General features: G+C 44.6%; 5 protein-coding genes, 6 long non-coding RNA genes and 1 other non-coding gene across 25 annotated transcripts in view; 4 read left to right on the forward strand and 8 right to left on the reverse strand.

Annotated features, from left to right (window-relative positions):
- Positions 1–21968: 21968 nt before the first annotated feature.
- LOC144301877 (uncharacterized) lies at positions 21969–53244 on the forward strand. 4 transcript variants are annotated; one of them, XR_013368777.1, is made up of 5 exons: positions 21976–22976; positions 42522–43946; positions 44203–44305; positions 45986–46975; positions 49445–53244. It is a non-coding gene; the product is annotated as an uncharacterized LOC144301877 (long non-coding RNA). The 4 variants fall into 4 exon arrangements; XR_013368775.1 differs by having other exon boundaries at positions 21975–22976; positions 42522–44305; XR_013368774.1 differs by having other exon boundaries at positions 21969–22976; positions 42522–46975.
- LOC144301878 (uncharacterized) lies at positions 37085–43780 on the reverse strand. Its single transcript, XR_013368778.1, has 3 exons — positions 43489–43780; positions 42281–42466; positions 37085–41715 (listed from the first exon to the last, which is right to left on the reverse strand). It is a non-coding gene; the product is annotated as an uncharacterized LOC144301878 (long non-coding RNA).
- A 7126-nt stretch (positions 53245–60370) lies between the features above and the next one.
- Positions 60371–159777, forward strand: LOC144301880 (uncharacterized). Of its 3 annotated transcripts, none has more exons than XR_013368780.1 (3): positions 60371–60484; positions 158553–159334; positions 159534–159777. It is a non-coding gene; the product is annotated as an uncharacterized LOC144301880 (long non-coding RNA). The 3 variants fall into 3 exon arrangements; XR_013368781.1 differs by having other exon boundaries at positions 159557–159777; XR_013368782.1 differs by lacking the exon at positions 60371–60484 and adding an exon at positions 92045–92542.
- LOC144301879 (uncharacterized) lies at positions 156446–164654 on the reverse strand. The gene is made up of 3 exons (XR_013368779.1): positions 164276–164654; positions 158608–159660; positions 156446–158028 (listed from the first exon to the last, which is right to left on the reverse strand). It is a non-coding gene; the product is annotated as an uncharacterized LOC144301879 (long non-coding RNA).
- Positions 164655–173947: 9293 nt separating this feature from the next.
- Positions 173948–174052, reverse strand: LOC144302129 (U6 spliceosomal RNA). The gene has a single exon (XR_013369003.1). It is a non-coding gene; the product is annotated as a U6 spliceosomal RNA (small nuclear RNA).
- A 23036-nt stretch (positions 174053–197088) lies between these two features.
- KCNE2 (potassium voltage-gated channel subfamily E regulatory subunit 2) lies at positions 197089–204718 on the forward strand. The gene is made up of 2 exons (XM_077879094.1): positions 197089–197241; positions 204018–204718. The coding sequence occupies exon 2, from the start codon at positions 204030–204032 to the stop codon at positions 204399–204401; it is 372 nt and encodes a 123-aa protein (XP_077735220.1). The 5' UTR covers positions 197089–197241; positions 204018–204029; the 3' UTR covers positions 204402–204718.
- On the reverse strand, positions 204537–208747 carry LOC144301884 (uncharacterized). Its single transcript, XR_013368783.1, has 2 exons — positions 205957–208747; positions 204537–205873 (listed from the first exon to the last, which is right to left on the reverse strand). It is a non-coding gene; the product is annotated as an uncharacterized LOC144301884 (long non-coding RNA).
- SMIM11 (small integral membrane protein 11) lies at positions 208481–226324 on the forward strand. Of its 6 annotated transcripts, none has more exons than XM_077879099.1 (5): positions 208481–208705; positions 212048–212131; positions 212775–212872; positions 218350–218527; positions 226142–226324. In XM_077879099.1, the coding sequence occupies exons 3-4, from the start codon at positions 212861–212863 to the stop codon at positions 218512–218514; spliced, it is 177 nt and encodes a 58-aa protein (XP_077735225.1). In that variant the 5' UTR covers positions 208481–208705; positions 212048–212131; positions 212775–212860; the 3' UTR covers positions 218515–218527; positions 226142–226324. The 6 variants fall into 6 exon arrangements, with proteins under 6 accessions (XP_077735225.1, XP_077735223.1, XP_077735221.1 ...); XM_077879096.1 differs by lacking the exon at positions 208481–208705 and adding an exon at positions 208859–208928 and having other exon boundaries at positions 212770–212872; XM_077879100.1 differs by lacking the exon at positions 208481–208705 and adding an exon at positions 208912–208928.
- Positions 226325–236357: 10033 nt separating this feature from the next.
- C30H21orf140 (chromosome 30 C21orf140 homolog) lies at positions 236358–239015 on the reverse strand. Of its 2 annotated transcripts, XM_077879093.1 has the most exons (3): positions 238029–239015; positions 237628–237765; positions 236358–237094 (listed from the first exon to the last, which is right to left on the reverse strand). In XM_077879093.1, the coding sequence occupies exon 1, from the start codon at positions 238948–238950 to the stop codon at positions 238192–238194; it is 759 nt and encodes a 252-aa protein (XP_077735219.1). In that variant the 5' UTR covers positions 238951–239015; the 3' UTR covers positions 236358–237094; positions 237628–237765; positions 238029–238191. The 2 variants fall into 2 exon arrangements, with proteins under 2 accessions (XP_077735219.1, XP_077735218.1); XM_077879092.1 differs by lacking the exon at positions 237628–237765.
- An 8343-nt stretch (positions 239016–247358) lies between these two features.
- Positions 247359–248436, reverse strand: LOC144301650 (uncharacterized). Its single transcript, XR_013368388.1, has 3 exons — positions 248371–248436; positions 247871–247982; positions 247359–247587 (listed from the first exon to the last, which is right to left on the reverse strand). It is a non-coding gene; the product is annotated as an uncharacterized LOC144301650 (long non-coding RNA).
- Positions 248437–252435: 3999 nt separating this feature from the next.
- Positions 252436–260356, reverse strand: SMIM34 (small integral membrane protein 34). Its single transcript, XM_077879103.1, has 2 exons — positions 259552–260356; positions 252436–258097 (listed from the first exon to the last, which is right to left on the reverse strand). Exons 1-2 carry the CDS (start codon positions 259556–259558, stop codon positions 257685–257687), a joined length of 420 nt encoding a protein of 139 aa, XP_077735229.1. The 5' UTR covers positions 259559–260356; the 3' UTR covers positions 252436–257684.
- A 22474-nt stretch (positions 260357–282830) lies between these two features.
- Positions 282831–287726, reverse strand: part of KCNE1 (potassium voltage-gated channel subfamily E regulatory subunit 1) — a 9614-nt gene continuing 4718 nt past the window's right edge. For all 3 annotated transcript variants that reach the window (XM_077879106.1, XM_077879105.1, XM_077879104.1), the window contains exon 2: positions 282831–283570. In XM_077879106.1, coding sequence (XP_077735232.1) covers positions 283127–283519 — 393 coding nt within the window. In that variant the 5' untranslated portion in view covers positions 283520–283570 and the 3' untranslated portion in view covers positions 282831–283126. The remainder of the gene's footprint in view (positions 283571–287726) is intronic.

Below are 287726 nucleotides of genomic sequence, written 5' to 3' on the forward strand. Positions count from 1 at the left end.
TGTGGAGTAGAAATAAACAAGTGGAATTACACCTTGGAAAATTTGACCAGGGTGGTGCATAATTTTCAGAGTAAGTCCAAATGGTGATCTTAATCAGTTAGCAAATGTACAAGTTACTTAATCAAGAAGTTTACTTGATGATGGAATTTATACCATTTCTTAAAAAATATTTTATTTATTTTTTTGAAAGAGGGTGAGCAAGATCAAGAAGGAACAGGAGGAGGGGCAGAGGAGAGGGAGAAAACAGACTCCCCGCTGAGCAGGGAGCCTGATCTGGGACTTGATCCCAGGACTCCAGGACTATGACCTGAGCCAAAGGCAAATGCTTAACCCCCTGAGCCACCCAGGCACCCCTACACCATTTTTTTAAAAAGATGAATTTATTTATTTTAGAGCGAGAGGGTGAGTGGAGTGAGGGGCAGAAGGAGAGGGAGAAAGAGAATCCTCAAGCAGACTCCCTGCTGAGTGTGGAGCTCCTATGTGGGGATCCATCCCACGACCCTGAGATCATGACTTGAACTAAAATTAAGAGTTGGACACCTAATTGACTGAGCCACCCAGGTGCTCCAGTTCACACTATTTATTTCATTTCTTGATAAGCTCTGAGAGCCTTCATTATCTTTAATTGCTCTCTCATCACTACCACTCATACCAAATCATTCACCAATGCCTGCCCATTCAGGTTTTTATGCACCATTATTAAATCAACAGTTTTATAGGGAAAATTGACAACACAGTAAATTACACATATGAAATATACACTTTAATAAGGTTTGACACATATATATATACCCGTGAATTCACTATAATCAAGATAATAAATTAGTCACCCCTCAGTTTCCCTCCTGCATCTTGTGATCCTTCTCTTCACTTGTTTGTATCTCTGATGACCACTGGTCTGCTTTCTCTCACTGTAGATTAGTTTATTTTTTCTAGAATCTTTCTTAGATAAAATCAGACAGCCTGTGGCCTTTTATACACTCGTTTCTTTCAATCAGCAAAAGTATTATGAGATTCATGTATATCAGCAGCTTATTCCTTTTTTATGGCTGAATAGTATGCCATTGATTATATGGACATACGATAGTTTATCAGTTTACATGTTGATGGATATTTGTGTTGTTTCCAGTTTTGGATTGTAAGTGGAGCCACTGTGAACATTCATATGCAAGTTGTTGTGATGACTAATGCTTTCATTTTCTTGGATAAATACCTATGCGTGGAATGGCTTGATCATAATGGCAAGTGTATGTTTAGCTTTTAAGAAAATGCCAAAAACAGTTAATGTCATATTGTATTCTCACTAACAGTGAGTTGAAAATGCCAGTTCCTCTGTATCCTAACACTCCGTATGGTCAGTCTTTTTAATTTTAGCCATTCTAGTAGGTGTCTCTTTGTGGTTTGAATTTGCATTTCTCTAATGACAAAGCATCGTTCTCATGTGCTTCTTTGCCATAATATATCTTTAGTGAAATGCCTATTCAAACTTTATGCCCTTTTCTAAAAAATGTTTTTTTAAAATAAATTTTTAAAAGTTTTTTATATTGTACATAAGTCCTTTATCAGATGTGTGATTTATAAATCCCAGCCTGTGGCTTGTCTTTTTATTAACAGTATCTTTCAAAGAATAGGGTTTAATTTTGATGAAGTCTAGTTTATCAAATATTTTTTTATGGATTTTGCTTTTAGTGTCATGTCTGAGGTTTATTTGCTTAACCCAAGGTCACAAGTTTTCTCCTGTATTTTCTTCTAGTTTTATAGCTTTATGTTTTATATTTAGATCTGTATTCCATTTTGAGTTAATTTTTGCATATGATACATGTATGGATCAAAATTCATTTTTTGTATACAGATTTGGAATTGTTCACCATTTGTTGAAAAGACTGTCCTTTCTCTATTGAATTGCCTTTGCATTTTTTTCAAAAATCAGTTGTGCATATATGTATATATGGATCTATTTCTGGACTCTATTCTATTGAACTATTTGTGTATCTTTATGCAAATACCATACTGCTGTGATTACCATAGCTTTATAATAAGTCTTGAAATCAGGTAATGTTAGTCCTTCAACTTTATTCCTAATAACAAAGTTGTTTTGGCCATTCTAGGTCCTTTGAATTTCCCTATGTACGTTAGAATCTGTTCATCAATTTCTAACAAAAATGTCTTTTAGGATTTTGATTGGGATCCTTAGGAATTTATAGATTAATTTTGGAGAATGGACATCTAAATAAGTTAGAATCTTTCTACCTATGAACAAGATATTTGTGTCGGTTTTATTTAACTTCTTTTAATAATGTTTTATGGTTTTTAGTGTACAAGTCTTGCACACCTTTTGTCAGATTTATCCTTCAACATTTCATATTTAATTTCAAGGTGTGATTATTTGTTGCTAGTATATAGAAGTACAGTTGATTTTTGTATATTGCAACCTTGCTAAACTCACATATTTCTTCTAGTATCTTTTTTGTAAATTTCTTAGAATCTTCTATATACACAGCCATTTCATCTGTAAATATAGATAATTATACTACTTATTAATCTGGATGCCTTTTCTTTTTTTTTCTTGCCTTATTACACTGGCAAGAAACTCTAGCAAAATATTGAATAGAAATGATGAGAACATCACCCTTTGTTTATTCTCAATCTCAGGGGAAAGCATTCAGATTTTGACCAGTTGGTGTGATGTTAGTTGCAGGTTTTGCAAAGATATCCTTTGTAAGGTTAAAGAAGTTCCCTTGTAGCCCTGCTTTGCTGAGAGTTTATCAGGAATTGGATATGGTATTTTTTTAAATGGTTTTTGTTTGTTTTGCATCTGTTGGAATGATTACATGGTTTTTCTTTTTTCTTTTTTTTTCTTTTTTATTTTTTTGGTTTTTCTTTTTTAATTTATTAATATGTGATTTACATTGATTACAGATGTTAAACCAGTCTTGCTTGCTGTGATCCTTGATCATGATATATTATTCTTTTCATATATATTTTAATGGTCAACTTGCTAAAATTTTTAGATTTTTTTTTTCATTTATGTCCTAAGATATCAGTTTTTTATTTTCTTATATAATGTCTTTATCTGGTTTTGGCATCAGGGCAATGCTGGCCTGATGGAAAAAGTTTGGACGTATTTCTCTATTTTCTGGACCAGTTTGTGTCAAAATTGGTATGTTTTCCCTCAGCATTTGATAGAATTCACTGGTGAAGCCATCTGGGCCTTTGATTTTCTTTGTGGAAGGTTTTTAACTACACATTTAAATTCTTTAACAGATATAGGGCTATTCAGCTTATCTGTTTCTTTTGGAGTAAGTTTTGGTAGTTCGCATTTTTCAAGGAATTTCATCAAAGTTGTCAAATTTTTTGGAAAATTTGTTCATAATAGTCTTTTTCCATCTTTTTATTATCTGTAAAATTTGTAGTCATTTTACCTCTGTCATTCCTGAATATTAGTAATTTGTCTCCTCATTTTCTACTGATCAATCTGATTAGAAGTGAGTCAATTTTATTGATCTCAGTGAACTAGTTTTTGGTTTCATTGATGTTCTCTATTGTTTTTCTGTTTTCAGCTTCAGAAATTTTTGCTCTGATCTTTATTCTTTTCTTTTCTCTCTCTTTTATTTCCCTTGTCTTTGTATTTATAATTTTTTCTGGGTTCTTTTTTTTTTTTAAGATTTTATTTATTTATTCATAAGAGACACAGAGAGAGAGAAGTGCAGAGACACAGGCAGAGGGAGAAGCAGGCTCCATGCAGGGAGCCTGACGTGGGACTCAATCCCGGGTCTCCAGGATCAGGCCCTGGGCTGAAGGCGGCGCTAAACCGCTGAGCCACCTGGGCTGCCCTTTTTTCTGGGTTCTTAATGTGGAAGCTTTGAGGCTTTTCCTCTTTTCTTTTTTAAAAAAGATATTATTTATTTATTTGAGACAATGAGATAGAGAGAATGGGGAGGGGCAGAAGGAGAAGGAGAAGCAGATTCTCCACTCAGCAGGGACCCTGATACAGGGCTCAATCCTGGGACTCCAGGGTCATGACCTGAGCCTAAGGCAGGCACTTAACCAACTGAGCCACCCGGGCATCAGGCTTTTCCTCTTTTCTTACATAGGTGTTTAGTGCTATAAAGTTCTTGCTTTAGTGGCATTCCCCAAACTTTGTTGTTTTCATTTTCATTCAATTCACATTCCCTTTTGACTTTTTCTTTGACTCATAGACTATTTAGATGTATGTGTAGTTTCCAAATTGTGGGGATTTTCCCAAGTGTCTTCTGTATGATTCGAATGCCTTTAGATTTATTGCAACTTATTTTATGGCCCAGGATATGGTTGGTTGACTTTGGTAAATGTTCTGTTTGCAACTGTGAACAATGTGTACCCTGCTCTTTTTGTGTGGAGGGTACTATAAATGTCAGATCCAGTTGGTTGATGGTGATGCTCACTTTTGCTGTATCCTTGCTGATTTCTGTTGACTAGTTTTACCGATTACTGAGAGCAAGTTAGAAGTCTCCAACCGTAATTGTGGATTTGTTTATTTCTCTTTTCAGTTCTGTTAGTTTTTACTTCCTGTATGATGAAGTTCTGTTGTCTGGTACATACACATTTAGGATTGTTGTGTCTTCTTGGTGAACTGATCACTCTATTCTATATTATCTTTTTTTTATCTCTGGGAATTTTCTTTGCTCTGAAATCTACTTTGAATTTTTTTTTTTTTTTTTTTTTTTTTTTTATGATAGTCACACAGAGAGAGAGAGAGAGAGAGAGAGAGGCAGAGGCACAGGCAGAGGGAGAAGCAGACTCCATGCACCGGGAGCCCGATGTGGGATTCGATCCTGGGTCTCCAGGATCCCACCCTGGGCCAAAGGCAGGCGCCAAACCACTGCGCCACCCAGGGATCCCTGAAATCTACTTTGATACTACTAAAACCACTTAAGCTTTCTTTTGGTTCATGTTTGTGCATGGTGTGTTTTTCTGTCCTTTCAGTTTTAATATTTACTTGAATAACTTTCCCACTAGGCTCAGCTAATTGTGGATGTTCACCTGGGAAGTTGTTTTATGAGTTTTGAACCCTCTTTGTATGGAATTACACAAAATGTCATCCTTTTACCCATAACTCCCTTTCTTATTGAATCTGTCCGTTTTCAGTTTGGTCTTTTCTGCTTTCTGTGAGAATTTCATCTTTCACACCAACACAGCCACTGTCGGCTATTTACTGTGGACCTACATATGTTAGCCTCTGTTCAGGGTGCTGGGGATGGAGTAAAGAAGTCCTTCTCATGGCAGTTATGTTTTAGTGGAGTGAGATAGACAGTAAACAAATTATGTCCTATATCTGCAGCGATAAGCACTCTGGGAAACAAGAAAGCACCGAGTAAGGCAGATGGAGTAATAAGCCTGGGTGGGTGGGCAGGGGAGGATGTTACTTTAGGAGCCGTGATCAAAGAGGACCTTTCTGACAAGGTGACATTTGGACAGAGACATGATGGAAGTGAGGGGTGAGCTCTGTGGAACTCAGGCAAACATTTCTGACAGAAGGAACAGTGAGTGCAAAGACCTAGGATGGGAATATGCTTGGGGAGGAGAGTGTGGCTAGAACAAAGTAAGCGATGTCAGAGGTCATCTTAGCCAGCTGGAATATTGCAGAATTCTGAACTACTGCCCTGAAAACTGTCCTTTCACAGCACTGTGGTTCAAACCAAACAGTACAAGGGAGGCTTATACTTTGAGAACTGAGAGGAGGGTGCAGGCAGGGAGGAGGGATGCTTCTTCCTTTGTAACATCATCCAGCTGAGCTGATGAAGTCGTTGATGTGGGCTGTAGATGCCCTTCTGGATTAGCCTTAGTCTACTCTGAGTGGAAGAATGTTAAGCTCTTTCTCTTTCCCAAGATTCATATGATTTTCTTTCTGTTGTCAGTTCTCGAACATGCATGATAGTCTTAGACAAGTCCCAGGCCTTTCAGAATCTTTTCCCTTGCTTGGGAAGTGTGGCTCATGGTATGCACTGTGCCTCTTAGGTGCACTAAGTTACTTGTAAACTCCTTTAGAAAATTAGAAGACTTACCTAATAGACGTTTTCTCAAAAATGGTTTGAAGAATTTAGCCTTGTTGAATAGTACATTCTGTTCCTTAGACCTGTAATCTTACTGTACTTTCTAGACTTTGCTGTATGTAATGTCACAATGCTTTGTGCTACCATAGAGTTTGTTTAATTTCAGATTTTCACAAGAATGTAATGGGACCAGCCATAGGAAGAGGGAGGTTGGGCCAGTACCACTGTTTAGCTGGTCAGCTGGTAGTTTCTATGTTTTGACAAAGGTGTGTGTGTGTGTGTGTGTGTGTGTGTGTGTGTGTGTGTATTTGTGTAATTGATCTTCTCTGGAGAGGAGTAAAGTGAAAACATTGACCAAAATAGTGAAATAGTGAAAGTGTTGTATTTCAGAATGCAGGAATTCACAAATTTTTATTTTATTGCAGGTATTTCTTGGTGGATTTTTATGCACCAGCCACAGCTGTTGAGAGCATAATGGAACATTTGTCTCGAGACATTGATGTGATTAGACCGAATGTTATAAGACACCCTCTGACCCAGGAAGTAAAAGAGTGTGAAGGGATTGTCCCAGTCCCACTTGAAGAAAAACTATATTCCACGAAGAAGAGGAAATGAGAAGATTTACCAGATTTTAGCTTTGTATTTAATTCTCTCACTTTTGAGTACCATGGATTAATAATTTACAAACTTGACCCTTATATGAGTATTAGGTGCCATTTGTTTTTCTAAGGTATTTTTAGCTCTTGATCTCTCTTGCCGTGAGAGGTAGGGGAATGGTTTGCTTAGAGCCATTTTGTAATCTGTGGTACCAGCACATCATTCTTGATTTCATTTCATTAATGTAATTTCTTTGCCGTTGAGGACTTTGCCCAACAACAACACTAATACCATTTTGAAGAGCAAAGCTTATGAAAAATGCCTTGAATTGCAAGCTAATCATTCACTCTGTTATAACCATGCAAAATGAAAATTCAGGACTACTGTATCGGATGAGTAACTTCTGACCAGGATAATAAACACAATTTCAGAAAAACTCGGGGAGGTGTTTGTCTCTTCACCTACCCCAGCGCAGTGAACTGCCCTTTACTGCCTGAGGCCCTGCAGCTTCTGTCTGTCCAGAAAACCAGCAGTGTGTGGGCAGGGGTTCCCTGGTTCTCAGTGCAAATGCAGAGACTGGGGAGAAGTCAGGGATGAGGGTGGGGTGGGAATGTGTCCTTCAACTGCTGGCATTCTATTAAAGCCATAACTTTCCTTTACCTCACAGGTAGCTTGTGGTTGGGTGGGTGTTCTGTGTAGAGGGACACGTATGTTCTGTGGCTTGGGCTCTGGCACTGCTTTCTCTCATTCTTCCGCCCTCCCCTGTCCTGCCTCCTCCCCTGTTCCTCTGCCCCAGCGGGTCTCTTTGCAAAAGTAGCCACCTTTGAATTCTGCTCTTCCTCCCTTCTCCCCCTACCCCGATGAGTTGGGAGCCAGTCGCTTTTGGGGTGAGGGTTGCCCAAAGAACTAGCTGGTACCAGTGTCTATCGTCAGTGGCGTGCTGAGCTCTTAAATAGGGAGACTTAGAAGAAGATCCATCTCTTTTTTCCGGTTTTTTTTTTTTTTTAATTATTTTTTTTTATTAGATACTTACAGACCTACTTTTAAAAAACATGTCCTGGAAATAAAAAGGCAAGTTTTGTTTTGAGAGTTTTTTGTTTTGGCAGGGGGAGAGGTTGGTTTGGTGATGTTGTTATACTCTGAGACTAAGAACCAACTAGTCTTTGCTTGAAATGGGTGTAATTGAGGTACCATATTTAGCAAATAGAAATGCAAGGTGCCCAGTTAAATTGGAATTTCAGATAAACAATGAAGCATTTTTTCCCCATAAGTATGCTCCAAATATTGTGTGGAATGTACTTATAGCCAAAAACGATGTGTTGTTTATTTGAAATTGAAATTTACCTGGGTGTTCTGTACTTTATGTGGTAACCTTGGTGTAGTACCTTGCCAGAGACAGGGTCTGCTCTGCTCCACCAAGCTCCAGGGAAGTGAAGCCACCATCCTCTGGCATCCTGTAGTTTCAACTGACTGCATCGCACTGTGGCGAGTTTGAAGAGCATCGGGAGTTAATAGAAGAGAAAGCAGCTGGTGTGCTCCAGTTTGCCTCCAACTCTTATTCCCTCGGCCTGCCAGAGAACTGATCTAGAAACTGAAATTTCATTCCTGGTCAGTTCCAGATCATCTGTTCTGTGAGCTTTAGTTTACACTGCAGTCTTAGCATCAGTAAGTGCTACCAGCCTTAAATTTTTTGTTTCCTTTAAAAAAAGTCCACTTGGGGCAGCCCCGGTGGCGCAGCAGTTTAGTGCCGCCTGCAGCCCGGGGCATGATCCTGGAGACCCTGGATCGAGTCCCGCGTTGGGCTCTCTGCATGGAGCCTGCTTTTCCCTCTGCCTGTGTCTCTGGCTCTCTCTCTCTCTCTCTCTCTGTGTGTGTCTCTATGAATAAATAAATAAAATCTTTAAGAACAAAAAAAATTAAAAATTTAAAAAATTTAAAAAGTCCACTTGGGGGCTCTGCCCCAGGCTGAGGACCCTGTGTCTCTGGCAGCCAAATGGCTTCTGAGGCGAGTAAGGAGGCAGCTTTTTCCTGGAACAGTTACTGGCACCTCCTCCTCATTTTCAGAGCTCATGAATCGGGAGAAATTGAGCAACCTTCCCAAAGGGATGCTCTGCGCGGGTGTCTCAGCAACCCAGTCACTGTTTCTGTGCGTATGTTGTTGGGGCCAGTACCAGCTACTAAGTAGAGTCTGGTTATACGAATTTATACAATCGGATCGTGTTAAAGCAGGAAGGGCCCCAGAGATGTGGCCTCTGCCTCTGAAATCACGATGAGACCGAGACACAGGTGTGCAAGACAGGTGCCCTGAGAAACAGGAGGAGCCAGGATCCTCCCTAATCCTGGGCCTCCTCCCTCCGACATGCTGCCCGTCTCTGCCTTGGGTGATCAGGTTTGTCACTTTGCTGAATTCTTCTGTTTGTTTTTAATTGACATATAACTGACACACAACGTTCTGTTAGTTTCCAATATACAGCATCGTGTGTTGATATTTTTATACGTTACAAATGCACAATGTGATCACTCTGACGGATCTGGATAACTCACTGTCCCCATCCACGGGTACTACTGTATTAGTGACTGTGTTCCCTGTGCCGTACGTTATACCCCCACGACTGACTGATTTTATAACCGGAAGGTTGTACTCTTCATCCCCTTCAGCTGCCCGTCCCACACCCACCCTCCTCCTCTCTGACAACCACCGGTTTGTTCTCTGTGTTTATGAGTCTGTTTCTGTTTTGTTCTGTTTTTTAGATTCCACACAGAAGTGAAATCGTACAGTGATTGTCTTTGAGTTACAGAGCCTAATATCCTCTAGGTCCATCCATGTTGTTGCAGATGGCAGGATTTCATTTTTTTTTTTTAAGATTTTATTTATTCATAAGAAACAGAGAGGCAGAGACACAGGCAGAGGGAGAAGCAGGCCCCATGTAGGGAGCCCGACGCGGGACTCTGTCCTGGGTCTCCAGGATCATGCCCTGGGTCAAAGGCAGACACTCAACCACTGAGCAATCCAGGCTGCCCTGGATTTCATTCTTTTTCTCCAGACCCCAGATAACACGGACCTTCCACTTCCTCCAGAGGCGAAATACTATAAAATAGTCTCTTGGGGCACCTGGTTGGCTCAGTCGGTTAGGCATCTGTCTTCAGCTCAGGTTATGACCCCGGGGTCCTGGGATCAAGTACTGCATCGAGCTCCCTGCTTCATGGGGATCCTGGTTTTCCCTCTCCCTCTGCCTGCTGCTCCAACCTGCTTGTTTTCTCTCTCTCTCTCTCTCTCTCTCTCTCTGTCAAACTCTTTAAAAAATAAAGTCTCTTTGAAGAGCAGTTCAGTAAAGAGGGTCATTAAAACTGTAGACTGGAAATAAAAGGGATAAAGTGGAGGTTATCTGGGAAAATATGCTACTTCCTGCTTCATTAGGAATTTCCTGAAAGCATGGGCTTTCGGCCAGGGCAAGAGAATGCAGACTCCTCCCGAATGGTTTGCGTGCACTTTCACTCAGGTGCTCCCTAGGCTAAGTTTTTCCTTCTCCTTAAAGCTGCGTCCGTGCACCCTGCGTGCCATGTTTTGTGCTGCACACGTTTTTTCCAGGACCTCCTTTAGTCCTTTGAGCAGCCTTATGGGAAAGCATCGTCACCCCTGGTGTTTGGATGAGAAAACAGACTCAGGGTGATTGGACTTTGACCCCGCCACTACCAGATGACAGCTGGGATCTTGAACTGGAGACCCTGACACCACGTGGTCTCTTCCCTCCAGTCACAGCCAGCTTGTCCTTGTCCTCCCAGGTTAAACAAGACACCTGGATGTCTCGGGTGGTTCATTACCGCTCCGGTAGTAGCAGTTGTCCTCATGGCCTGAGTGTGGTGCTGGCACGTTCTTTTCCTGTGCTTGGTAGTCCTTGGGAAGTCGACTGACATTCTTAAGCATTCCAGGTCATGCTAGCGTTCAGAATCCTGTGGCACAGTTTAGAGAGTGTCAGGAAGGAGGCTGGCTAAGTAGGGCAGCCATGCAGCATGCCACTCGCCCTCCTTGGAAGCTCCAGAAGGAAGCCACGGTCTCTCCCCTCTGAGCTGCTGATTCACAGCTGGACCCTCAGCCACTCAGGGACCCCTGTCCCCTTTCAGAATACTGGGTGTTTGAGTGGGGCATGCGTGTAGGTCATTTCCAGGCTGTGTGTTTGCTGTCAGAGCCAAGAGTGGCAGGTCCTCCTACCCAGGCTGGTGTTGGTCTGCTCCTGCAGTGGCTTTCTCTGGGCAAGATGCTGGAGGGAGAGCCATCAACAAAGGCAGCCCCCGTCTATGTGGGCTAGTAGGGGAGAAGGTGGTGCTTTCGGGACGGCGTGAGGTGGGCATGCTGCAGAGCAACTGCTGGTGAGCTGAAGCCTGGAGATGATGAGCCTTTCCTGAGACCCTGAGCTGGAGAGCGGGGAGTGGAGGGGAAGAGAGGGTCCTGACAAAGAATCTGGTCAGAGCTGGAAGTTAAGACCCGCAGGGATAGAGCTGGAAGGTCAGAGTCTGCCGAGGTGCACTGAGCCACAGAAGCACAGGAGGTCAGGTTCCAAGGTGAAGCAGTGATTCTGGAACGTTCCCTTGAAACGATGCATCTTCCTTGGATTTGTTACCTTGACTACTTGTGGTTCACTTTGGACAAGAATGAGCTTCCAGAAGCACTTTGTTTTTCACATGGGGTGGGCTCAGGAGGGAGATGGAGAGTGAGATGGAGGTTGGGGCTCCAAGAAGCTAGTCTCAGGTGTGTCTTGGAAGCCGTTTCCTGGAGACGTTGACAAGTCAAGGAAGCATTTGGCAAGTGTCTAAATCGGAAATGACTAATCCCTGTACCGTGGAATGTCAGTAAGGAAGGACCGTTAAGCACAAGTGAGCTGCTTAGGTTTTTGCCAAAAAAACACATTCGTGTTGATTGAAGTGAAATATTTGATTGACGGGTTAGGAGGATTGAAAGCATGAACTGTGCTTCCCTACTTACAGTGGAGTCATTGTCTCCCCCAATGCAGCTGGGGGTACCTGCCAGTACACCAGAGAGACTTTCAGCAAGAGCTCGATAGAACCCGTATTACTTTACATTCCTTACAACTCCATGAGGCAAGTATTATACCCATTCTGCAGATGGGACACCCAGGGCCTAGAGAAAATAAGTGACTTGGCCAAGGCTACAGTGGGAGGAATTAATTGGATTGGTGATTTGAATGAAAGTCCACTTTGGGCTCACAGCATCCTGCCACAGGTGGGTGCTTACAGTCCTTGAAGAATAGGCCATTCTCCGATGGGCAGCTTCCAAGCGATGTACTGCCCTGGACCCTTCTTACACCACACCTAGACCACAGATCCAGGCTTCTTTATCATTGTAAGAAGGGAGAGCATGGATCTGGGACTTCTTGGAGCTGGGGGTAGTGTGTTTTTTAATCTCAGGTCTTCAAAGAGAAGTCATGCGAACGACAATAAAAACGTCCGTGTACCCTGGAGACCAGGCCTCCTTTCTGCACGTTTTTGCCTCTGCTCTGTATTTTCCTGAAGAGCTTTTTTTTTCTCCGTACTCCAGGGGTATGTTTATAAAGTGCACACATGGCAGGATGCAAAGATGAATAGGCAGTGACCCTGACCCCAAGGCCCTCATAGATAGGAGAGGTGGAAATATTGTGCTATCTGAAAACAGGCTATGATAAACATAATCATTAGGATTCAAACTAAATGCTGTGGAAACAACTGGTTTCATCAGCGCTTGGAACTGGGTGGGGGCAGTTTTCCAGCAGAGAGAGTGTTTAAACAAGCATGGGAGTGAGTGTGGAGCATAGGTGGTAGGAGGTGGGAGAGGGCAAAACCACACAGCGTGTTTCTGGAGCACCTGGGGTCAGGCAGGTACGGTCTGGTGGTGGCGCAGGCTTGACGTGTACGAGAGATTGGGGCTTCAGGGAGGGTCCAAGTCCCTCTCTGCTGGTGATGACACATTTCGTGAAGGGCTTCTTGAATTGAAAGGATCATTTTGAAGAGCCAAGAACGAGTACTGTGCATATTAACTTGCTGTAAAATGTGCATCCTAACTGACCAACCCTCGACCCTGTCTGCATATTTGTAAGAAAGAAAGGATTATACAAATTCACCACAGAGAGGTACAAAGGGGGTTGAGGCGAGGTTTTCAGATGCCCCCCAGCAGGCAGACTGTGTGCTTGCCCAGTGCCCCCAGCTGAACTGGGTGTGCTCTGAAATGCTGCGTGTGGGAGCATTTTGAAAGTAGAAATCATTCCTTTTGTGGTCTGGGCTGTTGCCACGTTTTGCTGGGAGGGCTCAGGGACAGAGATGATGACACCTGAGATTGACCTGGAATGTCACCTGCCAAGAGCTGCCCTATCTTCTGTCTCTGGGAGCAGGCCAGAATGGTGGTAGTGGTGGTGGTAGCTTTCCAAGGCACGTGGGATCCTTGGTCATCTTGAAAAAAATGTAGTGTTATAAGCATAGAACTTGGAGTCAGAGACCTACCTAATGGCCGTGTGTTGCCACGCTCCAGCCACAGGGTCTTGCACACTCTCTTTTCTTCCCTTGGTCTCAGGCTTCAGTCTTTGAATGGAAAATGTGGCCAGTGAACCAGCTGGTCTTCAAGGCCCTAGATCAGGGCTCATTCCCTGGTTTGCTGAAGGATTATATTCCATCAGTGATTCATGGGGAGATGGGGAAGGGTTAAAATAATTTCTCAGAGGCTTATTCTTCGCACACTTCTTTTCATCTTCTGATAAGCATAGCTGTTGTTTTCATGGCCTGCCCGTGGGCTCTTGTGGGGCTGTTTAAACAGACTGTGCCTGAACACAAGACAGCAAAGGGTGTGCCAGGGGCCAGCACAGGATTTGCTGGGCTCAAATGGCCAACATACTCTGAGAGCACAGCCTTAAGGCACATGGACTTCAAACCAAGCGCAGGCACGAGGCACTCTATTATTCCACAGGAGGAAAACACGATATGGTGGCCAAGAAGTCACTGGGTGGTGGCAGAGTCTTTTTTTTTTGGAGAGGTGCACCACGACCCCAATAATCAACTCCTAAATATAGTGACAACAGCAGTGCCTAAATAACCCTGCACACCCCCAGGTCCCCCGAGCCCAGCAGGGCGATCAGCAAAAGATTCCTGAAGCTAGAGAAGTCTCCACAGTGCTGAGCACCTTTTGGGTGCTGCAGGTGGTGACTGGTGCTACAGAATTGGTGTCTGTGTGTCGCATCTGTACCCTTTTCCCCCCTGAACAAGCTAAGCTGTGCCTCCTCTGGGGAAAGAAATGTGATTTCATCCCATTTCCCAGAGAAGATCTGCCTGAGATGATTCCATTGTGAGTGGAAAAGACAAGATGCATTGTTCAGTGGACAATGCCAGAAGTAAGGAATATGCAAAATGGACTCCATCTCTCCATTCCTAGTAAGTGGGAGACTATTGTTTCAAGCTTGGGTTGAGCTAAGTGATTTGGATGTCACATTCTTTGTACAAACGAATCCCAAAATGTAAGTATCTCTTTGTGGAGGACTAGATATTGCTTAAAAAAAAAAAATTATTTGAGAAAGAGAACACGTGCACTTGAGCGGGAGGGGAGATGGAGAGGGAGAAGCAGACTCCCCAAGGAGCAGGGAGCCAGACATGGGGCTCGATCCCAGGACCCCGAGATCATGACCCAAGCTGAAGGCAGATGCTTAAGATGCTTAACCAACTGAGCCACCCAGGCACCCCTGTTGTTGTTTTTGATAGATGTCAGACTCTGTTAACTGTCACTTCTCATTATTCAAAGATTCTTGTGAATTTGCCTACTCACAAAAATTTATTTGTAAGCCCCCGAGTCAATACTCACAGTATTTTCACAGTCATTCACGGGTGGGGAAGTGAAAATTTGAGTCTCTTGTTGAGTCCTTTCCCAGCTGGGGTTGTACTAGGTGACACTCAGCCTTGTTTCAGCTCTTCTATTGTGAACAAGTGTCTTTTTTGCCATCTCTTTAGTGTCATGTTGTTTGCCTCTGTGTGCTTTTTGTTGGTGACCTCTGTGTTTTAAATGGCCCAACCATAGTGCTATCTGGTATTCCCAAGCATGAGAAGGCTGTGATGTACTTTACGAAGAAAACGTGTGTTAGATTAGACTCAGTGAGGCAGGGGTTACAGTATTGTTTGCCTTGTTTCATGTTAATGAATCAATATAAATTAAATCAATATAAATTAAATTTGTCTTTATTTTTTATTTTATTTTTAAAAGATTTTATTTATTCATGAGAGACACAGAGAGAGACAAAGAGAGAGGCAAAGACATAGGCAGAGGGAGAAGCAGGCTCCCTGCAGGGAGCCCGAGGTGGAACTCGATCCCAGGATCCCTGGATCCCGACCTGAGCTGAAGGCAGATGCCCAACCACTGAGCCACCCAGATGCACCAAATAAGGTGTCTTTAAAAAGAAACACACATAAAGCAAGATTGTGTATTGATGGGTTGGCATAAAGGCGAGCAGAGGCTCACAGGAACCTAACCCTGTGTATCTCCTAGGAGCAATGGGTTAGTATTCTCTAAACGATTGTTTGCACCCCACCTTTATATGACCTACTGTCTTGAATAATAAGAATGGACTCTTATGTGACTCTGTGGCTCATGCTTTGTTTTTCTGCTGAGAACTCCTTTGACATATTTCTGTAATTCTCTGACATTTATCTACAATAAAGGCAATTTCTATTCCCAACATCATTCTTACTTTGCTTGTCTGGTTGTCTTCCACCATCCTGCCTCCCCTTTTCATCCACACATACTTTCATTCTCCATAGTCCCGTCCACTAGAGAACTACATGTCTACACAAACCCTTCTTTTAGAAAGTACCTTGGCAGAAGGGTTTGGCGATGTGGCCAAAAAGAGCCATGACTATAAGAGAAGAGCCTCGATGCAGTGCTCCATTTATATCCCAGCAGGCATATTACTGTAGGGTTTGCTAGGGCCATGGAAAGGGGTAATTCGATAAGTAGTATAGCAATCCCCCACTGCCACCCCTGGCAAGACTCTGTGATAGCTCAATGATTTTCACAGCATTCTCCAAATCAAATACATTTTAATCACTTTTAAAGCAAGAGCAAAAGTTTGGTAACAAGACAAAATTACAAGGAATTTTAAAGGCACTGACTTTATAGTTAATGGTTACAACCAATGCTTTGAAAGCTTATTCTTCTTCCATATATCTTGTACCAGATTTGAATATAATAATATGGCATAAGATATTTAACATGGTTCAGCCAAATATTAAAATCTCTACTCATTAATCCCTCGTTCCTCCTAATCATAATGAAATGCTTTGGGGTTAAATCTCTATTCTGGTCAAATGTGATGCCATAACAATGATTGTCCTCACCTTACAGCACTATTCATACTTCACTTTCTTTCTTAAAACTTGCAGGTGGGTTGCTAAACTAGAAACAGTCTCCTTTTTTAAAAATGCAAACATACATAAAAGTACAGAAGATCCTAGAACAGACTTGAGGTACTTACCAATAAGATTCAGCTAATACTGCATTTTTGCTCTACTTAAGCTCTTTCAAAGAAATAAAATGTTAGATAATGTTGAGGTCCTTTTTTGTATCTCTTCTTACCAATTCTTGCAAGGACTGACCATCATTCTAAAGTCAGTGTGCATCATTTATCTCATTTATATATATGTTCCACTACATACATATGGGGTTACAATTTATAAGACTGCCTTGTGGACTTGTACGGAACTAAATGGATTCATGGTATGGAGGCTTCAGCACTTAAGCACCTTTTTTTTTTTTTTTTCATTAAACACTATCATTTTGATATCTGTTGCGTAGATCTAGTTCATTGATCCCCATTGTCCCATAGATGCCATGTGTGACTACATCACACTTTGGCCATTAGCCTCTTAATGGGCAAGTCCAAGTTTGCAGTGTAGCAAGCAATGCCGCAGTACGCTTCCTGGCAGATTACTCCTGGGGCATATGTGTATTTCACTAGACATTAAATTGCTGGCTCATTGGGTATTTTCATTTTCACTTTTACTAGTTATTGCCAGATTTCTCTCAAAGTCATAGTACCAACTTATACACCCCACGCAAGATTTGAGAATTCCTGTTTCAAACACCTCTGAATACATGGTTTTATATTACACAACAAAAACAAAAACAAAAACAAAAAAACAGGGCAGCCCGGGTGGCTCAGTGGTTAGGCGCCACCTTCAGCCCAGGGCATGATCCTGGAGACCCGGGATCAAGTCCCAGGTGGGGCTCCCTGCATGGAGCCTGCTTCTCCCTCTGCCTGTGTCTCTGCCTCTCTCTCTCTCTCTCATTCTCTCTGTGTCTCTCATGAATAAATAAAATAAAATCTTAAAAAAAAAAAAAAGGAAAGCTTTGCCAGTCTAAAGAGTGTCAAAAGCTACTTTTTTTAAACTTACATTTTCTCAATTATTAGTAGGCATGAGCTTTTTTGTTTTGTTTTGTTTTGTTTTGTTTTAAGATTTTACTTATTTGAGAGCATGAGCAGGGAAGGGAGAGGGGCAGAGAGAGGGAGAAGCAGACTCCCCACTGAGCAGAGAGCCTGACATGGGGCTCCATCCCAGGGCTCTCGGATCATGACCTGAGCTGAAGGCAGATGCCCAACTGACTGAGCCACCCAGGCACCCCAGGCATGAGCTTATTTTTGTGATAGGTCTTTTTGTTTTGTTTTGTTTTCAATTAATTGTTTTTTTACTTTGCGAATTTCCTTCCTGGATTGTCATTTTTTCTAACTTAAGAAAACAGAAAGGCACGCTTTCTATACAAATACAGATCATGAGAGTCAAAGACCACCGCCCTGGTCACACCCTGCCACTGGCAGGAATGAAGACAGATGCCTGGATTCTGTGTGCTTCTAGAAACACCACCTCTTGTTTTTACTTCCCCCCACTTCACATCCCCTGCACTAGCACACCTGTGCACACACACAGAATCTGCCTCTGCTGTCTCCTTTGAGAACTTTGGGACTAATACAGTGATGCCCTTTATTCTTGTTTGTGAGAGTCCCCATGAGAAGGGGAGGATTTCCAGGTCATCTCTCACCCTTGGCAACCCAATCTCCCATTTTGTTCAGTCTATTGCATCTTTTGACCCATCTCCTTCTCTAATCCTGAAGCCTATTTCCTGTGCCCCTGGGACTCTCAGTCATCAGCCAAATTTCTGATCACCTCAGCCTCGTCTAAAACAGGTCCTTCTTATTGCCCCAACTGAGACTGGGATCGCTCTTGGAATTGCAGGATCATATGGTTGATCTAGTTGTATTTTTTTGAGGAGCCTCCATGTTGTTTTCCCTAGTGGTTGGACCAGTTCCCATCAACAGTGTATAAAGATGCCCTTTTCACCATATACTTGTCAACACCTGTTGTCTCTTGTCTTCTTGATGATAACCATTCTAACAGGTGTAAGGTGATAGTTTATTGTGGTTTTGATTTGCATTTCTCTGCTGATGAGCAATATTGAGCATCTTTTCATGTACCTGTTGGCCATTTTCATGTCCTCTTTGGAGAAATGTCTATTTAGTTCTTCTGCCCATTTTTCAAATCAAACTGTTTTGTTGAGTTGACCGAGTTCCTTAGATATTAACCCCTTATCTGATATACGGTTTGCAAAAATTCTGTCCATTTTGTAGGTTGTCTTTTCTTTCTTTTAGGCCCCTTGTTGTGTTTTCTGTGCAGAAACTTTTAAGTTTGATGTTCCATTTGTTGATTTTTTTTCCTTCTGTTGTTTGTGCTTTGGGCATCATGTGTAAAAAATGTATTGCCACAACCAATATCTGTGTTAATTCCCTATATTTTTTTTCAGGGAATTTTATGGTATCAGGTTTTCTGTTTAAGTCTTTGATCCATTTCAAGTTAATTTTTGTGAATGGTGTAAGTAGGGGGTCCATTGTTATTGCTCTGCATGTATTGTGCCAGGAGAAGAATACTTTTCTGCGATTGGTCTCTTCAAGAGATCACATTTGGGCCTTGGTGCTTGTTGGCACAGGTAACTCTGTTACCCAGTTGACTCCCATCCTTCCCAGGTAAATCTTTCCTTCCCTTCTCTTCAGTCTTCTGGTACATTTTTGCTCCCATTTCACTCTCAACTTTTGATCGTGCTCCCTATTTTGCTGAAAAAATTAAGGCAATCAGAAAAAGTTCTACAAATGCTCAAACCACACCTGCTGTCCTCCTTGTATCTATAACTGCATCCCACCTTCCCTCCTGGATGCACTGCCCACAATGCTAGAGGGGTCAGGTCTCCCCTGTGCCTGGGTGCCTGTCCCCTCATGCCTACTGGGGGCCCCCACTCCAGCAAATCTGCCCCCCTTCCTCCTGCATCACCAGATTTCCCCTGTCTTCTGGTCATTCCCATCAGCAAAAAACAGGCTGAGTTCTTTCTGAGAAAACCTACTCTTGAGAAACCTTCTCAAAAGTTACGTGTGCTCATCACTTCTTCTCTTCTGACTCTTTAGTGAACACAGTGGTGAATGAAACAAAAGAACTTTTTGTATTGAGGTGCATTCTCCATGCCTCTTTGGACTCACTCTTATCAGGCTCACATCAATCAGGTCAAGGTGTCCAAGCCCACTGGCCGCTTGGCTCTCATTTCACTCCTGTCAGCCCAGCCACAGTTGCTGGGAATGGCACCTTCACTGAGTTTCTAGGGCATCATGGTTCTGCTCTTCCTCTGTGGGCCCCTGGGCTGGTTCCTTCTCATTTCCCTGACTCTTAGTGTTGGGGTGCTCTAGGCTCCACCTCTACTCTCACATCTACTGCTCTGGTTTTGCATATACATACTCCTAGTTTTTGTCTCCAGCATAGATTTCTGTCCTTGACACCATACTAGTAATTTCCAGTGTCTACGCTCCATCTTCCCTGAAAGCCTGATAGGCACCTCAGGCTTCATGCATCAACACTGAGCTCCTACTTCCCTACCCCTCACCCCCTCAAGCCCAATCTTCTGAGTCTTTCTCACCTTCCACTGGCTCAAGTCCCAAATCCTAGAATCACCCTGGATTCTTCACTTCCCTTCATATCTCCTTTCCTGTCCCCTCAGCTATCCTGTTTTCTCACCTTCAGACCATACCTGAAATCTAACGGATTCTCATCTCCTGTACTGTCACCACCAGGGGTCAAACCACATCATCTAGACCACAACAAGAACCTCCTGGGTTAGGGATGCCTGGATGGCTCAGTGGTCTGCCTTTGGCTCAGGGTGTGATCCCAGGATCCTGGGATCGAGTCTCGCATCAGGCTCCCTGCAGGGCGCCTGCTTCTCCCTCTGCCTGTGTCTCTGCCTCTCTCTGTGTCTCCCATGAATAAATAAATAAATCTAAAAAAAAAAATTTTTTTTTTTTTTTAAAAACCTCCTGGGTTAGTTTCCTGGGGCTGTCATAACAAAGTACCATGAGCCAGGGGACTTAAAATTTTTTTTTCTCCTAGTTTTGGAGACCAGAAGTATGAAATCAAGGTGTCTCTGGGTCTACTTTCCTTCCCAAGGCTCTTGAACAAGATCCTTGTTTCTTCCAGCTTTGAGTGACTTCTGACATTTTCTTTGCTTGTGGCCACATCATTCCAGTCTCTGCCTCTGTCTTCACATGGCTTCTTCCTGTGTCTCTCTGTGTCTACTCTTTTTGGGCTATCAGATTTTGATCTAGAGCCCACCATAAGTCCAGGATAATTTCACCTCATGATCCTTAACTAATTACATCTGAAAAGACTCTATTTCCAAATAAGGTCACATTCTGAGATTCTTGGGGAATGTGCATCTTAGGGGATACTGTTCAACTCACTCCATATCCTCACGGGGCTCGCTGTTTTGCTCTTGGCACCCACTGGTCTCACTTCATCTCAGCAGCTTGAGCACATCAGTTCTCTGCTTAAATTCTGTGATGGCTCCTGTTTCACCCAGAGTAAAAGCCGAAGTCCTAATGGCCTGTGAAGTCTAACTCTAACTTGATCTGGTCACCTCATTACCTCTCATCTTGTCTCCCACCCTAGCCCATTCCCCCATTTTGGCTCCCATACTTTGGTTCTGGCAGTGCCCTCTACCGCCTGCTGTATTTTTCACCACTGCACTTATTTTGCCTAGAATGGTGCTTGACACATTGCAGCGCGATGAATGAAGAGGAATTTTCCAAGATGGAATGATATATCTAAAATTAAAGCATCCTGGGCTATGAAATCTCTTGTTTTAAGAGAGCCAGCTCCAATAGCCCTTTCATACATCCTAGGTGGAGAATGGATTATCTAGTCAAAAAATAGATAAAGATTAGTAAGGAAAAGTACAGCAAAATACCTGTAGATGTAAAACATAAATTACCAAGGCCAAATTGGCAGTAGGTAGCAAAAGTAAAAAAAACAAAAAAACATGCATGCATGCCCTATGGCCTAAGTTATACTTGTGGGTATTTAGCCTGAATCATGATGACACATAGAGCTAAGGTACCAGGAGGTTCACCAAATTAATCTCTAATGATACCAAAAAGTTGAAAATCACCAAAATGTGCTATCATAGGAGATTATTGAAATAAATTGTGTATGGATTTACTCTGCCACTGGTAAAAATCAACCTATGATAAATAGCATGAGAAAATATTTATGACACATCAATGAGAGTAAGATGAAATTTCAACAATGCCTGATGGCATTTTAGGTACATAAGCTTACTATGGAAATAAAACAGAATTTGCCTCAAAAGAAAAGAGAACTAGCTCTACAAAACAGTAAAAAATACAGATGGGTTCATTGGTAGTATCAATGGGAGTTCATGAAATATACTAGAAAGTCAGTGATTGGATGTTGGCGTAATCTTGAACACAGAAACATCATTAGGTTGACGCCAATTTGGAAGAAAACCACCTATTATGAGGGTCATCGCAAGGGACTGGGTAGACACTAAGCAAACTCTCTTAGGACGACAACCACTGCTTTAGCTGCAGTGATGCGCCGATGCTCTTATGGGGGTAGCTGGTAAACCTGCTGTGGGGCCCCAGAGCACCCTGGAGAAGATCGCTGGTGTAAACCTGGGTAGACTCCAAAGACGGAACAAAGGAGAAGTTTTGGTTTGAATAAATATCTCGCTTAGCCTTCCTTCTGAGCATCTCCCAAGGACTGGCCAGCGTGTTCTCCCACCTATGGCTTTCTCTCTGGTTAAATGAATCACTGTTGGTGGATTCATTTTATTTTGCCTCCTAAACTGATCTGAGTGGCTGCTAGGACTGCTTCTGAGACCAGAAGCTGCTTTACATTGAATTGGGTTATAGCAATGGTGACAGCCTAATGCAGTGACCCAGCAGCCCGAGAGTGAGGCGGCTTTAAGCAGATGGCAGTGTGGGACCCTGATCCTAGAGCTGAAGAGCAGTACAATGCAGTCTGATTGCTTCTTAAAAATACATATATCAAGGAAAAAACCCTGAAATGCAAAGCGTCAACATATGAGCAGATGTTGTCTCTGAGAAGTGTGATGATGGGTAACTTTTATTTTCTTCTTTTTGTTAACTATAATTGCTAACTTTTTAAAAACAATGACCATGTGCTGAGGAACATAGTAGAAATATTTCCAAAAACAATGAAGAGAGACTGAGTAGCACCTTATGAGTAGAGACTGAAGTAGCACCGTATGTTAATAGTACTTCAGTTAAAAAAAGAAGCATAAAAACTGAAGCATTATACTGAAAAGAAGGGGAAGAAAGAAAAGAAGAAAAAGAAGGAAGAAAAGAATGAGGGAGGGAGCAAGAGGAAGGGAAGAGGGAAAGAAGGAAAGAAAGAAATAGAAAGGAAGGAAGAGGGGAGGAAGAGAGGAAAGAAGGGAGGGAGGGCTGAGCAAGCAAAACAATAGGAGAAATAACCTAATGGGTCTTCACAGCAGACAGGTGAGCGAGGCCAGGCTTTTGTTTAGAGAGAAAGCTCATATGGTGCAGAAGACAGCAAACTTGGTTTGTGAAGTCATCATCCCCCCAGGGGCTTTGTTGTGCCCAAGAGGAGAGGCCCAAGAGGGCTCAACGAAGCACAACTAATAATAGAATTAAGAAAATGATAGCAATTTGGGTTATTTAGCCTAAAAGAAATGAAGGTTTAAAAATTGTCTTAAGAGGTTCTAGATGAAAACACTGACCAATTGCAAGCCATTTTCACAGAGGCTAGAAGAAGAAATGGCCTTAGATTGATGAAGAGAGCTTGAAGAAAAGATCCTCGCCAGGGAGGCTGATGATAGCTTGGCATGGACCGATAGTGGGCTTGCTCAGCCCTGGGAGGACTGAATAGAAGAAACACCATCTGTCCTAGAAGATCCAGGGAGACTTTCCAGAAGGTTCCTTGAAGTTCCAATTCTGTGATGTCTCGATGAAGGTATAAACTCACCTAATCCATTCCTGAATGAGCTATCCTGGAACTCGAAGTGTCTGTGTTGTTGGCCAGGACTGGTCTTGGGAGAGCTGGTGGCCATCTGTGTGATGGGAGGGCGGGCTGCCAAAATACCATTCCTACCGCTGAGTCATGCTGTCTGAAATTCTACCAGGTGACAATCATTCTTTGGTCATCAAGAGCCCAATGGAGTGTGAGTGATGTCCTTATGGTTTTCTTTTTTTCTTTCTTAAGTTTAGGAGGGAATAGGTGTGGAGATTTTGAGATAACTAGTTTAGAATTTTCTCTCTTTAGAGATTGTTCAGAAAAATTATCCAAAACTTAGATAGAAGCCAAAGGGGCATGTCCTCTCAAGGTCATACCAAGGCACTGTTTGACAGGCTCACCCAAGGATTATTTGATTCTTGAGGGGAAGATATTCCTGTTTGACTTAACTATTTACTGGTTGATAAGCTCAGACACAGTAGAGTTACATGTTAACCTGTCGATTTCTGTCCCTTAGAAAAAATAACCACAAAGGTTATGATTTAATTCCCATGTAGGGCATTAACCAGTTTTATACCTAACTGAGCAGTGATTTTAACATTCTGTGTTGTGTTTAAAGGTCATAGATTCTGCAAATGCTCTTTGAACCATCTTTCCTGTCGTATTGGTTTGCTCATTAATGAGTCAAATACATTTTGGACACATGTTCATTTTATATTTGTATGAGAGTCATGAGTTTAACTTTTTGAAAGTTGTACTTTGACAGGAAGGAGATGAGGTTAAAGCATTAGAACAATTGCTTTAAAAAGCATGACATGGATTCTCTTCTGTATAGATGTTTATATATGATCATTCTTTGAAAGAGAAAGACTCATTAATTCCCCTGTAATCCATAATTAGCCAGCCCCTTGATGAGCAAGAGGTAATTGGATTTTTTCTAACCTTAAAAGAAGTGTTGGTTTCTTTTTGCTTTGCGTGGGTTTTTTTGTTTTTGTTTTTGTTTTTGCTGAGATCTGTGAGTGAAGCCAGTGCCGCCAGAATGGAAAGGGAGGGATTCTGAGTGCTAGAATGCTTAGGATTCTGATGCGTGCACGTGTCACATTGGAGAGCGAGATTTCAGAGGCAGAGAGATTCAGGGGAAGTCCAGGCCCTGCCACCATCATGGGAGAAGGTGGCTGAAACTCACCGGAGTACAAGAGTTAAGGCAGAGAGTGGCTGGGAGCCAAGGGAGTCACCTGTGGGAATGTGGAACCCCTCCCTCATGGTGACAGACTCTGGTGGTGGCAGCAGTGCTACCTGCCCAGTGATGCCTGGTGACCAGGAGCTAACGTTTTAGACCATTCTGGGGATAAGAGGCACAAATGGAGAAGTTGGCCATAAGAGGACAAATCATCATAAAAATTATTTGGGTGACACATGGGCCGAGGATCTACTTGAGGTTCATGCCTGTCTTGCCCTAAGATGCAGAGACAAAGATAAATCTCAGATGCCAACCTATATGGGGTTGAGATCACATTTGAGGCCTTTCTAATAGCCTCCTCTGTCTCAAGAGGCTCCACAGATAGAGAAAGATTAAGACATCTCCCCAAGCCGTAGAAAGTGACACACAGCCCCAGGAGCCTTTGGACCTGCAGGGCTATATTTCACTCTGGATGGCAGTCTGCAGATTCTTAAAATCATTCCCTACCTCCTACTCAGGGGCTGTTGTTCTGCTCCTGTTCAAGGCTCAAATGGCACCTCATGCTGTTGGTCCCAACCTGGGAGTGTTTAGGCCCCCCATTCACAGGCATCTCCCAAATACAACCAAACACCACACTTCTGCACCTTCATTGTGCGGAGCTGTTTCACAGCACGGATCTCTATCACAGCTGCAAATTCCAGTGTTATCTCTGTTGTGTTTTTGAACCTGTTTGCTTTTGATTATGGTTTGGTTTTGAAGGGGAAGAGTCACACACAATCCGGCTCCCTGTTTTCTTTCTCAGATGGAGTAATAAAGCTTATTTACGGTGGAATTGTTTTTTTCCATCATAGCATATTTAATTTTATTACTCTACTGCTTTGTGCTTTGAATTGCATAGGGGAAGCAACGCATAAAAGAATATTCCACTGGGTTTTTTTTTTTTTCCCTCTTGTAGTTGATTGTGGAAAAAAAGGATGTAGCATCCTATTAGTCATTCTGTACCATGATGATTTTTTGGGCTATGACCAACAAAATTACATTTTACACTTGAAAGAACTCTCCAATTGAACCTTTCTATTCAACGTATGTGGACATAAGATTCAAAATATGGCCAGCCTCATGCATCATATCCAAAGTCCATTTCAGCCGTGGTTGATGATGCTCTCCAAGAATGCAGTTTGCTGCAGATTGGGCTTCTGATGAGAAGTTTGAGCATGCTATTTATTTTGTTCTTCTTTCTATTAAAACCATTTGAAAAATCACTGAACTCTAGGTAATTTGGGACGGCCTTTGGTTACAGCTACCTTGGCTCCTCAGCTTATTTCTTCATCACTCTGGTCTTTGCTTTCTTAGGCCTGGAAGAAGGACAAGGAGAATCTCTCTCTTTGGAACCAAGGGAGTTCCTTTGATCCTCAAATAGGCTTGTGAAAGATGTGGTTGTATTGTATGTGGAGCCTTTTCACATGTTCTAAAGTCTTAGGTTTGAATCCACATTTCTTACCATTATTTACCATGTTTTGTATGTTCCCTATCATGTTGGACCAAATAGGTACTTTAATGAGAAGTTTCTGTCTCTGCCATTTTCATTTCTAGGATAAAAAGATGAAATCAGAGGGGAAGGTGTTTGCCATGCCAGAAATCTCCACAAATTAGGAGAAAGACTGATCAAACCCCTATCGTTCTATCTCTATTTTTACAAATGAAAGGGAAGCAGATTTTTACCAACTTGTGATGCCCTCCAAGAAAGAGGTGGGGATGCTGAATGTCCCAATTTTCAGTGGCTCCTTGGTTGCTTTAAAAACATACTACTGATACGGAGAAATCAGAACCTTCATATACTGCTGGTGGGAATGTAAAATGGTGCATCTGTTTTGGAAAACAGTCTGGCAGTTCCTCAAAAAGTTAGACATAGAATTACCATATGATCCAGCATCCCACTTTTATATATGTGTATACCGAGGAAAATTGAAAAACACTCATCCACACAAAACTTGTGCACAAATGTCCATAGTAGTATTATTCATAATAGTCAAAACGTAGAAACAACCCAAATGTCTATCATCTGATGAATGGATAAATAACATACGGCGGAATATTATTTGGCTGTAAAGAAGAATTCTAGCAAGATATTTAAACCAAAAATAGAAATAAATCATTGGGGCAATTCTTTACTTCTGATCGAGGAGGGATTTATATCTAAACACGTAACAATAATAATAATGCTCATTTGTTTATTAATAGGTACTATTCTACATATCTCATTTGATTCTTATGATAACCTTCAAAAATAGTTATGATCATTCCCATTTTCAGACAAAGAAACTGAGGTTCAAAGACATGCAATACTTTCTGAAATGTCTTAGTTGTTCTGTGTCCCAAGCCTGGGCCTCATACAGTTTCTGAAATGTGGGATGCCCTTGACCTCAGGCTGGCAGAGTCATAATGGTGGAAAGAACCAGCTGCAGTGTGGTTTGGTGTATCCCAGCAAATATTTTTTCAGATGAAGAAGCAGCCTGCACGGACACAATGCAGTTGACTATAGTTCTTAATAGTACAGTTCTAGTTGGTAATCAGATAAAAGATTGCATAGTTTTGCACCTGTACCCCAATAATAAATGTGGGGGCAGTTCTGAATTCATGGGTAAGAGGAAACTTTGTAATATGTTAATTCAGTCATTCCAATTACTCCTGGGTTATTCTTTTCCCATCCATGGCTTGGTCTGGTTTGGAAGCAAGCTTCCTGGGCCCAGGGGTAGAGTTGTTCTAGTTTGGCTTCAGGAGCCAAGTTGCTCCGGGCAGGTCCTGGTTTTGTACTGGTGGCCCCTTTCAGCTCCCAGCCTCTCCCAGCACAGCAGCTAGAGCTTCTTTGCCAGTACGGACTGTCCTAGCCCCGATGTCCCTGAGCTATTTGAAGGAGTTTTTCCTGTTGGACTCTGCCAGACTTTGCACTTTTTGTTTTTTGGTTTTTTCTTTGTTTGTTTTTGTTTAGATTTTATTTATTTATTAGACAAAGACCACAAGCAGGAAGAGTGGCAGGCAGAGGGAGAGGGAGAAGCAGATTTCCCACTCAGCAGGGAGCTTGATGCAAAGCTCAATCCCGGGGCTCCAGGATCATGACTTGAGCAGAAGGTAGGCACTTAACTGACTGAGCCACCCAGGCGCCCCAGGCTTTTTGCACTGTTATTGATACTTTAGCAGTAGCTGAGTGCTTTGTGCCACCTGTTTTTTTCTGATGTTTGTTTTTGAGCTCAGCTGTGTAACAAAATTCTGTTGTTGTATTTTATTCAATATTTCCATTCATTTGGAGCAGGACATCTTTCCTCATCATCTCAGTCTTCCACATTGACCAGGATGTCTACATTTTTGCTGTTTATGTCTGTCCAAATGCAGATGTTGAAGCCCTCATTCCTAAGCTGGTGATGTGAGGAGGCAGGGCCTTGGGGTTGAGGGGTGGTTAGGATGGAGCCCTCTCCTAATCTCCTTGGTCCTGTTTAAAGTGACTGGTCTTAGGGTGGTTTAGACTGGTCTAGATGCCCGGGTGGCTCAGTCGATTGGGCATCTGCCTTCAGCTCAGGTCATGATCCTGGGGTCTTGGGATTGAGCCCCTTGTAGATCTCCTTGCTCAGTGGGGAGCCTGCTTCTCCCTCTCCCTTTGCCTCCTTTCCCCTAGTACTCTCTCTCTCTCAAATAAATAAATAAATAAATAAATAAATAAATAAATAAATAATCTTAAAAAAATAAAGCTCTTAGTCTTAAATTCCACTTTGATCTTCATATTGCCTCCACTCTCATTTTGTTTACTCTTGCCTGATATAGTTTCCCATCTTTTTCTTTCCAAGCTTTCTTTGTAATTTCACTTGGCTATTGTTTTTCATAAATAGCATATAACAAATAGTTCTTTAAAACTGTTTCAGATTATGTGTCATTCAGTGGAGGAATTTAATTGAGTCTTATTGAGATGTCTAATGTCTTTGGTCTTCTTTTTTCTTTTTCATTTTGTTTAGAGATTTTATTTGCTTATGAGAGAGAGAGAAAGAGAGGGAGAGAGCATGAGCAGGGGGAAAAGCAGAGGGAGAAGCAGACTCCCTGCTGAGGAGGAAACCAATTCAGGCTCCATCTCAGGATCCTGGGATCATGACCTGAGCCAAAGGCAGATACTTAACCAACCGAGCCACCCAGGCACCCCTCTTTTTCATTTTTTACACATGATATTGGCCAGACAGAGGGATCCTGGATAAGAGCCTTACCTCTCAAAAACCTTAAGCCTGGCTCCACTCCTCAATGTTCCAGATGTTCCCAGTGAGAAATCTGGTGCCATTCAAATTCTCTTCCCGATGTAAATAATTTGTTTATATTCTCTGGTAGCTGACATTTGAGAATTCACCAGATTAGGTCCAGGGGTGATTCTTTTTTTTTCTTTTGAAATTGCTTTTATTAATCTTACTTGGTAGTTGAGTTTACTTATATTCAGGTAAGCAGTATTCTAACTTATTTTTTAAGTTCATGTCTCCATGTTATTTTTCTCAAACTCCTAATATTCAATAGCCAATATTCTCCCGGTATGCAGGATTCTTGAATCTGTACTCCCCATCTCTTTTGTTTTATTTATGATTTTCATTTCATTGAGTTTTTGAGCTATGCTGTGAGATCAGTCAGATCATTGCTCATTGAGATAAACTTGTGCACCATTATGAGAAAGCTTAGGATGGAAGGATGTGTGGACACTGTTAGCATGCTGCCCTCTTTATGCTAGTTGCTTGGGGATGGTTTATACCTGGAAAGCAGCAGGATCCCAAACCTCTTGATGGGGAGACAACCTCATTAAGAGGGCAACTTCGAACTCCCAGGCTGACCCCAGATGGCATTTCAGTCTGACAGATGCTAGGATGAATCCAGCTTCTAGAGGAAGTAACAGTACTGATGGTTTTTGGTATTTTTTTTATTATTTTTAGATTGTTTTTATTTATTCATGAGAGACACAGAGAGAGGCAGAGACATAGGCAGAGGGAGAAGCAGGCCTCTCACAGGGAGCTTGATATGGGACTCGATCCCCAAACTGGGATCATACCCTGAACCAAAGGCAGACACTCAACTGCTGAGCCACCGAGGGGTCCCAGTACTGATGGTTTTTGAAGTTGAGTTTATTCTTTGACCTGAGTATTTTCTGGAATCACTTCTGTTTTCCCCACCTTGTACCCTATTTACAGACCCACACACTTATTCTCACCACCTGACATGGGTCTTCAGTATTGTTACTCTTTGTCCTTGGGTCAGCTTCCTCATGAGCCTGTGAGCTCCATTTACCTTCCCGCCTCAGCTCAGGCTCTTGTCACAGACTGGGAAGCGTAAACAACAGAAATTCATGTCTCAGTTCTGGAAGCTGAAAGTCCAAGATCAGAGTGTCATCAGGTTTGGTTTCTTTTAAGGCCTCTCTCCTTGGATTGCAGGTGGTCACTTTTTGCTGTGTCCTCACATGGCCTTTCTTTAGTGTGTGCACATTCCTCATGTCTCTTTGTGTGTCCAAATTTTCTCCTCTTCTAAGGACATCCATCAGATTAGATTAGGGCCTCTCTAATGACCTCACTTAACCTTTAACTTTTTAAAGGTCCTATCTTCAAATATAGTCACATTCTGAGGTACTGAAGATTAAGGGATCAACATGTGAATTTGAGGAACACAGTTTAGTCCTAACACACCAGTATAGCTTGGTGCAGGCTTTGTTGATAGTAGATGCTCAACTAACATAATTAAAAGTTGGTTAGTTGAGGGCCTGAATGAAAGTCCCCCAGTTCTATAATCATTTTGATCAAGCAAGTTGTGTTGCATGGGATGGTACCATATGCTCTTTTAAGATAAATTAAGCCACCTGGGTGGCTCAGTCGGTTAAGCATCTGCCTTTGGCTCAGGTCATGATCTCAGGGTCCTGGGAGCAAGTCCCACATCAGGCTCCCTGCAGGGAGCTTGCTTCTCCCTCTACCTATATCTCTGCCTCTCTCTGTGTCTCTCATGAATACATAAATAAAATCTTAAAAAAGAAAAGATAAATTAAGTAACTATCTCATTATTGTCTTTTATTATCCTTAGCCAGTAATATTTTGTGTAACTCTATAGTTTTATGAATATATGGCCCTTCCTTTTTTTCTCTCCCCCTCCCCAAATATCCTTCTATTGCATGGTAAGGAAGTAAGTTCAGTGCCTTAGGGCAACTTCAATCCACAGTCTCTGTGGCAGAGCCACTGGATTTCTTGCAGCAGGCCTATGTGTGTTTGTCTGTGGGGATTTGAATCTGTGTTATTGCATACTGGATTTACCTGCCTTGGGGATTAAGTTCTTTTTTATTTCTTAGCACACTTTCTCTGTTTCATCATACTTATTTCCATGCTCTGCCCCAAGCTCTGACAAATTTGAATTTTTCAAAAAGCACAGAGAAATGCATTATGCTGATTATGTCAGTTATTTGTGGTTTTTCTAGTTTATAATAATGAAAAGCTAGAATTAAAATTTTTTCCTTTGGCTATTTTATTCTTTTGCATTCTTCATTTTTATATTTTGCTCTCAGTCTTCTCATTGAATTTTTGATCTCTGAAATAGCAATTTAAAATAGCTATCCAATGGTATATGTATCCACAACAGAGTTTGTTGCCAAGCATACAAAATGAATGGGCTCCTTATTCAAATGTTAAATGCCTACATACAGAGTCTATGTATAGAACTGAGATCGAGATCTGGAATTGGATTCTACAATGGATATCATCAGGATGATAGTTTCCAGTGGATTTAGGATTTCATTGAATTTCATAGTCCACCAATGCTATCTAATAAAACAATATGATATCTTCTGTGTATGGTCTCAAGAGCCAAGAGAAGTTCATGTCTTGGCCACTCTGAATCACTTGTTGTGACCCACACTTTCCACACTGTGGTTCTTTTCTGGCTCATGAGCATGACTTTCCATCTGCAGAGAACACTCTTCCTCTCTTGCCCACTGGGAAGCCTTCCCTGATCTCAAACTAGCCTAGGTGTTCTCTAAGCACTTCCAAAGATCCTAGCTGCTCCTCCCGAGCATGTATGTGCTGATTTGCATGTGACTGTTGATAGGTCTATCCCACCTTTTGGGCTAAAGGTCCTTTCTCTGCCATGGATGTCTTTGGAAACTAATAGGCCTGTGAATTGTATCTTAGAATCATTTTTAAATTTATAAAATAAAACACATTGTGTTCTGGTTCAGGGCAAGATGGAATAAGCACATTCCAGTCTGTCTCCAAGCAAATGCTGCTATAGGAGTTGGTAGAATGGTGAAGACAGAATCAGAAGTAGCCCTGAACTAGTAGTGGTAAGGTATCATTTTCCCTTTCCAGAACCATCCATCCTCGATTTAGCATAGCCCAAAACTCAGAAGTAGGCACTGGTATTTGCAGAGAGAGCCCCAGGAGAAGCCCTACAGGGAGCAGAAAGGAGGTCTCCTAATATTTAGAAGAGTGGAGAAATCCCCTACATAGTTTTGTTTTTTCTTTTCTCCATTCTCTTGCAACTCAGTCCCCCAAGCAATCCTGTGGAATCAAGGGTATGAGAACTTGCAGAAGCCTAAAACCAAGGGAGGAGAGTCTTCTTTCTAATCAGAGGAACTGTGGTCCCAAGAGTGTGAGGCAAACCCCCAATGCTTTTTTTCCCTCTGTGTCCTCCCACCGTTTGTCCCTGGGTGCAGATATAGTTATGAGAAATGCATAGAAGAGCAGGCTAAGTAAAGCCCCAGATTTCTAGCCAGAGGACCAAAAAGTTGAGCCTGTAGGAACTGGAAAGTACCAGAGAGTGGGAAGAGCTAGAGAAACCAACCTCATGAAGTTGTTGATGAAGTTCTGTGCTCAGCCCTGAGATTCACAATAATAGACCGAATAATAGACCTGAACCTAAATAGTATACCATTGTTTTTGAGAACTGGACTACAAATAAGATCACTGCCCAGGTTTCAGACTGGCCACCTGATAATGTGCACAGGGACAGATCTGAAGTAATGGAAAACAGAATTTACACTAGAACTACAACCCACAGAAGACTGGTTGGAATTTGTGACCTCAGTTGAACCTGGCAGACTCTGTTAGAAAGACAGAAAAAAAAGAAGGAGGGAGGGAGAGAGAGAGAGAGAGAGAAAGAAAGAAGAAAGAAAGAAAGAAGAAAGAAAGAAAGAAAGAAAGAAAGAAAGAAAGAAAGAAAGAAAGAAAGAAAGAAGAAAGATCAACGTTCTCCATAGAATTTGGTCACAATCTAGACTCCTAGAGTCTTGTAACACAATCATCAAATATCCAGGATACAGTTGAAAATTGCTCCCATTATGAAGAATTGGGAGGAATCTCAGTTTGTGTGGGAAAAGACAGTCAACAGAAGCCAATGCTTAGATGACACAGAACTTAAAACAGCTATTATAAAATACCTCAACATGTAAGGGCAAGAAGCATTCTTAAAATGAAAAGATAAAAACTCTCAGAAAAATGTAAGATATAAAGAAAAGCTGAAAGGAGACTTCAGAATGGAAAAGTGCTGTAACTGAAATAAAAATCTCACAGGATAGGCTCATTAGCAGAATGGAGATGACAGAGGAGTCAGCAAATTTCAATATAGACTAATAGGAATTATAGAATCTGGACAGTATGGAGAAAAAATATTAAAAATAAAAAAGACCAGAGCTTCATTAACCTTGTGGAACAACATCAAAATGTCTATCTTTTCATAGGAGTCCTAGAAAGAAAAGATGTGTACAGAAAATGTCTGAAGAAACAAGGGATGAAAACTTGCCAAATTTTGAGAAAGACATAAACCTACAGACTGAAGAAGTCTAGGATACTCCAAATGAGATAAACCAAGGAAATTCATGCCTAGACACATCATTATCAAACTGCTGAAAACTAAAGAAAACATTTTGAGAAAGACATAAACCTACAGACTAAAGAAGTCTAGGATACTCCAAATGAGATAAACCAAAGAAATCCATGCCTAGACACATCATTATCAAACTGCTGAAAACGAAAGAAAAAATTTTGAGAAAGACATAAACCTACAGACTGAAGAAGTCTAGGATACTCCAAATGAGATAAACCAAAGAAATCCATGCCTAGACACATCATTATCAAACTGCTGAAAACGAAAGAAAAAATTTTGAGAAAGACATAAACCTACAGACTGAAGAAGTCTAGGATACTCCAAATGAGATAAACCAAAGAAATCCATGCCTAGACACATCATTATCAAACTGCTGAAAACTAAAAAAAAAAAACCTTCTTTAGGTAGCCAGAGAAAAACTACACAGTACTTATAGGGGAACATGATTTATTTAGTTTTTTTTAAAGATTTTATTTATTTATTCATGAGAGACAGAGAGAGAGAAGCAGAGACACAGGCAGAGGGAGAAGCAGGCTTCATGCAGGAAGCCCAACATGCGACTAGATCCCGGGTCTTCCAGGATCAGGCCCTGGGCTGAAGGCGGCGCTAAACCGCTGAGCCACCAGGCTGCCCATGGGGAACATGATTTAAATAGCCACAGATTTTTCCAGAAAGAAATGGAACATTTTTGAAGAACATTTTAAAAGAACTACCAACCCATAATTCTGTATTTCATAAAAATTCCCTTCGGGATTGAAGATGAAATAAAGACATTCTCATGTGAAGGGAAACTAAGAGACTTTAGTATCACCAGTTCTATTACTAAAGGAATTCCTTCTGATGGTAAATGACACCAGAAGGCAAACAGAAACAACAAAAATGAAGGGAAACAACACAAATGATAAATATTTGGGTAAATATAATAGTCTCCTTTTCATCTTTTAAGTTCTTTAAGATATATTTTGGTTAAAAATAAAAGTTATCATTGTTTAGTGGAATTTTCAGTGTATGTTGATGTAAAAAATATAAAAACCCAACCTGAGTGAGGAAGCACGGGTAAGAGAATGTATGTGGTGTTAATATATCACTTGAAGTGATACTCATTCTATATAGACTATGAAAAGTTAAATATGTATATTTTATTTTTTAAAGATTTTATTTATTCATGAGAGACAGAGAGAGAGAGAGAGAGAGGCAGAGACATAGGCAGAGGGAAAAGCAGGCTTCCCAGGGGAACCCAATGTAAGACTCAATCCTGGGACTCTGGGATCATGCCCTGAGCCGAAGACAGATGCTCAACCACTGAACCGCCCAGGCGTCCCTAAATATGAATATTTTAATGCCTAGGACAAACATTTAAACATTACACAAAGAGATACATAGTAAAAATACAATAGATAAATTAAAATAGAAAACTAAGAAATGTTTAAAAGAGAAAAGAAACTTAAAGAAAAGGGAAAACCTAAAAACTAAAAATAGACAAGCAGAAAACAATAAAATGGTAGGCTTAAATCCAAAGATATTAGTAATTACATTACATGTAAATGGAGTAAACACACTAATTAAAGCACAAGTTGTCAGAACCGATTTTTAAAAAATGACTCAATTATATATATTGCCCATAAAAAAAACTCATTTCAAATATAATGACCTAGGTAGTATAAAATAAAGGTTGGAAAACATATATCACTAATCAGAAGAAAGCTGAAGTGGCTTCAGTAATATCAGACAAAGCAGACTTAAGAGCAAAGAATAAAAAGGGATAATACATAGTGATAAAAGGAGTAATTTATCAAGAAGATGCATAATCCTAAATTTGTTTACCAAATAAAAGAGCTTGAAAATACATGATGCAAAAATTAACTGAAAGAAAAGATAAACAAATCCACAACAATAGCTAGAGACTTCGATATTCCTCTCTTGGTCATCAGGAGAACTAGTAGACAACCAACAAGGGTATATACTATAAATTATTGACTTGAGTTGACATTTATAGAATACTACATCCAAAAACAGCGTAATAAATATTCTTCTCAAATATACATGGAACTGTGACCAAGATAAATCATATCCTATGTCATAATAAAATTTTTTAAACAAATTAAGAGAATTGAAATCATGCAAAGTATATTCTCTGACTATAATGGAATTAGTCTGAAAGTCAAATAACAGGAATAATACCAGACCCTTGGAAATGTACAGTGTACTTCTAAATAATCCATGAGTCAAAAAGGAAGTGTCAGGGAAGTTAGAAAATATTTTGAATATTTTCTAATTTGACTATGAAAGCATATATCAAAACTTGTGTGATACAGGTAAAGCAGTGCTTATAGGGAAATTTATACAATTAAAATGCTCATATTTAAAATGAGAAAGCTATTAAACCAGTAATCTAAGATGCTATCTTAAGAAATTAGGGGGAAAAAAAGAGCAAAAGAAACCCAAAACAAGCAAAAGAAAAAGAATAATAGAAATAAGAACACAAATTAATCAAATTGAAAACAATTTCAAAACCAATAGGGAAAACTCAATGAAACCAAAACTTGGTTCTTTGAGAAGATTAATAAAATTGATAAATCTCTAATGAGAGTTGTAGAGAGAAAACATAAATGACCAATATCAAGCATGAAAAATGAGTTATCACTAAAGACTGTGTTCTTGAATGCAGCGATTTATATAAAATGGACAAATTCTGCAAAAAACACAAACTACCAAAATTCACCTGAGATGAAATATAGATAAGTTAACTAGCCCTATAACTGTTTTTAAAAATGAGTTTGCAGTTAGGAATTTGCAGTTAGAACCCGTCTGTTTGCTGAAATCTCCAGGCTCAGATCATTCTGGCAAATTCTACAAAATACTGCTAGTGATGGTTCACTAGAAAATTCTACCAAATATTTAAAGAAAAAATAAAACAAATTCTACACAATCTCTTCCAGAACATAGAACAGGAGGTAACACTTCTCAAATAAGAGGAACACCTCTCAAATAATAAGATCAGCATTACGCTGATACCAAAGCCAAACAAAGATGGTACAGTAAAAGCAGAGTACAGAGCAATACCCCTCATGAACACAGATGCAAAAATTCTTAACAAAATATTGGCAAATACCTAGCATACATAAGCACATGAAGAGATGTTCAACATCATTGACCATTAAAGCAATACAAGTTAACTCTGATGGGATCTAACTACATGCCCAGAATGGCAAAACGCTGAAAATTAAAAAACAGTACTGACAATACCAAGTGCTCATGACAATACAGAGCTGGAACCCTCATACATTCCCAGTGGGAAAGCCAAATGGCATAACTCCTCAGGAAAACCACTTGGTGGTTTCTTATAAAGCCAAACAAAGACTTAGCTACAATCCACCAATCCTACTCCTGGGTGTTTTCCCAAGTGAACAGAAAACTTACATTCACACAAAAATCTGTACCTGAATGTTTAAAGCAGCTCTGTTCATACTCATCAATATCTGGAAACAGTCCAAATATCTTTCAATGGGTGAACGTGTAAATAAACTGGGAGTACATTCCTACAGTGGCATACTATTCAGTCTAGCAATAAAAAGGATGAACTATTGACACACATAACAGCTTGGATGAATCTCGAAGGTGTTATGCTGAGTGAAAGAAGCCAGTCTCGAAAGTTCTATATACTGTATAATTCCATTTATAGGGACTTTTGGAAAAAATAAAACTATAATGACAGAGACAAGTCAGTCTTTCCAGGGGTGAGAGGTTAGTGAAGACAATGTTTTTTTTTTTGTTTTGTTTTTTTTCCCATCCAAGTTCAAACACTACTTGAGAGGGTCTGTGGGCCCCAGCTTGAAAACCCATCCTATGCTATATCCTATGCTATATATTATGTAGAAATTATCTTTTTTGTTTGTTTTTTGATGTTCTGTGTCTAGTAAAGTAGACCAGCATATGGTAGGCACTTAATTATCTGGTTAATAGAAGAATAAATGAATAAACAAGCTACAAAAGGACAAACATATAACAATATATTGAGAGATTCTAGAGACATTAAGAAAAATGAACCCATTTTGTTAACTCAACATATAATCACTATTCATAGTGATGAATTGGACTGTCTCTAATAACTCCACCAACTGCGCTTTTCTGATTGGGCCACTGACCAAGATTTGTCTTGTGTGGTTGTACTTGCACCATTCCTGAGCATCTCTTGTTTCCATCCTGTAGAGGGAACACAATTAAATCCTTTCTCAGAATGATACAGCTGTTGTCACCAAAGGTGGTAGATAACTGTCCTAAAGGTATACACTGCAATTAGTGCTTGAGATTTCCCAGGCCCTGTAGGACAGGATTTGGTAGGTGCAGTGCCAAGGCCATCATGAAACTCTGTCAATGGGCATCAATCAGGCTTAGCAAGGAGTTTGGGGTGAGGAGCACAGCTGGGCGAGTGCAGCAGAGCACTTTGCATGAGAAGGCATCGATGGGAAGTTGATGGAGACCTGAAACCTAAAGTTGTTGTTAGAACCCAAGAGCCCTCCTCACCCCCAGCCAGTAGTAAGAGCCAGTGAGAACACTTGCCGGAAGTTCTGGAAGAGTTGCACAAACCTAATGAGCTGCTACACTCTACTGACCCTGTCATGTACCAGCAGTGTCCTTGGTGACCCCTGGGAGGATGGTGCCAGACCTGAATTAAGGATTGGAAAAGGCTAATCCCTTACTTCATTAAGTCACATCTGAGATGCCCTTGGATGTAAGATCCACCATTATTTTATATAAGAAAGGGAAAACGCTGCCCATAGACTGCCGAGTACCTTGAACAACAATCCCGACTCCCGAGTCCATCACAGCAGAGTTTTTGAAATTAATCTTCATCGCTTCTGAGAAATTTAGCAACTAAACAGATATCTCAGTGACAGAAAGTAACACAGCTTGCCTGTCTTTGTTGGTACCTTCCTTTCTGAGGTTCCTAAGGCACTTGGTTGGTTGTTCCTTAGCAAGAAAACATGGACTTAATGATCATTCCTCTGTGACAAATAGTTGTTGCTAATACCACATTTACATCCTACTGTTTGGCTTCTGCGCCTTTCTGAGTACAAAATAGCTTGTCATTTCAATGCTGAATCATGGTGAAATTTTTTTTGAGAACATTTCTAAATGGCAGTTAAGCTCTCGGGTTAAACTCACAGATGCACATGTCTCACAGTCGAAGGGAGGACAGCATGAGCAGCCGCGTCTACGTGGACACACACACAGACACAAAGGCAGCCATGTCACAGCCACTGCCCCGTAGGCCAATGGCTGTTGAAAGGCACTGTTGACTTGAGATGCTTCTGGATTCCAGAGATGTTACATCGTGGAAAACTGTGCCTCTTAGAATCAGTGCAACGATTTTGTTAGATCCCATGATCTGGGAGAGAGTTCTGCATCTAAGACATGTTTCTTGAACATCCTCTGTTTGCTGGGGGAATGTTTTAGGCCTATGGTGGGAAGCCAGTGAGATAATTTCCTTGGCTGCGTGGAGCTCACACCGAGTCGGGACAACACATGATAAATGAATAACCAGAAAAGTAATCATATTGTTTTCAGTGCAGTGGGAGAAACAGACGGGTCAGAGATAGAGCTTCATGGTGGTGGTGAGGGGGTCCAGGGCACGTCTTGCATTTGTAGTGAGTTCTCTCCAATCTTGCTGATTTCCAACTGAGGGGACTTTTGGGTTTTGGTCTCTTGAGAGTCACTGATAGCCTGCAGGGTGATTGCATGCCAAGGTTTGCCCAGGATGGAGGGGTTTCCTGGGATGTGGGAATTGCAGTCAGGAAATGGGCCTTCCCAGTCACACCGGCACAGTTGGCCTCCCTTCAGGATTCTAACTCAGTTTCTTTTTGGTTTAATATTTGCATTGCTTTCTCCGTTATTTAGTGAAGTTTGATACTAAATTTACAACTGTGACTTTTTTTTAATAAAGATTTTATTTATTTGTTCATGAGAGATACAGAGAGAAGCAGAGACACAGGCAGAGGGAGAAGCAGGCTCCCTGTGGGGAGCTCGATATGAGACTCCATCCCAGGACCCCGAGATTACAATCTGAGCCAAAGGTAGACACTCAACCGCTGAGCCACCCAGGCATCCCTACAACTGTGACTTCTTTTCTTCCACTTCCATCTTTTCTATTTTCATTAAAAAAGGGGTTACTTGATAGAAAAGACTAAAATCTTATAATTCCCAAATGCATTCAGCCATTTAACAGCTCCTACCTCCGGTCCTGTGGGGGCTGCAGTGATGGAGCAAGGTGGTTGTTAGGGATGAGAATGCCTATCTACACAGCTGGAGAAAGGTAGGGAGCATCTACCAAGGACTCCAGGAGTTGAGAGCAAGTGGGTTCTGAGGATGCAGAGGAGGGCAGGGGAGGCTGCCCTCTGTTTGTAATTTTATTTTACATTAGATGAGCAATATGAACCAAAGGCTTCAAAGAACAGTAATTTTCTTTGCCTTTGAAATGAGTTAAGAGCAAAAACAATGCCATGCTTTCATGTTAGGAATCATTTCGGTAACATGGAGCGGCTTTCTGTTTTTTAGCTAAAAAAAAAAGTCAAACTCTGGACTGCAAATGCTTTCATGACTGAAATATATGCTTTTTTCTCTTTAAACCAAGGAAACACATAATTCTTGGCTCTCCCTTTAAGCTAGGGGCCCCCAGGTGGAGAAGCCATTTTCACTTGTGTGAGCAAATGTGGTTAGTGGTCAGTGACACTGCAGTCCTTATTAGTCCTCAGGGAACTTCGTGTCTGATCTCTGCCTTCAGCTCAGGGTCCAAGTGTAATGACTTACACATCCACTGCAATAGTACACAACTACCATGTGATTCCTTTTCTTGCCCCTCATCCCTCTCCATTTCATGCCCCCGTCATATCTCTTGAACACATAGTTCCTTGTTTAATGGCTAACTGCACTGAATGCCATAGTCAGTCTTAGAAGCGTTGTAATCTGAACAAAGCAATCAACTCTCTACCTCATCACTTGTTTATTATTATATTTTTCAAGATGAAAGTTGTCCTATGGAAATGGGAGCATGATTCCCTTAATCTATGCCAAAACTTTATTTAGCTCATATATGGCCAGGGAATAGAATGTAGGTGTGAGTGTGTGTGTGTGTGTGTGTGTGTGTGTGTGTACACACGTGCTCATGTATGTGCATGTGCATGCACTGGAAGTAATACAAAACCTAAAAGGCTTAAAGTTAAGTAAAATTTGTAACCAATTTTTAAATTAGGTATGTTTTACGGGTTGATGCTATTTGAAAGCTGAACAGCTGATGTCAAAAATAGACTTTCCCATTCTTTCCTAAGTGTGGCAAAAATAACCACATGCCTTTCTTGGCCTCCTGACTCTCACCCCAGAGGGTTTTCTTGTATAGGAACCAACAATGCTTTGGATGGAAACTCTGGATAGGCTAGTCATTATTTTAAGATTTAGGAGATTGCAGATTCTTGGCAGACCTTGGTTGTTTTTCTAGAGTAGTAGGCAAGTAGTTGGACAAAAAGCAAGGAGCAGATCCACGTTGCTGGCTTTGGGTTCTTCGTGAACAAATGAGACAAGGTGAGTAGCTGCCCTGATCATCCTACTCTGTTCTGTGAGGGAAGGTTCTGGTGGCTGCAGTCCTAGTGTGGAGCTTGTTCTCTTGGAAAACAACAGGACCTTTCCCCTTTGCCTTTAGGCTTGCCCGCCACTGGAGGAAGACCTAGACGATGTCTGCCTGGTGCCAGCACAGCCCATCGAGGGGTTAGAAATAGTAGCATTGCTTGTGGAGGGAGAACAATCACTCCATTGTCAGATTCTTTTTTTCACTTTTCATCCAAAAGCTGGGCTGCTTTGTAGCACAGTTGGAGATACTGTGTTGAGAGCCTTTGCTCATGGCAACGTTTCCTCCATTCGCTTTCTGCTGCTTCTTGCGTTGGGAAATTCCATCCTTTAACACTGGGATTATATGTCACCATTGCTGAAATGATAGAGAGTTCACTTAATTTGCTGCAAGCATGAGAGACAGCCAGAGAGAATGGGAGAAGCATAGCATTCCCTTGTATAAAGAGAGGATTGAACAAGGTCAGTGAACCAAAGAAGCAGCAGGTCACAAACCCTCAGGAGGTCATGAAAATCTCCCCAAGTTTCTTGTCTTTAGGAGCAAAAATGATGCCTACTTAGATTTAAAAAAATTTTTTTTTTACGTATTTAAGATTGACCGTGATAATTGAGCTGGGAGAAGTTAAGGGCTCATTATTCTTGTTTCTGTACTTGAGCATGGTTTTGAAGATTTTAACGGCAAGAAGTTTTTTAGAAAGTATTTACATGCTTCTACCTCTCATCCCAGAATGATTCTAGAGCCCCTGAGTGGGTATCATGTACACATGCATGGCAGGGAGGGAGGCTTAACTGAGCATGCTCATGAGTTGGCCTCAGTCAATTTAACTGAGCTGAACCCCCAAAGCTTCTAATCTGTTGTACAGTTTCAAATGGCCTTTATTCTTAGCCATATGTTCTTTGGTCCATATCTTGAATGGATCATTTGTTAAAGACTAGAAGCACCAGCAACACAGATGCTGAAATTCGTGTTATTAATTCAGTTAATTGCCTGATGATAATCTCTTTATCTGAAGATGATCTTTTTCTCATCAAAATCTTCCCTCTGAAGATGCCCCTGGACTTCAGAAACTGTTACAGAAAGAAAAAACAGTGACAATTATGTATAATTTTGGTTTTCATTTATAAAGAACTAACAATTATATGGAAGTGATTATAAATAGCAGCAAGTTGATTTTCTAAGCACAAAATATAGGAATTTCAGACATGCGGTCATAAAAGCGATTTTTGATGCCCCAACTCCTAATTAATTTCAACCTGTATTTTAATGTGAGCGCCAAACAGCGAACACAAAATAATTCTTTTATTGACTTCCTCCCTGTATCTGAGGGTCTTGCAATTGTCATCATGAAATTTATTGTCTCTTCACCGTTTCCTAGTGATTTTTGGGCACAGAAATGATAGAATTTTTTAGAAATAGGGCATGTGGGCACCTTGTAAGGTTTATGGGTTTTGGACACACACTCCTGAAATTCTATGTTAATACGCACATTCAGTTAAATTTTTAAATATATTGAATATTAAAGATTATACCAATATGAGATTCACAATATATGTGGATAAAATAGAAACTATTTTTTACTCCCATTCTTTATGTAATGCACCATATTGGACATCTTCTGTGTGTGTCTCTCACCTCTTGGCCCACCTTTGATGCCTGCCATTGTGGGGCAGCCACTCTGTGCAGGTGGATCCAAACAGTGCCTTGTTTCAGCTGCATCACATGTCTCTTTTTCAGCCCTGGGCTTCTCAGAGGCCGTATCCTGGTATACATGCCTGCATTACCCGAAGTTGTAAGTGTGTTGACACTTCATGAGACAACCTTCCAAAAGAGAATGAGAGTCCATGGGATAATGCTTTCCTTTTTCTTCCCTCAGGCTGAAAATTCTGATGTGCATTCTACACAGCTCCTTAGAAGGGTCCTCACAGGAGGCAAGATGGATCATGTGGCCACCTTCTCTCCTTCCTTGCTTCGTTCCCTTCTGGCCTTGACTCCTGTTTCCTGGGATCACTCTCCAGAATAAGCTTCCTTTACAAAAGCCCTTGTCATAAGTTCTGCTTTCTGTGAGGAACCATGCTAGACACTAGAGTAATGTGCTAGAATTAAGACATGAATATAGATTGCTAAGGGATTATTTGAGTTGTATATCTCTATGAGTGGGGTTCAAAGAGAAGTTTGGGAAGCACTAGACCAGATGTCTGTTGGAATCACTGCATGTAAAATGAGAATTGTCAGGTCCCCAATCTATTCTAACAGGTTTATGGGTATCTGAGTCTAACCATGAAGAACAGTAGAAGATTCCCAAGCCTTGTCAAGCCTGCTCAACACCGTGAGTATGTATGACATCCAGAAGAAGCAGAGAGCAAAACAAAACAAAACATTTTCACAGACATGTGAAGATCCCACAATCTTGGGAGTCTTCTGCACTATTTCTGGGTCTAATTATAAAACTGCAAATGATGCTGCCCTCCTCCAAGGAAATTGTTGACTTGACTCTAGGGCATGGTCTCTGCCTACAGATAAAGGTAGAGGAGACCTAGGAAGAGAGCCTCTTCGCTTTTCTCCTGTCCATCCCTGGGAAGGGTGGCCTTTGCATTAGCCAGATTATTGGCTGGATGCAGGATTCTGAAATCTACTTAACTCCCTGTAGTCTCTCTGTACGTATAGTGTCTAGGCCAGTGGTTCTCAAAATGTGATCCCTGGGCAAGACCATCTTTTTCTGAAGGCACACTTTCTCCTGAGGTGGTAAGGGGACAGGGTTAGAAATGCCAATTCTCGGTTCCCTCCCCAAATCTCTAGCAGTCTGTCCTGATAGCTTTCCAGTGATTCTGATGCCCGCTTACATTTGAGAACCGCTTTCTTGGGCTTTTTCCTTCTCACCCAGGCTTGTGTAAGCTTTGGGGGCCTTCAATGTTGATTTCACACTCCTTCCCAGAGAATGGGCTCAGGAAACAAAAGATGCCTTGATTAGTCAGGAGGAGAAAAGAGGCTAGAACTGTGTAGGCAGCTCCCCAGCTTCTAAGCAGATCATATTCTGGACTTTGGAAGTCAGCTGTTTGGAATGTGAGCTGTTTTCCTAGGAATGGTAGAAAGGTTCCCACGCCAGCACACAGGGCATATTTAATCCTGAATCTAGCTGAAATACTGCTGTGTCACAATGAAAAAGAGCAGATCACAATGCTCCAGTAGTATTAGCAACCACTCAAACAGAATAAAGTGATAAATGAAACACAGAAATAGTATTTTATTTATGCTCATGTTGGTGAGTTAAGGAAAGGTGGATTTGGAGGCAGAAGAAGAGGTATAAACGGGGATTTGTCAAGACTGAAGGAGTTGTTGGCTTTCCTCTTTAGATTGTCATGATACTAATTCCTTTAGTTCGAGTTTTCTTAAATGTGGTTCTGGACTGTTACTTTTTTTTTTTTGGAAGGCAAGTTTCACACTAGGAGGGTGTAAAGAATTCTGAGAAAGTTGGCAAGAGCTAAAAAGGAGAGTGGAAAGAGTAAGGGGATTAAAGAGAATGTGGGTGTGTTTTCTGTTAACATGACCATCAACAGAGACAGAATTACCTTGAGTTGTGAGCAGTAAGAGATGGATGAGTCAGGATTTTCTCCCTGACAAAAGAGGAAAGAAAGCAGACAAAAATTGACCACACAGCTGGTAAGCCAATTTTCATTTTGATAAATATTTACCAGTAGATAGTTGTATAAGAAAAAAAAACAACCTGGCCACCTGTTTTGAGAACCTTCTCTCTCATTGTATTGCCTTGAGACAATCACATTTCATGGCCCTTGTCCCCTCTCTGACCACCGATGGGCAAATGACCAGAAGCCTGACAGTGTCCACTGATGTGGTGTCAGAAGGTGATTTGGACCACTCCGCTGTCCTCCTTTCTCCTCCTAGACATTTGAAATAAGGAATGCCCAGAACATATATGTTCAGTCCGTGATGGGAAGAGGTACATGGCTAGCTGTGATCACTTTACACGTTTTCAAATCAAATGCTTCTAGCTAGGCTTTCTGTGGTGGCTAAAATACTTTCTTCCTGGACTCACTATGCCTTTATTAACCATTCTATTTTTGTATCATATGAATTATCATCACTGATGGTTGAATGGCTGGATTTAGAGAAATGTGGTAGCCCTAATGGAATTAATTAATTGAATAATATTGCCTGACAAATGGCTCTGTATACCGAAGAGGGCTTGAGACTTAATTACTGATGTCATTTATCTGTCTATTTGCACCCCAACAATAAGCGACTCGTTTCTCATTAACATTGGGTCATTTTCCAAAAGGAAGAAAAGAGGCCAAAATATCAGGAAGGGGAAAAAAAATCGATGTCTTTGTTCCCCACCTCATTATCCTGATAAATCATAACAGACTCTGTTAATTAGATGGGCAGCCTTAACTGGCTGACTCCTGTCCAACAATTACCTCAGAAAGAAGCACCACTGGGAACATTGCCTTCCCTTGGGAGGAGATGAAAGGAAGTCTGTAACAAAAAAAAGGATCTTTTCCCCAGCCATGCTGGGGGGATCACAGTTGTCAAGGCAGATTTCTAGACCAAAGGGCGGGACCTGTTTCAGGGACAGCGCCTGTGCATTATGGCGACGTGGGGTATCTGACACTGCCTTCCTAATCTAAGGCTTAGGTAATGGTGCTCAGTGCCTCCAACTCCCCCAGGGAGATTAAAGCCTAATTAAAACAGGGGAACAGGTGTAAGAGGGCCTGATTTGATCTGGCCAAATTAATTGCTGAGATTGGGCTTGCAATTGGTAACTGGAAACAGTGAATTAACTATCACCGGAATACAGCTAATCCCTTGGTCTCACCGAGACTGTGTATAAAACAGACTGAACTTGCTGGGAACACAAACACAGAGGGATTTGAAGTGAAGGTACGAAGCATCCTTGTGTGGGAAAGCCTCGGCAATGAGCCTATGGCCACAGAGGGTGGCCATACATCCCAGACTGCCTGCCCGGGATAGTGCTGGTTTGTGCCTGTTGTCCCTACAAAATTGTTAAAAGTGCCCCCCTCCGTTCTCAGAAAAAATGTCCTTGCTTGGACAATAAATTAAATGATCACTGTATTTCAATGTCAATTTTAAGCTCCTTTTTTTTCTTTACCAGAAGAGTGGTTGAACAGCATTCCCCCAAAAGGTATCAAAGTCCTAACCCTCAATACTTATGAAAGTGAACTTATTTGGAATTTAGGGTCTCTGCAGATGATTAAGGTAAGATGAGGTTATTAGGGTGGCCTCTGATCCAATATGACTGATGTCCTTAGAAAAAGGGATCCTGGGATATTTGGACACAGAGGCATACATGCCCATATGCAGATTGCCATGTGACGATGGAGCCAGAGATGGACATGGTGCTTCTCCCAGACCAGCGGTGCCAAAGATTGCCAGCAAACCCAGGAAAAGCCAAAAGGCAGGTCTGGAATAAATCCTTCCTCATGGCCCTCAGAAGGAACAAACCCTGTGGACACCTCAATCTAAGACTCCAGCCTTCTAGAGTTCTAGAACTTTGAATCAGAACATTTCTGTTGTTCTTAAGCCATCCATTTGTGGCATTTTATTATGGCAGCCGTAGCAAACTGATTTAAGTGGGCACTGGTTTCCAAGTGTCTGAAAACTCTCTCATTGCTCTTAGTTTGTATAGTTCACAGAAATAAGCTGTGTTGGTGGCAAAGACCGGTACCAGGCTGGTGTGAGAAGTCCGTGAACCAACACTGGTTTCTCAGGCCCAGGTGCTGGGGATGGATGAAGGAGAAACAGACATGGATCCTGGCCTCCAGGAGCCAGCAGTTTGATGGGAAGGGAGGTAATGCAGGTGACCTCGTATTTCCTTAGGTAGATATAAATATGTATCGACTATGCAGAGGAGGGAGGGAAGCACATCCCTAGGCTGAAAAGAAAATGCCTTTCGAGAAAGGGACATCTAACTTGACCTGCTATGCAAAGGTTACCTGGATGAAAAAAAATGAGGGATTGCAGGAGCATGTGTGAAGGCCCTAGGGCGAGAGGGAGCCAGAAATGTACACCGCATATCCAGAGAAATCCAACTGCAGAAGCAGAGAAACTGGAGAGGGTTGCGTTCCAGGTGAAGCCCAGTTCTTCATCCCAGCCCTCATCACCCACTTTATCAGAGGTTTAAAGACACATCATGTTCGAGACCCTGTGCTAGGGACTGGGAGATTCCAATGGTGGAGACTAACGGAGTAAGCTGCTAACCAAGCAGTTGATGGCCTAAAGCTGGGAGAACAGGTGGGAATAGCCAGAGAGAACAAAGCCACCACTTCTGTCGGGAGATTCAATTCCTCTGAGGTGAGTCTTGAGGAAACGCTATATGCAGTGGCTTGGGTGTGTGTGTGTGTGTGTGTGTGTGTGTGTGTGTGTGTGTGTGGAGGGAATAGGAGAAATTGAAAATGTCTATGCCAGGTTCAGAAGAAGGGACCCTTTGGTCCCTGAGCTCCCTGGCCAATAGTTTTCATGTGTCTAGACTTGGAGAGGTCACATATTCTGTCCAGAAGCACTTACTCTTTCTAAGTGTCTAATGTGATTCTATTTCACTGAAACTGAATTGGAGTTGCTCCTTGTCTAGGTTTCATTTAGGGACATGGCAAGACATTTTAGAACATTCTACAGAAAGCATTTGTGATGGCCTCTTGCCCTTGAGGAGCCGTGCCCCGCATCTTTGGACCTTGGTTCCCAGGACCTACCAACATGATCCCATCTTGGATTTAGGTTTCTAGCTCCTTGGCCAGAGTCTGAGGGAATAATGAAATCAATACACTCAATCCATATTGTGCATATGATTTTGAACTCTAGGTTTGGGGGTTCTGAGGTGCAACCCAATCAAAAGGGCCTGTTAACAGCACCATTTGTGAGAGAGATTTCTAGGTTGGATGTTTGTCTTCTGCAGTTGACTTCGATTATCTGTCTCTGGTGGGCCCAGAACAAAAAGTTTTGGTAAGGCAAAACTAGGCTCTGATTTTGTAGGCATGGCATTCATTATGTAAGCGTACAGGTCTATGTTTCAAAATGAAAAATAACAATAATAATTAAAGTTTCTCTAGGCTTCTTGTGTCCAAACCACTCTTGCAAAATCACCTTTGGATGAGCTTTAAGTGTCAGCAAATCAGAAACATGTGGATTTAATTTCCTTTGAAATACACCAGGGGACCAAGGGGCAACAGGGCTTGGCAACCAGCTTCTTAGGGTTTGCCAAACCCCAAATACCTCACACTCTGGAAGAGCTGTCCCGCTGGCCCCCAGCAGTCTTATCTGGCCAGTCCAGCCGCTGCATTTCTTGCTATCCCAACTAGGTTTTCTCTAACCATTAGGCTGTTCTCTTGGTCCATTTTAGCTGCCAGAAGGACACTGTTAACACCACCCACATGCATAACAGAACTTTGGAAGAGGGACCAGACTGCAATGAGGTGTCAGGTTGGCTTCAGTCTTATCTGGACGAACAGGCCATCTTTGCAGCCATTACTATGTCTTTAAAACCCAAACCAACTGTGAGAGAGGTTTTTCCAACTTGACTTCTAGATGGGAAAATATTTTGCTTTTATGGTGGATGATGGTATTGGGCCCCAAATATATTAGGTTTCATGATCATCCATCACTCATGCATATAATATGAAACATGTCCATACTCTGCAAAGACCACAGCCACCCCGCCATTAGGTTCCAAGGTAAATATAGGCCCACAAACCTCCTGGAGAAACAGAGAAGTTTCCTTCGAGGAGAGGAACCACAGTTGTGTAGTTGTGATGCATCTCTGAAACCCCTATCCCTATCCCCTGGTCTACTCTACCCAAAGAGTAAGGATATGCCAATAGATCTGTGTCGTTCTCTGGCCCATTGTTTTTCTTTCTTGGTATTAATGCTTCTCTTTTTCTGTTCTATATTTTCTATGTCTTGTGTCTCTTTTGCCTTAAATACCAATGTACATTTAATGCAAAGGGCCAACTGAAGCTTTAAAAAGTACTTTTCACATCCGAAACAACTAATGCTTTAGTGCCTGTGTGTCATATGTTTACATATACTGACTTCTTTGTTATCCTTATCTTACTGAAGGGGCAACAGAGGCAGCGCCAGAGAGACAGAGTAACCTACACATCACACAACCAGTAAATAAAAGCTCAACCTTGATTTCTGGCCACTGGGCTCCAGAAATGGTGTTCTATCCAGGGCTCAATGCTGTCTCCTACTCCATTGTTTTGTATGTCAAGTTGACTGGCCCATGAGGTGCCCAGATGTTGGTCAAGCATTATTCTGTTTTCATGGAGGATGTTTGGGGATGAGATTAACATTTAAATTGGTAGACTGAGTAAAGCAGACCCCCGGACCTTGTAGTGTGTGTGTGGACCTCATCCAATCAGTTGAAGGCCTTAACAGAACAAAAATACTGATTCTCCCCTGAGTAAGAGGTACTTCTCTTGCCTGTCCTATTGAGCTGGGACATTGGCTTTCTTCTGCTTGAACTTGAACCGAAGAAATATCAGCTCTTCTGGGGTGTTGAGCCTACTGGCATTGGGTTAGAACTTCACACCTGGTTCTCCTGGTTCTCAGGCCTTTGGAGTTGGACTGAAAATACACCATTGGCTCCCCTGAGTGTCTAGCTTGCCAACTCACCCTGCAGATCTTAGGACTTGTCAGCTTACATAATGACACAAGCCAGTCCCTTATAATATCTCTGTTTCCGTCTATCTGTCTATCTCTATTTACCCTATTGGTTCTATTTCTCCAAAGAACCCTAATACAAACTTTTCTTATTGAATTTGCCAGGCAATCCTGTGGAGGTGGAGGTGATGGATCATCGCTGCTTGCCAGACGAGGAAAAACCTAGAACATGTTCATTTTATCCATGCACGTGTACCTGTACACATATATGCACACACATATACACACCTGAATTCAGGACAAAGAGCAAAATCAAGGTCCACGCATTTCTTATTCAGCACTTCTTCCCCAAGGCATCCACAGAGCAGCCACAGTTGGCATCGTTAGGTTTTTCCAGACCTTCTCGCAGAAAACTCTGCCTGGAGTATCGGGTGACAGAGGAACCACTGCTATTTTGTTTGTTCTTCAAATTCCATATTGTAAATTCCAGCCAAAAAAACCAACGAAGTAAAGAATTGGGAACCTTGCAAGTTCCCACCTGGAAACAGTGAATATAGGGAATGGATCCCTGAGGGTACAATTACCTCTGAACAATTGGGTGCTGAGCTGGACAAGGATATCTGGCTAGTGGAATTTTTGTGCAAAAATCTTTTATCTTTGTTAGCTCATGTAAACTCCAAGGCCATTCACTGTGTCAAGACTATTGACACTTATCCTAGGTGTTTACTTTTCAAGGCTTTGTCTTTTATAAAGCCACCCCAGCCTCAGGGTTAAGAAGAAATCAGGTTCTCTACTCTCACCCCACCCCCTGCCTCTTGCTTTTACAGTATCCACTGTGGCAGTCCAGGACAACAGGTGAGCTAGTAAACACTGAAGGTGTGTCCTGACTGTCCACTCAAAGCCAAGGGAGACTGGTGATCCACTAACATCTTCAACTGCTTGTACCGAGTGGTCAGAAACTCAGGAGGACATGTCTGTGCCTTTCTACTGCTGTGTCTAAGCAGCAGAGGGGAATTCTATGCTGGGCTTTAGCAGCCTCAGGACCCTTGCAGCATCCTCTGAACCTCCCTGCTCTCCAGCTTCCCACCCTGAGCTTTTTTTCTGTTGAAAGTGGCTGGGGGTGACGGGGGAATGGTGCATCCACTTGAGGCACACAACTCCCACGCACACCTCCCTCTGTTTCTGTGGGAGCTGAGAAGCTGGGGGCCGAGAAGGCTGGCTGGGAAGGAAAGGCTGGGACTGATCCTGCAAAGATGGGGCAGGAGGTGGTGCTTGTAAGCAGGGAGCTTTGGTTTTAATGAATAAAATCTAAAAACCCCAAGTTCCCACCTGGGGACCTTGGGGTCAGTAGGTGGAATCCAGTTTGGTCAAAGGGTAATCATTCTCATCCTTTAACTGAAAACCTTCTCCCTCTCTCCCAACCCCCTAGCCCTAGAACAATACTATTTTCAAAAGGTTTGGTTTGGGCTTCACACGGTGCACTAGTTGTTGTGAGTGGCAAAGAAAAAAAAAAAAAAAGAGCATTTTCCATTTAAAAAATGAGCCTCAAATTCACTAGTTCTTCCTCAAGCCAAAAGCTTCTGACTTGCACTGGCTTCTCTCTAATGGATAATGGGTAGTTTTTCATACTTTGAAAAACACTGCTTTTTTTTTTTTTTTTTTTTTCCCCTCTCCGGTTGAGTAAGCTCTTGCAAGTGGGATTAAACAAGAAACGCCATTTCTCATGGAAATGGCTTTATTTCCATTATACCCACACTGGCTTGTTTTCAGAGTGGCTCAGACGTGCTGGACAATGTATCCTGAATTGAGGAAGAAAAGGGAGATGGTTGAAACCTTTGCTTTGAGGGAAGAAACCCAGCAAAGAGATCTATTCATTCGCATTGACCTTGGAGATAGATATCACGTAATGCTACAGTTTAGGCCTAATTATTTGTGGAGGAGCAAGCAGGGCTCCTGTTCTGTGTTTTGTAGCCATGGACCTCCCCTCTGCTGGGTGCCCCAGTATCGGGTGCTGCTCACGAGCGGGCCGGGTGTGTTTGATGGGTGCTGACACGGCCTGGTCACATTCCCTCTCAACAGAGCTGTCCTTAGCAGCCAGCCTGGTGTCATTGGTGATGCCACAGAATAACATGTATACCTGCCTGTAGGATAACACCGGCTTTCTACCTGGTTCCCTTCTGAGATACTTCCAGCCTGCAAGAGGATCTGATTGCACTTTAGATTTACTTAGGTAGCCTTCACAAATATTGATTCACGTTGAAACCTCCTAAAAGAAATACACCTAGCTCCACCCCAGATCAATATCACAGAATCATGTGGGGATGGATCCTGGGCATGATCAACATTAAAAAAAAAACAAAAACTCAGGTGGGTGCCTCTAAGGGACAGCCAGGGCTGGACCTCCTGAATTAGAAAAGGGAAAGCTGTCTCTTGGCCATGTCCTCGGGGATCTCCCAGTCTCTGTCTCTGTGGGTGGTGCTGCCCCATGTTAGGCGTCGGTTAAGGGCCACCCGAGTATGTTTGTGCTCCTGGAGGAGGTTTGTGTCACTGTTGTGAGCCCCGTTGATAGGGAAACGGGCATTGCATGGACTGAGTGTACCTGGCAGGTGGACACATGCACACACACTCTCAAACCCTCTTCCCGGTTGAGAGGCCCTCACGGTGGTCACCTGTCTGGGCATGCAGGGTATCCTGTAACCATGGGAGCTGCAGTCCTGTGGCCTCAACTTCTAATCTGCGGCACTGTACTCACCCGTATTCTGGTTTCCCATTGATTAAAAAGGTACTTAATTTCTATTAGTAGTGTTAGAAAGCTTTTCTTCTCATGACCCTTGGGGACTTCCTAAACCCTACAAATGCCGCACCCCCTACTTGTTGGTAGGCACAGCCCTACGTGATGATGACAGAAAGGTTTACTGGAGACATACTTTAAATATACTGGCACAGACAGGCAAACAGGAAAGGATGGGAAAAGATGTACTCTGCCAACTCAAAACATAGAAAGCTGGTGTGGTGACCTTAAATTAAGATCAGGCAAAATCGGCTTTAAGATAAGGCATATCAGCAGAGGTAATCCCCCAAACCCCAGAAGGCAATCCCCCTGCTTCCCACCCTCCTGCCGCCTGGGCACCCAGCCCTCAGACCCTGTGGTTCAACTGCAGCCGTGGGAACGGGAATCTGGGTAGGGATGCTGGTGGGCTACCTCCCTAGGCGCCTCTGGGCTCTTACTGCCTCCCTCCTTCCTCCCCCTTCTCCCTCGTCTTCCAGGCCCTTGGCATAATCTCATCCAGGGATTTAGCTTTTACAAAAGCAGGAATCCTTTCAGCTGGCTCAGATCCCTAAGGCAAGGAAGTGTGAAGCTTGGCTGCCCGGTGGAAATTGGTGTGGGTGGGGAATAAGGGAGCCAAACCCGAATTAGTACTTACTTGAGCAATTGATCCCACCACTTTTCCCAGGGGTTCAGGGGCCGCTCCAAATCTCTTGGTCTCTTGTTTGGACAAGAGCTGCAGAGGTGCTTGCCTTTCTGATCTTTCCCTTCCGGATCCCCAACTTTAACCCGTGCAAAGGCACTCATTTTTTTTTGCAGGGGCCTCTCAGCTCCATCTGAAACCCTGTGCTGAACTGAGCAGAACTCTTTTACTCCCTCTGCAAGAACATATGGATGAGAGATTTGGCTTCTGGACCAAATCCTCACTGGAGATGTTTGCTGGTCTGACCCTGGTTCAGAGGTGCTCTTCGAGAAGGTAGCTGTTCTCACTCACCGATCCAAGTGTGTTCTGTCTTCTAATGGCCATGTGCTGGTAGGGGCAGCTGGGAACTCACTATCACAGCAGGTCTGTGGATGCAGCACCTGTGTCATTTGGGAGCTTCTTAGAAATGCAGATTCCCAGCTGACCTGTGGCATCAGAATCTGCACTTTAAGAAGGACCCAGGGAATTTATGCATATATTAAAATTTAAAAAACACTGCTCTGGAGCATTCATGTCACGTTGATAGGAATCAAAACAAGACTTCTGTATTTAAAAAACATTTTCAAACAGGGAAAAACAGTTATGAAAAAATTTGCTTATTAAAGTTGCATAGAGGGGCACCTGGGTGGCTCAGTAGGTTAAGATCTGCCTTCAGTTAAGGTCATGATCCTGGGGTCCTGGGATGAGCCCCGCGTGGGGCTCCCTCTCCCTCTGCCCCTCCCCTGCTCCTTCTCTCTGTCTCTCAAGTAAATAAAATCTTTAAAAAATAATAATAAAATAACAAAGAATAAAAATAAAGAGATTATGCTGATATTTTTGTTAAAGAGATACTTTTTTGTTTGATACTGCTAGTGAGAATTAGTACAGTGGCATAGATCTTTAAAGGAATAATTTCATTTCTATGACTTAAGTTAAAATTTAAGTGGTGCTATAGCTTCAAGGATATGGTGAAAGGATTTTCGGACAATGTCTTAGTTGTTTTTCTAATCTTCTTCCTTGCCAACAGAACCCCAGTTTTTTTGAGGGTGGGGGGCGCAATGTGCTTAGAAAACATTTTCTGGACTCTTTGCATATAGGGGTGGGTTTGTCATTGGGAGGCATCTCATCTCCAGGTGAACTGTTCATGAAGTGAATCCACTCCGTTACCAGCCCCTTCTGACCTGTGACCTCTGTTCCTCTCTCCCCTTTATTTTGTCTGGAACTCCGATGGGGTGCTGGAGGTCCATTACTCACTAACCTGATGTCAGCACTGCTTGCTTCCAGACTTTTCATAATATGAGAAAAACAAGATCCTAATTGAAATCGCTCTCTCTCAGGAGTGTGATATTTGCATTTGAACACAACTCCTAACTTATATGCAGTCTACATGTCCAAAAATAGAGGCTTGATCAATACATTATCATTTACCCCCACAATGAAATGGTAAAAAGCTTTTTAAAAACTATGTAGAGGGGAGTATTGATATCTCAGTTGGTTAAGGGTCTGCCTTAGGTTCAGGCTTAGATTATGATCCTGGGATCCTGGGATTGAGCCCCGCGTTGGGCACCCTACTCGGTAGAGTGTCTGCTTCTCACTCTCTCTCTGACCCTCCCCCTGCTCGAGTTCTCACTCACATGCTCTCTCTGTCTCTCAAATGAATAATTAAAAAATCTTTTAAAAAATTGTGTAGAACTGTAGTTTCAAATTATTTCTAGTAGTGGGCACCTCCTCTTATTAACACTCAGCCTTTCATACAATCTAAGTACATAAAAGTAGACTATCTTGAGTGAGTTGAAGGTGGGAACTCATAATCTTCCACCTGCAAAATTTGCTCTCTCCTCTGTGGGGATCTCAAAGCCCCCTCAGTGGTTTCTAGAATCTGGTAAAACTCTAGAGCACAGTTTGAAAACGATTGTTGTAGTTATCTTGTTACCATGTGAAAAATATAAGATCTCGTTAAGGAAAGAAAACAGTTGATTAATCAAATGATGATATGATCCAATTTTATATTAAGAACATAAAAGGTATATATAGTGATATATCGATCACTAATTTTCTCAGTCATCCCCTGTTTTTGAAAAAAAACAAAGTCACATTGATTGTAATTACTCAAATTCCCCTACTTGGGGGCCCTCATTCTTCACAGGGTAGCACCTGCCTCTGCAGTCCCCCCCGCCAGCTATCTCTGAGGAGCCTTAGGGGTGTTTCCCACCTGTTAGGACCACAAGCACCCCATATTCTCTCTCTGGCCTCTTGGTTTCCATCACCTGCAGAGGTGTATGTGGACAGTCCCATCCTTGCTTTAGCTGCTGGTGCCTTGGGAAGGTCTGCTCCAGATGTCCACCTCTCACCCACTTTGCTGCAAACATCTGCCTTGGCCCCATGCCATTTCTGCAAAGAATGAGGAAGGTGAACCCCGCGCTGTTCCACGGGGTTGAGCTGTGGCTCAGGGGTGGACTGGGAACCGGAGGCCATGTCAGGAGTCATGCAGACCTCCTCATTTTCTACCTGGCCCCATGCCTACATGCATTTAGCATTGACCTCCCAGTTCTCTCTAACCCCACAAATGAGCTCATGGCGGGGGCAGGGGGCCTGTTCATCAGCCTGAGCTGATTCCCTGTGTGCATGTGTGTGTACGTGGATGTGCATGTGTGTATACATGTGCACATGTATTCTCAAAGCAATGTAAATAGGAATTTAAAAAAATTTTTAAGATCTAATTTATTTATTTAAGAGAGAATGAGCAGGGCGAGGGGTAGAGGGAGAGGGAAAAGCAGACTCCTCGCTGAGCAGGGAGCCCGATGCGGGGCTCCATCCTAGGACCCTGGGATCATAACCTGAGCCGAAGGCAGATGCTTAACCAACTGAGCCACTCAGGTGCCCTAGAATCAAAACTTTTAATAGTAATTTCTGAGTGGCAAGATTGAGGGTGCCAAAAGGTTCCATTTTTCCCCCTTATTTGTGTTTTTAAAATTTCTACAATAAACATGTGTTACTTGTATTAAAAAAATGAAGATGCACTTGAAATCAGCTAATCACTGAATACACCTAACATAATTGCTTACTACATTTAACTGTGAGTTTCTTGCCATCCAAGGCAAAGTATTTTACCTGTGGCAATGTCAGAGGGGTGGAGGCAGGCGCTGATGGGAGGGGAGGGAGGCAGAGTACTGGGAAGGGGAGATAGCCATAGGCATACACATCATTGTAAAATTGTGGTTTCGAGTGATTTCTAGTAGAAGACACTTCCCTTTTTTATATTCAATTTTTCATAAAATCTCAATATCTATATACTGTAAATAACGTGTGTGTGTCTATATCTTTTTTCCAGCTTTTGGAGAATGTAAGTCACGTATAGCTAGGTAAGTTTAGGATGTACAAGGGATTGATTTGATACCCTTGTTATCTCTATCTTTGACTAGATAGATCTGAAGACACTTTGCTTTCCAACAAAGCCCAAACATCCAACACTTCTGGAGTGTGGCAACCTGTTCTTTCTAGAGTGTCAGTTCACTGGGCTCTCTGCCCTGCAGCCAGTGGGAACCAGGCTTGGGCGGGGGGCGGTCACAGGCTGACATTGCAGGGAGTGTACCAGAGGCCAGAGCTTCACGTGGGGTACCCCTGGCATGAACACTGGCACATGGCTTGGGAGTGGGGGGGGGGGGGTGGCTCCAGTTACAGTGACGAAAAGGGGACCATTAGAAAGGTGGTTATTACAGAAGCTGAGTCAGGTCACCATAGGAAACCATAAAACATCCTCGTTCCATTAAATGCTGCACCGTGTGGCCCTCCCTTTTGCTGCTAAAGACTGTTGGCTCCAGGATGATTTGCACAAAGATTCCTCTTATAACAGGACTTTCAACTCTGGTGGGAACAAGACCAGGGGTTCAAGGGCGCCTGCCAGGTGGGTCTCTGCTGACTTTAGTTCATTAGTGCTTTGCCTCTGAGGGAGTCGCCAAGCACAGAGGATTCTGATTTGAGAGCTGGACTCTCCAAATGCCCCGTTGCAGGGGACGAAATTGCAGTCCCCCTTTCCCTGTGACAACGAAAGAAGGCTCAGCCCATGCCCTGTGGAGACTCCTGAATTTGTGTCATCCCCACGTCTGAGCCACTCCCAGCACCTGACACATTTTCTTTCCTTTATTTTCAGAACATTCCCTTTGAAGTTCTGTCCCTTCTTGTCATTGTTCTGTCTCCCAACTTTCTCAATCCCCACCCTGCAGTGCAGCATCTTGCTTAAAACAACTTCAAGAAGAACAACTTTGAGGTGTCTCCCTTTATGTTTTATTTTTTTTTAAGATTTATTTATTTATTCATGAGAGACACAGAGAGAGGCAGTGACATAGGCAGAGGGAGAAGCAGGCTCCCCGCAGGGAGCCTGATGTGGGACTCGATCCCAGGACCCCGGGATCATGACCTGAGCCAAAGGCAGAGGCTCAACCCCTGAGCCACCCAGGCGTCCCTCCCTTTTTGTTTTAATGCTCAAACTGGCCCCTTGTCTTCCTCACCTCACCAGTCCCCAACAGAGCCCAAACCAGCTAGTGTTTGTTTTTTTTTTTTTTTTTTTTAAGATCTTATTTATTTACTGGAGAGAGAGCAAGAGAGAGAGAGAGAAAGAGAGCACAGAGGGAGAGGGAGAAGCAGACTGCCCGCTGCTCAGAGAGCCCAACTCCACTCCCAGGACCCCAAGATCATGACCTGAGCTGAAGGCAGATGCTTAACTGACTGAGCCACTCAGGTGCCCCCCACCCAGTGTTTTTTATTGGTCATTTATCTTTTGCTTAATTACATCAGCTAACATTTTTTGAGCTCAGACTCTGTTTCTAGCACATGCATCACTTAGCTTAATTCTGACAGCAGCCCAACGAAGTAGGTGCCTCAATAAACCCAACTGTTGAGATGAGCAAATTGACTCCTGGCAGGAGCCTGAAGCCTGAGGCCCCACGTGAAAGGAAGGTGGAAGATGGCAACTCAGGCCACCTGGATCCCTGTCTGAGCGAGTGAGTCCTCTGGGGAGCCTGCACCAACATTTTTAAAACTTCTAATCCTACCATTCAGCATTTTTGGTGGTTTTTACCATCCCTCACCTTCTGTCTGCAAGGACAGACCATGGTGGAGCTCCCTGGTGCTGGGGTGTAGGTTGACATCACAAAGCCCCCTGTCCTCACCAATATGTGGCCCAAGGAATAACACAGAGGGCATCAAAGAATAAGATGTTGAACTTGCTCAGACGTTTCTGTGCAGATATCACACCTAACCCTCGGCTGGGTAATTTTATTATTAGTCCCATTACAGTTTTTAAATTGAGGCAAAATTCATACGACCTAAAATTAGCCATTTGAAAGTGAGCATTTCAGCAGCATTTAGTACATCCACACTGTCATGTAACCACCACCTCTGTTTCTTTCCAAAACATTTTCATCACCCCCAAGAGAAAGCCCGTATTCATTTAAGCTGGTTACACCCCAGCCCCTGGAAACCACCAACCACTTCCTGTGTCTATAGATTCATCTCTACTGAATACGTCATATAAATGGAATCCTACAACATGTGGCCTTTTGTGTCTGCCTTCTTTCACCTAGGATCATGCTTTTGAGGTTCATCCATGTTGTAGGATGTTTCAGTACTGTTCCTTTTTTTTTTCCTAGTACTGTTCTTTTTTATGGCTGAGTAATATTCTGTGGTATGCATACCCACATTCTGTTTATGTATCTGTTCATCTTGGATGGCCACTTGGGGTTCCTCCACCATTGGGCTATGGTGAATAGCGCTGCTATGAACAGTTGTGTACTGAGTATCTGTTTTGAGCACCTGTTTCCAAGTTCTTCTAGGTGTATACCTGGTAGTGGATTTGGGTCATGTGGTCATTTCTTTACTTCTTGAGGAACCGACCTGTGCCATTCTCAAAGCAGGGAATCTGAGGCTGAACGAAATGATGAATTGTCCAAGGTCAGGTGACTGCAGATGACAGAACCAGCGCTAGGACCCAGAAGCTCACACTGCTGTCTGCAGGTGAGGACACACCTGCAGACTGCAGGGAACATCATTCATTCACTCACCAAACATTCATCCAGAGCCAGAGCTTGGCTTTGTGGCAGATTTAGCGATAAGTTCCAGAAAGGAGCTTCCTAATGCCAGAAACTTCGGAAGCAAACAAAACAAGGGTAGTATTTTTAATCATAAGTCAACATGCCCAGCTCACACATAAATTCCATTAAGCCAACAGTCTATTTGAGCACAGTGATGTTCTTCTCACATCTTGCTGCATGTTTTTATGCCAGTGTGGCGAGTTCATGCTGATTCTCCAAGAGCCCTGAGAGGTCTCCTCTCCCTTTTTCTGATTGTCTTTCACTGTCTGCATTTCTTGATTGACCCTGGGGACAGGCCATTGCATGCTCAAAGGCTTCAACACCAGGGTCTGGAAGGAAGACTTTAAAGGGAAGGGAAGGGGGTGGGGAATGGAGGGAGAGCTGGAGGGGGGCGCAGGCAGCAGGATTTAAGCACCCGGAATCTTATTTTCCTGTGGTTTCTAGGGGAATTTTCTTATGAAGAGGCAAATTCTCGTGTCTACCCCTGACCGTTCCCGGCTCACTGGAACATTTTCTGTGTCGAAAGGTGACATCCAAAGGCTTCACTGAGCTGGCTTTGATAACAGGCTTGGGCTCCTCCTGGCTCCCCCCCCCCCTCCCGCCCCACTGCCCGGCCTCCCGTCCCTGGCCCCGCTGGCCTGATTAATCAGAACCCTGCCAAGCCCACTGAGGAGGGCTCCCTGGCTAATCTAATCGCCGTCCCCACGCGGGACAGACACCCCCGCTCGGCCAATGAGACGCGATTGTGCAAGCTCTGCAGGCCGGTGGAAATTTCCATGCGCCCGCGGCGGCTGCGGCGGCCCCTGGCGGCGTCGTGCGCTCCGCATTCCGCTGCGGTCCCCGAGCCGGTCCCCACGCCGGGTCCCTGAGCTGCGCGGCCCCGCTGCCAGGCGCTTCACCCGAGCCGCCGCGCAACAAGCTGGTGGCTTTTTCCCCCCCCTTGTTCTCCCCACCTCTCTGCAAGAAAAGCTTTCAATTCTGCAAATGCACGAAAAGCTGGCGATGCCCGCGCGTGACGGGGGGTGGGGGGCGGGGAGAGAGAGAGAGAGAGAGAGAGAGAGAGAGAGAGAGAGAGAGAGAGAGGAGAGCACGGTCCTCAGCTCCCGTCTGGCACAAGCAAGCTGTTAAGTCCTGCCTGGGTTTCTCCTCCAAGTTCCCGCACCGGGCTTTGCAACTCAGTGCGTGTAGGGAGAATGAATGAACTGGCCACCTTTCTAGATCTCTCCTTCCGAGGACTCTGGCGACCTTTTTGAGAAGTGGCCGGTGGGTCCTAGAGAGCGAAAGATGAGGAGTTAGCGAAGGTGTATTTCTAACGAAGGTGTGGAGGGAGATGGAGAGGGCACCCAGGACCCCAGGCAGTAAGATCAGTGCCATCGCCCAGAGCCGCACAGACAATTCCAAGGCCACAAAGAAGGGACATCTTGCTCAGCTGCCAGTGCGGAGGAGGAGGAGGAGGAGGAGGAGGAGGAGGAGGAGGAGGAGGAGGAGGAGGAGGAGGAGGAGGAGGAGATGCAGATCCCAGATAGGAGGAGAGGAGTTGGCCAGACAGAGAAGGGGGAGGCGCTGGGGAGCCTGTGTTCCAGCCCTGGAGTGAGGCTGCTGGGCAGCCGGCTGCATTTCCACGAAGCTGGGCTGTGTTACCAGATCCCTATCTGTCTTTACTCCAGGTGAATTATTGCATTAAATCCACGTTATTCGGGGGGATCCGGGCCTGTTTCTGCTCCTTGCAATGTGAAAGGACCGACCTAGTGAACAGAGTCCAAAAATTAGAATGCAACCTTGCGGGAGAGCTGGTTCTGCCAAAAGACAATCACAATGGCTTCTTCTGGGATTGGAAGCGGGGGAGGGGGACCATGCGCCCTGAGCTATCTGCGAGGAAGGAAAGGGGGAAAATACAGGTTTTTCTTCCTAAAGGAGAGTATGAAGCTTCAGGAAGATCCAGGGAACAGAAAGAAGGGGCCACCCCCCTTCCAAAAGCCTGAGATGGGTGAACCAAGCCAAACATAGGGAGATAGAAAAGGTGGATGCCCCAGTTCCGCTAGGGGCCAGCTAGAGGTCCTGGAAAATCTGACTTTAATGAGTTTTCACCTCTGTAAAATCAGGAGAATAACAATTCCTGAAACTAAACTAAAATGAAATGATATCTGTGAAACTGCTCGTGGAGAAATATGTGGAAGTTTTTACCCACGTATGCAAACAATATATAATCTATGTCTTTTTAGTTGAACCAACTGTGACAGAGAGCCATGGCTAAACTAATAGAGCAGTGTCTATATTAATGTATTCAGTAAATATTTACTGAGCACCTAACATTTTATGGGCATTGTTCTATGCCTGGGGAGACAACCCTGAAAGAAACAGCTATATCTGCTCTTGGGAAACTCAGATTGTGATGGGAAAGACAGGTCATAAAACAGATAAAGTTATAGACTATTTGAGGTGGTGATCAGTGGCTAGCAGGAAAGAGGGGTAGGGACATAGAAAGTAGGGGAGTGATTTTATTTTATTATTATTTTATTTTTGGATAAAGAGTGCACATGTGCACATGCATGTGGTGGGGAGGATTGGGCAGGGGCAGAGGGATAGTCTGAAGTGGACTCCTTGCTGAGCTCGGAGTCCCATGTGAGGGTTGATCTCACTACCCTGAGATCATGACCTGAGCTGAAATTAAGAGTCAGATGCTTAACCCCCTGAGCTACCCAGGTGCCCTGGGGAGTGACTTTGAATTGGGTGAGTAGAGAAGAGCTCACTGAAATGTTCATCTTTGAGCAGAAACCTGACAAAGAGGCAAAGGGGGTAAGCCCCATGGATTTCTGGGGGAAGAACATTCCAGGTGTATGTGTGTGTGTGTGTGTGTGTGTGTGTGTGTGCAGGAGAGCCAGTGATTCAACAACGGGAATTGGGACTGTGACCCTCCCAGCTGGAGCAAACAGAAGGCAGGCACTGTCCTGGGAGGAGGAGGACGAGTGGGTGATGGGGATGAGGTGAGTGTTCAGACAGGCAGTGGACAGCTCTGCTGAAGATTTCCCCTTGGGTCTTCAGAGACTGTAAAGCAGCTCCATTTCTAGCTTGGAGACTGGAGAGCAAGCAGTGAGCCTTAACCGAAAGCCTTGCTATGTGTTCGAGTGTATGCTGGGGGCTCTGGAGAACACAAGGGAATTTAAATCAGACCCTTGCTCCGTGGGAGCCTGTGGTTTTGTCTGGAATAAAGTTGAGTGGCAAAAAGTAGTTAGTGACTGATACAAAAGAGTTCCTCACACTTGCTGAGTTGTGCAGATGGGCCCCAAAAGGAGGAAGAAACTGCAAGCTTTGGGAACCCCAGAGGTACCCTGGATTGTGAAGGGAACCTAGCAGGTGCTCAGTGACTGTGGATCAAGGGAGTGCCTGAAGTGAAGCAGAGAAAGTTTTGTGGCTAATTGTCTCCTCTCAGGTTGGGGTGGCCTTCAGCTTCTGGCAGCCACTCCCAGGCACCCAGCCAGTGTTTCCAGACCACGGCTGGGGCTGCTGTGGATGGTCCTCCAGCCACGCAGTGATGAAAGGCCTCGTGAAGAAGGAAATGACCTTGGTGGTTGCTGGATGGAATGTTTCCCCTGGAGAAATCACAAAATCAATCAGGTGTCCAGGCCTCAGCCTCACTCCTTTCCTGGGCCAGCCCAGGGTCCTGGGGTCAGCTCCTGGGGGGAGGTGGCTTCCTCTGACAGGCTAGTTTCCTTTCCAGGTCTCTGACTCTCCTTTGATTTTGTAATCCTGTTCCGAGGTGTCTCACCAGGCAGAGAGGGTGATCAGGGAGAGAGAAGTTTGATGAAATTGGTTCAGAAAACCCCACAGTGCCGTGCCACTCAGAGCCCTTTGCAGGCCTGGCCAGCTGGCCCAGGGCTGACTCTCAGCAGCTCTAGAATGCAGCAGTGGTGGCCCCTCAGAGGCCACCCAGGAACCGGCTTCCTCACACAGGGGCCTAAGGCTCCTTTCTGAAATCAGAATCCTCACCTCAGAGTCTCCTAGCACTGGGCTTCCAGCTCTAGAATCACCCTTGACCTCCCTGAACAGGCCTGAGCAAGTCCTCAGACTTGCAGGGACTCACCCACCCCGGCTCTGTGCAACCAAGACAGCCACACATGCTTGTTGCTAAGCTCAGCCCAGTGGGAGCCAGGCTGCTCTGGTGACAGGGGAGGGAAAGAGAGGGGGCATTGCCCCATGCTTCCTTCTCATAGCTAAGCATTTATTTATTTCACATTTTGAGTAGGAAATATATCATATGATTCAAAAAACTAACAAATACAAAACTTGACACAGTGGAAAGTACCCTTTCCCATCAGCTCATTTCTCATCCCTCACCTCAAAAAGGTAGCCACTGTTCTTAATTTGTTTATCTCTAGATCTTTCTTTTTCTCTATTTTTTACACATACAAGCAAATTGAATATATATGCTTCTCCCCTTTCCAACTCTTTCTACTTGCTCCATTAGTATAAGAGCTGCTGTTCTTTTATTGTTTTTAAGGATTTTATTTATTTGTAAGAGACACACAGAGAGAGGCAGAGACATAAGCAGAGGGAGAAGCAGGCTCCCTGTAGAGTCTAATGTGGGCCTCTATCTCAGGACCCCGGGATCACAACCTGAGCTAGAGGCAGACACTCAACCACTGAGCCACCCAGGTGCCCTGCCACCTGCTGTTCTGTACCTTATTTTTTTCAGTTAACTCTGCCCTAGAGATCTTTCCATTGTGGTACATAGAGCACATCATTTTTCTTCTTAACTGATGCTTGCTTACTAAACAAAATGTGCCCCAACACATTTGTCCTCTATATGGACATTTAAGTTGTCTTTTGCCTTCACACAGTGCTGCCATGGATAACTTCCTAGTTCACGTTGCGCATGATTATGTGTATGCAGAAGGTAAATTCCTAGAAGTAAAATGGCTGAGTCAAAGGGTAAGTGCATCTCTAATGTGGACAGCTGTTGCCAGATTACCCTCTACAGGGGGTATACCAACCTCTGCTCCCAGGAACAGCTCAGGAGAGAGAGTGCCTGTGTCTCCAGAGCTCCCCAACAGTGTATTTTCAAGTTTTTGGATTTTTGCCATTCTGATACATTTTTTAAAAATCAATATGGTTTTAATGTGTATAATTCTTGTTATGATTGACACAGAGCCTATTTTCACATGTTTAGGGACCAACTGTATTTCCTGCAAACTGTTCATATCCACACCCATTGGTCTTTGTCTCATCGGCTTGCAGGAGCTCTTTACGTACTGGGGAAATAAACCCTCTGTGATATGAGTTGCACATAGTTCTCACTTTGTCATTTACTTACGGGTTTGCTTAGGGTGTTTTTAAAAATTTGCTTGCTTTCTGCTGTGCGGAAGTTTTTGATTTTCATGTAGTTGAAATTGTCAACCATTTGTTTCATGGCTTCTAGATTCTGAGTCATGGTTAGCAAGACTTTCTTATCTCCCCTTTTTGTCTTTGTTTGATGTGTTTTAAATTTTAATATTTAAAGTATATGCAGTTGGGATTTATTCTAACATAGATATGAAGTCTATATATATAAAATGTTTATCAAGGCACCTGTATGTTCAGTTGGCTAAGCATCTGACTTCATCTCAGGTCATGATCTCAGGGTCCTGGAATCAAGCTCAAAATTGGGCATCCTGCCCAGTAGGGAGCCTGCTTCTCCCTCTTCCTCTGTGTACACTCTCTCTCATTCTCTCAAACGAATACATAAATAAATGATCTTAAAGAAATTACCTTGAATCAGTAAAAAAATTTCTTTTTATATTTTTATTGGAATAATATTTGCAAATTAACACTTGTAAGTTAAGGGAAACTGACATAAGGCAAAGTCTTCCTGTCTCAGGACATGATATGTCTTCTAATCTATTCAAGTCTTATACTTTTTTTCTCTGCTTTTCTTTGGGGGGGGATAGGGGGTTCACTTATGAGTGTTTAAAAGATTATGTAGGTCTTGTATGTATCCTGTGAGGCTTACTTTTAATTATTTTATCTTTTTTATTGTAAGTGAAGTATTTTCTTACATTATATTGCCTAACTGATTTGTTTGTATAAACAAAAGCTATTGACTTCTGTAGATTAATTTTACATATCCTACTATCCTACTGTATTCTCTTATTGATTGTAGTAGTTTTCACACATTTCTCTTGGGGTTTCAAAGAATAATACAAATCCCCTGCGAAGAGTGGTAGTTGTACCTAATTTTGCTCAATTTTTATACTTTCAATTGTGTTCTTTTTCTAGTTGTGTTGGCTAGTACCTCTAATACAAAATTAAATAACAGTGCAATAGTGAGCAAACACTTGTCTTATTCCTGACGCAAGGGCAAAGACTAGTATGTTTTGATTGAGTGTGTTTTTGGTTTTGAGGTTCAGATATATATTTAAAACATATCTTTTTATTCTCATGCTATTGCCCTTGAAAAATAAAGGATGAATTGTCAAATTTTGTCACATTCTATTTGAACATGTATGAAGATGATGACATAATTTTCTCCCTCGAATTAAGTGGATTTCCATAATATTGAATCATCTTTGGATTCTTGGAATAAGCCCCATATGGTCCTGTTGTGCATTATTATCTTCACTCATTAATAAATTGTCTGATAGTGTATTTGTTAACATTTTTAATGATAGTAAAAGTGCACAAAACTTACGTATATAAATAGATAAATTAGTGCAGGTGCATATGTAGTGGGTATATATGTATATATGCAGTATATGCATAATAATCTGCACATAAAAGTATGAAAAACTAATAGATGAGAAAAATGAATAGTAAAATATGTGATTAATCCTCAAAAAGGCAGAAAATGAATGAAGGAGTAGAACAGATGGAAAATAAAAAACAAATAGCAACATGGCAGGATTTAATGTGACTATATTGGTAATTAGTTGAAATGTACATGTAAAACACTCCAATTAAAAGAATAAAGCAGTCAGACTGAATAAAAAGAGTTGAGACCCAGGCATATAATGTTTCCAGTGAGAGCAACTCAAATATAAGGGCAAGATTAGGATGAAAGTAGAGTATGAAAAGGTTATACCACACAATACTAGCAAAAAGAATTTTGATTGGCTGACTTAATAATTAACTACACTTGAGGCAAGAAGTATTAGTAGAGAGAAAGCAGATGTTTCATTATGATAAAAAGGTCAATTCAACAAAAAACCCAAGATTCTAAAATTTATATAAATTTAAAGCACTGAAAGAAAAAAACTATCAAACTAGGATTTTATATCCAGCAAAAGTCCTTGATAACATAATTTCAAAATAGAAATTAACAGAATTAAAGAAATAAATCAAAAACCAGAGCTGAGAATTAAGCATGTATTTTCCTATTCCATTTTATCATCCATTAGCTTTTTTTGTTTTAAGTTTTTATTTACTCACTTAAGTAATCTCTACACGCAATGTAATGCTTGAATTCACAACCCCTGAGATCGAGAGTCACATACTCTTCCAACTGAGCCAGGCACCCCATCTTCACTTAGCTTTTTGATTATACTTCTTTGGGGAGTCATTGGCCTAAAGATTTCATTATGCATCTCTGACTTATTATCTTTGACCTTAAATTGGTACATTTTTTTTTTTTAAGAGAGGGAGGTGGGAAGAGGGGCAGAGGGAGAGAGAATCTTAAGCAGGCTCCATGCCCAGCATGAAGTCATACATGGGACTCCATCTCACAACCCTGAGTTCATGAGCTGAGTGGAAATCAAGATTCAAATGCTTAATGGACAGAGCCACCCAGTGCCCTTAAATTGGTACTTTTAGGTACTTTTATCTCTTCATTAATAGCATAGTAATCTTACAACAGCATAAGTCCATTTACTCCATCCCGCACTTTTGGGTCTTGTTGTATAATTTTATGCATATGTTATAAAGCTCAGAGGATCTTATTATTATTATTTTGGCTTCAAACAGAAAATATCCTTTTCTCTTTTCCTGTGTATTTATTCTTTTCACTGTTCTTTATTCCTCTCTGAAGTTTTGTGCTTTCATCTGGGAACATTTTTCCTTTACTCAAAAAAATGTCCTTTAGTATTTCACGTAGTGCTTCTCCACAGGGGATGAGTAATTTCAGGGTTTGTTTGTTTGTTTGATGCCTGAAAAATTTTTATTTTGCCTTTATCTGAAGGACTTTTGCTGGATATAGAATCCTAGTTTGATAGCTTTTTTTTTTTCTTTCAGTGCTTTAAATTTATCATTCCATTGTCTCATAGCTTTCACAGTTTCTCCCAAAAAAGTTAATCATCAGTTTTGCTGTTGTCCCATTGAAGGTCACGTGCATTTTTTTTCTGGGTGCCTTTAAGATTTTCTCTTTGTCATTGATCTCCATTGCTTCACTTAGATGTGTCTAGATGCATTTTTCTTTTTATTTATCTTCTTGGGGTTCACTGACACTCTGGATCAATGAGTTGACATCTTTCATCAATATTAGAGAATTGTTAGCCATTGTCTCTTAAAATTTTGCTTCTGCCCTTATTTCTTTCCTCTCATGACTCCAATTATACATGTAATAGATCTTGAGACTGTGCCTCATGTATCACTTGTGCTCTATTCTCTTTGTGCTTTATATTAACTTTTCTATTAATCTATTTTTGAGTTTACCAATCCTATCTTCTGCTGTATACAGTCTTCTTTTAAAACCAAGCTCTTAAAAAAAAAAAAAAAAACCAAGCTCTTAATTTTAGCTCTTGTATTTTCGGTGGTAGAATGTCCATCTGATTATCTTCACAGATTCCATTTATTTCCTTTAACACATGTATCGTATGATTTTAGAAGCACAGAGGCTACAAGTGATATCTTCCAGAAGTGAGAGTTGCCTTTTCTTTCTGGTGAAAAGCAGATTTCTGTAGTCTGATCAGAGACTGAGGTGGGTTGGGGCTGGATTCCAGTTTAGGAAGATGCATTCCACCACTGGTTTGAAAGTCTTGCCTTTTGGAGGTTTGAGCTAAGCAACCACTTCAAGCAGGTTAAAATTTGGCTAATGTCTTGAGGGAAAGACTGGTCGCATGTCTGGCAGGCCTCTCCATTTGATGGGACTGTTTCCTAAACACCTATAAGACTGCAGGATATTTCTCTCTGCCTTTCTAGCCCAGCCTCCAGCTTTCTGGGCATCCCTGCCCTCCCTTAGAACTTAGCGAATGTCTCATAAGTTAAATTAGCCTTGTGTTTTGGACTTTATTTTTTTAAGATTTTATTTATTTATTTGAGAGAGGCAGAGCATGAAGAGGAGGGACCAGCAGACTCCCCCCTGAACAGAGCTCAATCTCAGGACCCTGAAATTATGACCTGAGCTGGAGGCAGATGCTTAACTGACTGAGCCAGCTAGGCACCCAGCAGGTAAAATTATTTTTAAAAATATTTTATTTATCCAAATATATATCAAATATTATCATTATAAATATTATCAACATATGATCAATGAAAATTATTAGTGAAATATTCTTTTTTTTCTCTTCATAAGTCTTCAAAATCTGGTGTGTATTTTATACTGACAGTGCATCCAAGCTTAGACTGGCCACATTTTAAGTGCTCAGTTTCCATGTGTGGCTAGTTGCTGCTGTATTGGAGAGCTCAGCTCTAGAACACTGTCCTTTTCATCCATGTTTTCAAATGTATTTGAAAAATTGTTTTTATAACACTGGACAAACTACTTTTTAGATGATTTGTTTAATTTCCATGGTTTTTCCAGTTGTTGGATCCATTTCATCTTATTTCATATATTTGCCCTTTCTTTCCTCTTGATTTCATGAGCCATAAATTTGTACATTTTATTATTTTGTTTTTCCAAAAAACCCAACTTTTGAATTTATTAACTAGTTATATAATCTTCTGTTTGGTAATCATTATATTTTAACTTTTTATTAATTTTAATTAATTTAATCCTATCCTTCAGGTTATTTTATTGTTTTTTTCTAACTTATTTATTGTTATTTCCTTCACTTATTTTTATTTTTTGTTTGTTAATAAACCTATATAAGGCATATGCATTTTCATTGCATACTGCTTTAGCTGTATTGCTGTAAGTGCTCACAGTTGAGTCTTCCTTATTATCATCTTCTCTTGTTCTGTGCTATCAGTTTGTATTTTTTTCCTTTGACTCCACAGTTGTTTGAGAAAGTGTTTAAAATTTTCCAGTAAGTAAGGGTTTTTTGTCTTCAGATTTTTGACATTAATTTCTACATTGTCATTAAAGAATGTTTTCTGTTCTGTTTTTGTCTTTTGGAAATTTTGAGGTTTGTTCTGTGGTCACTTGAAAAGGAGATGTTCTCTATTTCTCTAATTTATTATATGATTTAGTTCTCCTTTAGCCTTGTTCATTTTTTTCCCACTTGCCTTGTAAAGCTTTAAAGATTGATTTTTCTCTTTGTCTTTGGTATTCTATAGTTTCACTATGAAGCGTGTAGGAATGGATTTATTTTAATTATCATTCTCAGATTGTGGTATACTAATTTAACTGAGGGTTCATATCTTACTCCTGTATTCAAGATCTATGCCTTATGTCTTTGAAAGTTGCTCAGTCCTTTCCTATATGTATTGAAAATTTCTCTTAAATATCCGTTGGTTTTTCCCATTTAAATGATCACATTTCTCAATTTCTCTCTCACGTTTTCCATCTCTTTATTTTTTTGGGGCGTGTTGGGTAATTTCCTCTAATCTTTTGGTTTACTGATATTTTCCTCATCTGTGGCAGATATACCACATCAATTCCAGTTTCCCATAGGAAGTTTATATGTTTTCTTTCTCAAACTTCTATCGGATCCTTTGGCCATCTTCCCATTCTATTTTCATTCTGGGCTTATGTTAATGTTTTCTTCCTTTATATGTTTAAATATGTTAGGTATTTCTTTTATATCGTCCTATTATCTTTGGTTCTTGATATTCAGCTTTTCCCAACTGTTGCACCTGTGATTTTTCCCTCATGGCCGTTCATTTCCTCATGCAGTTTATTATTTCTGTTTATCTTCAATGTGGCTCATATTTTTATGGTAAGTCCCAGTTCCCTGAGTTTGAGGAGGACCACCTCTACAGGACAGTTTCAATTTTTCTTCCACCAGGACCCTTATGGATTTCTTTAGTAACTGAACAACTTTTGACATTGATGTGGCTTAGGACCACTGTGCTAGGCATATGGTGTGAATTTATACTTGTCAACAGTGCCAGCCTGGGTGTCTGATTTCTACTATTTTCTCTTTCTTCTTCAAAGTCCAAATAGATGACAGTTGTCCTTGTCCCTTCTCAGACTGGTGGGGAGAATGTTTCAAATCCTTGGTGCTCATTTCATGTCTGGAGCAGTATTCTGTGAAACCCAACCCCGAGTTTTAGATCAGCAACTCTGTATGAACATTGAATCTGTACCTCTCAGCCGGTATCAAGTCCTGGTTTCCAGAAGTATCTCATCTTGAGTTCCCTCTATCACTTCAACTTTTCTTGCCTGGGAACCTGACTATGAATAAATCTTTTTCTTGTTAAGTTTCATCTGGAAATTTTTATCCATTTAAAGTGGGAGTGAGGGATTTACCAAGATAGTGACCAGAATTTCACAAACAAAATTTGAAGAGAAAATTAGTTTTTATAATAAGTTAAGGACAATGGTGGAATAGAATTCAAAATTTTCTTGAATTTTTAAGATATTCTGCACACTAAAGAAGTTTTGCTTGAGGCAGAGATTTGGGCCAATTTCCTTCATCCCTTGAGGTTACGTGTTTGTTCTGTTTTGTCATCAGGGGTACTTCTGTGGAAAAGTCTGAGAAGCATTGCCCTGAGATGACCTTGACTGCTAAAATGGAAATCACTCTGTGGGCAAGTCCCTGACATGTAAATTAACACCCAAGCTGCAGAGCACTTGCCTGGCTCAGTGGTCTGCATCTATTGTTTTGCCTAGGCCTGCCCTAAAATGTCAGGAAGGAGATCTTTAAAAATTATTATTATTATTCATGACAAAAAATTAAAACATTACAAAAGACTGTAAAGTAGAAAGAAAAAGAGCCCCAACCAGTCACCCCTCCCTCTCCCTCCAAATCCCTAAAGACTGCACTGCTTACAGCTTCTCATGGACTTTCCAGAAATGTTATGTGCACATGGGTTCTTTTTTGTTTTTAGCACAAATAGGATCATAGTATACTTGCTCTGTATATTTATTTAGTTCTGTTACGTATTGCTACCTTTTGAATGTGTTTTCCTATGAGCACATGTAGCTGTACCTCATGTTTTCAGCAGCCGTAGGGATTTCCCATACATCGATGATCCTCCATTCATAGACAGTGGGCTTACATCCCATAGTTTTGCTATTTCCAACAACACTTCAGGAAGCGTACTTATGCAGACATCTTTTTGTATGTGTGTGAGCAGAACCTAGAAGAGAAATGTGGGCCAGAGTTTGGTGCATTTAAGCCTTTGATGGACAGGCTTTCCCAAAGTGCAATGCACACTTGAACTGTCACCAATGGTGGGAGATCTGCCTGGTGGTCAGGACTTTAAGGAGCTGCCAGATTTGTACCCTTGACTTGGCATTCCCAGAGAGTTTAGGGATGTTGCCCCCAATTGAGGACAAAAATATGGTTATTGATACCAAGATCAGATGCTTCTCGTTTTTGAAAAATGTGGTTGCTAGAGTTGCTTTTGGGATTCCCCAAATGGAGAGCAGACACGGGTCAAAGGCCAGAAGGGCAGCATAAAGGACAGTGGATGAAGAGTTCTTATCACTGAACTCCTCAACTGTATTATTGGTTTTGATAAGTAACATATTTCACTACACAAAAAAGTGGAAAACGTGAAAACATGCAAAGGAGTTAATAGGCTACTAATGTATGAGCAATGAAATAATACTATTTAAATAATTATTTAATCTGTTAAATAAGTAAAACTACCTTGTGGGGGAGGTAGTTGGCACACAAAATAGGTCATGAAAATAATTCTAGCACTGAGACAAACTATATTTGGGGATATGGCCCTTCATTCTTGGAAAGTAGTTGCTAAACATTTTAAATATTTCTTCTGTGTGTATTGTATGTGTGTGAAATTTGAGTGTAAAGATAATGCAAAGTTGGTTTTTGCAAATGGTCACCAAAATTTGCACTTGAACTTGATGATTTCTAATTCTTTTAACTTAACTCTGATGAATTTTTTTTTTTTGCATTATTTTTTGGTGCCTGGGCAGTATGGAAGGGATGTGCCATCATTCATTTAGCTAATCCAAATACCATTAGACATTTTGGTAATTTCCAGCATTGCAATTTCCAGCACTATGGTGAATATTCATGAGTGCAGTACTGCTTTGCACACTTCTTTGATTATTTCCTTAGGAAACGTTTTTGAATGTGGAATCACTGGTTCAGAGGTCATGTACGTGTTTAAGTCTTTTTGCTCTATTTTGCCAAACTGACCTCTGGAAAGATAGCATGAATTTATATTGCGACTAGCAGTGCATAACAGCAGCAGTGCCCCATTTGGTATTTGTTGACCATTTTATGAAGAGAAAAACAAAACAAAACAAAACAAAAAAAGAAAAAATGAGTCTCATTTTTTAACTTTACTTTTTTATGATTAGTGAGTGGTAACATTTTTATATGTTGTAAATTTTATGTCCTTTATGTATGTGTTCACTTAAATAAATTGGTCTGTAAGGGTTCATAATAAAATAAGGATAATCAAACCCTGACCATATAGGTTGCAGATATCCTATATTTTTCAGGGAATTTCTTGATTATTTTTTGAAAGAGATTTGACATAGAGTCAGGTCTGTCTCTTCCCTCTCTATCCCATGAGCCAGCTACAGGTTAGCAGCTGTATTTCTGCACAGGATCTGGAAGCCCAGAAGCTGAGAAATGCTGGTGGGGTGCTGGGGACAAGGCTCTGTTAGCAGAGTCTGGTCATGGACAACTGTCATTCCATAGGATCACAAGGCAATGGGAGCTCTGGGTAAGGTTTGCTTTACCACTGCCTGCATTGCTTGTTGAGTGTCTTGCTGTGATTCCCCTCGAACCTAGTGATCCAGGATGGAGGCTGCCCTGAATGCCCTGGGATGTGGAGCATATTGTTTCCACATTCCAAGCTGGCCGCTGTGATATTGAGCCTCCTTCTTTGTCCTTGGTGGATGCAGGGCCAGCAGGCTGTCTTTTCTTGGTTTGTCAAATGTTTCCCTGCACCTAAATGTCACTTTGGGCACTGGGACCTTGGATGTTGTCCTCATTCAAAACCCATTCATCTTTAGTCAGCAGTACTTGAGTGGCATGGAATGCAAAGGCAGCTGTTTTCTTGGTGGGGGTCATTATTAGAATGCCTAGAATTCCTGCAGCCGTCTTGATACCAGACAGAGAATGAAGCCCACACCAAAAGCAGAGAGAGAAAAGAACTGGGTTCTTGTTGACATTCTTGAACCACTTATTCAACTGGCCCTGAAGCTCCCTACAGGGAATATTTATGATATAAAATAATACATTCCCATATTGATTATGCTGGTTCCAGTGAGGGTTTCTTTTATTTGTGGCTAGAACCTCCCAGAGGATGGAGTAGTTATAATGCCAAAACCCCATAAAGCCCACAGCTTCTTAGCGTGTCCCAGGAGCAGTATCTGAAAACGCACAGTGGCATTATTCATTTGCAAATCTTCTCTGAGATGAAATTTTGTTCACTTTCTCCTCTGGTGAACCAGTGCTCCCACCTCTGCTAGCTTCTTTTTTTCTATTCTCCTGGCTCCCACTCTTCTAGGAAAGTCCAGAAGACCCTTCCAACAAGTGGATGTCTCCCCCTCAGGTTCCTGTTTGTGAGGAAGGATGAATCACTGCTTGTTAGTTGGTCCCAACTCACTATAGTGGGGCGGGGGGGGGGGGTGCGAGGGAGAGGCTCACTACGGGGTGGATGGCTCAGTAGTGGAGGTGACTTATCCCCTCAGGGGATGGCTCGCTAGTGGAGGGGTAACTCATTGGTGGGAGGGATGGCTCACTAGTAGAGGGGGATGGCTCACTAGTTGAGAGGGTCACACACTAGTTAGGAAGTGACTTATTATTGGGAGAGATGGCTCATTGGCTGGGGAGTAGCTCACTAGTGGGAGGGGCAGCTCACTAGTGGAGGGGCAAAGATTTCCAGCTGGAGAAGACTTGAAGAAAACCAGTCACATTGAGTGTATCCGGTTGGCAACATGGATGGTATTGTTCTCCAGGACCCAGTTTCTTTCCTTCTCTATGCCTTGTCATCCTTGGAAATTGGCCTCATCCTCCAGCTGTTTTCAAGATGGCAGCATCAACCTGAGAAATAGCATATTGAGGAATGGGGGACATTTTTCCTATGGCTTTCCCTCAGGGGAGAGGACCTTCCCATCCTGCTTTACTGTACCCCCAGCTGCAGGTTCTGTTCATGTCTTACTGGCCACCAGTGTGTTGCAAGGTCATCATGAGGAAATCACTCCACTAGAATGGAGGGCTGCTTCCTGAGGAGGCCCAGGCTTGGGCTCACAGCTACATGGGAGTGGGGCAGATGTCTGAACACAATGGGCATACTTTTCAGAGGGAGGATGGGAATAATAGATACTGTGACAGTCCAGGGTGCCGTCTATAAATATGATTTGCAGAGTTTCACTATGTTCCAGGACTTGATCTACAATATTTCTAACACCCACCTCAACCCCATGAGGTTGTAGCATTACCTCATTTTACAGAGGCGTAGACTGTGCTCGGAGGTTAAGATCTTTTTTTTTTTTTTTTTTTTTTTTGATAGTGTTAACCAACCCTTTTTCTAAAATGCTGTGGTAATAGAGTTTGTGAGTGGGCAGTTCAGGGTATAATTTCCCAGGTGGTGAGTGGAGATCAGCCAAGTGCAGTGTGATGCTCTCCCACCCTTTAGTCAAGTCAGGAACTCCCGGGGAGCAGGCTCTCCCCTGGATGCTCCTCACCACGAACCGTTGAAAACCACTGTCAGGCAAGACAGGCCTGTTCATAATAATGGGAAGGCTTGCCAGGTACAGGACAAAATTACATCGGAGAACAAGTCAGGCACAAACCTTTCTAGATTGACATGTCTCTCCACCCCCACTCCAGCCCACTCAGGGCCACCCAACAAATGATGCCCTGGGGCCTTGGCATGCAATTAAAAGTGAAGAAATGCTTAATCAAATCATGCCACTTGAAGTGAGTTGGGCTGGAAAGAGAATGCTGTGGAGCGTTGGCCACAGTGGAAATTTACCAGGCCCAAGCCGACACCAAATACTCCCAGGTTGTTTTGAAACAGATACCGTTGTGTTCTGTAAAGTTCTGAGATCCTTTTGCAAATATTTAAAAACCTTTCTATTAACAACGATTGCTTTAGGAGATCACACACAGACATATACACACGCATCTGCACACACACCTCACTCCCCCTGCTCCAAAGGTTTCTACTGTGTGCATGGGGAAAGCAGAAACCCACAGCAGGCACTGCAGGCACCCCGAGCATCTCTTCAAACTGGCTGAAACCCATGAATCCCCTCTATCATCTGTTGAGACAGCTCCATTAAAAAAAAAAAAAAAAAAAAGTTTATTTATATTTTCCCCCCTCAAAAATGTCATGACTAACTTTCCATTCATTATCAAAATATTCTTTTGCCACTAATTTCCCTTCTTGGTTAAAATAAACAAAGAAGCAAACCCTGTTGGCATTGCATCTTAGGATGCACTCTGCTGTAAACAAGAGAAACTTTTCTTAACAGATCTTGAAGAGCCCTCCCGTGAGAATTTCCTCTGTTTATCAGCTTCATGTGGCACAGAGGGCAAGCAGCCATCATGAAGTGCAGGGGAGAGGGGAAGCTGTCTCGAACATGCCAGGACTCAGCATCTCCTCCTTCAAGGTGATGCTCCAGTTTCTCAGGTCAGGTGCTTCCTGCCCCCGTGTCCAGCTAAGGGCGCAGAATTGAGGGACCTGGACCTTGGGACTGGCTATTGTGTAACCTCGGGCAGTCCTTTCACCTCTCTGCCACTCACTTTTCTTACCCATAAAATGAAGCTGTAGGATCTTATGATCCCCAAGCCCCCTCTAGCACTGAAACTTTAGGATTCTAATCCAGCAATGTCTGCATGAAAAGAAGGGGGGACTCTTGACAAAAACAACAACAGCAAAATCTTAGTTTTTAGGATTCTGGAACATGCAGCGAAGAATCCTATGTGAAATTGAAACATTTCATTTTTGAAAGGCGGAATACAAGAGAAGAAGAGAAGTCAAAAAACTAACTCACCCAAGGCTTCCTTTCCAACAACACAGCTGAAAGCCTGCCCCAATGCCCCAAGGATACCCTGCAAATGGAGGAAGAGGAAGGGGGTACAGAACACCCCTTTTTAACTGCCCTGATCCAGGAGGGCAGTTCTCAACCCTTTAGCTTCACTTCTATTCCATGACCTAATCTGAATGCCTACCTGTGAGGCTTCTAGAGAAATGTTGAGGGGTCTGAGCGTGGGATGACTCTCTTGACCGTAGAGAAGAGCAGAGGTCTAAGGAGGGACTTACCTTAAGGGAAACCAAGACAAACCATTGAGTCTTTCTGTGGTAGATGTGACTGTTGGTAGATGAGACCCTGCTCAGCATCCATTAGGGTCTTCTGGGCTGGTCTCCTGGACTTGTTCTACATGGAAGGGATGTGGGGGAGAAAGAGGGGCCACTGTTAGAAAAAGTAGGGGCTTTTCAAGATTGGCCAAAGGGAGATGTTGTTGTCTCTGCTGAGGAAAGTCCCTCTTGGGGTGTGATGGCAGCAGTGATGTATATGGCCATGCTTATTGGAGACCCCCGATGTATTGTGAGATCCTGTAATGGGATTAGGTCCTGCAGCTACAGCAGTGAATGTGAGCTGCCCTGGGGGCATTTAGAAATGCGAAGGGACTTGAGGTGGTGGAGGCTTGGATTTCTGTAGTACTACCAGGTGGGAGCTATCATAGTCATCCCCCTAAATCAGGGTAGTGTAGAGAAATAAAGATGAGACTGATGATGCTCTAACAGCCATGCCTCAGTCATGGCTTCCAGTTCAGGCCAGGAGATGGATGCTTGTGCCAGTTTCAAGGGAAATGAGAACAATGAGGATGATACAGTGCTGTCTTCCATAAATCTAAATTCATTTAATTTAAAAGACTGTTCTCTATTTTGAGATTATGTCTTCTCCAGTTTTGGTATTTAAAATGTCCTTTCTTTTTTGAAGTGATGGCACTAGGTGATAGTTTTTTTAGAAATGTCCTTATTTGACAAAATAAAGAATTGGCAAATCCAGCTGATGCCTGTGGCCAATTCTACTGGTTTTTCTCTAAGTATTGGTTTTCCCTTTTTCCATGCCAAAAGAAATGTAAGGGGGCATGCGACCACCCAGAATAAAGCCTACAGTTCCCAGTTTTCTTTGGAGCTAGGTGTGGCCAGCTATTGAAGTTATGGCTAACGGGATGTTTGCAGAAGTGATGCCTGCAATTTCTGGGTAGTGTCCTTAAAGAAGGGACTTGTCTGCTCCCTGCTACTTTACCTCCTCCTGAAGCCTGGAATATAGGCATGGGGTTATCTGGGACTATGCAGATGAATGCATTGAGAGTGGCAGAAGAACCGGACGGAAGGAGCCTAGATGCCCCCAAACCATAGCATTACCATTTCAGCTCAGGATGCTTATGTAATGTGAGAGAAATGGACTTATATTTCATATCTCTGCAGATAAAATGAATCAGCATTTACATGATATTTGCAATAATGAGAATAGATGAAATTATCCAGGAATAGAGAGTAGAGGGAGAAATAAAAGAGCCTAGAATGGAGCCTTAAAGAAGCATAGTAGTTATATACAGGAGGAAGAACCCTTAAGGGGACTGAAAAGGGAAAGCCAGAGAACTACGAAAGGAAAATGGTGGAGAAGAGGCAGTGAAAGAATATATTTCGGGAAGGAAAGAGTTCCAATTCCAGTGATGCTGAGAGGTCAAGGAAGAAGAGGCCCAACATAGCCATTCTGTTTAAAATAGAAGTAATTGGTGGTTTTATCAAGGATTGTTTCATTGAAGTGGTGAGATGAGAGCCAGGGGGAGGGAGTGAGGAGTCAGCAGGGTGAGAGAGAGAAAACGTGCTCAGAAAGTGTGGCCATGAAGGAAAAAGCAAGAGGGTAGGAGCTGGGAAGAGAGGAAGGGACTTCTTTTGTTTCTCTTGTTTTCTTCTCTCCTCTCCTTACCTTACCTCATCTTACCTTTCCTTTCTTTTTTTATTTTTTTCCTTTTAAAAACTGCAGAATCCAGGGCACTTACCTACAGATGGGAAGGACCCAGAACAGAGAAGAGATGGAAGGAACAGGAAAATAATACCTACAAACAGTTCCAGGATAGATGGGAAGCAGGGGAGGCAGGGAGCATCTGCAGAGGAACTGGCCCTCAGCAGGAGGACAGAGAGTTGGGTGCAAACTCAGCAATGCATGTTAGGCAGTTCATTCTCTTTTTTCAGTGCAGTAGAATCCAAGGTGGTCCATGCATCTGTGGGATTTGCCTCCAGCAGCACTCTGCTGGCTGGGGGTGGGGGGCAGGTGGAGAAGATGGATGCTCATGTTCATCCAGGGTTGGAATTTTGCTAGATGGGTGGGATGTGAGGACAGAGGAATAAGAGAATACATAGTATTTGGAAAAGAGTAATTAAACGAGTAGACCATTGAATCTAAGCAAGATAGAATGGAACCTGAAGAGAGTGGAAACAATGGACAAGGAATATCTGTAGAGGTCATTGATCAAAAGACGCCAGTGGAGTTGAGTAACAGATGTAGTAGGATTATGGAATTGAGGGGAAAGTTAGGATATGAGGCTACAGAGAGCGGGAGCACTTGGGTTTGAGATTCAGAGGTGGAAGAGCCTCGAGTGTCAGTCAAATCCAGAAGAGCATGGGAATGGGAGCTGAGGAGGAGGAAGGAGGATGTTACTGGAGATGAGAGGACAAGAAGCCAAGAGGCTAGGATTGAGGCTGGGCCAACTGTCAGGATTCTGAAGCAGCAACATGAATGGGGGTGGAGAAAGTTGTGAATCATTTGCTAAATATTGGTTGGATGAAGAAATGTACCAAACAAAGTGCAGAAATGACCTAGACTAAGGCAAGGAAAAGACCTGAATGACCTTAGCCTCAGTTGAGCAAGAATTTGTAAAATCATGAAAGAAATGTTCTGGAAGTGACAATGCAGAGCAAGGAAGATATGAGCCCAACTCCTAGTCCCAAGGTCAAGAGATAAGAATAAACAGTTTCCATTTGGAAAGTAGATAAAGTATCTCTCTCTGGGTCAGCCAGCAGCAGCCAGCTTAGTCACCTTAGCACTTCCTAGGAAGCCTTTAAAATGCAGATTCCAGGGCCCCATCCAGGCTAATTAAATCTGAATGTTTAGGGAAAGTGCCTGGGCCTAGAGCTGCCTTCATAGGCACAAGTCCCACTAGGCCCAGCATTCAGAAGAGCCCCATGCTTAGTTTAATGCAATCTTGAAATTCTTAATAACTTTTGAACAGGAAGCCCTGTGATTTCATTTTACACTGGGCCTCCCAAATTTAGGTAATCAGGCCTATTTGGGTAGCAGTATCCTTTAGAAATCTCCTCAAGGGAGGGGCACCTGGTTGGCTCAGTTGATAGAGCCTGTGACTCTTGATATTGGTGCTCTAAGTTCGAACCCCACATTGGATGTAGAGATTACTTAAAAATAGAATCTCCCAACAAATTGAAACCACAATGAGATACCACCTCACACCTGTCACAATGGTTAAAATTAACAACTCAGGAAACAACAGATGTTGGGGAGGATGCAGAGAAAGGAGAACCTTCTTACTCTCTTACACTGTTGGTGGGAATGCAAACTGGCACAGCCACTCCGGAAAACAGAATGCAAATTCCTCAAAAAGTTAAAAATAGAACTACCCTGCAACCCAGCAATTGCACTACTAGGTATTTATCTGCAGAATACAAACATAGTGATTCGAAGGGGCACCTGCACCCCAAAGTTTATAGCAGCAATATCCACAATAGCCAAACTATGGAAAGTGCCCAGATGTCCATCAACAGATGAACGGATAAAGAAGAAGTGGTCTATATATATATATGATGGAATATTACTGAGTCATCAAAAAGAATGAAATCTTGCCATTTGCAACAATGTGGACAGAACTAGAGGGTATTATGCTAAGCAAAATTAGTCAGAGACAGACAAACACCATATAGATTTCACTTATATGTAGAGTTTAAGAAACAAAACAGATGAACATAGGGAAAGGGAAGGGAAAATAAAATAAGAGAAACAGGGAGGGGGGCATCCATAAGCGATGCTGAACTCCAGGAAACAAACTGAGGGTGGCTTGAGGGAAGGTGAGTGGGGAGATGGGGTGACTGGGTGATGGGCATTAAGGAAGGCCCTTGATGCGATGAGCACTGGGTGTTTATGCAACCGATGAATCACTGGATTCTACCTCTGAAACTAATAATACACTATATGTTAACTAACTTGAATTTAAATAATAAAATAAAATAAGATCCCCCTCCCCCAAAGATAGAAAGAAGACCCCTCAAGGGATTCTAATGTGTGGCTACAGTTGAGAATCCCCAAGTTAAGCCAAGAGTTGGAGGGAACACATGAAGAAATGTATAGGGTGCAGAGTATAGGGTATAGGGTGGCAGACTGAGTGGAAGGAAGGTGGCAGAGGGTATGAGGAGGAGGGCGCATGTGTACAGAGATTCCAACACTAGAGTTATGCTTGGTTCCTTGAAGAAGGGTGGGTGCTGGAGCCTACCAACTTTGTCACGGCCTGAAAGAGGCACGCTGGTGGGGTATGGGGCTGGACAACCTTTGCCTTGCTGTCTTCTGGGGAGTGCATGGGCAGCTGGGGAGGGGGGCAGTGGATAGAAGAGCCTATGTAGGGGTAGCGACAGGTGTGAACAAGCTGAGCTGAGGCACTGTATGGCTGTCTGGGGTGCTGGGGCCGGGTGGGTGCAGACTGTCCAGGGCTCCTCAAAGCTGCGAGACCCAAGATGTTTGGCTGGAGGTCTAGGTTCCGGAGCCGCCATCACATAGATGGAACATGGAGCAAGGCCAGACTCAAGTTTCGAGCACTCACAGTACTCAGGGAGCCTTACAGAGACGGGGCATGTCCATGAGAATCTTGCTTTCCCCTGGGAGTCTGAGAGGAAGTGAGCAGAGCTATGTAAACCGAGACAGGGCTCTGGGAAGAGGAGGCTCCCCAGAGAAACGAGCCACGAACACAGGCGCCACGGGGTCACTTGTCAATGAGATGTTGGTTGTTTTTCTAAACTACAAGAGATAAGAGGTGGTGAAATCTCTCAGCTTCAGCCCTTTAGTATAAATATTTCCTTCAAAATCAACCCAGACAAGGCTGGGTCTCAAGGAGAAGCCAGGTACATGAGCCCCATTGTCCCATCTCTGGGAGCTGCTCTGTCCGGGGCTGGCCAGGTGCATCTGAGGCTCCTGAGGCCCCTCCAGAAAGGATGCTGACCTAAGGGCAAAGGAGAAGCTGCCAGAGCAAAGCTTTTATCAGTGGTCATGGCAGCAGCAGACGCCATTGTCACTCTGCCCAACTCAAACATGGCTGGGGAGCGGGAGGGGTTGGGAAAGGTCGTCTGAGTGGAATATCTACAGATTTGCCAGAGCAAAGCTAAGCACTTGATCCTTTAGGAACGGCTGAGGCATGAGGGCAGCTTCTCACCTGGATACTTTTCTATCCACCTTGGCCTCATGAGAGCCTAGCCCTTCCTGCTCGCTGGCCGTCGGCGTCTTGTGGTCCAGGGGGATCTGTTCCAGGAGCAGCTGTGGTTCCTCTCCAGGGGTAAGGTTGAGTTGACCCCAAGTGTAGTCGGGCTGATGGGTGGCTGTCCAAGCGGTGAAAGTCCACCTGCCTGTTCTCATCCAACAACAGAATCAGGCAGCCACGTAGGGAAGACCCAGAGCATGCTGGAGAAGGAGGTGTAGTTTCCAGGGACACAGGCCACTGTGAATATTCCACTCTCCACGGAAAGGTCCTAAAATTATAGGGGGCCACTGAGAACTGCTCTGAAGTCTGACTCTGTATTTTAACTTGGCCAGGGATAAAATGGTCAGGACAGTCTACCCTACTAGTGGGTTGGTTGGGTGGTTGGCAAGGGTGATACCCTTTGGCTAACCCTCCTTAGTACTGAAATTTCCTTAAACCACTGTTGGAGAGGATGGGCTCTCCCTGCCTCTGCCAGGTAAACCTAGACACAGCACGATGAATAAGGTTCCATCTGCTCTCGACTTCAGGCTGACGCTATCACATACCTAAGCGTGCGGTGTCCAAGAACTTGGGTGTCGTGCTTCTCATGCAGCTGATTCATCCCTGTGTACACGAAGGAGTGTTGTGTGGGGAGTGGGCTCATACCTCCTGAGCATCTCCAGGGACTTCACTTGTGACCCATCCCCTACTTCTCACACATTCTCCTGTTACCCCCAAGTCCCATAACTTTATCCCTTCCTGAAATCTCTCTCCATTTTTTTTTGCCTGACAACCTTGCCCTAACCTCTTTGCTCCAAAGAGCTTCTTGCTTTGCTGGCTCTTTCCCACCTAATTCTGCCTTTGAGTTAGAGGAACGTGGGGGGCTTCAGATTAGGAAGTTGGGGAAAGAAAGGAAGGTTCTGGATTCTGGAAAAGAGTAGACTGTCCCCCACCAGCCACCTCCTGACACACGCACTCAACTGTGGGTGCTGAAACGTCCTGCTCTTCAATGTTAATTTGCTGAGATTTGCTGAGCTCAGGAGGCCCATACTTCTCAAGAATGTGTCTCCTCACTGACCTTGAAATGCATTAAAAGGTCACTTTCTGCTCTCTGAGGATTTTTCCCCTTCACTGCAACAGGTAGGGGGAAGCCATCCTGACAAGTTCTTTTCCAGGTGGAAAGCTTCGTGGCTTTGCAGCGTTGAGAACTGGCTCCCTCCTCTTTTGTGCGTGGGTCAGTATGGCTGTGTGGCGCGCCTGTGCACATGGGGAAGTCCTCTCTGGTTCTGACCATTGTGTGTCCCTTCCTGGCAGGCAGTGTCAGTCCTCCTGCCAAGCACACAGAGTCCTTCCCTGATCTGGGGAACTAGAGCACTTTATCCCTGGGGCATTTCCTGGTTCAGAACACCTCTGATGTCTCCACTGCATCTGTTTCTGCCTCAGGGTCAGATATCGGGGCTCCAGCACCTCTGGTCTGGGTGTGGGTGTTGTCCTATGTCTATCTGCAGCCCTTGTCCTAAGTCAACAGTTTCCAAACTTTGCCCTAAGTCAACAGTTTCCAAACTTTTCTGATTATGTCCCCGTTTAGTAAAAAGTTGGAGGGGAGGTACATATTCTCCATATGTTTACTTATAAGCCACGCACTCTGTAGATTATAAAACACATAAAGTTGAGGTTAAAAGAAGGAACAAGATGACATAAACACGGTTTTAAGTGTTGTTACTTGCGGTGGCTTTGTATTACCATGAGTTATTACCTCAAGGCATAATATGAATCTAGATTTAGGAGTTCTTGTTAACAAAAAGGGATATAAATGCACAATTAGAATAGTCTTCTTGTTGATTCAGAGTCATTTTTGACCAGCCTCCTGTCAGTTCTGATCAACTCCCCAGGGTTTTTATGGTGCCATGGGTGAGGGGGGTCCACCTGTAGGGGACAAGTCAGCTCTGCTTGACCCTTTGTTCCCTGTCCATGCAGCCTCAACAGTATTTCCAGTCAGGTTTTTTTTTTTGGTAGTAATCCTAAAACTATTCATTCACTTTGTGAGAATCGATTCCCTCACAATGAGATGATCCAAGTCACAAATCCACTTCACTGGATGCAGGCAGAGTGTTCCTAGTCTCATTCCGCCCAGGAGCTAGCTCCTCCATCAGGAGGCCTCAGATCCTACATGTGAGGGACTAAAGTCAGAGACCTATGCCCACCTTGATATTAAATATTAGAACATTAGCTTGCTAGAGTTGCTGTCACAAAGCACCGCGGATTGAGTGGCTTGAACAATAGAAGTTTACTGTGTCACAATTTTAGAGGCTGCAAGTTTGAGATGAAGGTGTCAGTAGGGTTGGTTCTTCCTGAAGGATGTGAAGGAGCATCTGTTCCTAGCCTCTCTCCTGGCTTCTGGCGGTTGCCAACAGTCTTTTGGTGTTCCTTGGCTTGTAGGCACATAACCCTGATGTGTCTTCATCTTCACATGGCAGTGGGTGTGTGTCCAAATTTCTCCTTTCTGTAAGGAGAATTAAGACCAACCTTAACAACTTCATCTTAACCTGATGAGCTCTGTAAAGACCCTGTCTTCAAATAAGATCATGTTCTGAGATGCTCGGGGTTAGGGCTCTAACCTATCTTTTCTGGGAGCAACATCATTCAATCCATAATGATTAGTAAAACTCCTTTTTTTCTTGCTTTTAGGTAAAAATAAATAGAAGTAGAAGTTCTAATGGCTTCTTGGATGTTATCCCAGTGGATGATGCTCTGGTGCACCCCTGAGGTGTGTGTACTTTTCTTTGGAGACCACTGCCTCATGAGTTTGGTACCTCCTCCTCTTTTCTTCATGATCATTCACCCCCAGTTCTCACTGGGGGCAAAGAGAGTGTGAGTGTGTAGAAGACAGGCCTTGAAGAGAGCCATTTGGAATTATACAGATTAGTTTAATGATGGACTTCTGGCATCAGGATGGCCAAGTGAGCCACCAGCAAGCCTCGTCTCCCTTCTTCCAAACCTCAGAAATAATAATAAAGACAGTTTTAATGCAGGCATAACTTCATTCAAAAGCAAAAAGACAGAAAGCAGTTTAGTGGTTCTTCAAAATGTTAAACCATGTGACTCAGCTATTCCACAACTAGGTATATGCCCCAAAGAGTTGAAAATGTTTTCAAACAAAAACGTGCATGTGAATATTTATAACAGCACTATTCGCAATAGCTAAAAGGTGGAAATGACCCAAATGTCCATCAGCTGGCGAATGGATAAACAGAATGGGTTGATCCATACAGTGGAATATTACTCCACCATAACAAAGATTGAAGTACTGGTACCTCTTATATCACAGAGAAACTTTGAAAAACATGTTGAGTGAAACAAGCCAGACAGAAAACGTTGCATATTGTATGATTCCATTTATATGAAATGTCTGGAATACTTCTATGGGGGTAGAAAGCAGATTAGTGGTTGCCAGGGGCTGGGGGCAGGTGTTGTTGGGAAGAATGGGGGGTAGTTGCTTAATGGAAGGGGTTTCTTTTATGGCCATGAATGTGTTTCACAACCAGATAGAAGTGATGGTTGCAAAATATTGTGAATCACTGAATGGTGTACTTTAGAGGGGTTGGTTTTGTGTTATATGAACTTACCTCAATTAAAAAAAATTAAAATCAAGAAGGGGACGTCTTGGGGGAATCCTTAACCATAAAGGACTTGAAAGGCACTGTGGGGACCCTCTGGTTACAGGTGAACAACAGCCCCAGGAGGAAGCACTGAATGATACCTTCCAGTGTAGTGACAACCCTGCAATTCATTGGCCAGGACAGCCTCTACCAAACTGTCCATGGGAAAAGCCTAGCAACAACATGGAATTTTTTTTTTTTTTAAATCAAATGACTTAGTATTGTCTGCTGTTCAGAGATCTAGAACAATGTCAATGTATTAGTAACCATGACTTACACGACCCCTTCATGTCTTCTCTATCTCACTCCCAAACCTTAAAATCTTGTATTGTTAAGTTCCTCCTGTTTTCTTTGGAATGCAGTTCATTGACTTGGAATGACTATAATCTCCGGTGGAGAATAACATGCTTACTGGGTAAATAGCTCCTTCTCAAAAGAGCTGCAAAAAGCAGATTATGTGCAAATTCAGAGAATGCTTTTTGGTGCCAAGCTCTGGTTGGATTTGAAAGGTCCTGTCAAGTTTCAGATTCACAGCTTGACATTTACATGGTTATTTGTGCCACTTATTAACTGTGGTGTGTTAGTAGCAATCTAATTATGACTGCCATCTTCATTTGTCTTGTGAATGACAAGAGGAGATTGCTTTGAGACAAGAGTTCACCCTGGGATGTTCTTCTTGAACACATCTGGGAAAGGCTGGGGGTCAAAAGGGCTGATGGCTTTGGCATGAGTTCCTTTTTGGTCTGTTACGTTCTTGAAGCTTTTGCCCCAAGAACCCTGGTTGCTGGGCATTTCTGCTGTTCTGGGTCCAGGAAGAGGCAGAAAGATATGCTCTTGGGACCTGAGAAGCTGCTCCAAGTGCAATGTCTTGAATAGCCTTTGTTTCTAGGAGATTCTGAAGCACACAGATGGAAGCTCTGCCTTTCTTTAAGGTGGTTCAGAAAGCCAGCCTAAGTAGGGAATTGTGAGGAGCCAATATCCTGCTTTTTGAGAAATTTGTTCTAAGTTTTTACATTCTGACATTAAAAAAAGATCTTGAGCTGTGATTCCCAGCTTTGTGCCTGCAGTGCAAAGGGAATCTGCTCTGTTCTAAAGGGGCCTGGCCTCTCCAAGCTTCCGGTTATAACGGTTGCCTTCCCTCCACCTTCCCCACTCTGTGGGGCTGTAGGCTGAAATGGTTCCTGAAAGGTGGGGGGACGACTCAGTGGTGGGATGAGAGAGAGAGCACAGGCCAGCAGAAGAGAAGATCTATGGGATCTTGGCTCAGAATGAACTTCCTCCAGCTCCAGGTGCGCTTCTCAAAAACAGATTGAATCCTGACACTTTGCAAGAGAATCAAAAGAATAAGGAAAGCATATCAGAAAGTAAATAAGGGACCTTGGACCATATGAGTTTCTAGACCTGACACCAAAAGCATGATCATAAAAGGAAAGATTGATAAATGTTGCCTCCTTAAAGTTAAAGCACTTGTCTCATTGGGTCATAAGACCCTCTATAAAAGATGCATCCATCCTGTTACTGCTGGCTGGGAATGGCTTTGTCTCACACCCATGTGATTTCACTGCGTCCCTCACAGCCCTTGGAAGCCTTTGGGGAAGACTGTAGGGAAGGGAAAATTGGAATTGACTCACATTTTGCCACCTTCTTGGAAAGAGACCTATCCTCCTAGTATCCATTTTTGTAAAATCAAATTAAGTTGCTGATTGATACTTCCCCTTCCCTAAACCATCTTCATTGTTTGCTGTCCTTAAGTTCGGATGCCATTTGCCACACCCCTGATGTGGTGTGGCACTGGGTGAGAGTTTGGAGCAATGACCACCTACCTATCTAGAGTCTCTGAGACTTCAGATATGTACAGCCATTTGCATTTCTGCCAGGCAAGGAGTTTCTAAAAAAAATAGGCAAGACAAAAGTCAACTGAATGCCCACACAAATACATCAAACTGGGTTTTGACAAAGGAGCAAAAGCAGTTCAATGGAGGAAGGATGGCTTCAAAAAATGGTGCTGGAGCACTTGCTGTCCACAAGCAAAAATACCAAAACCAAGACCAAAACCTCCAACCTCTACCTAAACCTTACACATCAGGACTCATTATTGTTACTCTTACTCATTATCACATCTCATACATGTTTACACAAAAAAATCACTCATAATGGACATGGGCTTAAATTTACAATGTAAAAAACAAAGCAAAATAAAAAACCTTCTAGGAAAGAAAAAGGAGATCATAGGGACCTAGGGCTAGACAAAGAGCTTTTTGGACTTGATGTCAGAAGCATAATCTGTAAAAGGAAAAATTAATAAAATCCTCAAAATTAAAACCTTTTCCCTGTAAGGAGAATGGAAAGACAAGGTATGCCTGTAAGAAAATACTTGCAAAATGTATATCCGACAAAGGACTTATATCTAGAATATATAAAGAACTCTCAAAACTCAATAATAATAATAAAAAAAAAACCCTTAACAACCCCATTAGAAAATGGGCAAGGACATGAACAGACGTTTCACTAGAGAAGATATGCAGAAAGCAAATAAGCAGAGGAAAAAATGTTTAACATCGTTAGCCATTGGGAAAATGGAAATTAAAATTAAAACCATAATGAGATATCACTATCACCTTTTAGAATGGCTAAAATAAAAACCAGTGATAACACCAGTTGCTGGCAAAGATGGGGAGAAACTGGATCTTTCACACATTGCTGATGGGAATATAAATGGCATAGCCACTCTGCAAAAGTCTGGCAGTTTCTTACAAAACTAAACATGCACTCACCATATGACCCAGCAATCACACTCTTGGACATTATCCCGGAGAAATGAAAACTTATGTTCACACACACACACACACAAAACCCTCTACGAAAACCTTCATAGCAGCTCTATTTGTAATAGCTTCAAGCTGGAAGCAACCCAAAAGTCCTTCAATGGGTGAATGGTTAAATAAACTGGTACATCCATATCTCTGTCAATTTCCTGCTTGTGATAATATATTATAGTTATGCAAGATGATGTTATCATTGAGAGAAACAGGGTGAAGGGATCTTCTTGAATGATTTCTTACAACTGCATGTAAATCTACAATGATCTTAAGTCAGTTTTTTTTTTTTTAATGTTATATTGAGAAGTCAAGTGGATCAGATCCTAAGAACTAGAGAGCCGTGGCACCAGGACTGGACTCTCCGAAGCTCTCATGAGGCAGACCGCAGAAGATCCGGGAGCTAAGGAGGAGGAGCCTTTGCTTGAAAAGTGCAATTAATAATAGCATTGCCTCTTAGGATCCACCAGTTATTCTCCTTAGTATTTACTTAAATGAGTAAAAGAGCTTAAGTCCATACAAAAACCTACACACGGATGTTTATAACAGCTTTGTTCATGATTGCTAACACTTGGAAGCCAGCACGGTGTCTTTCAGTGGGTGAATGGATAAATAAACTGTGGTATATCCATACAATGAAATATTAAACATTGCAAAGAAAAGAGCTATCAAGCCGTAAAAAGACATAGGGGAATTTTAAAGTGCATATTATTAGATAAAAGCCTCGATCTGAAAAGGCTAGATACTGTATGGTTTCAACTGTGTGACATTCTGGAAAAGGAGAGACTGTGAGACTGGAAAAAGATGAGTGATTGCCAGGGATTAGGGAGAAGGGAGAGGAGGATAAAGAAGCAAAGTGCAGAGGATTTTTAGGACAGTGAAACTACTCCCTGTGGTACTCTAATGGTAGATACATGTCATTATACATTTGTCCAAACCCACAGAATGCACACCACCAAAAGTGAACTTTAGTATAAACTATGGACTCTGGGTGCTAATCACATGTCCATGTAGGTTCATTGATTGTAATAAGCATAAAACGTCTAAAAAATAAAGCCTATTAAAGATAATAACAGCACTGCCTTTATTAACATCTTCACACAATTCAAGGTGCTTTTAGGAACATTTTCTCCTTTTAAGGACCATCCTCAAGACCATGCTGTGGGGTGAGTGGAAGGCAGAGGATGTAAAGTGAGAGTAAATGCTGTGCAGAGCACACCAGCAAGGGGCCAGGCAGTGGGCAGGAGGTGCTGATGGGGCCGGGGACACACCTGGCCTCCTAAAGGCAGGGATGGGTGAGGAGAAGACTCCCTTGGGCTCACTGGTAGGGTGAGCGGTGGATGGGGTCCTTGAAGCTCCAGTACAGGCAAACCAGATGGAGGCAAGGAAGAGAGGTGTGTGTGGTTCAAGAGAGGGAGGACCAGGGTGGAGAAGTGATAGGGGTCTACTAGGATTCTCTTTCTGTCACTGAATGCCGTGCTAGCATGTCAGTGGGACTGTGCAGTTTACCCAGATTAGGAAGGGGAAAGGGAAAAGCAGAAAAGGGAATTAGGAGTGGGGTCAGTCCAAATTCAAAATGGAAAGGGTAAGAGTTGGAAATCTCCGATGGATCCATTAATTAACCCAAAACGTCTGTGTACTCTGGAGACTTCATATATTGCCAGCGAATGGGAGAGAACATGGTGGGAGGGATTTTTTTCTTGGCGTCATGACTTCTAGGGTTGTATGCCTGCTGATTTCCCTTATGCATGCCTTCTTAAATGATCTCTTTCCAAGCACTTGTTTGGGGCACACGGTTGGGTACACAGGCCTGCCAGCTCTTCGTCCTGGCAGAGAAAGCTGTCTCCCTCTTGTGGTCCCTTGGGGAAACCACTCCTGGCGTCTGGGACCTTTGGAGCTGGAAGGGCCCGGCTGGTACTTCCAAGCAAGAGGCACAGGCAAGTGGACACTGAAGTCCCAGCTTGGCCCTTGGCTATTTTAACCCAAAGTAGACTCAGAGGAGGCCTGAAAATCAGGGGAAGTGGAGACGAAAATGAAGCAATGGCAGAGGGGCAGAAGATTCTAGAGCCTCATGGGCTGAGCAGGTGCTGCTGCTTGGTAACGGGGGGAGCAATGTTTGGAAAGAGGAATGCTTTTGTCCTCCAAGTCCTCTTTTTGTGGGTAACCCCAGCGCTCCCCCAACCCAAGATGACTACAAGCATCCTCCTGTACAGTGGGGCAGCAGATGCCCACGCTTTTGTGATCATAATGGTCTTCCTTTATGGGGACAGTCACAAAGATTTGAAAAAGGCAGTGACACCCCAAAGACCTGTGGTTGTATCGCCCCTTCTAATCTTGGATCTCGGTGATGTCTGTTGAACTGAGGTCTCCTGAGCAGACCTGTTGACTTGGGGTCACGTGGCATGGGTGGCCAAGGGCCCAGCCCTCCTGCCTCTGGGGGCAGCCCACTGCCAGCCTCCTCCTTATCAATCACTGCAAAGCAAATCGGAGGTTAAAGAAGGAAAGAAGGTGCTGATGCTTGGTGAGGAGAGAGGGAGATTTTGGTGAGTAGCAGCCCCATTTGAAACTCCAACGGGTCAGATCAGGTGCCTTGGGAAGTAAGTCCCCTCACCTCCAGGGCTGAAGTACTGCCCCTCTTGGTGGCCTCCTGCGTTTGGGGGGGCCTTTGATTTCCACGGGGTAATGGCCCAGGGCCTGTCTTTCTTACCCACTGACAGTGGTCTCCCTTCCTGGGCTCTCTCCAGCAAAACACAGCAGTGCAAGGCTGGCCCGGCTCTGTGGCTCACTGTGATGCTCAAACCCACGAGGGCCATGAACCAGAGGCTCTCGCCTGTCTTCATACCTGCTGCCTCTAAGCCCGAACTAGGATGTTTTCAAAATCTCCATTTTGTTTTTGAAATTTCTTACTTTCCTTAGTTTTTCACCTTTTATTTGGAGACTTTTCAAGTGTGCAGAAATCTGTGAGAAGAGCACAGTGCACGTCTGTCTGCCCTTGACCTGCATTTACCAGGAGTGGCATTGGCGCGTGTGCTTTTAGCGCTCCTTGTGTAGACCTATTATGTCATTACCATTAGTTGCTGAACCATTTGAGAATAAGTTGCAGACACCATGATCCCTCATCTCTGAATACTAGTAATGACTAGTAATAACAATAACTCATTGTTAAATCACAATATGTTTATGAAGTTCAGAAAATTGAACTCTGATACAATACTGAATGTAATATATAGCCTATATTCACGTTCCACCAATGTCCCCCAAAATGCCCTTTATACCAATGTTCTGATCCCAAATAAAAAAACTTTTATCGGGACGCCTAGATGGCTCAGTGGTTGAGCATCTGCCTTCGGAGCAGGGCGTGATCTCGGAGCCTGGGATCGAGTCCCACATCGGGCTCCCTGCGAGGAGCCTGCTTCTCTCTGTGCCTCTCTCTCTCTCTCTCTCTCTCTCTCTCTCTGTGTGTGTGTCTCTCATGAATAAATAAATAAAATCTTAAAAAAAAAACTTTTATCCTTAGTGTCAACAGGTGTTGAAAAGGTGGATCTGGCTACACACACACACACACACACATTACACACACCACACAAACACATACACACTACATCACACACGCTGCATACCACACTACACACACACTACACCAGGCAAACATATTACACATACACTATACACACTGCACACATCACACATACACACACCACATCGCACATACCACACATTTCACCACACACACGCACCACACTGCACACATCTCACACCCACGCCTCACACCCACACCCACACCCCATACCACACACATCACACATACACACCACACAGACCACACTACATACCACACATACACATCACACACACACATCACACACACCACACAGATTTAAGCTTCACTGCCAAGTATGCTCCCTATAAGAGGATCTTAACGTATTTTTTTTGTATTTATTTACTTTTTATTGACAAACTGCCTCCCTCCCATGCTGGGGTCTTCTAACCAGGCTCATTCCTCCAGCTGCTGGGAAAGGGGCTCAAGGGGCCATCCTGTCTCGCTGGCATGCTGGATGTGGGGTGGGGAGGCGGGGAGGATGGGCTTGAGCAGACCACGAGGCACACCCATCTTCCTGCAGGAATGCCTTGCTCTCTGATTATCAGTGGGCAGCAGGGAGCTTTTGCTTTGGACCCACCACCATCCTCCTAGGGAAGAGGCAAACAGAGCTAAAGAGGACCGCAAGGGTCAGCTGCTGCTCAGCCTCCCTCTTCTGGTGGAGAAGACAACGGAAGTTCAGAGAAGTGAAGCAGCCTGGCCAAGCTCCCTTAGGCACCACGGGGAATGGGGATCAAGCTGATATTTTTTCAGGCCATCCAGCTGTTTTACAGACACCCAGATCTGGGGAGCAGGGAACCTAAGGACAAGAGGGAGAGCATATTCCCTGGAGAGAAGGAGAAGCAGAGGCCGTGAACAAGCTTCTCGAAAGATGAAGAGGCAAAGCTCCAGATGTGGTGTAGCTCCCCTGACGTGAAGCAGCTGGAGAGCTGGGGTCAGGCTCATCAGCCCTGAGGAGGTGAGTCCATGGGGAGGTGTTTCCCACTGCTTCATGGTCTCAGTGGGCACCCTGGCAGGCGAGGGCCTGGAGGCTGTTCATGCCCCCTTGTCTGTCCCAACTTCTAAGTGATCTCGGTTTGGATGTTCTACTCTGTTTGGCTTTCTGTCTAGGACTGGAGTCTGCTGGGAGGAATTTGCCATAATCTGCTATTCTTGCTTTCAAAGTCACCAAGGGACGCAGACAGGAGACATATGCTCAGTGTGAACGAGACATCACAGCTAAAATCATCATTTTTCTAGTTGCAACCAATTGGATTTTACAGGACTAAGTAATTAGACAAAAAGTCATAAGTGGACAAAATAAGAGCTTTCTGCCAAGAACCCCTCTGCTTCAGGGTTTGAGGTTGGAATCAGCGGCCTGATTTATGGGGATCCTGTTCCCTGGGAATGCAGAACCCTGTGCCAGAGTTGTAGGGCTTCATTCCTCCTGAAGACGGCCTGGAGCAGAGACTGTCCAGGCCGCATCTGTTTTGCAGATTAGGAAAGACACACAGAAAGCACACTATTGTGCTTCTGCCACTCTCATGGCTCATGATGGCCTGAGTAAAGTGTTGATGGCCAAGCATTAACATGCAGCGCACACAACTTGGCCTTCCTTGGAGAATCTTCTTCTTTTTCAAAAAATACTTGAATACCATATTTAGAAGTCCATGACTACTAAGAGGGAAGTTTGGGCAAGAGGATCCCTCTTAGGGATCCGATCCTCTTTCCAGGATAGATCTTCTGTTTTTATTTTCAACAACAAAAAAAATAGCATGAATAGACTATACACATATCTTGGGAGTTTACTGTGTGCCAGACACTGTTCTGAGTACTTTACCTATTGTTTTCGTTAGTCCTTAGTATGGCCCAATGAGATAGGTCCCATTTTAGAGATGAAGAAACCGAGTCTCAGAGAGACTGAGAAACTTGGACAAGGTTTCACATAATTAGGTGGCACAATCAAGATTCCAGCCCAAATAGTCTGGCTCCAGAGCATACCCTTAACCACTGTTCTTTATTTTTCCTTAACACATTCATCATTTTAAGTCAGTGTGTGTTTGCTATAGACTGACTGAATGTGTCCCCCACCAAATTCACATGTTGAAACCTAATGCCCAATGTGACGGTGTTAGGAAGTGGGGCTTTGGGATCTGATTAGGTCATGAGAGAGGAGCCCCCATGAATGGGGTTAGTGCCCTTATAATAGAGACCCTTGAGTGTCCCCTTGCCTCTTTAACCACATGAGGATTTGGCATGAAGATGGTTGTCTATGAAGCAAGAAGCAGGCTCTCACCAGACACCAAATCCATTGGCACTTTGATCTTGGACTTCCCAGCCTCCAGAACTTTGAAAAATGAATTGTTGTTTCAAAGTCATCCAGCCTGTGTTACCTTTGTTATAGCAGCCTGAATGGACTAAGACCGTGTTAGAGATGGGCCTGGGCTGGGCTTTTCTAGATGAGTCTTCTTGTGTGTAGATCTGATGTAACCTTTCCAACTTGCTAGGACATTGTAGAGCATTCTGGGGATAGGACTGATATTCAGTGCCCTGAGCCAGGTAGGTAGCATGGCTTCTGGTGGGGGCATCAGCACTGCCTTATGGAGGAAATGTGAGAAAGAAGGAGAGTGGAAGGTAGCCTCCCAGATGTCCCTCATGATCCCTGTCGTCTGGTAATCCCTTCTCCTTCAGTGCATGCTGGACCTATCAACTGACTTCTAACAAATAGAATATGGCAGAAATGATGGGATGCCACTGTGGAGATTATCTTCCATCTTGGCTGCTCCCATTCTCTTGGATCACTCATCTTTGGAGAATCTAGCTGCCGTGTCGTGTGGTAGCTCTGTGCCATATGGAAAGGGTGAGGTCTTTCAACAACCAAATAAGTGAGCCTCAAAATGGATCTCCTCCTCCCCACCCCCCTCCAATCAAGCGTTTGGATGAAACCATAGCCCTGGTTGACAGCTTGACTGAAACCTCATGAGGGTTCTTGAGCCAGAGGCACTCAGCTAAACCACATCTGGATTCCTGACCAACAGAAATTGTAAAATGATAAACATTTGTTGTTTTCAGCTACTAAGTTTTAGGATAATTTGTTACACAGCAATAGATAATTAATACAAGGAACATCTGGCACTCATCTCCCTCAGGTGTCCCTGAAGAGCTCTGATGGAAAAAGGCTTGGGCAATCTGTGGGTTTTCATCAGCCCCCATTGGTGTGTCCTGGATGTGCCCTGAACGTGTAGGTGTTACCTGATGTCTAAGGGCTGGCAGGAAGGAAAGCTGTGTTTGGACTAACCAGTGGGGTATGGACATCTTGCCTGCACATGCTGGGCATGGAGGAGGAGACAGACGACTCAGGCTCATAGGAGCCACAGCCACCCCAATAAGTTTTAGTGCATACTCTTCCTACCCTTTTACCCTGATTCTTTCACCAAAAGTGGAATCTGTCAGAAAGCTTTATAATATACACAGCACTTCTATGTACATTCTTTCTTGGGTTTTTCTAGTTATCCTAGGAAGCAGATAAATAAGGAAACTGAGCCCCCCAAACTTGTATAACTCTATATGGTTTACAAGTTCGCTCATATTCATGTTCTCACCCAAGACATCATGTTCATGCTTGGGCTCAGAAGGGTTGAAAACCCTGCTGGTGGGCACCCGGGTGGCTCAGCGGTCAAATGCCTGCCTTTGGCTTGGGTCATGGTCCCGGGGTCCTGGGATTGAAGTCCTGCCTCAGGCTCCCCATAGGGGGCCTGCTTCTCCCTCTGCCTATGTCTCTGCCTCTCTCTCTGTGTCTCTCATGAATAAATGAGTAAAATCTTTAAAAAAAAAAACTTTACTTGAGCCAGGACCTGAACACAGATAAGAGACACAGAGCCTAAAGATAGCTCCCTCCTGCCCCCTGCTTGGTTTCTAAGCCCCAGTATACCTCTGAGCCTCTTCCTGCCCATTGAGGACCACAGAAGAGGTTCTTAGGAGGGGTTGAGTGGAGAGGGGGAACTAAAGAATTAGGCATCCCTTCAGAGAGAATTCTTTTTTTTTTAAATTGGAGTTCAATTTGCCAACATATAGCATAACACCCGGTGCTCATCCCGTCAAGTGCCCCCCTCAGTGCCTGTCACCCAGTCACCCCAACCCCCTGCTCACCTCCCCTTCCACTACCCCTTGTTCATTTCCCAGAGTTAGGGTCTCTCATGTTCTGTCTCCCTCACTGATATTTTCATTCATTTTCTCTCCTTTCCCTTTATTCCCTTTCACTATTTTTTATATTCCCCAAATGAATGAGACCATATAATGTTTGTCCTTCTCCAATTGACTTATTTCACTCAACATAATACCCTCCAGTTCCATCCACGTCGAAGCAAATGGTGGGTATTTGTCGTCTCTATTCAGAGAGAATTCTTTTTTAAAAAATTTTTTTTATTGGTGTTCAATTCGCCAACATATAGCATAACACCCAGTGCTCATCCCGCCAAGTACCCCCCTTAGTGCCCGTCACCCAGTCATCCCAAGTCCCCACCCACCTCCCCTCCCACTACCCCTTGTTCATTTCCCAGAGTTAGATGTCTCTCATATTTTGTCACCCTCACTGATATTTTCACTCATTTTTCAGAGAGAATTCTTAAAAATGCTGAAACACCATAGAAAAATATGCAAAGGAAAAAAAGCCCTCCCCCAACCAACCAAGGAAAAAACCTCTCAAAAACACAATTAATTTTTAGCTATAATTTAGGGACAATAACATTATACTTGACTTTGAAGGTTTTTATGAAGGTTAATTAATTAATTGATGAATCAGTTCATTAAATATATGACAGAATGTCTTCCATGTGCTAAGCATTATTCTGGATACTTGGAATGTAGTAGGAAACAGGATCTAGAAAATTCCTATCCACATGGGGTATATTAAATTCTAGTGGAAAGATCTGCTTATTCTATAGGAGCTAAAAGTATGTTTAGTTTTAATTCATGTGTAGAGGTGGGCTACTTTTTCACTGAACTGTATGCCATATATACTCTTCCACTGGTTTTAGGAATTTACATATTAAATTTTTAAATTGCTTTAGTTTACTTAACCTTATCTAATTGTTGGGCATTTTGGCCATTATGACTAAAGCTGCTGTAAACCATTCTCTATAAAAAATTTTCAACAATTTCTTCAAATTATTTCCACAAAATAAATTCCTAGAAGGAAATTACTGGGTTAAAGATGTATTTTTGACTTTTGTTAGATTATATCAGATAATGCTCCAGGAATGTTGCATCAAACTGCATAATAAGTAATGTTATTTTTTAAATCCTCAGTATTGCTAGCATTGGATTTTTGTCACTTAGTTCCTTTTTTTTGCTAATTTATATGCTCAAAATGGTATTTTACAGTTGACTTGAATTTTATGAAGCTGAATATTTTTCTTTCAATGTCATATATAGAAATCTAGTCAGGCTAGGTAAAGGTGTGGTAATAACATCACAAAAATCTTAGTGACTTAAGATTTCTTAAGGTTTAATAAAGGTGATAATAAAGGTTTATTTCTTGCTCATGGCTACATTTCCAGTGTGGGTTGATCAGAGATCTTGCTCTTCATTGTAGGAGCCAGACTGGTAGAGCATCCACTATTAGAAATGTTGTTGACTCCTGAGGAAGTGGAAGAGAATAACAAATTATGTTTAGGTCATTAAACACTGTGGCCTAGAAGTTGCACATGTCATTTCTTCCACCATTTCATTGACCAAAGCAAGTCTCATGACCATACCCTACTTCAAGGGCAAGGGATCTGCAATTCTATCATAGTCCTAAAAAAAGATTCAGAAAAATATGAAAGAATTAATGACCACCACGTCATGATTTATTCTTTGTGTTTTTTCCTATATAAATGGACTATTTATTCTTTGGTTACTTTATGGGAGGCATTGGATTCTGAAAAAAAAAGAAGCATAATATTCTTTATTTAATGCTCTTCTCTGAGAACATTAGACACTCATGTCACCATCCCACAGAATTCTTCTGAGGTCCCCTTTCCCCTTCCACCAACTCAAAACCTGCATTAACCTGGAAGTATTTTTGACTTTGTCTTCACGTTTCTTTTTTGCTGTCATAATGACGAACTCAAGAAGTGTCCAGTCATCCTTTCCTCATTCTCAACAATGGGGCATTGTTCTCTCAGGTATTGCCTATAGCTTTGAGACTAATTGGTGTGGAGCCCAAGGAGTTACTTTGAAGTGATCGTTTCAGTGGATTCAAGGAGTGATTACAGGATAGTGAGTTACTTGTTCCTTTTCAAAGGCAAGTCAATTTGACTTCATTTCTGGTTAACCCAGTGCTTCCTTTGATGACACCCATGTAGAAGAGTGTTACTAAAAACAATCAAAGCATATTTGTACTCCAACTTAAATACTATTTGATGTATTTTTTGTTATCTGACTGAGAGAGTATGGTTGTTTCAGGTAAATGCAGACCTAATTTTCCTTTTAATATAAATCTGATAACTTTAATGAGTTGACTCTTGTATTTCTCACCTGATCGAGTTCCTTGTATAAACCAACTAGAAAAGAAATAATTAAGATAGAGATTTAGTTTTCATCTGGGATAGCACCTTTAAGAAAACTATGCTGTTCTTAACAAAGATCACTATGTGCTGGTTTGAATATCCCCATTTGGGGAAAAGGGTCTCATACAGAAAGAGGTGTGAGTCACTTGTGGTCAGGTAATTACGTGTGTGGGGGAATGAATGTGTGTCTGGGAGACTGCACAGATACTGGTAACAAGTGAAGCCAAGAGTCTACTCCATTATGTCATTGATACACCCCTGCTCAAGAGGGGCAGGTTCTAGGGTACATCTCTTGCAGTTGAATGCTGGGAAGTGCCTGATGAACCAGGCATGGAAGCGTTTCTGCTTGGGCTAGTGGGCTTGACAAAGGACAAGGCTCTCTTCTATTTACTCTGGGGGAGGCCTGGGAGCCTCATAAAAACTCACAACCCTTCATGTCTCACCTAGCCCCCAGTGATTCTTAGCCCTTGCCACACATTAGAATCACCAGGGAAGCTTTGAAAAATACTGACATCTGGGACTTATCCCCTAGAGATTCTCATTCCGTTAGTCTGTGGTGAACTCTGGGCTTCTGTATTTTTTCAAGTTGAAATCCAGTGAAGCACGAATGCTTCACATTCTTTCTGTGTCCAATGTATGAAAACATACATGTTCACCATCAAACATCAAACAACCTAACTTTGGGGCATTTGTTTTTCATACTCATGAGAAGTAATTATTTCAAGTTCATTCTTTTTTAAAGATTTTATTTATTCATTCATGAGAGACACACACAGAGAGGCAGAGACAGGCAGAGGGAAAAGCAGGCTCCCTATGAGGAGCCCGATGCGGGACTCGATCCCAGGATCCCAGGATCATGACCTGAGTGGAAAACAGACTCTCAACCACTGAGCCACCCAGGTGCCCCGAGAGCTAGTTATTTCAACCCTTTCTCCTAAATTCTGTGTAGTATCTTGTGTGGTGGCTCCCCCAAAGGATGTCCATGACCCTTTGACTGTGACCTTATTTGGAGAAAGGATATAACTAAGTACAGACAGGCAGCTTGAGATGAGATCATCTGGATTACCCAGGTGGGCTTTAAATCCAATGAGAAATATCTCTGTAAGAATAATAAGAAGAGAAGACACAGACACAGAGAAGAAGGGATGACCATAGGAGATGGAGGCAGAGGTTGGAGTGACAGCCACAAGCCAAGGAATGTCTGTGGCCACCAGAAGTCGAAAGAGGCAAGGAAGTAGTCTCTCCTAGGGCCTCTGGAGGGAGCACAGCCTTGCCAACACCTTGATTTGAGACTTCTGCCCTTCACAACCACAAGAGGATAAATTTCTGTTATTTGGAGTCACCAAGTTTGTGGCAATTTGTTATGGCACTCACTAAATATGTCCCATGTCCTATTTCCTTTTTTCTTTACTCACCCTTCCTTTGGCTCTTTCCAGGTGTCTTTTGGCTGTTTTCCAGATAAAGTCTATACTTTTTCTGATTTCTCTTCATCCTCCCTTGACTAAGGCCTCCTGACACCACAGCAGCAGCAACATGATGCTGACCCGTGGATATGGGCTCCAACAAAGACTCTGGCTATTGTCTTGCTTATTTTGAACATTCTTCTTGGAGTGGTTCACATTTTCTCTTCACAGGTTTATCTCTCTACCTGTGCCCTCAGATAATGTCTCCTTTATCTGTTTTCCCCAGGGTCTTTGTAGTACTAAGTTGATGCATTGATGTATAGAAGCAAAGGCAGTAGAGATAGAGAAAAGGAAAGGGATAACCCTAGGATATGCAGCTAGGGCCAGAACAAGTTTTATGGATCAAATGCATGATTTTCAGCTCTTGAAAAGCTATTTGCAAAAAGGATCTTGTTCATTGCCTTCGCGGAAGGGCACAGGAATGTTGGGGCATCAGAATCTGAGAATGTTCTAAGTCTTCAGAGTCTGGGAATGCTTTAAGTCTTATTTCTTTGGTCAGTCCTTTTATTGTCTCATGCAGAAAAGTAGCTCTTCCTTCAAATAGCTCCTCCTACTAAAATGGGCAGAAGCAGAGGGGAATGGAAGCAGCTGTGTTAAAACACGGTCTTCCTGAGTATTCACTGGCTTTGAGTGAAGTTTCACATTAGGCTAGTGTCTTGCCTGGGATGCCTAGTGGTACCTGCAGATGATGATGTGAAAGAGAAGAGGGCCTCTCAGTAGGGTCTTGTGAAGGTGTGGGTTCAAGAAGGGTAACCCAAGCAGATCCAAGGATCAGAGCTAGGGGACCCAGGGCAGGAAGCAGAAAGTCTGTAGAAACTATGATGATCAAAAAGGACTGTACAGGTCCCAGGATCTTCTGAATCAGTGAGCCAGTTCCTGGTTCCAAGTAGTGCTGGAAGGAGAGCTGGCTTGGTTGGTGCAGGTTTCCTTTCCTTTCTTTTCTTTTCTTTTCTTTTCGTTTTGTTTCGTTTCTTTTTTTTTTAGTAACTCTTGAATTTTATTTTAATGAACTTTTAATTTTAGAACAAATCTTATTTTAAGATATGTAAAAATATTGTAAAGATAGCACAGAGAGGGGCACCTGGGTGTCTCAGTCGGTTGAGCATCTGACTCTTGGTTTCAGCTCAGGTCATGATCTCAGGGTCATGAGATTGAGCCCTGCATCAGGCTCTGCACTCAGTGGGGAGTCTGCTTGAGATTCTCTTCCTCTTCCTCCCCACTCCTCTCTCTCAAATAAATAAATCTTAAAAAGAAAAGAAAAGATAGCACGGAGAGTTCCTATATGCCCCATACCCAGTTTCCCCTATCACTAATATCTAATCTGAGTATGAGTATGAATATTGGTCACAATTAATGAACCAATATTGATGCATTCTTTTTAACTGAAGTGCATACCTTTTTCAGATTTCCCCAGTTTTTCTTTAATGTCCCTTTTATGGATCCCATCTAGGATCCTACATTTACATTAATTGCTGTATCTTTATGTTCCTCTTGGTTGTAACATTTTCTAAGACTTTGTTTTTGATGACTTTGACAATTCTGAGGAGTACTGTTCAGGTATTTTGTAGGATTTGTATGATGTTCTCCTCATGATTACACTGGGGCTATGGGTTTTGGGGAGCTAAATGCCATTCTCATTACATAATATCAAAGGTACACTAAAGGTATCGATATGACTTATTACTGTGGATGTTAACTTGGATCATCTGAGGTAATGTTTGTCAGATTCCTACACCGTAAATTTACTTTTTGTCTCCCTTTCCATACTGTCCTCTTTGGAAGAAAGTTTCTGTGCATAGTCCATACTTAAAGAGTGAGGAGTTATACTTTGTCATCTTGAGGGTATACCTCATTCTGTATAAATTACTTTAAATTCCTTCACAAGAGATTTGCCTATTCTCCCCCATTTATTTATTTATGCAATCATTTATTTATAACAGGATGGGCTTATTGATATTTACTTTGTACATTGAGTTATAACCCAAAACTGTGTTTCAAATTTTGTTGCTCAAATTTTTCCAGGTTTGGACATTGAGAACTCTTTCAGTTTGACATAACCCCAACAATGTGAGTTGTTTTTTGTTTTTGTTTTGGTTTGGTTTTGAGTACTTCCTTACTTTCTGGCACTACAAGATGTTCCAGGATCATCTTGTATATTTTCTGCCCCTGTCTTAGAATCAGCATTTCTCCAAGGAGCCATGGTCCCTTTTATTGGAGAATGTTACTATAAACCAAGATCTGGATGGCCATTGCTTCTGGTCTCTTAGTTGACAGAGTAAGAGGAATATGCGTGTATACTAACTTGTGTCTATACACCTAGCTACAAATATTTATACACACATAACCATCGGTATCTGTTTTAAGCTAAATATGAGTTCATACTGATGTCTCCAACTCTACTCCATTACTACATAGATTATTCTAGCCTCCTCTTATTTCTTATCTGTAACTTCCCACCCCAAAAGTAAGAAACTCAACTCTCTCCACACGCTATCCATTTACTTAACTGTCCAATTCCAATATACATAGATAGTATTTTGAAAGTCATTAACTTGTTCCCTTATGTGAAATAACTTTATTAGATAGAATGCAGTGCGGTGTCTATGTACATTCCTCTGGCTTTTAATCTTACAGACTCTACCCATTTCCAAAGTTTCTTAGGTCAGCACTTTATTCCTCTACTTCTGTTTTTATCTGGGATCTCCTGACCTCTGAAATTGATATTTTGTTCCAGCTTATCTAGAAGAATACCAGGGAAGGATTTAGACTTGAACCAGAGTTTTTGGTTAGAATAATGGGATACTTTGATCATCAGGGTCCATATTAGTTGCTCAATCTTATGCCAGTCATGCTGGGGTTGTCCTTCTATCCATAAGGACATCATTTCTATAGAAAAGGAGCAATTCCCTAAAGGAAATATTGGGATAGATAAAAAACACAGATGTCCACAACATTCTACTCCTTAGTCCCACAGCAAATGCACAGATCCTTCTCATATTTATGGTTCAAAATATGCCTCCTTCTAACAAAATTTATATATATATATATATATATATATATATATATATATATATTTGCCTAAAGTCAAGCTAAAGCCCACACAATTACCATATCCAATTGCAAATCCAGGGTCCTGGCTGATGAGGTTTCTTTTCTTTTTTCTTTCTTTCTTTCTTTCTTTCTTTCTTTCTTTCTTTCTTTCTTTCTTCTCTTTCTTTCTTTCTTCATTCTTTTAAAAAATATTTTATTTATTTATTAATGAGAGGGAGAGAGGGGGGTGGGCAGAGACACAGGTGGAGAGAGAGGCAGAGAGAGAGAAGCAGGCTCCACACAGAGAGCCTGACGTGGGACTCGATCCCAGGTCTCCAGGATCACACCTGGGCCGGAGGCAGGCGCCAAATCACTGAGCCACTCAGGCATCCCTCTTTCTTTCTTTTTCTAAGCTTTGGATATCACTTCTTATGGTCAAATACCCAGAAATATTTGGATTTTTAAAAAGAAGAAAAAACAGACTAATACTTAACCAAAGAGATTAACCTTTAATGGAGAAATAGCAAGGAAGATTTTCTGAGTCAGGAAACGTTCATACATTTGTAGTTCTCTTCACAAAATTCTGCATAGGTGCTCGACTACTCCATTCCTATGTTAGTCAAGTCCAGTGGAGAAAGCAGAAAATGAAGGCTATGGATTCATGTGTTTTGGGGACATTCGTTTCTACTCTCAGAATTACTTAGTATATGTTCTTATTTTGTCTATATACAGGGTTCACTTACCAGTAACTCAAACTCAGATAAGTATCTTTTACTTTTCATCACAGTTTCATTTAGTAATCACCTTGTGTTTGTTAAGAATTTTGTATTTTTTCTTTAGTTCTATTAATCTTAGTTGAATTTCAAAGCATTGAAATGAAACTATGTCAAATTGTTTACTTTGAAAACCTTTAAAAATGTCAATGAACTGGGAATATTAATTGGCACAGAGTGTCTTCAAAGGCAGAATGAGATACAATATTGACCATTGCTAATATGATAAGACAAAAGTTGACATTAATAAAAGAATTGTAATAATTTACCATCTATTTGATCTCTGATGCTTCTTAGCATACTATAAAGTACTATAGAATTAAGAAATCTGTTATAAGTTTATGAAAGGTAATAATGCTCTGTTTGCAAGCAGAGCCTCTCAGTAGTTGAGTCTTTATCAATTCCATTTCTTTAAAGATTCTGGTATTTAACACACACACACACACTCAAAGTTCCCCAAGTGGTAAAATATTTTAACCATTTCCATTTAATGAATTAATCTTTTTAATATAAAAATCTGAGTTTAATATAATTGTCTCACTCATAGGATTGATAAAAAGACAGAGGTATTACAGTTTGTGTGGACCAGTATTAGGACAAACATTTAAAATCAGGCGGCTAAACATTGCCCTCTCTCAATTCTAATAATGTATTACTATGATATATAAGCCTATCTAGAGATAATGTCAGAAGTTTCCATTTAAGACTCTTTATAGGTATGAGATCCTGCACTCTCTGCCTTCTGGCTTCCTGGCTTCCCTACAATAGACAAACTCTGATGAGTAGCCCATTGTAAAGCTCAATCTCTTCATGCCTCTGCTAGAAAATCTTCAGTAACTCATCATTTCTTAGGCTTCTATGGTCTTCCATAATTTGGCTATCGCTTGCCCATTTACCCTTATTTCTCATTTATTATCCTCCCTCTATTCTTAGTTTTTCTTTTGACTGGAAAACCATTTCCTAGTTTTGACTAGCAGTTCCTAAGGGCAACGGCCCCATCTTGTTTATGGCAAACATCATAGTGGTTATAATCTCTTCCTAAATATGAATGAATAAATGAATGTGTACTTACTCAAATTCTACCCATTTTTTTCAACACTTAGCTTGAATGATACCACTTCTAAGAAAACTGATTCCTTCATCTGGAACTAACTTCTACCTTCAAGCCCTGTGATTTATAACTCCTTTTGTTACACAATTTCTACACGCATATATCCTTTGCTAATGATCTATGCTCATTCATCTTTGAAAACATGAAAGAATAGGAAGAGGAACTTGGAAAATAAAAATAAATAAATAACCAGCTGATCTGATGTCTGTAACACACATTTGCTTTTCTTTTCACAAATGACAATTGATCTTATCCTACCAAAATTTGGTCTCTTCATTATGTTATCTCTTTTTTCTTCTTCTTCTTTCTCCTCTAACATAAACCTATCAATCTCTTTCTTTGCAGGGTCATTTTCATCAGCATTCAAACATATTCTTATATTTATCTTCTTAAAAACAGTCCGTGTTGATACTACATCCTTTTCTGATCACCACCACATTCTCTCTGCTCCCTTTTACAGCAAAATGTTTTCAGTTGTCCATGATAACCTGTCTCTACTTATTCATCTTTTATCCTTTATGCATCTCATTTAGATTGGGTTTACAACCCATTGCTTCACCATGGTCATTCCTATCAGGGTCATCAGTTTGATCTTCATATTGCTAAATTCAGTGGTCATTGTTTTCTGTTTATATTCAAGCTCAAAGAGGCATTTAACATAGTTGATTATTCCTATTGAAATATTCTTTATGTTGGCTTTCATGACATCATACTCACCAGATTTATTTCCACCTTTTTTACTACTCTCTAGTAATGGAGATAAACTAAATCACAAATAGTCTCAATTAATCAAAAGAAGGAAGTAAAAGAGGGGAAAAAGAATAAAAAACAGATAGGAAAAATAGAAATAAAAAAGGAAGATGGTAAACGAAAATTCTAGCACATGGATAATCACATTAAATATAAATGTTCAAAAAAACCCCAACTAAAAGGCAGAGATTGTCAGACTGGATAAAAATGCAAGATTGCACCATGTGCTTCCTACAGTAAACTCTCTTTATGTACAAAGACACAAATAGGTTAAGAGTAAAAGGATTTTAAACATACACCATGCTAACTTTCACAAATACAGTGAAAACTGAATTTGCTATATTAACATCAGACAAATTAGACTTCGGAACAAGGAATATTACTAAAGATAAAGGGGAGTTCATAATGATAAAGCGATCAATTTTTCAAGAAGAAATAACAATTCTAAGTGTTTATTCATCAACAATCAAACTTCAAAATACATAAAGCAAAAACTTAACTGAAAGGACAAACAGATAAATCCATAATTACAGTTTAAGACACTCCTTTCTCTGTAACTGGTGGGAGAGAATATCAATAAGCATAAAGAACTTGAGCAATATGTCAACAAGGTGATATAATTAACATTTATTTTAAAATGCTCCATAACAACAACAGAATACTCATTTTTAAAATTTGCACATGGAATATTCATTAAGATAGGTCATATGTAGGGTCATAAAATAAGTCTCAATAATTTTTAAAAAAGTGAAGTCATATGGATTTTGTTCTTTAATAATGGAATTAAATTAGAAATTTATGACAGAGATCACCCATGGAGAGCATGCTGAAAGAGAGAAGATATGGTCCAAGGCTAAAACTTACGGAAATACCAGTATGGTGGTTCCACAGGAGGAGCTTTTGAAGAAAGCCAATGAGAAAAGGTCAGAGAAGACTAAACAGAACCAAGAAAGATGAGTCACAGAGCCAAGGAACAGAGCAATCCAAGGAACTACAATGCTAAATGAAGAAGTATCCAATAAAATGAATGTTGAAGCAAATCCACTGTGCTTGAAGACATAGAGATTAGTGGTGGACCTCAGAAAGAGATGATGTTGATGAAAAATGGAAAGTAAAGGCAGTATCTATCCTTTTTCCAAGCAAACCTCCTTACTTCTTGGGAAAGCCAAAAACATAAAAACAATGCAGTGGCTGGAGGGAGGGTCAGAGTCAGAGGAGGGATTTTTTTTTTTTTTAGTTTGTTAATTTGTTGTTGTTTTAAAGACAAGAGAGATTTGAACATGTTTGTAGACTGAAGATTAAAAGCTGGTAGGAAAGGAGTTGAAAAGGGATGGAATTATGACCATAAGTGGGGGATACACCTTGAATACAGAGATGAGAAGTAACAATGTAAGGATGAGTGAAAATGTAGACCAGTTTGCTGGAAGTTGCTATACAGAGCACCACCATTGACTCAGCTTTTACCTTTATGTTGATGACTCTCAAACTTTACCCTTAGCCCTAACTTTTGATCTCCAGACCCAATTTCTAAGTGCTCTCTGGTCTTGTTCACTTAAATAGACCACCACTTTGCATTTACACATATGAAAACAAACTTGTATTCTGTTTGACAAGTTCCCTTTCTGTCTCCCCTCTCTTCCCTTTTCCCCTCTCTTGAGTCAGGCAATTAGAACTGCAAGTCAGCCTGGTATGTGGCATATCCTAGCCTTAGGTCAAATAAAAAGTTGGGCTCCACTTGTCAAGAGCTACAGGTCATGGAGTGGGCTATTGATGCATATGGGTTGGATGTAGGTGATGGATCATAAAAGATGGGTTTTGTAAACAAAAGTAAAAGATATGATGACAAATCAAAGCCAGCCAGGTTACCCCAAAATGTCACCAATTCACAGAGGTGAAACAGGAAGGAGAATCTAGGTAGAAAACAGCAAGATGAAATTTTGTGCAATTAGAGGGTTTGAGGGTAGGAAGCAGATCCTGGAGGAAGCCCTGAACTGGTGAAATGCTGGATACAAACCCTTACCATGGTGATACTTTGAACTTGACCATGCACATAGAAAGAGTCATTAAAAGCATGAACATGGGGCAGCCCAGGTGGCTCAGTGGTTTAGCGCCGCCTTCAGCCCAGGGTGTGATCCTGGAGACCTGGGATTGGTCCCACATCAGGCTTCCTGCAAGGAGCCTGCTTCTCCCTCTGCCTGTGTCTCTGCCTCTCTCTCTCTCTCTGTGTCTCTCATGAATAAATAAATAAAAAAAAAAAATAAAAGCATGAACATGGCATAGACTCCCCAAGTTTATAGATTGAAGGATCCATCATTCTTCTACACCAGCCTTGGAATGTGGACTTTCCCTTGATTGTTCTTTTCTTTCCTTTATCCCCATCCTATCACAATTTATTTTTGAGCACTGGATATTCTTCCTCTACCATGTCTCTGTACTCTGGCCCCCAAAGCATGCATCTCTTTTTTTCTTGTCCTCTCACCAACCACTGTCTAGATTCCTTACACCTTTTGTTTCTAGTGAGTTTAGAAATGTAAAAAAAAAAAAAAAAAAAAAAGATTCTCTCATAGTTTTCCTGCTCTTGGCAGACTAGGCCTGGCTAGAGGCCAGTAGTAGCAATGTGCATGAAAATGAAATATATATATATTATATATATATAATGATGAAGAGAAACACTGATCCAACCCTTGGAAAATAACTCTCCTGAAAGTTGTCTAGGTTTATATTCTGGGCCAAGATGTTGATTGTTGTTTATTTGCTCTGAGCCAGACATGGTGGCCACAAGCTGCTTGGCTTTCCAAAGCTCTCACAAGGCATTATAGCCCTGCATAGGCCCCCTTCAGAGAAGATTTAATTAGGGCAGACAATATTAATGTTTTGGCCTGAAGACTGCTATAGTCACTCTGCTTGATGGTGAGTTCAGGAGTCATCCATGCTGGGCCATGACCCCACTCTGTTGCCCGCATTGGTAACTTTAAGTTTCATAAATGCTTGGATGTGTAAGCCCTCAGAAAAGTATCCTCTTTCCTCACTTACCTCTACCACATGGGATCACCTGTGGTTTGGGGCCAATGTATTAATAGCACTATAAATACAGCTCAGAAACTGGTCATCACTTCTCTCTTTGATATCACCTTTTTTAAGGACAAAAACCTCCATTTTGTGGTAGACATTGCTGCTTTTGACATACAGGAGTCTAGAAACAGGGTCTTGTCAAAATTCAGTTCAGATGTGTGGCCACATTTATTCCAGCCTTGGCCCAGCGGCAGCAGAGTATCTGTTACAAATAGTTAAGCTACCAGTCACATCAACCAGCAACTATTCCTAGCCTCTCTGCTCACAGAATTAAACTATTGATACATCCTCATGTCCTCACATTCAAGAAATATAAAAACCTGTGAGAGCACTTATTGATAATGACTCTTCCTGGACCCTAGTATAAAGGGACAGGTATCCCAACCATTGTGTGAGAAAGGGAGAGAACTGTGACCTGAGGGTTGGGTGATATGTGCTGTCATGGAGGCCCATGTAAGGCAACGGAAGGTGGCAACATGGCCTGTCACTCAGGCCACTGAGGAATGCTGACCAACCTCAGAGACAGAACTGGCTAGGGAGAACAGCACCCCTAACAGAGACAGCCCTGAGTTTCACTGAAAGATCCAGCTGACCTTTGGTGGGGGACGCATCGTGGTTTAATTTAGGGGGCAGAGAGACTGGAAATAATTTCCTTGCCTGCATGTGACTCAGGTAGAGAGAAGACACAGTTCTAGGTCTCAAACTCCTGTCCCTAGGTTTCCTCAACAGTGATTCTTACTAGTGGTACCACTTCCCTAAGGAGAGTGTATAATAATGCGAGGGGGGGGGCATTTTAGTTAGTCACCATGCTGTGAGTGTTGGCATGAGGAACTGAGCCAGGAGGCAAAACAGTCAGCAAGGCCTAGGACCGTGGCACCCAACAAAGATTCATCTTGCCGGGATGTCTCCCTATGAGAAACACACATGGCCTTCCCAGAAAGCTCCCATCAAGTCAGGACAGTCTCTGTATTTTGGAGTTTCAATATGGTGTCCTGCCCCTGTCTTTGCCTGTCAGACCACAGAGCTCTGAGCTCCTAAAGAGAAGGCCTCGCCAGCTCGGCCTGCAGGGGTTGGCACTGGCCAGCTAAGGCAAACCAAGGGCCCGTTCAGTTCAGCAGCTCCTGCAGTTGACAGTGACCCCAAGCCTTCACTAGCACCGCAGCAAAAAATATCTGTAGTAGAGATTGCTCCTCTGAGAGGAGAACTGAATTCTACAGCAGGATTCATGATGAGGATGGCTTTAGAGGGCTGGGTGGGAAACAGTTTTAATTCACTACCTGTAGCTCTCAGGGAACAGAGATGTCTCCTGAAATACGAGTTCATTCAGCTTTTAGAAGGTTCTAGAAGTTTGCACTACCAGGTTTTTCTTCCCTAGGCACCAACCCAGTTGCTGGTTGGTCAGTTTCTTGAACCAGAGCAATGGTATTTTGACAATGGCTAGAACCAAGCTTAGACATAGAGGTAGCAAGATTCTGGCTCCCTTTTTAAGTTTTCTTCTTCTCTTCCCCTCTCTAAAGGTAAGAGCAGAGCCTGCCCGTGGTTTGCTAATTGTCTTCAAGTGAAAAGCCTGTTTAATTCAGAAGAGATTTTAGACTCCCAGGGGCGTGACGCCCATCATTTCACAATGGAGAATTATTTTGTGGTATTTATTTTACGATTCCTGACCCTTGTTCTAAATCTTGCCGGTGTGTTTTCATTTAAAATGTATTAACTGAAACTTGGCATCGTGACTTGGCTCTATTAAGCTCTACAACAGCTTAATCCAGATTTTATTATACTGGGACTTGAGTATATGAACTGTAATATGGGAAATGCTTGGGGATAAATAAAGTAATTTTGATACTTACTATGCGTTTAACTCTTCTGGTGCCCTCTTGGCAATTAAACTGGAGTACTTGTGGTTGGATTTCAACATTTTCTAAATGTTGTGACAGTGACTGTTAAGCCTTCCTGAGACTGGGGCTAATGGGATCTGGGGTAAATAGCAGACTCCGTTGGAAGTTCTAGGTTCTGTGATTGTCATTCATTAGGCTTGTCTCGTGAATGTGGGGCCTGATGAAGCAACCTGAAGAAAGCAGCCTCAGTCTCCACTCTAAGTTCCGGGATACTCAGATCTGCTCACATCCTTACCAACTATACTTGGAGCTCCTGTGAGTTATTCAACCTCAGGGATTGCAAGTGGACCTCTTGACCTCCCCCTCAGACCTGCTCCTTGACTGTACACCCCTTCTGGAAGTGGAGCCACCATTTAATCAGTTGCTCCTGCAACTCACTCTCCTCTAACACAAACTTCTGTCTGCAGTCCATCCACTTCTCTCCATCTCTACTCCCCCATCCCAGGTCCAGTGCCAGTACTTCTCACATGGGGTACCCATTAGCCTCCTACTTGTCTTCCCATGACTGTTTGGGACTATGTTCATCTGTGGCCTTCTCTCCTACAGCTAGGGTAGTCTCCTCTAAGTAGAAACCAAAGCACTTTACAGCCCTGCTCCAAAGCCTTCAATGGTTTCCCAGTGCACCGGCTTAGAATTTAAGTCTTTCATGTATCCCGAAGACCCTGAAGAATGTGTAAGGTGGCCACCTAGCTAGGTCCTCTCTTGGATCCTGTTCTAAGTCCTTCTGTTAATCCATCAAAATCTGTGTGTTTGTGATTCCAGGCACTCTATCTGGAACTCCCAACCACATTCTCCAAGGAGATGCAGGTCTGCTCTTGTCTGCTGTTCTTTCTGGACCTCTGGAGACCCCAGGGTGCATATAATGGTGGGCTTCCTCCATGAACCCTCAGCAGCTATGGGTACAAAGCCCTTTGTCTCAGGCTGACTGCTGGAATTAAAGTACTTTAGACTCCTTTTCCAGGACATAAAATAAAATGTGCTTAATTGTCCCTAGATGTAATGCAAATAATTTATTTGCTTTTAAGTTTCCATGTGGGCCTAGAGAGTTTGTATGTGAAAGAAATATTTACTAAGTTTGTAAATAATGTATAGAAAGTTAGAAGGGAAAAGAAGGTGAAGGTGGGTGAAGGCTGTTTGCTTCAGTGCTGCTGGCACCTACTGAAGGAAATCTGAAAGGTCACATTCTAAGGCCATTTTCCTCTGTTTTTGTTTTGTTTTCTTTTGTTTAGAACAAATACTATACTTTTGAATTTAGGATAGCAGATTTGTAAACCACTAAGGAGGGAAAAGCAGATGTTTGAAAGAGATGTACAAAGTCTTTTATCACTAGTCTTTTCCATAATGAGCTGTTAAGAGCTAAGACATACTTCTGGAGAATCTAGACAGGCCCCTGGAAGCCCAATTGAGCTTGATCCACCCAAGACCCAGCTAGGAAAAATAGAAGGACATTTCTCCCAGGCCTACCCAGTTGGACGGAGCCTCCTCACCAGTTTCTCAAGCACCTCTTTATTGCATTGTGCCTCTGAAAGTGGAAGGGGAATTTTCTTAAGAGGTCTTCTAGTTTGGCTCCCTGGCCTCAACAGGGGAGCTAAGAATAATAAACACCTTGTGCACTTGGATCCAGAGAAGCTAAGTGACCTTGCCTAAGGTCACACAGCTAGTAAACAGCAGAGCTGATGCTAGAACACAGGCCAATGTGGGCCAGACCTATGATGTTAACTCCTATGCCGTATCTTTACTTCCTAGTCCATATCTGTGTAAATCCATGGTTCTCAACATTTCTGTGTTGTCATATTCAATGCTGAAGTGATGTGCTTCTCCCTGTTGTTTCTCCTTTTTCCGAAGTATTGCCCACCTCTTCCTTCTTCCAATCTGTCTACAGGCCAATATGAAATAAAAATGTAGTAACTCTCTTTTTAGAGAACGTTCTAACCCCTTGGTCCTCTGTCCCACCTCCTTTGCCCATCATAACAAGGTTGAGAAACTAAAGCATTTAGAACTTCACAACTGCTCACCAGGCAGAAAACGATTCCCTTTCATTTATTGTGCAAAAATATGCCCAAAATGTGGAACATAATCTTCTCCATTCCCAGGGATACTGGCCTGGATTTCTGTTAGCAACATTATTTTCTTTGGAGCCTTATGCACCTATACAGAAGGATCTAATTATGTTTTAGCAAATCTCAGTGAGAAAGATCTAGTGTAGTAGGTTGATCTCATTTCCAAGTCAAGATCACATGGAAATTGTATTCCACTTTTAAGCCATACAATCTTATTATATTTTAAATGATTTCATAAACTGTTTGAAATTCTTTCAGCAACACAGCAAGCTGTATAAAAATGTATATGCAAACACACATATGTAAATCTGAATATATTGAGAGGGAGCATAGAAAACATAAGGTACTGGGGTTAAAACCACAGAGACAGGACATGAAATGGTATGTCCTCTTGTACCTTCCTTCATATACTTGTGCTAGCAATCAAAGAATATGTACCATTTTCCCACCTGAACCAAAAGTAATCTTAATTAGGGAACCACAAATAATGTGAAATGTGATCATGCCTGTGATCCACCAAAGCCACTCTTCTACTTTCCAGGTAGAAGGCTGAAAATTCTCAGGACCCCCTCCATCTATAGGCTGCATGCTATCTGTGGGAGCATGAAGAACACATCTGATATCTTGCCATAATGGTGCATTTCCCTAATAGGGAATGACTAGTTTACTGCCTCCTGTAGCATAGAGTTCATGCAGCTACCACCCTCTCCTGTGAATTCAAATGGGTAGATTCGTGAATGGTACAGATGGAGAAATAAATTAACTTTAGAAAGGATGCTGGCATTGATGCTCCTGGGACTGAACTTCATCCAAGACAGAAATAGTCTTTGTGCTTTCAAAACTGGGAAGTCTGATGCAATTTTACTCTCCTTGTCAAATGGCTGGATGTTGTGCAATGACCATGAGGGGGAAATGGGAAAAGCATGAGCCATTCAGGTGGCTTGATATGAATAACTTGAAAATGAGGCAAATTATCATGCCAGGATTTTCTATTAAGGTATCAGAAGATTTTTTTGGAGTTTGAAATGTTGACAATTGGATTCTGTGCCCAAACAAATTGTCTATGAAAGGTTCTTGCCTGCTTGCCTTCCTCCCTTCCTCCCTTCCTTCCTCCCTCCCTTCCTTCCTTCCTTCCTTCCTTCCTTCCTTCCTTCCTTCCTTTTCTTCCTTTCTCCCTTTTCTTTCTTTCCCTTTTTTAAAAAAGATTATTTATTTACTTATTCATGAGAGACACACAGAGAGAGAGAGAGAGAGAGAGGCAGTGAGAGAGAGAGAGAGAGAGAGAGAGGCAGAGGGAGAAGTAGGCTCCATGCAGGGAGCCTGACATGGGACTCGATCCCTGGTCTCCAGGATCACACCCTGGGCTGAAGGCGGTGCTAAACCTCTGAGCCACCTGGGCTGCCCTCTTTCCCTTTCTTAAATACTTACTGCATATAAGCTAAGTGATATGGTACTAAGAGAAATAAGACATGATGCCTACCTTCATTGACTAATGGGGGAGATGGATGTGGACCCAAATACCAATTCTACACTTGATCTTAGCCAAAAGGCTGAGAAGTGATACCAACTCTAATATTTGATGGTATGTGCTGTGATTGTACCCCCCTGGGGATGGGAGGGACATTTATGTGTGCATTTCTATTTGAAATTACTTATGTGTTTATGTTCCATTTCTTCCTACTAGAATACCAACCTTTTGAAGGCAGGGATTAGCTTTATTCATCAGCATATTCCCAGTGTCTGGGAAAAAGCCTCATTAACAGTAGGTTCTAAACAAAGATGTGTTATGAGCACAGGGCTGCAGAAATGCTGAAAAGGAGGAGATTGCCTACAGCAAAGATGGTGATGAGACTCAGAGGGAGGATGTCTTGTATGAGAACAGGGCACAAACGGCAGTGTCTCATTGGGTAGAGAAAGTGAAGCAGACACATCCCTGGAAGAGGGGACAAGGTGGGCAAAGACTTATACGTGTGAAAAAAACTTCAAATGGGAAAGTTAGGGCAGGGAAGTCATGTTTCAGGCTTAGTCGATGAGGAGCAGGAGAGGAAACTTTATCAAGAAAGATTGGGCTGGACTGTGAAAAGGTCTAGAACAAAGTGAAAAATAATATGAATTCACTGAGTTGTTGGAAGGTTAACAAAATCTTTTCTTAACTATTTGGGATATAGAAATAAATAAACTCTGTGTGTGTGTGTGTGTTCACTGAGCATTTCACACATAGTAAATAACTAACAAAATTAGTTTCCTTGTATAGCATGCCAAGGAATTTATCCTACAGTTATTAAAGTCACCCCCTGCCTGAGGTATTTAACAAGGGGAGCAGCACGATAAGATGGGTATTTTGGGAAGCTCCAGAAAATGCAAGAGGCTGTAACAGGGAGGCGAGGTTAGACTAGAAGTTAGAAGTGATAATGACCAAATTGAAGTCAAATCTGTTTGGAGAGAGAAGGTTTCCATTCAAGGGATATTTAGGTGGTAAAGGAATAAATCTTCATATCCAATTCAATGTGGAGAGGAAAAAGGAACTGAGGATGACATCAAAATGCCTTTACTGCATTTATTATTGTCTGATATGACAAAATATATCTGGTTTTTGTTTGCTTGTTTGTTTTGTGCACTGTGTCACCCACTAAAAGTGAACTTGTTCTTTTTTTTTTTAGACTTTATTATTTATTTGAGAGAGGGAGAGTGAACGAGAGAGAGAGAGAGAGAGAGAGAGAGAGAGCACAGGCAGGGCTCGATCCCAGGACTCAGAGATCATGACTTAAGCCAGAGGCTTAACAGACTGAGCCATGCAGGTGCCCCAAATGTGAGCTTCTTAAGGATTCTGCCAATTTTGCTCTCTATTGTATTTCCATAGCCTAAAACTGTGCCTCTCTCCTAGTGAATACTCAATTAGTATTTGCAAATGAATTAGTGAATGAGTGAGAATGCTCTTTGCCATAGATCAGATAAGGAAGGCAGGAAAAATATCAAGTTTGGATGAAGAGGTTGGAAAGAAGGCACAAAGATAAGGATCTCCAGTTGGGTGGAGCTGCCTGAGGTTCTGTGAACCCACAAGAAAAGCCAAGATTACAAAAAATAGCAAATGCTGGAATCATTTTGAAGTTGTTAACATGGTGGTGATGAATGAGATTGTTACAGAAGATAAGAAGGGGCACAGATTTAGAATGAAAACCTGGGGCACACTAATATGCAAAGGAAGACGTGGAACCAAGACAAGAGATGAGAAGGTGCGTGGGAAGTGTCAAAGGAAAGTCCCGACAGTGTATTGTCCTAGAACCATGGCAGGAGAAAGCTTCGAGAAGGCTAGTGTCAACCGACAAACCCAACAGCACAGTAGTTTAATGGTTCAAATTTCAAGGGAGAGAGCTATTGATGTGCTAGGGCAGGATGTTGGCTTGCAAGTCTGGTTTGCAAGACCCAACTGTTGACTTTTGTGGAATTTTGTGAGCTATCATTAAAATTTAAAAATTAGATTTTATAAGCTTACCATTAAATATATTTTATTAAAATCAAAGATAATAATTAGTTTATTATTTATTTTCAAAGTTGTTTATTTATTTTATGTTTATTATTTATTTTATTATTTATTATCAAAGATGCTAATTATTTTATTACATTTTACTATTGTCTGTGTTCTTGAGGTTCTTTGTGTCTATTGAATCTGTGTGGTTTTAATGTTGCATAGTGGCATGATAGTAACTGTCTCCTCTCAGCTTCGCATTCAGTGATGTTGGTAGCATGAAGTCAGCTACAGTAGGAATATTTACACCATGGCAATTGGCAAAGGAATTAAATCAGGGCTCTTCTCCCCACACAGCTGGTTATTAAACATTTACTATTTACAATGGCATACCACTGCTTAAATGGGGGGGGGGGCAGGGAAGGATCCAGTGTGAGGTCCATTTAGACTAGGGAGGATGGGAGTAAGAAGCCATTGGAGAGGGTGGTGGAGATGCTGGGGACAATGGTGCTTGGATGAAACATGGCTCTGAGCAGGTGGTGGACTGGGTCCCAGAGCCCAACTATGGGGAGGGCCTATTGTCTGCTGACATGGCGTAAGTTCCATTTAAATATATAACAAGATAATGAGATTTTTTCAGCCATATCCTCAAGGAGACTATGGTTGCTCCATTTAGTCTACTTTTCTTTTAGAGTTCAGCTTTGAGCATTTACAAGTTTGTCTTGAGTGTACTGCCATATTGCACCCCCCCCCCCCCCAGTGTGACAGACCATCAGCCTATTTATTTTGCATAAACTTTCTTCCTTGGCAAATTGCTAGACAGGCAGTTATTTTGTGTGATAGACTGCTTCAGTACGGACAGTTTCAATGTAGTCACTGGAGATCCAATTCAAATGCCATCCTTAAATCAGTGAAGTAAATTCCTAGAACAGATTGCCAGAGGGAACTTAGTATTTCTCGATCTTTTTAAGCCCTGCTTTGATTTTTGATAAACATGCAAAGCTCAGGCTCTTTAAAAATTTTACTTGAGGGGCACCTGGGTGGCTCAACTGGTTAAGCATCTGACTCTTGATCAGCTCAGGTCTTGATCTCAAGGTCATGAGTTGGAGCTCCATGTTGGGCCCCATGCTGGGCATGGAACCTACTTAAAAGAATAATAATAAAGATATAAAAATATTACTTGAGGTTCAAATTAAGCATAATCTTCCCCACTCCATAAAAACACTCCAGTGTTTATAAACTACATGTGCCTGCCCCTTTACCCTCTCTTCTCATATTGCCTCTCTCCTGGGAGGGGAGTATGCGACCTGCCAGCTGAAAGCTACCGGATTTAATACCCTGAACAGTGACGTCAAGCAGGTCCATCAAAAAGGCAAGGTGCAACAAAAGCTCCAATAACTGAAGCCCCACATCACTAGTTATTTACCTCACATATCCTCCCATAGAAGCACGCAACTTCACCTGTTACTCTGTGTGCTGGTCTCTTTCTCCTCTTTCCCACTTAGGATGCTTTTGCATGATACTTGCCAGATTTCATAATCATCTCTCCAATTGTCCTTCCTGGTGACCATTTACAATTCCATTATATTAATAGAACGCAGTCTGCCTAAACCATTTCCTCACAGTTGGGTACTTGGGCTGTCTCCAATTATTCACTTGAATACACAGCAGGACTCGAAACATCTTTTTACACATGTGTTTGTTTCCTTGGAGTTGTTCCTGGGGACATTTTTTTTTTCCCTAGAGGCTCCACCAGGTCAAAGAGTAGAATGATTTTTATGACTTGTCCCTTATTGCAAAATTGCTCTTGAAGACTTTTTTTTTTCTTTTCAGTTTATGGTGCCACCAGCAAAGTTTATTGAGCCTGCTTCCCCAAAGCCCTGCCAACAAACAATTTTGCCATTTTTATTCATTTCTCCTGTTGTTTTGGTTGCAGCACAATTCCACATAGCTAAGGAGATGGGGTCAGAAAATAATCTCCCCCTAATTAAAGCCTGCTCCAGGTATATGTAGAAGGTTTTACTATATATTATAAAGAGTTAAGAAAGATTTTTATCATTCAAGTACAAAAGTGAAAAATAATGTAGGGACACAGGCTACCCTTTTAAGTTGTTAGAGACAAAAGAGAGATAGCATCAAAAGGCAAATGATGAAGTGCATTGTAGAGCAAATGAGAAGGTAGATGTTTCTTGTTATTATTTTCAGCCCTTTACGAAGCAAAAGAATTGCTGGAATTACTAAATTTGGGGATCAACCTGTAGAGTAAGCTTTGTTTTTACTCTTCCTGTTAAATATGTTAAATCCAACACTATATGTGGGATATTATCTTTTCTCCCTACTTGGCTTGAGATCTGTTTTCTCTCTCAGTAGCAGTAATGCAAAACAAGAACAATGAAAATGCTATTAAATTGGGTTTTTTTTTTGCATTTTTAAGAGCGCTCATTATTTACATAGCAGTCCCTACAGGCTGCATGTGGGTATCTCTGGCATTCATAACAAACAACAGACATATACAGCACATTCCTTTAAGAAGACGGCTGTATTTATACTTTATTATTTTTGGACATTTAAAGCCAATTTCCTCTAAAGGGACACGACTTGCATTTTTAGTTTCATGGAGAATCTTCTCAAAGGAAGCAACTGGATTCAATGCAGCTATCGGATTCTTTCACAGATTGCAATGTCATATCCCTGCGAGAGACAAATGTCTCCAAAGGCTGCATGTGCTGTGCTCTACCTCTAGTTGCTTATTAAGGTCTTAACTTCTGTAATCTCAGCTCTCTCTTGTTGTTAACTACTGAGAAGTTATCTGTTATTTTTAGAACTTGTTTAGCACGGTGAGATTTCCTAATACACATTTACATGGGCTGACTGAGATCCTCTTCCATCTTTGAAATAAAGAGCCTATGTCTACAAAAGCAACGTGAGGTGCCATACTGGGGCACATTCCAAATGACCCAGCCAAGAGAACAGCTTCTGCCTGAAATAGAGGAATTTGTTCTCTTGATGGGATGGAATTAAATTTCATTATTGTTTTCCTTTCTTTCTGAGAACTTATTTTTTCTCTCTTTTAGCTTATTCAACATCCCTAATGCATTTGATACACACTTCCCCGTTGGAAATTGCCCCACCTTGGTATCTCTGACCTCTTTCTCTGATTGTCCTGCTCTCCGGTAACTTCTTATCTGGAATCTATTGTGGCTCTTCTTCTTCCTCCCCCCACCTTCCAAATGACAGTAGGCCCCAACACTCAGGCCTTCTTTTCTGTGTGTATTTCTCCAGGGAGTTCTTCCGTCTCAACGCTTCTTCTACTGTCTCTGGATAAAGACTCCTGAATCAGCATCTTCTAGTACATTCCTCTTCGCCAGGCTCCAGTCCCTTACCTCTTAAGAGCTGTCTACAAGTCATTTCTATCACCACATCTTCCTGACCGTGCTGTCCGTCTGGCAAGCGCAAGAAAACACCTTCCTCCCCAGTATGCTCCGGTCAGCGAGTTCTCTCAGCTTTAGCTCCTCTCAATCACCTAGACCTACCTTAAGTATCTTTGGCCCTTTGCCTTTTCCTCAAATCCAGGCACCAAACTGTGCTTGGATGTACCTCAAAATTTCTCTCACATTAGTTTTCCGATCTTGGTCTGATTTGCTGCCTTTATATTCTGCTCCCCTTGCCTGCACAACCTGTGAGCTGAACACCCCCGTGCCCATCTCTTCCCACATCCCTCCACCCTGCCCATCCTCTCAGACTTCCCAAGCATCATGGTAGCTGCTTCCTTGCTTGAGTATTCTCAGTGCCTCCCAGTCTAGACCTCCCAGTTCTGTGTCTTTCCTGGACTTTATAATCTGGCTCCAAGAAGCAATGTTTCTTTCCCTCTAACCTCCAACACAAAACATTCCCATGGGCTGATTGCTTTGTCGTAGCTACATAACAGTGTGCTGTAACTGTCTGGTACCGACTTGCAAGAGCTAGTATGAAATTTTCAGGAAGTTTTGGGGCCAGTTAGATGCAGCTATTATTAAAAAGTAAATTGTATAAACCTAAATAAATTATGTTTAAAAAGTCCTTAAAACTCATGAGTTTCTAATTATTTTACTCTTATCCGTGCTTTTGAGATTATTTATGTTGCATGCGGAAATGCTCTATGATGGTGAGCTAACACACATTTCTTCCTAATTCTGAATTCAGTAATCACACACTGGTATCTAGGAATCAGCCATGTTCAGAATATTTATACCGCGGAGATTGATAAATGCCACAAATAGTGGTTTGTTTCTTTTCCTAAGAGAGGAATGTTGAACATTACCCAGCATTCTACTGTGCTCATCCCCTGTATATTCCTCTGTCTGGGACTTTCTCCCCCACCCCCCCCACCTTATCTTGCAGATCTTCACTTTTTCCTGCAATACAAAGTCTTTACTCATCTATAAACACCAGTTAAACTCTCCTTCTCCATCACACTTCCTCTGACAGTAATTACTTTCATTGATCTATTTTCCACCCAAACCCTGTGTTCTTCATATCCTGAAGGAGACAATCTAGTACTTAATAGGATGTTTTGCATTAATTTGGCTTACTTCGTTGATTCAATCATTGTTAGGTCGATGTGTTCCTGTAGAGCCTAGTATGTGCCATGCCTGGTGCTGGTTTTCTTTCTGGCCTTGCTCACTTACTGCCTTTGACTTCCTTCCACTACAGCTTCATGCACCTTGAAAGTCACCAACCACTTGACTTCAACGTCGCTTTTGAGTCCAACACAAAGCGGAGCCTAATGGGGGCTCAACCTAGATCCATAAGTTGATACAACACTCTATAAGTATTAGATGTCCAAGGATACTGATGGCGACTATTGCTGAATTTCAGGGGAAAAAGTGCCTTGGTTCAAGTTGCTTGAAACTTTTGTTTCGAGTGCTGAAAGTTTCAGCGCCTCAAGTCTCATATCAGGGGATGGGGAGATGATGATGAGGTGTTTAGGAGGCCTGAGTGCAGGACCACGTGACCATGGTCACACCACTGTTCAGTTTCTATACTCAGATAATATTATTTGTCCTGCTTACCTACTTACTTGGTTACTGTGAGGACCAGAAGAGGTAAGTATGTACAAGTGCTTTTGCAAGGGTTCCTCTAATGTACAGACCAAGAGCCTTTACAGCACCCCCCCAACCCTTTACTATATCCATGCCATGTTCTTTCCTTCAGCCATCTGTAAGCAAGAACAAAAGGACTAATCTGTATCTTCCTGATTGCACACCATTTCCCCCATTTTTTTCCCTAAGATAAGGAGGCAGAGATGCCAGGATTGATGTCCAAAATGAGATTAGAAAAAGCAGGAGCGTGGCACACTGTCATTACCAGTATCAAGCAGTCATGGCACCATCTCCACAGGTTTTGGTGGCATCATAAAATGTCCCTCCATAAATACATAGATACATCCATATAGGTAGCTGATTTTTGATGCTTTCAACCATCCTGTGAAGTGAATAGGGCAGGATGATAATGATGATGATGACTAATGATTCCTTTTTTATGGGCTTCCCCAAAGACACATGGCGGCTCAGTGGTTGACCAGGATGAGAAGCCAGGTTTCTTGTTTCCAAGCTTAGCATGAATTTATAAGCACCCACTGTCCCTCTCATCTGTTCAGCAGCACCACTCAACTTTGTGCCTTTTCATGAAGGTTTCTGTCCAACATCTCTGTGACACAAGGGAAGGAACCTACCCTGGGAGTCAGGGGGTGTTATTTGAAGCAAATGACTTTGAGCTTCTCAACCTCTTTGTACCCTGGAGATGGATGGCATCTGTCACAGGCAGTGGTTGCGCTGCTGCTCATTGTACTCGCCTCACAGGGCTTTGAGAGGCCAGAAGATGGTAGATGTGATCATGCTTTGAGAACTAAAGCTACATGAACCAGGACATCATCAAACATGACAATGTTCCGTATTTTTAAAGCAGCTCCTGGAGAAGTTGGTGAATGAAAGCCATCCCTGTGCCAGCATTTCTTCTCTTTCTGTGGTTTTCCCTGACTTTTCCTGGCTGCATGCTCCATACAGAGGGCATTGAGGAATCCATACAGTTGTTTCTTTTCTTTACAGAGTCTCTAAGAGTCATGGCAATTAATCTGAAAACCTTTCTATCACTTGGCCAAAAAGATCAGCCATTAGATTGGTCACTTGTAAGACTATTAAGTCTCATCTGTCCTTTTTTGCCTCTTTTTGACATTGAAAAGATACTAACTTGTCCCTCAAGTTCCTGTCAGAATTGCAGGATCTGTTCTCTTGTGGTGTCTTAGGATGGTTGCAGTCCCTCACTGGACAGTTTGAAGAGTAGGAAGTGGGGGGTGAGTAAATGTCCAGTGGAAACACAAACAGGCTTGGGCTTCTGGTGGGCCCATTGTTATCTGCTGTTTTACTCTTCTAAGAATAGGAGCAAATCAGACTGAGGCCAAGCATTTGCCGGAGTGTCAGTTAGTACTGACTTTATGAAATGGGGATAGCTTTTTTTGTTTTGTTTTTGTTTTTTGTGTTTTGTTTTTGCAAACTACTAATGTTCTTTTACCTTTTGCATTTTTGTGGGGAGAAAAATCTTCCCAGTTCTCCTTCCTTTGTTGGCGCTATCCGTTCCCCCTCAGGGGAAGAAGTTGGGAAAGAGTCAGAGTTGCCCTGTCAGGATTAAAAGGGAAAGAAGTTTCTGATATCCAAAATAGGATTTTGCAGCAAAACAATAGTTTTGAAGACCAGACTTTGCAGAAAGGGAGAGGACTTTGAAAATTCTTTAACATACCAGGAACTAAGGCTGGAGGACCCATATCCTAAATTTTTTCCATAATTATGGAAGAGATAGACTTCAGCCAGTGACAATTAGGCCTTGGGGCTTGCAGTTAAGGGTAGGGGAAAGATATGATAGACGGGAAGGGAGAGCTTAAGCTCATCCTACATAGGCCTTACATTGTGGGTTTAGGAAATAAATGAGAAGGAAAAAGACTGGGTCAGGTACCAAAGATCTTGCTCACACACTTCTATCCCATGGGACTTCCAGAAACATCTGGATAGGTGAGGTAGCCCCACCCCTCAAGACTCAAGGCATGGTTTCCTGGGTGTGTTAAAGGGAGGCTTCTGACCTCTAGGAGGAACCCTGCTTCTCATCATTTCCAAAATGGCAGGGGAGAACTGGCAGCAGGCTGACAGAGGGGAGGCAAGAGACTAAACCCCAGTCCTGTGTATGCCCTCACAGTCACAACCCCAGAGTTGGGGGGGCGGTGGGGGCCTACTGGGTAAGCTGAGGGAACCACAGTTCAGGACTCTGGGAGGAGACTGTTTCATAGACTTCTCCTGCATCAGCCTGGGAAAGACATCAACTGAGTGGGTCAGAGGGACAGACAAATAGATCGGCCCTCCCCAGCTATCCTCACCTTCAGTGTGGAATGGGCAGCAGATGGGCCTGGATGCCTTTGAAGAAACAGGCAGAAGCCAGACAAAAAATCTGGCTAGGGAATGCTTTCCAGTAGGGAGGTCCAGAGATGCCTTTCCCTGTCTCTTCAAAGTCAGGAGAGCCTTACCTTTCCTCCAAACACTTAGCTGCTATATTGGAAAGAGGCAGAGCAACAGGGGAGGAAATCTGAACCATCCTAGAGAGACTGTTAAGATCAGCCGTACAGAGAATTGAACTTTGAATAAACTGACCAAATGTTTGCATTGAAAGGAGACCACTTAAATTGGAAAAGTCTGAACTGTTGTTAATGGCCAGGCCTGGTTGCCTCCACTGCCCAGCAGGGTGGGGGCTCAAGACAAATAGCAGATGAAGTTATATAGAGAAAAATAAAGGATCGTTTCTTTGAGCCTCTGTGTTGTAATGTGAATAAATTTGTGGCCTCAATATATTTGCCTTCTCAGTCCCCTCTCTGCCAGCAAACATTTCTGACAGAGATCCCAGTCTCCTGCAAATTTCTCTGAAAAATCGCAACTACCTGACTGGTGTTTCTATGCATAGTTAGTACTGTCCTGGGATAAGGTGAAGAAATGGCCTGATTACTGTTTTCTATTTGAGGTTTCCATTTTCTCCTAGCTGGCAAAGGTTAGCGAGGGTGCCTGAACTTTTTGCTATTATAGTCACATGTTCCCTCCGGGGGGTTAAGCGAGGAGGATATTTCCACACAGCTTCCCCCAAGGCTCCCCCTTAGCTCATAAATGAGGAAACTTCCATGACTATGCCCTCCTATCCATCCTTTTTACCATCTTCCTAGTGTGTTTGGTTAGGACTCAGAGGATTTGAGTCAACCCTTTACTAACTGAAGGCTTGAGGATCCATGAGACGTATGCATCCTGTTTCTTGGACTTCTATTCCTGCTAGGAGCTTTCTGTTTCCCATCCACACTTCCCCTGGGCAGGTCTGCCCTTCTCTTTTGTCCCACTCCACATGACTGGATGGGTGGTTGGGCCAAGGGCCTCTCTTGGGCATGGACATCTCTTTTCAGAGGTTGGAAGGTGGAGTAACCAGGGCCAAATGCTTCTGCAGGAGTTTGATGGTCTCTGGTTTAGGTGTGACCCTAAAACTATCCGAGGGAAGTCGGTTATTCTCTATCCTGGCATCCTATTTATTTCATTCATTGCAATTATCATGAGATGTGCCTTCCTTATATGTTCATTTGTTTACTTAAACAAGAGGGAGGGGCCCTGTGTGCCCTGTTTATGGTTACATCCCTAGTACCTGGAGTAGTGCCAGGAATACAGTTAGTACTCAATAAACATTATTGAATTAATGTGTTGAGGGACAGAGGGAGTGACACAGGCATTAGGGAGTGGGGTCGGGTAAATGCATAAGATAGAGGAAAGGAAGAAGCTGAGGTGGCACCCTGATTCGTAGCTTGACTTTGCTACTTCCTAGAGCCCTCATCTACTGAGGGTGAGTTAGTTCCCTCTCTAAGCTGCGGTGAAAAGAGGAGAGTTCTATCATAGTCTATCTTCTACACACATGACAGATATTTTAAAAAATGGCATAAAGTTCATATTCGGTGTTGGTGTTGGTGATACCTTTGTTAAAACTGATGAGCCTACGTTGATGACAGGTGTGATTTTACTACCATATGTCTACCAACCAGTTGAGGCGGGCTAGCCTGCCAAGAAACTTCTGGCCAGATGATTGAGGAGTGGCGGGAGGGACCATGCAGACTCACTTTACTCAAGATGCCATGAATCCCAGATGCAGGCAGGCGAGCTTCGAGTCCAGTTGGTTTAATGCCACTGTGAGACTCCCATCTCAAGGAGCCGATGTGGCGTCGTCCTTCAGGGGACTTGCTGTATTAGAGAGCTGTGTGACTCCTCTCTACTTCCAATGCTAGCATTTGAGTGACAGCAGGGAGGCAAGCCACGGAGAAGGTGGTGGCCCAGCTTCTCTCCTATGCCGGCGGTGTCTGGGCTGGCGAGGGGAGTGAGAGAGCCTTCTGGTTGCTGTTTGATGTACTGGGTTCCCGTGCAAGATTCAGTTTGAAGAAGGTTTCCATAGTAGAAACCATTTTAAAATCTTAAAACCACAAAATTACATAACTTCTCCAATTTTTTCCCATTTGTGACGTGACCACTTTACAATCCTATACGTCTCCAGGGTGGCAGCAGTTGAGGGCAGAGTAGCTTCTCTGAAGAGCACTCTAATGCTATTTATAGCTCGTGGCAGTCATTTTACCCCCTCTAAACTCCTGAAGAGTCTTCCTACTGAGTTACTTTTCTTTTCCCCTAAAGCTACATGCTTAGTGCTGAGGAGGCCACGACCCACGGATAGCTAGGGAGTAAAATAGCCTGTCCACCTGCTAGACTTCCAGAAAGGTCCAGGGTCATTTCTCAGGGTGACTGCTCACTGAAAGCTATGCCAACACCTGGAAATACTCTGTAGTGTGTAGATGTAGTATAATATGGATGTGAGGAAAAATTGAGTCCCTAATTAGTTGAAAGCTTGCACAGGCCTCCCAAGAATTCTGTGGTAGAACCATCTGGATTTAGTCCTTAGTCCTGGGATTAAAGGTACAGTTGGCTCTCATTCCAGTATTCCTGATGGAATATCAAGATATTGCTATGGATGCAAAGCGTAGAGTCACAGGTGGTTTTAATGTGATTTTTTTTCTTTTTAATATTTATTTATTTATCTATTCATGATAGACACACACACATACACACACAGAGAGAGAGGCAGAGACACAGGCAGACAGAGAAGCAGGCTCCATGCTGGGAGCCCGATGCAGGACTCGATCCCGGGACTCCAGGATCGCGCCCTGGGCAAAAGGCAGGCGCTAAACCGCTGAGCCACCTAGGGATCCCCTTCAATGTGATTTTAATTTTGATTTTTTTTCCTGATAAAATGGGAGTCTCTTTCGGATTATGCACATTTACACACATGAATCCTGCAGAGCAATGCCTGACCCATAGCTCAATAAATGTTCATAACACTGGTCCGCCAACCTTACGATGTTTTCGCCTGGGTTGAGGAAGCATAGGAGCAGTTTGGTAGACTTTGGTCTTCGTTTGCAAGGCTGGGTGAAAATGATTTCCAGGTACAAGAATTGACAAGCCTGAAGTAACTTTCCCCATGGGCAACTTACGTTTTCCTGGCCTAATAAGTGGGAATCTTGATAAATATATTGCTATGTTGATTATGTGGGGGCAGAGTCACTAAGCAGTGGGGTAAGCTTAAAGCTCAGGCCTCAACCAGATATTTTAGAAAGGGCCCCTTGCCCTTAGTTTAAGTCAAAATATATTCAGAAACCCTCCCACCCTCCTCTTGCCAAAACTCAAGGGCTGCCTCGGAGATATTTATGCCCTTTGGGAGAATCTGCCAACATACAGTTGTCTCTACTGGGCAGTGAGACTACTGCGGCCCCTCTGTGTCGCCAGCTCTGGTTCAGACAAGACGGGCCTGTCTTCTGCCTCCGGGACTCCTGGGTCTCAGCCAGATCCCGGGGTGAGCTGGGGAGTGAGGACGGGGTGGGGTGGACTGCTCAGGGCTGGAAGATGAATGGTTTCATCAGTTTGACAGGGGAGGAGGGAGATGGGCCGTGGGGCTTGCAAAACATCACATCTTGGCAAAAATACTTTGAAAAACAGGAGATTCCTGGAAAGCAATAATGCTGACAGCGGAGAGCGAGTCCGGGGCCTGCCAGAAAGTGGAGCAGGGCTTTGGTTGAGATGCCGAAGAGGTGCTGAGTCTGAGAACAGGCTGGCCTCTCCTGCTGTCTGCAGGCCTGTTTCGGCTGCAGGCACTGCTGTGAGCTCCCTGTTCACGCAGCATCCCCTACCTGCACGTAGAAAACTGGCCTCTGCTTTGGTCAGAAACGGGGCCCTGCCTCCCTCTCTCTGCCCCGGCCCAGCTGGCTCCCACCAGCATCGGGTCCTGCTTCAGGCTGTGCCCTCCACTTCTGGGGTCTCCCTCCGATCTGCTCGCAGCCCAGTCATCTCTTCCCTTCCAGGCTCAGCTCAGGCACCACCTTCTCCCCAGACCTTTCTCACCCAGGCCTCTGGCCCTCTCCTCCTCTCAACTTGTACTACACACAGCCCCACTTTGCAGTCCTGGCTCACAAACAGCGGTGTTCCTGTAGATGTTGGTGTCCTTTTTGTCCTTTTAGAGTGGATTTCCCGAAATGTTTCAGCTCATCTGTTGTGAGGATCAAAACAGTTCTCTTCAAACAGCTGCGTGAAGCCTCCGATAGGCTCTGGCTGGCGCCTTGGCCCTTCTCCATATGGGTTCCTCCGTTGGGCCTCCTCTATCCTGGGAGATCAGAGGCCCTCAGGGCCGGCCCGCACCTGGTACTGGGCTCCCCATCAGAAACAGGAGCACCACAGACACCACGGCCCTGTCTGTCGGCTGGGGTGTGTGAATGCTTTGGGAAAGCATCTCCTCTGAAGGCTGGGGCGCCGTGGCTACCAGCCAGAGTAGGTGATCGGCACTCACAGTTCAAGGCACCTGGTGACCTCCCACGACCAAGGGGATGGGTGTCTGCATAGGTGAAGATAGGGATCTATCCACTCGCGATTTCAGACACTTCCTCCAAATGACCTTTCTACCAGAACTGTGACCCAGAAGCAACTGACTTTGTCAGACTTTCTCTGGTCTCCAGCCCCTGCGGCTTGCAAGGAATGTCAACAGTCGATAGCCTGGCTGATGGGTAAGGAATAGGAGGGGCGGTTGTGTATTGGGTGCATGCTGTGCCATGTGACTATTATAGACCGAATTGTGTCCCCTCCAAAAGTCATAGGTGGAAGGCCTAGCACCCAGGTCCTCAGAGTGTGGCTGGCTATATTGGAGATGAACCCTTTGAAGAGGTGATTAAGGAAAGTAGGTCATGTGAGTGGGCCCTGATCCCTTCTGACTGGGGTCCTTATATGAGGAGATTAGGACACAGACACATAGAGGGAAGACCATCTGTAGATGTTGGTGTCTTTTTTGTCCAGAAGACAGCAGCCTACTAGCCAAGGAAAGAGGTCTCAGAAGAAGCCAGCCCTTTCAAGACCTTCACCTTGGGCTTCCAGCCTCTAGAACAGTGAGAAAACATATTTTAGTCATCATCTGCAGTACTTGGTTATGGCAGCCTGAGCAGACTAAGACAGGGACATGTGCGTGTGCCTACATGAATAGTCCTGAGGTGTCCTCAACAATCACATCCTGAAAGCTCTGTAAGCAACTCAGGTGCCATTTGCCTCAAGACTGCGCTCCTCCTGGCCTCCCGGGGCTGGTGATGCCAGGTGAGGAATTCCACAATTCCAGTGTTTATGATCCCGTGTGGGGACCCAGCTAAATGCAACTTTGTTCTATGTGCCCATGAGACCCTGCTCAGGAACAAAGATCAGAGACCAGGGGAAGCTTGGACCTGGCAGGTGATGGGGACGTAGGGCCATTTTGTCCTTGAGATGAGCTGACTTGGCCGATGGTGGAGCAAGGGTGTCTGGGAGGCCACCGAAGCCCTGTGCAGCCCCAGGATTCCCCTGACACAGACAGGAAAACCTGGGGCAGCCCCAGAGTGAAGCAGCCCTGGGGACTGATTGCCAGGGTGGGTTTCCCAAGGCTTCTGCGGAGAGCTTCCGGAGGCTGAGGACTGGGCATTGTGACTCCACCCATGAGGTCCGGGGGTGGGGAGGCAGTGAATCTTGCTGATATTTCTTTCCTGTCAGTGGCCTCTATAGGAGCTCAGCCCGGAGCTCACCCCAGAGTGGAATGGTTTGTGGCCCTGGCACAACACCGACGGTTTCAAAGATTGTAGTTGCAAAGATTGAGGCAATTTGTTTTAATTGGAAACCTCTAGATGCATTTCCGGCACTGATATTCCCCAGATGACCCCCTCTGCGGACTGGGAGCTAAACAAGAAAATGTGTGGGTTTCAGAAAACCTGATGATTGGAGTTTCAGACAAGCCCCGTCCCGGAGTTCTGCATGTGTTAATGCGCAGATGAAAGGCCCCGTGTGACTTGGATCTACAGAAACTGTCAATTCTAAAAGGCCTTCTTTTGGTCTTAAAAGGTGTCCTTGAAATTACTCCCAGGTTTTGGCCCCAACTGACTTTCCAGTCAAATATAATTGGCCGAGTTTAGAGCACAGCTGTGCGGATTTTGAAGTTTGCCTTTGAGAGTTCACTGCTGGTGAGTGATCTCAATGATGACACGTGTAGAGAAACCAACCAGAGCACCAGAGGAAGGATAATGGGGTGCATTTTGGAAGATACTCTCATGAGGTAGGCCTGGCGAGCACAGGAGCCCAGAGCTGGTTCCACACAGCAAGGCCAGGTCTACAGGGGTCCATTCATTCCCCTCTTTGCCACCCCCACTTGCACTTTTGACTATTACCTGTACCTGTGGACGGCTGGTGGATGAGATGTGTGGTCCATGGCCATGAGCAGGGAAAGCTAATAGACTCCCAGAAGACCCGTCCCCTGCCCTGAGCCTCATTAGTGTCTTGTGGTTTCCAAACGTGCCAGTCGGCCATAGATTTTCAATGTCACGTAAAGATCTATGGGTGGCATGTTTTTCCGCACGCTGGCGACAGTGCCCTGTCAGCACCTCAATGTCAAAGTCACGAAACTCAAACATATATTCTCTTCCCCCGAGTGGCTTTTTCTCTTGCAATCCCTGTTTCTGCCGATGACCCTGGCCAACCCCACAGAATCCCCTGGGCCGCTCTCCTGCCTCTCACTTCTCCTCATCTAATGAGGTGCGCCCCATTCCAGATCCGGCACTCTCATTTCCTCTCTTCCCTTCCAGATCCTTCCCTACTGTCCCTCTTCTGGAGACTTTCTGCTGCCTCCTCACTGGTTTCTGCATCTCTAAGTTCTCCTCCTAATCTGCGAGTTCTCGAATTCAGTATACATCAGCATCTTAGAGGTTGTTAAAGTGTTGCTTCCTGGGCCCCTTCCCTAGAGATTCTCCTTTTGCAGGTGTGGGACGTGGCCTGGGAAACTTAACGTGTATTCTAACATGCTGCTGGGGCATTCTGATCCACTTGGTAGGGGACCACGTTTCGAGAAGTTCTGCTTTTACCTATTTGGCCCCTGTGGTCAGGGAGGTCTTCCTGTGGCCTAGCTGTCATTGGGCGCCTCCTCAACCCCGAGCCATCCAAGGCCCCCGTTGCCTTGAGCACAACCTACTGGGTCAGGCTTTCAGAGCCTTCCGTGTATGGGCCCCAACAGGATTTCTGGTCTCATTTCCCACTTTTCCCCTCTAACTGTGTAGGCTAGCTAAGTGGATTTTAAACTCATTTAAGAAACTGAATCCAAAAAAAAAAAAAAGAAAAGAAAAGAAAGTAAAAAAGAATCGATTAAAATAATTAAGTATTAGTATTAGTGCAGAGTCAGTATTTTTTTAAGGCTTTAAAAAATTTTTTTAAAGATTTTATTTATTTATTTGACAGAGACAGATGAAAGAGAGAGAGTGCACAAGCAGGGGGAGCAGCAGAGGGAGAAGCAGGCCCCCCACTGAGCAGGAAACCCAACACGGGCTTTATCCCAGGATCCTGAGATCATGACCTGAGCTGAAGGCTGACACTTAACCGACTTAGCCACCCAAGTGCCCCTAGAGTCAGTGTTCTATATGAAATTCAAATTTACATAAGTGGAAGCAGGGACCAAAGATTTTTTTTTTTAATTATAGAGGGCACACATGTAAAATTAGGAAAATTCAATTATTTGCTGTGGTTTGGGAAAAGACTAGTATTGGCATTTTCAATGTTACATGAATAGCAATCGAGTTAGTGCAAATCTGGGGTGTATAGTTTAGGGCCTAACTAACCCAGGCTACTTGTTTTTGAGTTAACATGAGGGGCACATGGGTGGCTCAGTCAGTTAAGGGTCTGCCTACAGCTTGGGTCATGGTCCCGGGATCCTGGGATTGAGCCCTGCATCAGGCTCCCTGCTCATCGGGGAGTCTGCTTCTCCCTCTCCCTCTGCCCCTCCCCGCCACTAATGCTCATTCTCTCTCTCTCTCAAATAAATAAATAAAATCTTTAATATGCCTGAACGCGAAGGGTGTGGGCTTTGAAGTCAGACAGCCCTGGATTCCAAATGTGATTCCACAATTTACTGGCCCATGACCTGTGGTCTAGCCTCTCTGAGATTGTAAAATAAAGACAGTAATGCTCAACCAGGGGTAGGCTGGGAAGGGGATTAAGGATAATGTAGAGCTGAGCCCACAGTCACTATTGATGAGCAAAGGAAGCTCGATGTGGTGGAGAGATGGCTATGGCTTAACCCCGCAGGCCAAGAGTAGCTCTGAGCTGGAGGATGCAGTCCTCTGTGAGCCCTGGGAGCTTGACCAGCTGGCAGAGTAGAGAAGGGACCAGAGGAGCATGCTGCGGGGAGGGGGGAGAGAGAGGGAGAGAGATTGGTTGTTGCTATGGCAATGAGCCCCACAGAGGGGACTAGGGCCAACCAAGAAGGCAGCAGTGAGCCAGGTGGCAGCCCAGGGCTTTGGAAAGACATTTCAAACTATTCCTTCTCCTGCAAATGCTCAGGTTATGGTAGGCCTCAGGCCTATCGTGGATCATTTAGTAGATGATAACAGGTAACACAGAAGCAGTTCATGGCTTCAAATTATCCTCTCAGCTTCCATTCTCTCCCGGATTCAATCTGTTCTTCATAAAATCGAGAATAAGCTTCTGAAACAGAAATCTTATTGGAACCCTTCCCTGCCAGTCTTCCTTTGACTCTCTGCTGCCCACTGGTTTTCAGGTAAAGTCCACCCCCATTAGCATGACCTAGGTGAGGTTCTTTACGGCTTCCTTCCTGGCCATTACCCTCAGAAATATCCTTACCCTAAATGCAACAGCCATGTAGAATTATTTGTTCTCAACTTTTGATGCCTTCGTGCCTCTGCACATCCTTCTTTCCCTCTGCTTGGAGGGTTCTTCCTTTTTCTTCTTGGCAACCCCCCCCCTTTTTTTCTTGAGTACCCAACTGAAATGTTACCTACCATGAGAATTCTTTTCCATTTCCTTCAGAAAAATTAAAATACTATTTTCCGCCCAGCTTCTATGGTACTCCCTGTGTACTTCTAGTTAAGCCCCTGTCACTGGATTCTGTAAATGTTTAGTTTAGGGTTGTTTTCTCCCCTAAGTGAATGCCTTCTCAGTATTCAGGACTCAGCCCAAATGTCATTTCTTCAAATCCCCAGGTCTAAGTAAGGTTCGATCCTTTGCTCTGCTCTTTTGGAGACCTGAATCTTTCCTTAAGGGTCTCTGTGTAACTGCATGTTCATGGGTGAGATTACCCAACCAGTACCTCCTCCCCTCTGGACTATAGGCATCAAGAGGGCAGGTATCAGATTTATCATTGAATCCTCAGTCGGTAGCACATCATGTCTGGCACACAGTAGGAGCTTGATAAATGTTCTTTGAATATATGAGCGAGTGAATGTATGAATGAATGGTTGAAGTGCTCCTCCTTTGGGTAACAAGAGGATCATCAAATCCCTTATTCTGGAACTGCTTTCTTTTTGGTTGAGTTCTTTGGGTTATAGTTTTCTTTAAGTTTAAGCATAAAGGGGAATTTATTGGAAGGTTATTTGGCATGCCATGTGATCCAAGGAGGAGTTGAAAAGTCACACTTAAGGAAGATGGGACCTAGGCTGTTTTACTGATGTCAACCCCAGGAGTTAATAGGCCTTTTCCTCCGGAACTATGCTATTAATATGCTTAGTTCTCGTCTCCTGATGTCTGTTACTCTCATTCAAAGTCCACATTCCCAGAGGAAAGAAGCTGATTGGCCCATTTAAGTAAAAGATGTGTCCCCTCCCCCAGTCAGCCCTGAAGAGGCAAATTCATGCTGTATAAACAGGGCTGCCAGTCGCCCATTCTTGGAGTTCCCAGAGAAAAGAGTTCACCATGAATGAAGGACAAAGTTACTGAGTCAGGTGTGCAACCTGGTCTTCTGATTCATACCTGATATTATTTCTTCTCACCCCCCCCACTCCTTTATATAATGTCTATTGTCTGTAGCAGAGCAGCGTATGGAGTTGGGAGAAATGATGTGATGGAATGGAGGGGAGGGATGAACATCAGTTGGAATTTAGGAACACTCTGAGCAGTTCACCTTTAGCATCACTTTCTGCATCAGGTAAGATAATGCTAGCTCCCAGGAAACCAATACAAGAATGTATTTGGGCACAAACACAGTAGAAATTTCTTTCCTGCTGTCCTAAAATCTCAAATATGTTCCTGATCTGCTGGTGCCTCTTCTCCAAGAAGTGACTCAGGGACCGAGGCTCCTTCCATGCTGTGGGTTTTCCATATTCAGTTTAGAGAAGTGTATTTGCATCAAGTCAGTGGAATGGGAAAAAGAGGATGGGACCTGGAAATGATGCCCAACACTCCTGCTCACAGTCTACAGGCTAGAACTCAGTCACATACCACATCTAATTCCAAGGGAGACTGGGGAATGGAGTGAGCCTGTGAGCCCAGAAAGAAAAGGAATTCAGTTTGAGAAGCCGCTAGTCCATCTACTAACTGTTTCCTGGACACGACTTTTGGCTGTTTCTTCTGGGCAGTGGATGAGTGTGCTTGTGTGTCTAGTTCTGCGCTGTGCTACCAAGGGGGGCATGTCTGAATGAACAGGAAAGTTGCTATATGTTGGTGTTGGACAGCCAAGGTCTGGACTTCTGGGGGCTTGTTCAACTACACGATGATCTCACTCTTTCTAGAAACTGTTTCCCTAATCTATGAGATTGGGTCCCCATTTATCTTGCTGATACTACATGACTAGGTTATCCTGGCCCCAACTGGTCGACATAGGATTAGACACTCGACTGGCCACCCAGATCCTCTCATTTGGGAATTTGAAATTAGATCAGAGACTCAATCTTGGAAGTTGGCTGTGAAGTCATCTTCATGGCAGCCCTGGGGATGAAGACCCTCAACTCTCTGCAAGGAAGGCCCCGGAAGAGCTGGGCCCTGGCCTTCCCATGGCTGGTTGTTCGTGGCTTCCATGGCTTGGGGGAATCTCTACTCCCAAATTATTTAATGTCTAAGTTATTCAAATTGGTGGCTATTTCTTGCAACCCAAATAACTTTAATCAGTAAAGGAATTTAATGTTTATCTTGGACAAATCACTTCAAAACCACAGATTTCTCATTTATAAATTGAAGATAATTTTATCTGCCCTGCCTATCTCTCAGGACTGTTAAATAGAATAAAGCACATGAAGCACTTAAAAAAACTGAAAAACCATACAAATATAAGTGGGGGCTATTTGTCTATAGCAGGAAGAGTTTCAAGAGCTTTTTTTCCAAGTATGAAAACGAAGGTTTTCTTTCTTTTTTAGCTTAACTTTAATTGCTTTGTGGTCAAGTTCTCTCAAGTGCAGGAAATCTCCATAGTTTGAGGTTTACTTTTCTTTTGCTAGATATGTAATACTTTGATTATTTCTGACACTGAAATTACCCACGGTTTGCCTTTGCCAAACCAAGCCCAATTTTTGTATTATTATTGCTGTTAGAGGCCATATTCAGTGGTGCTGGTTGAGAGTCTGAATCGAACAGTTATTCTCAACCCATCACACCCAATGCCCTCTTTTTATACTATCTCTCATTCCTCTATACTTTTCTGAAATGAAACTGTTAGTTCACTAGGGCTGCCATAACAAAGAACCATAGACCTCGCAGCTCACATACCAGAAATGTGTTGTCCCACAGTTCTGGACACTGGGAATCAAAGGTCAAGATGTTGGGGTGTTTGGTTCACTCTGAGGACCTTGAGGAGAGGGTCTGTTCCAGGCCTGTAACCGGCTGTCTTCTCCCTGTATCTCCTTATATTGTCTTCCCTCTATGCGTGCCTGTGTTCAAATTTCCCCTTTCAATAAAGGCACTGGTCATATTGGACTAGAGCTTCCCCCCGCCATGACCTAATTATTATTTGATTATTTTTGTAAAGACCCTATCTCCAAATAAGGTTGCATTCTGAGGTTCTGGAAGTTAGAACTTCAACAGTGGAATTTGGATGCTGGTAGGGGGAGGAGACACAATTCAGCCCATAACAGAAATGAGGGACACAATTCAGCCCATAACAGAGATGAATCTAATCTCTGTATGTGGATTATATTTTAAATGGTCCACATAATGCCCTGACTTAAAAAGAAATGGGAAGTAATTTGTAGCAAATTGTATGTTTACACGGGTAAATGCTCCAGCAAGAGTGAGGCAGAAAATGTAGGGCCCAAGTCAAATACTTGGGTGTGCAGCCTCTGTTTGAGAGCAGCAGATAGGATTGCAACCTGCCACAGGCGACTCAAGTACCATGGGGCACTGTCGGTAGTGACATGGTATCCCAAATAGCGATTGACTCTTTACAAAGAACAGTCTTCCCTCAATTTATATGGGAGTCTCACTCCTGGGTAATTGCAGCATATTTTAAACCTTGCAGCAAATACTTTGTGTTTGCATGTAAAACAAACAGTTTTTATCTCTGGGAAGCTCTGGTGGAACATTTGGAAGTCAGCAGGATGTGGGATCACTCTTTACTACAGGGGACTGTCCCAGGCTTTGCAGAATGTTGAACATTCTTGGCTTCCACCAAATAAATATCAGTGGGACACCCCTGGTCATTGAGACAAGAATACCATGAGAATTTTCATAATGGTTCTGACCCATTGAGAACCATGGGAGCAGAGAGGAATCCAACAGCCCAAGGAGAGCGACTGCCAAGATGAGGGATGAGAAGCAATGGGGGTGCACTGTGCTCCATGCTGAAGGGACCATGTTTGTTTCCAGCCAGACACTGGCATCCCTGATCAAGAAGGGCAGGACCAGTGCTCTCCTATTTGTCATTTTGTATGCCTGGGCGCAACTTGGAAGTCACAACTTGTCTTTGTCACGGTGGTATGTCCAGAGCCCAGCCTAGTGCTGGGCACATAGCAAGCATCCAATGTTAGTTTGGTATTGTTGAATGGCAGTCTTAAAGTGGGGTTGGATGAGTTGGTGTGAGAAAGTTCCATTTGTTTGTTTTATGTTTATTTGTTCACTTACATATTCCTTTGAAAGTTATTGAACTATGAGTTCACATTGTGCTAATTCCTGGAGAAACCCAGCAGTGAGAGGTAGTCCTTGATTTCAAAGTGTGCAGTCTAGGGGATCCCTGGGTGGCGCAGCAGTTTGGCGCCTGCCTTTGGCCCAGGGCGCGATCCTGGAGACCCGGGATCGAGTCCCACATCGGGCTCCCGGTGCATGGAGCCTGCTTCTCCCTCTGACTGTGTCTCTGCCTCTCTCTCTCTCTCTCTCTGTGTGTGACTATCATAAATAAATAAAAAAAAAAAAATCAAAGTGTGCAGTCTAATGAGGGAGAGAGATCTACATGCAGGTCCACTCCAATGTGGTGTGAGTTAAGTGTTGGGAATAGTGGGAACAGAAGAAAAGGGGCACTCTAGCCAGGCTGGGATGAGAGGTAGAAATTCTGGTAATTATCAGAATTATATAGCCCCAAGGAGTGATGTGCTGCTGAGCTACTACTCTCCTTCTTGATGGGGAAATAAGATAATGGGGAAGTAGAGGAGGAACCCCAGTTTTGCAGACAAAAGATAGGTCATAGGATATCTTTTGTGCCATTTGTGGCCCATTGTAGGTCCTGATCCTCCCAAACTTCAGCCCGGGCCTGGAGCTCTCAGATCCTCCTCACCCCAGTTATACTTCCTTTCCTCTTCTTTTGTCACTCTTCCTGTCTTCTTGGTGTAAGCTCTGCCCTGAGCACAGGAGAACAAATATTCAAGGATGGTGGATCCTGGGGGCTTAGTCTGGCTTAGGCCAGATTGAAGAAGCCAATCCTTTTGGGAGTAGCAACAGACTCCTGCTCACCACCCCCCCCCCCCAGACAGTCCCCTAGGCCTGTCTCTTTGGAGACCCTACTTATAAAGTGCTGGTACAGTGTACTCTACCCTCTGCTGCCCACCCCCCTCCCATCTGTCTTCTCCTCATTTGCCCATGCTCCCAGCTGAGTGGACCATCGTAGATGTTTTCATTCATGTCCAACCTTCTAAGAAGGAGTTCTGGATTCCAGCTAGAATATGAGGACGGAGACATGCTTAAATGCACTCCTAATGGTAACAAGAAGAATTGAATTAAACAAAAAAGCTTCTGAGTGGGGTCCAGGGCCTCCATAAAACATCTTTGTGCTGGAGCTGAGAAGAAGACTTTGATGAAGGAATGATGAAGGGAACAAATGGGAAAAATGTGGTCCCTGCTCATCCTCTGTGAGTCTGAAGGCAGCAGAAACACTTCCAGGCATTATTTCTAGCCAGGGAAAGAGGCTAAGCAGTTGTCTGGAGCCAAAGACTGCCAGGAGTAATAAGAAAACCCTTTAAGTGAGCTTTCTCCATCTGTTTAGTTTCTCATGCTGAAAAAAGAAGAAAAAATATAAATAAATGATTCAGAGAAATGTCACATGCAATTACCTCCGCCAGGGAAAAATAAACAAGGCTTCACTTCATTAGGAAGGTTCTCACGTGACTGGTACCTTCCGGTGGTCTTCAACATTATGAGCTTCCAAGTTCAGTTGCTCAGACTCAACTTGGCTGAAACTTGGCTCTAGCAGCCAGGTGGGGCCATCTCTGGGGGGGATCTAGTGCACTGGGCATCTCTCTCTTTCTCTCTGCTCAATCACATTGTCCAAAGATGAAATCAGGTTAGAGGGAGCATCTGGGTAGCTGAGAAGATGAGGAGTCAGTAAAGGCCCTGGCCTGTCTAGTATACTGGTAGGAAGGTGGGAGCTTACTCTGTGAGCACCCATACTAGCCTTCCATTGTTTTTAGCACCAGTCGCCCTAACCAGCTGGCAGTCCCTCAATGGGATCCTTGAGAGCAAATTACAGCATGGCCCCCGTTGGCAAAAACAGTAATGTGCCATGCCCTTGGGATTGATTCTGCCCAACAAGATCAGAGCAAAGAAAGTCGGTTTGGACCTTTAACTTTAAAATTGATTTAACTTTAAAATGGTGAGAGCATTGCTCTTATTAGCTTGCAGCTAACCTTGTAAGCCTCCAGCAGGGCCAGGAAAGTTGGTCATTCAACAGCGCTCATAAAAGCAATGTCCTTAAATTCTCTCTGCAAAGCACCCAGCCCAGGGTCTCATGCACTGATCTTCAGTAAATGGGATTTATAGATGCTGAGTAATAAATGGGGATTGCTTCTGTGCAAAGATCTCTTTCCCCACTGCCACCAGAGCAGACTATACCCCAGCTTTTCAGAAAAAGCCTATGCCATGTACCACCAGCAACCTCAACATTTTTGTTCCATGTATCATGGTTTCTTCAAAGCTTTCCTTCCTTCTCCCCTGCCCCTCATTCTTTTCAGAGGAGGGTGAGGAGGCATAGGTCTTCATCTCTCTACTAATGAGACCCTAACCTCGGTCTTAACATCTACTCCTTTCTTATTTGGAAACTTTCTCCAACAATTTATTTCCTCTTAAACTCTCCTTCTCTGCTGCTTTCTTCTTCTTTTTAAAAAGTATTTGTTTGTTTATTTGTTTACTTATTTAAGAGAGAACACACATGCACACAAGTTGATGGAGGGGCAGAGGAAGAGAACATTTAAGCAGACTCTGTGCTGAGCAGAATCTGATGTGGGGCTCTATCTCACCACCCATGAGATCATGACCTGAGCCAAATCAAAAGGTGGATGCTCAATCAACTGAGCCACACAGGCCTTCTTCGTCTTTATCAACAAGTGTCTCTGGCTTTCCCTTCACACCTTAATCTTGGCTCAACTAAAAATGTGGTTATTTTGAACTTCACAAAACCAATCTATCCTTCCAGTGGCAGAACAGTCTCCCAAGCAACTGAGACCAAATTTTGGAGTCATTTTTGATTCATCTGCCTTCCTTGTGTACCTCTTGCATTCAGCCCTTCTTTTCCATTATCATTGTGACAAACCCAATTCAGATGCTTACTATGTCACACTGGACATAGAAATAATAATGGCTGTTTATTAAGTGTTTATCATCTGCCAGGCACTGTGCTGCATGCTTTATATATATTATCTCACTCTTCATATAAATCTTATGAAGTACCTGCTGTTATTATCCACTTTTTTTTCAGATGGGTAAATTGAGACTTAGTTAATCAAGTAATTTACCCAAGGCTAATAGAGCTGACAAGTGGAAGAGTCAGGATTCACAGGCAGGTCTGCTGACCCCAGAGTTTTAAACTGTGATGCTAGGCTCACAATTGTGGTTGCTTCTTCATTGGTCTCACAAACACACAGGGCCTCCTGTGCTTCCTCTAGTCTACCTTCTTCACTGTTACCAGAATGATCTTTCTAATGCCCCAATGGGACCACATCTTTCCTACTCACAATTTCTCATTGGCGCTTCATTGCCTGCAGGAAAAAGTCTAAACAACTTGGCTTGATATTTCAAAGCCAGTCCCACCTAGAGCCTTATACTCCTTCTTCTCTCCTTTTCAGCTCTTTTTACTGTAATCTTCTCTTTTCTCCAAAGTTAAGTGCAAATGTAATCTCCATGGAACATTTCTGACCACACTAACTGAAACGATTGTTCTCTTTGCTTAAGTTCACCTTGTGCTTAATTTGGACCCATGGTGCGTGTGGTGCTTGTACCCTGAGCTGATTTATAATATGATGACTTGCATACCTGTCTTATTATATTATTGAGGTAAGGGATATGTCTGTTTGTTTTTACAACCCCTACAATATCTGTCAAAATGTTGCACACCAAGGAAGGGTATTAACTGAGGTAACATTGGCTGCTGTGACAAATACTCCCCAAATATTGGTGGCTTAACACAATGAATTTTTTAATATTATATTTATTTATTTGAAAGAGAGAGAGAGAGATAGTGAGAGAGAGCGTGAGTAGTGGGGAGAGGGAGAAGCAAAGCTCCCCACTCAGTGGGGACGAGAGGCTCAATCCCAGGATCCTGAAATCATGATGAGCCAAAGGCAGACACTTAACTGACTGAGTCACCCAGGTACCCCCCACAATGAATGTTTATTTCTGAATCTTGTAAAGTTTAGTTGATGACAGAGGGGGTGAGAGTGGTGCTCTGCTCCACATAGTCATTCAGGGACCCAAATGGAAAGAGACACCTCCATTTTCTTTTTTTCTTTTTTTTTAAGATTTTATTTATTTATTCATGAGAAACACACACACACACACACACAGAGAGAGAGAGAGAGAGAGAGGCACAGGCAGAGGGAGAAGCAGGCTCCATGCAGGGAGCCTGACATGGGACTCGATCCCGGGTCTCCAGGATTAGGCCCTGGGCTGAAGGTGGCACTAAACCACTGAGCCACCCAGGCTGCCTGAGACTCCTCCATTTTCAACATGTGGCTTCCAACTTTGCTTTGGGCATTGACAACAAGACAGCAGATGTAGTAACAGAGAAAAATGGGGGCAGATGGCCTGGTGGGTTTCATGGCCTAGGCTTAGAAGTGACACATTCCCTTGGCTAGAACTCAGCCTCATGGCCACAGAAGCCATAAAGAAAATAGCATTGTGTGCTAGAAAGGAGAAGAAATGGAGTTCTGGTGAAGAGCTAAACAGTCTATATTTGTGAAATGAATAAATAATATATTGCTGTTGATTTATCAAGGAAGTGAGCTAAGAATGGTCATCTCCAAAGTGGGACACACACACTCTAGGATGTGCAGGATGATCTATTGGCACAAGGAAAGGTGTATTAGAACATGTTTTTAAACATCTAAGATAATAAGAAAGAACTTCAGTGTTGCCAGCATTGGGCATATGAAATGACACTGGTGCTTATAATTGGTCCTTATGTCAGCTCTTCCCATGTCTCATCCAACATGTGAGTCATCTTGAAGGAAGCGTCAGCATCCCCAGTATGCAGATCCATTCATTCATTTTAGTTCAGGGAGATTTGGCAAATGCAAATCATGTGAGCTTAGTTAAGTAGGTTTATGGTTCATATTATCTTGTTTTTTAATAAAACCAATCCTTGCAAAGTGATCAAGCAGCTTTAAATCTACCTACAGAGAAATTGCTGGTTGTAGACAATACTAGTAATGAAAGCAGTAGTAAACCATTAGAAAAAATGTAAAGGCCAACCCTCTGATGCAAGCAAGCTCTTTGCTGGCCACGTTAGGAGGCAAAATAATGATAATCTCATCAGTTCTGGCAACAAGTGACCAAAAAAAAAAAAAAAAAAAATTGAAATGACCACAAAAATAAGATTTATGTCATCTCATTAACAATGTATCCTAAGCTAAATGGGTATTGTAACCGGGGTATCAACTAAAGTTGGTATGAAGCCAAAACTATGTGCAAAACATTTAAACACTTGCTATCTGGAGTATCAAACGTCTACAATTTTTTTTAATGTTTAGAGCTATTCACTTACTAAATCCAGTGCTTTACAAAAATCACAATAAATTTGATAAACATTTGGAAGCCCTTAAGGGCTTATTCAAATTTCTTATTTAATAGTTTCTTATTCAGTAGTAAATGGGAAAAGCTACATACTCTGGAAGAGACACTTGTCACTCCTGTTGCGGGCCCAACAGGGGGGAAATAAGACATGGAACACAAGTCAGCGACTAACTGAAAATGTGTCTGTTTGCCAGCACACACTGTTCACAGGTGCATTGAAAACATCACTGAAGACTTAAATAAGTACGAGAAGAAATTAGGCAGTGTGGGAGGCTTGCGATGTGGTTGAAGTACAGATGAATCACATCCAGGACAACTTTCTTTGTGAACCTCTAGAAACAGGTGGCCTGGAGAAGATATTTTTAATGCGAGGTGACTTCTGTAACAAGAACAATGTTTTATGAGACAACAGAATTAGCCTAACCCTTGATATGGCAGCCAATATGACCCGAACGTAAAAGGAATCCCAGGGTAGCCCTACAGAGAAAGATCCAAAGGTGATTTTCATTTACTACTTCCTTTGCAGGCGAGTTAGCACCAGGAAGAGGTTGTTGCTGGAAGGTACAGAGTTTTAGAGGACGATGCTGATGAGGCCAATTCTTAAAACAAAATAAAGCAATAAAACAAACACCAAAAAAACCTGTACAATATGTGAGACTCTTCCGAGTATTCCGTAATGGAAGGGGAAGTATCATAAACACATCTTGTATCGTGCAGAGGCTTACTGATTATCTCTTATAAAATACTAAAAAGCATTTGTCCAACTTGGAGAGGAGGCATCCGGTTGCTTTTACAGTAAGATTAGTCTTGCAAATTCAGACACTTTCTGCAGCCTGTGGCTGTCAGGGGCCTGCTAGCTGGCAGAGATTTCTGAAGTGATAAATCAACATAATCTGCAAAGGTAAAGATGATATTTTACCTCCGAGTAAGAAAGTTACTGATTCTCAAGAGGAGATCATGCTATGGAGAAAGCATTTTGAAAACAGATGTTTGGAAATATTCCACGACTACATAGTAGTGTTGTCAAAAATGATGTGTTACCTATGAAAACTCATATCTGCACATTTTTTAATAACAGAAACTTCTTTTTTAACCTGTTCCAAAATCTTCCAGGGGAAGTATTTCAGTGAGTTTTTAATCTGTTGGTTAAAAATATCAAAAAGCCGATGTCTTCCGTTTAGATCACAAGAAGATTCTGTTGTATCAGGACAAAAGAAAGTTACTAGTGCCATTTCAAGAAAACCATCATGGTTGGTAAAACGAATGGAACGATTCCTGACACAGTAAATACAAACACACATGTACATCTTCCATTTGGTTCTTCATATTGGGGCGGTAACCAATAGCCAGGCCGGCCAATAAAACCACTTCTCTAAAAACAGGCTATGTGGTTTCATGAAGCATAAAGCTAAGACTTGCAAAAATGATGAAGTGTACTACCCACCTCTCTCTTACCAAAGATATATTTTCAAGTATTCTTTCATTATCGGTCCAAATTTTATGGGAGACCAGGGGCAATGCTTAATTTAGTTGATAAAATTCTTCCAAGCATTGCAATCGCATGTCTTCCTGGCATCGCTCACTAGGTGATGATGAAGGGTCATGAGCGCAATAACAAAGTTTCTGAGTGATTTGAAGATTTTGAAGGATAGATGAGATCAAATCAAGATAAGAAGGTGTCATTTAAAAACACCCATCCTCTGGCTTTACCTGTGCTCAATTAGCACTTGAATAATGCCTGGATTGGTAGATGAGCTGGTTGGGGGGAAATGCTTGGCAGAGTGTCCTTTGACCATTCAACATTTATTAGTTCTCCACCACCTGGCAGGCACTGCAGGTACAAAGACACCTGAGACAATGGCTTGCCCTCAAAGAACATAGAATCCGGGTTCCACTGGTGATTGAACATGACAGTTGTGCCCCAGTGCTGATGTCTAAGCATCTTTCCTCCTCCTCATTTCCCCCGACCCCACCCCACCCACCTTTTCTCCAGTGACGATTCCTTTCAGAAATTCTTTCAGTTCCCGCTGTTGTGCTCTACGTTTCCTGAGAGGAGCTGGAGATAGGTCTGTCATTCTAGAATCTTGAAACTTTACCCTAACTAATTAAGGATCTTCTAACAGTTCAATTAATCCCATCTGCTTTCAACCTGAATCTTTTTCTAATCTAGAGATTCGTATTTCCTGGCTCTTTTGTCATTTTGCTCACAATGTCTTATTAAAATCTCATCTTGAAGTTGTTGACAGCTCCCCTCTTATCTTCCTCTGGTAGGAGAATAGGGCGATACATTAAATTGGCATAAAGGGCCATGATATTAAACAACTGTGATTTGTGAGCATTAATTGTGTTCTAGGTCATGGGCTGAGCCCTTTACATACAGTTTTAAATTTAATCCTCACTTTAACCTTTGAACCTCTCTGGGGGAAGTTCAGCTGAGAGGGTTATCTGTTGGCCCAAAGTTATGCAGTTGGAAGGTTATAGTCTATGTTGTGGGACTCCAAAGCCCACAGTCTAACCACTATACTACCCCATCTTTCCTCTTTAACTATACACCAATCCTCCACGTAATACTTACATTAACTAAATCAGTCAACAAATATTTTCAGTGGTGAGGTGCTTCTAGACTCCCCTACCATCCAACCAGTGGGTCACAGTTTTGCAATTCAAATGGGAAGGAAAATAATCTTCAGTTCTACAAACTCTACCCTTGATATTCTTGTTAGACCCCAAGCAGCTGTGCCCCCCTCTCCACCTACTAGTTCCCATTTCCTTCTATCCCCTTTGCTGTGGCCACACCAAACTATTTTCACTCCTGATTTGGACTAAGCCACTCCTCGATGGCCAGCCTCTACAGATGCAGCACGTGCTATCTCCAGCATGCTCCACTTTCTTCCTTGTCTGTTTCTTGAACCCTCGCAATCCTCAAGACCTCGTTCAAGGGCCCCATCCTCTCTGAGACTGTTGCAGAGCCTGATTTCATCCAGCTCTCAGCAGAGGGGCTCATCATCCTCTGTGACCTTGTATCTCTATTAGCACACACTGTCCATCAGCATGCTATACACACACAGGCTGTGTCTGTTCAGTGTTTCAATCCCAGTGCCTACCATCTGGCCCTCAGAGGTAGTTAATTAGTGTCAGCTGAACGAATGAATGAATGAATGAATGAATGAATAAAAAGTATGGAATGGGGACAGGGATGGAAGAATCTGGGAAGTCTCCTGGCCATCTCTGTAGCTGGAATGGTTATGCATTCCAGAACTTTGCACAAACACTCAAGTAGAATTCAGCCAGCCAGGGTACGTGGCGGGTCTTGGAGCAGGGGAAGAAGAGAGAGATCTTCCCTGAGTATCCCAGTGTTGAGATCCCCCCACAACTTGGCCTGAACCCAAGGCCAGAAATTCCAGAAAGCCTCCTAATCCCCTCTACATAGCTTCAGCCCAAAACAACAAGCCTGTTGTTTTTAGGCTCTAGGACACTGGGAAAAAAATATAGGGGAAAAGTGAGCTGATCACACACCTACAAGTAACACTTGCCTGGGGTGGAATGTGGAGCTGGTTGCTTTTAGAGCAAAATATTATGGGCAAGAACCAGCAACAGTGCAGGGAATAGGGAGTATTAGATTCCTCTTGCTGCTGTAACAAATTATCACAAACCCAGTGGCTTAACACAACACTAATATATTGCTTTCCAGTTCTGGAATTCAAAACCCTGGAATCAGTTTCACTAAGCCAAACTAAAGGTGTTGGCAGGGCTGTGTTTGGTTCGGGAGGCTCCAGGGAAGAATCCATTTCCTTCCCTTTTCTGGTTTCTAGAGGCTGTCCACATTCCTTGGCTCACAGCCCCTTCTTGATCTTTAAATTTTATCACTCCTTCTCAACTTCTACCCTTACATATTATCTCTCATTCTGATCCTTCTGCCTTTCTCTTATTAGGACCCTGGTGATTGTATTGGGCCCACATGTTTTTATCTTGGAGAATTTCCCCTTGCAAGATTCTTGATGTAATCACACCTGTAAATTCCCTTTACCAGATAGGTAACTTTTTTTGGTTCCTGAGATTAGGATATGGACATCTTTGAAGAACCATTATTTTGCTGATTATAGGGGTAGGTTCAGAGGAGTTCATGTTCCAGTTCCCCAAGTAACTTTGTGTGTGTGTGTGTGTGTGTGTGTGTGTGTGTGTAAAGGAAAAAGGAAGAACAGACTAACAAAATGAATACAGCCTTCAATATAAAAGAAAACAAATCAGTTAAATATTTATTTTGGCTTACTTCTAAAAAAACAGGGAAAAACTGACTTAATGTATAAATAACAAAATTAACTTTGGTTGAACTGCAACTTTTTCACTGACTAGCTGTGACCTTGGATGACTTATTTAATTTCCCTGATCCTAGATTTTCTGCTAAAACCAGAATATCAATACTTACTTCCCCAACTGTTAAACATGAGAAATTTTTAAACCCTGAAAATCATAGAAAATAATTCCATTTCTTCAACCCTAATATACTTTAATTGCACTAACAAAAAAATAAAAAGGCATATCCAGGGGGTACCGGCTCAGTTGGTTAAGTGTCTGCCTTCAGCTCAGGACATGATCCCAGGGTCCTGAGACTGAGCCCCAAATTGGACTCAGTGGGAGTCTTCTTCTCTCCTTCCCTCTGCCCCTCCCCCTGATCATGCTCTTTCTCTCATTCTCTCTCTTGCTCTTAAATAAATAAAACCTTAAAAAAAAAAAAAGAAAGAAAAGCAGATGCACACAAAAATGTATAGGGCTTAGCCAACTGCATAACTGGGCCAGAACTATAGCAAATATACCCAGTGTGATTGAACATACAATAGGAACGTTCTCAAGAACATTTCCTAATATTTTAAAAACGTGTCTTTTTTTATTTAAAAATTTATTTCAAAAAAAATTATTTCCAGCTCTATGAAGATATAATTGACATAGAACATTATGTAAATTTAAGGTATACAATGAGTTGATTTGATACTTATATATTGCAAATGATTGCCCCCATAGCATTAATACTTCCATCATGGCACATAATTAGTGTTGCATTTTTGTGGTGAGACATGTAAGACCTACTATCTCAGCAACTTCAAAGTGTATAATACGCTAATGCTAACTCTAATTGCCAAGATGTACATTCGATTTCCAGAATCAGTCATCTTCTAACTAGAAGTTCGTGCACTTTAACCAATATCTTCCCATTTCCTCTACTCCCAACCTCTAGTAGCAACCATTCTGCTCTTCTTTTAGGTTTGGCTCTTTTAGATCCCATATATAAGTGAGATTATACAGTATTTGTCCTTCTCTGTCTGGCTTATTTTCACTTAGCATGGTTTAGGAGTCAGTGGCTGTCTGTGGTCAATAGAGAAAACTCATGCTAACCTAAAGATTTGGGAATGGCAAGTATAGGTTTGCTGGCTGGAGAGGTCATGGTGGGTGCACTGCCATATTCTGACCAAGGTTGTGAAGCATCCTGTGGAGGACAAAACTCATAAACATTCCCATCTGGGTTTGGTGGACTCAGAAAAAGCAAGTACAGCAAGGGAGGATTGTTGCCTGGGAAAGGAAAAGTCATTGGTTTGCAGCCTAGAGGTCTTCTGAAGTGATGTCTCTTGGTGAGGCTCAAACCTGGGACTGTGGTGTACATTCCCTGCATTGCTGTTCTAAGTCTTCTCTGGCTCTATAGCATTTCAGATGGTGCCCATTTCTTGTGACTTGTTATCACGCAGCTCGGTCCCCAGGGGAGACATTCACATCCAGCAGAGGGGTGGCGTTGTGGATGAGGATGGGCCCAGCTGTGGGCAGGTGAGAACACACATCCCTGTGTGGGCTCTGAACATTTCTCCTCCCCCTCCTGTCATCTCCTGTCACTTTGTGCCTCTCCCTTGGAGAACAGTGCTTTGTACATAGTGATTAGTCATTGTGAAGTAACTGAAAGACTTCTTTAAAAATTAGGATTTTAAACTACTGTAGTGGAAAAAATGATAAATAAACCCAACGGTTATTATTCTTTAAAGAGATAGTATGAATAAAACCTAGACTTTCAAACACTAAACATTCATATGATGGCCTTTCCGTAGAAAGAAGGGGATGACAAGTGCAGAAGTGGTCGCTTATCTCCCCTCTTCATGTTCCTCTAACCCAGCCTTGACTGAGCCTTGTTATCACCCTGAGAATGTTTAAAAAATACAGTGCCAGGGACACTCCCCAGACCAATTAGGTCGGAATCTCTGGGCACGAGCTAGGGCATTGAGATTTCATTTTAAAACTCCCTAGAATCATTTAATGTCTGGCCAGGGGTGAGAACACCAGTCCTTATATTCTAACTTCCCAGGGAATGAACTTCCAGAATTGAATTCCCAGTCCCCAGGGGCCACATCTCCATGGTGTTTACTGCTTGGTCCAATCCACCAGGCAAACGTACCCAATCTGCCCCTGTTTCTTCCCCATCAGATTTTCATCAAAAGCCTTGAGAGAGTACCAGTGCTTGAGAAGCAACCTAGAAGACTCCAAGTCCATGACTATGATGTCAGGAGAGAGAATGGACTCTTGGTGGAGTTGTCAAAGGAATTATCTAGCTTCTCAGGGACAGGTCACCTGGCAGCTGGCCTTCCCTGGCATCAGTGATCCTTGGGGACCAGTCCCAGCTTCTGCCTAACCAGAAGGGGGCTTATGCAAGGGGCCTCCTGACCCACCTAACGCCTTTTCCCTTCATCCTGTTTCCCACCTTGACTGTTTCCTAACCCTGATCCGGCGAGTGCTCACCCTGAATGGCCCCTACACCCCCTGCAACTGTCCTGAGCTCTGCCTTAGACAAAAAGACTCAGATTCAGGTCAGCTTTCTGGACTCAATGTTCCTTGCTTCCTGGACCTGAGTTTACCTTCTTGTGGGGAGTCCCCTGGGCGTGGGGGGCTGCCTGTCTTCCAGTTCTGGTTGTCTACAACCCTCTCATTCCCCCTGCTGCCCAAACTTTGCTCATGACAATTATTTTTCTCAATTGCCTCATGCAAGGTTTCTGCGGGGAACCAAATCTGGTCCCCATAAATGTGTGGTGAGCTTTAAACAAATATTCACAGTGGCATTACAATAATGTCCACCAGATACAGCTCCAAGGGAATGGGTGGAAACTCAGAGTAGATGAGAATGTGGTTTCCAGCATCAGTCTTTTAAGTGCATAAGTATCTTGGTGAGTGGTAAAAGAACCCATTATTTATTTTACTTCTCCCTCAGCTCAAGTTAAAGACTTTTTGCCTCTAAACCATGAAGATGTAAATTACTGTGGCCATTTTGTGGGCTTTCCTATTATAAAAAACCACTTGTTTTCATGGTGGTTCAACATTGTTATTTTGAAATTTTAGGTGAGAAACTCGATAAACTCCCAGGATTCTTTTTTTATGCAAGTGGGATTTTGCCAAGCTTGGGAGCATCAGTCAATCCCTACCCTTAAGCAAATGGTAAAGAACCTACCTTGAGCGCATCTTGCTGTCCACCATGCATGTTCTTGTTGGCAGCAGGAAGAGGCTGCAGGAAGTCCAGACACTGCATGGGGAAAGATTTTCGAGGGTCCTGGCCCTGGGAACATACCTTCAATCCTTGCTACTCAAAATGTGGCCCAAGGACCCGCTGCATCAGCTTCACCTGGGTAATTGTTAGAAATGTAGAATCTCAGAATCTACCTAGGTCCACTCAGCCAGAATCACCAGGTTAACAAGATCCCCAGATGGCTCATGTGTACATTCACAGCTTGAGAAGTGGTGTTCTCAGCCTTTTCCTGGCCCCTTCTTCCTCTCCTGAATTTTACTAACCTATGCCAAAGAAGCATTTGGTCCACATAGCCCCTTTCATCTAAAAGCTCAGAAGACAGTGAGTCACCTGGGTCTAGTGATTTGATGTCACCTGGGTCTCAGGTTGTGGCCTTGCCTGACAGGAGAGCTACACTTTGAAGAGGGTGGGTGCAGTTGGGGCAGGCTTTGTGTAGGTATGCCCAGGAGGTAAGTGTTTCAGCAAGGTAAATAGAGAAGATATCAGCCCTCCTCTTCTAGTGTCCCACATTTGTGAAAACTTTGGCATGAATGCTCTGTTCCCTGCTTGCCCCTATCCCATGCACCTGCAGTGCAGAAGACTCTGGGCCAAGGTTTGTTAACTCAAAATCTCAGTACCTTCTTCCCCTGTTGGTGTAGTGGGCATTACCAAAACCATCATTATCCCAGAATTGTTTACAACGAAATTGACTGGTTTTTAAAAAATATTTATTTATTCATGAGTGACAGAGAGAGAGAGAGAGAGAGAGAGAGAGAGAGGCAGAGAAACAGGCAGAGAGAGAAGCAGGTTCCATGCAGGGAGCCCGACGTGGGACTCGATCCTGGGACCCCAGGACCACGCCCTTGGCCGAAGGCAGGCGCCAAACCACTGAGCCATCCAGGGACCCCCCGAAATTGTTTACAAAACTTGCTTCTCCACCCATTTAATGGCTTGACATTTGGTTACCTGACTCCTTGGTAGTTCCTCTTCAAGGAGAGACAGAGTGGTGGACGGGGTGGGGAAGAGATGCAGGAAGAGTTACGACTTAGCTTTGCCTTATTTGGGTGGTTCAGATATGTCAAAACAGTCCCCCAGGAGATTTTTAAAATGCCAGTACCCAGGCTCCTTACAGACCTGTTAGGTGGGAACCTTTGGGGGTGAAGCCAAACAGTGGCATTTTTTACAAGCTCCCCAGATAATTCTAATAGACCGCCAGGGTTGAGAACCTCTGGTCTCAAAAGATAGTCAAGAGCAATGGTTCTCAAACTTCAGCACACATCCAAATTGGTTGGAAGACTGGGCTCAAGAAGTTACATTTTTAACGAGTTCCCAGGTGATGATGCTACAGCTGCTGGTCCTTGTTCTGGGACTAAGCATGAGAACAATTGGTCAAAGGATCTGAGTGAAAATCTTTGCTGTGCTGCCAATTTGCCATAAATATGAATAATCACTTGAAGTCTTCTCTTTGCTTTGATGGTCTACAACAGGGGCAGGCAAACATCTTTACGTAAGAGCCATATAATAAATATTTCTAGGTCTATGGGCCATATAGTCTCTGTTGTAGCTGCTCATCTCTGTCACTGTAGTACAAAAGTAGCCATAAATGATGTGTGAACAAATGGTGTGGCTATGCCCTATTAAAATTGCATGTAGGTAGCAGGCAATATTTGGACCATCAACCATAATTTGCTGACACTTGTTCCACACTTTTACACACTTTTACTATCAAGGTACCTAAGTGAAGATTTTTTTAAAAAGATTATCTAATTTGGTGCACCTGGATCTAGGGGTGGATATCTCTCATTGGTCCTGTAAAATTCATGGCTATTACCTTTTTAAATATTGCCTCTTCCACATTTCCCCACTCATCTCTTCATGTAACTCTCATCTGGTAATATGTTACATTTTCTCCCTTCATCTTTCATGCCTCTGAACCACTCTTATATTTTTACCTCTGTTTCTCTGTGCTGCATCCACATCTACTTTTCATTTCTGACAGTCCTTTTTGGCTCCTTTTCAAATCTGCTTGATGTATTTTGACGCCTATTATATCCTCATCATACACTCAATTCCCTCATTCATTTCTTTAAGTATCTTTACATAAACCAATTTCACATTCTCTGTTAGTATTTCCAACATCTGCGATCTCTGCAGGTCTGATTCTGTGGTTTATGATTTCTCTTGATTTTCACAAACGGCAGCTTATTTCTTCCTGACTTTGGTGAATTTTAATTTTGAGCTCATAGTCCTTAAAACCCTATCTGTGATCATTCTTTGAGGTATTGCATTTTTTTTTCTATCAGATGCATGCACTATCAGATAACAGTCCCAATCTGTTATCACACAAAATAAATTGCTGACTTTAAGAGCTAATCAAGTAGTATGAATTTTGGCGCACTATTTCAGAAATTCTCAGGAGACATTTTTCTTTCCTCTTGTATCCAAAGGGCCTCTCAGAGTTGGTGGTCCTGGTTTTATGTGAGGGGTTTCCCAGTCACCTTTTTACCCTGTCTCTGGTGCCTGAATGACCCATTAAAGCAGGGGCTAGGTCACCAAGAAATGGCCATGCCCCCATAGGTAACCACTACCTCCAGCATTAGCTTTCTCAATTCATGCTTTCTCAAAGTTTCTGATCTCTCAAGAATGCCTTATTCTGATGCTGGTTCAGCTGTGCTTTAAAATAATTATTTTAATTAATATCATCTCCAGCTTTTTAAGTAGCCTGTTTAGGGCTGGTGTCATATTACCAGAAACATCAGTAGGTAGCTTCCTTATCTCTAAATGGAAAAACCAACAGAACCAGGACAAAATGCATTTTTTAAAATGAATCAATCGGTAATCTTTATATTGTTCTCTGCATTCTCAGGGCTATGCAGTCATTGTGCTACTGTGCAATCTGAGGACAGACTAATGAAATGTTTTCCAGATTAGACTCGGTTCATAATATGAATCTATTTCATAGACTTCTTTTTCAAAATGTACTGTATGGAATTTGTGGACTTAGCACTTGTAGGTTTGAGTTTCCCTGTGTGATTCAGAAGGCCCATATCAGGTTGCAATTTGTCCTTTTGCTGAGGCATCAATATGAACCAACTATTCCATGAGGCTCGTAGTGGAGACAAATCTTTTGGCTTTCTGAGTGTGCCTAGCTCGCCCCCAGAATCCTCATCCCAGGGCACTATATGGATCTCCTCTCCTTGACTTGCACTACAAAGTAAGTCTTTTGAAATTATCAAACAACAACAAATCATTTTTGTGTATGTGAAAAATGGTCACCAACTAAAAGCTAGACGTTTTGTAAAAGTTGAGAGGCAGTTAGATTGTGGTGTGCATGGATGTGCAGGAAACACTTAACTCCCGATGGAAATGTGATTCGAGAAGACGCCAGGAGCTTGTACAAATTTTCCACATTCTTGAGTTGGGGAATTCTGGAAGAATCAAGAGTGCCATCCCATGAGGATTTCAAGTGCCTACTGCATATTAATAAATAGCTTCGTGAAAAATAAAGTTAAGCAGAAATGCTAAGTTTAAAAAGAGTCTGTACACTTTGGCAGTTTCTTACAAAACTAAACATACTCCTAACATACGATCCAGCAACCAAGCTTCTTGGCGTTTACCCAAACGAGTTGAAAACTTGTGCCCACACACAAACCTGTATATGAATGTTTATAGCAACGTTATGCATAATTGCCCAAACTCGGAAACAACTAAGATATCCTTCAGTAGGTGAATGGAGAAAATATGGCACATCCAGACAATGGAATATTATTCAGTGATAAAAAGAAATGAGCTATCAAGCTATGAAAAGACATGGAGGAAACTTAAATGCCATATTATTAATGAAAGAAGCCAGTCTGAAAAGGCTATGTACTGTATGATTCCAACTATATGACATTCTGGAAAAGGAAAAGTATGGAGATGGAAAAAGATCAAGGGATGCCAGGGCTGGGATTGGGGAGGGGGATGAATAGGCGGAGCACAGAGGGTTTTTACAGCAGTGAAACTGCTCTGTGTGATACTGTAATGGTGGATACATGTCATATATATTTGTCAAAACTCATAGAGTCTTCAACACCAAGTGGTAGCCCTAATGTAAATTATGGACTTTGAGTGATAACAATGTCCACGTAGGTTCATTGACTGTAACAAATGTCCGATCTGGTGCCAGATTTGATAATGGGGAAGGGGAGTGTGCATATGCAGGGACAGGGGACATATGAAAATTCTCTGAACTTTCTGTTCAATTTTGCCATGAACCTAAAACTGCTCTAAAAAAATAGTTTATCAATGAAAAAAATAAAATAAATATGAGGCTGCAAAATGGAATGCATATTTACCTCTGCTGCTTCTTCAGTGTAGCTGTTACCCCCTGAGAGAAACAACCCTCCTGAAATCACACACGGGGTCTTGGTCTGAGTGCCGGCTCCTCTGTGTGTCTCACCTGGCTGGGGAAGTGATCTCGGGTCCCAGAAGGGAGGAATGAGCAATGACATCCCAGGGCTTGGAGAATGTGGAATGAAATGAGGACCTTCTCCTACATCCGTGAAGGAGAGAAGGGAACAAGAAAGGAACTCAGGCCATGTGGCATCTCCTGCCTTCCCCAGAATGGCCAGGGTGCCTTTCTGGGAAGGCTTGTGTGTTGGGCAGAAATCTGTACCTCTGGGAGCATCAGAATGAGCGGGGAGGGGCTGGACAGGCAGCCGGAAGATCCCACCTCTGGCTTCTCCTGATTCTTAGTGCAAAGCAGGACCTCCACACAGGCACACACTAACATGTGCAACAAGAAATGCACAGATGAAGACAGATGGACAGCGTACATTGATGCTCACCTGCCCGGCATCTGCTTGCACAGTTACGTGTGCACATTCCGAGTTCATGTCTATTATAGATACCCACGGACAGATGATCAAGGCAGCTTACCATTCTGGAACACAAGCGGTAGCTGCTGATAAACATGTTCTCTTGATGGCCTGGGGAGTTAATTGTTCTAACGCACATCCCCAGGGAATGCGACAGTCTTCCAGAACAATCAGCCCTCTTCCCTCAGTCAGCTGCAAGTGGTGGGACTCTGCCTGTAGCCGAGACTCCCCGTATGGTTGCTGGCAAGTGCACACATGTGTTCATGTCAGTCTGCCTGCAGGCGGCTTTCCCACCCACGCATCTTCAATGCCCAAGGCAGGTTGTAATTTAGCGCTGTCAGCTGATGACACTCACTTCCCTCTTGTGACACTGCAGGCGTTTGGGGGCAAGAACGTGCTGCCTGCAGCTGCCCGAGAGGGTCAATGACAGGAGTGGTGAAGGAACTGAGTCATGCTGGTACCCCCCGGGCCCCAAAAGCTTGGCCCTTCTGACTTGAAGCCTGGCTCCCAGTGTTGCATAAGCTTCCTGGAGAGATCAGCAGTCGTTTGGGACACTTCTGCCTCTAGGCTGCACATGGAAGATCTCCTAAGTAGAAACAGCCCCATTTGCACACTGGCAGCTGGAATCTAACTGAATGTGGAAAAAAGCTCAACAGAGGGCTCAAACCAAACAAAAAATTAACCAAAACAACACCTTTCAAGTTTAGTGAGGACTACAAAACTATTTTGAAAAACTTCTGGTACTAATAGTCTTAAAAAATTGATTTAAAGACTCTTCTGTTGAGTTCAGAAGCAGGGAGGCTTTCAATACTTCCATACTTCTAAAATTCTCTACTTCTTTTCCTTATAAAATGACCTTATTGAGCTGTTTTGCAACTGTGATGGCCAGAATAATGGCCCCCAAGGATGTTCACCTCTTAATCCCTTGGACCTATGAATAGTTACCATACATGGCAAAAATCAGAAGTGATTCATCTCAGGGTTTTGAAGGGGGAAGATTATTCTAGATTATTCAGGTGGGCCCAATGAATTACAAAGGTCTTCCTAAGAGGAGGAGATGTGAGGGTGGTATCAAAGGCTGGAGTGATGGCTGTAAAGATAGAGAAAGGAGCAAAAAGACAAGGAACACAGGTGGACTAGACACTTGGAAAAGGCAAGGAGATGAGATCTCTTCTGTAGCCTCCAAAAGTGTGGAGCACAGCCTTGCCAGCACTTCTATTTTAGCATTTCTTAGCCCTCTTCACTGTAAAATAAGAAATTTGTTTTAAGCTACTAAGTTTGCACTAATTTGTTTCTGCAGCAATAAGAAACTAATACAACCTATGGTGAGTGATCAGATCATGCCTGTTAGTTTAAAAAAGGAATGATTATTTTGCCAAATTAACTGTTCCTGTGGATCTTCATACAGGTTCCTTGAATGCCTTCCTTTGTTCTGGTGGGCTTATAGTAGAATTGCTCAAATAGTTTTCACATATTTATGCTAAGTGAAAAATCCCTGTTGGGAGGCTTAAATCTAACTATCTAATTACAATCATCTTCACCCATCTTTGCTGGGGATTATCCAACTGTATGAGTTTTCTAGTACTGCCAGTACAAAGTGCCACAGATTGGGAGCTTAAACAACAGCAATTTATTTTCTCACAGTTCTGGAGGTTGGAAGTGCAAGAGCAAGGTATCAGCAGGTTTGTTTTCTTCTGAGGCCTCTCTGCTTGACTTGCACATGGCCACCTTCTTGCTGTGTCCTCACAGGGTCTTTCCTCTGTACCTGCCATGTATGTGTCCAAATTTTCTCTTCTTATATGGATGCCAGTCTTATTGGATTAGGGCCCATTCGAAAATTACCAAAAGGCAATTTGAACTTAATCACCTTTTTAGAGGCCTGATTTCTGGTTGCTACCCTATGTACCGGGGGTTAGGGCTTCAACATATGAATTCGGGGGGAGCACATTTCAACCCATAACATCTGCACTAGGTACAGGTAGGAGAGAGTCTATGCCAGCTGAGCAGATAAGACTGTGCAATGCCACTGAAGGATTATTCATCATAATTCCATATTTTTTCTGCTTTGGTACAGTCAAGTGTACCATGGTATGAATCAATTGAAACTGTGTCATTTTGTCACTTTCTGGCCCACAAGGAAATGTGTCGCAGAGACCATTCAACTAAGATGAGGACAGGTCAGCTCGGAGTGGTAGAAACAATCGCAGAAAAATCTCATGGGGTTGGGAAGTTGGGGGTGGAGGGTAGGGAGGGCTGTATAAATGCGATTAGATCCCTACTTCACACCATGCACTTTACACATACACCAGATGTGTATGGGTTATATCTACATGTGAAAAATATACTTCAAAACCTGGTAAAGAAAATAAAGGACCATAGCTACATGATCTTGGAGTAGAGGAAATCTTTTTTTTTTTAAAAGAAGAATTTACAAAGCCCCAACAATAAAGAAAAAGATAGATATATTTAACTATTTTAAATTTTAAAAATCTGTGCAGAAAAACATAAACTTCTACTGGCAAAAGATTAAAAACAGACTGGGAGACACATTTAATAGACTAGGAATTAGTATACAAAACACATAATAAGGAAAAGTAGAAAAAAATGAATTGTCAGAAAAGGAAACATGAATGGCCACCAAATAAGGAAAACAAACAAGAAGATCCTCAAACTCAGAGAAGGCAAAGAGAAACAACAAAGGGAGACCATTTCTCACTCATTGTATTTGCACAATTTAGTAGTCAGGCTATCGCAACTGTGGCAAGATTGTAGAAGAAATGATAAATCGTTGCTGGAAATATGAATTGGTAGAGGCATCTTGGAGAAAAAATTGGTGGCATGTAGGAAAATATGTTTACCCTGTGCTAGAAATTCTGCTTTGGGATAGCACTAGACAGCCTCCTGCGTGGTGTCATGAGCATCTTGTACCCAACAGGCTGGTGCAGCATTTTTTTGTGTTGGCAGGGGAAAAAGGAAGTGACCGAAACATCTCCCAGTATAGGAATAAAGAAAATGTAGTATTCTCTCTGATGAAATACCATACAACAATTTAATAAATAAAATTGATACATAGTAGCATTAATAGATGTTAAAATCATAAGGTAGAGGGTAAAAGCAAGATGCAGATTGATGGGATATACACAGATAATGTACTTGTGTTTTAAAAACCGGACCAGATAGTCTCTGTGTGTGTGTGTGTGTGTGTGTGTAACAGATACACATCTATCTAGAAAAATATTTTTCAAAGAAATGGAAGGATACGTGAACATTTGAGTCTCTAGGGGAATGTGAAGAGGGATGGGTCAGTGTTGGTGGTTTGAAGGGCATTAACTAATTCTCTCTCCTCGGCTTGCCCTTCCCTTCTTCTCCCTCCTTTCCTTCCTTTCTTCCTTCTTTTTTCTCCCCCCAGAATTGAAACAAATAAGAAAAAAAAAGTTAACATTTATTCATTTTAAATTGTGGAAATATGGAAGTTTAATTTCTTTCCTTTATTTTACTATAATTTTTAAATCTCAGAAAGCAGAAACCAAACCAAAGAACCTAGTATTTCTATAAATAAAAAAATAATAATTAACTGTAAAACTCTATTAAAAGAAATAAAGGAATACTCAAACAAAAGAAGAAAAGTATTACAGTAAGTTTGCTGTGTTCTAGAGAGTAGGCCAACTTCCTAATAGCATAAACCAACTCCTCAAAGTTGGGAGTGCCCACTGGTTTTTGAGTTGGAAGGAACCAGAGTGATCATTTACTGCTGAACCCCCTTTTTTCAAACTTCCTTCACGAATGATCTCCAGTCTCTTGAAATACTGTGGTGAGGGTGTCTTCTTCTAGTACCAGCAACTAGCCCTACTGTTCTGAAGCAAGCGATTCCATGCATTTTTCAGCAGCTCCAACTCTTGAGGAAAACGCTTCCTAATCTTGAGAAGAAACCTGTTCCTCTGGACTCCAGTGCTTGGTTCCATCTCTTCTTTCTGGAGCAACAGAGGTGAAATCCAAGGCTTCTTTAACCGGAATGTCCTTCAAAATGTGAAGACAGCTATCTTGCATTTACAAGTTTTTATACCTAAAAATATAAAGGGCTTTTGACGCAAACGCAAACATGTGAGCATCACATGGGGACATCACCATAAAACTCTAACAGGCTGTGAAATTGAGCTTTTAAAATTCTCTTTGACAATATGGAGGAAACTAACCTGACAGCACAGAGAGCTCAGGCCGTCCCAGATAGTGAATTTTTCCTCTGGACTTGGAGGCAAAGGAGTCCCCCTCTTCCACCCCCCCACCCCCCCAAGTGCATAATTGATGAGCAATCCTTATCAGACTTGAAAGGACAAAGATACAAAGGGGAACCGGATGCCTGGTTAGGAACTGATACCTCCACAGACATGAGAGGAAGCCACATTATCTCCTTATTAACAGCATTGTATATTTTATAAGAGAGTAGCGATGTCTTGCCAATTTCAGTGCCAACGTGAGCTAACAAAGGGATCCAAATACTGCCTTAGGAAAGTTTATCTTAAGGGGAAGGGCCCCTGGAGGCCCGGACCCCACGGTATCGATGTTTATTGGTTGGCTTGTTTCCACCAGCTCGAGAAGTGACCAATGGACAAGAGAGCCCGTTGGCTGACGCCGTCCGAGTTACCTGAGATGCCGTGTATCACCGTAGCGGGAGGGCGGGAACGTGAAGCTCAGGTTCCCACCGTCGGTGATGACGCCGGGTCTCCAGCTCCACTTCCTGGAACTCAGTAGGCCTCCATTTTGTTCTGCTGCAAACCTCACCACCCTCGGGCACTGAGGGCATCCAGAGCAATGATAAAAATAGCTAATGGCTGGAAGCAACCAATCAAAACGGACCATGGCTGCAATGCCTTATGGGAACTTCCGGCCGGATATCCGGCCGCCGGACAGCTCCAACCAATCAGGCTCCGAGAAGCCCTTTCCGAGGAGAGACCCCGGAAGTGTCGCTCCAATCACGCGGACTGGATTGTTACGTCCCGTTAGATCTCCCTGAAATTATATTTTACGCATTAAACCTCTTCTTTTTAAAATTTCTCTTTGGGAATCACTTCAGTTGGTCTTTCTTTCTTTTTTTTTTTAGATTTTATCTATTCATGAGAGACACACACAGAAAGAGGCAGCAGAGACACAGGCAGAGAGAGAAGCAGGCTCCATGCAGGGATCCCGATGCGGGACTCAATCCCGGGACTCCAGGATCACGCCCTGGGTCGAAGGCGGCGCTAAACCACTGAGCCACCCAGGGGTCCCCAGTTTGTCTTTGAATGCAGACGAAAATGAGGAAGGAATGGGAAAGGGATGGCTTAATTTTTCTACGTTGTGAGATGACTGACAAAGCTCCATCCTTCTCTAAGGTGGTTGGGCGGCCTGAATTGAGGAAGGGGGTGTAAGCATCCTTTAACGCCCTCCCCATAGCTCCCCAACCCTATAGTTCCCTCTTCGGAGAATGATGCCTTCTTAAAACCCCGCCCCCATCTCCACCTGTTGCCATCTCACCCCAGAGCCATTTCCCTTACAGCTTCCTCCACGCAGTCTTACTTTTCTCCTTACCAGATTCCATCTGCCCCTCCTTTCAGCTGTAAGTCTGTTTCCTAAGCCTGACATGGTCCACGCGGATAAAGAAATCTTCAGATGGTGCTTCCCAGACAGCCGTCCCTAACTCTGGGGGTGTTGTGACCACCTACAATGGAAAATAATTATTTCACAACCTTTCCCTTACTGTCTCTTCACCCCCCCCCGCCCCCACCCCACATCTTGCTGTATGTTTATTTGTTTTTGACTAGAGTGAATTAAAATCAGTTTTGTTTGGAGGATTTCACAACAGGCTTTGACATTTTTGGAGATACAATGGAGAAAGATTGAAGACGAATGAAAACCTAACCACCGTGAGCATCTCACGAGTTTGTGGGGCTTTCCCCCTTAGTTGTGCAAACTCAGTCCAGTGGGATATAGAAATGAGCGCTGCAGGAAGGCATTTTTCTGTTTGCCAAAAAACAGTGGTGTTGAATGGCTTGAGAGACCACAAAATCACATTTCTCCACTCAGCACTGGGAAAAAATTATAATGGGAAAGTATATGACCAATTCACATCACCTGGGTCCACTATAGCCAGAGAAAAGGGGATTCCAACCCAGTCACTAATATGCATTGGATTAACTTGCTGTGGGTGTTTTTCTGGGTCTTTCTGTTGTCTTTTGATTCAACCACATAATTGCTTAAATTAAGCAGTGGAGAGTGCCTGGCTCCTTAGTTCTTGGGCTGCTACCCCTTGAACTTGCATCGTTTAGATTAAGGAAGAAATGAAGGCAACGCAGGAAGGTTCTCGGTTGGGATTGCTGTGGGCATTAACTTTAGTGTCAGTCCCAGCTCTGCCCCCAGCATTTCAGGTGCATGAGGTCTGGCTGGTTTCTCAAGAACTTCCCTGGTCTGATGCCCACTTGAGAAGTTTGTTCTCCAAAACTCAAACCTCAATAATTATAAAAACTTATTGGAAATGTTTTCAATATTTTCAAGCTGAAAATATGCCTATATATTTTAAACAACCCCGAAGGGATTAAGAAGGGGAGAGTGTCAGGGCTGGGTAAGAGGCAGCCTCGTGCTGAAGGCCCAGGTGGGAAAGTGCCAATGTCAAATTATTGGATGAGATTTCTGAGCAAGAATCAAATATTTTAGTCCTCCAGCATTTGTGGAAATTATTTTAGCAGGGAGCAGTGGTGGCACCAGGACAATGATTTGTTTTCTCAAAGTCTAAATTGGGAAACTGTAGGACTCCATGTTTACCTTTTCATTACAAATTTAATCTTTAAGATATTCTATCTGAATGATGAAAAGCCAAGAGGTAGAGCTCTGTATTTTAAAATGGCAGGGGGTCTTGAAGACCCCCCAAAATTGCTTAGTAATAGATCAGTGATCTCCAACCTCAAATGACTTCCACATATATAAATTGCAAGCCAGAAGGAGACAGTAAGGAGAAGAACAGAAGGGTTTGTTTGGAGAGTACCACAAATAATTATAAGTTATGGGAACAGAGAGGAAAATAAGACATGTTGATTAGAAACACCAGGATGAATTGGCATTGATTTCGCTGTACAATAGAAAATTTGTTTCAAATTTTCTTCCAACAGATGCATAGCATGGTGAGAGAGGAATTAAATTTTATTCCAGGTTCAAGTTTAAGTTTGGAAATGAAATTTGGGAAGGTATGCCTCATTTCACAGAAACCAAGCAACTTTCTGAATACTCTTACATAAGGTGTCCAGTTGAGAGCTGATTTGATTATCTAGTAGCTGTAGGCTCAGAAAAAATTGTTCTCCTGCTTTTTAGTATATGTTTAGCCCTTTTTGTTCACTTGCTGATGCATCCTAATATTCTTCCCTGTGAATCTTCACACGTCCTGCCACAGTCTGGTTCTAATAGCAGTCTCAAAAAAAAAAAAAAAAAAAAAAACCACAGAAGTTTCCATAAAGCCCTTGCTTGTTATATGGCTATGGAACACCAAATCACACATTCTGCTCACTTAAGTTGCAGCTGTTAATTTTCCTCCAGGTCCTTAATAACTGGAATAAATACAAAAGTCACATATATTATTGCTCTCTCTCTATCTTTTTATTATTTCTCTTTTTAAATGAAGAGCTGGTTAGCATCATCAAGTCTGCACTACTTCCTTAAAGTGGGATTTGACTGCTTGTGGTGCTGACTTTCTTCCCAGAGTCCATGTGGTCTCTTGACCAGGGAGCCCTGTCACTCAGCTGGCCATGGGCTGACCCCTGGGCTGACCCACAAGGCTGGCCCAAGGCAGAACTGGCAGGTGGGCATGGCTGTTCCCCCAGCTCCCTAAGAGGGGCCTGTGTCCTAAGCATGTGCTCACCCTGGGCTCCACTGGCTCTCTCCTGGAGCCACTGTTTAAAAACCACTCATAATAAAATAAAATAAATAAATAAATAAAAATAAAAATAATAAAAGCCACTCAGACCTCACCCCATTGGCCTTCTTCTACCCTAATCTTCAACCTGAATCATAAGTGTTCCTGTGACCCTGCTCCCTCAGAAAGGTCCCTGCTCATGGACACCTACTCCCATAGCGATGCTCAAGAATCTCTACAGGGCTGATGTGCAATAGCAGAGAGCCCCTGGCCCACTGCCCACAGTGACTTCTCTGCCCCTGGGGGCTCCCCTGGGCCCTCAGCGGCCTCACCTCCTCCTGCCTAATTGTCAGCATATCCCTGGGCCCCACAAAGAAGATGGGGCAACCTGCTAGAGGGTAAGCGATGCAGAGGATCATGATTGGGCTTACTGATGAGTCCAATGCCTGGTACGTAATCTGCACTCGGCAAAGTGTTGTAACATTGGGGGAATCCTTTTCCTCTTTTTCTCCTTCCTTCCCTCCAGAAAAGAAGACATGGCCTCTCTCCTCATCAGGGATGATCTCAACCTGCCTTGTCACTCTCTCCTCCAGAAGCCTGGTCCTCCCTGGTTTCCTGCCGGGGATCCTCATCTCTATCTTTCTCTTACCCTCAGCACCACCTCCTCTCTAAGTGGTATTCTCTTTCTGACCGTTTTTCCCCAAAGGTTTGAAACTTGTTATTATCAGGGTAGATAGAAGTACTTCTAGAAGGGGCAGGAGCTCTCACGAGGAGATAAGGAGAAAACAAAACAACAAATAAATGATTTCAGTTAAAAAAAAATTGAGATTTTTACAGGCTACTCCTGAAAAATTAGAAGGCCTGCCAATCCCAGACCAATGGATCCCTGTATCAACCAGCATCAGTTGTTCCCTTCCAGAAGACCTTGCACTGGACAGATGCAACAGATGTCACCTCCTGCATACTATTCTGTCAATGGCCCTGACATGCTTTTAAATTTTGTTTACAAAAATATCACTGGCAGGACGCCTGGTGGCTTAGCGGTTGAGTGTCTGCCTTTGGCTCAGGTCATGATCCTGGGGTCCTGGGATCAAGTCCCACATCGGGCTGCCTGCAGAGAGCCTGCTTCTCCCTCTGCCTGTGTCTCTGCCTCTCTCTCTGTGTCTCTCATGAATAAACAAACAAAATATTTAAATACACCGGCTACCTAATTCTGATAGACAGACATGCATTCCAGTCCCTGTTTGTAGAGCTAGAGGTTCTTATGCTGAACTTGGCAGTGGGCTGTTTGCATGACCAGTAGAGAGAAGACAGGGAGCTATTACTGAACTTTTTAGACTTTTTCCTCCAATCAAGTGGGACCACCGCCAGCTCCTCTCACCTTTCTCTCCCGACCATCTAACCAAAACTCACCTGAATTTCCCCCCAACATCCAGAAAAACCACACTCCAAAAGATTCAGAGCCAATGGAGACAAAGATGCTTTGTCGATGAAGGATTTACTGACATATTTCTGAGAGATTAATTGGCATCAGGACATGAAGAGGGACTGGGTGAAAAATGCTCTCTTATAAAAGATGTATTTAAAAACCTGATTACAAACATAGTTCACATTCATTGCAGAAAACTCAGGAAACACAGAGAAGCACAAGAAAAGAAAATTAAAACCACCTCTACCCTCACACTTAGAGAATACACCTTTCATTATTTTTTATTCTTGTAAATGGAACAAAACACATTCCAAAGATCAGATCTTATGGTAACCCCCTGTGCTGCATCATATTAGACACATTTCCTCGTGTTACTAAATATCACCTACGTATAATTTTAGGGATGATTTTATACATCGTATTCTATTGGGGGAATGTATCATAATCTAGGTAATCATCTCCTATTGTCAGGCATTGTTTCCAATTTTCTCCTAGCTATGAACATCCTTCCTTGCTTGCATATATTTTCACATGTCCATGATTATTTATTAGATAAATGTCTAGAAGTGGATCAGTGAGTCACAGGTACGATTTTTTTCAAGGCTTTTGATAGTATCATCAAATTGTCCTCTGGAACTGTATTCTCACCTGCAGGGTATAGGAGTGCTCATTTCCCCAAATCCACGCTACCTGGAAAACATGTCCTTATGGGTTTGGCCGATCGACAGTTGTAGCACTTGACATTTAACAATAATATGCCAATAGCCAAGGACCAGACACTGAAAATGGTGGGGAGAACAGAGGAAATCTCTGAGAACACAGAAGGGCTCTTTTACAGAGGAGGAAAGTGAGACCCAGAGAAGTAAGTGATTTGCCCAAAGTCATACAGGTAATCGGTTGGTGTCTTATTGATGTTGGACTTGAGTGTAGTCACCGGCCTGCAGCACAATGACCAATTCTGGTCACAGTGTGGGATCGATGAGTTAACAATTATCCCAAGCTTACCTGACTTCCCTTGCCCCCTGCCATTTTGAAGCATTAAATTTAGGCAGCTGCTCATACTGGTCGTGAAACGTCATGATGACCAGAAGTTCTCTAGGACCTCAACACTGGGCCAGATCCTCTTCGTGGTTGCTCTTCAATATATATCCTGAGTCTGATCAAACCTGCACACAGCGAGCCGTGTATCAGGCTCAGATAAGGGCTAGGTGGTCTGTGTAGGAGCAGCAGCCTTCCTAAAAGCCTCCTCGAAGAAGAGCACATGCGACAGTGCCTCAGGTTCAAGATGCGTGACTTGTTGCACCGGAGGCAGCTGGTCAAGTCCAGACTAGCACTGTATGTGCTGCCTCTGAGCCCTGAAAGCTCTCCCGCCTCATTTCTCACAGCAGACTTGGGGAAATTGTGGCTCCTCCCTGGCCCTTCCAGCAGTAGCTCTCTAGGTGCTCCACACTGCCACCCACGGTTGGGTGGTGGATCTCTTCCCTCCCCTGACTTCTGTGACATCACCACTCTTTTGGTTTTTGTCCTACTTTCTTGTATCTATTTCAGTGTGTCTGCTTTAACCTTTAATCGTAAATATGTGGCACAGATCTCAGATCACAAACTCAGAGATGTTCGTTATTTTAATTTTCAAAACAACCACTTTCACACGCTATTTCAAGCTCTTATTTTGCCAGATAATGGAAACTGAAATGTCAACGAACTTGGGGTCATCTCAGATGCTCCCACTGCCCTGTTCTCCCCTTCCTCTGGGGATTTTATGCTGAGGGGAGGTGCAGGGGTCTGGCATCTGGTTACCACTTATCATCCTTGGGCACATACACACTGGCACAGCCTGAGGCGTCTGTCGTTCCTGTCAGGTCCCTGTCCTCAGCAATGTATGTCACCACAGTGTCCTCCTGGGCCCCCCTGAGCTCTTGTCAGAGTTGGCTCTCTCTATCATTTCTGGGCTACTCAGGGACACATGGAAAATATCCAGCTAGCACTCGTGTGGGTGCAGGGGAACTGTAACATGTGACTGGGCCATTTGCCTGGTGACATGCCACCCAGCTTTTGCTCCTCCAGTACTCGTGCTTGGCATGGAGGCACCCCCTCCCCTTGGCTTGCCTCCTTTCACGAATGCAGAAGTAATTCTTCCTAAAGAAGAGTAGCACCTCACTCCTGGATTCCCCACACCTCTTGGACATTTCTGCCATTCCTATCCTACTCCACACCCCACCTACGCCTTGGCTGGGTCAGATTTTAAAATCCTGACTTTGGGATGCTCCAATTTAGAATAGAAGAAGTAGCTAGTGAGCAGTGATACTAAAAACACTACTTCTAACACATCATGCTGTTGTTGTGCTACCCGTGGATCTACTCTCAACCCTTGATGGGGATTTGACCCCCTGACATCCTTTCCAAGATGGGTCTCAATCAGCTCCCGTCTGCTGGTATCAGTTCTGCAGGTTTCCACTCTCAGCAGTTCCCCAGATGTGATGGTACTTCCCGGGCAGCACGACCAAACCAGAAATCCACTTCTATCTCACTTATTACCTTGTTCACACCCGCAGAGTAAGAGGACATCTCCTGCCTCCACCCTTACTTGATTTGCTAAGGTCTACCCTGCCACCCTGTCTCCTCTTTCATGGAACTTTCCCGACTACTTTGTCACTCCCCTGATGGCTTCCTTCTCAAGTCCTACAGCACATATTGTCACTCACATCTCACTGAACATGGGCTGCTTAGTATGTTTTTGTGAGATATTGACTAAATCATGACTTTCTAAGGGGGCAAGGACTCTGCCTCTTTCACTGCTGTATTCCCAGGACCTACCTAGCACAGTGCTGGACACACAGTAGATATTCATCAGACATTTTCTTAATGGATAAATTCTGTTAACAAGTTCTGAGCCTCATCAAAAGAAAAAGTTGTGCCGTACACCTTTAGAGAACCCCAGAGCCTAAAAAAATCCATGGTGCTGAGTGTGTGTTTGTGCATGATGGGGATGGTGAAGTAGAGAAAGGATACAGAGGTCACCCCGGAATTGAGAAAGTATTTTTATGGAAGTACCAATACAACATTCTCATTACTAAATACTCAGGCCGGCCATATCTGGGTCCTCATATTAACTCCTTCCTTGACAAAAACTTTGATTTTGTGTGTTGGAGTATGTGTAGCATATAATGGCATCATTCCACACATGTCTAAAAACAACCAACCAAATAACGCACATGTAGTGAGTACCTAATTTGTGTCTGGCACTGGGCTTCTAGAAATGGAAAAGGAAAAAGAAAGGATGATTGCTTCTGGAGAAGTGCTTGTCTCCCAGAGGTTACAGTCTAGTTGGGGAGTCAAGTCATGCACACCCCAAATAATAACAGGGCAAGAACTAAGTTATACATCAGGTACCAAAAAGAAGGTCTAGCAGCTAAAGAATTAGGAGATGAGAAATCCCTGGAAGAATCAATGAACGTATCACAGACATGAAGGGACTTAGGTTGGACCTTACGTGACAAGGTCACACGGGAATGGCCTTGTGAACGCCCAATGGCTTTAAGCATAAAGAGAAACAATATTACTTGTGCTTAATCTAATGCAAAATTTATTAATCTCATAAGCCTATTAAATATTTTTCTTCTAAAAATCCAAACACCACTTACCCAACCAACAATGTAAAACTTAGGAATTTCCAAATGAAAACATTCTCTGATATTTAAACGTTGATTACAAACTCCGTTAATCAAATTTGCCTAATCATCCAATTAAAATCACAATTCCACTCTATTGGTTTCTTTTGCACACTTCAAAAAAAATGTGTATATTATCACAATGCTAATGACACTTTGTTACAATTACACTTAAAACAAGGATAAAAGTTCTAGTAGCATGGACCTATTTGTTTCTTTATTATTTTCCACTTATTCTTATTTTGATCCATTCCTGAGATTTCAGTGACTCTACAAGATAGTGATTTCTCTGCCTTCCTAAGATGATAACTTATCAGAACCAAAGTCAAGGTATCATCTCAGCCTAGTCAAGCCAGCATGTTCTAGGTTCTATACCAACTGATTCTTGTGGGGATATAGGGTATGGTTACAAAAACCAAGAACATTTAAGTCCAAAGTTTCTAACTGGGTTCCTTTTTTGTTTTGTTTTTTTCATGAGAGACACACAGAAAGAGGCAGAGACATAAACAGAGGGAGAAGCAGGTTCCCTGCCGGGAGCCTGATGAAGGACTCGATCCCAGGGTCCTGGGATCATGACCTGAGCCGAAGGCAGACCCTCAACCTCTGAGCCACCCAGGTACTCTGCTGGATTCCTTTTTATGATGGAATTTTGATTTTTGTGTTTGCAAAATCTCCCTCTGAACCTCGCTACATCCACCCTACACCCTCCTCCACCCCTGCTTCCGGCCCTGAGGGCCTGACCTATACGGACTCATAGATGGGATGGAAGAGACTATCTTCTCGTTGGCTTCAGCTAGCAAAGTGCTCAGCCTAAGATTAGAAGCCAGCAGTGGGGCGGCACCTGGTCTGACTTCTCTGGCCCCTCACTGTGAAGCGGTTTTGGCAAGCTGTGTCCCTCATAGCTCCTCTCAAGGTGGCCTGTTCCACAGGACCCTCCTGTTCCATGTTCTAGGGACTGCTTCTTCCTTCAGCCAGCCTGGTGGATGGAGGAGCCAAGATAACACCAACACGGCAGTCCTCCACCACCCTACAGCCAGGGCACACCTTTGTAATTATCTCCTCCTTGAATGATCCCCTCTTGCCAGGCCCCTTGTTTCCTGCTGGGGTCCTGGCTGTGGTCTTGGCGGGGATTGGTGATGTGCTTGGATACTCTGGATGCCCCAGGGGCAGGTAACTCTGCCCAGCTTGCCAAAAGCAGGGACAGGAAAGACATGTCAGAAGAAGGACACTGACCTTGCAGGATGGCAGCCAGTTTGGTCAATAGAGGGTGGACGGTTGACCTCAGTAACCTGCCTGCGTGGACACCCCCAGCAGCAGGGGAACAGGGGGCCCTCCCAGCAAAGAAAGACGTCCCAGATGACAAGCTCATTCAGGACCGAGGATCATCAGGACTGAGGTGATCCTCAAGGCAGAAATGACACCTTCCAGGATTATTGTGGACAACTAGCAATAAAAACATTCATCAAACCTCTGCCAGAGGAAGTCCTTCAACACCAGGCTGTTGCTAAGCTGGATCCTCAGCATTGCCTCGTTCTTCCTTTATTAAATTGGCATCATCACTATTGTTGCCTGACTTCAAACCTCCTTTAGATGAGCTGGAGATTTGTGAGGTCGCATCCACACGGACACGCTAGAGAACTAGGGCAATTATGCGGATAATTCAAGCCAGAGTCTGTCTTTGCTTAAATTCCATGATCACCTGAAAAGCCTGTTTTTCAGAGTATCTCCAATGGCACATTCAGACAAAAACAATTTTGTTTTCTGGATGACTGCCTCTGTCTTTTGGCCCTGTGACTTCAGCCCCAGTGGAAAAGTGATATTCATCATGCTCTGGTCCTGAGCCTGTGGAATCAATAAACAAGGCATCGTGATCAGGACCAGTAACAGGTCCAACTGTGCACAGCAGAAAAAATGGAGGGAGAAGAGATCTGCACAGGCCCCTCCGCCCTGCTCCGCACTCTGTGGACAGAATTCACGCAAGGCCGAGCAAGCTACCCTGGGGCTGGGCCCTGCCCCGCTCTCGTTGCCTTTCTGGGGTAATGGTCGTGCCTGCAGAAGTAAGTCTTCCACGGAGCCCTTTTAAGCAACCTGCACACATCAAACTAATGAAAACTTTGAGCCAGTGTTGGCTAGAAGCGATTGGCCACTTTGTGCAAACCTGCTTGGTGGCTATTACTTGAACTGTGAGCATAGTTGGGGAATGCGGGTGAAATGATTTGGAGCTTGCAAGGAAAGACCCATGGCTTTCCAGGGTGCCTGGAATTCTATAGTTAGATATGTGTTTCTTTAGCTCTTCGAGTGTTTAGTGTTTCACACTAAAATATTACTTCTAAAAGAAGGGACATTTCTAGATCCACTAGTGTGCTTACTCAGGGTTCATACCGTGCTGCTTCATTTCATCTTTATAATCTTCTCGAGAGAGAGGTGCTATTATCATCTCCATTATACAAATGTGAAGTCCCAGGGACAGAGAGGTTCAGTAACTTATCCCAAGCCACACAGTAAGTGGAGGGGCCAGGACTGAAACCAGGCAGTCCACTCAAAGTCTAGGGCATAGCTGCCCCTCTTTTCTGCATTCCTTGGGACAAGATGGGGTTTCTTTCAACTCAGAAGGAAAAATGGGTGCAGCAGAGCTGATTTGGAAGAGGTGGTATCTCAAATGGCAAGATACCCTCCGTTATCATGGCTGGATAACATTCCCATGATATCCATGATATCCTCCTGGTTTACCAGGAGGGGGGATAAGGGATCAGGGCAGGGGCCTTAGCCAGCAATGTCAAGGTTTTCTCCAGACTATTCAGAGTTCCCTGGAGGAGGTTAGCCCCTGTTGCTTTGGGTTAGGGAGTCTTCTCTGCCCAAGGGCCATGTAGTTGAGCCAACACCGACAGTAAGAGGGGAACAGATATAGACATGAGGAAGAACATGCTAGTGGGGCCAGACTCCATGTGACTGAGTTCTAGTTCTGCTACTTTTTAAGACAGTGACTCCTGGGAAAGGATAGCTTACCCTTTGTGGGACTCAGTTTTGTCACCTGTGAAATGGGAATGAGGGCAGGCACAGTACCTAACCTGTAGGTTTGCTGTGAGGACAGAATAGTAAGCAATGGCCTGGCCAGAGTTGAGAATTCCGAGGCACTCCTCAGTGCATTAGGGTGGAGTAGAGTGGGCTCTGAGGTCTCTGATGGTATGGGAAGGGGCGGTGGTGGGTGGGAATGTTATCCAGCCATGATAACGGAGGGTATCTTGCCATTTGAGATATGAGTGGATCTTGAGGGCATTATGCTAAGTGAAATTAGACAGAGAAAGACATAAACTGTAGGATTTCACTTAGATACGGAATCTAAAAACAGCAGAACTTATAAAAACAAAGAGTAGAATGGTGGTTACCAGGGGCTGGCAGTGGGGGGTGGGCAGTGAGCCGAAGTGGGAAATGTATTTAAAGGTACAAACTTGCAAGTAGCAGATAAAATAGTCCCAGAGATCTAATGCACACCGGAGAGATTATAGTCAGTAATACTGTATAATAAAGTTCAAAGTTGCTGCGAGATTCGATCTTAACTCTTCTCACCACAAAGAGAAATGGTAATTATATGACAGGAGAGAGGGGCTAGCTAATGCTCTGGAAGTAATCACGTGGCAATATATAAATGCGTCAGTTAAGCATGCCGTACGCTTCAAACTTCTACAAGGTTGTATGTCACTTATATCTCAATAAAAATGGAAAAATTAGGTTTTTAAAAAAGGATGTTGGCTGTGAGACATGGTCCACTAGTGAAGACAGTGGGCTCAGGAGAAGATGGTTTTGTAATGTCAGAAAGAAGCCTGTGTGTGGGAAGGGAGAGACTGAGGAAGGGGTGACAGGAAGGTCCTCCGAGGGGAGGACAGACAGTAGACCAGGGTTTAGGTAGAGAGCTGGCCCTGGGGCGAGCCGTGCACGCTGCTTTCCTGAGGCCAAGTGCAAGGAAGAGACATCAGATATGGAGAAAAGTAGTTCTTGAAGATGGAAAGCTATAGCTGGTATAAATGAAGACAACTCTCTTTTCAGGGCCACAGCCTTCTCTACACTCCTGAGGGTGAAGTTATCAGTCAGGAGTGAGAGCATCGTGTAACAGTTGAAAAACATTAATTAAACATAATACCGTACATTTATCTCTGCTGGTACCATTTACCAATTTTTTGTTGTGTCTGTCTCGCTCAGACAGAGAGGCGAAATATGAACTAGCTACTGTGGTGAGCTAACTTTGCAGGGCTGGAGTGTTTATAGAAAGATTTATCCAACTGGGCAGAAACTCTGTGGCCATCAGACACTGAAGGCTAAGAGGGTCTTTTCATTTAGAGATATTAAGGAAGAGAAGTGGTATGCGGCCAGGATCTAAGCCAGCGTTCGAGAACTCTGGGGCGGGGGGGATTCTAATTTATCAGACTGGAGGTTTAAATTCAGAGGTGGTCAAAGTCCAGTGTTTTCGAAGACGAGCAAGCTAAATGTAGATCAATGGCCAAGACTGTTGGTGAAGGATGTAACCCATCATTACGTGTGGTCACAGTGTCCCCGGAAGCCCTACTGCATAACAGAGGGTTCAGTATGTGAACCTTGCCTCTCCAGCATGTCACAAAGCACAGGTATGAGAGAAGACAAAATCAACCAATACTTTAAAAAAAAAAAAAAAAAGCAGCATTTCTCTGGGGGAAAGAAAACATTATATCAGGGCAAAATCACACCTAATTTCTTAGAGTTTGACATGAAGATGAATAGCTTTGTGGGTATAACTTATATAGACCTTCAACAAACTTTTGTCTTGTCAATGGAGGCTATGAAATACTGACTTTCTGTGAAATTGATGAGGACATAAAGTCATGAAGAAGGGATTGGTTTAGAGATGACAAGCCCCGTGATTGGGCCCCCTGGAAATGGGCAACGTGGTGGCCCAGAGCCTGAGATCTCCAAGGTTGCCAACAACGCCAAATTCTTTCGTAGTAAATCATCAAATCAGCAGAGATTCTACAAGTGACGCTGGGGAGAGTCCGTAAGTAGCATATAAACACTGATCGGTCTCTCAAAGTAATAATGTTAGCATTCACAATTATTTAGTGAATGCCCGTGTCAGACCCTGCCCCAGGTACCCTGTCATCTGCGAGCTTAACTCTCACGAGTCCTGCAAGGCAGATATTTTTATTTATAGATGAGGAACAAAGAGGAGACAGCTCCAGGGTCCCTGTCCTTTTGACAGTATATTAAACTGCTAGGGTCCCATACAAAATATGACAGATTGGCTGGCTTAAACGTCAGAAATTTATTTCACACGGTTCTGGAGGCTAGACATCCAACATCAAGGTGTCTGCAGGGTTGGTTTCTTCCGAGACCAATCTCCTCGGCTTGTAGATGGCCATCTTCTCACTGTGTCCTGATGTGGTCTTTGTTTCACGCACGTGCACCCCTGGTGTCTCTGTGTGTGTCCAAAATTCCTCTTATGAGGGCTCCAGTCAGCTAGATTAGAGCCCACCCTAAGGGCAGCATTTTAACTTCATTGCTTCTTTAAAAGTCCCACCGCCAAACACGTTTGGAGATACTGGGGGTTAGGGTTTCAGTGCATGAATTTTAGGGGTACACAGTGTTGCCCAAAGCAGACAGCAAGTAGGGTGAACTTTGGAAAATGATGCCATTGGCATGGCGGTAGAGTCTATTGGACCCTCCCACCCTGAAAGCAGGGAAGATGTATTCTCTTTAATGTCAGACCCTGGGCAGGGGGCAGGGGGGCATGTGGGGAGGTCGGAGAATGAGGAGTATCTCCCCAAAATAAGCTGCAAGGAGAGCGAGGAGAACGAGGAGAGAGAGGGTCTCACCCTCCCCTCTTTCCTATACACCCTCTCTTCCATCTCAAGTGAAATCTTGAGTCTTTTATACAGGTCAAAAATGCTGAATTCATTTTCTTCACCCTAGGGTCTAAAATACAGAGTTGAAATAAGAGACCCAGCCACCCTGCACCCCACTCCAGGGCCAAATCAGATGGATGGAATCTGCTCCAAACACAACATCATTCCATAGCGCATAGTTGGGGTAGAGCATGTGGAATGGGGCTAGAGTTACTTGAATTCTTTTCGAGGCTGACATGTATGCAACCCCGGACACAAGAAACTCTCTCTCTGCATTCAGTTTGCAGCAAAGTAAACAATTTGTAGCAAGTCAACAGGGTGTCCGTTGTGTCCAAGCTTGGCAGACCCAGCTTCAAAGAGGCCTTTTGTTGTAAAGGATATTTAAAAATTCTTCGTTAGCCGTAAAAAGTTATTTAAAAACCTCTTTCCCAGCCACCCAAATACCTCTCGTTAAAAAAGAGACAAAAATAAAACCCCCCCACAACATTTGTGAATAACAAGGAATGGTCGTTCATGGTCCTGACTTCTAGTCTGATCAAGTCGGTAGGGTTTATGGAGCACATTGGGGTGCCCTTCCTGGGCGATGCGCAGAGAGAGAGGAAGAGGAGGGAGATGGGCTCTGCCTATGAGGGAAGAGAAGAAGACATGATAGAGGTGACACAGTCTGCAGGGACAGTAGAACTCCCGACATGTACAATGTTGCTTGGGAATGATTTGGGGTAAAAGGCAGGGCCATGGCCTTCCACAATTCTGGGGGCTATCTTTTATCCTGGCAAAGCTGAGCCACTGATCTAAGCTGCAGTATGTGTGGAACCCCTGCAGGGGGTAAAATCGAGATACACCTGGGCCAGAGGCCTCCTCTAGGGACGCAGGAGCGGCCCTAGCCCAAGCACTATCAAACCATCAGTGGGACCCCAAATGCTCCCATGGGCACCATGAGAGTCATCCCTTGTGCTCTGTCCTCCAGGGCCCAGCAGACCCCATGACCCACCTTCCCGGAGGTGGTGGCAGGCTGTTCCACAGGGGTCCTGCAGCACCTCTTGTTGGGTCTCCCCATATCCATAAACATGCCTCACTACTTCTTGGGGGGCTCACAAGAAGCTTCCGCTGGCCGGCTGCCCATGAACTGGTCAAGATGGAAGGAACGCTCAAGTCCCCTAAATCATGTCCCTCCTGGTGCAGGGGCCATGCTAGTCTTCTCTGTATACTTCCAATTTTAGTGTGTGTGCTGCTGAAGCAATCACAGTCACGTCCTTCCTTCTGGAAGGAAGGAGACTGAGACCAAGAGAGAGAGAGGCCGGTGTCCAAGGCCCCACAAGAAGTGAAGAGCAGAGCTGGGTGAGTGTCACTCTCCCTCATCCAAAGCCTCGTTGGCTTTGTCACTGTGACCCCTGTGTCCTCTCCTCTCAGCTAATGCCTCAGTTTCAACAATTAAAATTGTGATCCTTGATGTGAAGGCACCAATTCCCACTACAGTGTAAATCATTTAATACTTACCCTGTGATTAGTGCAAGGGTAGTTGGATCTCATCCCTTCTTAGGAGCAGATTTTGGCAGGCGAGAAGGTGAGACTCTGAGCCGTTCTTGTTGGTGGTGGAGGGGGTGTGCCCCCCCCGCCCCCCAGGAAGATGGGCAAGAAGCAGGGGGAGGGCAGAGAGGGGCCCAAGACAAGTTTGCACACTACACAATATTGCCTCCATCTGGCCTCGCTTGGATGGTCTGGATGATTTTGATATTATCCAGAAGACTTAGGATGCTGACCAAAGACTTCTCCAGATGCTCAGAAGTTGTACTTCCAAGCATAATTCTTGGCTCTCTGAGAACCACAAGTAATTGATGACACCCCCCGCCTTTTCCACATCCTATTCTTTCCAGCTCCTGAACAGATAGATTTTCTTGTTTGTAGACTCATTCATTCCAGGCTCCGCAGTAATCTCAGATTTGACAAACGCGAACGCAGTGTGGTCGCATTCATCCGAGGTCACCTGGTCCTCATTAGGGCCATCGGAGGAGGCCAGGGCCTGGTTTTGTGATTCGTGATTCCTCCTCCACGCGGGCTTGAACGCTCTCAGCAGCCTTTTGTTGTTTGCATGAAGGCCTTGGAGGACTCCGCCGGGCTCGGCTCAACATTTTCCACATGACTGATGGCATTCAAAGCTTTGCAATCCCAATAGGCAAATTTCTTGACTGGCTTTGTTTCTCGGTGCTTCAGGTAGAATAATAAGGCTCTCTCTGCCAGGAATGTCAGTGTGTGGTTGGGAAGTTGGCATTTTTCTATAAGGAGGCAGGGAAGCCAATTGGTGGGTGCCTGGGTGCCTGGTGCCAACAGTCAGAAAGGTTATTTCAGTATTTCTCATTCTTAGTGAGACAGAGATGGTGTGTCTTAGGGTTAGGGTGGGCCAACGGAGGAAGTCTTCCTGGGGGGCGCATGCGATTGTGAGCCAAGCCATGGTGAAGCTCTGCTTCATGTGCTCTCCTGAGGCCATGTGGGGGCTGGGTTTGGGATGGGGTGGAGGGTGTTCTGGGATTTGTCTTCCATTTCTGCAGCTGTGAGAATGGCTTGGCCCCTGCCAAAGCCTTTTGTTCCATTTTTCTCTTGCTTCATTGGGACATTTCCGGAACCAAATATGTTCAACTGGTCCTCAGCTTTAGGAGGTAATTGAATATCCAAATGCTGGTCCTTCTATTGTCCAATGACCAGAACCAGCTGAAACATCCAATTTTGCAAAACATTATGCTCCAGCCTTTTCCCTAATTATCTCTTCCAATTATAATGTTTTCATATCCCTTTCTTGCTGAGGTGAGTGAGAAGCCCACATGAATTCTGCGAATTCTTATATTAAACTCCATTCTTCATGCACCCAAATCACATTCTCTTAGGCTGTTTTGTCCCACTGTACTTTGACATGGATTCCAAAGTCTGCATCTTCCTGAAGAAAGACTATTGTAATTATTATTTTGAAATGGACACATTTCTGAGCTCTTGGATCTGAGCCTGAAGATAAACATGGGTACTCAGGGGCCTTGAAACCCACACTCGCTGCTTGCTGATCCTTGCAGGCCTGTTAGATCAGTGCCAGACTAAACATAAAGCTGGCACTCCCTCCCTGGGCCAACACTTTGGGGCTTTTGTCAACTGGGCAGGAGTGCAAATCCTTGAAGATACTCTCCATGGAAAGCCTGTTTCTTTATGTCCTTTGGCTCAGACCTTGGCCATGTTGGCAATGTGGCCTTGAGCTGCCCTGGGATGCCTTGACATTTCCTCATTTGGGCCTCTGGGGTCTTTGCTCCAGCTCAGCTGCATATCTCAGGAAGAAAGAAGGAGGGATGACCATGGTCCTGTTTCTTGGCCTCTAACATTGAGAAGAAGCTTTGGGGTGAGGAAGAGTCCCAAGCTCCAGGTCTTGGTCAGCTTCTGACCGGAGAGGTAGAGAGGAAATCAGAGAGATGGGCTTTGGAATGGCAAGGAGGGAAGAGGTGATGGCAAACAAGAAGGGAGTGTGAGTTTATTACCCCATGCCAAAGATATATCTGGTGTTATTTGGAGTCACTGAACACCTGGGAAGCTGAACCCTTTACCTAGTCAGGTACCCCCAGATATGCAAATGCATTAGCTCTGCAGCCACACGTGGTTTTTGGAAACCCTATTTTGTCCAATGTGACAATGTTCCTGTCTCACTGAGGATCATTTACCACCTCTTGAGCTGCCCCTGGCAGATCCTAGCTCGGCAGGACAGTCTCCTGGGTGGTGGCCTTCCATGATTCTTCCTATAGAGGCCACCTCCACAGTCCTCCCTGCTGCTTCTCCTACTAGCTTCCCTTAAGCTTCCTATAGCCCTATCTTGTTCCTCAGATCAGAGAAGAAGGGAGGAACCCTCCTATTCAGAGTCTCCTCTTTTAATTCTCTTTGGTTCTTAACCTTGACCAGTTCCTTGTCCCCCCTGGGTGACACTGCTTCAGTGGCCTGCCTTTGGGGACTGTTTTCCATTGCCTTTGGAAAGCAAACCCAGAGGGTGAGCCAACTTTCAAATATAGAATGTATTCCTGAAATAAAGGAATCTCAGCATACATTATGACTGGAATGATATGGAAGGTGGACGGAGGGAAAAAAGAAAGAAGCTGGGATGGGTGGGGGAAGTCCAAGTCACCCATCTTGTCTCAGAAGAACCTTGGCTAAGTCACCACTAATGCCATCCTGAGGTTGTCATGGAGACCACAGGGTTATAAGGTCCGGCCTCCTTCCTTTGAGGGGGCTCCTAGGCAGGCTGATGGAAACAATGGGCATGATCTTTTAGGTGTCACCACTTACCCTGATACCTCTGCGTATCAATGTCAAATACTGTCCCAGGCTCAAAGTAAAAGTGTGAGAAGTGCTTGTTGGTCTGAGGGAGCTCAGACTGGCCAGGACCTAGATGTGAGAGGCTGAACCAGAAAAATAGGACAATTAGGCATTGGGTCCAGAGTTGTGCATGTCTTTAGACATTGGTCAAGAGGATCCATAGATAAATGAGAATCATTAGAAACCCATTAAAATATTTTTCTTTGTCAGTTTTAAAATGAGTACTCATTTTTACAAGTGAAACAATGCAAAGATATAGGAAGAAAAAGTTGTATCTCCCTTCATATCTCTTCATCCTGTTTCATCTTGGTAAGGATTTTTTTTTTTTTTTTTTGTCCTTGGAATTCCAAGATTTCCCCAAGTTATTTCTAGGTGTGTGTCTTTAAAAAAATAACCCTGTCTGGGACTTGGGCCTTTCAACCTACAGTCTTAAGTCTCATATCAGACCATGGAAATTTTCTTCTGTTATTTGTTTAAATATTACTTCTCCTTCATCTGTTCTTCGTTCTCTCTCTCTCTCTCTCTCTCTCCCTCTGGAACTTCTATTATTTGAACATCATATCTCCTTTTTTGTCCTCTAAATCTCTTACTGTTTCCTCCTGATTTCCAAATGTTTGTGTTTTCATATTATAAGCCTTTCTTCTGCTTGATCCCCTAGACCTTTAATTCACTGATAAGCAGTGATCATCTTCCTTTCAGTTTATTTCCCAAGTTTTTAAAATAAAAAATAATGTTCTTTTAGTTCCTAGAAGTCCTTTTCTTAAGCTCTGTGTCCTCTTGAGCATTCTCATTACTCCTTTGTTCAAGCCTCTTCTGTCCATCCTGCTCCAACAGGGGCCTCTTGGGTTGAAAGCTTGATCTTTCTCCCTCTCATCACAGACCCTTAAATGTTCCTGATTCTGTAGTCCACTGGCAGGCAGATCAGGATAAGCACATTTATCAAGCAGTGGCAAAAGAAGCAAGTAATGGAAGATTCAGCAGTTTCTGCTTTTAGCTGTCAGCAGTAAACCAACTGGTCAACCACTGCTCTACAGATCTGAGAAGGGCATCCTCTCTTTGAGCTTCTGGGATTTGGGTCTAGATCTCAAAGAGGATGGAGGATTGGGAAATTATGAGCACAGGTAGGAGAATTAGCTTCCTAGAGGAGGAGAATATTCCTTTTTCTGACCTGCAAGATGGGCAGAGAAGCAATATAAATATTGACCCTATACCTTTGTCACTTCATGGGCAGTAAGTTAGGGGAGTTCATGGTCAATGATAGAGATGGACTTGGGTGGTTAGAGGTGAATGTTTCCTCTAACTCAAAAATAAATAGCCACTGAGCTGTTGCCTTCAACCTCCCAACGTTTTCATTTGTCATGGTCAACTCAAGCTGGTGGCTTGAGCACCTCTTCTTTGTCTAACGCTGTCAGGTGCTCTGAGGAGTGAAAAAGACTCAGAAGGAAGAGTTCCCACCCTAAGACACTTCCCTGTCCTTCAAGGACCTATTTAGTTACCACATCCTGAATTCTCTCTCCTGTGAGCCGTAAGGATGCTGTCATTCCACTTGTTCTCTCTTCAGGTCTCAGGGAGGATTCTGCAGCTTCCTAGCAGGGGAGGTGGGGGGAAGGTAGATCATCCACACAGATAAGGTGGTGCAGGGTAGTGTGGCAGGAAGGCCTGAGGCTATAGCATTCCTGAGCTGTCCTTGGTTTACCTGTCTGTGGTGAATGTGAGACTCAGGAGGAGCCAAAGGCTGGCTGGGATAAGGTGGGATCTCTGAGAGGAAGGCCCAGGAGAAGTCACAGCCAGACCTCAAAGGGAAGGCCAAGTCACCAGGAGCAGGTGGGCTCTGATGGAGCCAAGGAGACTGACCACATGGCCACGGCTTTTGGCCACCATTTCCAGTGTGTGAGGCTCAGCCAGCAGACAAGGGATAGGGCCCAGGAGTCCAGAGAAGGCAAAAGTCACCACACCAAGAATGCTGAGATGTCCCCTTTTGCCTTGAGGTTACAAAATCACCGCCACCCCATATTCTCAGAGGCCATGGAAGAAAAATCTTGGAGACTTAGAATTTGGGTTTATTTTGTTTTTCTTTCTTTCTTTCTTTCTTTCTTTTTTTCTTTCTTTCTTTCTTTCTTTTCTTTTCTTTTCTTTTCTTTTTAGAAAGACTGAACATAATTAAGAGGGCTTTTAAAATTTAGGATCTAGGTAATAAAGCAGATCAGAGCAGTAATGATCAGAAGGAAGACAAGTTCTAGACAACATAAAGGAACTTGCTTTATTTCCTGCACCTCCAGGTTATACAAGGAGTTTGAAAACACACACACACACACACACACACACACACACACACACACACTTTCATGTCTTTTGATTCTTTTTTCTAACCCCACTGGTTAGAAGATGACCCAAAATTTATAGGAGAAACCACAAGAAGACAAACAACCCAATTAAAGCATGAGTAAAGGACTTGAGTAGCCATTTCTCCAAAGAAGATACACAAATGGCCAACAAGCACATGAAGAGATGCTCAATGTCATTAGTCATCAGAGGAATGCAAATCAAACCCACAATGAGACACCACTTCAAACCCACTAGGATGGCCAGATTTTTTTTTAAATTTAAATTCAATTAATTAACATATAATGTATTATTAGTTTCAGAAGTAGAGGTCAGTGATTCATTAGTCTTATACAACACCCAGTGCTCATTACATCACGTGCCCTCCTTAAAGTCCATCACCCAATCACCCCATCCCCCCACGCGCCTCTCCTCCAGCAACCCTCAGTTTGTTTCCTATGATTAAGAGTCTCTTACATTTGTCTCCCTTTCTGATTTCATCCTGTTTTATTTTTCCCTTCCTTTCCCTAAGATCCTGTTTTTTCTTAAATTCCACATGTGGGTGAGATCATATTAGAATTGTCTTTCTCTGACTGACTTATTTTGCTTAGCATAATACCCTCTAGTTCCATTCACATCATTGCAAACAGCAAGATTTCACTTTTTTGATGACTGAGTCGTATTGCATTTCATATATATATATGCATGTGAGTGATATATATGAATATATATACACCACATCATCTTTATCCATTCATCTGTTGATGGACATCTGGACTCTTTCCACAGATTGGCTCTTGTGGACGTGGCTGCTATGAATATTCGGGTGCAGGTGCCCCTTCGGATCACAACATTTGCATCTTTCGGGTAAAAACCTAGTAGTGCCATTGCTGGGTCACAGGGTAGCTCTACTTTAAACTTTTTGAGGAAACTCCATACTGTTTTCCAGAGTGGCTGCACCAGTTTGCATTCCCACCAACAGTGTAAGAGGATTAGGATGGCCAGATTTTTTTTTTTAAGGGAGGGAAATAGCAAGTGTTGTTGAGGCTGTGGAAAAATTAAAACCCTCCTACATTGCTGATGGGAATATAAGATGGTAGAGCCGCTGTGCAAAAGTGTTGGTGATTTCTCAATAAGTTAAACATAGAATTACCATCTGACCCAATAGTGCCACTCCTAGATGTATACCCCCAAAACTGAAAACAGGTGTCCAAACACATTCTTGCTCACAACTATTCACAGCACATTTTTCACAATAGCCAAAAGTCGAAAGAACCCAACTGTTCATCAACAGATGAATAGATCAACAAAATATGGTCTATCCATACCATGGAGTATTATTTAGTCATAAAAAGGAATGAAGCACTGATATATATTTTACAGCATGGATGAACCTTGAAAACATGATGCTAAGCGGAAGAAACCAGACACAAGAGACCATATACTGCATGATTCTATTTATTTGAAATGTCCAGAACAGGCAAATCCATAGACACAGAGAGCAGATTAGTGGTTGTTGGGGGCTGGGAGGGAGGGGAAAAAAAACAGAGGGACTGTTTAGTGGGTGCAGGGTTTCATTTGGGGTTATAGAAAGTTCTGGGACGGGATCATGGTGATGGTTGCACATTGTAAAGATACTTAATGCCACTGAATTATACACTTCAAAATTATAAAATTTGTGTTATGAGCATTTTTACTTTTAAAAATGCATAAGAGAGGTGTCATAGCTGGAATATATCTACCTCATATTAATAAAGCTCGTACCCATTTGGTGCTTAATTGCATGCTAGCATTTTGTGCAGACACTCTCATTTGGTCCTCATAGCAATCCTAGAAGGTGGTGTCATTCTGCCTGTTTGCAGGGGAGGGCACAGACCTACAGAGCTAATGTGACTGCCCAAGTCCCAGGGAGTGTGACTCAGGAACCCAAGCAGTGAGGTAAGGAGTGAGGGGCTGCTAAGTCCTCCCTCCTCCCTTAGGATATTAGGTAAGTGCGCTGGACACAGCACTTGTCATAGCAGAGGAAGATCCTCCCCATGTCATTGGGCTGAGCAGCAGGAGGTACTATTCAGACTCTGGTCTCTGATGAAACATAAAACAGGGGTAGGAAAGGGCATCTGGAAGGAGACACCTTCTCAAAGCCTGTTGGAAGGAAGCCCAAGGTCACAAGGACAATGGTCCATGAAGGAGCAGCTGGTATTACCTGGATTGTGAACAAAGGGCCTCTTCCATGGAGAATGTGGGCCTGACCCAAAGGATGCCACTTCTTTCTTGTTTCTCAGCTCTGGAAGCTGGAGTCCTCCTTCCCCAGCACTACACATTAGTTCCTACAAAAAAAAGGGCCCAAGCAGACCTTCTGAGAAAGAGCGGTGGGGTGACACATGGTAGGAGGCCACAACGCATAGGCAGCTGTCTCCTGAAAGGATGTCAGGTCGGTGGCCAGCTCTGTCCCTACTATAGCAGACCAGGGGCAAAAACACCAGTCGGGGAACAGCTTCGAGTGTGGGTGTGATGAGCAGAAAGGATATGACCTTGGCATTGACTGTCCCAGCCCTGGGCCACCGTGCCTGGGTCCCCAGTGAAATCCCATCTAGCATTCCCTTCTCTGAGAATCATCATCAGAGCCGGCTCTTTGGAGGGCAGTGATAAGGATTCTCTGTTTGGGCAATAATTGGCATCAAAGCCACAGTCTGTGGTAGGACATCACTTGACTCCTGTCCTTGCAAAAAGCCTTCTGATGAGATTCTAACTTTGGCCTCTTCTGAGTTACTAAAATAGAAGTGGCAAATAGTTTTTCATCTCTCATGCCAACTCCTATTCATTGTAATGGCTTCCTGGGGCACAGGGTTGAGGATTCCAAGCTCATGTCTAAGGCTCTGTAGAAAAGATGACCGCTCTTGATTAGTGAAGTCTGCAATGGGCAAGCAGCAGAGGCGCCACAGTGGAGGTGGCTGGCTCCTCTACTGTCCACAGTATAGGTGGATGGTGGCTCAACTCTGGGTTGCAATAAGCATCTTTATCATCATAGGTATTCTTGGAAAGAAGTCCAAGGGCATTCATGCCCTAGGAAATTTCTGGAAGTGATGACCACTCTCTTCCATTCCTGAGGGGTGGAGGGGGGAGGGACTCCCAGAAAGACTCCTTTCTTCTCCATTATTTTGTGCTCCTGAGAAGGGCAACGGGTCAAGGGCTATTTCCTCCTCTTTCCCCAAGGAGCGAATTGATTGTTGGCCAGAGGGGCCTCTTTCTCCAAGACTGTTCTGGAATTCTTGTTTGCCCAGGGCAGCTGCAGCCACACACTTCGCCTCTCGTCATGGAAAGCTGAAGCTTCTCAGAGCCCAAGCTAAATACTGGCTGCGCACAACATCCAGTTTTCATGAGCCCCTGGTGAATTGAAACCCAGAAGCCAGCAGCACACCTGCCAATTATTACAGTTAATTCTGTGCAGGCTTGAATCAGGAACCGAGACAGAGAGTTCTGTTTGCTGCCGGGGGGTGAGGGGGGTGTGCAGGGTGGGCAGGCAGGAGTGGCTGTGGCCATGGGCTGTGAATGCCCCTGTGTGTGCCCGAGCCGGTCCTGGCAGCCACCGTGCCCTCCCTGGCACTGGGCACCTGGCATCCAAGTGTGACTTCGGTGGGGCCTCCTTCTTGACTGTGTCTGTGATCAGAGATGTTGATGGTCCAGAACTTTTCTTCCTCCTGCTGCATGCCTCAGCCACCCGCTTCCCCTGTAAGGACTCTGTGAAGAACCCTTCTGTTTATTTTTTCCAAAAAAAAAAAAAGAGAGAGAGAGAGAAAGAAAGAGAAAGACACTCAGCTTAAAACTGTGGGGTTTTTTCTGTTGCTTTTACTCCTCTAATGCATCAGCTTAGGAGATCCCATTGATTTGGGCAGAGGACAGTCACCCTTTGTTCCCTGGAAGCTCGTTTGGTGGTGGGCCACTGTCAGGTTCTAGCTTGTTCCTGCCTGCCTCAAGGTGACCTTGAACCTGACTGCTCCAGGCTCTCTCTCCTAAAGTGTTTCCAGGCCTCTTTCAGTTGGTTAATTAATTCATCTGTTCATTAGTTCATTTGTTTCTGTGAAGCCAAGTAACTGGACTGGGCATTGGGAAGACAGTGGAAAAGAAGACAAATTCTTGTTCTCCAGACTCAAGCAGGGAAACAGACAGTAAGCAAATAATTACAGAATTATTGAATACCATCCTAGTAATGCCAGGAGGGGATTCATGGGGAGCCATGGCAGAGTCCCAGGGATAAAACCCATCTCTACCCCACAAGAAGGGGGTGAGAACACATAAGACGTTATAGCAGCACCTGGTGTGTGATGCAAACATATAAGAAGAGGACTTGATCCAGACAGAGCAGGTGCTATCAAGGATGTTGTCCTCAACTTCCTTGGGCATTTCAGGGGAGACCAGAGTGGTGATTAGGATGAGTCGGAGAGTAGATCTGGGTGGGCCAGACAGCACGTCTCAGGAGGAGATAGAGTGTGTAAAGGGCCCCAAAGTACATGGCTCCTCCAAGCCTGGAAGCCGCGTGAATGGGGGCCTCCCTCTTTGGGACTCAAGGAGTCTATGGGGGTGATTAGCAGTGGTGTGGCACTTCTGCAGCTGCTCTGTCTTTTGTCCCATGGCCCCTGGATGTTGTCTTCCCATGACTCAGAAAGACAAGCCATTGGCCAACTTGACCGCCCATGTTGGACACTATGCCAGGGCCAAGGTTGGTGTAAAGATGATGGGACGCAGATACTGAGCCCAAAGAGCTCACTTATGAGTGCAGTGGATGGACCCAGGGATGGGTGACCTCAGTGCCCAGAGGAGGGAGTCGTGATCACTTCCAGCTGGGGAGGGCTGAGAGACTATCCGGAGGGGAAATGTGCACTGACCGCTTCTAGAAGAACAAACCTTCCACTCATGAAGAGAGGGGTGCAGAGATGAGTGCCCGAGGGCATGGTGAGTGGAGAGCATGTTGCACTGAGCTGCACTGTCTACTGACCCTAGGACACTCGAGCCTCTTTATTGACGCAGGCAGCGGAACCACTCCTCTCCTGGCGGTGCAGGAGGGGGGCTTTACTCCAAACACTGCAGGAGAGGATGCAGCCGGGAGGGGCTGCGTCCTCTGGTCCCTCATGAGACCCTCTGGGCTGGTCCCTCGCAGATGAAGAGCTCCATCCTCAGTGACCCACAGTTCTCCCATGAATCTGCAATGTGCCCACCCTTGGAGATTTCTCGGCCAGACAACTAATCTAATAAACCTTAGACCTGCCAGGGTCCCAGGGTTCCTGTGCTCTGTGCTCCCCTCTGGCCCCGGCTGTAGCACATGTCGCCTCATTGTGGCCCGGCTCCCCGAGCCACCTTAATCACACGGTATAAGCATCTATTTTAGTTACATAAACAGAGTTGTCTACATTTGGATCCCGGGGCTGGCTGCAGGAATTTGTAAACAGCATGGTGTACGAGGCTTGCAGCAAGTTGCCAGGACGCGCTCCTTTCCCACTGCCTGTTGTCCACTTTTCCCTTTTATAGAGAGTCTGGCTGGGAAAGAGAGACAGAACTTATTTGGGAATCGAGGACAATCTCTCCAGCAAATTCCTTTCTCCCACTCCTGCAACCACTACCTCCTCTTCTGAAATGTTGAGGTCTGGTGCAAAATTAAAACTGGTCTTGAGTTATGGGTTCCTCCTAAATGCTAGCTTCTCATAAATATAAATCCAAACCCCACAGAAAACAAACTCGGGGAGAGCTGATTCCCAGAAGGGTAACCAGGAATTTTGAATTTGAGGCAGGTTCTAAAAACTCCTGGACACTGATGTCCCTATCATAGCCAAGACCCTGTGTGACATCGTGACGTCCATCTTTCGCTCCAAGCCGGAGCTTGTAGTAATGACATTCTTGAAACCACAGAGAAGCAGTAGCTCGAGGGGGGAGAGGGGCATTCATTTTTTTTTCTCTTCATTTAATAACCATTAATGAAGCATCTGCTTGGATGAGATGCTGCATCTGGTACTGCAAGCCTTAGGAGGGGTATGACACAAATCGTTGGCATCAAAATCCAACAAAGGTGGAATTTCAAGATCCATCACGATAGGTCTGGGATGGCAGGGAGAGTTGAAGTTTACTTGGTACACATTTGCCGAGGGAATCATGAATAAGGGGGTGGAGAAGGAAGCCTGCTTCAATGACTGAAGTCAAATCTCAATCTAAAATTCAACGCAGGTGAACTTGTGCTCAAACTTACGGCAAGGATCACAAACCATCCCACTTTGCCTGGGGTCGAGGGCATTCCCATGGATGCAGGATGGAAAAGAATTCCCAGACAAACGAGGATAAGTCAGACTGCTTGTTGAAACCTCAAAGAAAAGGGAATTAGGGAGGAGAAGACCTGACTAGGAAATATGTGAATTAGGGAAATAAGAGGGCTCTGGGAGCAGAGGCGTGTAAGAAGCACTTGCCTTCCCCCGTTCATGTTTTCGTTCGGGAGAACAAAGGACCAGAACATAATTCATCCACACAGGAAGAAACAGGGCAATTAGGAGATTATAAGGAGTTGGGCATCGCAAGCAAAACAAGAGGACTTCAGTTCTTAAAATAGCCCTAAACAAGCTCGGTAGTAAACACAACTGCAGATATGTTTGAACTTCGTCTCCGCAGAGAACTGCAGAGAGAGATTCATGGGTTTTAAGCATCCAAAATGCAGTAAGGGTCTGGAACAGTTATCTGTTTCTCAAGAACGTCCATATATGGAAAAGTTGAAGTTAGGATAACCAGCAATTTTAAACAGTCGACGTTTAGTGCAAAGGTTCTACATCCTACCTAGATGTGGCATTTGCTTGCTTTTTTGCTGTCGAGTGTAACCCTTGCAGTAAGATGTGCAGATGTTAACATTGATGGATTTTCTTTTTAAGAAAGCAAGGATGTCTGCTATTTTTTTTTTTTTTAAAGAGTTTAATGTGCTAGAAATGCTATAGTTGGGCTGGTGATAGGAGAATCAGCAGAGGGCTTCTGTGAAAAGTCTAGCTGGTCCTCGCAGAGGGAAAGGCTCCGCATTGGCGCCACTCGGTGTCCACTATGCGAATTTCAGGTATAAAACCCAGGGAGAGGCATAATTGCTCAGAAAGTGACAGGAAAGGCCACTTTGATCACCCGAAACAGTATTTTATGCACTCTGCGTAAAATAGCGACCTACATCTTGGTCTTTTATCCTGACACTTTTGGGTTTGATCATGACTTCCCCAGCCGTCTTTCCTTATCTGTCGGACGGGGCGTATTGTGCCAGCTTTGCAGACCGGGGTAAAGACCAGAGGCCCTGAGATGTAAAGCGCCTCGCACGTTGCCTGGCACACAGTAGGTTCTCAATAACTGGAAGTAGCTGAGCTGGAGGCAATGAGTGTTGACAGTATTGCTGGGCGGGAGGCCGGCTGAGCCTGGGAAAGTTGGCTGTGGGCTGCATCGTCAGATTGTATTTGAACTTCGGTGCTGTTAGTAATTTCCTGAGAGAAGACAATGCATTAAGAGCCATGTGAGAATTGGAAAGTGCAGCTGGAGCCTGGTTTCTTCAATGGCAGCAAAGCGCAAGGTCAAGTTTCCTGGGTGAGATATTACCACCACCACCCCCTGAGGCTTGAACAAGGCTCTTCAGTCCTGCCCAAACTTTGACAAGTTTCCAGAAGTGTGATAAAGCGGAGGCAGCTCTGCCTGAGACGGGGACACAGAGGAGATGGTGAGAATAACAGAAGAAGTGGATGAAGGGACAAGGGATGGTCAGGTCCCTCCTTAGCATCTGGCCCCTTCCTATGCAGAATCAATCGGCTGGGCCCCATAACCTATAAGGCCTTGTACAGTTCTAATCTTCTAGAGTCCTCAGGGTTCATAACTCCAGGTACAAAACATAGAGGTTTGCTGGTGGAGGATACGGAGCAACTAGAATTTTCTCTCATTGCTGGTCAGAATGTAAAATGGTACAGCATCTCTGGAAACTAATTTTGGCAGTTTCTTATCAAACTAAAACATGCATCTGGGATCTGATCCAGCAGGTGCACTCTTGAATGTTTATCTCCGAGAAATGAAAACTTAAATGCACGCCCAAATCTGCACATAAGTGTTCATAGCAGCTCTATTCACAATAGCAAAATACTGAAAACAACTCAAAGACCCTTCCGCAGGTAAGCAGGTGAACATCTGTTTATGTTCTAGAGTCCTATTCAGCAGCTAACCATGGACATACACAACCCACATGGATTGCACAGGCATCCTACTGAATGGGGGAAAAAAGCCAGTTCCATGAGGTTATGTACTGTGTAATCCTATTTCTAGAACATCCCAGAAGTGATGGATTTATGGAGAGAGCAACCAGGGAATAAGGGATGGGAGAAAAGGGTGCACGTGGGCAAGGGGGGAACATGTGAAGTTTAGTTCCTCAGTGGTGATGGGACAGTTCTTACCCTGATTTTTGTGCTGCTTCCACAAATCTATGTATCAGATGAGGTTGCATCAAACCACTCCCCCACCCCACCCCCCAACACAGATGAGTGCAGGTAAAAATGGTGAAATCTGAATTTGGTCTGTGGACTAGTAAACAGCACTCCATCAATACCAGTCTCCTGTTTTTTTAAAAAAAGATTTATTTATTCACAGGGGAGGAGGAAGTGGGGAGAGAGTCTTAAGCAGACTCTGTGCTGAGCACTGAGCCCCTCATGGGGCTCCATCTCACGACCCTGAGATCAGGACCCGAGCCAAATCTAAGAGTTGGACACCGACTGGAACCGACTGAGCCACCCACACGCCCCCGGTTTCCTGGTTTTGGTATTGTTTTATAGCTATGTATGATGTCACCATTGGGGGAAACTGGGTGAAGGGTAGGTGGGACTCGGCATTTTTGCAACTGCCTCTGAGTCTATCATGCTTTCAGGATAAAAATAACACAAAAAGATGTATATGGAATGGTTGTATTCATGACTCTCTAAAATAAAAATTAAAAAAAAAAAAAAAAGAAATCAACCCCAAGCCTTGTGGAGGGCTGTTGGCAGGGAGGGCCGGTGGGGAGGAGAGCTCTCCCGCCCAGAGCAGCACGTGGCCGTTTTTATCAGCTACACAGAATTGCTCACCTCCGGACTCAGTAGCTTTATGAGTCATGCACGCTTGACGGCGCAGTGGGGACACAGTGTGGTTGTTTTGAACACCGCAGCCTCCGGTTTAGACTTTGTTTCTCTAGCCCTAGCAGAGGGGAACCTATTATAAACACCCTGCCTGTCAAGCTTGAAAGACCATAAAAGAGAGAGTGGATGTTGGGAATTCACCAGAGTGGACAGCAGGTGCCCCCCAGCCATCCCTTTCCTGGATACTTGGTAAAGCTGTGCTTTCTCCTTGAGGATGCTAACTGAAAGCGGAGTCTTTCTTTTTTAATTTTATTTTACTGTAGTAAAAACATTCTGCATGCGCTCTTCCTTCTCAATGATCTTTAAGTGCATGATGTAGCATTATTGACTCCAGGTACCAAGTTGAACAGCAAGTTCTCTGGAGCTTTCTCATCTTGCTTGGCGGAGACTTTATATGCCTGTCGGGTGGTAACTCCCCATTTCCACCTCCCTCCAGTCCCTGGCAGCCACCGTTCTACTCTTTGATTCTCTGCACTGACTACTTTAGACATTCCATAGAAGTGGAAACAAGGCAGTGTTTGTTTTCTATGACGGGCTTGTTTCACTCAGTATAATGTTCTCTGGGTGTATTTGTGCTATCATAGAGAAGCTTCCTCTTTTTAGAGGCTGACTAATGTTCCGTCGTATGTGTCCACCACACTTTCTTCATCTGTTGATCTGTTGATGAACTCATAGGTTTTCTCCATGTCTTGGCTGTTGCGACTAGTGCTGCAAAGAATATGAGAATGCAGACATCCCTTCGAGATCCTGATTTCGCTTCTTTTGCATAAATACCCAGACCTGGAATTGTTGGATCATAGGTTCGTTCTAGTTTTCACTTTTTTGGAGGAATGTCCACACTGTCTTGTGTAGCGACCGTACCATTTTGCATTCCCACCAACAGTGTGAGAGGGTTCCCGTTTCTTCATATTCGCACCAACATTTGTCATTTTGCTTTTTTTTGATAGCGGCCATCCTGACGGGTCTGAGGCGAAGCAAATTCCTAAAGCTACTACTAGCTTTGGAAACCAGCAGAGGCCTAGAGATGGTTTTCTCCAAGACCAGGCAAGGAATCATGGGTTTGTTCTAAATTTTCAAGGACACAGAGTTCTTAGAAAAGATTTTGTATGGGAATAGGTGCTTCCCAGGGAGTGCCTGGGGATCTCTTCTTGCCCTGGAGACTTTTTGGCCTGGGCTTCTGTCTGAATTAGACATAGAAGCCCCAGAGAAACCCCACTCAACACTAGTGCCCAAATGAATGACTTAGGAATGAGGAGAGATGTTGCCAATAACACATCTGGAAAGAGTTTCATTGGATGCACTAATAGGACCTGGTTTCTAAGCAAAGATAGACCTGATTCTTGGCAAAACCAGAAAAAAGACCCCTTCCTCTGTCCTCTTCTTCACGTTGATCTGCTTTTCCCTACAAGGGAAAGCTTTCCCCGGCTCCTGGGAGTGAACCCCCGTGGCTGTCCCTTGGGTTCCAGGCTTCCCTCTCACCCTTCTGCCTGGTTTTAATTCCCACATACCTATGGCCCACACGCTGAGGATTCTTATTTGCTCTGATTCTCTTTCTCACTGAAAATCATCTTTGTGGGGGGCATCTGGGTGGCTCAGTTGGTTGGGCATCTGCCTTTGGCTCAGGTCATGATCTCAGGGTCCTGGTATCGAGCCCCATGTTGGACTCCCTGCTCAGAGGGGAACATGCTTCTCCCTCTGCCCTTCCCCTTCCCCCTCCACTACCTCCACTGCTACTTACTGTCTCTCTCTCTAAAATAAATAAATAAATAAATAAATAAATAAATAAATAAATAAATAAATACTTTTTAAAAGAAGTGATCTTTGTGAAGGAACTCTAGTATAATGGCAAAGTGTCATTTCACTCTGGATTAATGTCCCAGGGAAAGACACTACTAGTGATTCTGGGATGACACCTGCCCTCATGCACTCCATTCTGTCTTCATTTTCGCTAATAGAAGTTGAAGATAGTATCTCCTGTCATTTGGGCCCAGGTCATCTATCTTTGTGTACTTTGGGCCTCCCTGAAGTCGAGTCATGTCAAGGAAAGTAGAGCATGATGAAGCTGAGGTGTCCTCTGGCTTTCTACTGTGAAGCAGGCCTCCAGTTTCTTGCTGGCCAGAGTCTCATCCCCAGAAGCTGGAAGCCTACAAAATTGGGGGAGCTCCTGGGTGAGGCTCCATCTGTAGAGGATAAACTTTAACAACACCTAGTTTGCTCTATCAAAAGCAGCATCTCAAAAGCATCCTACCTCCTTCATTGTGAAACAAAAGAAGCCCCACATGTTGGGGGAGTGGAGCCTTGATGAAGCCATATTTGTTGGAAATGATCAAGCTTGTTTTCGACTTAAAGAAGAGAGAACATTCGAGTAACTCCTCAGTCAAATGGTGTCACTGCTTTCAGGGACATTGTCAGCTCTTCTAATATTCTGAAGCTGGGCACAGAGAAATTAGAAAATCAGTGTGCAGCTGCATGAAAGTACCAGTGGTTTCTCAGCACAACCAGCTCCAGCTTTTCATAAAACCGTTAGGCTCGTGCTAAAACCATCAAAGAAAACTTCCTATTTTATAAGTCCCATTTGGAAACTTCACTTTGGAGATTAATGCTCTGGAAATGAGGCAAAGTTTCTTTTCCAAGTATCTTTTTGATTGGGAGAATAATCTTGGTACCTTGTAAATAGATGAGGTGGTGGGTTTCATCGGTTCTGGAATTGAGAATTGAAGTCTTTTCCGAGTTTGGGAAGCACGGAGAGCTTTTGTTCAGCCAGACTTGGGAAAAGCAGTACAGACCAAGCTCTTGCTGTCATGGAGCTCAAGCTTTAGTTAGAGGCAGGAAAAGTAAATAGCAAGCAATAAAATAGGAGAAGTTCAAAATTCAAAGATGTTCCGCACACAGAGTGCAAGCTGTGCACAGACCCCATTCCCACTCTAAGTCAGGGCATCCTCCCACCATGCACTGCCTGACCTATGCCACAGTACGTGGCAGCCCTGCACAACTCAGACAATAAAACATGTTACAAGGAAAATAAAGTAGAGTGACTGGGGACTAGGGTGGGTGCGTGCCAGGGTGACAGGCTGGGACAGCAGGAAAAAACCTGAGAAGATGTCATTTGAAGTGACAAGAAGTGAGCTGTGCTAAGATCCAGGGGAAGAGCATTCCAGATAGAGGGAACAGCTGATGCAAATGTGCTGCAGTCAGCTGAATAATGGCCCCTTGAGGACCTCCACACTCTAATCCCTGGGGCCTGTGAATATGTTACCTTATGTGGTTAAAGGGACTTTGCAGTTGTGATTGAATTAATAGTCTTGAGATAAGAAGATTATCCTGGATTGTCTGGGCAGGCCTGATACAATCACCAAGGTCCTCAGAAGAGGAAGGTAGGAGGGTCAGATAGAGGTCAGAAGATGTGATGGTAGGAACAGAGGTTGATAGGGTATGAAGAAGGGCCACCATTCCTTCCAAGGAGTTAGGGCAGCCTCCAGAGGAAGTGGGTTCTCTCTCCAGAATCTCCAGAAGGAACCACCCTACCCACACTTTGGACTTTTGACCTCTGGAACTTCAAAATAATAGATCTGTGTTGTTTTAGGTCACTACGTTTATGGTATTTTGTTACAGCAACAATAGGAAACTAATACAGATGCTACAGTGGAAATGAGAAGAGCAGGGAGGCAGGATCAGGTATAAGAGGAAGAAGAGGTCAGAGAGACCAAGGGCTAGGTCCTTTATGGCACCAGGCATTCTGGACATTATTCTGAAGATGATGGTAAACCAGTGGAGAGATTTACTCAGAGAATAGCATGTTCTTATTTATGTTTCTAAAAGATCACCCTGGTCTGGTCATTCTTTAGAAGTGGATGAATGGGTACAAAGAGTGGAAAGTTGAAGACAGTTAAGTCATGACACAGCCATGAGCCAGCGGAGGTTTGAAGAAAGTAAACTGACTTGGGATGTGTGTTGAGGTATCAAATGAAACACAAAACCACTAGAGCAGTAACAAAAACAAAACAAAACAAAAAGCTGAATGTATTGTTTCCCAGGCAAAAGAGACCAGTTCAAAAAGTCTGTACATAAATGGGAAAAAGTAGGTTCAGGGCAACAGGGAGACATTACAACTCAAAATGGTCAAGATTTTGAGAACAGGTATCTGGTTGGCTCATAAAATGGGGTGTAATTCTTTGCATTTGGCTGTTACACTAGTTGACACAACAATCCAGCCTGTTTTTCAAAGAGGTTGGGATGGGCTGCTAAAGTTTTGGTGGGGGGTTCAATGTCACCAAGGAGGCAAATTCATATACCCATGCTCAAGGCTTGGAGTGAGTTTTCTCTGATGGGAGGTAGTCAACAGTATTTGCTAATGGAGTGGGTGTGGGAGTGTTGGTTTGCAACCCTCCAGGGGCTTTGCTCATATAACCTGAAACTAGCCCCTGTACTCAGAAGGCGGGGAGAGCTCAAAGAGGAGGTGGTCACTCTAGGCAGGTAGGTGGCAGTTATAAAGTTCCAAAGGGAACCTCCATATGAGCCTTGCCTCGGGTGGCATCAAGATGAATGGATCCCTATACCTGCTTGCCAAATTTTAAAAGTTTATAAAGAGGCCTTAACCAGGTCTGGACATGTGCAAGTGTTCTCAACACCACATCATTGTCTCAAGGCCATGTTCTTGGAGCAGCCTCTGGGAGAAGAAGAGGTGAGCAGAACCCACATTCCAAGGACAGGGTGGGGTTTGAGTTGCCTCCAAGTGTCCCTGTCCAGCTCAGAGGTCAGTGAATGGTCACATCTTCCCTATGACATGCCCCCACAGGGAGATGAGGAAAAGAAAGGAATCAACACTAATTCTTAGGGTTTGGGCCTAGCTAACTGGGATGGGAGGATGGTAGGGCCACTTTGCTGTGATGGAGCATAGGTAGGAGCAGATTTGGTGGGAGAATTAAAAGTTCTGTTTGGACATTGAAGTTGAGATACCCATTAGACATCCACATGGCAATGTCAAGCAATCATTTGGACATCTGAGTCTGAAGTTCAGAGTAGAAGACTGGGCTTGGGATATAAATTTGCAAGTCAACTACATAAACTTGGATTTTTAAGAAATGAGCTTTATTGTGGTATAGTTTACATAAAATTACATGTATCCATTTTAAGGGTATGGTTCAATGAATCTTGACAAATGTGTACACCCAGTAACTACCACCACAATCAAGGTATAATACAATTAAGTCACCCCATAAAGTTGTCTCAATAATTTGCAGCCAGTCTTCCCCTTACCTGACCCCAGGAAACAACTGATCTGCTTTCTATCACTATAGAGTCCTTTTTTGCCTTTTCTGGAATACAGAACAGCTTTTTTTTTTTTTTTTTTTGCATATCCAACATCTTTTGCTCAGATAATCTTTTTGAGATGTACCCATGTTGTTGCTTGTTTGTTCCTTTTTCTTGTCAAGCGATATTCTATTGTATCGATATACTGCAATTTGCTTACCTATTTATCTGTGGAGGGATATTTGAGTTATTCCCAGTTTTTAGCTACTCTGAATAAAGCTGCTATGAACATTCACGTGTAAGTTTTGTGTGGACATACTTTTTTCCATTTATTTTGGGTAAATACCTAGAAATGGGATTTCTAAGGCCCCGTGGTAACCTTCTAAGAATGTGCCAAGCTGTTTCAAGTGGTGGTACCATTTATGTTCCCACCAGCAATGTATGAAAGTTTCAGTTACTCCATACTCTCATCAACACTTGGTGTTGTTGGTTCTTTAAGAAGGTCTTTGGCCATTCTAGTAGGTGTGTAAGTTCATTGTGCTTGTAAGTTCATTTCCCTAATGAGTGATGATGTTGAGCCATTGAAGGGTATAGCTTAGTGAAAATGAAAAACAAAACAAAACAAAACAAAACCAAAATCATAACTTACTCCTTGAAAACCAAAATTTGTATAGGAGAGGGATAATTGGATCATCAGAGAACAATATTTCCATCACCATAGAAATACAAAGTCTAAATTTGGATTTAACTGTAAATGGTGACCTACTGAGGAGGTTGTGGAGAAGGAGAGAGGGTGTGGACTTAGAGCTACCTAGATAAAGCCTGTATGGGATATCTCCTAGCAAGATTGCCTTGAGTAGAGAGGCACTAACTGATTTGAAATTCTCCAAAGACAATTACCCAACTTCCTGCACTCCCCATTCCTTGCCACTAGCAGTTGTCAGCCTTTTGGTTTGTGTCATAGTGATGCCCTAAAAACAGTACTAGTAGCTTGAAAGGCAGGCTCAATTCTAAACAGTCTTCCACTGTTCTTATCTTTCGAAGGAATTTTGGGTTTGTTAGGGCTGGATGTGGAACTGAGTAATATCCAATTTTAAATCCAAAAGCAGACTCAACTCCCCATGCTTTAAGAACATATGCCATATGTAGGCAGAGAAGCTCTGTAAAGGTGTGGGTTGCAATTTGATTTTCAAAGAGAACATTTGCTTTTATGAACCTTGCTTTCTAGCAGATACCATTCTACTCTCCTGTTGGGGACAATGCAGAGCGAATCAATAGATAGCCTTTTGCAGGGGCCAGGGGGGCTGAAGCCTGTCAGGGGGGGACATGAAGCAGCTCTGCCCCCTTCCATTTTCTTCTCCACCCTGCAACTGATGCTTGGATCATATTTATACTCCGCTTCTGCATCTATTTTGTCAGGTCCTCATCTTGGTCAGTTGTGTGGATTGTGTATCAGGGCATGAGTAAGAGCCATCGAAAATTAAACCACTAAGGAACTACTCTTCACACAGTGCTAGAATGTTCTTTCCCTTGATGAGATCCGGTCAAACTGCTTCTCACTGCCATGTCCTCTTGCTCACCTCTCTTAAAAATAATAGCAAAAGCTACTATATATAAAAACACTTCCTATCTTACTATGTGTCTGGTTCTGTACTAAGTGCTTTACATTCATTATCTCACTTAATTTTTGTGACAACCCAATGAGGTAGGGGCTCTGAATCTCCCTGATTTACAGATGAAAATTCCAGAGATCAGGAACGTAAGTAATTTGCTCATCTGGTTTGTCAGCCTCCAAAGCCAAGCTTTGGGCCCCTAGGATGTACATTGCCTTCCAGTTCAGCCTCAAATTACTCAAGTGTAGACTTGCATGCTGTTCTGTATCCTCACCTTCACACTAGGAGAATGCAAGACACCAAAATTAAATGACAGAGGCCTTTTCAGGAGTTAGGGAGACGTTGGTCTCTGCTCCTCATTTCCACCAGCAGGTGGCACAGTTGCCCCAGTGGGATTTCCCTGGGAGCCATTTGAATGGCTTTCGTTTCTATGGAGACACTTGCAGCCCAATTGGACCATCAAAACATTTTTGTGTGGTTGCAGTTGACTAATCCTGTTCAGTGAAGACAATCTATGAGGACAAATGGTGTCACGAGAGGCATGAAGTTACAGAGATCCTTGTATTGCTTTAGGTCACACCTGCTATGTTAACTACTACAAGTTGTAGACAATTTTGTAGCCTTGCCACCTTCCCCTTGCCACCCAGTGCACTTCAAGCCACGTTGCTCAGAGCACCGTTTGATGAGAAAACTCAATGGTGAAACGAAGTTAATTTTACTTTGCACAGCTATAGGGCTGAGTAATGGGCAGCTCTATGACTTTCAAATTATTTTGGCGGTGTGTCACTACCACAGCCACCATTCGGGGTTAGATTCAAATCCTGGCTCTACCTTTCTATGTCATCCTGACCTCTTTACCTCTCTGTGCCAGGACTCCTTAGCTGTAAACCTCAGAGTACCTTTACATTAGGTTGTCACAGTGATTGCATGAGACTAATACAATAAAAGCCTTTGAGTAAGACCCAAAACGTGATAATAGGTATCAGCTCTTTCCAAACCCCACTCTGTCCAATTCCAAGGACTCCTATCAAGATAGAAAAGGATCTTTTGGTGAGATGAGCATGTTCAGCTCTTTCGAGGTCTTTACATAATTTGCTGGTCTTGCTTCCATGTCCTCTGTATAGTACCTTTATTGTGGCCAGTTTCTACTGTACAAGATAACAATGTTGCTATAAAGTCACTTGAAAATTGTCTCAAAGGGAGGGTATTTAAACAAAATTAGGTTTATGAGGAGGTGGTTAGAATAGGGCTGCTTGCCTGGAAGCATACTGACCTTCTCCTCAACCCACACCCACGCAGAGATGGCCACGTTCAGCTCAAGTCTCTCTGGGATGTTTTCCCTCGGCATAAGTTCCGCAAGGAATGGGGCTTCCACTAAGCCTTTTCCTGAGAAGGGGGGTTCACCGTGCTCAGGCAGTGTCCTGGCTGGTGCTGGCATCACGGGGCCCGAGAGGGCACTTGTGTTGCCTCTACCCAATGCCAGACTCCCAAGCAGGCACACCCCATCAGGCACCAAGGTTAATTCCCAGCTGCTGGCCGGTATTTAACTTTCCACCTAAGATTAGATTAAACATTTGGGTCCATAAAAGCCTAGATTGTAGACCGCAGCTAACAAAGGCTTGGTTGGCTGCAAATTGAGGGTACTCAGCGGGCTGAGATTTATGCATAGTCCTGGAGAGCTTGCCAACACCAACCAGGAGGTTCAGATCCACCTGGCTTTGTAGTAGGGGATTTAATTACTGCTCACGCACTGCCTAGGTAAGCTTCTATTGCAAATTCTTTATTTTTTGAGAAATTAAGTAACAAAGTGATTTTCCTTTTCCAGAAATTTATAAAAGGAATGATATTCCTGGTATAAGATGGCCTTTCCTTCTTTTTTTTTTTTTTCCCTCTCTTTCTATTCTTCTCCTTCTTCTCCTTCCTCTTCTTTTTCTCCTGGTCCCCCTCATTCTTATTCTAATTCTTGGTAATGCTTTCCTTCCTCATTTCTTCATAATCAGATGAAAATTTTGAAAGTGTTTTTACAGAATGTTCATGGTAAATGCAGATAATCATATTCTTTTCTATTCTTGATATAAAAATGACTTCAGGGTGCCTGGGGCAGCCCAGGCAGTTAAGTACCTGACTCTTGATCTTGGCTCAGGTCGTTATCTCGGGGTCATGGGATCGAGCCCATGTCTGGCTCTGTGCTGAACGTGGAACCTGCTTAAGATCCTCTCTCTCCTTGGGACGCCTGAGTGGCTCAGTGGTTGAGCGTCTGCCTTCAACTCAGGATGTGATCCCAGGGTCTGGGGATTGAGTCCCATATCTGCCTGTCTCTGCCTCTCTCTGTGTATCTCTCCTGAATAAATAAAAAATCTTAAACAAACAAACAAACAAAAAAACAAGATCCTCTCTCTCTTTCCTCTGCCTCTCCCTGCCACTGTGCACTCTCACTCTCTCTCTCTCAAAAAACAACAACAACAACAACAACAACAACAAAAAACAAAACTTCACTCTTGTGTTAGGCCCAGGTGATGCTAATGATTCACCATCTTTCTTTCTTTTATTTTGAAGATTTATTTATTTGGGGGGGCTGCAGAGGGAGAGGGAGAGAGAGAGTCTTAAGCAGACTCCCTGCTGAGTAGGGAGCCTGAGACACAGGGCTTGATCTTACTACCCTGGGATCACCACCTAAGTCAAAACCAAGAGTTGGTCCTTTAACCAACTGCACCACCCAGGTACCCCACCATCATCCTTCAAGAAAACAGAACTTCGGATTTGGGGGATCAAGTGGGTGTTACTTTCCTCATAGTGTCTAGATTGTCTCTGTTGCAAATTACACACACCTGTGACAAGCACAGTTGGAATTAGGGGACCATTATGTGTCCTGAAACAGGGTACAACTAATTGGTGTGTATGAGCTGAAACCGTAGTCTTGGTCTCATTTTCTTTCTTTTTTTTTTTAATCCAGCTGAGCTGCCCAGTCAATGATGGAAACAGGGCATTATTGGAATGTGTGACCTCTGCTAGGGCACACTGGATGCTGGGTGCTAGCCTGGGTGACTCGGGTTTCTGGTTCCAACATGCAAGTTTTGTGATGCTGGACAGGTGATTTAAGCTCTGTGGGCTATAGTAACTGCACCTGCCAAACGTGCAGGCCAGCCTAAATCATCTCCAGAGGCCCATCCTGTTTTTTGAGCAAGAACTATTTATAGAAAATGCCTGAAAATATAGGTCCACATATGTTAGGCTGGACCATATGAAGTTGCCAATACTGACCATATTTAACATATGAAATGACAATTTCATATGGTTCAACAGAACATAATATGGTTCAACAATTTCAGATGGTTCAACAGAACATAAATAACCATCTTTGCATTGCTAAACACCTGTTATGGTGTTCTACTAAGAGAAAGGATGATATGTATGCCGAATATGATCAACGTCTATCAGTTAAGAAGTCATTCTGGGTATCATAAATTTAAACCTATTTGAATGTTCTAGCATAATCTCCATCAATAAAATTGACAGACACAATGGATTACTCAGCCTTGTCTCATGCAACAGGGTTGAGAATAGGAATCCCCCTTAGACTCAATTTTTTTCAGCCTGGCCAGGAGCCAGGTAGTTAATCTACCTGAGCCCTTTTCACCCTATGATTAAGTTTTATGAAGAAGCACCTCCCGATCTGCCTCTTTTTTTTAAGATTTATTTATTATTTTAGAGAGGGGCTGGTAGGTAGGGGCAGAGGGAGAAAGAGAATCTCTAACAGACTCCCTGATGAGCACAGAGCCCCATGCCATGATCCTGAGATCATGACCTGAGCTGAAATCAAGAGTTGTTCAACCGACTGAGCTACCCAGGTGCCCCAAGAAGCACCTCCCTTGATCTGCTTTGCTGTGAGCCTTTGTCCATGTTAGAAGAGCTGAACAAATAATCAGTATTAGTTCCAGAAGCATGTTGGTGAATGTTGCCATGCTCATACCATGAAACAAACCCAAACAACTCCAGTGGAATCCAGCACCCAGGTTCCTCAACTCAAAGATACTTTGTCACAGAGATACTTGGCTGGGCTTTAGGGGGCCCAGGAGTCCCCTGAAATTAAATGCATAGCTTTGTATGAACATATGTATGTTTTGGGGGGGAAGAGTAAAATCAAATTGTTTAGTTTCTTTTTTCAAGGAGTTTGTGAATCCTTTCCTCTCCGGCAAGTAAGTTGAGAATCACCATTCTAGTAGTTTCCAGTTGAAATCCATAGTGCACGCGAGAGGAACAATTCATTGATTCACCAGACATTTAGTAGAGATCTGCAATGCACCAACCATGATGTAGGGCCCTGGGATTCAAAGATGAGTAAAGCAATAGATCCCTGCCCCCCAGCAGCTCAAGCTCTCATGTAATTATGATTGAAGTTACTTAAGCTCTCTGAACATCAATTTTCCTGTCTGTAAAGTGGAGGCAATAATCCCAGTGTCATAGAGTGGTTCTGAGTATGACATGAATGAACACACAATGCATGGGTCATTGAAAATGAGCAAACAGACGAACATGGCAGTTTGCAGAAGTAGCACAGACAGGGGTCTCCAACTCAGAGGTCCAGGGAAAAGCTTGTGGATGAGGTGACCACAGATGGGGGTTTCTAAACTATAAGAGCTTTCTGCCATTTTTGTGAGTCTGGAGATACTCAGCTCCTTTGTCCTATAGAGATTGTATTTCTTGGGACTGCTGGGTGACCCAATGGTTGAGCGTCTGCCTTCGGCTCAGGGTGTGATCCCCGGGGTCCTGAGATCAAATTCCTCATCGGACTCCCTGCGGGAAGCCTGCTTCTCCCCCTGCCTCCCTGCCTATATTTCTGCCTCTCTTTGTGTGTCTCTCATGAATAAATAAATAAAATCTTTCAAAAAACAATAAGCTGCTTTTAAAAAAAGAAATATTTCTTTCTTCCTCTGCAGGGTGACACAGGGACATCAGAAGAACAAGATTGCTTCAATGCCCTCTCTTCTCTCCTTTGGGCTCCATCTCCCCTCTCCCCCCTCAATACTTGCTTAAAATTGCCCCATTCCCATTTTAGCTGTGCAGTCTTGAAGCTTCCCTTGAGGCACCCTGTCCCTAATGGTCTCACCAGGCATCGAAACATAGCTCTCCTATTCTCCTATGTCCCCATTCTCTCAGAATCCTGAAAAAAAAAAAAAAAAAAAAAAAAAAACAAAAACAGACTAATGATTGAACACTCTTGTAAGTCAGGCGCTGGCCTAGATTTTTCACAGGTGGTGCCATTGCTTTGATGAAAACCTTCAAAGAATGGTGTTGGCAGTGAGCGTGCCCTATCCTACTGCACTTCCCATTGAAGATGGGACCTTTACTTCCTCTGCTCAGAGGCATCCCTGGTGGAATTCCAAGCACAGTGACACAGCCCACAAAGGAGATATGTGGGAGGAGGGTGGACAGAGGAGCTCAAAGCATTTAGGAGCTTGCAGTGGTATCACCTCTCTGGGGGAGACTCAGATGCAAGGCAGGGCCTCGTGTTGCCCAGTACATACTGGAGTAGTAGTAAAAAAAAAAAAAGAAAAGTGCTGTCTGGTATGCAAAAATAACTAGAATAGTTCCAATCTTGAGAGCACCTTAGAAAAAAAACTCTGTAATTCTCTGCCCAGAAGGGGATCCCCCCTTCCCCTTGCTAGTTCTCTGCTGCCCTAATTTTCCTCAGCATCCTCCCCCAGACCAAATTTCCCACACCATTCACTCCTGTGACTTCTCTACCCCCTCACCAGCCCTTAGTTTTATACACTTAGCTCTTCTGCTTCGTTTTTTTTTTTTTTTTTTCTCATCTCTATGCTCTGTGCAGTTTTCCATTTGGCTTCACAAAAGGAAATAGAATTCTCTCTAGAGGGTGCAGAAGGGGGAAGGTACAAGTTGGCAAAATCACAATTTTCTTCATTGGATGAAGACGTGGAGGAGGGTTGGCAGAAATAGAGGGTGACAACTATTATAGGTGAAGGAACCATATCTGTAAGACTAGCCCTGACATAGCACACAGGGGTGGGTGTTGTCTTTTAATTGATAAAACAAGTGTGACCTCCCCACAAATGAGCAGATCTTGTCTCTGGAAGAGTTAAGGAGCCAGTGGTCATGTCTTGCATAGAATCAAAGCCAGCTTAGCTAAACTTTTTCATATACGCTTCATATACTCTTCGCCTTATATTATTTTTAGGGGGAAGAAAGTATGTCTCTGTTACATTGCTTGGAAAATGTGCTTGGCATGTACTTCGGGGCAATCTTATTTATTTGTCAAGTTTCTTTTCAAGTTGCTCTAGGCTTTGTGTGGATGGGAGAGTGAGAGGAAGTCCTGAGAGCTCTTTTTTTTAAATATGGATTTAAAAAAAATTTTTTTTTTGTTTATGATAGTCACACACAGAGAGAGAGGCAGAGAGAGAAGCAGGCTCCATGCACCAGGAGCCCAAAGTGGGATTCGATCCCGGGTCTCCAGGATCGCGCCCTGGGCCAAAGGCAGGCGCCAAACCGCTGCGCCACCCAGGGATCCCTGAGAGCTCTTTGAATAGTAGGACTTAAACCATCAGATTGAAAAATTCTGTTACCTTAGTTATAGTAATTCTCAATGAATGAAATGTTGGGAAGGTGTCAGAGAAAGGCCTGGACGTGTACTTGTGCCCCTTCCACAGGTGAGGAGATTGAAACATCTCTCCTAATAGGAAATGAAAGATATGTTAAAGAGAAGGGACATTGTTTTCCAAGTGCATTAGGCAAACTCCCTGTCGGGTTGTTTGGGCTTTTATTGACTGGGTGGACCTGTAGGTCCTGGCTAATCACAGGTACACTTCCTGTCTGCATTCCTTCCAGTCTGTTCACACCTGTTTGCTCCATCTATGCACCATGTTCAGCTTCATTCTCTGAGCTCCCTTATCACTTTGTTCAGACCTCTTACAACTCTTTGTACTTCTCATTGCCATTTGCTTGCAGTTCTCCTGTTACACTGAGCTTCCCCAGACAGAAATCTCATATTCATCATCTCTGCATTTCCAATGCCTTGCCTATGCCCGGCACATCCATTTATTCATTAAACATCCACTATGTGCCTTTGATGTATCAGGCTCTATGCCAACATTTGCTGTACCAAGATAGGCAAAGGTGATATGAATTCTGTCCTTGAGGAGATGACAGCTGAGTAGGAGAGATGACACCAAAAGCCAATAATCATGCGCGCGTGCACACACACACACACACACCAGCAATATACACACATCATGAATGCATATTGTGACAACAGCTTTGAAGAAAAAAAAAATAAGATGCTATCGGAGAAAAGTGGTGGTGGCAGGGGGTGAGGGGCAGAACTGATTTAGAGCAGGGCCAGGGAGTTTTCTCAGAAGGGACAGTTAAGCTGGGACCAAAAAGATAAAGGGGGTAGAAGAGGAAACAGAAAGGAAAAATTATTCCAGGGTGAGGAAAGAGAATGTGTAAATGTCCTGAGGCAGAACGTTTACTGACTTGGAGGAAGGAAGGCCAGTAGGACCAGTTGTCATGGGGATAGAGTAGTTGGATTGAGAAGGTGGTCAGGGGTGAGTTCAGGCCAAGCCAGGTGAATCCTATGAAGAAATTAGGATTTTATTTTAAGTACTACAGGAAGGTACTGAATCGTTTCAAAAGCAAGGGGATATGATTCAATTTCCTTCTTAAAAAGAGCACAGTGACAGCTGTGGAGGGCACTGAGGGATACATATGCCCCTAGGAGACGGTTTTGGGGAGGCTGCATTGCACTGTGTTGTGTCATTGAGGTGAGAGATGTTGGTGGCCAGGCAGTGCCAGCGAGGAGGGAGAGGAGAGTTGGATTTGAGGAATATGAATGGTCTCTCGGGTTGTTTCATTGTGCCACTTGCCTAAGACACTTCTTTCAAAAGTAGGCGTACATACTCCTCTCTTTGGGATTCCTGGAAAAAGCACTGTGTAGACAAAGGAAATGGAACAGACAGCAAAATCCGTCAGTGCCCCTTGCAATCCTCTGCCTCAAAATTCTCCGAAAACGCGGGTCAGGCATGAGTCACCTCTTCATTCCCCTGATGCCTGCCCAATGCCTGTGATGAACAAGGCATTATGCTAGCCACTGTGAGGTGACCCATCTGTTTAAAAATAAAGTAGTGCAAAGTGATTGATGAAAATTTGGAACATGAGGAAAGTATAAAGAAGGAAAAAATTTTCGTTAGGTATACCACCATCAACATTTTGAACTATTTCTTGTCTTTTTCCCATCGTCATTTGCATGTTTATGTTTATTCACATATGGAAATGGGGATACTATATTTAACTTTATGTCCTCTGTCAAATTTTTTATTGTCAGGTATCCTGCACGCAAAAGATGCATGTGCAAAGCTTAAAGAATAAAAAAAAATATGCACTCAATCAATCACCAGCTATGTAAAGAATAAATTATATTATCTCCCCTCTGCATTCCCCTCTCTTTATCCCTTCAAGTAGCCAAAGGCAGAAAGAATCGGCGTTCTTAATCTTGTTCTATTTTACTATTCAAATTGCAGCAGGAGGGAGATATGCCTACTTTAGCCAATCTGACACAGACCCTGGAAGATGTCTTCAAAAAGATTTTTATTACTTATATGGACAATTGGCGCAGGAACACGACAGCTGAGCAAGAGGCCCTGCAAACCAAACTTGATGCTGAGAACTTCTACTATGTCATCTTGTACCTCATGGTGATGATCGGAATGTTCTCTTTCATCATTGTAGCCATCCTGGTGAGCACGGTGAAATCCAAGCGACGAGAGCACTCCAATGACCCCTACCACCAGTACATCGTAGAAGATTGGCAAGAGAAGTACAAGAGTCAAATCTTGAATCTAGAAGAATCAAAGACCACCATCCACGAGAACATGGGTGCAGCAGGGTTCAAAATGTGTCCTTGATAAGTGGGAAAGGCATAAGGCTAACGTCTGATATCCGGATATGAAGACATGGCCCTGCCATGGAGAAAATCCAAGCTGTCATTGCTTAGAAGACACTAAGTTCCTTGCTTTCCGTTGAGAATTTTCATGGAGATCATGTGGCTGCTCCATTAACACTGATGACATTTTAATCTCAGTGATTTATACTTGCTCATCAGAGCCATGTTTTATGCTGAAGACTTCTCTTACTTTCTGGGCAATACAAATGTCATCTGAATCGATGTCAGATTTGACAAATTTTGTCAAGTTAGTGAAAATAAAGTCAAATTTGAAGTAAATTGCCTGTATCCTGGCAGTGGGGATAGAGGGGTGGCTAATAAATCACTGAACCTTCTCGCTAATGAAACATTATTTCCTATGTGACAAATTAACTTTACAAATAACCCAGGGTAATAGTTCACTTAAAGAAGTAGCATCTTTAAGAACTACCCAGTACAACAGAAGCATATTTTTAAATTAACATTTAAAGTTTTCCAGAAAACTTAGAAGTTCTTGTTATTATAGAAAAAAATAAGGAAAGGTTGTAACATTGCTTTATAAATAGCATTCTTTCAATCTCATTTATCTTCTTCCCTTTATAATTATTTATTATTTATTTATATTATTTATATATAATAATTATTTATTCTTACTTCTGTTTCAAGAGACTGATGGTACAGAAAGTATCTGAATTGCTGATGTTGTGGCATCAGCAAGGCTAGCAAACTAGCTAGACAGTTAGGGACGCCTAGATGGCTCAGTGGTTGAGTGTCTGCCTTCGGCTCAGGTTGTGATTCTGTAGTACCGGGATCAAGTCCCACATTAGGCTTCCTGCATGGAGCCTGCTTCTCCCACTGCCTATGTCTCTGCTTCTCTCTGTGTGTATCTCTCATGAATAAATAAATATCTTTTTTTTTAAAAGAAAAGGTAGACAGTTGATGATACCTAGATTTTGTATTATAGATGCCAGCTCACAGATTAGGTGACTTCATCTGTTAATTAAACCAAGCAATATTTAACACCTATCTACTGGGGCCACTAGCATAGACCCCAGGAGGTGAACAAGACTCTGAGCTGGAGCAGTCTACTCATTAGAGAGAGTCAGGTACGTAAACATCACGATGATAGGAAATGACAGGTTATAAAAGAAACACTGTGGGCAGAGCTAGAACAGGGACAGGAGAGCAGGGCTAACTTAGTCAAAGTCTACTCTCTGAGTAGCTGAGAGTAGGAAGTCAGAGCCAAGACCCATGTATGGGGCCGTTGCTTTGGGCCTCCCAGCTTACCTTTCTTCTCCGCCATCTCCCCATCAGCCGGGGCACAGCAATTGCGTGTAGAGCCTCAAGTCTCAGGGTACTAAGACAAAATTCAAAAAAGAAGCCCTTCTTCAAGGCATGCTTGCTTGTAGGATGTCTTCCATTGATTACAAGGATTACATCTCCAGAGTGGGGTAGCTACAACATATGGGTTTCTTGGTAACAGATGCGCAATTATGCTAACATGAGCATTATGTACAGGGTTATGGAAAGCCACTTACTTTCCCAGAGCAGATGTGGCAAGAGTGGCCTCCTTCTTCAGATCAGAAACCCAGAAATGCTATTGCACACAGAGCATTCATCCCAGTGTGCCCAGAGGGGCCACTTCAGCTACAAAATCCTGGCCTTGGGTCTGGACCCAGACAAAGATCCAAGGTTTCCACCAGGTGACCAAGATTATCTTCTTCACTAAGCTCTGGTCAGGCTCTTCTGAGCTCTCAAGTGGGCCTCAACTTTGGCCTATAGACACTTGGTGTAAGTGATTTTGTCCCTCTCTCCACAGTAGGAGATTTGAACAAACACTAGAATAGCTTCTAACAGCTCAAGGCCTCATCACTAAGAGGACCCCAGCTCCCTTTGGAATGCCTGCCTGAGAAAGTTCAACAAGCTGCCAGAAAAATTTACTGTTGGTTCCAGCCAAAACCTGGAGATAAACAGATCAGCTCCCTGAATCCCCTCTGAGAACAGTTACTTTAGAAAACTTGGAATTATAAATTTCTCTCCCTCTTTTAGATATAAATCTTTTTATATCAAGACCCAGAACTGTCTTGTCCCTGAAATGCCAGCATTCACAAAGGTAACTCTCTCGACCTAATTGCCCTAACCTACCCCACTGTCTTTCAGATAAGTGCCTATTAACAAAACCAGATCAGACTGACTAATCCCCCGGTTTTTGTAAATGTCCACTTTCCTGATTCTGCTCAACTGACCTCGCTCCCTCATTCTCCTTTAAAATGCCCAGTTACCGCTGCATAAACCAAAGTTGACTTTAGTTCACACTGGACCCTCTTCTCTCCTGCAGAAGTTACTGAATAAAGTCTATCCTTAAGGCTTTCACTAGTTTCTGGCTTTATCTTTGACATAGGAAACCAAATGGAGGGAAAGAAATTTAGATTCTTCTAAGAAAGTCTATTTTATTATCATCACTGAAAGTGTAGTGGTAAAGTAGATGGTTATTAGCCAACTTTACTTTTAGGGGATGGGAGAAATGGTGAATCCTTAGATGCATGTTGGGTATACTGTAGTTGAAACCCCATGCCCCCCGTCTGCCACTTTCAGCATCAATTCCCCAAATTCCAGGCTGGCTATTTTCAACTCAGCAACTAAGATGCCAATTCAAACAACTTGCTGGGTTCCCCACCTTGCCCCAACCCCCTTTGCTTTTAGAGCTCGGTTTGCTTGGATGACTGGCTCCACATGACCTGAATCCCACCTCCTTCTTACAGCAGAGTTCAGAAGAGGTTGGAAAAGGAGCTCATGGTACTTGCTGCCCTGATACGAGTCTACATATAGGAGTCTACATCCAGACTACTGAGCGTCAGCTTCCAGCTGTGGCACTGGTTGGCTTTAAAATCCTGGGCATATAATGTTTGTCCTTCTCCAATTGACTTATTTCACTCAGCATAATACCCTCCAGTTCCAGCCACATCGAAGCAAATGGTGGGTATTTGTCATTTCTAATATATGGTCTCATTCATTTGGGGAATATAAAAAATAGTGAAAGGCAATAAAGGGGAAAGGAGAAAAAATGAGTGGGAACTATCAGAGAGGGAGACAGAACATGAGAGACTCCTAACTCTGGGAAAGGAACTAGGGGTGGCAGAAAGGGAGGTGGGCGGGGGGTGGGGGTGACTGGGTGAGGGGCACTGAAGGGGGCACTTGATGGGATGAGCACTGGGTGTTACTCTATATGTTGGCAAATTGAACACCAATAAAAAATAATAATAATAAAAAAAAGATCCTGGGCAGAGGGCAGCCCGAGTGGCTCAGCGGTTTAGCGCTACCTTCAGCCCAGGGCGTGATCCTGGAGACCCAGGATTGAGTCCCACGTCAGGCTCCCTGCATGGAGCCTGCTTCTCCCTCTGCCTGTGTCTCTGCCTCTGACTCTCTCTCTCTTTGTCTCATGAATAAATAAATAAAATGTAAAAACAACCCTGAGCAAATCCCTTTAATCTCTTAGTGCCTCCACTTCCTCACCTGCGAGTTGGCTATTTTACCTCCTCTATGGTCTTCTTGTGAGACTTCAGTGGGACCTCACAGTGCTCAGGACAAAGCTAGTTTTATCCTCCCACCACCCCCCCCTTTTTTAAAAGGATTTCATTTATTTACTCTTGAGAGACACAGAGACAGCGAGAGGCAGAGACTAAGAGGGATGAAAGAGAGGCTCATCCCCGAAGAGCCAGATGTGGGCCTCGATCTCATGACCCGGCGGGGTCAGACCTGAGCCAAAGGCAGACGCTCAACCACCGAGCCATAGAGCATCCCTAGCTTTGTCACTTTCTATCGGAAAACTTGGCTTGTGGGCAGAACTAAAGCCTCCGCCGCTCGGGCTGTCCCTTCCTCTGCACCCCGGCATCCTGTCCTTCATCACCACACACGTCACCATGCGATCTGGCGTTCGGCCCCCCGGGTTCGGATCCAGCAGAGCGCGTCGTTGCCAAGCCGCGCGTTCTCTCGCGCCAGCCGCTCAGTCTCCGCTTGCAGGGGTCCTCAGTCCCGAGGGGGAGCCGAGCCCGGAGAGCGAGCTCCGGGAACACGCCCGGGGGTGGCCCCGGCCTCGATCTGGGGTCGGGCGCGCCCTCCCGTGGGGCAGGGACCGCGCGCTGAAGCGGGAGCCGGGGAAGCCAGCACCGCGGGCTGGCGCCGTCCCTGGGGAAGATGCACGCATTTTGTCAAACAAGATGAACGCTAAGTTTGTAGACTCGATCCTCGGGGCGCAGGACTCCCCGCCTCCGCGCGCCCGCAGCTCAGGTGAGCGCAGGACGCGCGCATCTCCGCGCCTGGACCACCAATCGTGACCCGCCCCGCGCTGCGCCTGCGCGCCGCCCCCCCCCCCCCCCCCCCGCCCAGCAGCCCGGGCCCACTGCGCCGGCGCGCGCTGCGGTGCATTTCGGGATGTGTAGTTTCCTCCCCGCACGCTGGGAGTCTCGCTTCCTGTGCAGGCCTGGCGCCGGCTCCTCCGCGGCCTGCAGCTGTAAGTGGGTGACATCGGTCAGCGGAGCCTGACCCGAGGCCCGGCCGCTCTTTAGGGCGCTGGGGAGTCGCGTGGCCGCCCCGCGTCTGCGCCTGCTGTCGCGGATGCCCGCCGGCCGGCGCGGGGTCGGCGGGGCGGGGCGGGGGCCGGGGCGGGGGCGGGAGGGTGCCAGCCGCCGCAGCCCCCACCTGCGGGTCGTCGCCCCGGCCAGGCCCGGTCGTCCAGGCCTCGCGGGGTCCGCGGCCCGGGCACCTGCAGCTGCCACCCCCCCCCCCCGAACCTCTCAACTGCCAACGAGCGGGGGAAGAGTTGGGGTGCCCCGGGGAGAGCCTGGGGATGCGCCCGCGCTCGCAAGGCTCAGGGTCCCGCTTAGTGGCGGAGGCACCAAGACACAGACGGCCCTGGAGGTTGTTAGGGGTGCCAAGAAGGAAACGTAGATTGTGGACGATATTCTGTTCAGATGGCTTTCTTTTTTCTTTTTTCTTTTAAGATTTTATTTATCAATGAGAGACACAGAGGCAGGGACACAGGCAGAGGGAGAAGCCCGATGTAGGACTCGATCCCAGGTCCCCCGGGTCACGCCCTGGGCCAAAGGCAGGTGCCAAACCGCTGAGCCACCCGGGAATCCACCCCCCCCCCCCCCCACCCGCACCCAGATTGCTTTCATCGGTGGATGGGGCTTCTGGTTTTGGGGGAGAAAACTGGCAAAGGAAAAAAATGAGACTTTTTTTTTTTTTTTTTTGCAGTAAAGGAGACAGAACCATTTCTATCCAAGGCATTGCTATTTTTCAGATGTTAAGCTAAGATTGTGGATGAGTCCAGAGAAAGTCTAAAACTCCCTGCACTTCTTAGATTTTATACCTCAGAATTGCCCCTGTCTCGTTGGCTTTTGCAGTGCGGCCCTCAGATACCACCTGCGCCTGTGTCTAATACTGCAGCAGGTGTGCACCTGCGGTGCCGGAGCTAAGAGCCTGCGGATGTTTTTAGCTTTCTCAGTTGTTCTCCTTTGCTGAAGTCCTGCTGGGGTGCTACAGAAAGGGCTGAGTTGGCTGCTGTAATTGCAGGGGGAGGGGGGAAGGCATCAGTTGGAGGCAGGGGGTGGGAATGAGCTGGATTGATCAACCCGCTTGTCTCCCGCCCTCTCACTGTACCTCTTCCACTACTTTGTTTGTAGGTTGACTAAATATGTCTCTTTCTAAAGAGCTTGCAAGTCCTCACTCTCCACTTGAAATTGGGGACACTGCCAGTAACGTGTCATAGTCAGATGCTGTGATATCAGAAAGAATGGTGACTTAGGAATTCCAGAGTGGCAGAGTTCTTTGAATTCTGATTTTTAAAATGAGAATATTTTGAATTAATTATTTTTTTATTTTTTTAAATTAAATTTTTTATTAGTTTTAAAAGATTTTATTTATTTCTTCATGAGAGAGAGGCAGAGACACAGGCAGAGGGAGAAGCAGCCTCCATGCAGGGAGCCTGATGTGGAACTCGATCCCGGGACTCTAGGATCATGCCCTGGGCAGAACGCAGATGCTAAACTGCGGAGCCACCCAGGGATCCCCGAAAATGAGAATATTTTGGTTCAGAGAGGTGAATGGTTTGCCTCAGGTCACATGCCTGCTGTTGGCACCACCACGACTAGAGTCCAGCTCTCCAGTCCTCTTGGTCCCTGCTGTCTTGCATTGACTGCATTTTGCCTTGATTGTCTCTTGTTAGTAGTTCTTAAGCATGGCATGTCCATTAGCAGAAAGAGAGATATTTACCATGACAGTAACGGTTGATATTTATGTAATGTTTTCCATTTGCTGAACATGCTGCTTCCTGTTTACAATCCAACCCCTGAAGAATTTACAAATGAGGGACCTGATGCTCAGAGAGGCCAAGCAACTTGTCCAAGGTCACACCAGTAGTAACCGTAGTCCTGAGTTGCCAGAGGGCCAGATCATTGGGTGGTGGTGATGTTTTAAGGCAATACTCCTTTTTTTTTTTTTTTTTAATTTCCTTAAATAATCTCCACACCCAATGTGGGGCTCGATCTCACCACCCTAAGATCAAGAGTTGCATGCTCTACTGACTGACCCAGCCGGGTGCCCCACTAGGTGTTCTTTTTCATTTCCTTGTATAAGCTTTTTGGATCTACTTGTTATCCTTGACCTTGGGAATCAATATCTTATATTAATCCATTGAGGTATCTTACATTAATCCATCAGTTCCTTTATTAATTCATGTTATTAGTATGTTAATTACATTCATACATTAATATGACCTCAGAGAATTAGGAACCACCAAGCTCACCTATTATATTTATACACAACTCAATTAGAGTAAGAGTTGTAAGAATAAAATTTACATGACCTTAAGCGTTGCAAGTTACAGTATGGCTAATTCCTGCGATTATCCGAGATTCCTGAAAGTGAAAATTCTAGCAACAGGTTATGACATGCTAGGAAGATATTTCTCTGGTCCAAGTCAGAATCTGCTGCTACTAAAAGACAAACGGGTCATTTATCCATGAAGAGAACAAGCACCTTCAATCACTGTCATCAGATTTAAACAGATTTATGGTGTACATTCCTTTCATTAACTTATCTGGCTTTGAAAGAAGTCATGGGGAAAAGTTAGTAATCTTGTGCCAGCCTACCAGCATGTTTTCCAGATACTATGACCTTGAATAGATGAGGTACGAATTTTCTATATTTATGCTTTTGTAGGTAAAAGTTTTAGTAAAACATTATTATCCCCATTCCAAAGGCCTGTGAAATTTTCCTGTGCTTTTCTTAATTCTAAGTACATTTAAAGACAAGCGTCTGCCTGATTCTGGAATGCAGAGCTTTCTGCCTACATCAGCTTAAGACACCACATTAGACGGGTTCCAATCCCGGTCCCCATGTGACCCCTGGACATGTTACATAGACTTTGTTTCCTCATCTCTGAAATGGAACAGTCACCTCTACCTCCTAGGGCCGATGGGAAGACTGCATGAGTTCATGCAGCTAGTGCGCTCTCGTGCAGGTGGGCAATGTGAAATGAAGCTATGATTATGCTGTAAGTTGCCAAATTTCAGAAAAAGTTGGGGCCCTAGAGCCCAGCTAGTTGACACCCCCTTTCTTCATTTCCAGATGGGACCAAGGCCCCGAGAGGGAAGTCACTTACCAGAGTGTAGTAGGTTCTTCATCCACAGCTCAAGTCTTCTGACTCTTGGGGTATGTGCTGTATTCTAAAAATAGTGACATATGAGGCCGTGAGCAAAGGCTGTGCTCTGGCGGTGTCCCTGACCTGTCCCGCCCTGCTTCACCTTCCCCTAGGTCTCCCTCACATTTTAGATGAAATTCTAGATAAGAATTGCTTTCAAAGGACAATTTTCCCTAGCATTTACTCCCCTCCTTGGTATTTTTTAAAAAACAAGATTAGCTTAGTTAACACTCCGAGGACCTGAAAAACAGAAAGACGCTCATCCACAAGCCAGCTCTTGCTCAGGACAGGAGATGGGTGGAGAAGTCGATTTTGGCCTTGAGCTCTCATGCGCACAGATGAAAGGAATGGGGGGAAGCACATGTCCTCTTAGGAGCAGCGCTGCCACCTTTGCTCGGGGCTGTGCTCCTACGCTCAGCCCAGAGCAGCTGAGGAGACCTTTCTGCTCACTGGGACCCAAGCCTGTGTCAGCCCCGAGCCAGGCTGCTTCCCACCAGGTTCTGGGTCACCCTGTTGGGGAGACTGACCCCTCCTCTCTGCAACCCTTGCTGTCTTTGCTCATGCACCCTTTCTCTCCATCAAAGAGGTCTTCCTAAGACGATCTGCTCCGGGAAACCCCAAGTGACCCGTGTCTTCTCTTCCCCGCCAGAACAGCAAGACCTGCCCTGCCAGCTCCTCTCCTCATGCTCTGCTCTGCGTGGGCCTGCATCGACCCAGAGTGAATTCACAATCAGTCCAACATGAACTGGAAGGTGAGAATTGTTTTAAACATGATGACTTGGGTTTTCTTTTATTTTCTTTCCCCTCACTGTAAGCATTCAGAATAATTCATTCTGGAGATGTAGGTTGATTAAAAAGAAAAAATCGGGCTAAAGCAGGAATCCTAATGATACTTAATATTCTACTTTAAATTAAAACATTTCGAAGTACATTTATTCCCAAGACCCTTGGAGGAGGGCTAGGCCCTTTCTTTGAGTGGGCGTACGCTGACTTTGGATCTGCCTCACTTCTCTTGCAAAAATCATGGCTTTAAAGTTTTACTTACGGTTTCACATTTTGGTTTCTTTAAAGTGGGTTAATATTTTATGAAACAACACACAAAACCTTTCCAGGTTTTTCTGTCTTTCTTTGATAATCTTTTACATTTGTGTTGCTAACCGTTCTTGGTTTTGTTTTGTTTTTTTTTCCAACCTAAATTTGAAAATGCACCAAAAGCATTCAGTTCAGTTTTCACGGAAACAATTTTTTCTTTATATAATATAGCCATGTCTCATCAGTGTTGTGTGTAATTAAATGATCCATTATAATACCATCAAGTACAACTTAAACTGGTTGAGGAATAAACACAGCTGTCCTGGGTAGAACAGACTCAGCCGCCGCGAGCCTGCAAGCTGTGAGCATTGGATGGGCTGTGGGCAGCGGTCAGCGGATCTCCCCCGAAGTACGTGGGGTGTGGCAAAGATTGGTTAAGACAGCAGCCACTAAAATGTGTCTTATTGTAGATTCTTTGACACTGTGAAATCCAGTAAAAACCGTGTCATCTCACCCTCCGGAGATCGCTACTAGTAACAATTTTGGTGTGTTTTCTTCCATTCTTTTTCTGTATATGTAACTGTAGTGTGTATGTATTTTCAAACTTGCAATCTCATCATATGTATTTCTTTTTTAATTATGAGCATTTCCTTGTTCAAAACATCCACCAGCTTTGCATTGCAAGGATGGCTGGAATGATCTGGAAGGAGGACCAGGGAGCTAGAAGGTGGAGAACCCCTCTCCTTCCCCAGCTCCTTTGAGTAGGGGTTTGGGCGCAACGCAGGAGGACTGTGAGGACTCTTGTCTAGGACAAGCCTGGCTGAAGTCAAGGGGCAGAGTGAGGGTTTCTTGAAGGTGTTGAAAGTACAGGAGTGTTTGTTTAGCGTATATTGAGCTCACAGCAGAAAGGCTGAGAAGGAAAGACAAGGCACAGTGGGGGATATAAGGGGAAGAAGCAGAAAGTATGGGATGGGATTTAGGGAAGGGCTCATCCTCTTTGTGGTGGCCACAGTTAGTGGGGACAAGAGGCCATGTCAGCAAAGTTCAGCGTTATGCGTCATGCACCAAGTCAGTAGCGCTCACACCTAAGGGTGTATCAGAACCGCCTGAGGACTTGTTAAAACAGATGGTGGGGCTACCCCCAGAGTTTCTGATCGCTTAGGTGTGGGGTTAACACTGGTCTAAGGCAGGGCACAGAGATAGTTTTTATTGATTTATTTTTTTAAGTTTTTGTCGTGGTTGTGGGGTTTTTTGTTTGTTTTTGTTTTGTTTGTTTTTTGTTTTGTTTTTAGAGAGAGAGAGAGCATGCCCATGGAGCGGGGAGGGGCAGGCAGAGGGAGAGAGAGAATCCCAAGCAGGCTCCACACCCAGGACAGAGCCCAACTCGGGCTCAATCTCACAACCCTGAGACCACAACCTGAGCCAAAATCAAGAGTCAGATGCTCAACAAACTGAGCCACCCAGGCACCCTTAAAGATTTTATTTTTAAATAATCTCTGCTCCCAAAATGGGGCTCGAACTCAAAACCCTGAGATCAAGAGTTGCATTAGCCAGTCAGGCACCCTGCAGAGAAAGTTTTTAATCAGAGTGACGGACAACCCATTTGACCACCCTGGCCCATCCTGCTTGTGAGAAAGGGAGTTCTTTCTTGTGTCAGGGACAAAGTCTGCCCAAACCTTTCCAACTTGGAGCAGACACACAGCCCTGGGGCTGCCGGGGAGCAACCTCATGTTTAGAAGGGGGCCCTTCCCTGTGCTGTCAGAAACAAGAGGCCTGACCTCACAGAGCTCTGGAAGGTGGGAGGATTCTGTAGCTCACAGTAGAGCCTTCGGGCTTCCTTTTCGGGCTCAGTGGCCTGGGGCCGTCAGTGACAGTCAACATCCTGCATTAGCAATGGAGTGTGACCTCATTACTCAAAAAATTAGCCATTCTCTGGCGCCCGGGTGGCCTCAGTTAAATGTCTGCCTTTGGCTCAGGTCATGATCCTGGGGTCCTGGGACTGAGCCCGGCATTGGGCTTCCTGCTCAGCATGGAACCTGCTTCTCCCTCTCCCTCTGCCTGCCACCACCCACCTTGTGCTCTCTCTCCCTTCTCTCTGTCAAATAAATAAAATCTCAAATAAATAAATAAATAGCTGTTCTCATTACCCAAGTATTGGGGATGTATTTTAAAAATTGGTATAGATCTCGTCGACCCCCACAATATTTTATTCATTTACCCCTTTGAACGTTGGTCTGTTCTGAGAGTTAAATAAGGGTTTGTTAGAAATCAAAGCGATTGAGCACAGCTGAAGCTTAGTACTGTGAGGGGTGGAGCCCTGAACCCTGTGCTTTAAGCCTGCGTAGTGTCCTTGACCTCTGCTGCCGCTTCTGTGCCCTCTCCCAGGCCCCAAGCTTCTGCTTCTTGCTGCCTTCTCTCCTCTACCTTCAGGAAGAAAGTAAATCCTGAAACCACATACCTTTGTCCAGTGTTGATGCGTTTCCAGTTCGGTGCATTTTCTGACTTCCGGTTGAGATCTCCATTCCTGTAACAGCTAAAGCTGTCTCATGTTCAGATCACAGGGAACCATGGGCTGTGATAGGGACCCTATGACCCTCATCATTGGACCCACAGGCCCAGCTGTAGAGATGGAGAGAACTGGAAGAGTAACTCTTTCATGTGGATTAGTGCTCAGTTGGCCTCGATCAACCTAGTGATCATAAAAAGGGGTCCCCACCTCTAAACTGTTGATTTTTGCCTCCAACGAAGTAAAATAAAAGAACATTTAACATTTTTTTCTTTCATAGCTGGATGATAAACATGGAGTCAAGCTTCCTTTCTTGAAGCCTCTTCAAGAAAATAGATGAATTAGGGGATTATTTGGGGCAAGTAGTGGAGGTTAGCTGTAAGTCTGAGTGAGGAGGGTCTGTGTTCTAAGCTGCTTATATTTGTTAGGAGAAACAGTTTCACTGGGCCAATTTGTTTAGTCTTTTATACTCTTGCTGGAGCGATCTTTTCTAAAGCATATATGTTCTTTTTATCGTTTACCATTAAAATGACTTCGCTGTGAAAATTACTATCCAGTCACTCAGTGTTCTTGTGTTCTTACCGTTTTAGTTAAATTCAAGCCATTTAAATATTTGAGTTCCTCCTTTTCATATCCGGCATATTGCTACTGCATCACATTGCAGCCTGCCTCAAACATCCATAAGTAACCAGCTAAATAACTTCAGAGGTGGTGAATCCAGTTGCCTTTGGTAAATTCAGTAGCCAAGACACCACTTACTTGCATAATTTACTTGTAAATCTGGTAAGGGTTGGGGAGAGCATGGTATACATTACAGTGTGGTGTAATGATGAAGACAGTTCAGGCTTTGGACCAGTCCTAGCTCAATCAGACCTTAACCTTTCCAGACTTTGCACTTTCTCAGCCACAGAGTTAGGACAGACTCCCTGCCTCATGTGGATGCGATGTGGGTTCCAGGGGAAAATGTATAGGAGGCGCTGAAAGCGCAGAAGGGACCCTGGGAGGCCTAACTGATGCTACATCTCCTGCATGTGAGCTCTACATCTAGGTCTGAGCATTTTAATAAAATTGAACAACCACCTACGTACATAATTTATGATTTCACTAATTCCACTTCCTGAGAAGTCAGGGGGCAGTGGAAAGAAGAGTGGCAGAGAGGTTAGAACATTTCACTCTGAGTGTGGCTTCATTGTGAGGGAGCTGTGTGACGGGGGCTGGTGTCTCCCCACGATGAGCTCTACTCTCCTCCATGAAGCAAGGAGGTGGACTAAGTCATCTGTGAAATCTCCCAGCCCTCCAGCGCCGTGAGCATGTGGTACCCGACCAGACTTTTTTCTGACTAGTTGAGTTCACCTGTTACAAGGAGAGACCAATGTGCTTCCCACAGAATCTCATTAAATAGGAATTGCCTAGAATACATTTGGCAGTTTAATGATTTCTTTGGAATAAATCCTACCTATTCTCTGGAATGGTGATCACTCAAAAAAAAAAAAGCGTACCTTTTTTTTGAGAACGAACTTTTAATCACAGAAAGCTCATAAGCTATTCAGATCATGCTAATCATGTTTATAAACCAAGTATAATCAATAGTTTAATATATTTGGGGGATCCCTGGGTGGCTCAGAGGTTTAGCACCTGCCTTCATCCCAGGGCGTGATCCTGGAGTCCTGGGATCGAGTCCCACATGGGGCTCCCTGCGTAGGGCCCGCTTCTCCCTCTGCCTGTGTCTCTGCCTCTCCCTCTCTCTCTCTCTCTCTCTGTGTGTCTCTCATGAATAAATAAATAAAATCTTTAAAAAATAAAAGAATAAACCAAGTATAGTATTTGCCTTGAGATACTGTTGTGCTATACAGACTGTCATAATAGTGCACCTGCAGGTACAGAGAGTAATTCAAATCCATAGTTATTTCCCAGACATCATTTTAGCCCATGGGTTAAAGCTTCCCTCTAACAGGAAATTATAAGAACGGTTAATAAATAGTAATTCCAATGTTTTGAATTTTTTTTTTTTTTAAGTAGTTTCCACACCCAGTGTGGAGCCCAACCCGGGGCTTGAACTCACAGCCCTGAGATCAAGACCTGAGCTGAGATCAAGAGGCAACTGAGCCACCCAGGGACCCCTCATGTTTTGAATTTTATTGTCCTTTTATATTTATTTTACCTTCAAATCCCAGTGCTAATGAGTAGCCACAACCAAGAGGAAATTGTAAGCCTGCTGAAGTTGGAGACTGCGGAAGGAAGGTCTGGTCCAGCCTCCCTTGAAGAGACAGAAGCTCAGAAAGTCAAGAAGCGACTGACCCAGGTCATCTGGTCTCTCTGTGGCAGAGCAGAGCCATCCCCCAGGCCCGCTGACTCGGCTCCTTTCTCTGGATAAAGGTGCTGCCTCAGCAGCAGAGGGCCTGGGGGCCTGGCAAAGTGCAGGGTCCTGTTGTGAGAGACCAGAGTTATGTCTGCGGTCCACGGGTGGCTCTCCGGCGAAGCCAGCCTCGAGGGAGTGACGGAGGGCACGCTGGCGTGGGGCCGGGGACCTTGTCTGTCCTGGTCCCTGGCGAAGCCCCAGCACCTAGCCTGGTGCCTGTTACCTAACAGGTGTACAGTCAAGGTTTGTTAGATGAAGGAACATGAAAGAAACATTTCTTATCAATAATAGAGCGTTTAGAATGTTCTATGTCGCTTGCTTTCTTCCTTAAGGTCCTTGAACATGTGCCCCTGCTGCTGTATATCTTGGCAGCGAAAACCTTAATTCTCTGCCTGGCATTTGCCGGAGTCAAAATATACCAAAGGAAAAGGTTGGAAGCCAAACAGCAAAAACTGGAAGCCGAGAAAAAGAAGCAGTCAGAGAAGAAGGATAACTGAAGGGGAATCAAAGGTACGGGGACTTCGCACCGTCGAAGGATACGGTGGGCTCGGGTGGGCTCGTCCCTTGGGTCTGAGGCTGCATGAGACCCTCTTGCTGTCCGATGTGAACACCCACCTGTAGGAGGTGAGGTGCGCAGACCCCGACCCTTGCGCCCTGGGTACAGAGGAGCCAGGGCACGCAGATGGTTGTCCCTGCCTCGGCTCCAAGCCTGTTGCTCCCTTATGGGGGGAGTGAGGCAGGGGGCAGTGCTACTGTCTTAGGGGGGTTGGGAGGGGTGCGCAGTGCTGCTTCCTTATGAGGGAATGGGAGGGTGGGCATTGCTGCTCCCTTATGGGGATGGGGGGGCAGTGGTACTTAATGAGCCCTGGGTCTCCAGACCCCTGAGAATTCCCTGAAAGCTGTGGACCTTCTCCCCACAGAAGCAGACATACTAGAAACCCCTACAGTTGTACCTAAAATTGCAGACAGGAGTTGGGAGGAGGAGGGGGTCGCAGGTCTTTTGCAACCCATGCCTGCACCTAAGGTTAGGAGACCCTGCTGTATCTTCGGGATGAAGTTTGACTCCCAGGAATGGCATCAGAATCCCTTCCCTGCCTGTCCTCAGCCAGGCCCCATGCGTGCCCTCCAGGGGCCACTCCCCACAGTCCCGCAGGCCATTCTTTGACCTGACTTCCTCCCCCCTCCGCCTTTGCCTGTTAGTCCCAGAGGGCCCTTCCCAACAGCCTCTCCCCCGGGCATGAAGTCTTGCTCATCACCAGTCCTGGGCCTATCACAGAGCCCACGGGAGGTGCCGGGACCCCGCCTGTTGAGTTAAGGCAGCGGAAGTTGTTGCTAAACCCTCATTACAGACCAAGCCTCTGACAGCACATCCCTTAATTCTCACTTGCTGAGCTAATTCATTTGTCGGGTTGAAATCTGTGCTTCTCTAAAAATTAGAGGATTCAAATACAGTGGCAGGGGTTTCTAGATCACGGTCCCCAAACTTGGCTAATGGATCAGAATTGATAGAAGTGCAGATTTCCAGGCCCTGGCCCCGAGGGATTCCGTTAAGTCTGGTTGGGTGAGGACATCTGTTGTTTTGAAAACCCAGTGATGGGGGCGGGGGGGGGGGGGGAGTATCTTACACAGCCCTGTCTCCCTGGGCTTCGGGAAGCTGTGATCTCCAGAACCCTCTCCGCCCTGCGATGCCACTTCCGAACATTGGAAACATCCGAATTCCCGTAGAGAATTTTCAGCGCTGTGGGGTTAAAGGCGCGCTTAGCAGTCATAACGGCAGTACTCATGCCGCATGATGCGTGCTAGCATTTTGCTCGGCATTTCTTGGACGGTGGTGTTACTCCTTCGACAGCTCTGGGAGAGCTGCCCGGCTTGAGAGAGGGCCAGCGCTCTACCTGGTGAAGAGCAGAGTCCGATTTGAACCCAGGGCAGGCATGCGCCCCCGGGCCTCAACGCTGAATGCAGGGAAGTGCACTGTGACAATCACTGCAGCCGTCTGGGCCTCCGGCAGACCCAGAACCCCCTCCTCTGGCCCTACCTGCCACAGCACTGCACACCGTGCTGCCAGGCCACTGCCCACACTCTCCTCTGGCCCTGCCTGCCGCACTACTGCCACCTGGCCACTGCCCACCGCACCACTGTCCAGTGTACCACTGCACACCAGGCCACTGCCCACTGCACAACTGCCCACCCCAAAACTGCCCACCAGGCCACTGCCCACGCTCTCCTCTGCCACTGCCCACTCCACCACTGCCCATTGCACCACTGCCCACCAGGCCACTGCACCACTTCCCAAGGCACCCAAGCCCACCGCACCACTGCACGCTGAATAACTGCACACCAGGCCACTAGGCACTACACCACTGCCCACCAGGCCACTGCACAACTTCCAAGGCACACAAGTCCACCATAGCACTGCACACTGTACAATGCACTGTGCCACTGCACACAGAGAAACTGCACAAAGGCAACTGTCACTGCATCACTGCCCACTGAATCTGCACACTGAATCACTGCCCCACTGACCACCAGCACTGCAGCACTGTCCACGTCCCACAAGCCCACCACACCACCGCACACAGAATCAATGCACACCAGGCCACTAGGCACTGCACCACTGCCCACAGGCCACTGCACCACTGCCCAAGGCAACCAAGCCCACCACACCACTGCCCACCGCACCACTGCACAATGAATCACCGCATCACTGCCCAACAGCCACTGTACACTGCACACCAAATCACTGCACAAAGGCCACTAGCACTGCACCACTGGCCATCCCCAAACTGCACACTTAGTCACTGCACCACTGCCCACCAGGCCACTGCACCACTCTCCACGGCCCAAGGCACCCAAACCCACTGTTCCACTGCACCACTATCCACCAGCCAGCGCACATTCACCACTGCACCACTGCACCCCCGAATCACTAAATATCATGCCACTGCACACTGAATCACTACACAAAGGCCACTAGCGCTGCACCACTGCCCACCCCGAAACTGCACACTGAATCACTGCACCACTGCCCACCAGGCCACTGCACCACTCTCCACATCCCCAAGCCCACTGCACCACTGCACACTGAATAATGTACACCAGGCCACTAGGCACTGCACCACTACCCACCAGGCCACTGCACCACTGCACCACTCCCCACTGCACACTGAATCACTTCACCACTGCAGAATGAATAACTGCACACAAGGCCACTGGGCACTGCCCACTGTGCCACTCTCCCCCTGTATACTGCCCAACTGGCCACTTTCCACCGCACAACTGCCCACCCGGCCACCGACCACTGCACACTGCATGACTGCTTCACTGCACATTGCAGGACAGATGACTAGGCCACTGCATCACTGCACACCAAATAATTGCACAAAGACCACTAGCACTGCACCACTGCCCACCAGGGCAATGCCTATTGCACCACTCTCCACCCGTATACTGCCTACCTGGCCACCTACCACTGACCACTGCAGCACTGCCTCACTGCACATTGCAGCACAGATGACCAATCCACTGCACACTGCAGCACTGCACATGGAATAACTGCACACAAGGCCACGGCCCACTGCACCAGTGCCCATGAGGGAACTGCTCACCGCAAAACTGCCCATGGCACCATTGCACAATGCCCCACTGCACACTGCCTCACTCTCCACCTGTATCCTGCCCACCTGGCCACCTATCACTGCGCTACTGCCCACCCGGCCACCTACCACTGCACCACTGCACACTGTGCCACTGCCCAAGGCACCCAAGCCCACCACAGCACTGCACACTGAATCACTGCACGCCAGGCCACTAGGCACTGCACCACTACCCACTAGGGCAATGCCCACCAGGCCACTGCACTGCTGCTCACCCATCCACGTACCACTTCACCACTGCCCAAAGTACCCCAGCCCACCTTCACCACTGCCCACTGCACCACTAAACACCGAATCACTGCACCAGTGCCCACCAGTTGCTGCACCACTGCACACCAAATAACTGCACAAAGGCCACTCGCACCGCACCACGCCCACCCTGAAACTACACACTGAATCACTGCACCACTGCCCACCAGCCACGGTCCCCAAGCCCACCCCACCACTTCACACTGCACCACTGCCAAGCAGGGCACTGCACACTGAATTACTGCACCACTGCCCACCATCCACTGCACACTGAACAACTGAACCACTGTACACCCTGCCACTGCACACCAAATCATTGCACAAAGGCCACTAGCACTGCACCACTGCCAACCAGGGTGCTGACCACTGCACCACTCTCCACCTGTATACTGCCCACCCGGCCACTTACCACTGCCTCACTGCCTCACTGCAGCACAGAAGACCAGTCCACTGCACACTGCAGAACTGCACACAAGTACACTGCACCTCTGCCCAAGCCACCCAAGCCCACCGTACCACTGCCCACCAGCCACTGCACACGGCACCACTACTCACCAGGCACTGCCCACTGCAGCTCTGCTCCAGGCACCCAAACCCACCACACCACTGCCCACCCCGAGACTGCAAAATGAATCACTGCCCCACTGCCCACCAGCCACTGCACCACTGTCCATGGCCCCCAAGACCACTGCACCACTGCACACTGAATAACTACACACCAGGCCACTAGACACTGCACCACTTCGCCCCAGGGCACTACCCTCCAGGCACTGCCCCACTGCACGACTGCACACTGAATACCTGCACACCATGCCACTGCACACCGAATAACTGCACAAAGGCCACTAGCACTGCACCATGCCCACCCAGAAACTGCACACTGACTCAGTACACCACTGCCCACCAGCCACGGCACCACTGTCCACAGCCCCCAAGCCCACCCCACCACTTCACACTGCACCATTGCCAAGTAGGCCACTGCACACCGAATCACTGCACACCCTGCCACTGCAACCCCAAGTCACTGCACAAAGGCCACTAGCACTGCACCACTGGCCACCCTGAAACTGCACACTGTATCACTAAATCCTGCACCACTGCCCCCTAGCCAGTGCACATTCACCACTGCACACCAAATAACTGCACAAAGGCTGCTAACACTGCACCACTGTCCATGGCCGCCAAGCACACCGCACCACTGCTCACTGAATAACTGTAGGCCATTAGGCACTACACCACTGCCCACCAGGCTACTGCACCACTGCAGCACTGCCCAAGGCACCCAAGCCCACTGCACCACTGCCCACCACATGACTGCCTGCTGAATCACTGCACCAGTGCACCACTGCACACCGAATCACTGCACAAAGGCCACTAGCACTGCACCACTGGCCACCAGGCCACTGCATGACTGCCCAAGGCACCCAAGCCCACCGCACCACTTCCCAACCCACCACTGCACACTGAATCACTGCAACACTGCTGAACAGCCACTGTACATTGCAGCAGTGTTCTACTGCACACCAATAACTGCACAAAGGCCACTAGCACTGCAACACTGCCCAAAAACCACTGCACAATGAGTCACTGCACCACTGCCCTCCAGTCCACTGCACCACCACCACTGCCCAAGGCACCCAAGCCCACTGTACCACTGCACACTGAATCAGTGGACCACTTCCCATCAGCCACTGCACCACTCTCCATGGCCCCAAAAGCTCTCCGCACCACTGGCCACCAGGCCACTGCACCACTTCACGACTGCCCAAGGCACCCAAGCCCACCACACCACTGCACACTGCACACTGAATCATTGCACCACTGCCCACCAGCCAGTGCACACTAACCCCTGCACCAATGCACCTGAATCACTGCACATCATGCCACTGCACACCAAATCACTGCACATAGGCCACTAGAACTGCAACACTGCCCACCCCAAAACTGCACACTGAATCACTGCACCACTGCCCAACAGGCACTAAACCACTCTCCACAGCCCACAAACCCAACGCACCATTGCACAATGAGTAATGTACATCAGGCCACTAGGCACTGCACCACTGCCCACCAGGCCACTGCAGCACTGCACCACTCCCCACTGCACCAGGCCACTAGGCACTACACCACTGCCCACTAGGCCACTGCATAACTTCCAAGGCACACAAGCCTGCCGTAGCACTGCACACTGTACAATGCGCCACTGCGCTACTGCACTCAGAAAAACTGCACAAAGGCAACTGGCACTGCATCACTGCCCACCCCTAAACTGCACACTGAATCACTGCCCCACTGACCACCAGCCACTGCAGCACTGTCCACGCCCCACAAGCCCACCGCACACAGAATCACTGCACACAAGGCCACTAGGCACTGCACCACTGCCCACAGGCCAATGCACCACTGCACCACTGCCCAAGGCAACCAAGCCCACCGCACCATTGCACAATAAATCACTGCATTACTGCCCAACAGCCACTGTACACTGCACCAGTGCACCACTGCACACTGAATCACCGCACAAAGGCCACTAGCACTGTACCACTGTCTATCCCGAAACTGCACACTGGGTCACTGCACCACTGCCCACCACCCACTGCACCACTCTACATGGCCCTCAAGCCCACCGCACCACACCCCACTGAATCACTGCATCACTGCCCACCACCCACTGCACCACTCTATATGGCCCTCAAGCCCACCACACCACAGCCCACTGAATAACTGTACACCAGGCCACTAGCAATGCACCACTGCCCAACACACCACTGCACACTGAACCACTGCACTGCTGCCCAACACCCTCTGTACACTGCAGCAGTGCACCACTGCACCTAGAATCACTGTATATCATGACACTGTACACCAAATAACTGCACAAAGGCCACTAGCATTACACCACTCCCCACCCCAAAACTGCACACCGAGTCACTGAACCACTGCCCACCACCCACTGCACCACTGCCCAAGGCACTGAAGACCACCACAGCACTGCAAACTGCACCACTGCATGACTGACCACAGAACCACTGCCCACCACACCACCGCACAATGAATCACTGCACATGAGGCCTCTAGCCACTGCACCACTGGCCAGTGCACCACTGCACACTGCATCACTGTCCACCAGGCCACTGCCCACTGCACCACACCCACCCCACAACTACCCACCACACCACTGCCCACTTCACCACTATCCACAAGGCCACTGCACCACTGCCCACCAGGCCACTGCACAACTGCACCATTGCACCACTTCATGCTGCACCACTACCCACTAGTCCACTGCCCACTGAACCACTGTACACTGAATCACAGCATACCAAGCCACTAGCCACTGCACCACTACCCACCAGGCCACTGCACCACTGCCCACCAGGCCACTGCACCACCACCTAAGGCACCCAAGCACACCACACCACTGCCCACTGCACCACTGCCTACCTTCCCACTGTGCCATTGCCCACCTGGGTACTGCTCACCCAACCAGTGCCCACCCCGCAACTTTCCACTGCACTGCCGACCACACCACTGCACACGGAACCACTGCCCACCTGGCCACTGCCCCGCCAGCCACTCCCCACTGCACCACTGTGCACCAGGCCACTTCCCACTGCTTCACCACCCACCTGGCCACTGCCCACCAGGACACTGCCTACCCCCTCCTCTGCCACTGCCCACCAGGACACTGCCCATCAGCCCATGCCAGTCCTTGGCAGGCTGTCTGCTTTGGGCAGGCTCAAGAAGCTCCTGTCAGGGAACCTTGCTTTTTTTTGGGAGAGGTGCTTTCCTGACTGAAACTCACAGGGTCAGCAAGGGTGAGCAAAGAGGGAGCCCTGCAGGAGTAACCCAGGCCAGGGAGGGCAGTTCTCTTTGAAAGGTTGCAGGTTGCATTTGTGCCCCAGGCAGAGTCCTTGTGTGGTGCCTTAGAGAAGAGGAAGGAAAGATCGAGCAGGGGCCCTACATGCTCTCCCCTCCCTCAGGCATCCACCTAGGCCCTCAGGGTGGCGGCAGGGTTGCCACTTCCTTTTCTCTCCAGCCTCGAGCCCGGTTTTAAACAAGGGGGACTTGTAGATGTTCAGAACATCGTGAGGCTGAAAATATGTTCGTGAATAAAACTTCAGTGGTTTCTGTTTGCCACATTGAGATGCTGAGCGTGAGGGCTAATGCTAAGCAGCTAAGACAGACATTTCCTGCTCATCCTTTCGGTCTTCCTTTCTAGAATTTGCAATTTACATGTCAGCTTGAGTGGATTCCAGCTGAGAAGACAGAGGAGACGGTTATTGGATGATGTGTCACAGGATCAACTCCCTGCCTGTACGGTTAACTTAAAATTATATCAATTTTTTTATGCTCTTAAAAGAACCACTATTTTATTTACTGAAATAAAATACCTTTGTAAAAAGCATGTCTCCGTCTCTGGAATAAGCCAAAGGCTTTCTGTCTCGCACAGACACTCCCCACCCCCGTGTTGTGAGGGGAGGCCGTTCAGCAAGCCCACACCCCTCCCAGCCTCTCTGAGCTCTGGGTGCCAGGTCACAGGGGATGGACCCTGGGCCACAGAAGAGGCGTCTGCTCTAGGGATGGAAGCTCAGCTGTCTGTCCTCCCCAGCCTGCCCCCCTCTGCCCCACTGACCTCCCCAGCCTGCCCCCCTCTGCCCTGCTGGCCGCCCCACACACTGCTCCTCTCTTGCCTGCCTTCTGCTGTGTTTTCATGGTTGGGGTGGAGGGAAGCTGCGCGCTCGCTTGCCCAAAGAGTATTGGCACCTCAGCGGACCCCTGAAGGTCCTTGTGGGGAAGGCTACAGGGTGAGGCCCTCTGGCCACACTGGCTGGGAGGCTGGGAAGAACTCATGCCACCAAGTCCTGTCCTGAAAGAGTAAGAGCTAATGTCCTCCAACTTCTCCCCTGGTTTGCTCTTTGGGATTTGCTGATAAGAGCTGAAGGGGGGCTGAGCCAAGGAGACCCCCAGATTTAAGAGGAGCGCTACTAAGATTTTTGAACTCAGCACCTAACAGGCTGAGACCTCTATTAAAAGATGTGTGTTGTCTCACTTCCCTCGAGATCAGCGTGCATGTGGGATGAGGAACCCGGAACCCTAGCCGTACATCTGGTCGGTGCAATGTGTGATTTGGTCCCTTTGCTGGTGGCCCCATGGAAAATTTGCATGAGTGTACAACCGACCCTTGAACCACATGGGTTTGAACGGGGGGGCTCAGAAGCAGCTTTTATTTTTTCAGTAAATATAGTACAGCGCTGTAAATGCATTTTCCATGATTTTCTTAACGTTTTTTCCTCTAGGTTACTTCAGGAATACATTATGCAATACATATGCAAACCATGTGCTAATCAACTATTTACATTAGTTGGTAAGACTTCTGTTTAACAGTAGGCTATTGTTTTGAGGAGGCAAAAGTTAAAACAGGTGGATTTTTTATTACACAGGGGTTTGGCACCTCTAACCTCTGCGTTGCTCAGGGTCCAACTGTATATTAATAGATGTTCAACCCACTGTGGCCCAGATTGGTGGAACTTTGAATTTTAAACGAGGCGTAAAAGGAATTCTAGGGGTGCCTGGGTGCCTAAGTCAGTTGAGTGCCTTCGGCTCTGGTCATGATCCTGGGGTGATCTTGGGGTCCTGGGATCGAGCCCCACATCGGGCTCCCTACTCAGTGGGGAGTCTGCTTCTCCCTCTCCCTCTGTCCCTCCCCCTGTTCATATTCTCTCTGGTTCATTCCCTCTCTCAAATAAATAAATAAAATCTCTAAAAATAAATAGGGGCCCCTGGGTGGCACAGTGGTTGAGCATCTGCTTTGGCTCAGGTCATGATCCCGGGGTCCTGGGATGAAATCTTGCATCAGGCTCCCCACAGGGAGCCTGCTTCTCCCTCTGCTTATGTCTCTGCCTCTCTCTGTGTGTCTCTCATAAATAAATAAGCAAAATCTTAAAAAAATAAGTAAAAATTTAAAAAAGAATTCTATTTTTCTTAAGTTTTACTGTGATTGCTAGATACTCTTAATCACAATTTAGAAAGCAGAGTTCACATAGGACCAAATTCTAAGTACAGAATTGATCTTGACCCAACAAGCTACAAATCCCCAAATAGTCAATGTGGCCTGGGTCTCATGGAACGTGAACAGGTGCCAGAACAGAAGGGTAACGCCCCAGCATTTCTGCACCCTGCCCCTTCCCTACTTCCCTGACTTGCTCAGGTGGAGCCAGAACTGACTCTGGTTCCATGGCCAACCCTCCTGCCTTTGTCAGGAGTGCCCTCTGCAGCCCTGCAGGCGACCCACCCACCCTGGTCTGGGAACTCTGCTTCTTTCTCTCTCTGCAGGTCTAAGGCATCACTGGCTCCCAGCATGCCTGGCGGGATACCAGGCAGCTCACCTGGTACCTCTGGGCACCCTCCCTCCCACGTGCACTCCCTGCTGTGTGCTCATAAATCCGAGGAGGGTGGCTGTTTTCCTGGAGAATCTAAATATGCCTAAGCAGTAGGTGGTCATGTTTATTTTAAACACAGGTGCTTTTCTAGGGGGACTTAAAACTTGGTTTTGGAAATCGTGGAACGTGGGGTCATCTTGGAAAATTTGGTAGAAGATGATGTAAAGATTGACCCTAACATTGACTGCACCCGTGGGTTTTTTTTGTTTTGTTTTGTTTTGTTTATTTGTTTTTTTGTACACACGAGTTTTTGTTATTGTTTTTCCAGTCCCCATTCTCATATACTGTCTTCTACCACTAGGAGGAGACGATTAACACCACTTGGAGTTACTGATGCTCCCACTCCATACACTTGACGTCAGTAGATTTATAGTTTGAATTTAAAGAATCGGTTGGTTGGATGCAGGCATGCATGAGCGAATGTCGGTGGATAGATTGGGAAAGCCCACAACCGGGACACCCCCGCCCCATGGAGAGCTAGCACCTCTCTGGACCATAATTGTGAGCAAATCCATAAGGAGACCACCTCCACCACCACCACCACCAGCACCACCCCATAGCTGAGAGATGTTTCAGAGAGCATAAACCGAAATCTGTGTCCTCTACCCACAGGGAAGCCCCACGATCCCTTACACAGATCCTCTTTAATCTCTAATTAGACACGTCCTAACACCTTTTCATTGGTTTCAAGCTTACCATGTATTGAAGTACCTTAGAGCAAGAGAAGTGGTCTTGCCCAAGCAGGTGGGTCCTGAGAACTCACCGTACGATCGCCCCCGCCCCACACCGGGAACACCACACAAGAGGACGTTATGTTCACAACGATGACCTTAGTCATCGTAGAGCCTAAGGAAAGGCTCTACTGTGTTCAAGTCCTCTGCTTCACGAGGCCGAGACACCTGTAATGTATTTCAGGAACCGAATAGTTCCAACAAAAAAATCCCGGGTGCTTTAGAAAGAGGTCACCTCTCCCCAGACAGTGTCCAAATCATCATCTCTAGGGAAACGCAGCCGTCTAAATGACTCACTCCCGACGAATTCCAGATGCCTGGGCCTCGACAGCAGAGTGTCTCCCCTGACTTGATTACACGGATGCTGCTTGACATCACTGTCCCGTGCAGGTCGCCTGTGTGTCAGAGGGAAGTCGGGGGATGATAGAGAGTCCGCAGCGAAAGGAGAACTGAGGATGGGTTCTCCCCTGTGAGCACACACGAGAGAGACAGTTTAAAATGCACATTCCTGGGCCAGACTCCAGGACCCCCCCACCCCCGCTTCAGAACATGTGGGAGAGACCGGGAATCTGTGCTGTGAACAGCCTCAGAGGGTCCCAATGAGGTGGTCCTTGGACCTTCTTTTGAGCTTTATATATTTTTTTTATTGAAGATTGGTTGATTGACTTGAGAGAGAGAGAGAGAACAAGCAGTGGGGAGGGGGAGAGAGGGAGAAGCAGACCCCCTGCTGAGCAGGGAGCTCGATATGGGGCTTGATCCCAGGACCCTGAGATCATGACCGGAGCCGAAGGCAGACGCTTCACTGACTGAGCCACCCAGGCGCCCCTTCTTTTGAGCTTTAAACAGAGGGAGATGAGCCCCAGGAAGCTGAGTCTGGGAAAGCACATCCAGGGTGGGAGGATGACAATCAGGAGACAGGGGGGTGGCGTGACTCCTCTCTCGGCTCTTACTCCCCCACGTGCTTTATTTCTGTTACCTCCACCGGCTGTCATTATCCCTTGCTCAAAATAAGGAAACTGAGGCACGCAGGTGCATCGCCCCGTCTAAGGCCCCCAGGTGGCAGGAGGCAGAGACAGAGGTTAGGCTCCATAGATCAGCCCTGGGGCCCATACCCTTCGCTCCTGTGGATGGAAAGGGGGTGTGGGCATGAGTCCTGGTTCGGAGTGGCTGGGGGCCGGGGTTCAGGGGGCAGCGTGAGCAGCATGATGGGGGCAGAAGCCGGGCTGCGGTGAGCTGCGGGGCTGGGAGGGGTAGAAATGGTGCCACTTGCATTATTATTTCAAGTGTGTGCGTGTGTGTGCGTGTGGGGGAGGTGGTGTCTACAAAGCCAGGGCAGAAACGTCACTGAACCAAGTGCTGGTTAAGAATAACCGGCAAGTTTTCAAATCATGTGTTGAGTATTTTCCTTGTGCTTCCCAATGTTTGGGACACTCGCTGATGTATGGATTCTTTTTTTCCAATTCACTTTGTCCCATTGGCTCAGATTTGTTGTGTTTTTTGTTTTTTTTTGTTTGTTTGTTTGTTTGTTTTTGTTTTTTTCCCATTGGCTCAAATTTGGAGGTACTTTCCCGGAAAACACGGCTGCTAACTGGAACACTGTAGAAGAAGTGTCCTGTGAGGCCAGCTCCCCAGCAGGCCACAACCTCCCGAGGTTGGTGGGGGGAGACCCCAGGAGCCCAGGGGAGGGCAGGACGGAAGGGGAGGTTTCTCTGGTGGGAGGAAGCAGGAGCATGATCAAGGCTGCAGGGGGGCAAGGGGACGGATGGGGGCATCTGGGGACCAGGCACTGAGGCTCCTGGAAGCCCCGCTGCTGGCCTTGGTTTCCCCTCTGGTTTGGCACAAGGCCTTCTGTTCCCAATGTGGGGGGGCTGCGGGGGCAGCAGGGACCCAGTGTGGTGACCAGAGTCCCCAGGGGCCAGGCTCCGCAATCCCCTCTTCCTCGCCTTCTCCGCTCAGGTGGACGCACCTTCCTCCCTGTGCCCCTGAACCTCGGTGGCGTCTCCCCGCTTCGGGGTGCCTGGGTGTCAGCAGCTCGGCCGAGCTGGGAGGGAGCCCAGCTGTCGGGTGCCAGAGTAGCTGATCCAGGGAGCGAGCCCAAGATGGAAGGGTTCAGCCTTTAAGTGCTTTCTCGGAGGTTCCGAGGGAGCACAAGCAAGAGTCTCAGCCCGAGGAAGGGTCAGCTGGCCCTGCCCCGTGTCCCCTCAGGATCCCCCATCAGGGGTCAGTGGGGTCCACACCGACCAGCAGCCGCTGGGCTCCCTGAAGGGAAGGTGCTAGCAGTTTTAGGGAGCCTAGGCCGCAGGGAGAGAGGCGGGGAGGAAGGTTCAGGAGCGGAGAAGGACTGGGGACTGGGTCAGAGCGGGCAGTGTCCCCAAGCCTTCCCCATGAGGACATCTCAGTAGAGCAGCCTGAAGGCCTGGCCCAGGAGCCCAGGAACGAAGGCGCCAGGCTGGGGGTGGGGATGGGTGACCCGTCAGAGGCCCCGGGGCCCGGCTGTCACCACGTCCAGTGTGGGGGGGCGGCTTCCCCTGTGGGCCCTGGAAGGCCACACGCCCTCAGTGGGACAAGTGATACCCCACAGCTTAGACGGGGAAGGGCGTCTTCCCGCCCCGCAGGAAGCCCGGCCTGGCTGTCCTCCCCCTTCCTGGCCCTGCCTCACGCCCGTCCTTCCTGCCATTCTGCTCCCCTTCCTCCCAACACACGCACCTCCGTCACACAGCCACGTGCCGCACGCACGCACGCTCCCACACACCTCACACGACATGCACGCCTCTGCCACGCAGCTCATGCACTCACATTTCACACATAAACTCACAACTCTCACATGGGCTCACACACACCACTCTCTCTCACAGTCTTACACACTCACAAGGCGTCTCACACCCCCCCACGCATCTCTCTCACACACGACTCTCACATGCACAAAATTCTCCTATGGTCACACCCTCACAGCTCACCCACATACTCACAGCCCGCCCACAGTCACACACACAACTGTTGCACGACATATACTCATGGTCACACACGCATCTCACGCACACGCCTCTCTCAGACACAATCTCACGCATGTATGCACAACTCGCACATGGTCACACTCATTTCTCACACATACACTCACACACTCACTCTCACCGCCCCCCCCCACCCTGAGTGTGAGGGGGTTAGATCCTACACACTTGTTCGAGCTCCCGCGTGCCTTGGCCTTTTCTCCCTGTGATGAGACCCCCACGCTGTCTCAGGTCCCCGCCGTGTCTTCTATAGCTCTGTCCCACATTCCCAGCACCTCACTCCCTGGCTCGGAGCCCCCACCACCCAAACCTCTAACATCTCACTGACTGAGAGATACTCCCACCACCAGACTCTGACTGCCTCGAGGGCCAGAGCTTGTTTTCACTGGGACCCCTTTTCCCACCACACATAGAAGGTGCTGGAATGTTGATGAGTGGATGACTGTAACACCAAAAGGAAGGGGAGCAGGGAATGTGGCCAAGACTGCCAGTTGCCTACCTCAGTATTCCTTCTCTTCTCCTAGTAGCAGAACCCTGATTTTAGCTGCCCGCAGTGCCTCCCCAAATAAAAGACTGCATTTCCCAGTTTTCCTTGCAACTAAGTCTTGCCAATGAACTTTAAGTGGAAGTGTTATGCGGGACTTCCAGGAAGGCCCCTTAAAAAAGGGAAATGATGAACTCTTCTTCCTCCCTTTCTCCTTCTTTGCTGCCCAGAATGCTAATGCAATAGCCTGTTCAGCAGCCATTTGGGACTGTGAGGATGGAACCAGGTTAGGACAGTGGAGTAAACAAGATAAGGATCTGGATTCCTGAGGCTCATGGATCCAACATATCAGCCTTCAACTAGCGCCTTGGCACTTCTTAATTTTTGGCAGTGGAGGTGGGGTACCTTCTTATCTCTGTGGTTAGGTGTCCACTACTCACAACCTGACCTAATCCTAACCAACCCATGAAGCCTGCTAGAGACAGGTGATCCTTGATAAGAAGACGTGGATTCTTGTTCTGACCCTCCCATCACTACAGGGGTGCATGCCCCTAGGTGAGTCAGTTACTGCCTGGACTTGTCTTCATTTATAAATGACCTTAATGATCACTGGTCTGCCTATGTACAGGATGATCATCTAAACTGAATGAGGCCAAGTGTGTAAAAACGGTTTGTATGTAGAAAACAATCACAAATGGAAGGAGCATGTACCGCCTGGGTAGGCAACTGAGCCCCGATTGGGCAGGTGCGGCTCCATCAGCCCAGCTGAGCTTGGACCTTCCTTGGGTAAACAAAACAGGATCCACTGGACATCCAGCTGCATTTTCCTGTTTTATGTTTGGGCTCATTTTAGGACAGCCCATTCCAACACACCACCTCTTTGGGAGTCACCGTGCCATGGAGAGGGGGTGGGGATGTTGTTGGTGAAGGTGAGGTCCAGAGAGGATGGGATGACTCATCAACTAACCTCAGAAGGACAGCGGCGCCACCAACATCATGAAACCTCTTCCAGAGGACTTGTCCACAGACGCAGGATTGCTGTGCCTTGTTACCTACTGTTAGGTTTCATGTAAGCACCGCACATGGTTGCTCTTGAGGAGTCCTGGCTATGCTCACCACCCTCCCTGTCCACCCTACCAGATGAAACTTCTTATTATCATTAGCTGCCTGACCTGTCACAGATGGTCTTAAAAGAAATGCCAGAGAACAAAGTTCCTTTGATCAAAGTGTCTTAAGATTTGTCTACTCTCATCATGTCGTGGTGATAAAAAGCAGCAAGAATTTCCCTCAGAGAGAGAAAAGGAGATGAGGTCAGTGACATCAGGTCTGCTTGCGGGCACACTAGCTGGCCCTTCAGCCTGGATTAGAATACTAGGAGCTTCTTGGAGAACCCAGGCAACACCCTTTTTGAACTTGGCCACAGCAACTTCTTGCAAGATACATCCATGAAGGCAAGGGAGACAAGCAAAAATGAATTATTGGGACTTCATCAAGATAAGAAGCTTCTGCACAGCAAAAGAAACAGTCAACAAACCTAAAAGACACCCTACAGAATGGGAGAAGAGATTTGCAAATGACCTATCAGATAAAGGGCTAGTATCCAAGATCTATAAAGAACTTATTAAATTCAAAAGCAAAGAAACAAATAATCCAATCATGAAATGGGCAAAAGACATGAACAGAAATTTCACCAAAGAAGACCACACATGACCAACAAGCACATGAGAAATCAAGCACATGGCCATCAGGGAAATACAAATCAAAACCACAATGAGATCCCACCTCACACCAGTGAGAATGGGGAAAATTAACAAGGCAGGAAACCACAGATGTTGGAGAGGATGCGGAGAAAGGGGAACCCTCCTGCACTGTTGATGGGAATGTGAACTGGTGCAGCCACTCTGGAAAACTGTGTGGAGGTTCCTCGAAGAGTTAAAAATAGACCTGCCCTACGACCCAGCAATTGCACTGCTGGGGATTTACCCCAAAGATACAGATGCAATGAAATGCTGGGACACCTGCACCCCGATGTTTCTAGCAGCAATGTCCACAATAGCCCAACTGTGGAAGGAGCCTCGGTGTCCATCGAAAGATGAATGGGTAAAGAAGATGTGGTTCATGTATACAATGGAATATTCCTCAGCCATTAGAAATGACAAATACCCACCATTTGCTTCGACATGGATGGAACTGGAGGGTATTATGCTGAGTGAAGTAAGTCAGTCGGAGAAGGACAAACATTATATGGTCTCATTCATTTGGGGAATATAAATAATAGTGAAAGGGAATAGAAGGGAAGGGAGAAGAAATGGGTAGGAAATATCAGAAAGGGAGACAGAACATGAAGACTCCTAACTCTGGGAAACGAACTAGGGGTGGTGGAAGGGGAGGTGGGCAGGGGTTGGGGGTGACTGGGTGACGGGCACTGAGGGGGGCACTTGGCGGGATGAGCACTGGGTGCTATGCTTTATGTTGGAAAATTGAACTCCAATAAAAAAAAATTAAAAAACTAAAGGTGAGATTAGATCCCAGGAAAAAAAAAAGAATAATAGGAGCTTCAACATGCAGGGCACTCAGGAGGTGCCAGTCACGGTGTAGGGGCATGGCTTGTGCTGGGTGTTTTAAAGTCCTCAACCCTAGTTTACCAATGAGTTAACCGAGCCTCAGGGAAGTGAAGTAACTTGTCTAAAGCCTCATAGTTAATAAGCTAGAAACTTAAGATTCCAGTGAGGTCTACCCACTTCCCAAAGCCCAGTGTACTTTCCATTACTTCCTGCTGGAAGTTTCCATGCTTAGTATTAAGCAGCGTTTAATTATGCATACAGTATTATGTAACTAAATCACACGTTAAAGGAGGTCCTTTTGATCTCCCTTGTATTGACGTCTTTCCTCTCCTCGCCTTCCTAATGAGTAAACAAGGTCCCAAAGGAATAGGACCCTCAACTTGACTTTTTGGATCATTTTGGTTTTCAAAAAAAAAAAAAAAATAGCTCTTCTTGGTTTATCTTATTTGTCTGAAGACCTTAAAACCCTTCCATTTCTTTTCCCCGCATTGCAAAATAATGTCCTTGCAAGGTATCCTGCTTCTTGCTCAATTTTGTGTTGAAATATCTTTTTGTTGTGCTGTCCAGTTGGAGGCGGGCGCCTTGTCAGCTGTCAGAGGTGAGCCTTTTGCCACGTGAAGTGTGGGAGAGAAAAACAAAACGCTGGGCTCCAGTAACAAAGCCAAGCATGGTGCTTAGGTACGTGGGTGTTAGAGTCTGACTGGCTTGCGTGACCTCAAAACATCTCGGCTTCCTCACCTGTAATGCCTGAGCCTCCATGGGGGGGAGGTTATGGGATTAAATGAACTGCCCTATAGTAGAGAAGCAGCATGAATAATGCTTGTTTGTGTGAACGCTGGGTTTGAACCTTAGCTCCTCCACATTGGAGTGAGTTACATGATCTCCCCACGCCTCAGTTTACCCCATCTAAAACACAGAACAGTGGCTCCTCCATCACAGTCTGTTGGAAGGACTAAATGAGTTAAGGAGGTATAGCTGTGAGTGCTTATTACTACGTAGATCTTGGGTAGATGTGTCATAAGCGTGATATAGGGGCCAAGCACACTCATACCCTCAAACCCAGGCTAGTTACCCTGGGGCCTGCACGGTGCCAGTGTCCTGAAGTCACCAAGGAGGTTTAAGTCCTATTACCTGCTCTCAAGGAACCTAAATTCTAAAACATAGGTGAAACAGGCAGCAAAAAAGATTCACAGAAGCGTACCACACAGTAAGAGCTGTTTCACCAGGTTAATCCCAGTGGAGAACGCTGTATTTCAGTTGACAGAAGACTTTCTAGCATCTACAGTCAGCTGAATAATGGTCCCCAAAGATATCCAGCTCCTAATCCCTGGAACCTGTGAAACGTTACCTTACGTAGAGAAAGAATCCCTGCAGATGGGATTAAGTTAATGATTTTGAGAGGATCCTGGATTACCCAGATGGGACCTGAGTGGCACCACGAGTGTCTTTACAAGAGGGAGGCAGAGGGAAATTAGGAGAAAGTAATGAGGCTACAGAAGCAGGGATTGGACCAGTGTGGCCACAAGCCAAGGAATGCCAGCAGCCACCAGAAGCCAGAAGAGCGAGGGATGATTGATTCTCAGAGCCTCGGGAGGGAGTGCGGCCCTGCCCACACCTCGATTTCAGCTGAGTGGAGCGGATTTCAGACTTCTGGCTTCCAGAACTGGGAGACAGTAAGGGTCTGTCGTTTAGGGCCACCACGTTTGTGGTAATCTGTTACAGCAGCCACGGGAGACAAGATAGCTGGCTGGCTGTGACGTGAGGTGTGTAACAACTGCGGTTGCCGGGTTCTGGGGGGTTGGTGGTTGCAGTTGCAACTGGTTCATTCCCCAGATAAAACTCACGACAACAAAACGATGCAGATATGTCCACCACTTGACTGCTGAAAATCACTGAACATCTCTATTCATCGGACCACATATTTCTAAAAAAATCCAGGGAGGCTCTGGAGGAAAACAGGACAGGAAGACAAGCAAATCATCTGAGGCTTTCTGCAACTGGCTATCAGGAACCTGGCCTCACAATCTTATCTATGGGCAATTCTGTTAGGAGTGAGGCAGAAATTTTCATGAGTTGTTTTTGACACCCTCTGGAATAGTTATGTCTGTTGTAAAATTACTGCCTCAACATATATCAGTGGGAGTGACATTTCTGATATGTTTAATTGGAGGCAGGTCTTTTTCTATAAAAGTTAAAAAAAATACCACCCACAAATCCTTACAGCCCACATTGGCAGCAGCTTTAAACCTGAGTTAGGTGTGCTGTGCCGGCCACAGGTGTCTTGGCTCTCGGGGCCCCAAGATGCAACTCCATGGCAAAGTCTAACGAACTCCTGGTAGGATTTGAGGTGTTGGGCTGAAAGATTGGATAAATGGGCTCCACAGACCCCGCTCACTTCACCTGTTCACCCACCAAGTCCCAGGTGAATCAATCAACTACTACAGCTCTCCAGCTGCCTTATTGGGACCACAAACTTGCCTTGGAGCATCTGGATGGGATTTCACCTCGGATGTCTCTCATTCAAACTTTGACACTGTTTTCTCCAAGCAATGGGAAGCAAAGAGCCTGCTCAGCCGCTGTCTGGACCACTTATCTTGCTCATGGCAAACTGGCTCCCTGTGGATTATTTTGGTTGGCTAAAACTAGTTGGCACGCCATTTCCAACTCTTTGGTGACTACACACTTGGCTCTTTTTCTTTCTGACCTAAATTTTGATGACACAACCTTTAGCTCTGCTCACCCCTGCTCACCATCGAACTCCTTTGGGCTGGACTAGTTGTCATCCTCCCATTAGCATAGCTCTCAAGGTGGCCTCAACAAGATGGGAGTCGAGATCCTAATTTACCAACAGGCTTTAATGGAACCCTCAGTAAACTTACAGCATTTTTCCAGCACTTTGCCAGCAGCCTTAGAAACCTTGGTCCTCACAGCATCCCCATGAGGCCGCTGTTGGAGTATCTTTGGGTCCAGAGTCGAGCCCAGCAGAGTTGGTAAAGACTATGCCCATAGCATGGTCCCAACTGCTTGTTAGAGGAGTCACCCTTAAGAAAATTTGCCAAGATAGTAGTTTTCCCATCTACGTACTTTGTTGGTTAGTATTTTCCATTTGCTTGAGTTTATCCTTCCAATCCCCTTGCTAATTAAATCGCTGAGAAGTATATACTGGTAAGAATAGACATTGTCAATGTACTGCAAGCAAAACTCCTTTCTGTTATTGATGATAAACCATTTCAGAGAAGACCAGGCTGAGTCTAGAGGGTTTAGGTAATTGTAAGGGGAAGGCAAAGAGAGTAGTTCATGGCCACAGGACTTGGCTACCTCAGGGCAACACACAATGCTCATTAAGTTAATGACTGATGGGACACGGACCTGGGCCTCCAGCTCTGTGTCTTCTTTTGGCTTCATCTTGTCCTGCTGCCTTCTCTCTTTGACCACAATGGCACACTTGCCGTAGGCCTTCTTCACCACATCGCAAAACTCAAAGAAGAGGCTCTCTTCCCGTTTGATGCATAACTCATCTCTTAGGAACATCCGATACTTCCAAGGCACCCATCCTTGACTACTACTAGCATGCACAATACACCAAGTTGGAGCGTGCATGAAGTACCCATCACTAAGATCTTCTTCTCCAGTTATAAGACTTTCAGCAATATCAGTTTCTCCAAAATATATGGTCTTAAATCCATCATATTGCAGTGATCTCAGGCTTTTCAAATATTGGAGACATTGCTTCCTCCTGATGCTATCAAATGGATTTCTGCTAATGATGTTTCTTAAAAGAGGACTTGTAAAGTGAGGCATGGTGTCTCCTCAAGTGATTTTAAAAGCCTGCATGTCTCCATCTGTGCAGATCTGGCAAGAGTGGCATGATGACCTCACAAAGGGCTTTCTTACAGCTAGGTCTGTCACATAGATACACTTTGAATTTCAAAGCACCATGAAACGCATACTCAGTATAATTTTTTTTCTGGCTTATGTGAATGGGAAATGCTAACCATAAAAAAAATATGTTTCTTTGACATCGCTTCTGCCACGGTTTGGGACAGAGATTGGCAATTGTATTAGTTTGCTAGGGCTGCCAAAACAAAACACTGCAGACTGGGTGGCTTAAACAACAAATTTATTTTCTCATGCTTTTGGATGCTGGAAGTCCAAGATCAAAGTTTTGGCAGGTGTGGCTTCTTCTTCTGAGGTCTCTCTCCTGGGCTTGTCGATGGTCACTTTCTTGCTGTGGCCTCATATGGCCTTTCTTCTATGTGCATGCATGTCTCTGGCCTAATCTCTTCTTATTCACTAGCCCTGTTGGATTAGAGCCCACCATATGATTTCATTTTACTTTAATCACCTCTTTAAAGGCCCTTTTTCCAAATAGAGCCACATTCTGAGGTACTGGGGTGGGGGTTAGGGCTTCAACATATAATTTGGGTGAGGGGGACACAATCCTACCCACAACAGCAATCTTTTAACAGTGAAGAGCTAAATTTATGACCCCTCTCCTTTTGGTTCAGGAAGATCAAGAGGAATATTTACATCCATTCATCCATTCCAAATATATTTACTGAGCACCTACTAAGCACTAGGCATTGTGCCAGGCACCAGTGGTACAGCCAAGACATGTGCAGTGAGACCTGCACAGATGTGTGGTTTAAGTCTGCATATGCATGGAGTTCACAGGTGTCAGAGGAAGGTATGGCAAATAGTATAAAAATCAGCCTGCATGCTTGGGGTGGTGGTTGTGGGAGGGACTGCAGCCACCAAATTCCCAAATTCCTGGGAAATGCCAGGACTTGGGAGAAGTCCAAGCAGATGTCAGGCCACAGTGATGGGTGTGAATGTGGCCCCACTGGGCTGTGTAGGGAAGTAGAGTACATATGAGCACTGGAGTTGTGGGCAGAGCTCTGGTACCAGATAAACCTAAGGGTCAAATCCCAGCTCCACCTCAGTAGCCTCAACTTCTCTCTCTGTAAAATGGGGAGAATACCCATGGCAAAGTATTCAGGCAAGGACCTACGAGGTAGTAAACAGTATTCACTGGCACAGAGCTTAATACGTGGCTGCTGTTATTATTGAGACAGACTGGCTGGAAAGACCCTAAGAGACCTTGGCAGGGACCAATGAAAAAACAAAGTCTTGAAGGGAGGGGCAAAGGATGAGAAAAGAAAGGAAAAGTTAAAAAAGAAAAATCAAGACTGAGGACCAAATTTGAAATGAAATAAGTTGTCCACCCCATGGCAAAAATGGAAAGTGTTCCCTTCCTATTTCCTTCCCTAACTCATTCATTTCCTTCCTTCCTTCCTTCCTTCCTTCCTTCCTTCCTTCCTTCCTTCCTTCCTCCCTTCCTTTCTTCCTCGCTTTTTCTCTCTCAACTTCATCAATAAATCTTGAATGCTTCCAGTTCCAGGCTGTGTAAATCTTGGAAACACTAGAGTTCCTTGAAGTCTCCCCAAGGAAAGCACCATCTTGTGGGAGAGAAGAGTCAACAATGAGTCTCAGGAAAAGGAGATGGGCCTTGACAGGGAAGGGAAGCTCTAGAAATGGGGCCCCACGGGAGGGACGTCTTCCAAGGAGGCGATGGAGCAGGCCAAGTGTGGAAACCCAGGGATGGGGTGGCTGTGGTGAAGAGCTTGTATTTCAGGTGAAATTAATCTTCAAGGGGCTCCTGACACATGGGAAATGTCACAGAATTGCTGAGGAAGGGGTGAGCTACACAGAGCCCAGAGAATGTGCAGCCGATGGTGGTTGTAGAGGGAACTGTAGCCACCAAATTAAAAGATTTCTCCATTGAGGGGAATGGTTGGGCTGAAGAGAGACAAAGTTGTGAATGCAAAGCAGGGGAGGGGAAGAGGGACCAATGGCTATTTAGGAGGCACACCCTTTGTTTACATCTTGTCAGTGCACTTCCTGCTTGCTGAGTAGTCTGTTAATTAAATCTTTACCCCTACCTGGGAGGTGAGAGAACTTCCTTATATTTCAGGAAGTGGGAAGCTCTGGAGGGCTGGGAAGGGGGTGGGCAATGGGGAAGGGGAAGATCTATTAACTGTCAGAATTGAAATTTAAAAATTGTTGGAGCACCTGGGTAGCTCGGTTGAAGGTCTGGCTCTTGATCTCAGCTCAGATCTTGATCTCAGGGTTGTGAGTTCAAGCCCCACTTTGGGCTCTATATTGGGCGTGGAGCCTACTTAAAAAAATAAATGTCCTCATTACCTTTTAAGTTATAAACACAATGCATAGGTGTTGTAGATAATTTCCAGTCTTATGGAAGTCATTTGTTCTTACTGCATCCCTACCTGTTTCACTCACCAGAGGGAATGCTGTTGGAATCATTTGGTGTCATCCAGATGCTATTCTACTTGGATTTAGGAGGATAGATACATATCCATGATGTTTGAGTATTTATTTATTTATTTATTTATTTATTTATTTATTTATTTAAATTTATTTTTTATTGGTGTTCAATTTGCCAACATATAGAATAACACCCAGTGCTCATCCCATCAAGTACCTCTCTCAGTGCCCGCCACCCAGTCACTCCAACCCCCCGCCCACTTCCCTTTCTACCACCCCTTGTTCGTTTCCCAGAGTTAGGAGTCTCTCATGTTCTGTCTCCCTTTCTGATATTTCCCATTCATTTTTTCTCCTTTCCCTTTTACTCTCTTTCACTATTTTTTATATGTTTGATTTTTTAAAAAATTCACTACACTATTCTGTGACTTGCTTTTGTAAATTTCACAATAAATCACAGACACCTTTCCATGTCATTAACACTGGAAAGCCTCATTCTTTTTAATAGTCAATGTACTCCATTGTTTGGATGTGACCCACACTATTTAACAGATGTCCTATTTTTGTAGTTATTTAGATGGTTTCAGGGCTTTTGCTGTTTCAAATAATGCTATGCTGAGTATCTCCTCCTAATAAAGGTATAATGTAGATAGACACATCCATATATGGCAGGGGAAAGGAGGGGTCAAAAGCCGTGCGTAGTTTAAATGTTGGAAGATATTGCCAAATCATCCACTGAAAAGTTTATACCAACTTGTACTTCTTGGATTGTTACCACCACTTGATGTTTGTGATCTTTAATCTTTGCCAATCTGATAGGCAAAAATGGTACTTCACTGTTTTAACATCATTAATTATAAGTAAATCTGGCAGTAGGATTTGAAAATAATGTCAAGAGGAATTAGATATAAAAGGCACAAATTTAGATGCCCTTGGGGGTTATTTTTAGAGAGAGCATAGGGGCCATGGGTTTGGAGGAAGCCAGCCAGAGGAGGAGTCATGGAACCCTGAGAGGCTGGGCTCAGGTGGGCTCCCCATGGGCTGCCCACCAGGCCTTGGAGGTGACTGGGGGGGATTCTAGAGTCATAGTGGTCAACAGAGGGATGCAATGCCATGCCATAGCAGCCCTTGCAGAGACTCCTTCTGGATGCCACCATCACTAGCCTAGAAGGAGACCTCTCCAGCCTCTGGCCTGGCAGCCAAGAGGAACTACCACACACAGTCAGAGAAACTCAGAGAACCTTTCATTTTTCCTCCTTCCCTTGATTCTGCATCTCCTCTGCTTCTCCTTCTTGGCTGTAGGTTCCACTGGGAGCACCCAAGGGCCTGGGAGAGAGAACTTGGCAACTCAAGAGTCAGCTCCCACTTTGGAGATCTTGGAGGGTGATGGAAGCACCACTAGGGGGCAGTCTGGACCTGTGTCCATGATGACTTCTAAGCAGCACCATAATCCCCTCCCAGGAATGGAGGTAGAAACTTGCCAGCCCTAGAAGCACCCCGAAGCATCCCCATGCCCCTTCCCAATCACAGCCTCCTCCCTCAGTCCTACGAGTACCTACCCTCTGCTTTTCTAGAAAATTCATCTGTTCTTCTTTCTTCTCTAGTGCCTGGGTAACTGATATTCTAAGGTAGAACACTATAGTGTATTTAATTTGTTTAAATTAATTTTATATAATTGGAAAATCAAGTTTGTTTGATTCAAAGACAAAACAGTGATGGAAGGAAATGTTTGGAAACCGGTTGTACCAAAAAAAAAAAAAAACAAAACAAAAAATCAAAAACTAAAACAGTTGCCCTGCATAAGAAGAGATATGTGTGTATGTGTGCTAGTTTGACTCTTATCCCATAAGCACAGGAAACGTTATGTTTATTTACTTAATCAATGACACTGGACTGAGGCATTGTTGGGGCTCCTGACCCTACTCCCAAGGCCAGAGGACCAGCCGGGCACTGAGGTCACCCTTCCACGCTGCCTGCTCACTAGAGGCACCCCAGGAGGGGCTCAGATCCAATTCTTGTGGTTCCATCAACTGGGTACGGGTGTCTTGCTAGGGCTGAGAACCTCTAGGCAACCTCTAGGTGTGCCCCAAAGCTACTGCCTGGGAGGCCCAGTCACATTTAGGGGGACCAAGAACGAGGAAGTTGAAGACCCCTAGAACCCCAACCTAAGAGACTCTGTCCAAAGCTGGGCTTGAGGATAGCTTTGTCCCATTCTCTCTCACCCACTTCACTGTCCATGGCCCTGTCCTCTCCCTTTCCCTCCCTCCACAGGACCAGTAGCTCAGTGACACACAGGGAGAGAGTCTGCCCTTGGGTTTTTGGCCTGGCACCATGCACCTCCTGAGGCCCAGAGCCTGGCCCCCCCTCCTGTAGGCAGAGCAGGAAGGAAAAAGTCCTGAGAATGAAGCCACCTTTACAACTCACAAATGAGCCTGCCCCTCTGTCTGTGTGAGTCAGACTTATAACGTCCTCCCCAAACTTGCTATCAGGGAAAAAACTCCCAGTGAAATGTGTCTGTCACGTGAGGTGGCAAGACCCCTGCTGGGTCGGCGACTGGGGGTAACGGTCATGTTTGGGATCACCCAGTGTTGGGAATGGCCCGGGCCCCCTACACAAAGCACCTTGGTAAACCCTCTCTGCAGCCCATGGAGTTGGAAGGATTACTGCTCCATTTTCAGGACAAGTTGTTTAGGAAGAGAAGGTAAAGGGGCCCCCCTTCTCCTTGCCTTGCCAACCAAGAGAAGAATCCTCAGTTGCCTCTTTTTCTACAAAATGTTTTTTATAGATTTTATTCATTTATTTGAGAGAGAGAGCACAAGCAGGTGGAGAGGCGGGCAGAGGGAAAGGGAGAAGCAGGCTCCCCACTGAGGAGGCTGCCTGATGTCAGGCTCAATCCCAGGACCTTGAGATCATGAGGGGCCCCTCTACAAACAAACAAACAACAAACAAACAAACAAACAAACAAACAAACAAACAAACGGGAGAGGAGGGGGGAAAATAAAAAATAAAAAACAAAACAAAACAAAACAAAGACCCCTGATGTACTTTTGGGAGTTAGCTAGTTAGTTAGGAGAGTTGACAGGGAGGGACCACAGGGGCTTCTCATAGTCCTTGACCCTCTCTGGACCTTCTTTTCCTCATCGGTAAAATGAGACACCTGGACCAGGCAAAGGCTGAGTTTCATTTGGCCTAAAATTTGATCTTTTACTTGTGGAATGAGTAAGAGGTGTGTGAGTGTAGATGTAAGTGTGTGCGTGTGTGTGTGTGTCTAGTGTGTATATGTGTGTGGAAGGATGTGTGTGTGTCTGGGGCGTGTGTTTACATGTGTGAGCATGTGTGTGTATGCAGATTCATGAATGGCTATGTATGTGGGGGGGGTATTGTGTGTGTGAGTGTGTGTGTTTGTAAGGGGTGTGTGGATGTGTGTGTGCATGTGTGTCTGTGTGTATGGCCTGTGCTGTGTGTGTGTGTGTGTGTGTGTGTACCCCTGAATGTGGATTTTAACCACCTGGGACCTGTTGGCAGACACCCACCTCCGGAAGTGCTTCCTGTTGTCTCTGCAGCTGAGGGACCCGCTCACAGAGGACGGCTTCCTCAGGCCTGGCCCCGAGTGACAGCCCTTCCCTCTCTGCACTCCTCCCACTGCCCTCTTCCCACATATTCGGTCTAGGAGGAGGCCTGGGCATCATCAGGATTTTTACAAGTGGGGCGCCTGGGTGGCTCATGGGTTAAGCTTGTGACTCTTGATTTCAGTTCAGGCCAAGATCTCACGGGTTGTGAGATCGAGCCCTGTGTTGGTTTCCACGCTCAGTGAGGAGTCTGCTTGAGATTCTCTCTCTCCCTCTGCCCCTCCTCCCTGCTCACACTCACACTCTCTCTCTCAAATAAATAAAAATCTAAAAAAAAAAATTTTTTTTAACAAATGTCTACGTGGTTCTAAAGTGAAGCCAAGGTGAGAACCCCTGTCTTAGGACAAGTTTTAATTGGGCCTAGTGGGGGGCCTGTGGGGTGCAGAATGTTAGAGCTGGCAGGGTTAATTTTGAATGCAACAGAACCATTTCTAATGATTTGTTAATATAGAATATTTTTTTTATAAATGCAGAAGAGAGAAAGTAGAGGATAGGTTTGGGCTACTCCTTGCTCCCTATGGTGGCCTAAGGAACTCCATGGAACGTGGTGTCTGAGTCTGTTCCAGCTGCTGTGACAAGTTACCACAGCCTGAGAGAGGGGTTGTGCCTCAACAGCAAACATTTATCTCTCACAGCTCTGGAGGCTGAAAGCCTGAGATCAGAGCCCCAGTAGATCCCGTGTCTGGTGAAGGCCCATCCCCTGGTTTGCTGACCACCTTGACCTCATTGTTTCCCCACGTCGGGGAGAGGAGAGAGAAGCAAGCTCTTCCATCTCTTCTTATGAAGGGCACTAATCCCATCATGCAGCCTCCATCCTCATGACCCAATCACCCTCCCCAAGCCTCCGCCTTCTAATACCTAACACCACCTCAGGGGAGGTTAGGATTTCAACACGAATCTCTGGAGGGCACGAACGTTGAGTCCTAAGAACTCCGTATCTGGTTCAGTTCCGTGGTATCATTAGTACCCTTCCCCGGACTTTGGCTTGTGGCCCTCCAGACACGTGGTAGGCAGGCAGGCACTTCCCCGCCTCTCCCTCCCCTTGTGGTTGAGAACAGCCATGGGTTAATTCCAGCAGTGGGTGGTGGGTGGAAGTGGTGGGTGGCCCTTCGGCCTGGGGCATTTAATGGTCCAGGTGAGACCCTCCAGACCCTTCAGCGCTGAGACCAGCAGTGTCGCAGAGAGGGGCTGTTCCAGAAACCTGGGCCTCAGAGTAGGGGCAGTAATAGCATGGAGCAGAGTCCCAGCTGACCTGCAGGGCACCCGTGGCATGAGAGAAATGCGCCTCAACCAAACTACTGGCCTTCCCCGCTCCTTACCTTGAATGAAAACAAAAGTGCATTTTGGACAAAGACTTCGTAGAAACATCACATGGGCTTCTGAATCCGATAGACCCAGCTTGGAACCTCCTGCCTGCTGTGTGACGATAGACAGGTTTCTGAACCTCTCTGAGCCTCAGTTCCCTAACAGTACTCACCTATGGAGTTGATCAGGGGATCGGTGTTAGTTTTCTTCTCTTCTATTGAAACTTTAGTGGGTACAGGGTTAAAATCCCTGCTTGCATCTTCCCCACCACCCTTCCTGACGGTACCATGAGTTTGGTTCAGGTGTTCACGCATCTCTCATGAAGCTCAGATTCTTCTGGAGGAAGACAGGCCAACTCCCACTCCAGACTTGAGCCAATCCGCATACTCCGCTCCCCACCCTTCACATGGTTTCGGGGTGTGCTGTGACTGAAGCAGCGCCCCCCCCCAATAAATCTCAAGATTCTTGCTTGGACTTGGGCCCTCATGCTCCAAGAGGGGGGTTAACCTTGCTTCCCTGCATCATCTCTTTTTCCCGAGGACCAGATCTGTCCTCTGTGCAGAAAGCCTCGCCGACACTTGTTCAGACATATCCGACCCCAGCGGGGGACGCAGCCTGGGCTCCAGCTGGGACCCTCACTTATTTTCTGCTAATTAAACTTCCTAATCTAACAGAACCGAGCAGGTTTGCAAGGCAGGGGGTGCGGGAAAAGGAGCCCTTCCTGGCCTCGCAAGGAGGCAGCGTCCCCCACACCTCGGGCTAATAGAGATGCGCATGAAAGTGCTTGTCTGGGCGGTGGTGACAGCTTGGGACCGAAGGCTGGAGCTAATCAGGGTTTCAAACAACCAGGAAGACCATGACTTGAGGGCAGACAGTTCAGCTTGTCCCTGGCAAATACTAATTACAATAATAATAATACTCTCCAAAGAACTTTCTCGCATTTGTGCGCAGGGGAAAGCAACCCACGTCACGGAAATGATGTGGCTTCATTTAACATTTACTACTTTCATTGAAGACTAATCAACATGATCCTGCTTGTTGGCTTCACTTCATTAAATTTTCCAGTGCGTCAAATTATACGGCTAGTGCCGATGGTGGATGTGGATGACCGAAATCTCTCTTTTTTCTGCCCTGACCGGGGGTTTATTGATCAATTTCTCAGTTGTGCTGTAACCGAGGGTCCCGAATCACCGAAGGGTTTTTCTTACAAAGGGCTCCCAGCCTGTGGAAGATTTGCCTTCTGTCACACACTGACCTGGTCATCTGGCCAGGTCTGGGGGTGAGGACCCTAACTTGGGGGAGGTCCCTAAGCCACACAGAGCCTAAGAGAGACCATGACGCCTTCTGAAAGTGACCTGTACGGAAGCTGTCCCAGGATCCTGATGGGCAGCGCTTCTCTTGGACCGACCCCCCCAACCCCGCTTACATCATCCCCACCCCCCAAAACACACTATTTCTGACCCGGGCTACCTGCCCCTTCCCTGCTCCCAAAGATCCTGGCTCACCTCCAGCTTTCTTTTATTATGTTGTCCTGTGTGGTCCCTTGACACTCCGCTTTATCCGACAGACTGTTTGTCTGTCTCGCTGGTCCTTGCATGGTGCCTGGGCCTTGCATCCCTGCCCATATAAGAAATGTGTATTTGCTCTTTGCCTCGGTTCCTGGTACAGAGCTTCTTTTCTTCATTTTAAAGTTTTATTTATTTATTTATTTATTTATTTATTTATTTATTTATTTATTTATTTAAGAGAGAGAGAGAGCAGGGGCAAGGAGAGGGGGGAGAGCAGGGAGGGGCGGGGTGGGGAAGGAGAGGGTAAGAATCTCAAGCAGACTCCACGCTGAGTACAGAGGCTCATCCCATGACCCTGAGATCCTGACCTGTGCCCAAACCAAGAGTCTGACACCCAACTGATGGAGCCACCTGCTAGCACAGAGCTTCTAAAACCCTCAGAATATCCCGAACGAGAAGAATATCTTTTATTTGTAACAAGCCCCTTTCCACTCTACCTGAATTTATGCTAATAAGGTGACCCTGGTGGGCCCTGAGGTTGCAGATTGGATGCTGGTTGCCATAGGAACCACTTATGTGATTAGAGGGTTGGAACCTCCAGGGAGGGGAGAGGGGGCTGGAGATTGAGTTAAATCACCAGTGGCCACTGATTTAATTAACTGTGTCCACATAATGAATAAAAAATGCATAAAACCCCCTAAAAATGGGATGCAGAAAGCTTTTGAGTTGGTGAGCTCAGAGAGGTGCTGGGAGAATGGTGTCCCTCAGAGAGCCTGGAAACTCTGCACCTCTTCCCCCATACCTCACCCCAAAAGCTCTTCCATCTGGCTGCCCTGAGTTGTGTCCTTGATTGTAAACTGACAATCTAATAAGTGTTTCCTTGAGTTCTGTTCAAGCCGAGGGCTGTTCAAGCAAATTACTGAGCCTGAGGAAGGGGTTGTGGGAACCCCTGATTGTAGAGCCAGTTGGACACGCTGCTGGCAATCGGGAACTTGAGACTGGCGTCTGGAGCGGGTGCTGTCCTGTGGGACTGGGCTTTCAGCCTGTGGGATCAGTACTAGCCCTGGGCAGTTAGCGTCAGAACAGAGTTGAATTATATAGGACACTCAACTGGGGTCTGGAGAACTGGTTGCTGGTGTACAGAAATCCCACACACTTAGTGTTACAAATGAGCAAAAAATAGCTCAGGGCCCTTGCCATGTGTCTGGGGAATCACATGACCTCAGGACCAGAATTACGTGCACTGCACTGGTGTCAAGCGCTACTTTGGTAGGGCTGCCTCAGAAAGATGAGGTTGAGAGCAGAAAAGAGGGAGGGAATGAAAAACTGGGGTATAAATCCTTATCTGGGAGCATCCTCAATGTAAATAAATATGCGGTTTGTCCTCTCCTGACCTCTGAGCACTTGCCATCACCCATCTTACAGTTTGTCCATTATGTCCTGTCACATGGCACCTTTAAAAAAATTTTAATTTATTTATTTGAGACAGAGTGAGCAAGAGACAGAGAGAGCAGCAGCAGGGGGAGGGAGAGGGAGAGGGATAGAAGGAGAAGCAGAGTCCCCGCTGAGCAGGGATCCCAACCAGGGGCTCTGGGATGGGGACCTGAGCCAAAGGCAGATGCTCAACTGACTAAGCCACCCAGGGCCCCCCGAATAGCACCTTTCGCTTCACATTTGTATTGGAGTCAAGTAAACCTTGTGTCACATCCTCCAGGCCTAAGCTACCTAAACCGAAGCCGTCTTAGGCCTTACGCAGCAAAGTGCTGTTTGTGCACGATGCAGGTGTTGAGTCTATACTGGCTTATTGGTTGACTTAACTTGAGTTATAGTAAACACAGCACAAGTGAAAGGCTCACAATCATGTGGGCTCTGTCTCTTGTCCTCCATGACTAGTGTTTCGTTATAGTGGATCACATCCCAAACTGAGCCTTAGTCCCTCCCCGTGCTCAACGAAAAAAGTGGCCAGTTGTCCGGGTAACACTGCAGATTATATTAACAGCTTCCTGCAACCTCAGGTTCCGGAAACCCGCTGGCCTTCATTCTGTCTACCACCACCCAGGCCTGCTTGGCCGTGAACTTGCATTCTTTAACTCAGACCTTGTCTCATTCTGGGTGCAATCGGGAGACAGAAGCCACACGATCAGCTGTGGATGTTTAATGCACAGAATTACTAAACTGAAACAGGGAAGAAGTCCTAAAGATGTAAAGAGGAGGGACACCTGGGTGGCTCAGCGGTTGAGCATCTGCCTTCGGCTCGGGGTGTGATCCCGGAGTTCTGGGATCAAATCCCACATCAGGCTCCTTGCAGGGAGCCTGCTTCTCCCTCTGCCTGTGTCTCTGCCCCTCTCTGTGTCTCTCATGAATAAAAAAATAAAATCTTAAAAAAAAAAAAAAAGATGTAAGGAGGACTCTAACGGTGCTCCAAGGCTGAAGAAGAGTGCCGAGGGAAGGACAAGGGTGGAAGAGGGTTCCCCTTCCCAAAGCTGGGGTTCAGACCTTAGAGGATTGTGGCCACTGGGTAGAGGAGGAGTTTGCAGGGTTGCCTGGACTGGAGCTGGGCCATGTCCCCGAGCAGCAGGAAACTATTCCCCTGGTGCAGGAGAGCGGAGGCTGGTGGGCAGGTAGGTGCAGGGGAGCCGGGCGCCGCCATCCAGGTGAGGCCTGAAGGGTTGTTTCCCAAAGCCCTTCCGACATGGATACTATGCTCCCCACAGTCCAGGCCAGGCTCCACTTGCCAGTGAGTGGGCTCCCGTGAACTCTGAACTCTATCCTGCCCAATGGACTCACCCACATATTGTGCTAAGAGACTTGACCAAACTTGGCTTCCACCTGCACTGGGCCATGTGCATCAAGATGACCCCAGCCCCATGCGGAGTCTTCACTCAAGAAAACATAATGCTGCCAAACCACAAAATGCACGTCGTCCCACAACGTGCGTCTTGTGTACAACCCACCTTGCGAAAACATTTTCAGTAGCCCTCCACCTATCTCCTTCCGGAATCTTCCATGTCCACAGAGCTCCAATCCCTTTTTGTTCCTTATCTGTTCTCACCTTTGTCTCAGCTGGAGTGAAGCTCAGTCTACACTGGCATCTCCTTCCTCTTCCGCAGTCATCTGAATACAGTCTGTCTTGCTGCCTTTACTAAGCACGATGCCCAGTGCTGTTTTGTCTTTGACCCTATGCCTTGTCAGCTCGGACTTCCATAACAAAATATCATAGCCTGGGAGCTTCGACAATAGACATTTATCTCTCCCAGTTCTGGAGTCTAGGAGTCCCACACCAAGGTGCTGGCAGGTTCCGTGTCTGGTGAGGACTCTTCCTGGTTTGCCACCTTATTGCCTCACACGGAGGAGAGAGAGCTCTGCCGTCTTTCTTCAGAGAAGGACACTAATCCCATCATGGGGCTCCACCTTATAACCTCATCTAAACCTAACACCACTCCCCCAAGATCTCACCTCTAAATACCATTACAATGGGGAGGGGGCATCTGGGTGGTGCAGTCGGCGAAGGGTCCACCTCTTAGTTTCAGCTCAAGTCATGATCTCAGGGTCATGAGATAGAAACCCACAGTAGGCTCTGCACTCAGTGTGGAGTCGGCTTCAGGATCCTCTCTCTCCCTCTTCCTCTGGACCTAACCCTGCATGTGCACGCACTCTCAATCTCTCTAAAATAAATAAATAAATCTTTAAATACTATTACAATGGGGAGTAGGGCTTCAATGTACACATTTGGGGGGACACAAACATTCAATCTATAGAACACTATCAATCCCTTGACTTCCTTATGTGCTGTCCACTATCTTCTGCTGGCCTTTGTCTTGGGCAGCTGCTACCATCTTGGGCATCTTGGGCAGCTGCATACCATCATGGGTGACTAGACTAGATGCCCTCCTGCCAGTGAGTGGGCTCCCTACACCCCAATTCTCTCTGTGCATCTGCCCATCAGCATTGGCTCCCTCGTGCCCTGGGAAATTGTTCCCTGCTGCCCAGAGACTGTGGCCCAGCCCAGGTCTAGGCAACCCCACAAACTTTTCCACCATCAAGTGGCTGCAACCAGAACTTCACCAATAGGGTCTGAGCCCCTGCCTTAGGGATGGGACCCCCTTCCAAGTTTGTCTTTTTCAGAGCACTCTCTGTCAGCCATAGGGTGTGATTTAGAGTTATTTTTATATTTGTATAGTTTCTTATCATAATTGGATAGTTCTCTATACGAAACTTCCTCTGGGGCAGCCCGGGGGGCTCAGTGGTTTAGCGCCTGCCTTCAGGCCATGGTGTGATCCTGGAGACCTGGGATCGAGTCCCATGTCAGGCTCCCTGCATGGAGCCTGCTTCTCCCTTTGCCTGTGTCTCTGTGTGTGTGTGTGTCTCTCTCTCTGTCTCTCATGAATAAATAAAATCTTTGAAAAAAAAAAAAAGAAGAAACTTCCTTTGTTCACATGACCATATGGTTTGTCTCCAGGTTTATTATTTGTGGGTGTTACCATGGAGGCAGCACAGTATGTGGGGATACAGAAGATGAGCAATGGACAAAAGAAATAACCCATGTACAACAACACTTAGTGCCTGGTCCATACTGAGTCCTTTTATTTTAACTTTTATTATTTTTACATGAGTATCATTATTTTTTAAAGCACATCTGTAAAAGGCTTGGCAAGGGGAGAAGGCTTTCTGGAAGAAATGCTATCTGAGCTAGTTTGAAGACAGACAAATGAACGGGGCATATGGGCAGAAAGGCAGCCGTCCAGGCCAAGGCTGGAAGCCTGCCCAGCTCCCACGGCTGCCATAAGGACCCAGGTAAGATAGAAAGATAAATGTACTTTGTAAACACACAGAGAGATTGTAAACAATAATAAACCAATTACCTTTGCTTGTTGGAATTACTTCCTTAAGAACAACGAATCTCCTTGTTCAAATTCTGTGCTCATTATATTTTGTCTGGAGACTGGACGTTTCCCCCAGAAGTGCCCAGTAAAAATTGTTAGGACCCATTGTTCCCAATGAAATAGCTCTCATTGTAAGTAACTCAACTGACACACTAGTGTAGGCATCCTTCATTCATTCAGCAAATATTTATTGTGTGTTTTGCAAGGAATTGGTAATGTCAAAATTATTCCTGTCCATATTATTATCATTGCCCTTCTCGGGTGGTGGGCAAGTCATTGCAAAGACTTAATGTGTTTTGCTGTCCTGCTAGGTCCCTAACCTACTCTTCTCTCTTTTTCTTTTTCCTTTCCCCTGGGAGGCAAATTCTTCTCTTGGTCTCCTATAGAATGGTTCTACCCATGCTTATGATCTCATGGGGTCTCACTTCCTGTACCAAACACTTGGCCAACAAGTCCAGTTCCCATCCTTGGAGAGATTTTGTTAAATAAAAATTTCCTCTTCAATTCATCCAAGCATTTACAAAGTGTTACAGCCACCCTGGAGGACCACTAATTCTGCCTTAGGGGTCAAGAAGGCCTCACAGAAGGTAATACCTGGCAACAGTCTTCTTATTGACATTTTCTCTATAGACTTCAGTGCCACAGAAGGGAGCACATGACTCAGCCTCAGCCAATCAGAGTTCTCTAATCCTTGAGCCCACCATCAGCGACTAGTCCAAGGGGTAAGCACCTGCTGTACCTGATCCAAAGCAATACTCTCTTCTGACATTTGATATTTGAGCAGAGGCACAGAGAGGCAGCATGGAAGGTGAGTCATCATCCGGGAGGACCCTAGAGATATGGTTCTCCAGTTGGGGCCTCTGTGTGAAGGCTTTGGGCCAACTAGCATCTCTCCTTCCCAAGGCCTGGATAAGCTGCTGTTCTTTTGATTCTGGGAGCTACCACAGTTGCCTTCCCAGAAATCTTTTTTGGGGGTAGGGGGTCATGAGTTACCTAGAGTCAGTTTCCATCATTGCCAAGAGAAGAACTTGAACTTTAATTGAAGACTGAGTTGACATTCTTCTGCTCCAGTGGAAATCTTGACAATCAGAATCAGTTGTGAGAGTCAGAGCCACCGGCCACTCTAGGAAGAGCTGGGTAAATACTAACAAATGTTTAGTCTTTAATTTTTTTAAATCCTTTCTTAGAATGTTGTGATGGGGCACCTGGGTGGTGTATCAGTTAAGCATCTTACTCTTGGTTTCACCTCAGGTCATGATCTCTGTGTCTTGGGATTGAGCTTGGAGTCGGGCTCTGCACTCAGGGTGGAATCTGCTTGGGATTCTTTTTCCCCTCTTCCTCTGCCCCACCCCCTACTCTCTCTCTCAAATCAATCAATCAATCTTTAAAAAATAAACAAAATAGGGGCACTGGGTGGCTCAGTGGTTGAGCGTCTATCTTTGGCTCAGGTAGTGATCCTGGGGTCTTGGGATCGAGTCCCACATCCCACAGGGAGCCTGCTTCTCCCTCTGCCTATGTCTCTGCCTCTTTTCTGTGTGTCTCTCATGAATAAATAAATAAAAATCCTTAAGAAAATAAACAAAATAAAATAAAATGTTCTGATAATACATCACACCAGACACATGAAAATGCAGCTGAGCTGATCAGAATTTCATTTAGAATAGAAGTGTTCCAAACACCCAGGAAAACTCTGGTAACTTGGATTTGATTTGGTAGAAATCATGGTACATTCAACCACAAACCCCCAGAGAAGCCATTCCTGGAAACTGTTAGCCAGATCCATTTTAAGTAATCTCAATGGCAGAGGTAGGCCTTTAATTGACCTGATCCTCTAATCTTGGGGGTAACTTACTATAGGGACAAAAAAAAGAAAAAGTGTCTGAAATGTTGAGAATCAGCTTTCTCTGTTCCTGCTTCCACCAGGGTTGGTGGAATGCACAAAGCTCACTTGCTGAACTAAACACCCACACTGTGGTGCTGGTACATTTCCCACTGGTCCAGCTACATGGGGTTTGCCAAGATAGTAGTGGATTATTCTGAGCCTGAGCATTTTAGATTTAAAGGATTTTGCATAAAATATTCATAGTACTTGTGTCTCACCAGTCTTGCTTAAAATGGAGAATGTAGTCTCCATCCAGGAACACATCTCCCATGCAAACTCTTAGATCAGCTCCCCAGAAAACAGGTGAATTTGTATCAAGAAACAGGTGGCCTGGGAAAATATCCTTGGATCTCATGTAACTAACTGCATCTGAGTGTCAATGGGAAGATGGTGGCTTTGTTCCTTAGGAAATACTGTAAAAGCCTGTCCCTGACCACGTGTCTAACATGGCAAGCCCTTCTTGGGATTTCCATGGTGGTTTACTAACAGAGTCAAGGGTTGGAGATTAAATGGAACAGGATCTCACTGAATGCTCCTTGAGAGGCCAAGCAATGTGAAATTATACAAGTGATCACTGAACTGGCATTAGAAGCATACCAAATCTATCTTTTCCCTGAAACCCCAAAATCCTAGAAATAGAAAAACCTTGATGAAGGAAAGGATCCTAATTTACCACATCACATTGCTCCTCTTTTCAAATTCTACTTCAAGGCTCACTTCCTTCAGGAAATTATTTATCCAGCAGTATCATACAGGATATTTTTGGTTGAGGGGGGTCAGAAAGTTTAATAAAGGAGATTTATTGGCTCACAAACTAAACAGTCCTGTAGCAAATTAAGGCTTCAGGCACAGTTTTTTTTTTTTTTTTTTTAAGATTTTATTTAATCATGAGAGACCCAGAGACAGAGGCAGAGGGAGAAGCAGGTTCCCTATGGGGATCCTGATGTGGGATTTGATCCCAGGACCCTAGGATCATGACCTGAGCTCAAGGCAGAAGCTCAACCACTGAGCCACCCAGGTTTCCCTTCAAGCACAGTTTGATTGGGACTCTAGTCTCTGTGATATTCTCAGTTCTCCTCTCCAGGCTGGATTTTGCCCTCAAACTGGCTTTTCTAACGTTGGCAAAAGGGCTCCAGCAATTATAGGCTCAGATCTGCATTTAACACAATCCTGCACAAGACAGAACTTTTATGTCCCAGAATCTCCCTTTAAAATCTTTCCAATCATTCTGAAGATCAGCTCACTTAGGTCATGAGTCCTTCTTGGACCCAATCCGTGAAGCCAGGAAATGGATTGTGCTGATTAGATTGACGTGGCTCTCCTATTTCAGCCCTTGAACTGGGAGTAGTTTCAGCTTCCTTAGTGCCATATAGATCTCCAAATGTAAATTAGGGGTGGTTGGGTTAAGGAAGAGGGAAATGCATGCTGGGGAAGCAGGTAACAGGAGAAGACTGAATCTTCAAATTCACTTAAGTTCTGACCTTTCACTCCCATTGTAATACATTCCATGTTCCTATTTGCTGTGGATTACATTTTTGTCTATATTTCCTTCTCTTTTATCCTGCCTTATAACCATCTCAAACATATGGATGATGCCTAGCCCTAACTATATAAACAAGCCAACATTTCTAACATCTGTGGAAAATATTTTTTAAAAAAAGAAAAAAAAAAAGAAAGAAGAATACTTGGAAGTTGACCTCACCCTCTAAGAACAAAAGCTTGAGGTTTAATTCTGACTTTTATGAAATGTGGGGCTGGTTGCAGACCACTATCTGGAGACAGGGGGGAAAAAAACCCCACTTTTTTTCATTTGTAATCCGAGGAATGTCTCCAAAAACGGAGCTGAATAAACTTCATAGAAGTTGGTACAACAAATAACTTATCCCTTTGCCTGCTGAAAGCCTGCAGAAGTTCAGCTAATCACCATCTCTCTAAATTAATTACTCATCTAGGCAAGGTCTTACTTCTTTTTAGGCAGAGACAAATATATAAGTAACAGATATTTATAAAACATTTGAGTAAACATCAGCCATCAACCACCACCACTATCATCAATATCAACCACCACTACCACCACCATCACCCTTAATATCAACCACCAACAACATGACCATCATCAACATCAACCATCAACCCCACCATCAATACTACCACCAACACCATCATCAACATCAGCTATTACCAATGACATCACTACCATCATCACTAACACCAATACCCCCATAGCATCAACCACCACACCACTATGAGCACAGGGTTTATATTTTACATTTTTACTTTACTTTGAAAAATATCTTCATATGCATGATCTTATTAGCTCTTATCTACTTTGTAGTTTGACAGACCAGACATCATCATTCTCATTTTATCTGTGTGGAAACTAAGGTCCAGAGAGGTGAGGTGTTGAGTTCCTTGTTACTTAAGTGTCCTTGACTAGAGTTGGATTCCTCTGACTCCAAAATTAATACTTTTTTTCAATGGACCCCATGCTTTCAATAAAAATGAAGAACTTCTGACTGACTTCTGCTGTTAACAACCTTGGCTCTAAGTGAGAACCTCTAGAATGAATAGCTCTTTGAAGCCATATATCCCCCTGCCATGCATTCCAGGTGAGAGCCACGAGTCACTCAAAGTTGATGTCATCCTCTGGAAGTTGAACTTTAATCCAGGGCGCTTGACTCCAAATTCAGTCTTCTTTCCATGACAAGAGGCTACTTTCGTGAATACCCCTCAGGAATCTCCTAGATTCTCTGAGAACACTCAATGCTCCATGTCCTTCCCTGGAACATAACCTTTTCCAGTGAAGGGTATGACTGGAAGCTGCTGCCCCTGCTGTCCTGTCTCAAAGTGCCACAAAGCCTGAGAAGGAAACAGGATGGGATGCTGGCCTTCAGTCACACTCCCATTGGCCTAAGTGCCCCAGTGATCCTCTTCCAGCCCCACTCAAGGATCTGACTCTTCTCTCAAGGTTCCAGGTAAACTCAAAGCTGCTTCCCCTTGTATGAAGGTTGGGCCTCTTCTGTAGAGGTCGGCTTGCCTTGAACTTTCAAGGGATCCCTTGGATTTCAGTTTGGCACTCACTGTTTTTGAATGTTGGCCCCAGGCTGGCCTGGTTGGGCTGCAGGACAGGTCTGTTGCTAATCGTTAATGCAGAGCATTTGGACACTTTGCTTTGGAGACCTTTCTTTTTGAGTTCAGAGGTCAAATTTGAGTAGTAAATATCTTCCAGGGATTTATCATTCTTTCTGAGGATGTTGCTGGCTAACCGGAAGAGGAAAATCACTCCGTAGATGCCAATGATGGTGAGGATGTACCAGGCAGCGCTGGTCCCATCTGGAAGTTTCAGGGCCCTGGTGGAGTTGGTGCCGCTCCTCCCTTCCATGTGGTCCCTCAGCAGGTAGCCTAGGCCAGTGCTGGCCTGGGTCTGGTTGGGGGCTCCCTGAGGAGTCCACTTGATCACTGAGAAACAGAGAGATCCAGATGAGACCCAGCATCCTGGGCTGAGGGCTGCCTGGCCAAGCCAATGACAGTGTGGTCCTCATATCAGTGGGAAATGTGGGGGAAATGTGGGACTGCTTAAAGGGGGCTCTCTCTGTTGAATGGTCAGGAGTCTAACAACATATACATAAAAAGGGGTTTTGGGGGGCATACTAAATATTAGTATATGGAAAACTAAGACTAACCATGATATAATATGCAATCATATGCCTAAAAGGAGGGAGGATATGGCATTTGCTTGAAGCTCATATATGTATAAAGTATCTCTGAGAGAATACACAAGAAATTGGTACCTGGGGTTGCCCTTGGGGAAGAGAATTGAGGGATGAGATGTACTTTTCACCAGCTCCCCTTTGTACATTTTGTACCATGTATAGTTACCTTCAAAAAGGAGTTAATCTAAAAAAGGAAAGGGTACAAGTGGGCACTTTTCTGGCCTCCTTGGTGAAGTGCCCCTGGGGAATGACACTGTGTGCCCTTCCAAGACCAGAAGATTAAAATCTTAATTGTTGTTTAATTCAAAACTGTTTTCTCTCCTAGGAGAGCCAGTGGCCATGAAATGAAAGGCACAGAAGTAGTACATAAAACTGTGAGACATTTTTCCAATTGAACTTTACTGGCTCAAATCCCCAATTCTTGCCCTGTGTGAGCACAGATGTTTTCAGATGTATCATAGGATATATCCCATAGCCTGCCGGGTAGACCAAAGCTGCTCCCCAAATGCCATCTATTTGATATTTGTTTGTTGCTAATTCATTTTGCTAATGGCAAGATTCAGAGAGGCTGGTATCTTTTGTTATAGTTAATTGTCAGAATAAGTGAATGATCTTATTACTTTTAGATGAAGGGTTTAAAAATAAATCTACAAACCACATGTGACAAAGCCCAAATGAACAGATTTAATTATATAAAATTGGTCACTCATAACAAATGATACAACAACGAGGAATTTTATACCACTGTTGGTGGAAGGGTTTGAGAACTTAAAGCATAGAAAGGGGAAAATTGTCGTCATTGCTTTCTTTTTAAAAGTCAACCCAATAAGAAAATCAGAAGTCTCAATTACAGCAAGAGAACACACTGAGAACTCTGAACTTTTCTGTAAGTTGTTATAGAATGATGTGATATGCTCAAATACATATAAAATATGCCCAACCAAGAACTACAAGACATTAAATAAGTTTTAAAACAGTCCATATCCACAGGAAAGAAATTCACTATATTAATTATTGCAGCACATTGTTCTCCACTTTTCTTTTTCTAAAAAAATAGGTTGGTCGTATCTTAATGGACAAACACATCTTGCAGAAAGAGACACCTTTTCATCTGTGCCATTTTGCACTTATAATTTACCGATGTGAAATACAGCAGTCATTCTAGAACAGCTCGTCCTTGTATTGAAGAAGAGTACTCACGTTCCATGAGGCGGTCTCTTCCTCGACTCTTGAGGGAGGCAAGTTTAAGCAGCTGCCGTGGCCAGAGAAGATGGAATGAGAAGTCTTCCCCGCAAGTGATCAGTCCTACTGACGTGGGGCTGCCCCGAGGTTTGTGAGCAGAGCAGGGAGTAACACGATACCCAGAGAATTTTAGGGCTGTACCAAAAAGAAACAGCAGAGAAGAGTTTGGACGATTTTTCTCTCCTTAATCAGGGGATCGAAATCAACCTGTCTACTGTTGGCTCAGAATACAAAGCACCTCCTGGCTGAAGCTTGTTGAGGAGGCCTAAAGCAAAAGAAGGTTTAAAAAACGTGCTGGTACCAAGGAGTCTCCAGCTGCCCCTGGTCCCATCCAGGCCTGCTGTGGTGAGAGGCTCCCTGTGAGGCTGCTCACGAGCTTATAGCCTGGATGGTTCCTGAATTCCCCTGTTCTGCACCTGTCGTAGGAGTGGGAGATGGTCAGGTGTGGCAGAGGCCTGTTGTTACAGGGTCAGGAAACTCCATGGTCAGGAGTCACTGGCTTCCTCTTGGACTGTCTCCTGGATGAGGAAACCCAGACAGGAAGGCACAGGCGCGGACACAGCTGAGGGGCCTGGGCTCCCCCTCAGGGATCAGTGGGCAGTGGGCCAGTAGGCCAGGCTGTGCAGAGTGATGCTTCCTTTTCCCACACTCCTGAGTCACAGCCCACACTGCAATCTAAGCATATTTAACCAGAAAGTGCTAGAAGAATAAGAGTCTGGGAGCAAAGAAAAGCAGGGAGCTTTGGCAGGTTCTGTGCACCCATTGTTCCCAGCCCCGCTCCTGAATCCTCACCAAGAAGACCAGCACATGCCAAACTTATAAGGGTTTTTGGCTTTTAAGAAGTAATTTAAGGGGTGCCTGGGTGGCGCAATCGGTTGAGTGTCCAACTCTTGATTTTGGCTCAGGTCATGGTCTTGGGGTTGTGAGATCGAGCCCCATGAGCCTGAGCTCAGTGTGGAGTCTGCTTGTCTGCCCCCCTCCCCCGCTTCCTCCCTTTGCTTGCACTCAACACTCTCTCTCAAATAAATAAAATCTTTTAAGAAGTCATTTGATCAGATTTCCATCAACAGGGGACTAGATAAGTAAATTATCAAATTTGCCATATGATCCAGCCATTCCACTCCTAGGCATATATCTAGGAGAAATGGCCACAGACGCCTGGACAAAACCCTGCATATGGATATTCATTCACAGTAGCATTATTTGTAATAGCTAAAAAGTGGAAATAGATCACACGTCCACTGACTGGTGAAGGGGGAAATGAAATGCAGTTGATCCCTATAATGGACTATTATTTGACAGTAAAAAGAAATAGTGTTCTGACACACACTACAACATGGATGGACCTTGAAAACATTAAGCCAAGTGAAAGAAGGCAGTCACAGAGGACAGTATATTGTAGGGGTCCAGGTATATGAAAAGTCCAGAATAGAAAAAACTATAAAGACAGACAGTAGGGATCTCTAGGTACCTCAGTGGTTTAGCACCTGCCTTTCCCCGAGGGCTGATCCTGGGGTCCTGGGATCGAGTCCCACATCAGGCTCCCTGCATGGAGCCTGCTTCCCCCTCTGCCTGTGTCTCTGCCTCTCTCTGTGTGTCTCTCATGAATAAGTAAATAAAATCTAAAAAAAAAAAAAGTAAGGTGGAAATAATATAGATCTGATTTGCTTGTATAGACATTGAAAAGCTGCTTTAAGGATGCCCGAGAAAGTAAGAACAGAAGTTACCTGGAGAAGAAGAAAATTCACTGGATGGACATGGGCAGGAGTCGGGGGAGAATTTTCACTGTATATCCTTTATGAATCGAAATAAGTTTAACCATGTCTGTGTGTTCCCTAGTCAATAATGAAAACATCCACTAATTACATGTAAATCTTATTTAGGCTCCTCCTGTCTCTCTGTAGGGAGATGGACACAGACAAGGATTTGTCACAGGGACCAGCTAAGGTAAGAAGGGGCAGAAAGGAGGACCCTGGATTAAAAAGGGCAAAGGGAAGAACAGGGTCAGTGGTCAGGGCTCTGGTCCCAGCTGTGCCCTCGCCCTGGGACCCTGGGGCAAGTCCCTCCCTACCATGAGCCAGTTTCCTCTCCTGTATGGTGGAGGAGCTGCAGGATCTGATAGCCGCTGGTCCCAGGAAGGTGGGAAGGAAGCCTGGGGAGGCCTGGGGAGGAGCCGCCCCGTGGAGGTGTCTGAGGGGAGGGCTGCCAATGCCCGGAGGCCTCAGGGCAGGGAGGGCAGGCCTGGGCAGCTGGTGCCAGGAAGTGGAGGCTTCCTGGAGTGTGTCATCTGTGAGGTCAGAAGGTTTCAGCATTTAGCTCAGCAGGACGAAGGCATGGGATGTAGGGAGCAATAAGCTCCAGAAAAATGGGGGAGACCAAGAAAGGCGGCCTTTGGTCTCTGGTCTCATCTAAGCTGTACGAGGGCACGCAGGTGAGGGCATAGTTCTATGTCAGGTGCTCTCTGCCCGGCTTCTGCCTCCCTAATCCTGGGAGGCAGAGGTGTTATTCCCCCCTTAGAGAGAGGGGACACCCTTTCAGGCTCAGAAAAGTGACTTTGCCCAGTGTCACACAGCTCACAGGTACCAGAGGTGGGATGTCTGAAACTGAAGGCATTCTCTTTCTTCACCATGAATGTCACCTGCAAGCTGGACCCAGGGTCCCAGAAATCCTCCCAATAATCGCTTGCCCTCCAGGCTGAATTGCAGACTCTCCTTGCTGAGGCTTTTTTAAAAAAGATTTTATTTATTTATTCATGAGAGACACAGAGAGAGAGGCAGAGACGCAGGCAGAGGGAGAAGCAAGCCCCATGCAGGGGGCCCGATATGGGACTCGATCCTAGGTCTCCAGGATCACACCCCAGGCCAAAAGCAGGTGCCCAACCGCTGAGCCACCCAGGGATCCCCTCCTTGTTGAGGCTTATCTGTGACCCTGAAACCCTTCCTGTTGGCCAAAATGAACATATGATGTTAAAAGTCAGGATCATGGATATCCTTCAGCTGAAGGTAAGTCACTAAAGGTGGCAGGAGGAGGACTCTAGGGTGCTGGCCATACTCTGTCTCATGGGTTTGATCAGTTTGGGGCTCTTCATAAAATTGTTCATGTATCTGCTCGTTCACTCTTCTGGGTGCATGTTTCACTTCAAGGTAAGCCTCACCCAGTTTCTTTAACATGGAAAGACCTGACAGACAATGAGAAAATAAAATGTAAGGTTTATGTAGAAAATACAGGTGCTATTTTTTTTAAGGTTTGATTTATTTATTCAGGAGAGACACAGAGAGAGAGAGGCAGAGACACAGGCAGAGGAAGAAGCAGGTTCCATGCAGGGAGCCCATGTGGGACTCGATCCCAGGACCCCGGGATCACGACCTGAGCCAAAGGCAGACTCTCAACCACTGAGCCACCCAGGTGCCCCTACAAATGCTTTTTTAAAAAATAATTCTATGTTATGGCTGTGGCCACATGGTACCATCTGATGGAAAGTGCCCTGCCTGGATTTGGGGGGCGGGTGGTCGAGATCATGGTCACAGGGACTGGGCAGCTGCCTGCCTTATTTTGCGGTGTGGAGGATGCTATTTGTCATTCCCAAATGCTTACATAACAGTGGAAGGGAACAGTTTGTACCACCACAAGGGCCAAGAATTTTCTTCCTATTTGTGTATGTCTCTTTAGACGTTCTGGTTCAGTCTAGACAAAGTGCGATCAAGCAAAGCCATTCACCTGGTAAATATTTGTCTGAGCTACAGTTCTGGGGGAGAGGGACCCTAATACCCTCCGTCTCCTTTGTCATTAGAGACCAAACCCTCTCAGAGGGCCATGGCTTGTTTTTTCCTTCCTTCCTTCCTTCCTTCCTTCCTTCCTTCCTTCCTTCCTTCCTTCCTTCCTTCCTTCCTTCCCTCCTTCCTTCCTTCCTTCCCTCCTCCCTCCCTCCCTTTTTCTTTCTTTTCTTTTCTTTTCTTTTCTTTTCTTTTCTTTTCTTTTCTTTTCTTTTTTCTTTTCTTTTCTTTTTTTCTTCTTGTTTTCTTTTCTTCTTTTTTTCTTTCTTTTCTTTTTTCTTTTCTTTTCTTTTTTTCTTTTTTCTTTTCTCTTCTTTTCTTTTCTTTCCTTCTTTTCTCTACTAAAGAACCAGTCAGCTTAGAAGATGTCTAAATTGGGAGCCTGGTTAGCAGGAAATCCTATATTTATCTTCTTCTTAAGGCCTCAGGGTTGACCAGGACTCACTGGGACTTGGTCCAGAGTGGGTAGGGAGGGTAGCCCAGCGCCCAGGACCAGCGTAGAGTAATCCTTCATTGCTGTTGCCTCCAGGTGCTACGCGGGGCCACTGTTGAACACTGGCTTGGTGCACAGTCTTCAAAGGCGTCAAGTGTGTGCCCAGGAGACAAAGTATTAGCTCTAGACACTTGCCTGTTGCTCATTCACACCGCACAACAGACCAATAGGACTGTCTGCTCCCTTAGCTCTCTCTTGTTCCTTCCCCTGGCAAAGTGAAAGAGCACAGTGAACAGGTTTCTGAAGTGGAAGTAGAAGAGCAGGGCTGAACAGAGAAAGCCAGCCCAGCTGTCATTTCCCACTGCAGTTCTGCCCCCTTGCAGGCCTGACCAGGAAGAGCAGAGGAGCCTTAGCCTTAAAGATCGAGCTCGGAATTTTTTTAAGATTTTATTTTTGGGGTGCTTGGGTGGCTCAATTGGTTAAACGCCTGTCTTCAGTTCAGGTCGTGATTCCAGAGTCCTGGGATGGAGCCCTGCATAGGTCTTCCTGCTCAGCAGGGAATCTGCTTCTCTGCCTCTCTCTCTCTCCTTCTATCCCTCACCTCCACTCTGCTTGTTCTCTCTCAAATGAATAAATAAAATCTTTTTTTAAAAAGATTTATTTATTTATTCACAAGACACACAGACTGAGAGAGAGAGGCAGAGACATAGGCAGAGGGAGAAGCAGGCTCCTCACAGGGAGCCCGATGCGGGACTTGATCCTGAGTCCCAGGATCATGACCTAAGCTGAAGGCAGGCACCCAACTGATGAGCCACCCAGGCGTCCCTAAATAAAATCTTCTAAAAAGGATTTTATTCTTAAGTAACCTCTACACCCATCGTGGGGCTCAAACTTACAACCTCATGATCAAGAGTTGCATGCTCTACCAACTAAGCCAGCCTGGTGCCCCTTGAATTTTGATTATGACATGAGACTGCACCTCTTAATTACTGAATGAAGACCATTTCCCTCAACTTAACATGACAGTGGGGTTAGGGAAAGATCAAACCCCATATTGTGTAGAGCGCAGAGAACAAAATTAAAGAAATGGGGGGAGCACAAATAAAGTGCAATTATTGCATCAAATGAGTCTTAACTCTACTTTGATGATGCACTACCATCAGGATGCTATGGGGTGCAGAGCCAAAGCTAAATAAGAGTTCGTGAGAGAGAGACTTTATAGGTTCAAGTAAGAAAGAAGGAAGCAGGGTAGAGCTGGTCTAAAGGGCTAGATCCAAGGGGAGGTCCATTGCTGTCTTCTACTTCTACCTCTCTGCCCCTTGGCCTCATTTCCTCCAGCAGCAGAGGGGCTTCCTCCATATCCTGAAAACACAGAATACAACTTTTTTTCAAGATGCATGGAATTTTCACATGCATAAAATATCATATATATGGCTGTAAAAGGCAACTTAGAACATTTTAAAAGAAGAAATATTCTCTGTTACCAATTATTAAAAGATATATTAAGTTCTAAAATTGAAAAACATAAAGCTTGTTATCTGGAAATCAAAGCCTAAAAAATTCTTGGGCCAAAAAGAAAATCAGAACTGAAAGTAAAATGTTGTTTAGAAAATAAATTATAAATAGCACGTATCTAAACCGAAGTGACAAAGCTAATTTTAACAGGCAAGAAAAAAATAATAAAAATGGATGTACTAAGAAGGCAAAGACAATCCTTTCAACAAATGGCACTGGGCAACTGGATGTTTCCTTGAAAAACTAAACAAAGAGACAAACTGAGACCCTTACCTCATGCCATATACAAACATCAACTCAAAATGGATCATTGGGCTCAACCTCAATGTAAGAGCTAAAACTATAAAACTTCTAGACACACACAAAAGAAAATCATGACATTGGATTAAGAAAAGATTTCTTAGATAAAACATCAAAACCACAATTCATAAGAGAAAAAAAAACCTAGTAAATTGGTCTTCATCAAAATGTGATCTTTATCAAAATGCGAGGATCTTTGATCTTCAAAAGACACTATGAAGAAAATGAAAAGACAAGTCACACAGACTAGGAGTGAATACTTACTTGCAAATCAGATATCTGATAAAGGCCTTGCATCTAGAATAGATGAAAAAGTCTCATAATTTAATAATAAGAGGATGAACAACTCAATTAGAAGTAGAAGAAGGATTTGAACAGACATTTCACCAAAGATAATACACAAATGGCTGATAGGGACATGAAAAGATGCTCAACATCATTAATTATCAAAGAAATACAAATGAAAACCACAATAATACATGAGCACACATCCACTAAGATGGCTATAATTTAAAAAACAGCAAAGATATTGACTTTCGGCGGGGATGTGTAGAAACAGAAACCCTCATATGCTGCTGGTTGGAATGTTGATAGCATTCTGGAAAACAGTTCAGTAATTCCTTTCAAAACTAAACTTATACAAACCATATAATTTAGCAAATTTACTCCTGGGTATCTACTAAAAAAAAAATAAACGCCCACAGAAAAATGTGTACATAAATATTCATATCAATACCATTCATAATAGGGATCCCTGGGTGGCTCAGCAGTTTGGCACCTGCCTTTGGCCCAGGGCGCAATTCTGGAGTCCCGGGATCGAGTCCCGCATCGGGCTCCTCGCATGCAGCCTGCTTCTCCTTTCTCCTGTGTCTCTGCCTCTCTATGTCTATCATAAATCAATAAATCTTTAAAAAATACCATTCATAATAGCCCCAAATTGGAAATAGTCCAAATGTCCATCAACTGGTGAGTAGAACCAAAAAGTGCTATATCCTTGCATTGGAATATTATACAGCAGTAAATGTGCATGAACTTAGGAAGCATTATGCTGAGTGAAAGAAGCCAAACAGAAAAAGCTACATATTGTATGATTTTATTTATGTGAAATATCTGGGTAAGACAAAAAGAAAGCAAGAAGCAGATCAGTGGATGACTGAGGCCAGAGGTGGGAGCAGGAGCTGACATAAACAGGAGAGGGGAAATTTGGAAGCTGATGGAAATGCTTTAAAACTGCATTGTGGTCATGGTTCACCATTGTGGAAACTTATTAAAAATCATCAAGCTGGTTTTACAGTATGTAAATTATATCTCAATAAAGCTGCTTTAAATTTTAAATTAAGTACCTAATTCCAGATGTGTAGGTAAGAATCACAAAATGAGCCTGAAGAAAGCATGGCAAAAGAGATTTTAAAAGGTAAGAGCAGAATTCAGAAACCAAAGACACAATAATGCTCATAATGCATCTAAGAGTTGGTTCCTTGAGGAACGGATAAATAAATAAAATGGAGACATCATTATTGACCCTAATAAAGAAATAAAGGAGGGGATCCCTGGGTGGCTCAGCGGTTTAGCGCCTGCCTTTGGCCCAGGGCATGATCCTGGAGTCCTGGGATCGAGACGAGCGTAGGGCTCCTGGCACGGAGCCTGCTTCTCCCTCTGCCTGTGTCTCTGCCTCTCTCTCTCTCTCTCTCTATCATGAAAATATAAATTAAAAAATCTTAAAAAAAAGAAATAAAAGAGAAAGCACAAACACACCAAATTAGAATCGTGAGTGGAATAGCCATAGGTATAGAGGAAATCAAAGAAATGATGCCCTTCTGCTCAACTCTGTGCAAATCAGTCTGAAAGCCTTGACCAAACAAATGACTTGCTAGGAAAAGGTAAATGATCAAAACTGACCCCAAAAGAGATTTTTAAAATCAGTTACCATAGAAAAGATGTTGAAAAACTTGCTAAAGAGTCATCCACCCAGGTATGCCTGGGTGGCTCATTTGTTTAAGCATCTGACTCTTGATTTTGACTCAAGTCATGATCTTAGGGTCATGAGATGGAGCCCGGAAATGAGCTCTGTGCTGGACTTGGAGTTTGCTTGAGATTCTCTCTCTCTCCATCTCCCTTTGTCCACTCCCTGACCCCCACCCCTACCTGTGCATGTGCTCTTTCTCCCTCTCAAAAAAAAAAAAAAAAAAAAAAAGAGTCATCCACCCAGAGAAGCATCTAGTTCAGACAGTTTTACAAGTGAATCCTACTAAACTTTTATGGATTAGAGAATGCTGTTTTTAAACTGCTGTAGAGCCTGGAGAAAGAAGAGAGCTTCCAAGTTTTTCTGATGAAGCTAGCAGACGGATGATAACTTAACCCAACAAAACCACCATAATAAAAGGAAACCACAAACGAACTTCACATATGGATACAGATGTAAGTATTCTAAATACAGTATTAGTCAACCAATCCAACAGTGCATTAAAAGAATAAATGCCCCAAACAAATGCAGTTGTGCCAGTTATGGATGAGTCATCCAACATTAGGAGATCTATGAATGTGATTTACCACATGAGTAAGTCCAAAGAAAATGTGTTCATCTTCACAGATGATAGGTATTTGTTAAATTCCAATCTCATCTTGATTTTTTAAATCTTGATGAACAAGAAAATAGCTAATGCTCTAAAATGCCAAATTAAATGTATCTCAAGTCAGAAACGACATTGTGCTTAATGGGGGAGACACGAGAAGCATTCCAGCGTGCTGGGAAACAAGACACAATCACCTGTTACCACCACTGCACATTGTACTGGAGGAATTGTCCAACTCAGACAGGAGGCACAAAAACCAGAAAGGAGGAAGCAAAAATTATTATTGGCTGTATGGTTGAAAAACTGAAGAGAATCAATTGCAAAACGATTAGCAGCTGTAGAACAATTCAGTAAAGCTGAGTGGGTACAAAATAAAGAGTAAAAAAAAAACCCCAATATTCAAGGATCTGTATTAACAGCACTTTGTAAATATAATTAAAGATTCTGGTAAGAACCAAAAATGGGGTGTCGGGGGGCTCAGGCAGTTAAGCATCCAACTCTTGGTTTTGGCTCAGATCATGATCTCAGGGTTGTGTGATCGAGGCCCACGTTGGGCTCTGTGCCCAGCAGGGAGGCTGCTTGAGATGCTCTCTCTCCCTCTCCCTCTGTCCCTCCCCTTGCTCATGCTTTCTCTCTCTAATAAATAAGTAAAATCTTTAAAAACAAAACAAAACCACAAGAACCAAAAAGATAAAACACCCAAGAGTACAATGAATTTATAATATTCATACACAAAGAAAACCTAAAAGGGGGGCACGTGGGTGGCTCAGTCAGGTAGGTATCTGCCTTGGGCTCAGGTCATGATCTTGGGGTCCTGGAATTGAGCCCCCTGTAGGGCTCCCTGCTCAGCGGAGTGTCAGCTTTTCCCTCTCTCTCTGCCTCTCCCCCTGCTTGTGCTTGCCTGCTCTTTCTCCCTGTTAAATAAGTACATAAAATCTTAAGAAAAAAGGAAAAATTCTAAAAAAGAGACAAAAAGGATTTGACTAAATGCAATGATTTCCTACACTTTGATAGAAAGACTCACTTGTGTAAAGATGACAGATTCTTCCCAAATAAATCTGTAGATTTAGTATAATCCCAAAGAAAACCTCGACAGAGATCTTTCTTCGGTTTTTATTGTCATTCTGGTTTTGCTTTGTATTTCAGAACTACAGCGCACCTCAAAGGATCCGAGCCCACAATCCATTTGCTAATGATCTTACTCTTCTCTTTCCCTTTCCAGTAATGTATTTTATGCTTTTCTGACCCGTCCCTTTCCCTTTCAGTACCAATGAACAGAATTCCAGCTTTTAGGCTTGAAAAATCACAGCCACGCTGCAGCAAAATTGAAGGGAGCAAGGATGTCCCCCACCCCCCCACACCCTACCCCTTCCCACCCCCCACAGCTGCAGAGCAGAGGAGATAGCCTCCTGTATCCTAAACATCCATCCTTAAAGACACTATCTCAACAAAGGAATAAGCAAGTCACCTGGTTGATCAAGGTTGCTGCTCTGCCCTGAGAAAGGTAACTTTAACTTCTCCCAAAGGCTAAGATGCCAACTGGTCACTGACTTAATGGAGTTGGCTCTGACAAATATTTAGAGAGATGCCTCTGTTTTTTCAAAGGTATTAGCATCTGTGAACTTTCTTTGGCTTCTCACCTCCCTCACAGGAGGCAGGAGGTAAACAAATCTGTTAGATTTCTTATTTAAACAAAGGCTTTGAGAGCCTGGCCTCATTCAAATTAACATAGAACAAGCCGAGTTGAGAACTTACATGGGAATTGGAACATGCAGGAATAGCTAAGAAAAATGGGGGTGGGGAGGGTGGGGGGGCGCAGAGGGAAGGAAGGTAATGAAATATCCCTGCAAGATGTCAAAATGTATTGTGAAGCCACAGAGATTAACATACAAACAAGGAGACGGATCAATGGAACAGAATGGAGTCCTAAAATAGACTGAAAGACATTGAGGAAAATAATATGAAATAAAAAGGATGTTTCAAATTAGTGTAGAAAAGATGGGTTATCTCATGAAGGCATGGGACAATTGCGTAGACATCTGGGAAAGAGTAAAATTGGATCTCTGCTTTAATACTTACACCAGAATAAATTCCAGATGGAGCTAAGTTATCATTTAAAAAAAATACAGCCATAAAAGTGCTAGCACAAACATGGGGAATTTATTTTTATAATCTCAGATTGTGGCAGACTTTCCAAGCATGACACAGAAGTCAGAAATCGCAAAAGACAAGACTGATGAAACCAAGCACATAAGAGTTAAAATTTTCTTTGGGGCGAAAGTGAAATACTATTAACAGAGTCAAGAGACAGATGATAAACGAGGGGAAGCATTTGCAATCTATATGGTAGCGTATCAATTTTTTTTAATATTCAAAGGCTTTTAACACTTTGAAACAGGTCAGCAATTCAACAGAAAGACGGTCAAAAGATGGAAGCAAGTAGTCACAATGAAGAAGAAGTACAAATGTCTTTGAAACATAAAAATTGCTCATTGTCACTCATAATAATATGAACGCAAATTGAAATTGTAAGGAGGTCTCATTTACAACAATAGATGAGTACGGATCATCTGTGAGTTGGATTTATCCACGGTGCCTTTGCCACAGTTTACAAAGCAGCCAGAATGGTGTCTGACACATAGTGACAGCTCATAGAAGCCAATTATTAGTATCATTAGAGGATAATTGGCATCATTAAGATTTTATAACATACATCCCTTGTGATTGCTCAGTCATCTTCTAGGAATTTGGGGGACTTAGTTGTGAGCAGATTTCCAGGATATAGGTACAAGTCTAGTCATCACCCCATTGTAACAGCAAAAGATTGGAAGCCATCGAAATGTCCATCAAGAGAAGTCTGGTTAAAGACAGCGTGGAGGGGCACCTGGGTGGAAGGTTGAAGATCTGACTCTTGATTTCGGCCCAGGTCATGATCTCAGGGTAGTGAGACAGACCCCCACAGAGAGCAGGGTATGGGGGGGGGGAAGTCTGCTTGTCCCTCTCCTTCTGCTCATCCCCCTTTTTCTCAAATAAATAAATAAAATCTTTTTTAAAAAAGCATGGAAATCCATCCAATGGGATCTTAGGCAAGCATTCAAAGGAATGATGTAGACGTCCATACACTAATGTGGAACAATCTTCAATATACTGCTAAGCAGGAAAAAAATAAGCACGATGCAGATTGGTATGTGCTGTGTACCCCTGGTACCTAAAAGCCGGCTTCTGCTGTACAGACACGGACTATCTCTGAAAGGACACTGAAGAATCCTTTCATTGCTTCTGAGTGATATCCTTTTTGATGATTTGTTAACTTATTTTATTTTTACCGTGCATCTATGACCTACTAAAAAGACAAATCTTTTAATTTTAAGAGTGAAAGAGTTGGATACCAGCATGTAAGCTCTTTGCAGGGCCTCAGCCTTTTCTTGGCCAGCACGTTTGAAATTCTTGCTTTCCAACATTTCACATCCGATCCTCTAAAGTTCCATTCGCATCTTCTTGTAGAAATGTTCCTCCAGGGGTACCTGGGTGGCTCAGTGGTTTAGCACCTGCCTTTGGACCAGGGCGTGATCCTGGAGACCTGGGATTGAGTCCCACATTGGGCTCCCTGTATAGAGCCTGCTTCTCCCTCTGCCTGTGTCTCTCATAAGTAAATAAATAAAAATTTTTTATTTATTTATCAAATATATTTAATATAATATAATATAAATTATAAAAATATAATATATATTATATTATATTAAAATATAAATATATATTTTTTATTTAAAAATTTTTATTTATTTAAAAAAATTTAAAAAAGAAAGGAAGGAAGAAAGAAAGAAAGAAAGAAAGAAAGAAAGAAAGAAAGAAAGAAAGGATTCCCCTGTGTAAGGGAAATAGCCTGCCTCACAACAGAATCCAAGGAGGTACGGAAACTACATGTGCAGGTAGCCCTGACTTTAACCAAAAAAGTCCTTTGAAAGTCAGTAATTCGGAGATTTCCCTGGTGGCTCAGCGGTTTAGCACCTGCCTTGGGCCCAGGGCGTGATCCTGGAGTCCCGGGATCGAGTCCCACGTCGGGCTCCCTGCTGGGAGCCTGCTTCTCCCTCTGCCTGTGTCTCTGCCTCTTTTCTCTATCTCACATAAATAAATAAAATCTTTTTAAAAAAAAAGTCAGCAATTCATTCTGCCTCTGATTCGGGACCGCAGGTGATTACTGATTCAGTAATTCAGTGTAGCTGTGCTGATGCTCACCCCACTAGACCTCCTCTCTCCCAGGGGGCCGAGACCCTGGGACTCGGGGTTTCTTGCGGAGCCGGGCTCCGGGGTAGCCGGGGATGCTCTGCCCCCGCGTGGCGAGCGGCCGCTATGACACCCAGGAGCCGCGCCCGGTGTTTCCCGGGGTCCATCCCAAAGGCTTTGGCTATAGGGCGCTGATAAGACGGCCGCGTTTCTGGGCGGGGGCAGGGCGCGTCTTTTAGTGCAATACTTCCAAGTGTGGATTTTACATACACACACCGCTCAAAAGACCAAATAAATAAAATAAAAATAAAATAAAATAAAATAAAATAAAATAATAAAATAAAATAATAAAATAAAATATAAAATAAAATAAAATAATAAAATAAAATAAAATAAAATAAAAAAATAAAATAATAAAAATGAAGTGCATTATTCTGGGCCTAATGATGGCTACCGATTTTTTTTTTTTTAAGATTTTATTTACTTTTTCACGAGAGACACACACACACAGAGGCAGAGACACAAACAGAGGGAGAAGCAGGCTCCATGCAGGGAGCCCGATGTGGGACTCGATCCCGGACCCCGGGATCACACCCGGAGCCAAAGGCAGATAGATGCTCAACCGCTGAGCCACCCAGGGATCCCAGTTACTGATTTTCTTAAAAATCCAAATTTTAGTATTTCATGTTTAACAGACAAAACTCCTATGAGGATCGTGGGGTGTGTTTGGCCGGAGCCTGCCTCAATTTGACTTCAGAGTGTGCTCTGGGCTCCTCTCACCTGTGACTCCCATAGTTGCATGCTCCAGCATGTGCATCCAAAGGGCGGGAGGTGGCCAACCTGGCCAAGTTTGGACACCCAACCCAAATATTTAGGATGGGTCTAGAACAGGGCTCAGTACACTTTATTTTTCCTTTAAAGGGCCAGATAGTAGTATTTTTGGATTTGTGATACATGTGAGGTCTGTCACAAGGACCAATTGTGCCTAAGGCTGCAGCATTGCAGCCTTAGACAACGTGTCAACGAATACCTCTTTCCAATAAAAGTTTATTTATAGAAACAGGTGGCAGGCCAGAGGTGGCCTGTGGGCCATCGTTGGCCCCACTCTGGCCTAGAATGTTTGCCCCTGTCTTCAAAATCCAGTGAGAGGCCACCTTGCGGGCAGTGTGATGTCCTGCGGTCCGCTGTCCCACGAAGTGGAGTGAAGTTCAGCAGAGTCAGTGGTGGCTCTTTGCTGAGTTAGCGTGTCCATTCTGAGTCTGTCCCAAGGTCAATACGTCCAGACCTCTGGTGGCTGAGTAAAGGTATAACCTATGCGAGCTGGGGAGAGCACACACCGAATGCCTCAGTGCTGAACATGGCCCCCACGTCCTTGATTCAAGAAGTCTGCCCCAAAGCTGTGGTCACCAAATGTCTTCATCCTCATCTGGCTGCATCAAAACACATCTGCTTCAAGGTCTCCCAAAGATCCTGTGAGCACATGTGCACAAAGAAACTACATCGGCCTCCTTTCCTGCAGGGCTCCGTTAACCTTAAAAACAAAACTGCTAGCCATTTTACCAGCAAAAGATGGGTTTATTCAGGAATAACAGAGAATTGCAATGCAGGACAAGCCAAGTTCAGCAAAACCGTAGGCAAGTCTGGAGAACAAAGGAGAGGAGAACTCTTGTAGAAAAAAAGTGGGGAGGTGGGGAGGGCATGTTGTAAACAGAGTCTTTGGGGGAAAAACTGCAAGGTTGAAGTGTACTGGCTTCTCATTGGCTGAGTTGTGACTGTCTCTCATTGACTGGGGCTGTGACTGTCTCTCATTGGCTGGGGCTGTGACTGTCTCTCATTGGCTGGGCTGTTGCTGGGGCAGGAGAAAATCTTGCTTCCTGACCTTGGGGTTAGGCTTTGTGTTGGCAATGGAAGGTGTATGTCTTTTTTTTTTTTTTTTAATTTAAATTCAATTAGCCAGCATATAGTACATCATTAGTTTCAAATGTAGTGTTCAATAGCTCATCAGTCACTTATAACACCCAATGCTCATCACATCAGGTGCCCTCCTTAATGCCCATCGCCCAGTTACCCCATCCCTCCTGCCTACCTTCTCTCCAGCAACCCTCAGTTTGTTTCCTAGAGTTCAGAGTCTCCCATGGTTTCTCTCCCTCTCTGATGACTTCCCATTCAGTTTTCCCTCCCTTACCCTATGATCCTCTGCGTTATTTCTTATATTCCACATGTGAGTGAAACCATGTGATAATTGTCTTTCTCTGATTGGCTTATTTCACTCTGCATAATAACCTCCCGTTCCATTCACATCAATGTTCCATTATCATCTATCAATGATAGAAGTTCATCCTTTCTGATGGCTGAGTAACATTCCATTGTATATATGTAGCAAGGTGTGTGTCTTCTGGGGGACTCTGTTGACCATTAGCCATAGGGTATGAGAGCTTCCTCGCCCACCTCCAGACTCCATTTTAAATGATGTTTCCCTTTCTTAGTTTTCCCAGCTGTGTGTGGGCCTCACTCGTTCCCTTTGACTTGACTACCTGATGGTGTCATTCCTTTTCTCTCCTAATGTAGGGCCAGCACTTGAGTGTATGACTCAGCTCCTCCCTAAATTCACAAATTCTTGCCTGGGCCACATTCAGTCTTGCCAGTCCTTGGGGACTTCCTTAATAGCTAAAACTTTGAAGCTTCTCTTCTTTCTCTTCTCTTTTCTTCTCTTCTCTTCTCTTCTTCTCTTCTCTTCTCTTCTCTTCTCTTCTCTTCTCTTCTCTCTCTTCTTTCTCTTCTCCTCTTCTCTTCTTCCCTTCCCTTCCCTTCCCTTCCCTTCCCTTCCCTTCCCTTCCCTTCCCTTCCCTTCCCTTCCCTTCTCTTCTCTTCTCTTCTCTTCTCTTCTCTTCTCTTCTCTTCTCTTCTCTTCTCTTCTCTTCTCTTCCCATTTTCTTTTCTCCCCCCAATATCAGAAAGGTGATCCTTTGAAGTAGAACAGGCAGGAAGCATCAATCTAGTGGGTGCTCAGCATGCAGCCTTGAAAGGCAGCATCCAGCCTCTAAGGAGTAGCTCCCAGCGTTGCGTTTATTGAAGTGTAAACAGTCATAAACAGTCTTGCTTCCAAGGCCCTGCTCAGGCTGCAGTGTAGAATTTACAGGGATCAGCTGCAGTTACAGGGTAACAAGACCCCCCCCCACCTTTTCCCACTGTCCTATCTGCAGGCTGCTCCCCGCAGTTAGTATCTCTTCAGTTTGTCTCTTTGGGGTTTTTTTCACATCTGTTTTACTGATTCTTCATATTAATTTCTCTGTCAAAATAAATAGGCTTCTGTTCTCCCGAGCAGACTCTGGCTGATAGCTACAGAGTAAGTGATAAGGCACATCTGTTGAGGGATGAGAATGTGTAGTGGAAATGTCACTTGAGAAAAATCACAAATGGGTTTAGAGCAGCAACTGGCCTTTAGTGAGAACAAGGAACACGGACCCTGTAGTATGCACTTGTTCTGTGCCTGGCACTTTCTAAACTCTTGGTCTAGAATTTCAGTAGTGGATTGGATGGAATCCATGTCCACACAGGGTCTCAAAATGTGCCCTTATTTAGAAATAGGGTTGGGGCGCCAGGGTGGCTCAGTCGGCTAAGCGTCTGCCTTCAGCTTGGGTCATGATCTCAGCGTCCTGGGATGGAGCTTCACATCGGGCTCCCTACTCAGCAGGTTAATTGGCTTCCCCTCTGCCCCTCCTCCCACTCCTGTGGGTGCTCTCACTTTCTCTCTCCTTCTCAAATAAATAAAACCTTTAAAAAAATATGTATGTATTAGAAATAGAGTCATTGGTGGTGTAATTGAGGTAAAGATCTACATGAGATCAGCCTGGGTAGGATGGTGTCTTAAATCCACTGAGTCATGTCCTTGGAAGAAGAGGAAAAGCACACACACAGAGGAGAGGGCCAGGTGAAGCCAGACTCAGAGGCTGGGGTGAGGCACCCACTAGCCAAGGAATGCCTGGGTCCTCCAGAGGCTGGAAGAGGCAGGAAGGACACCCCCCCTCCCCGCCAAGCCTTCAGAGGAAGTGCGTACAGCCCTGCTGACACCTAGATTTTAGATTCCCAGCCTCCAGAACTGTGAGAGAATAAGTTCTTATCATTCCAAGTCACCGATTTTGTGGTAAGTGGTTACAGTAGCCTTAGAAAAACTAATATAATCACTGAATTCTCACCTAAAAGCCATGTTTAAAAAGCAGCCTGGAAAGCTGGGTTCTCTCCTCTGGATCTCCTAGGTTTTCCCAAAAGCAGGCACATCCTCCATTCTTCCTGCTGCTTCAAGGCCTTGTGCTGCCTAGTTACTTTGGAGCCACCTCCGTCCTCCTGGGGGAAGCCTTCCTGACCCCACAGGTGGGGAGTGAGGGCAGTGAACCCACCCAGCTCACCTCCAGCATGCCCTCCCACCACATCGTATCTTTGAAACTGTGAGTCCACACTCAGTGGCAGGTGTGGCAGGTACAAAGGAAATGAAAGTCAGTGCTGGTCACAGCCCTACAAGCCCAAACGGTGTCCTTGGAGTGAGTTGGAGAAAGGCACCCCTTCTGTCAGCAGCCACAGTTCCGCTCCAGAGCCCAAACTTGGTTGGAGGAGCAGGGGCTGGATTTCGCCTCCACTCACCCCACCGGCTCAGCACCCCACTCACTGCACAACCTGCCTTGATGTCCCCGGCGGTGGTGCATGGCCTGAAATTACAGCTCAATGGCATGTGCCACCTTGACGCCTGGTGCAACCTGAAGGCTGTGAAAGGTCTGGCTGCAGGGTCCCCTCCACTCTGCCCCTGTGGAGAGGTCCTCCAGCCAGCACCCCTTCCAATCACAGAACCTCAGGGCCTGCTGAAGCCTGAGTCACGGGCTCCAGCTCCCTCCCAGCTCATGGAATTGTCACACAAGCCCATCCCGGTCTCCCGAGGGCACCGGGCCACCCCCCCCCCCCCCGCTTGGTGCCACCAAGCCCGCCTCTCACAGCCCTGCCTGTGTGTTCTGTCCCCAAGCACGAGCCCGGGTGGCCCGTCCGAGGCACACGGTGCCTCCTCCCAACAGCCTGCCATCGGCCTCTCTGCCCAGGGTCGGGTGCGGGGTGGTCCCCATCCCCATAGCGCTGGGGCAGGAATCCCTCCCTCCCCACCTGGGTGAAGAGGAGGTGAAAATGGTCAGAGGCGCTCTGAGGTTACCCAAGTGTGGAGTAAAGCCCACCCAAGTCCTCTCTCCATGCGGAGCACAAAAGGTCACAGGCCTGGAGCTGAAACGGGCTTGGGTCTAAGTGAGACACCATTTTCCCAAGCTGGGAAGGATGATAAAGAGTCATTCCTGGGGATCCCTGGGTGGCTCAGCAGTTTAGCGCCGCCTTCAGCCGAGGGCGTGATCCTGGAGACCCGGGATCGAGTCCCACGTCGGGCTCCTTGCATGGAGCCTGCTTCTCCCTCTGCCTGTGTCTCTGCTTCTCTCTCTCTCTTTCTCTCATGAATAAATAAATAAAATCTTAAAAAAAAAATAAAGAGTCGTTTCTGGAAATGGGGAGGGGATGAGCAGATTCCAGCACAAAGGAAAGGAGAAGGGATCCTAGTGCCTTCTCAAGAATTCTGAGCCCTTGGGGTGAGAAGACTCTTCCTGGAGAATCGGCCTCTCTCTTTCCAGACTTCCATCTTCCTGTTTCATGAAGGGGCCCCTCGGTGAGCCCTGTCTGGAGGAACTCGACAGGTGAAAAGAAGCGTGGTCTCCCAGGAGTGTGTAAAGCCCACTGGGAGCACCTGGCGCAGCCCCAGGCCTGCATCCACCGGGCTCCAGGTGCTCAGGGCATCCCGACGTGGAGACCTATCCTCCAGGCCACCGCCAGGGGGCAGCCGTGCCCGCAGGGCCTGCACACCCTGGGCCTGACCCGAGGATTTTCAGAAATCTCCATACCTGGCTGCAGCTCTGCAGCCTTTGGTTATCGCTCTTAGTCTGATTTAATGTTTATGTCTCATTTGTGCCCACAGAGAAGTCATCTGACGATGTGGATTTAAGATAGGGTGTAATCGAGAGGGGGGGGCGGAGAGAGAGAGAGAGAGAGAGAGAGAGCGAGCTCGCCACATGCATCAGGGCAGCCTTGCCTGGGAATTTAAAGTCTGTGGAACCCACAGCAATGATTTCTGCCTGTGGGCTCATTTCTAACTCTTGGTGTGACTGCTGTTGGGTTATAACAGCGTCCTGAGGGGAGATTGAAGCTCAGAGCCAGTGTGAAGGCAATAGTTCAAAGCATAAAGCTCAAAGCATATTCTCATATTTGGCAACTTGCCTTCCTTTTGGCTTGGTTTGCTCTTTTTAATTTTTTTTTTTTTTAAGGGCCTGGCCGATATGCTGGAGGACTACCTTGTCTTTCTAAGCAGACCTCTGGGTATACAGCACGGATGGTATTAGGATCCTTTTTGAGGAGCACCTGAGTGGCTCAGTGGGCTAAGTGTCTGCCTTCAGCTCAGGTCATGATCTCAGGGTCCTGGGATCAAGCCCCGCATCGGGCTCCTAGCTCAGCGGGGAGCCCGCTTCTCCCTCTGCCTCTGCCTGCCACTCCTGCTGCTTGTGCTCACTCGCTCTCTCAAATAAATAAAATCTTTAAAAAAAAAAAAAGGATCCTTTTTGAGGGTAAGTTGTCTGATGTTACTGAATGATATCCTTCAAAAAATGCTCAGGCTGACTTAGTGTATGCAAAAGAATAAAATCGGTAAATTCACAGTCCCCACCTTCCCCTGCAGTGTTCACTAAGCCTCTGCTCCTGGGTGGCTAAGGGCGATTACCTGTCCCACCTCAAGGCCTCTAGAAGCCCTTAGCCTTTAAAGCAGCTGGAGGAGGGCAAAGAACCAGGGCCCAAAATTAGGGAAGCAGAGCTCCTGCTGGGTTCTCCCTTAAAGGACCAATAACCTTGGGTGTGTCCTTGAACCTCCTGGAGGTCTAGTTAACCTTCTTGGGGCTAACTCTTCTAGGGCAACTGTCCAATGAATTGCACATGGCCTGTCTACACTGGAAATGTTTACCCGCCGGCCAGGCCAAGTGGCTCCAGAGACATGGAGGTGGAAATGACATTCCTCGTCTGGCTACTTCACCAGGGTCCACACTCAGCCCTCAATCTCAGAAGAGGCTCCAAAGCCTGATCTGTCTGCACGTAGGGAGTAGATCCACCTCCCTAAGATGGACCTTCGCAACTAATTTCCAAGAGCCTGAGGGGCAAAATCGGAGTTGTAACGTACCCTTGCGCAGTGACCGAGTGAGAGAGAGGCCTGACATCCGAATGGGAGTGGCTGATGAATGGGTGTCCTCATGGTGCCAGATGAAGACAGCCTGAGCCAGAGTCTCATCATGGGGCTGGGACTGAGGCTTCAGTGGCCAGGACCACACTTTGGGGGAGTGATTCCACCTGCTTCTGCCACCAAGGCCAGGCAGCCAGCCTTTCAGATGCAGGCACCCTTCCCCGACTCTGCTTTCTAGCAAGTGTGACCTGGGCCTGCTGGCAGCTGTTCTTTCCCTTTACAGCAGAGGTGGTAAATCAGTGTAGAATCAGGGTAGAATTCAACTCAAGGTCATTTTTTGGTTTGTTTGGCTTACACATTTTTTTTAAGAAAACTGGAACTAGGTGCCAACATTTAAAAATCGAGAGATTTCAAATAAATATCTGCATTTCCAGCTTTTCTTAAAACCCCACAAGTCCATTAAGGCAGCGTCTGCATTCCCAGATGGCTGGCTTTGCTCTCTTTGCTTTCTATCTGTAGACATGAGGGGTTGACGGCAGAGTTTAGCTACCCATGGGCTGGGGCTGCTCGCCAGAGCCTCCCAGGAACCCACATCCATTCCTTAAAGTGTCATTATGATTTGAAGAAAACACACCACAGATCATGATGAAAGACTTTATTTTTTTAAGATTTTATTCATTTATTCATGAGAGACACACACAGAGGGAGAAAGAGAGAGAGAGGCAGAGACACAGGCAGAGGGAGAAGCAGTCTCCACACAGGGAGCTGGATGTGGGACTCGAACCCAGGGCTCCAGGATCACACCCTGGGCCCAAGGCAGGGGCTCAACCGCTGAGCCACCCAGGGATCCCACAAGACTTTAATTTTTTAAAAGAACGAAATTCCTCCCAGTCACGTTGTCCTACCCAGTGAACACATAAAATACTGCATACAAAATATTGAGATTCTGTTTCTAAAGAGCTCGGAGCAGTACCCAGACATGCCGAGTGCATGTGAAACCAAATTTTAACGTGTGCTCACAAGCATTTGAAAGCTTATAAAAGCTTTTGCGGGGTACCGAGGGGAGGGTGCTGAGTATCTGGTCCCTTGAGGACTGGGAGGACTACAGATCGTAGGGTGTCCCCCTGCCTTAAAAGTCACAGGAATCCCAGAGGTGGAGAGCAAACCAGTGGTAAGCACGAGCTGGAGTGCCTGGGGTACCAGTCGCTGTGCCGGCAGCTCTGACTCGCATTCTGGGTCCCTCTCCAAACCTGTGATCCCGGCCTGCCTGCCTTTCCTGTGGGCAATGTGTGTCTGTTGGAAGCAGATAATTCACAGGGTCCAGGAGGGCAAGCAGTTGTGGGAGGGCTTCCAGGGGCCCATGACACCCTGAGATGTTGGGCAAGATGCGTCCGTGTGCATTTCTCGGGTATGGGGGATCATAACTTTCATTAAATTTCAAAGGATTCTGAACCGGAGAACCATCATCACGGGGACTAGTCTACACCAGACCTCTGCCCCAGAGATGTCCTAAACCCCAAGCTTGCCTGAAGGCACCACTGTCTAGCCCATGAAGCCAGAGCTGCAGTGAACTGGGCCCGATTTGTCCACTGAATACGGCCAACGATGCTTATGTGTTGCTTTTAATTTATTCTCTGTACAGGTTTCCAAAAGTTATACTTTACTTAAATATTCCATCCTTCTCAGGAATGGGCAAGCATTCAGGATGTCCCTGAGCACTTAATGCAGCTGCTGGAGAAACAGGCTGAAAGCAAGGCGCATGTTCTCTGGGATTCTCGAAGGTCGGGTCACGCTAAGAAGGCTTTCTTCTATTGCCCCAAACAACAGCCCCAGCCCCAGCACCACACCTCCACCCTAATCCCTTCTCCCTCTCTCATCTGTGAGGAAAGATTCCCAGAGACTCTTCTGTCCCATAGGGAGAAGGAGAGTGGAGAGGAAAGCTGCTGTCTCTAGGGGTGGGGATGAGGGCACTGCTTGTGTCACAGTTCTGGGGGCCGGAAGTCTGAAATCATGGTGTGGTAGGGCCATGCTTCCAGTGAAGCCTGTAAGGGAGCTCCCCTCCTTGCTTCTCCCAGTCTGGGGGTGGCCGTCAATTGTTGGCCATCCTTGGCTCACAGGTGTGTCAGTCTAATCTCTGCCTGTCTTCATGAGAGTTCTCCCCCTGTGTCCCTGACCTGATTTCCTACTTCTTATAAGAACATCATTCATATTGGATGTGGGCCCACCCCAATGACCTCATTGTAGTCTGATTACATCTGCAAAGACCCAATTTCCAAGTATGGTCACATTCACAGGTACCAGGGTTAGGACCTGAACATGTCTTTTGGCTGGGACACAATTCAACCACAGTGGACACATGGCCTCAAAAGGCCGTGCCGCCCCCCGCCCCGATCCCAGTGTTGCCACTTACCCATACCCGCTCCTTCTCCTGGGTTCCGGGGTGATGGGTGCACCCCTCCCTTCTGCCATGATAACTAAACCCCTTACCCTTGGTACACATTCTGAGGTGGAAATTTTTTCTCCAGCATCTCAGTCTTGTAGTTAAGTGAATTTTTCAGAAATTGACATGTGTGAGTAGGAAGTGTGTGTGTGTGTGTGTGTGTGTGTGTGCATGTGTGGATATGGGTGTGAATGTGTGTTTGGGATTGAGGGGGAACGCGTGAAGGGTGGATATAAGGTAGGGGGGCAGGAGACAGGAAGGAAGAGAAAGCCAGAGCCACCATAGTGAGGGCATTCGTGACAAAAGCAGAGTGGTATTGTCCCGTAACAAGAGCAGGGAGGATGCTTGGGACAAATACGGCAATATTATGCCTCTGGTCTCCATCCCATAAAATAGGATATTATTAGGATATTGACTTTGTCATTTTGACAAGAACCAAAATAACAGAGGCCCAAGGAAGATCAGTTTCTCTTTCCCATAATGCCTGAGCTGGCGAGTGAGCAGGAAGGCAGAGAGACCCTGCCCTGTGACATTGCCCAGGGACCTAGACTTGCTGCTCTACCACCCGAGAGGATGCTGTCCTTTTCCAGAGTCAAAGCTGGCTCATGACCTCATCCCCATCCAGCCACTGGGAAGGGGAAGGGGAGGGAAGCGGGAGACACACCCTTTCCTTCTCAAGAATCCCTCCCATGTCTACAGGCCGGAATGTCATTAAATGACCTTGCTAGCTGCAAGGGAGTCTGGGAAATATAGCTTTTATTCTCAGAGGTCGTGATCGCTGGAATGCTGCTAAAATTAACAAGGCAGAGACAGATACTGGGGAACAGCTGGCAGCCATCACAGAAGAAATGTGATTTTAGAGAAATAGTGTCATGAATTCATCCTTCACCCCTTACAAGAGCAAAAAAAAACAAAAACAAAAACAAAAAAAAAAACAAACCCAATTACATCCCTACAATAAAGAATATAAAAGGCACGTGATTAGAAAAATCAGATTGCCAAGTAAGATTTGTCCAGTTTTAACCGACTGTGGGGTCATGACAAAGGTTTTATCTCGGGAAGGTGTGTGTTGGGGCGTTCGACGGCCAGCTGGTTTTCGATGACATAACATGCCTTGTAGCTCTCCAGAACACGGGCCTGGCAATACGCCTTGTCCTTCTCCTGCCAGGTGTCAGACTCGATGTATACGTTGAACGGGTCGTGGGAGTGCTCCAGCTTCTTGGAGCGGATGTAACTCAGCATGATGCCCAGGGTGAAGAAGCCGAAGAAGCCAAGCACCATGAGCACGTAGAGTGCCGCCAGCTGGCTGTCATCACGGCTGGGCGACCTGCGGGCCAGGCCTGACATGTTGTTGCCGCCCTCTTCAACTGTCCCCTGCCACAGTGTGGTCAGAAAGGGCATCACCTCGGTGGCATTAGATGGAATCATCCTGGGCGTAAAGGTTCTGCTGCAGGAGCTCGAACTTTCCGAGAAAGCTTTCTGAAAGAAAAGTGCAATCTGGACTCAGAAAGCATGTACCGGCCCAAAGCTACCCACACATGCACAGATTTTTGAAATCTCAAGGGAGAGGGGTGTCCGAACATACACCTGAGTCCCTGGCATGTGCCACCTTGAGTCTTCACAGCACCTCTCTGGATTGATCAGTTGGTTCCCTCTTATTTCAACTCACCGCTGCCACCGTCTACCTCCTCGGAAACCCCCAGAAGGAGTTCCTCTAATATACACGCTGTGTTGTATGTGTGTGTGTGTCTTGGTTTACGTGCTATGGACTGAATTTTGTTCAGCCCTAACCCCCAATGTGGCTGCACCTGGAGACAGGGTCTTCCGGAGGTTAATTGAGGTTACAGGAGATCATTACAGTCGGGACCGTAACCCGCTAGGACGATGCTCTTATAATAAGAAAGAGAAATCTCTCCCATGCAAGGATGCTATGAGAAGGCAACCAGGAAGAGAGCTCTCACCAAGAACCAAACCCTTCCAGAATCTTGATCTTGGACTTAGACCCTCCCAAATGGTGAGGGTCTGTGGTGTAAGCCCCCAGCCTGTGGGATTTTGTTACGGCGGCCGGAGCTAAGCCACGTAAGTGGTGCTGGGTTATGTATCTGCCTCTCTCTCCTCTCTGCCATGGCTTTACGGCCACCTCGGCTACTCCGTGTGCCTGCCTTCCTTTACGTCTGAACGTTGCACGGTACCCATGGCACACACCCACTTCCTTCCTCTGCCTGCTGCCCCAGAACTGGATGCTGCTGTGCCCACTAACTCCATAAAACAAAGGGACAGAAAACATCCCTGTCCTCCTGTGGACCTGGAAAAATCACACACTTGCTACCACTGGTGCCTCGTGGTTTGCACAACTAGTCAGACTAAGGTACTCTTGGGCATCCTAGGGGGTGATGTGCAAGGGGTGGTGTGTTCCAGCACCGAATACCCTGTGGATGGAAAGAAACCCTATCATAGTGCTGTGAACTTAGGGTCCTGAGTGTGAGTGGATTGGTTTTTCTAGCTCTTTAGGAAATATCAGCCCTGGGGCACCTCGGTGGTTCAGTTGATTAAGCATCTGACTCGGTTTCAGCTCAGGTCATGATCTCAGGGTCCGAAGATCGAGTCCTGCGTGCTTTCTCTACCCCTCTCCCTGCTTGTGTGCACATGCTCTCTCTATTTCTCTCTCTCTCAATGAATAAAATCTAGGAAAGAAAGAAAGAAAGAAAGAAAGAAAGAAAGAAAGAAAGAAAGAAAGAAAGAAAGAAAAGAAAGAAAGAAAGAAAGAAAGAAAGAAAGAAAGAAAGAAAGAAAGAAAGAAAGAAAGAAAGAAAGAAAGAAAGAAAGAAAGAAAGAAAGAAAGAAAGAAAGAAAGAAAGAAAGAAAGAAAGAAAGAAAGAAAGAAAAATAGAACCAGCCCAGGGATTCGGAGTTTGGGGTTTTAGGTCTGGCTCTTCTAGGGCGGACCACCATGGCTCTCTCTACCTTGTGGAGAAGCTCCTCATGAAAGAGAAACAGAGGAGTTTATGGGTTTTCCGGACATCTCTGGGGCTTTTGAGTCTGCCCTGAGATCTTTTAGAACAGGTTAAGCTGCATAGGCTCAAGAGACTTCCAGGTACTGATTGTTCTACAAAACCAGCATTTTGCCCCATTCTAACCATGGCAGTAGGTAGGAATTCTTTGGTTACCTTTTTTTTTCTTCGAAGCTTAGATGCAGAGCTGCTAGTCTGCTGGAAATCACTCAGGACGAGGTTGCAGGCAGCTGAGCTTTCCAAACATGATGCCCTACATTTTCTTTTTAAATGACTTCAGAACACTTAGGAATGCACAGAACCCTGCCCCCAGAAAATACACAGCCCTTGAGCTGATAATGTAATTTTTTTCCCTAAAGAACACAGAGTGACCACAAGCAGGGAATCCTGCTACCAATGACTATCAGAGCATTCTTATCACTTCATGACCACATGAGACTAGAATTATGGTGGACAACCTCCAGAGGTTAATTAGTTTAGAACCAATGGCTTCACATAGCAAGTTGATTTAACAGCAACTCTTGCAGCTAATCCACATGGGGGGGGGGATCACAGAGAAGATCTGTTACTTAAAACCAGACGGACTTTTCTGTGGCCAGAGGAAGCAACCAGAAACATCTGCTTTGAAAACCTGCCAGGCCAACCGTCCTCAGCCTTGCTCTCAGGTGGTGGCGCTCAAATTTTGGCATGCTTTACATTTCTTTCTTTCTTTCAGATTTTTTTGTTTTGTTTTGCAGGGTGGGAGGAGCAGAGGGAGAGGGAGAGTCTTTTTTTTATTTTAATATTTTATTTATTTGACACACAGAGAGAGAATGCAAGCAGGGAGAGCCAGGCAGAGGGAGAGGGAGAGGGAGAGGGAGAAGCAGGCTCCCCATGGAGTAGGGAGCCCGATGTGCGGCTCGATCCCAGCACCCTAGGATCATGACCCAAGCTGAAGGCAGCCACTTAACTGACTGAGCCACCCAGGTGCCCCGGAGAGGGAGAGTCTTAAGCAGACTCTGCACCGAGCACAGAGCCCGACATGGGTTTTTTTTCTCATGACTCTGAGATCACTGCCTGAGCCAAAACCAAAAGTCATTTGCTTAACCAATTGTCCCACCCAGGTGCTCCTGGCATGCTTTAGAATCACCTTCTAAAAATGCAGAGTGCTGGGCTCCACCCCCAGAGTTTCTGATCTAGAATGGCCAGTGTGGGGCCGGAAAAATTGCAGTTCCAAGAGATTCACAGGTACTACTGATACTCCTGGTCCAAGGACCCCCACTTGTGACCTACTGGAATCACCTGGAGAGGCACCTGGGTTGGGCATCTGCCTTTGTCTCAGGGCGTGATCCTGAGATCCTGGGATCAAGTCCTCCATTGGGCTCCCTGCATGGAGCCTGCTTCTCCCTCTGCCTGTGTCTCTGCCTCTCTCTGTGTGTCTCTCCTGAATAAATAAATAAAATCTTAAAAAAAAAAAATCACCTGGAGAACTTCAAAAAAATACTGATGGCCTGGATCCCTCCTTCAAAGATTGTGATGTCCTGGCTTTCTGGCATAAAGCTTCCTAGGTGATCCTAATTTGTAGCCAAGCTTGAGACCCGCGGGACTATGGAACCTTAGGAAACTGACCCATCTTTCCTGCTGCAAGGTGCTAGGAAGAATTTGATGAGCAGAGAAATGATTTCATAAAACAATTTTCCAATCTCATTTGTTTTTTAGATTTTCTTTTTCGGTCTCCTATGTCCCTGATGGAACCTGAAGAGAAGTGGCAGAGAGAAACTCTCAAGCCTCACTATAACCCCAGCTGCCTCCTGCCTAACTCACGCTGGCAGCTTAAATTATGTGGAGCCTGTCAGAGCCTTAATGCCAGACCCCGAAAAGCCAAGTTCATCAACTGCCTTTCAAGCAACGACTCTGAATTTTTAAAGAGAAATCTTCTTCTTACTTTACACTTAATTTATTGTATTGCTTTTGCGAAATGCCCTCTGTGCCCCGAAGGCCTGCATGCTGGGCCACGTGGTGTTCTGTGTAATGAGTCTCAAAATGAGTTTGGCAATGTGCTCTTAATAGTCAGCATGATGTAAACGAACTCAATCTGCATGTCAGCTGGGGGTTTATGTCTCATTCTTCCAAGTTCACTTCCATTATAATGCCAACGCACTGCCCTGTGGCCTGTGTGGCAGACTACTGGACTCACATGGATTTGAAGAGCAAGTAAGCCAGCAATCTTAACTTACAGGAAACTGGGATCCATAGAGTTGAGCTGACCTGCCCAAGGTCATGTCTCTTATCAAAAATACATCTAAAATTCAGTCTTGTAGCCGTGAACTCACATTCTATTAGTACAGAAAAAGGAGTTCTCAGGACTTTGTAGGGAGGGAACGGATTCAATATTTAAGGTCAAAGGGACAGAGGACCTGGCCACCAGGTCTACCCAGATGAAGACTAGCTTGTGATCTAAAGATGCCATCAGAAGACCCCTCCTCGACCGGAGAGAACACAGATTTTCATAGTTTGTACAGTGACAAGCGGGCTGTGGGAGGCAGAAGCAGCAGGAACCAGGGAGGTCAAACTCCAAACACAGCCAGTCTTATGCCCAACCTGTGCTGAACATTCTCAAACTGACCTTACTGGGCCTAGAAAGA

The sequence above is a fragment of the Canis aureus genome, chromosome 30 (genome assembly GCF_053574225.1).
Source record: "Canis aureus isolate CA01 chromosome 30, VMU_Caureus_v.1.0, whole genome shotgun sequence".
Lineage (NCBI taxonomy): Eukaryota > Metazoa > Chordata > Mammalia > Carnivora > Canidae > Canis > Canis aureus.

Bases quoted from the DNA above. Each gene is read 5' to 3' on its own strand.
- C30H21orf140 (XM_077879092.1), bottom strand. From the start codon at position 238,950: ATGCCTCACTTTACAAGTCCTCTTTTAAGAAACATCATTAGCAGAAAT.
- KCNE2 (XM_077879094.1), top strand. From the start codon at position 204,030: ATGCCTACTTTAGCCAATCTGACACAGACCCTGGAAGATGTCTTCAAA.